Genomic DNA, 288,358 nt, shown 5'->3' on the forward strand with positions numbered 1-288,358 from the left:
ATTGGTGACATGGACTAGTTATATTATTTCTACTGTAACATATCCAATATCTCTCACCTTCGAAAAATCCGGTCAACAGTCCTTGAGTTGCGGAATCCAGCTCTTGAATTTTCACTTTATTGTCCATTTTATCTGCGTAATTATAATACAGAAATAAATTAGTATTTACTTGGCCAATTCACTGCCATAAAACTATTGCGACTATGGTCCGCTAGTTCAACACGAAACCTAATTATGTATAAATGCCAACGTTGGTTTTCACATCGTCACGGACACTCAGAACAACAATGACTCAATTTCAGAGCATAAAATATGAAAAAAAAATAGTCACTCAAAATAATAGAACGCAAACGTGTTTTTTCTACTTTTTCAACAAAAATTATAAATATCTTGCAAAATATTGATCCTATAAGTATGAGTGTGATCTCATTCGATTCAGCGCAAAAAAATACACGAAAATGACACCTCATTGGCCAAGTTTGTTAAATGTGATTGTTTTTGAACATACCCCCCGAAAAGGGCTTAGGACGCCTAAATTTTGATAGAATCGACAGATCCTCATTTCTAGTGCCAAGATAAAGGTCATAAACAAATTTTAATTGATGTACATATTTTGCCGCCAAATGGCCATATTTAGGCTTACTTTACCCGTACTAAATATTAGGTGGTTTTACTGTACCGAATTGTCCTGTTTTTGTACCAATTATGTTCCTGCTGAAACTATAGACTCATCAGACAAATTGGTATACTTAAGCAAACATTAATTTTAGTATCAAAGATATACCTAACAGTAATTTTAGTAACAATAAAGGATTGGTTCTCACTTACTTATTGTCTCAAACTGATGATAGTTGGCAGACTGCACACAATTGTTAGTTCGAAATGTTAGACTAATTACCTAGTTCGATAAGTAACATTGTAATTTATTTGCGCCATTAAATAATGTCTTCTTATCAATTGTTAACAACGAATTATCTACTTATCATTAGATATTTAGATTTACATTTGTAGTGTAAAACGTTATACGATACATGTGCGAATTAGTTTGTTTAGATTTAGACTCGTATCGATTTACATAAATCACTCCCTCTCCCTTCGGTCGTGTTTTAATGTATCGCCACTCGTTGCGAATTTCCTATTTTCCACACTTGTATCGTGCATTATTTTTATTATAATAGTACATTAGTATATCCTACCATATCTCGGGACCATGAGGTCCCGGATCTTTGGGAGGCGTGCGTTCTTTAAGACAAGTTTCGTGTCATGTAGAACGCCTGCTCGAACCCATTAGTAGGTAGTATTATCTAATTCAAATAAAAAAAAATCAAATGCTGTGTTCTAAATGTTCTTACATAAGACTTATTTTGTTTGCTAATTAGTAATTACACATATTTAATCCCTATCATTGCAATGATCTAATAAAAGATTAAGTACCTATTTAATTTATGATTAGTAACTTATGACAGAGTCTTTATCTCCCTATGGCTTGTTATAACCGTGTAAACGTTTTTGCGTAACACTATTGGCATAAATGAAAAAGTAATTATATTCTGATTACATATTATGAGCTTAATCATTGTAGCAACAGTAACCCAAACACAGGGTGTTAGGACAGCCATTATAGTGACCAATAACAACGTACAGTAGGTACGATGGATTTAATCAACAAATCACCCCCATTTTTTTCCTTAACCATTTTTGAATGTCAACAAAAAAATGAGTTTTTTACAATTATTTTTTCTTTTTACAATTACATATGAAAAACAATCGTGAAACGAGAGCTTAATAAATACTTTCAATGAAAACTATAACGAACATGATAGGACCAGTCGTTTTTAAAATATTGCAAAAAATCTTCTTTTCTTAGTAAAAAGACGTAAGTACAGTGAAACCTGGTTAAGTGGGACCTGGATAAGTGAGAAACCTCTATAGCTGGGACTCATGGTGCGGTCCCGGCACTTTAGCACTGAATTACCTCTGTTAGTGAGATAAAATGAACCTCTATAACTGAGATTAGTCGTTGTGATTTATAGTCAGATTTACCTCTATAATTGAGACAGAGAGTATATTTTACCTCTTTTACTGAGACTATATTTATAAGATTACATTTTCCTAATTGTTTTTATAGAATTTTATAAGAATTGGCCTGTGTATCTGAGATAAAGTCAGTCTATGACCTCTCTAACTTGGACTCTATTGATCAGTTTCCGTATTCTTACTAAGTAACTCTTAGTCTATCCATAAATTCCGCGTTTGCTTAATTGTGTCTAAAAGACTTCAAGTTTCATTTAGTTAGGTACTTTATGTAGTTAAAACTATCAAAACGAAAGCTGAAATCTTGATAAGTAACACGAATAAACACATTTTCAGTTAATAATTTTCTAAGAGGCAATGAAGTCCGTATCAAATCTAATTGAAAAAAAAAACTATCATTTAAAGATAAAATTATTCAAAATAAATTTAAAGAAATAATTAACAGACTTAAAAATATTTAGGGACAAGGATTATTTTACCTTATTTATTTTTAAAGATAATTACAAAATACCTTATTAACCACCTCTATAACTGAAATCCATCCTCTATTCTCACCTCTATTAATGGGGCCCTCTGTAAATGAGACAGAGATTTATTTGTACCTGGCTAACTGAGAGCCTGGGTAAGTGGAATACCTCTTTAAGTGAGACAAATCTGCTCGTCCCTTGAAGTCTCACTTATCCAGGTTTCACTGTATATACATAGCGCTGCAAAGGTACTCCCTTCTCCCTTATGAATCTTATGATACTTACTAATAGCCCCCGTTTGGCCTATTTTGACGGAATGGTAACTACGAAACCCTACACCGAGCATGGCCCGACATGCTCTTGGCCGATTATTTCTGTTAAAGATTACTTATCATCATTTTTACAGCTTTATGTTATGAGCCTGTATACTGTATAGTCGGTGTGGACCTGGCTACTAAATAGCGGGATTGCGCTAAATTGACCGCCATTCAGCGGCCGACGCGGACATTTTTGAAAATAGGATGTCGTTAGGATTCAATTCGCCTGCCAACTTACTTAACTAGTACCTATTTTATTACGAAATCAAAGGATAAGCGTAGGTAATACGTTCAGGTTAGTTCAAATATATTTATGTTCAGTACCGTCTTTACCATATAAGGGCACACGGGGCCCGTGCCCAGGGCCCCCATCCTCAGGGAGCCCCGAAGGACAGACAGTAACAGTAGGTATACCCATAAATAGAAGATCATAGTAGAAAAATGTTAGTTTAATTTGCTTTCTTTACTTTCCAAAATAGCATAGTTTAAGACGGCCCTGTTTATTTTACATATAAAGTACCTAACATCATATTAAACACTTCTGCAGATGAAACGCATGTGACATTATAGAAAATCAGTTCGGCCTTATACTTTATTGCATTACAATAAGGTTGATAATTAAATAAACAGTTTAACATTCTGTTGTTATGCGCAGTGAGGATGCCCCTAAGTCTGCGAACAGAGCCCTACCGCTAAACACGAAATCGAAATTTCGTTATCTGCCTCTCTATCACTCTTACATATTCTAGCAAAAGGGAGGCAGATAACGAAATTTAGATTTTCGTATTTCACAGAAGGCCCTCGGCATTCCTTCTCGAAGCTCCGACGTTGCTGGACTTTAATTAAGACACGGACGCCATATTAACGAAGCACATGCTTAGGACAGTTAGGACTCAGGACCTTCATAAAACGAAATGGTGTACAATAAGCCAATGTCTTAAATTACTCAAAATTGACCATTCCCTGTAATGTGGATTCCAGAAAAGAGACAATTATAAGTTCAGTTCTAACCCCCTTCATAAAACTTAGCAATCTCTTACAAACCTCTGTTAAATTTTGTCTCGTTCCAGCACACAGTAATTTCAAAATTACAGATAGGGACAAAAGATTATCAACGGCTCGTTAGATTTCACAGCCGTCAGAAAATCAGTCTTCCAAAACGTAACGCTAGCAAAAAACAATTACTAAGGGCCACCGCACACTAGCGTCTCTTGAGCGTCGACGTCTAGTCAGCGCTATGGAAAAAGACGTCTCTGCGCAGTTGCGCCAAAACGTTGCGTCAAGCAGCAGCCAAAGAGTTGACTAGACGCCGACGCTTGGGAGACGCTAGTGTGGGGTGGCCCAAAATGACTTTTGCCCTATTAATTTGATACACTTCGGTACAACCACTAGCAGCAAAGGTGTAAGACATGTTCGCCTTATTGCAATTGAATAAGGTGCAAAATTTTAAATATATTTCCACCGTACACACGACGCGCTGTTTTTAATTACTTTCAGGTTTCATACCAGTAATTAATTACTCACACGACTTTTTTGCCGAATTTCCGGCTTTCTAAATGTGTTTTACTTATATTTTAGGTTTTATAAACTGAGGTTTGCTGAACCACGTTTAATACCCATGAGTGATTCATTCATTCACTCGTTCGTTCGTTCATTTTTCATTTGTTTCTATACAGTGTGTCTGAAAGAGGACTGAAGGAGTTTTACCACGCATTCCCGAGAACATGGTCACAAAAAGCAAAAAATATGGTATTACCTAATAGATATTAATACAGGGTGATTCAGGAGACGTGAGCAGGACTAACAATGCCCATATCGTTAATTATAAGCAACTGTTTCGTATCAGTATTAGTGAGGTTAACGTTAATTTTCTAGTCGTGTTGAAAAAAAAAAGTTATTATTTTTTTTACGACATGCATGGTCACCCTAAAATTAGAATACTAAACTACCGATATTCTGTGTCAAATTGAATGTCATTACTGTCATCACGGTCTGGTTACTTTTGAAAACTCGTATCTCACTCAAGTTTGACATTTTATTTTCTTCGTAATCAAAATGCCATTACGGTTAAAGAGGTTTTATGTTGATTAATTAGGTCCTGTAGGGTGACCATGATTGTTGAGAATTAAATTTGCCCTCACCAAAAAGTAAAAAAATAGGAAAAAGTGTTGTTGTTTCTCCTAAATACGACGGTGACCGATCAATTATCAGTTACTGAGTGTGCAGGATTAGTCCTGCTCACGTCTCATGAATCATCCTGTATAGAGTTATGTATGGTTATTGTTGCGATCCGCGCAATAAGTCTAGATCAGGCTTTAACGCACCCACAATCTTCAACCACCTATTGAAAATGAAATATAAGTAGTTGGTCAAGCAGATCTTGTCAGTAGAAAAAGGCGGCAAATTTTAAAAATGTAGGCGCGATGGGATTTCGTCTCATAGAAAATTTTAATTTCGCGCCTTTTTCTAATGACAAGATTTGCTTGACCATCTATACCTACTTTATCAGTTCAGAGACTATAAAACACAAAAATAGCCACAAGCGAACACAGAACCTCCTCCTTCTATGAAATTGAAGTCGGTTACTAAAGTATTTTAAAATAATGGGATCATTTCCAGCTATCTCTAGTGACAAATCCTGCCCCACCATACAATAGCCATAACAACAATTAGAAAATTCATTCAATTGTCGACCGTATTCTCGCACAATAAATTCCAAATTCAAACTGGTTTGTTACGTCTTTTATGCTCAGTGAGGCAGTGTAAATCAGCCTCAGAAATTAATCCCATTATTATTTAATTTCATTCACAATACCCGTAACGGCCATAATGTTAGGCTGTATACAGACTTGTGAACATTGGACACTGAACATACAGCCCATACAGGTTGTTCCTATTATTTCTGGGTGTATCAACTATTTTTACACTCGTTGCCCAATTGTCTACATACATTTTTTTGTGGGACTGTATAATCCCTATGAATTAATTTAATTTTAATAAAATGACACTGATTAAAGCCGTCTCGCCATCTTCGCCTGAGCCTACCTGCCCACGCCCCTCAACTAAAACATAATGAATTCCATTCATATTGTGTCCATGCAATTTTGCAGCTCGTATCGATGTTTGCATCATGTGTTACCTGTTAAATAAAAAATAATAAATGCGATAAAAATAACCCATCCAGTCAATTCCTTTGCAGCTTTTAAATTACAAAATTAGCTATCATTTTCACATTTAAAATCCTTTGAACTTCTGAATAGCTTTACAAATTGAAACTTTTCAGATTTATTTACCATTCTGTTATTTTTTTAACCCCATGGTTAACAGGGGCGTATTTACCCTAGGGCCATCCGGGCCATGGCCCGGGGCGCCAACCTCCAGGGGCGGCATATGCCAACCCCCAGGGGCGGCATGCCGGATTGCATTTTGTTTTTCTTCCTTGACTTCTGGGGCGGCAAAACGTATTGGCCCGGGGCGCCAAATTTCAAAATACGCCCCTGATGGTTAATAACAAATACTCATCAGCTCATCACTCACGTCTGTTCGTGGCTTAAGGCGATGTGTACACAAACCGAAATTGCGATTCGCGTTTCCACGTCCATCAGCCAATTGGCCGATGAATTGCATTTTAATTGCCTTTTAAATTCCTTTCATTTCAGTAATTACGAATGGTTTGATTGTCAAGTTTGCTATTTGTTAAATGTACCTACCTAGTGCTGCAGGTAAATAGGGGCAACATCCGCGTAACTACATATAAAGGACACTACATGGGTAATTCAGGCGGATATAGATGTAATGCATAATTGTTCTCCATCATATTGTCTCGGAAACGTTCGTATTTGTCATGCTACTTCAATCATGCACTACATCTGTATTGACATTATAATGACGTTGTCAAATCTGGCTTGCAATAATTGAATTGTCATCGGCAGTTACCGATATTTCAAACCTCCGTCTACAATTTTCTGATTCTAAAATAACAGGTCGAAATGGCAAGCCAAACACTGTAGTCATAATATTACTTACCGGTTTTCTATAATAGGAAATTAATGCCATTGTCTATCCACGTCAGCATCACGTCCAAGTTATAGGAAACTACTCGTATGAAATATGGTACTTATACCTACCTAACCTAAATATCATATTTTGGCAAAAAAAAAGTAGGTATATATCTTACTTTTTTTTCCAATATGAGGTGTAAAGCATATGCTTTAATCGTTACTTTACAAAACATATGAAATAAAGTATAATAAAATATGTATAAAAAGTAGAACTAACAACCTAATACAGTCAGCAGCAGAAGTTGCTAACCGGGCGAGGTGTTCAAAATTACCTTGACACGATCTTATTCTCTTAACAATAAAGTAGCGTGAAGCTCATTCTGAACACCTCGCCCGCTTAGCAACTTCTGCTGCTAACTGTACCAACAAAAACAATGAGGCGCGGTTGAAAAACATTTATCTTTCAAAGTGTAATTCTTGTGCACTGTTCATTATTGCTAAGCATTTTTTTTTTTTTTTTTTTTTTTTTTCTATTATGGCTTTTGAAACGTTAGCCAATGTCAAGTTGTGAAGGTATTAAAAGTTAGGGAAACAAGGAATTAGGAAATACGGATAAGACGAAAATTTGGAAAGGAAAGGATTGGATTTACTGTAATATATATAATTATAATATTATAAACTATATTTTTATATCATTCTTTTCTAAAAATACTGATATGATTTTATAAATATCATACGAGTTGCTAAATAACAAACAAATTATGGATGTAGGAAATGGGATGCGTAATGATTCAAGGCTGGAAAGGAAATCAGACCGATCATGAAGAGAGCATGCAAAGAAAATATGGTTCAGATCCCCGTAGTCACCACAAGGACAATGAGGATCCGGCTTTTTATTTATTCTGTGTAAATGCTCCGGGGAACAAACATGCCCCAGGCGCATTCTACACAAAACAGAAGTTACAGTTTTCGAAAAAAACATTTTGTTAAACCATGGTTTCCTTGGAATTGACGGCTGAATATGCCTATAATGTTCACCTTTTGAGGTTTCCTTATTCCAAATCCCATTCCAATCCTCATACAAATAAACTTTTGATAAATTTATTAAGTCATGACAATAATTATGGTATGGCACAATGTCTCCCACGTGAATAGCCTCATTTGCCAATTGGTCAGCTCTTTCATTCCCAGGAATGCCCACATGGCTTGGTACCCAAGCCAACACGACAGCACAACTCTTCTGTGAGCATTTATATAAAAGATTTCTAATATTAAAGACAACTGGAGACTGTTTATGAGACTTAAATGGGAACCTCGTTATGGCTTCTAAAGCACTGCGAGAGTCTGAAAAAATTATGGTTTTTGGTATCTTCAGCATAAGTATATATTCTATAGCTTTAAGTAAACCATAACATTCACCAGTGTAGACGGAAGTTTCAGGTGGCAGTTTGATAAGTTGTAATCCTTTGTATTGTGAATGGAAAATTCCAACACCAACGCAACTCCTATCGCCATGTTTGGAGGCGTCTGTGTATAAACAGTGCCAATCAGCCCATTCAATATTAAGAAAATTCAGAAATTCCATTTTTGGATTAATATCATTTTTAGATAACCCTATGTTAAATCTAATATCGGGATCTGTAATGAGACTGTTGTAATCATGTTGATATAAAGGCAGAGTCGCGTTTCTGTAAGTGGGTGCTTCTAAAGCTTGATATTTTTTTAAACTCTTAACAAGGCAAGGAGAATCCTTATGGGACCAATAATTACAGGTTCCGACCAGATCAGCTAATTGTTTTAATTTTAAAAAGCAATGGATGAGAATCCAGTTGCAGAGTACGGAAAAAGAATTTATCACAGAGAAACTGTCTTCTAAACGTAAAAGGTGGATCACAGCATTCTACTTGTAAGCAACTTATTGGACTCGATTTCATTGCACCTATAACCAATCTTAAAGCCTTAGACTGAATAGTATCAATTTTTTTGATAGCTTTAACATTTCCAGGGTGTAGAAGAAAAGTGCCATAATCTAAAACACTTCTAATCAAAGCGTTGTATAGCAATCTCATAGTAAAAGGGTGAGCCCCCCACCAGACTCCTGTCAGACATCTTAAAATGTTCAGATTTCGTTCACATCTTAATGCAATATATTCAAAATGAGGAATTCCAGTAAGTTTACGGTCCAGTATAACTCCCAAAAATTTTACATTATCTTTAATTACTAATGGAATACCATTGCAATTTATGTTAATAGGTGGAATAGTTTGCTTTCGTGAAAAAACTACAACAGAACTTTTAGACGGCGAAAGATCTAATCCATTATTATTCAACCAATTATTTAAGGCACCCAAAGATGATGATAATACTTTACTAATGTTTTCTAAAGATCGCCCAGAAACATATAAGAGCAAATCGTCTGCATATTGAAGAACATTTACCTGCCCTTCAACAGAAAGTTCCAAATCATAAGTATAAATGTTGTATAGTAAAGGACTCAAGACAGATCCTTGTGGCAGGCCCTTCCAAACTGTTCTTTTAATGACTTCATTTCCTGACTGATCCAATGAATACTTTATATACCTTTCATGCAACATATTTATTATAAAATTAATCAAAAAGTTGGGAACATCTAGTTGAATTAATTTATTTTTTAAGATTGAAATGTTGACGTTGTCGTACGCAGCATTTATATCTAGAAAGGCAGCAACTAAAAAGTCATTTCTAGAGAAACTTATTCTGATATCTGTGGTAAAAATGCTTAAACTGTCAAGAGTACATTTACCTTTCCTAAAACCAAATTGATTACAAGATAAAAGTTTATTATGTTCTAGAAACCATTCCAATCGAATTTTTACTAAGTGCTCGGCAACTTTAGCTAGTACAGTTGATAAAGCTATCGGTCTATAAGATGTGGGATCTGAATTGGGTTTATTCGGCTTCTGTATTAAAATCAATGTTTGAGTCCTCCACTCTTTAGGAACAGAGCCTGTTATCATAACATTGTTAATCAAAGAAAGGAAGTAACAAAGACTGTTATCGTCAAGTTTTGACAAGAAAGAGTAAGGAATCCCGTCTTCACCGGGTGCGGAGTCTTTAGTTGATGAAAGTACTCCTTTCAGTTCAAAAAGTGAAAAAGGGGAATTTAAAACATCTTCAGAATTATTATTAGATAACATGAGTGGCCTTAAAATCATAGGATGCTCTGGGACGTAAGGTGGGCCCAAACGATCCATGACTTGTTCTGCTAAAACTGCAGATATTTTACTCTGTGTGTCTTTAAATGCTGATCTAAATCTTCTAATGTTTTGCCAAACTATAGATGGTGAAACATTAGGACTTAATGATTTACAAAACCTATGCCACCCTTCAAACTTTTTTGTTCTAAGTAATTCTTTAGTGGATTTAGCAACTTCTAAGTAGTTATCAAAGTTATTATCAGTCATTTCTTGACAATACTTTTTCTCTGCCTCCTTTCTTTGTTTAACTGCAAGGGTGCAGTCTGAATCCCACCAAGGTGGGGATGGAATGAATTCTGGACCACTACTTTTCAATGGAAAGGTTTCATTAGCAGCCTCAACCAAAGCTGTGGCAAATGCTTGTGAACTGTCTAATATATTCAAATGGCTTATTTCTGGCAAATTATTAATTTTTTGTTCTACAGCCTCTCTATACTGATCCCATTTATCGTCTATTAACTTGTGTTTAATACGGGGCTGTCTGACATGCTTTTGAGGCTTCTTAAAGTAAGGAAAGGTAATGAGAATAGGAAAATGGTCGCTACCACAAGTGGAGACTGCAGTTGACCAAGATATAGATGAAGCAAGATCTGGAGTACAAATGGACAGATCTATTGCACTTGGATTTCGAGCGAGCCTTGTTGGAGATCCAGTGTTTAATATGCATAAATTACATGAGCTAATTAGTTCCAACAGTTTTTCTCCATAGTATAAAGTTTGAGCACAGCCCCAGAACTCATGGTGAGCATTAAAATCCCCTAAGCATACAAATGGTTTAGGCAGGAACTTAAAAAGTTCTTCAATTTCTTTAAAAATATTATTATTAGGTTTATTATAATATAATGATACATAACAAATACTATTTACAACCACTGCTATAACAGATAATTCATCACTATGTACAGGTAGAGTGATATAATTATATGTTAAAGAGTTTTTGACAAGTATGGCCACTCCACCATACCCATCAGGTCTGTCTTCTCTCAGACAGACATATTCTGGTATTTTAAACACTGAATCCTTTCTCAACCATGTCTCTTGAAGACAGATTAGAAAGGGATCATGTTTATTAATAACATGTATTAAATCTTGTTTTCTATTGATTAGACTGCGAACATTCCACTGAACCACTAAGGCTCTCTGATCCATTATTGTTGTTTCTGAGTTGGTATAAAGCATTAATAACTGCTGCAACGTTGGACGGTGATACTGTGTTAGATTGGGACATTAAATTCATAAGAGCTTTTACTATAGCATCAATACTAGGCGTTTCTTCTTTGTTACTACTACAGTTACCACTACTAAAAACAGGTTTTTCCCTATGAATAACTGGTTGTCTTACTATTTCTGAATGAGCATACCTATCATACCCTTTGCCTAACTTTACAGGAGCCCTGGGTTTAAGAAAAACAGTTTTTTTATAAGATTGGTTATTCAACTCTGGTATTTTATCCTGATAACTCTGTGAATCATGCTGTGTTTGTGAAGAAGATGACACTGGTGTTGCAAGCAAAGCCTCAGCATATGAGACCTTAGACACAGGCGGGTGAATTTTGGAAGCTTCCATGTAAGAGATGCAACTTTTGCTCATAGTTTCTTTAATAGCTCTTTGTCTGTTAAATTCTAAACATTTTTTGCTAGTGGCTTGATGTGAACCTTTACACAAGCAACACTGATAGTCATCCTCCTCTACATCACAAGATTCACCAGAGTGACCTTGTCCACACTTGAAACATCTTGGATTTGAGCGGCACTGATTTTTAACATGCCCATAGCGGCAACAAAGGAAACATTGAACCGTTGGATATATATATAGTTCTACTGGCAAGGCCATGTAGCACATGTACACCCGGGTTGGTAATACTTGCCCATCAAAAGTAAGTATAATGGTACCAGTATTCACAAATTGAGTAGTGTTATTGACAACAATTTTCCTTTTTATTCTTCTAATTTTTATAATTGGCCCACAGCCAATTGGCAGGTTAATAGAAGTCTGTACTTCATCATCAGTCAAGTCAAGTGGTACGCCTTTGATCACTCCCATTCGTGTGACATTGGAAGTTGGGATGAAAGCATTGTATTTGTTATTTCCTAAGCTGTCATTACTTAAAAAATTGTTAGCATCAGTGTGTGTAGCAAATGCAATGCTGACTCTATTTCTGCCTATTCTCTTTAGACTGCCGTTCACAACACCTTGAATGTTATTTTGTCGCATAAAACGACCAAAAGTGATAGGATGGAGAGTTGTGCCATCACTGGTAGCTTCTTTTTGAACATGTACAACAAAAGGTGCAATGTCAGACTGTTGGTAGCGGTCACGACCAACAGGCACATGAGTAGGTGGGGAGTTATTATTAAGAGTATTTGTATTTTCAGAATTCGAGGTTACAATGGGATTCGGATTTACTGTTGGCTGTGGATGATTGGTAGCATTCTCTTTTAATTTTGCTTCAGCAACGCAAACACAATCTGTATTTTTATTCTTGCTTGACCCAGATTTGCGTTTTCTTTTATTACAATTGGTACACATCCGTGAAAGAATTTTTCTCTTTAAAGTTACGTCCGTAGTATTTGATACTGACGCATCAGTATCCATCGATGACTCTATCGCGGAAATTAAAATATCTATTGGTGTTTTCGACCCTGAGGGAATCGTTCCCCCAGGGTCGGGGGTCTGGCCATCCCCCATATAAATTACATATAATTAGCACTTACCCCTATATGTACACCTAACTACTTAATAAAATTAAAAACTAAAGCTAAATCTACAAATATATACACTAAATACAGACTCCAATCCTTTAAAAATACAATTTCAAAACTTTAGTTACGAAAACCGCGTCCGCCGCGCACGAAGTTTCCCGCCCTTTTTCTTGCTAAGCATTATTACTACACATTTTTAACCTCGACGCTTATTTTCTGCGTAAAAACATGTACTCACGCTCGTATTTTATGTACAAAAACCTGGGCGCCAACGTTCAAACTAAAGGCATAATTTAAAGCTTCACAAAAAAAAAAAGAAAAAAATCAAAATGGCGCATTGCGCCTCTTTTCTGGCGATTTCGGGTGTAACGAGCTCTCAGCGCCTGAATCGCGTCAAAGACTGCTCTAATGGGCTCAAATAAACTTAACTTGCCTCTAATTGAAGGCCCTGAATCTAAATGCATGCTAAATATTTATAACTGAGATTTAAGGTCATTTTTTTTTAATTCTGGGGGCTCTACGTGTTATGTGAATGAGACTGTAAAAATACGTAGTACGTTCAACTGTTCGCGAATGTAAGGCAGAGCAGGAGGCGTACCGCCGGTTATGTAGCATAGGTAATTCCTAAAGACAAAACATCGAAAATCTAAATTTCTAATGTACGAAATTCCTAAAAATGCATGTTCTACGGTTAATCAACCTATTTTTAAATGTCTAAAGAACAATACTGCTAGTGCACGAAAATACTAACGACCTTTTTTCCTACGTTCAGTTGACCTAAGTTTACCTATATGAGCGTTAGAGAGGCAGATAACGATTTTTGATTTTAAATATTGGCCGTAGGCCCTCAGAACTCCAGAAGTTAAGTTTCAGTGTATGACGCACTTACTTATACATTCGGTTTCAGATTATACCCCTTTTTTTCAGATTAGAAGTTTTATAACCTCAAAAGTAGTGGTAACTTTTTTGCTCCAAAATTATCGGCGCGATTCGGGAAGTGAATTAGATTATCTTTACTATTTCATATCTAGTGACTATTTCATATCTAGTGACTATTTCATATCTAGTGAATCTCTAATTCACTTCCCGAATCGCGCCGTAAATCTGAGTAACTAAAATTTCATTCTATGGAACTTGCTAACTATGTAAACAAACCGCCATATTAAAATTGTCAAAGAATGACAAATTTACTAGTGACTTTTGTTTACATAGTAAGCAAGTTCCATAGAAATGACACTTTATGCACTGAATTATAGTGTCGTTTACATATTATACCGCGTTATTAGATATCATGGAACTCTAGCCTACTTAAAAAACCGTAGGTAAGTACTATTATTTAGATAGGTGGATGTGAACTGTGGGAAATATATGCATGATTCAAGTAAAATGAGAATTTTCTTGGGACGATACCGTGATACTACTTATTTGATAGGGGCTGTCCATAAATTACGTCATCGATTTTTGAGGATTTTTGACCCCCCCCCCCCTATAATCATCCAAAAATCATGCTTCAAATGACCCCATTTCCTCCTACTGCATGCTACCGTCATCCGATGTCCAGACCCCCCCCCCCTAATTTGAAATGACGTAATTTATGAATAGCCCCATAGCTGTCTTTAGGTAGCTATACATATGTAATGTTTCCCAGTCCCGTGGAAGTCAAGATGGTACGGTACCGAGCGAATACCTTTTTATGCTAGACAAAATACAGAGAATACGAAATTGAAATTGTTGAAAACTGGACACTTGGCAAGGTCCAAAATTGTTGCCGACCCTCTTTCACGTGCTGCACAGACAGCGTTTTTTTAAAATGAGTTTTATTTTAACAAAAAATACACACTTTTGGAAGTATAACGCTTAAAAAAAGAACGAAGGTGATAACTTAAGCGCTCGGTTGTTTTATGCGATCAACGCAGCGTTGAACGCATGCGATCAACGGAATGTAGGAAAAATGGCATTTTAAATCAGATAATCTAATGACCGTATATTGTTTTAGGCGGTGAACGCAGGGGTAAGCGCGTTGTCATTAGGGTTTCTGCGAGAGCTTCGAGAATTCTCGAGGCGAGAAATCTCGAGAAATTTGTCCTAAGTCGAGACGGGAAAAATACACTCCAAAAATGCCTCGAGAACTCGAGAAATAAATCTCTTGTGATAAGTAAAAAGAAAACACGCGTACAGCACGTGATGTGTCTAAGTCTATAGTGTTATTCTCTATATACACCGTGTTTTTATTGAATTCCGTTAACTTCGGGGTATGGTTAAGTACGTTTAAGAGAACTAAATGGCATAGTTAATTTTCAAAAAAAATATTTTTTTGTTTGCTTTTGTGAAAAAAAAAATCAAGTTAAAAAAGTAAGTAATTAAATGTAGCATATAGCGTTGTTGTAACACGGGCATTAGATTTAACTCAACCAAACAATTGAAATCTGTGACATATTAATGTCATTTCGAACATCGATCGACCGAGATTGTACTTAAGTTTAGTAGCAAATGCACGAACTCATTCTAAACACTAATCAATATGTAAACCGGCCCTAAGGCAAGTGTACACGCTTGTAGAGGCCTTATAGGAAAAAAATAAATTATTGATTATCTCCGAAATGGAGTTAATTAGAATATCGGTGTCTTTGACAACGTTACTTGATTTAAGCTCAGGAATGCACCCCTGAAATTAACGGAAATAAAAAAAAACACGGTGTAGTTAAATAAATGTAAACAATGTTTTTTTTACATTTTCAGGTACTTAAAACATTTATTAGGTAGTTAACCAACCAAATAAACAACTGCCTTGATCTTGTCCCCTATCCTATCGTTCTGGCTTCAACCGATTTTCATGTTTTGAAACTTTTGAACTATCATGACGTGTTTTTTTATTAAAAAACGCTTTAAAAAAATTGTATGTATTACTTGTGTATGAAAGCAAAATAATGTAAATTATCGTATATGATTTGTAATTTTTACATTTGCGATGATTTAATTTTCAAGTGGTTTTCAATAAAAAGACACGTCAAAATCGCTTATCTTTTTTTCAATGCAAAAAACGAACTATAGGGCCTTGTAATAACAAACATACTAAATTACTATTGATAAATCAAATCATCCCGATATATTCCTATTAGCAAACTATCACAATTTTAGCTTCATTGTTACGTTTACTATTTCGTAGTAAAATTTCAGTAAGTTTGTCACATCGAGTAAATTTATTGTCTTGAATATTTTTGCCTAATAAAATACCATAGGTATTGTGATTTGATTACATTTTGTTAAATACCTAAAGAAAAACAATATACGTAGCATACCACATCGCCGGCGCGTACGCCTGCACCAATAGTTATTTTTTGTTGTTGTTGAATTTTTGATTATAAGTGCAATTTATGGTAAATAAAAAGTTGCCATGTTTGATTATTGATCTCACCTACGATTCCTATGAGTATGATTAGTAATAAAGCAAAAAAATTAAAATAACATGGTATTTTTTGAAACTTTCAAAATTTCTCGAGATACTCGAGAAACTCGAGAAATCTTGGTCGAGAATTCCCGTGCCTCGAGAAATTAAAAAGGTCGAGAAACCAGAAACCCTAGTTGTCATTCTTCATACATTCCGTGATCGCATGCGTTCAACGTTGCATCTATCGCATAAAACAACCGTGCGCTTTCATAAGAAGTAGGTATATTTTTTGCATTGGACCTAATCCTGAATTATACGGATCAACCAGGAGCCTGATTCACATTTAACAATATGTTACGGTTTTGATGATCGATTACGCTGAATGAGCATGCGTCTCGTGAGTCGTGCGTGAGATGCGCGCCAATTATAGTTCGTAGGTTTCTAATAGAGCCCGACGACTAATCCTATTGTCTATTATTAAGTAAAACCGCACGTGCTACTTACCTGCAAAAAAGGGTCTTAATTATTCTATTTAGCACCTGAGCGCGGGCTAGTCCAACGCTCAAAAAACCAGTGTAGGTGCGCTCTCCGATAACGCGCATTTGTTACGCATCTCGATGACACATTTTAGACTGGTTCTGTAGCGTTCGACTCGCCGGCACTCAGTAACCGAAGTACTGTACTTTTTATGCAGGTGGTTGTGGCACGTGGCACGAGCGGTTTTACTTAACAATAGACAATAGGATTAGCCGTCGGGATCTATTAGAAACCTACGAACTATACCAAGTCGATCGTAAAGGTCGTATCAAAACCAGTTCAAAACCATAAAAAAGGAATGTTCAATTACAATCTAATGGATTAACCAGGTAGCTGCTGACAATCATAAATTATCCTATTTCATTCAGGATTCAAGCCGGTGTCTTCAGCATTTGCGGCTTTTTATAATTAATATTTGTTTAATACTGTGGTGTGAGTAGGTACTACACAAAAATATCAATATCAAAAAAATAGTTAATTCTAAAATAATTTTATTGGTTTATAGCGGTTAAATAAAGTAATATATACGCAATTACCGAAAAATCAAACGATATTGATCATTTTGATCAGTCATCAAAGTAAATAAAATTAAGTATAAAACTACATACTGGCTACATCCATTTTCACAGAAAATTGGATTGCAATGGAAGGCCGATTAAATTTTATTCCCAATTTATTTACTAGCAGCCAACGATCTGAATAACTATAGCTTGGCAAAAAAGAGTAGAAATTAAAAAGTGGCAACACTGTAGTGTCGTCCCTTTCAAACCAATTTATATAAGAAAACGGGACAACACGACAGTGTTGCCACTTTTTAATTTCTACTCTTTTTTGCCAAGCTGTACTAACGATTAAGCGTCTTACAAAAACGTCACTTTTGACACTGACAGATCCAATCCATATCGTATCGAGCACTAATTTTTGACGTTTATTAAAATTAGAATCAGGCCGTGTGTCACGTTTTAAGTATTTTACTAAGGGACCGCTACAATGAGGAGATAAGAGACGTGTCTTTATTTTCCTTTCGCGTTGACGTGACGCGTGACCTACTTAGTGGGGAAACTTAGAACAGCTAACGCTCGACGAAATAAACGACGGACAAAATTAAAACAAAAATATTACTTTGCTAATCCGCAAAATAAAACAATTACGTGCTAGTTAATTAATCAGTACGGCTACCACCAGTTTTGACATTGACAGATACGCTCGCGTCTACGTAAATTACTTTCTATACATCTCGCTTACACTAATATGCGAGTACGAGCGAGATGCATAGAAAGTAAGTTACTTAGACACGAGCGTATCTGTCAATGTCAAAACTGGTGGTAGTGGTTCTGAAGGCCTACCGCGAACCACGTTCGACGTGTTGCTTCCCCGTGACACTTACGTACGTATTTACGAGTGCGACAGAGAGGCAACACGTCGAACGTGGTCCGCGGTAGCACTGAGGAATGCTACTGTTAACCCGTTCGTTATACTTACTTACTTATTTTTACATGCAATAAATTCAATGTTCCCACCCTCCCACCGTATAAATAAATATTCAAATATTTATAGGCCCGGATTTAGAGACGTAGGGGCCCTAGGCACTTGGTATAGCACTTAGAATTTAGGGGGGGGCCCTTTCCCCAACCACCAGCCAACCAGTAGGTACAAGACTCGACACGTGTTTCGCCTCTTTACGAAGAATCATCAAGAGACGCTTACTTACTTCGCTGGCTCAGCGACCCGAAGTGGATCTTGGCCTCTGACACTAGATTTCGCCATTCGTTCCTGTCCTGTACGATCTGACGCCATTCAGCCGCTTGGATGTCACACAGGTCTTTCTGGACTTCATCGATCCATCGACCATGAGACGCTGGATAGTGAAAATGTTGACGGTCAGGCGTCCAGTTGATATTTTGCGGATTAGCATAATATGGATTTCCGCAAAGTAACACCTGATTCTATTCATGATGATTTGATGAAATAAACGACAGACAGTTAATATATGTACCAAAAAATACCTACAATTTTCATCGGGTAGTAACTATAAATACTTACTAACTCATTAAATGATAAAACCATGATTAAGCAATCAGATCCCTGAATTTTATTAATTGAGTGTTAAATTTGGAGGATTCACGTTTTATGTAACTACTTAAAGTTTTTCTTAATTTAAATTAAAAGTGTTCTCTCTGTTGTTTAGTAAGTATGGAGACAACACGTGTGTCATGTCATGAGACGTCGGGATCCGGAAAATTCAGCGTATTTTACGGAAACAAGACTGGATATAGAAAGTATAGTGACAAATGCTCTTTCATTATGAGCATGATTGGTTGAAATAGCCTACCATAAGAACGCGTACACACTTGTGTTTATTTAATAAACATACTTATAGCGGGACAACCTCGATACATTCTGTGTGGAGTGGCGGGAGTGTGCATTAGACAGAGACAAGTGGCGGGAAAGAGGGGAGGCCTTTGCCCAGCAGTGGGACACACTAATAGGCTAAAGAAAAAAGAAAAAAAACAACTTATAGCAAATAAAAGTCATAGAAGAATATATGTATAGGTATTTTTTTTTACTTACTTATTATTATTTTAATTATGACTTGTAAATAAATACCTATAGTATTTTAGAAATAATTTCCAGAGAAATAAAAAAGAAGTAACTTAGGTAGGTGCAAAAATCTAAGGCATCCTATATCCGATTGATTTTCTTGTAACCAAATTAAAAAAAACACTGAAATTATATTTCTAACAAGCGGCACGCAGAGGAGAGCCGTCAGTTATAAATTCATATAGTTAATGGTTGAAATTAAAATTTCACACTAGACAAAATAATTTCACGTACTTAATTATCCTGTCTAATATCGTATACAAGAACAGACGGTACTTCGTCTAATATATTCTCGTATGCAGTAAAATTTGACAGGACCTACTTGGAAATTCTGAATTTTAATATTATGCAGATTAGGCGGACGCTCTCCGCGCTTGACTCTAAATAACCCGAAAGTCTGCACTAATAAAAACTCTAGTCTGGTAATTTCTACAAAAAAAAACATTCCGACCAAATAGTACTAACTACCTATCTATACCTTATGTACCTATATGGAAGGCACCTGATCGAACACCTAATTAAAAACTGTCCAAGATACGCATATGGAAGATGTGTCCACGAGACTATCTGTGGGAAATATCACGATATTGACTCGTACAATATAAAACATATCACAGGAAAAGAAGAAACACTGGACTCATTTATAACATACACAAAATACATAATAGATACTCTCAGGAATTTCAACGGAATATAATATAGGTTATTACCTGTATTATGTTTTGTTGAAGTTCTTGAGGGTTATTACCCTTACCTGGTTTGCAGCAGTTCTGCTGCCCATCATGGCGAATACCTCCCTACCTAAAACTTGGGGCAGGTTCACCCGTACTATTGTGGGAACCTGTCCAAAACCACTAAACAGACACCGCAATCCACTACCAATACAGCTCTTACTAAAAACAAAGAGCAAACGGCCGCCCGTATCTATAGCGAGGACCGTTTGACTCAAATCAATTACTCAATAACACAAAAAAAAAACCTGCCGTATTAAGAATCTATTAAGGTATATACGCTTAATATTTTCGATATCATGAAAAAATTAAAATGAGAATGATAAATTAATAAATTAAACAACTGTACCGATATTCGAAACCTAAGAATAATATTGAGAATGGCAACATTGTGTTGTCGGTCGTATTGTCCTTTTCTAGCATATACGTCCCTCTCTCTCTCTCACATTCCCACCACAGAGCAGTTGGTTTTGACAGGTGTTTGACAGTTACCGCCAAAACAAATTTCCAAGTCATTGGCTTGCTGTTTTTCCATCTGGAAGGTCGTGAAGCTAAACTGCTGGTGAGTTTTTGAATTTGTACCCCAGTTTAGCTGACTATATTGAAAAACAGTTTCTAACGGCTTTTGCCGTTCGAAATAAATATTTAAATTTAGTTGTCCGTTAAACTATCTAGCAAATAAAAACGATCCGGAATAGTGATGTGCAAGTGTTTTCAAAGGCTGCCTGCGCGCACCGTGGCTATGCCAATGAAAATACTAAAACACATGTTAGAAAACACATCGAGCTGGTAAAGCGTGCACGTGTCACCATTATAATTTAATTTTATACCTACATTAAGTCTCTTCACAGTCTTGTTAGTTTAAATCTTTGTGTGTGTGTATAATAACGGTTGAAATTATAATACTTAAATGGTGATCTGTGGAGGCATACCCTTCAATTTTCAAGTGATTTATGTTTTCGAATACGAAAGGATCGGATAGTTAATACGTGTTACGTAGAACCTACGTATGAAGGTAGAAGCTTATAGACGTGTAGGTTTTATCTGCCCAAGTATCTATCAGCAATTTGTCTTTTTATCCCGTTCCGGGTAAATATAATATTTATTGCAAAATTTATTTTTTGGTAATAAACTTGCTGATAAATAATGTGTACCCGCTTAGGAGTCGACGAAGCCCCGCTTCGCGGGGCTTCTATTTCCGCTCTGAGGGACACAAGGTAACGAACAAACCTACATCGCAAACATTGCATTTATTTTTGTGGAAAGTGAGTACTTCGGCAGTACATAAACTTAAATCTGACTAGACATAGAGAGAGATTAGCATGGCTCTGCGCAAGAATGACATGCGAAATCGTGAAGTATTTCACTCTTTATCTACCAACTTATATCTCTCCAACTAGATCTTTGATTTAAATTGGTTAAAATGTAGGTAGGTACCTACTTAAATAAGTAACTTAGCAGGTACTTACAGCCTAAAAAGGTTAAGGAAAGAACTCTTGCATGTACTTGCTATATGTGCTTGTGTTATTTTGGATTTAAATAATTTGATTATTAATTCGATACGTAACTACATACAAGAGGGTCAATTCTTAAGCCTACCTACCTACCTACATAAATAGTACACTTGTAAACGTTTCAAATAAAATCGGAAGCCTGTGATTTGGAAGGGCATTAACGATACGGGAATCTTTAGATTGATTCATTGACGAAGACGCATGGTTTGGTTCATATTGTCAAATTATATTAGTTAACTGTAGAGTTAAAGTTTAGTTTTGGCAAATCTGCGCGTCACCGTGAATGACACTCTCTAAAAGTGCCTGTTAAAGCCTGCTTAAAGCCTTTCACCTTGTCGAGCAAGGAACCCGCAACTAAGGGAATATTACCCACAGGGTATTTGATTTGAATGTGTACGGGATGCGCCTCGTACAGTCTTGAGATGATAGTTGATAATGATAACACTGCAGTTTCCACCGAAATAACGATTTATTGATAATATGATAAATTGATACAATAAGCGGCTTAATGAATACACTCCGCGGCGGTCGGGCATGTACTGTCTTAAAATAGGTAATAAGTATATGCTATGTGACGGAAAGTGCTGACGGGCGAAATGTTAACCTTTGTACGGACCGTACATGCTCCCGGGCGCGAGATGAAATTAAGATAAAAAATTACAAAAAATATTAGACTTACAAAAGTATGCAATAAAATGATAAAACTTATAAAATAAACACAATATTAAATCATTCACTCGCAGCGAAGCGTCCTCCAACGATGGGTGACGTGGCCTTGTCGAGTCCCCGTGCTCTTGAAAGGTAAGTTCTCGAGTTGGTTGTGGGGTGCGCGTTGATCTTAGGCGTGTGGTGCGGGTTGGCTTCCTCTCGGTTGTCATCTCTGGCAACGTACTGAATTCTGATATTCGCAGATGCGTCGCTGGGGGGCACAGGAGGTATCCGCGCCGAACAGCGAAGACGCAAGCGTTTCCATAGATACACGCTGAATACTACTATGGCGGCGCCTAGTAGTAAGTATACAAGGACGTACTGGTGGACGTCATGGGTTGATAATCGGGTGGCTAAGATATCAGCTTCACTAGCCTTCATTTGTTCGACTTGTCGATCGATATCCATAAACTGTTTCTTGAAATCCTTGCTAATAGACGAATTAGAAACGTTGTCTTCATGTATAGGTATTGATAAGTTTATGATATTATTAATAGGAGGCATTACTATCTTCACTAAATCTGGCTGGATGTTAAGCTTGTTCGTGTGATATTTATGGGCGAATATTGTGAGAGATTCGCTTTTAATGACACAGCCATCTCCTAGGGAAATAATGCCTGCTCCGCTTATTTGCTCGGCGGTAACTTGAGATGCACATATGATTCTTATGGTTCGATGACCGCAGGTGAAGAATAGATAATTGTTTTGTTTATTCAACCTTTCCCATTTGTCCATGCAAGGTAGCTTAATACTCCTGCATTTTGACTCATTTTTATCCTTGATACACAAGTTGTCGTCTTCGTTCATGTGATATATTGGCCTTTGTAAAGGGCATATGTGATTTGATATATCATATTGTTTACACTCATCGGCTTCTTTCTCTGAGAGCGGGATGAAAGAGTCCTTTTGTATGTTCATGGCAACATACTCGGAAATAGGTATAATACTGATCATTGCTTCACTTTGCTGTTGAGGAACAGGTATCAGGTGGTAGATTTCGTAGTCGTCCCGGCTGGCTAACGGAATCTTGATTTCAAATATGAGGTACTTGGTCGTCATCCTTGTCTTGACCTTGAGCAATTGATAGATGTCTTGTAGATCTGTTTGTATATTTTCAATTGGAATAGTTAAGTCCTTTGATAACTGGCCGGAAATTATGCTTAACTCTTTCCTTAGCTGAGCTGGAGTCAATAAGTGAAAATTAAACTGTCCATGGTGAACGTCGGTGATAGTATTGATAAAGTTGCGGTTAAGGATTTTATGTTGCTTGTCCATGGCCTCTTCCACTCTTTTTAGTAAATTATATTCAGCCTCAACCACTGAAGTCTGATTTTTCCACAGCAACGCCAGGTGTTTCTCATTATCTCTGATAAGTTTGATATCCTTTTCGTATTGTTGAGCGAAACGTTCGTCCAGTATTCCAAACAAAGTGTTCGCGACATATCCGACTCCGTTGGCAAGGCCGCGCCGGCGGCGAGCCGGGCGTGTGAGCTGCTGAGCTAGCATTATGCTGTTGTAGTACTCTAATTCCGCGAATCCGTGCCTTAGTTGTATGAGAATAACGTCGCATTTTGATTGCTTGTCTGCCTTGATACACATGTTCTCTAATGAGTGAAGATATTCTTTTAATAATTTTTGTCCTTGCCAATAAGGTCCCATGTTGTAATAAGCAATAAGCTTCCATTCGTCGCGAATAAGGTGCATATTTGATATCTTGTCGAAATAAATTCCTTGATGTTTATTTATGTTCGTAAGGCTGTGCTCACACTGGACGGGTGATATTATTGCGAATAATAGCATGAGCGCAAGTGTCAGTAAGTTTCGCGTTCTCTTAGGACGTCGTTTAACATCGGGCTCTGCTTTTTTCGGTTCGGGGTCGGATTTCAACTCTTCTTTCGTTTCTTGATTAACAGGCAGTTTTGATAATTTGGTAATGGGTCTCTTGAGCAATCCATTCTTTGTTTTGATTGATACTACACGTACATATCCGTCGTGACCTTGATGAACGGTCACAACCTTGCCAAGTGCCCACTTTCCGGCTGGCAAGTTGGCATCGTGAATGATAACTATGTCTCCGACCTTTAAGTTCTCTTTTGGTTTTTGCCACTTGCTTCGTTTTGATAATTCACACAAATATTCTGATTTCCATCTCTTCCATACGTCTGAGAATATTTTTTGCACAAGTTGCCATCTCGTCCGCTCGTCTCTTTCGGTTTCGTATATTGTCAAATTTGGACCACTTGATAAGAAGTGAGACGGCGTCAGAAAATCCAAGTCGTCCGGGTCTTCAGAGATAGCACACAATGGTCTGCTGTTAAGACATGCTTCCACCTGGGATAACTGAGTTGATAATTCTTCATAGGTCAGTTTCTGTTCACCCATGACTCTGCGAAGATGATGCTTGAGGCTTTTTACTGAAGCCTCCCACAAACCTCCTGCACTGGGCCATGATGGGGCATTAAAATGCCATTCAATTTCCATCTCTGATATAGTCGTGAAGAACTCTGCGTCCAAGGTGTTTTTCAAGTCTATAATTTCCTCGTGTAGTCGCTTGTTTGCTCCAATAAAATTTGTCCCCTGGTCACTGTAAATGTGCCGTGGAGTTCCTCGACGCGCTGCCATTCGGCGAAGAGCTGATAAAAATGCTGAGCTGCTGAGGTCTGATACAAGTTCGAGGTGTATGGCCTTCGTCGCCATACACACAAATACTGCTACATATCCTTTCGTTGTCTTTATACCTCGGCCTTTATTTGATTTAACGTCAATAAAGCCGGTATAATCAACGCCGGTGTGATAAAACGGGCGTGTCGGGTTAGACCGCGCCGCCGGCAAGTCTCCCATGATTTGTTCTTGCTTCATAGCTCTATGGCGAATACAAGTGACACAATTGTTGATATGTTTTTTAACTGCTCGATTCCCTCCTATGATCCAAAATTGATATCTGAGCTGCCTCAAGGTCAGACGAGCTCCACCGTGAAGGGTCAGTTTGTGAGCATTTTCTATGAGAAGATCGGTTACGTGACCTTTGTGAGGGATGACAAGTGGATATTTCATGTTTGGGTCAATATTTGCCTTTCCTATTCTTCCTCGTACTCTGAGCAGCCCATTGTCGTCCAAAAAGGGATTTAATGATAAAATGGTACTTCTCGATTTCACTTGCCCATGTCGAGACAAGTTGTGAATATCCTCGCCAAATGATTCTTGTTGCACATGTTTGATAATCATATTTCTTGCTTTTCGTAATTCCGCCACCGTAAGATAAGGTACTGTAGGCTTGCATGTTGATACGGCGCGTAGTATCCATGCTAATACTCGCGTCATACGGTTGATATTGCTGTGCTTGATAATTAAGTCACTTACGACGTTATTGCCTTGTAGCGTCGTGACGTTTGTTTGTTTTGATACTTTGATATCTTCATCGGTTGTATATTTCTCTTCTTGGGGGTTTTCTTCAAATGTAGATAGCCAGGAAGGTCCTGTCCACCACAAGGGATGTTCTTTTAACTGCGTAGCGCTGATTCCGCGACTCGCGTAGTCTGCCGGATTATCGGCAGATGTGACGTAACGCCAGCAATCCGAAGGCGCCATTTCTTTGATAACTTGTACTCTATTTGATACAAACGGCTTCCATCGGTTGATATCACCTTGTAACCACCCTAAAACGGCGGTTGAATCCGTCCAACAGAAAAGCTTGATATTATTTATTGATAAACTTTCCATGACGTTTTTCAATAATTTGGAAAGTAGCAACGCTGAGCTCAGTTCCAGCCTGGGCAAGGACACAGCTTTCTTGGCTGGCACGAGCTTAGATTTGGCAGCCACTATGGTTATCTTTGGGGGCGTTGAGCTTGATCCGGTACAGTCGCTTCGAATAACACTGTAAATGACGCACGCATACGCACGTTCTGAGGAATCACAAAAGGCGTGCAATTCGATCGTGTCCTTTCCTTCGTTTTGTAACCATCTAGGGATTTTCATATGATTGATTTGATATAGGTCTTGCTTGATACTTTTCCACTCGTTTTCAATTGTTTCTGATACTTGATCGTCCCATTTCAAATCTTCTTCTTTCCAGACCGATTGAAATAATAGCTTCAGTTTTGTTGTTGTAGGGCACAACCACCCTAGAGGGTCGAAGATCTTCGAAATGTCTGATAATAGTGAGCGTTTCGTGGTCACCAGTCGGCGACGGTTGTATTTTAAGTTGGAATGTAAATTCGTCGTCTTGAGGGTTCCATCGCAGCCCCAAGGTTTTTTGCGACTCTTGATGTTTGAAATCGAATGATTGTTGTTTTGTGGTGTCCACACCTTCTAGCAATCTGGGGTTATTCGATGACCATTTCCGTAAGTTGAAACCCCCCGCTCTAAGGAGGTTGATAAGATCCGTTTGCAATTTCTTTGCTGATATGATATCGTGCGTGCCACTTAGAAGGTCGTCCATGTAGAAATCTTGATCCAATATTTTTGCTGCTTCAGGATATTGATGACCTTCGTCAAGGGCCAGCTGTTTCAAAGTCATCATTGCTAAAAACGGTGCTGCCTTTGTGCCATAAGTCACCGTCGTTAATGCATATTCTCGTAGTGTTTGTTTTGGATGATCTCTCCAAATAATTTTCTGATAAAGTTGATCTTTTTCGTGACACAATATCTGGCGAAACATTTTTTCTATGTCCGCGAGAAAGACAATTTTATATTGCCTCCATCTTAAAATCAATTTAAATAAATCTGATTGTAAATTGGGCCCACTGTACATTTCATCATTCAAGCTGTAACCCGACGATGTGGGTGCTGACGCGTTATAAACAACACGAAGAGCTGTAGTTGATGATTCAGCGCGTTGCACACAGTGATGTGGTAAGTAGTTGCTAGGTTGTGTGTCTCTTTCGCACTCGCGCATATGTCCCAGTTCGTAGTATTCGTTGATAAATGATTTGTAACCTTCCGATAATTTTTCATTTTTCATAAGTTTTCTCTCAAGTTGATAAAATTGTGCCACTACCTTGTTTCTTGACTCCCCCAATTTTTCTTCAATGTCCGGTTTCAGGGGTAATCGTACCACATAGCGTCCGTCGCCTCGGCGCGTGGTTTCTGATTTGTATTGATTGATACAATATTGATCTTCTGTTGATAAGTTGTCCGAATTTTCGGCGATGTCTTCTATTGCCCAAAATCTGCTGATATCTTCAATGTTGTTTAAAACCATATTGCAATGATAAGACTTCATGTCACCGCAGAGAAGCCACCCAAGATGAGAGTCCAGGGCTATGGGGGTTACGTCATCTACCCTGAGGACAGAGCCCAAAATGATTCTTGCGTAAACACCTGCGCCCAATAAAATGTCAATGGGGTTGCTGACATTGAACTCGGGGTCTGCCAGCTGTAAGCCTTCAAGATGCGGCCATAAAGGCTTGATAAATGATTCATTTGGTAAGTCTATGGTAAGACGGTTCATTATGTAAACTTTTGTGGTAAATGTGTAATCCGTATGCATAGATTCGGCCTTGATAATAGTAAATCCTTTGCAGCTACTCTCCTTTTTTCCGATTCCAAAGACCGTACCACTGTAATTTTGACGTGGTAGGCCTAGTAGTTGGGCAGCGTTTTCTGATATGAGGTTTAGCTGGCTTCCTGGGTCGATTAAGGCTCTAAACTTGATATAAGATCCATCCTTTGTCTGCACCTTAATTTGGGCAGTCGATAATAGAGTGTCCAAATCTTCATCTTGAAACACGTGTACCACGTTTTTTGATGTACTTTGTTCATTTGTGGCCCCCTTTTTCTTGCTGACAAAGGCCTCGTGGAGTATCGTATTATGTTCGCCGTTGCATTGCTTGCAACGTTTTTCCGACAAACATGGATTGCCGTAATGTTTGTATAAGCAGTTCGGACATATTTCCTTTGTTGTTATTGTTGCAAGTTTCGTCTCGGGTGTCATGCCTAGAAACTTCGAGCATCGAAATAGATCATGATTATAAGTGCAACAAGGACACTTGAAATTGTTGCTTGAAAATGATTGATGATTTTTTGCTTGATTTCCTTGATAATTCTTGTTTGGCGAATAATGATAATTTCGGTTTTCTTTGATAACACCTTCGGAGCGGGGGTTTTGATATGACGAAGGCTTGCCGCCAAACCTTTTTTCGTAGTTGGTATGTTGAACAGGTTTCGTTTGCTCTTGTTTTCGCCGAGATGATTCTAGCGCAGTAAATTTTGCTTCTAAGAATGACAAAAATTCAGCCAGTGTAGGTAGCTCCCTCGGGTCCGCTACATGCTCGACGTAGTCGTGATGAGAGTCAGCATCTAATTTTTGTGCTAGTAGATGTACAATTAACGGGTCCCACGTAGATGTGTCAACACTGTCAACGCCCAAATTTTGTATGGCGTGAAGGCATTCTTTAGTGTTGTCGTGTAACCTTTTTATTGCTACGGCAGTCTGCTGTTGCATAGTGGGTAGTCCAAGAAGGATGTTGACATGGGAACTGAATATTAATTTGGTGTTGTTGTAGCGATGATTTAAAATTTCCCAGCAAACTTGATAATTGTCGGTACTGATTTTTAAATGCTGGATAAGCTTCTCTGCCTCGCCCTTGACCTTACTTTTTAAGAACTGCATTTTTTGCGCGTTTGATATAGAGTTGTTCTTGTGTATGGTTTCTGTGAACAAATCCTTAAAAGATGTCCATTGATGATAATTTCCATTGAAGATGGGTATTTCTATTTTTGGAGTTGATTTTTCTCGGTGCGAAGAGTCCCACATCTTGATATTGATACGTTTTTTGATATCGTTGTATTTTTGTTCGCACTGGTTGTAGGTTTCTTCGTATTCCGGCTTTTCGTTGATTTGTTCACTGTCGATTTCCCAATGTAAGGTGTCGATGGCGGTCCACCGAGCCTGCACGGTTTTTAAAGCATCTTCGAATTCCCACCGTTCGGTGAGTAATTCTAATCTAGTGTTGTTGATAGCGCGTTGGAAAGCCTTGAAGTTACTTTGTTGCTTACGGTACATCTCTTCCAACTTACTTTGATTACCGCGTTCAGCCATTTGAGCAATTTTGGGTGCCGAAGATTGCGGGGTTGAGGTACCGGCTTGTTCTTCCGGTGGGTGATTCCAGTCCATTTTCAAGTGAAACTGGGGAGTAGCGGGCCTGATAATAGACTTTGTCTCTATAACTAGGGACTGTTGCAAAAGGTTGCGAGTTTCGTGATAAATGCTTGATACTCGATCATGATGATTTTCGGCAAAGTAAATATAATCTTGATTTTCAAACTCGCAGAGAGCAACATGATTTGTCTGGAACTCCTTCCAGTATTGTTCTAGAGTTTCTGAACGTCTTTGGATATTTTGAGGAGTCTTACGTTCAGCGCCGTCTTTTTTAAAATTGATAAGGAGCTTTTCAATAGCAATGGCAAGTTGATTTTGTTTATTTAGTAGTCCCTCCATTTTAGAAGTTTTGCCAATAATTTGATATGATAACTAAACAACCGATGATAATGATGATACAACTCCGAACGAAGACCGTCGGAAATTTGTGTTTAAGTGTCCTTCGTGGATATATGCGCCTTCTCAATCAGACGGTGAGACCCGCTTGTGGGAAGCCGCCTAACCGATTCGCTATCGCACAAAGTTCACGTTCACACAAACTTGCTTAAAGTTTGATCTTGATAATCTTGATATGTTGCTTGATATATTTAATACTGATACTGACGGCTTTGATATTTCACACGGCGATAGTGTCACAGCTCCTGGTCACGTTGCGTCAACACGTGGCGTGGTCCAGGTATAGGGTTGTGCACTGATCCAAATTTTCGAAGGACCAAAAAGATGTACGGGATGCGCCTCGTACAGTCTTGAGATGATAGTTGATAATGATAACACTGCAGTTTCCACCGAAATAACGATTTATTGATAATATGATAAATTGATACAATAAGCGGCTTAATGAATACACTCCGCGGCGGTCGGGCATGTACTGTCTTAAAATAGGTAATAAGTATATGCTATGTGACGGAAAGTGCTGACGGGCGAAATGTTAACCTTTGTACGGACCGTACAGAATGATATTCTTAAACCTACGTCTGTTATGGTTCCACCTGCGTGAGGTGTGCCTAAGAGAATCTTTTATTCGTTCACAAACTAACGTCATGTTATTTGTGATAAAACCAATATATTATGTACCTATCTAAGCCTGCGCAAGGCTGCCATGTTTCCACCTGCGTAAGGTGTGCCAAAGAATCTTTGATTCGTTCACAAACTGACGTCAAGTTATTGATGATGATATTATAACCTATGTAAGCCTGCGCAAGGCATGTCAGACATATTCACAGAAATATAAATGATATGGTTATAACACAAGCGAGCGAGTAGGCCACAATAAAAAAATATATATATATTACAAAGATGAATTTGTAAATATCTCCTCTTAGAGAAAGTAAAAAGGGTTTAAAATAATGTTTTGGGTAAAAATCAGTCGAAATAGGCAAGGCTTCGTTATTAGAGTTTTCATTTCTGTTTACCAATCTATTCTAAGGGTCCCGAACACCCTGTTGGCTAAACCCAAAATTGGGCTAATTAACTGTGGTAAAAGTGAAAACTACTTACTATTTACAATAACATTTCTAAAATCATAAAAGGTAAAAAATAACCTAAGATTCCAGGCCTATCTCGACTCATTTTTATTTTAAAGATGATAAAATCTTTGCAACCTAATATATAAATAAAATTGTGGTCTGGAGACGCTAAGCCTCATAACTTGGGCGGCATAGATAATACTAAGAAATTTAGTCGCTGAATTTCGACTATAAGCCCAGGCAGAATATTGATAATTAGAATAAGGAGTGCTCAATCCTCCAAGGTCCAGATAATCTGTGGACTCTAATTAAATCAGGCTCGGTAAGCTCACGACACGACAGAGCTTACGATTCCATTCTGAAATAAGCTATGTTTACAATATATATTACTCATAGTGTGAAACAAACAGCCTGCTCAAGGTGTACAAAAGGTCCGTTTAACGGCCCTATGAATATCTAAAAACCTTTGAAGTCTAGGCCTGCTAAGGCAGACTAGAAATAAATATGATCCCAACGTAAGAGCAGCTCACAGTTGCATAAATTATATTTGCCTCGAGAGCACTAGTCTTTCAGTTAACATGTTTACGAGTACCTACCTATGTACACGATATGACCAAGGTTACCTACCTATTTAATTATTATATCCCTGACTGCCATGGTATGGGAAATTATTATGTGCTGACTGCTGGCGGTGCTGCACAAGCATGTTTGAAATAAAATATACAAAACTGGCCTACCGGGCGTTTATGAATTATGTATTTTACACCCTTATGTCTGTATTGTGACCCTGGAAGTTTTAAACCACCTGTATCGTAAGTGCTCCCATGCACGGATTAAGTTTATTATAAACTACCCATGCCCTAACCTCAAGGGCAAGTGCTTCTATGCACGGACCAGATACTGTTACCACTTAATTCACTTATCATGACTTGTCATAGTTTGAAACTACACGTTTAACAAATTTAAGAACGTGGAACGTACCCACTACAAAAGGTTTTTTTTAAAAACAGTGACTGAATGGTTTGCCCGAAAGGTTCTAGCACAACTTCTGGGCGGTCACGCCTAGGGCATGACCCTCTAGTTCTCAATTTATACAAAATTATAGCATTGTGATACTGTTCGCTTGCACAATAAAATAGAGAAACAGGAGCACGCCTTGCGAAAAGGCGAAGCTATTTTGAAACGCCAAACTTTCAAAAATGGATAGAAATATATAAATATGTCTTTGGTGTGGAACATGTACACCCAAACAAATGCAGTCATTTATTATATGTTGGCAAAACTCTGCCAAAGTGTTAGTCTGTCTGTACAGCGTAACCTGAAGGCATCAATGCACATGAATCTCTTGAAACATGGTGGATTAATTAATTTACACCCCGCCTGTGTCTTGCTCTTACCAAATCCACAAGTTAAGGACCTCAACCTATCTAGGTAGTTTCTTGCTCGAGACCTGAAAAAATGTTCACTATAATCTCATGCAGTCAAGTGTCGGAAAACTAGGTCCACACACTTAGCGCTACTGTGAATATATATCTAAAAAGTCTGTGGACTGCCTTCCAGGAAGCGGGATGCTAATAGACTAGCCTATATAGTAGGCCAGAGATATAGTATTCAAAAGCACACTGGTCCAAATCCAGTAATATTATATGTATTTCAAAATATAAAATAATTGACAATTCGGCGTATATTTGATATCAAAAAGTTACAATTATCCTTAGTTCATAAGGAGGATAAGTATACATAAATATCAAATAGATTCGACAAAGTGTTGACTCTAGCATTGGATGGAATAGGTCCCTCTTAAAGGGCCTCTGCGCTGTTGGCTTTGGGCCCACGGGTGCCCGGCAAAAGGTCGGGGACCCCATGGTCCGCACAGTTATTGCAAATAATGTATGATCACTAAATAAACACACAAATTTGCATTTTGGTTAAAAACACATATGCGATGAGCTAAGGTTTCGAATTAAGTACCTTATTCTTAATAATTTACTCACTGGAAAGAGGAAACTGAATATTCAGAATTAAGCAATGCTATGAATGGTTTACATAAATTAAACCACTTTAGCGTTCAGAACCAATCAAGCTTATGCCTACTAGTAGGCACCAGATAAGGTAAACTACTCTTACTGCATATATAGAAATTAATAAGTACACAAATTAGTAAGTAATAATAAGGTCACTTGATGATAGCTAAACATGAATATAAGCAGAATGAGCCTGCACCTTTACAAATATAATTGATAAGGTTCTGTGGCATTTCTATATTAACCATTTGAACGCCAAGAGCACCAAAAAGCGTCATAACTAGGCGTGCCCACATGAGTGTTAGGTATGTTATGGCTTAAGCTCTCAAAGTAACCTTCACAATTTTAAGTAAGGTTTGTTTAGGTACATCAGCTCGCGTTCGCGTTAGTAAAGCGTACAAAGGATTAAATGCATTTTATAGCTATAACCAAGTATATAGCTCACACTGACTCACAGTCATTAAAGGAATTCAGTAATTCCCTATGACATTTTAGTAAGTAGGTACCCAATATTAACTTTGTGGGTAGTGATAGTGAATTATAACGAATATTTATAATATTCGTCTACTTAATCCCGAGGGATTCTGGAAATAAGAAAGGTCTTGTCCTTATAATATTCCTGCAACTGCTTACTTTACTAGATAATTATTATCAAATTTGTTAATAATTGGGAGTTATAAATAAAAACTACTCGAGTACTTTATGATTTTATTCTTTTCATACTTGAATTACATCACTCCTTATCACAGATGTTGTATGCTCCTTGAAGAGTAGACTGACTTATCTCATCTTCTTTTACCTAGTTTTCACATACATATAATTAAGTACAGCACCATTGTGGTGACTCATTTTTTCTTTTTGAACATTTATAAGTACATTAAGTACGTATATGAAATGTAAAGTTAGTAACATAATATAATGGTATATCAAATTGTATGCTTTACATAATACCTCTCTCCTCACAGGTGTTAAAATAAAGGGTGTACTACATAATTAATTAAACACTCGTAATATAATAATATGACATATACATAATAAGTACATGTATAATCACATTGGCTTGGCGTCTTCCCACCACCAGGCGATAACAAACACGTCTCAATATTATTCTTAGGTTTCGAATATCGGTACAGTTGTTTAATGACAGCGTTTTACACAAAAATAAAACGCTAATTAAATAACTTACCATATTCGAAACCTAAAGTTTTAATCCTGCCTGGTGCAAATATGTATAATTTTGAGACAATGACTTGGAAATTTGTTTTGGCGGTAACTGTCAAACACCTGTCAAAACCAACTGCTCTGTGGTGGGAATGTGTGAGAGAGAGAGGGACGTATATGCTAGAAAAGGACAATACGACCGACAACACAATGTTGCCATTCTCAATATTATTCTTAGGTTTCGAATATGGTAAGTTATTTAATTAGCGTTTTATTTTTGTGTAAAACGCTGTCATTAAAATGAAATATTTGTTGACTGTTTGGCTTTTATGCTAACGACAAACCTTAGCATTAGTTCCCTAAGCATTATTAGTGTTGCATCACTTTTCTATATTCAGTATTGTAAGGTGTAGGAAATGAAATCAAATTACCTAGGTAATTACAGGCTATTTTTCTATTTCTCAATTCGATTGCTGAAGTACAATTAAATGAAATGCCGCCAGCATCCTTGGTACAATGCCTCAAGGGCCTATTTTAGATTTAAGCTAGTTATTAATTTCGTTTAGTAGTACCACTGTATATATATTGTATGTAAATAAATGTTAAAAAAAAATTTTCATTAAATGATACATAGGTGTATTTGATGGTACCGTTACGTAAACATAGAAGTAAATTTTATGTTTTATGAAGCTAGGTACTGAATTTATCACAAGATGTAAAACTAACCGTCGGTGGCACGTTTGCATCGTAAGCGGCCCGCATTCAGACGTAATCTGGCTAATTCAGATGAATTATTCAGCAGTGCTACAACCTGATGACGTGTTAACGCCGGTGCTAATCGGCACAGTCAGAGCGTTTGCTATTAGAAGGAGCACAGTTTGCCAAAAGCTGGCTGCATCGCATTTAGGCTAGTTAATTGTTCTTATGGGTACTTTAGAATTTAGTGTAGATTGTAAAAATAATCATCAGCATTACTCATTACCTACAAGGTTATTTGGTCCAAAAATAGGCAACTTAATCCTTTAATGGACCAGATTTAAAAAATCCGAAGCCTCATTGCTAATTAATAGTCCTAAAATTTGTGCCTAAGAAAAAATACTAAAAAGAATATTGTTATAGGATGGTACCTACTTATTGCCTAAAAATACCTGAGTACTTATACCCTATAAGAAGGCGGGCTAGAAAGAGGGGCAAATGCAGATACACTTAGGCCACATGTTACATTTCAGTCAGTTTCACTAAGTGGCAGCATATATATTTTGAGAGCATACGGCCTAGCCTAAGGTGTAGGAAAAAAGTCGAATTGATGTCCTCCGATTTTTGTGAGTCCGTCATTTACCGACTTGAAATAGGAAGTACTCAATTCGTTATTAGGAAGAGCAACTGGTGACAGGCGTGGCTCACTCCGCGATTTCGTCGCTTTGCTACAGGTAGCTAAAAGTACATCCGTTCCGCCCCAATTTTGGGGAAAGCCATAAGCCGCGCGTGGCGCTGTCGCCACCTTGCGGCCATATCTGTGCTGATCGTAACAGACGGGTTTTGTTAGAGAGTGAGTCTTCTGTACCTAGTACTATTATTTATTCTGTGCTGGTTATAACAATAGTTGGTTATTTATATTGTATCTTTGCCTCTAATAAATATTTTATAACTGCTGAGGTGAAAAGTTGTGTGTATGTGCCTCAAAAGACCAGTCTTTTTGCACCTCGTCGTAACTATTGTTTCCTCGACTCTTTCGAATTTTTCGTAGCCGCTATTTAAATTTTCAAAAATTATTCATGTTTGTTATTGCTCATTCTAAAAACTTTTTTATAAGTACCTACCTATTTGACAATGTTAGGTACATATAACCTGGCGGGATCGATGATGATGCTCCCTATTACAGTTAATTTTTGGAGATGCTAAACTGTCACGTAAAATGTTTGTAGACATTTATTGGAAGTTTAGCACATTAATTTATTTAGAAATGTAACATATAAGTACCTAATAAAAATACGGTGAAAACATATTTCTGCAATTATTTTTTATCGACCATCATTCGACGAGTCAGCGTACCTACAGATGTACCTAGTGCCATAAGTTTATGCCTAGTGCATAATTATTTTCCATCGTATTTTCACGGAAACTTACGAACGTGTCGTGCTATTTCAGCCAGTGTCGGTACAAAAAGTAACCTACATTGACTGAACTAGCATGACAAATACGAACGTTTGCGAGAAAATACGATGGAAAAACAATTACCTATGCACTACCCCCCTTATTCATAAAAAGAATATAATATAAATAGAATAGTTTTTTATTCGTAAACACCATAGCTGGGCATTAACTCGTTAATCCGTTAATCGTTAATTAACGAAGTTAAGTTTTCGAGTAACGGATTAACTTTTAAGTTAACTTTAAAAACCTGTAACGGACTTGTTAACTTCCGTTAACTTTTCTTAAGTCCGTTAATCGTTAATACCTAAGTACCTACTCACACCAAGGCCGCGCGCTGCCTCAAATATAACACTAGTATACCTTCGAGTGCTGCTGTGGAACGCCTGTTTTCGGCGGGAAAAGATATTCTTTCTCCAAAACGGGCGTCGCTATCAGACGACAATTTTAATATGCTCATGTTCATGAAGGGGCACATGCACCTTATGGCAGATGCTAGCGAATGATATTTTTATTGGCTATGCTATTATTAATTAGTAATGATTACCATGTTAATTAGTAGATTAGTCTTTAATAAAAATCAAAATTTAGATTATATCTCCTAGTTTTATTCCTTATTGCGTATATTTACGATTTCGAGTTAACGATTAACTTTAACTTCCGTTAAAACTTTTGAACAATAACGTTTTAACGGTTAACGAAGTTAACTTTTTATTTAACGGATTAACGATTAACGAAGTTAACTTTTTTATTAACGGTGCCCAGCTCTGGTAAACACACAGACAATAGACATACATAGAAAAAACATAGTGAAAAATAAAGTCTCACGAAATGGTCCCATCTCAGCATGTTGCTGGCGACTTCCAGCGCTGATCTTCCGATGAGACCATCAAGTGAGAAATAATCACGGAAGGTAACAGACAAAAAAAATAAAGAAACTTAAAGGAAAGAAATATAAAATAAACCGAAAAATAGATTACACACATTTTACACAGCTAATACAAAAAAGAGATACAACATGACGACATAAGTAAAGACATGACAGTAAACGTTTACTAAAGTTGACAAGCCGATAATAATCGTTTGTCCCTTTCCATCATACCGATACGTCGGAAAGGGACAAACGATTATGAATAAGGGGGTACATCTGTAGGTATACTATATTAATGATAGTTAAACTCCCTCTATTATCACTAGGTACCTCTAGGTACCTATAAACGCATGTCGCATGCAATTAGGCAACTGCTAGTGAATTATTTCTTTAATTTAAGCGAGTGTGCGAGCCTCGCAGTATAAAGTAGACAAAAGTTAATTAGGGAGTCTGCGAGGAGGGTTTTTCAAACGACTGCGATAAATCTTAGACATCTGCCGCCTGAATGGAAATAGGGTATTCTCCTACTAGTCAAATCGTTACTTTTTTACAATTGTCCGATTTATTAAATAGAACTTGTGTTTAAAAATAACTGCTATGTTTTTCTAATAATTATCTGGTGCTTTATTTCATGCATGGTGTGAAATAATTTATTTTTCCCAAAAATGGACGGCAAAGTCGACTTTGCCGTTTAAAAAATAGGTTGCGAAGCGCGTAGTTTATGGTCAGTCAAAAATTAAAAAGTTAAAAAATTAAAAAGTCTCGATTTTGGGACTGCAATGTTGCATACAAATTCCATTATTTGTCGAGTTCCAAACTTTTTAAAAGTTGAAATGGCCATATCAAATGAAGGCACAGGCCCATTAAGAATAGAATAGAATAGAATAGAATAGAATATGTTTATTGCTCACATATTGATCTTACTCTACAAGTACAATAAGGTTACAACATGTTACCCTACAAGGGCATTGCAAATACACGTGCATATAAAATATGTATACACATAAGAAAGGTACACTATAATTTATCTATTTCTACGCCTATTAAATATATAACAAAATTATTATTTTATTATCTTTGAATTATACTTATTTTCATTGAAAAACTCTTGCAGGGAGTAAAAACTGTGATCTATTAGGTAGGTTTTTAGCTTAGTAACAAATTTTGTGTATGTTTGCTCGTTAGTTATTTCTTTTGGAAGGTAATTATAAATTCTTATAGTCATTACGTGAGGGCTCTTGTTACTAATTTGTAAGTTACTTGATGGTATGGCTATTTTATCTTTATTTCTTATATTTATGGCACATGTGTGGCGGTCTGTTGCTTTTGTATATAAACTTGGATTCTTGCGGACAAATTTACTGGCTTCTAGAATATATAGACACGGTAAAGTTAAAATTTTTAAGTTTTTAAAGTGAGGTCTACAGGTTTCAAGGTTTTTAATATTTGTAAGAATTCTTATGCACCTTTTTTGCAGTATGAATAGTTGTAGTATGTCTGTGCTATTGCCCCACAAAATGATTCCATATTGGAGGCAGGTTTGGGTAAATGCATAGTATGCAGCAACGGCCGTTTTAAAATCTGTGCTTTTTTTAATATTTCTTAAGACATAGGTAAATCGAGAAAGTTTTGTACTAACTTTGTCAATATGAGATTTCCAATTGATATTTTCGTCGATATTTATACCAAGAAGACTGCAATTACTAATTTGTTGGAAAGTATTATTCAGGTATGTGTAATTTATATCTATTGGGGATCTTTGATGGGGTCTAAACTGTATAAGGTTGGTTTTTTTAAGATTTAATAGTAAATTATGGTCATCAAACCACTTAACAATTACGTTTAGGATACTGTTCATTTTTTGGTTTACTTCCTCATTATTTTGACTTGAGAATACTATGGAAATATCATCGGCATATAAAAAACATTTGATATTGATGGAGTTTATTATCTTTGGCAGGTCGTTAATGTAAATCAAAAATAGGATACAACCTAGGACTCTACCTTGCGGAATGGAGCATGTTATTTGTTTAGTTTCTGAATATATTTTCTCAACGGTTTTCCTTTAATATCATAATGTTCTACTTCAACTAATTAGATTCTGTTCTTCAGATAGGACTTGAACCAGTTGTGGGCATCTCCACGTATCCCTATTCCGTATAATTTATTTAGTAAAATGTCGTGTTTGACACGATCATACGCTTTACTCATATCAAGCATTAGTCCAAAAGCAGAATGCTTACTGTCTATTATATTTATGACTTCCTGAATGAATTTGTAAACAGTGAGTACTGTACCTCTCTGCTTTCTAAAACCAAATTGGCTATCATCAAATATGCTATATTTTTCACAAAAGTCTGATAAGCGTTTCACCATAATCGATTCAAAGATTTTAGAGAAAGTTGGCAACATTGCAATGGGGCGATATTGGTCTGGGTCGGTTGGGTTTTTTGTTTTAGGAATAGGTTTGATAACGGCTACTTTTAAAGCATTTGGAAATGTACCTGTTGTGAACGATTGGTTTATTAAAAATGTTAACGGAAGAATCAGCTCATTTGAACATATTTTCACTAGTGAGGGGGGTATTTCGTCAATTCCGTAACTGTGTTTGTTTTTTAAGTTCCTTATAGTCTTTTCAACTTCTATGTGGTTGGCCGGAGATAGAAACATCGTATTGTGTGTGGAGCTAAGAACTGGACGCCCGCTTGGTTAAACAGCCAGACAGATGATTAGTACCGCGACTATTTAGCTGTCTCAAATAGGTTGGCGTATTTTCGGCAGAAAAATACACTTCTATTTTTTTATTAAAAAAATAAAGAGGCGGCAAAGCTAATTTTTTCAATTGTTTCTACTTTTTTCTGTGAAAATATATACGTAAGAAAGTTGCTTTTGTAAAATATTTCTATGATATTTATATTTCTTGCACCATTTTTGAGATGGCTTCGGATTCAATTAAACGGACTCCCAAAAGGTCGTCCGTTTAAAACGAATCCTCAGCCTGCAAGTAGCTACTTCCGAGCCTCGACAATAATGTACTATTAAATACAGTCAAATACCCTATTTCTGTATTGTTGGACTGCGACAGGACGGAGGGTCAATGCCCCAATGGTCATTGTTACCTATATGGTTTTTAACCCCCGACGCAAAAAGAGGGGTGTTATATGTTTGACGCCAATGTCTGTCTGTGGCATCGTAGTTCTCCAACGGATAGACCGATTTTGATGCGGTTTTTTACGTGAAAGCGTGTTTCCTTACGGTTCCTTGTTAGCTATGTTTGATAGAAATCGATCCAGCAGATTGAATAGAATCAGCTCTTTTCCAAAATAATGTAGGCATTTTTGGCAAAAATGCATATCGTAGGGATATTTTAAATCTTTAATTTAATAGTTAGGTACTCAATTCTTACGTACTTATCCTTTAACCTTTTGGACGCCAATGACCGATATATCCGCACCACAGGTTCAACGCCAGACTGTTTAATCGGTCACAGACCACAGAGCAACATAGACCTACGTGCATATGCATAAAGTTCAATTTCAGTTTTGACACTTCGGTGACGTGGCGTCCGCGTGACAGCTTCTGTGTTTGACACGGCGTCGAAAAGGTTAACGTCGGATCGGTCGGGTTAAAAGGTAGAATAAAACATATATATTATACATGCATTGTATTTTATTACACTGTACAATAAATATTGGGCTGTATACAAAATATAGAGGAATTCCAAAAGATATTGTCAACACTCTAGCATACAATAACACGAGTGTAAAATGACTCCTAACAATATGTTTAAAATTCGTAACGTATAACTATCTAAACCATTTTTTCAAAACGTTTCTGCGTAAATATTAAAAGGACCAAGATTTGCACTTTTACTTTTTAGTACAGTCACCTGCAATAATATGTTACTGTTCAAAAGCCGCAAAAATATGTGACACGCCCTTATGGCTCTACAAATAAAATCAGATATTTTACGGCCTTCGTTGTGTAACATATTATTGAAGGTGACTGTACTTATTCAAATGAATATCTACAGTTATCATTGACTGTCAAGTTTACAGGCAATAATGACACTACATAGCTCGGAGAAATTACAGGTTAGGCTAAAGTAAGGACGCAAAGCACGAATAATTTAGTACATTGACTCGCCATTGTCTAACTCTATCGCACGCGCATAATTATATTGTTGTCCCGCACAGTGGCATTGACCTCCGGCATCATCGGCGGAACAGCAAATGCGCGTGCAATAGGGATAGGCAAGTCAATGAACGAAATTCTTCGGCGTCCATATTTACATACCTATGAGAATATAACTTTTAAACCTTTTAATTTGTACGCACAAATGTTTGAAAAGGCTATAACCGCTTATCCATTAGCCTCGGGTGCTATCTTTATTCTGCCAAATAATTTGTATAAGCCAATTAAAATAATCTATATCTAAAGTTCACTTTATCGCGTTACGTAAGAATTGACACCCTCGGCTTCATTTAGTAACACTACTTGATGCTTAAAGAGCCACTGTTACATGATAGTACCATCGCCCACACTGTTAACTGTACATCGGTGGACCTTATGCCTTTTGTAATAAGGTCCACCGATGTACAGTTAGGAGTGTTGCTGTTTGTACTCAGGTAGGTTGGAAAAATTAAAAAAAAAATGGTTAAGTTTTTTTCCGACCACTGGAATTGACCAGTGTTAACATCGATGCCAAAACACAAAATGTGTACATGTCGATTCTCGAAAGCTGGCACGAATGGAATGAATGAGTGAATGAAAATATCTTTGTGTGTAACTATCACATTAACCGTGGCTCTGACTGTAATACCGACACAGGGCTATAACCGCGAAAATCGAAGGTAGCAAATTGCGGGCATCTTTCTCTGTCACTCAAATTACGCCTTCATTGGAGTAAAAGAGAAAAATCCCCGCAATTTGCGAATTTCGGTTTTCACGGCAGCCCCCCAGGTGTCACTTATTCAATGAAAGTTTCGTTCATTCCATTCGTGCCAGCTTTCGTGAATCGACCTGTAAATCAAAATTATATAAGGTTGGATGGGATAAGATTAACATTGGGGCAAGAGAAACACTTGTAGGGAATCCTCATACCGTTTCTCTTGCCCCGAGCAAATTAAACTGTATCTCTAACCCCACCCACATGACCTCAGTTTTGTTTCAAGTTTGGTGTTAAATTATTAATAATTTATTTCTGAACTTATTAAGTTTCTCATATTTGACTACACAAACGAGTCTACCGCGATATAATTTTTTTTGTCTACCCCGCACATTATCATAAACTAATTTCGGGTAGTTCAGTGGTGTTTTATTTATATCTCCGTTTGACAATCGCTGGGACGTCAGTCTTTCCGTGACCACAGCTGATGCAACTCAGCTGAAACGTCGGAATTTAAGATAAAAACAATGAAATTATATCGAGGTAGACCCGTTTGTGTAATAAGTATGTGTACAAAACGCGAGAGCTTAAAGTGTTTTATTAAGTTTCTGCTTAATACTCATGATGTAACAGTAATTCTTGCACCATCATAACAGCATCATAACAATCACATCGCCCGACTTGGTCGCGGCTCTTTGAGACCCATATTCCACCTCCTAACCTAATCGTACCATACTATCCCGCTCGGGAACATTTTGTAACCATCAGTTTAAAAATAACGGCCAATTGTCGTTCTTTGAAAATAACTGGGTCAAACACATTTCAGAAAAAAGTCACTGCGGACAATACCGTAAAACATGGTATACATGTATAGTTAAAAACTTTTTAAGGGCCATAACGCACTAGCGGTTAACCGCGGGGGCGACTAACCCGCGAGGCTAGCCGCTTTTCCAGTTTAATCTGCAACCGCTAGTGCGTACATAGCCTAAGCTAACCGTTTAGCACTTGAGAGATTATCTTGTGAACAATGACATTGTTTTAATAACAAAACTTCCGTGAGACACAGACATATTAAATATATTAAGAACGGGTCACTCACATATTTTAAGTCGAAAAACTCTCAAATGACATTGTTCTCTAATGTTTAAGGCTACCGCCAATAACAAATAATATCAATGTGTATGACCCACCAAACATTAGCTTATTCGGCTACGGGTGACCACCTGTCCAATATATGATCAAATGTATATTAGCGTCTCACATTTTCCTTAATGAGAGACTGAGACGCAATGCACATTTGACCAAATTTAATATTGGACAGGTGGAATACCACCCTACTGAACAAAGGTTATTTTGCCTAAGAACGACATTAGAACCATAGATTTACCATTTTGAGTTCACTATCACAAGTAACAATGACACAAATCGTGATCAGTTATTTTTGCTTTACAACACTGGATTTAAATGGAAATACAGGAAATCAAATAAAAAATATTTTTTTAGTTCTTAGGACAAAGTTTTTCAAAAATTGTTTGAGGTTCTGACATGCGGATTACATAATAATAATTACATATGTTGACCGTAATTGTGCACTTGACTTCCAAATCAGAACTTTATTACAACGGCATTAGATACTATTCAAATCGTTTAGTGTTATATCAATTCGGCAAACAAATTCTATTTGATTCATCGATTTCAGTAACCGACATTTTCATTTCACAAATGTCAAATACCATTTTATACTCTATGTTAAACCTGGCGCCTATTTCACCAATTTGTCAATTCGGTCTATAAAGTCTAACGCTCAACAGTTTGCAGCTAATATAACCGGAAATCTATTTTCAACTCCTTCCGCTTGTAATATTAGTTGTAAATTGTTGAGCAATACACTTTTCATTTGTCATGACACTCGTGACATCTAGTGTCAAGTAGCGGTACTAATAAATCCGCTACTTGGCGCTAGATGTCGACTACGAAAGTAAGCAGCATTATGGTTATGCGCATGTCAAGAGAAGAGGATTGGCGGTTTTATGTTATTATAAGTCTATGGCGCAGTGAAACAGAGGCCTGGGTTTAAAAATTATAGTCATATAACAAAACTTTTTACAGTTCAATGTTATAGGTATTGTATCCAGTTTACGATTTCGAACTTTGGTATCAAATGTACAATTGTTAGTTCATTGATATATTTTTTTACTATTACTTACATTGTTTAAAACCATCACAATAATTAAAAGTACAACCAAATTAGTTATGCTCTACGGGAGACCAGCGCTGGCTTTATAGCTAGCATCATGCTGAGTTGGGTCCATTTCGTGATGCACACTTATTGATGTCTTATTTCCTTGCTGTTGTTGTCTGTACATGTTCGTACATGTTTTGTGAACGTCACGAATAAATATCTTTTATCTTTATGAAGACAATCCAGGCATTGTCAAGTACATTTAGCTGCATTTTGTACTTATTCATTTTTTACAAGGTTTAGGCCACCCCTCACTAGCGTCTCCCGAGCGTCGGCGTCTAGTCAAATATATGGCTGCTGCTCGACGCAACGTTGGTGCAACTGCGCAGCGACGCCATTTTCCATGGCGCTGACTAGACGCCGACGTTCAAAAGACGCTAGTGTGGGGTGGTCCTAAAGAATAAGGTTTTAACTACGAGACATACTTGGTGTTTAACAGATATGAATCCATTCTTAACATTTTATACACACATCTTGCCACAAAATGTATTGAAATAATTGTTCAGATTGAATTTATCTGAACCATACAGTTTGAAGCGACTAAAAATTCCTTATAAGGTGCAGGGGGACAATTTCGACTGCGGGATAATTTCAACTAATCGATATATCTGCCATGTTTTACATTATTAACTAGAGTCACACACAACACATCTTTTTTGCTATCTGGACATATATGGCACTCTTAGTTAATAATGTAAAATATGGAAGATATTTCGATAAATTGAAATTATCCCGCAGTCGTAATGGCCCCTCCCCTGCACCTTACCTAAAGGTCTACTTTGTCGGGGACGCATATGGCAGCTATATATTTAGCTTAATAACCTGCAGAAATCTATATTAATATACTGTAGAATTTACAGCCAAGTTATTCAACGTTATTATGCCAAATATCGGCTTCTTAGCTTTATCAGAAGCGTTAAAAATATAGCGTCACGTAGCCGACAGTTTTCTGGAATATACAACGTGTCCCAAAATTCAACGATAAGCTGGCACCAGAAGATGGACCTGCTCATGACTACTAGAGGAAAAATAAAAAATAAAAATTGAAAAATTGTAGACATGGTCGTTAAAAATACCACTAGGGGTGTCGATTTTTTTTTTGTAATTCCATAATAAATTGAGATATATTTTTTTCTTTTTTTTCCTCGAGTAGTCATGAGCAGGTCCATCTTCTGGTGCCAGCTTATCGTTGAATTTTGGGACACGTGGTATAGTTCATGCCAGATAAATCCAATCCTCAAAATCAAATTGGTTATAAGAACTTTATAAGTAATAATGTTAACATTAAGTCCAAATTATACTTTTTGTAAACCTTAGTATCTAGTCTCTACAGGCGGTTTTATAGCATAAGTGTATGAAAGGTAAGTTATACTATGGGATGTCTGGTTACTTTTTGCTGTACGCCCAATCGTTTCAAGATGGTGCGTTATGAAGTAACCGCTGACTCAACCTACCCGCCGCCATACAATCGAAATTACGCTCTAATTTAAAAAAAAACTATAATTTAACATGCTAACAGTTTTTAGCAAATGAAAACTAGTATCAGGCATACATATATGTTACGTAAATCTTCATGCTGTTTCATGTAATTTAGTTGTCCTTTTAAAATGAGAGCGTAACTTCTATTGTATGGGAGCGGCTTTTAGCGGCGGTTTCGTAACACTTAAACCCAAGCGCAACATTTGCGTCATACGCTAAAAGGTTTACGCTGAGATTTTTATGAATTAACTTTAGTTGGGAATCCAAGATCCTCTTTGGGTCACTGAGCCAGTGATGATGTATGTTTGTATGGGAATTCTTATACAAATCATAGTTCGATCTAAATATCCCGTAGTAAAACATACCCTTACAATGTTAAGTGTGTTGACAATTCGTCTATAATTTCAGTGGCAACCGTTTGTACACGCGATGGCAGTCTTAAATGCAACGTATCACTATTATGGAAAACGCAAACCCATACTAACCCCTCTACCAAGACGGTTGACAAAACGTGAAGTAAATTAACCTAATCTATTAATGAAATTTTAGCGTTTCGGTCACCACCATACGTATTTCTGACAAGATAATAAGCATAAGCATTCATGGGCGCCATTTTATAAAAAGTAACTACAAGTTACAATTTAACATGTGAAAACTGGTAACATTGATGCAACTGACACTTGCTTGGACAATGACGAGCGGTTTTTTGACCGGTGTTGCCAGTTTTGGATTTGTTAAATTGTACTTTTATAAAATAACGCCCTGACTGGTCTTATTTATTTATAATTTAATGTATTAGTTCCCATATATTCCAAGACTCTTCTCTTTCCCACAGACTCAAATTAAAAAATAGTGGAATTTACTTTGAAAATTTAATAAAATTTTTTGGCAATACACATATTGCATTTTAGGGAATGACTTAAAAATCCAAGAATAATTTACGACGAAATTAATTTCAGTGTATGACGGTAACGGTTCAAACGCTAAAATATACGGCCCAATACCGTGATGTAGGTACACAAGAAAATCATAGAGGTATTTACAAATATAGCCTCAAATAAACCATACAATTACACAGATAATAAATAGAACTTTTGTAACGTAAATAAATTTACCTTCTATCCAATTCCAAATAAATACACTAAAGCTTATGTAGCTTATATCTAAATGAGTATAATTATTATGATCATAATTATGCAATAATATAATGGTTACTAGGATTATTAATTCAAGGCAGCAGAATAAAGGATGTAGCTTTTATTACGAGTGTGTACTTTTACTCCTTTTTTCCCCGCAAGATGCTGAAATTTCTAAAAAAAATAGGCTTTTTCACTGCCAACGTTTTTGTAGCACTACACGCGTAGCCGATTCTAGCGTTTTCCCGCTTTGAAGAGGAAAGCGACTACGAACAGAGCGCCCGCCGAGTGGGTTCCCGGCACTCAATGTGTTAACATATGCGAAATTCCATTAAAACCAGTTCATTCGTTTAGCGGTGAAAAGATAACAATTAAATTTAGTTTTCAGGAATTAATAAAAAAAAAAGAAACAGTTATACCAATATTTTAAACTGCCCAAAATTAACAATCCTAGTCCAGTAAAAAATCAGACCGTTTATACCGAATGTACCAAATTATGTACCAAAGTGAATTGATCGTACTTTACGAGACGTTAATTTGTGCCCAAAGGGCCTCCGCTAAAACATGCGCAGGTGAAACGAGTCCGCTTATACTATAAAGTCTATAAATTGTATATAAAGATGTCTACCACCGTGAAAAAATTAACTTTGATCAACTTTGGCCAAGTTTTTATTTTGCCCTATTTAGACGGTTCAATAACTTGCATACCATTTTCGTTAGATTGCGGTAGTTGGTCGATCGGCTGAATTCATTTTAAGGTGGTGGTACTAGTGCTCGACATACTAATGCCCAATAGATGACACCCTGCTGTCACCTCTATTGACAATGACTTAAGTTTCACGATGACATGGGACCGCGTCGAGCACCAGTACCACCACCTTACTCTGTAGTTGTGTACAGTCGCCATCAGATATATCGGAGCGGCCAAGGTGCTCACAAATATCTGAACACGCCTCTATTGTCAAGGCGTTAGAGCGCGTGTTCAGATATTGTGAACACCTTGGCCGCTCCGATATATCTGATGGCGACTGTACTGCTATAGTGTAATGTAGACATTTTTGCATGCAAATTCTTGAACCGTCTAACTGGGGCTTATGTTTTACCGGTCCCATTGTCTATATGTCTGTAATCAAATCTTGCAAGCTAAATTAGACCTACTACCAATTATTTGATTGAGCTGAAACTTACCATACTTATGTAAGTTGCTATGTAAGTGGAGTTGTATTTAAAATGTAATTTTTGAGAAAAACAAATGTTTAGTATAGACACGTAGGCGTGTACCCGCGCATGTTTTAGCGGAGGCCCTAATATTATAAAAAATGTAAATAGTAGAAAAAAACGCATAATTAAAACAATATACTCTACAGCATCTAATGAGATTACATGTCTTTGCAGATGTGAAGAGGGACGGATTCTTCGCAAGAGTTGAGACGAGTTCATAATAAAAACTGCTTATGCCCACTGCAAAATGTTCCTATTTTTCAGGTAGAGTTACCGAGATCACGACAAAGTATTTTTCATCCTTCAAACGCCTTAATTCATATACAAAAATCGCGCAAGCATGACAAAACGAGCCTTTGAAACATGGTTACATTGACATCGTACGCCATAACACTTTGCCCGCAAAAGAAGGCCCCAGACGCGCGCGGTTAATTTAATATTAACCTTCGTGCATTCTAATAAGGTTCACAATGGCTCGTTATATATAAGAGACGTGGCGTCAAAGGGTAAGACTTCTTGGCGTTGTGTAAGTCGCCATATCCTACTCGGGACGATTTTAGGCGTCTTTGGCAACCAAAGCTGGCGTGTAAAGGACACATTCAAAGTGTTTAGGTACTGGATGGCGCAGCAGTAATACAATATGTAGGACGTTACAGCCTCCCACGTCACTAGTCAATAAAACTAAAAGAATATGAAGATAAGCAGTCTCTATTGTTCACTCGTCCCTCGCCAGTAACACGTTGAAACGAACTCACGACACGTGACAATATCACAAGGATATAAATATGGGTTAAAGTTCAAAACAATTATGCAATATTGAGCGTTAGTACCAAAAAGTCAAAAGTGTTTTCCAAAAAAATAGCTTGTAAAATGCTGTAGCAGCTTTTCATTTCAATTTAATCACAGTAAATGTAATTTTGAAGAGAAACTTTCGTTTCCCTTAAAGCAGCAGTCGGCAACCTGCGGCCCGCATGCGGCTCGCGAAACTGTCACTTGCGGCCCGAGAGGCGACTTGGCTTTTTTGTATGTAATAGTGACAAACGACAATGTCGCATAAAGTCATAAATATTAACAAAGTACGGCCCGCGTCACCTCCGTTAACTACTATGTGGCCCTTGACTGCTAAAAGGTTGCCGACCGCTGCCTTAAAGCAATGGTTCCCAACCTTTGCGTTGAGTCAAGTAAAAAGAGCCCTTTTACATTTTGTGGTGATGAGAACTTTGAAAATCTACGGGTTTGCTATATTGCTGTAACTTTCCGCACCGTCCTAGTCTTATTATTGCTATCTTGAGGTTGGAAACTTCTGCCTTACAAGGAATCAGGTGTCAAGCACTGATAGAGGTATTTTGAACCGAGGAAACTTATTTTCTGTGATTGGCACTTAACTGCACCATATACTTACAATTTTTTTTTTTGTTAAAGTATTTTTTCTCAGTTCAAAAGACCTATTTTACTCATGCGACACCTAACGGTAGTTTGTGACATTACACCTTAAATAGAAGAGACCGCAACGCACCTGGTCTCGACTTGGCACTCATTATATTGCATGCCCATCAGGTTCAACCAGAGACATTATAATTAGACTGCTAATTTTCATACAAAAATTGTGTTATTTCGTATTCAGCACCTCATCATGATGTTGTGAAATTTGTTGAGACCCGTTCACTAGATGGCGCTGTTATTTGTATCTGTTCCTAGCGCTATACAACATACCTATATATTGGACTGAAGCTTCACGTATAATGACGCCATTTCGAGATACTACAACAAAGAAATGGGTACTTGTATGAAGATTAGCAGTGTCTATTATTTAATTGTCCCTGATACAACTTACAATTTTGTTCACATAGGCTTTAAAAAATCGATATTATCACTTGTCACTTGGCAAAAGTTTTGAGCGTAGATACTACAATTCACTATTAACTCTAAATCCGAGCAATAATAACGATTTTTGGCGTTTAAGTAACAATCATTCGATGGACTTCGAATAACCTAATGGAGCATTTAAAACAATATTGCTTTACACAAATTTGTCCATGACAATAAGTCTACCCCCACTTACTGTATACAGTCCCCTACGTATACTCGTAGAAACGTATACATTAAAAACGTGATCATAATAATACATTTTTCCATGTGCAAAATCTACATTTTTTGGTCATAAATATACTGATATACAAATATCGTTACGATAGACTATACATAGTTTTTACCATTTATTATCGGTAAATAAATACATGTCAAATTACATATTTTACAACAATTAGGCCGCGCGGAGGCCCGGAGTAACTAACATAAGTGTCTTTCATATTATGCACGCCGATTTCGATATCACAATATAACACTATCACTGTAGCATGAGTGATTCAAGGTTACGGTTAAGGATGGTGTCTTTAACGGAGTTGAAGACGACCTCAATGTTGTACGTGTCTATGGCTGTTGTGAAGTGGTGATACAGTGTTGTCTTTGGTTCCCGGCGAACGTTCGCGAACATGTCCAGTAAGAACATTTGCACGTCGGCTAAGTTATGCGGGTCGCCAGCGAACTGGGGGTAGTACCAGCGAATGTCCGTCTCTTTGCTAGCGACCTTTTTCGCTAGTAAATCTGATTTGTTGAGGAACAGGATTATGGAAATGCCTTTGAAGTTGACGTTGTTCACGATAGTGTCGAAGATGTTGAGCGCCTCTTCGAGACGATTCGTTCTCCTGAAATGAAACAATAGATAAATTAGAAAAGCGTATGTACACCGTACACCAAATAGTTTGCTAACGTCTTGCAATACATAAATTAATAACGGTTGTAGGTAGATAAATTCAAATTTTTCAAAGTGCGGTAGCAACCCCTAAAATATATTTAAAAATTCTGACGAAGAATTACATTGGTTTTTTAGTGGTAGATTTTATATTAAGCGGGTGCCCTGTAGAAAAATGTAACTTCGAAGAAATAAGGACGACCCTAACGTCCATACCATACATCTTAAACTTACACACGAATACACAGGCTCTCTTAGAGATACCACACACAAAATGTGTTCAAATATTTGCGATAAAAAAAATATTAATGCCTTTTTGGTAGTGATTTTAATAGCCCACGCAGTGCAGCTGTTATTTATACGTCATAATTTCATAGAAGTTTGACGTTTAAAATAACACTTGCACTGCGTGGGCTATCAAAATCGCTGCAGACTTTTCTTGGTCTCTATCAAGAAATGTACTATCACTGTTATTTTAAACTGGCATAAGTCTAGCAGATCTTTATATCATAAAAGCAAACATAAAACATGTCCATATAGACACAAGATATCTTAAATTCCAGTGTGTCACCGCCATCATGAATAAGCATAAGAATTGCGTAAAGCGGATTATGCATAATTATGCACACCACAGATACTTATGCGGCAGTGAGTCATTCGGTGTTTATAAGCGAGGAACTAGTTTAAATCTGCCCTATTTTAATTTTATTGCAGTTATAAAGGCAAACCTGGGTAAATGGGACCTGAAGCCCTACTATGAAAAACGAAATCTCTTTACCTGCCTCACTGCCTGTCTATCGCTCAAATATGCAAGAGCGATAGAGAGGCAGAGAGCAAAATTTAGAGTTTTATTATTCACGGTAGGTCCTCTGATAGCGTATTATTGTCGCCTGCCATGTGATTAACCTAAGTTGAAGCATGCGTTTCGATAATACATCCGCTGCATGACGGGAAAACCTCGATAATAACAGTTATTATAGGAATTAGGTACCTCTTTCAATTAAAATTAGTTTTGAAACTATTTCGTACTATAGGTATGTCAATACAAATACGAGGTTTGAGTGGATAAGATAGTTTATGAGAAGCCCATATTCGTTCTTTAAAAGTGTATTGATTACTCACGGAAATAAACCCGTATAGTTGGGTTGCTTACACTTTTTCCAATTTCTATTAGACCAGACCAGACATTCGTAAACTAGTTATACGTAATAGTTAATTAAACATTACATTAATAACTAATTACTTAGCTTTATTATTTTGTTTTACACAATTAAATGGGAAATATATGTAATAAATGAAGCTTTTGTTTACTTCAAAAAGTCCTGGAAGCTCAGCATTTTTGTTACCATGGGATTCCATTTGCCCATGTTTCACTGTATGAATATTCAAAGGGAAGACATAAGCGGCCGCATGAGGATACCACAACTAACTACGATTTATAATTAGCGAAATTACATAAGCGATTAAAATTTTATGATGTTGTTTGCCTTCGTAAAAACAACTATGTAAATATCGATGACGTCTCGGCGCCCGGTTTGAAACTGCAATAAAAACTTATTCAAATATTAAACGTCACTCTCGCATGAGTTCTTTTTAGGAACACACTGCAATCTCTGATTTTATTTAATCTATAAAGGCTCTTAAATCCTGTAGCTTAACCTAAGAATTTGTCATCGAGCGTGCTCGTGTCGCCGGCGGTACGAAGGTACACGAAGTTTTGTCGGCGAAATGAGCCCGATTTTGTTTGTCTTATATATCAGTCTAAGGCGGTTAAAAGGTAAAAAAAGAAATAATCTCTCTCACTCTCATCTCTTTCACTCCTGCTACGACTAATGCAAGTGAGAATGAGAAATTTTACGCCCCCAGTCGTCAATTTGGTTTGCGGGTAGTATAAAAGACTATTGTTCAACGTATTGTATTTCCGACGGATCGTCTGTAATTCACCGCGACGTATTTCATGATTCGCTTATAATTTTTGCACATAAAATTGCAATAATTGAATATTTTTAGTCAACCATGTGACTGATTTCTAGTCACGTAGACACATAAGTGTGGTTAATTAATACCTTGTAAAACGTGGGAGACGCTACAAATAACCCGAGTAGGCTGACTAAGTGGTTAATGTGAAATGACGAATGATTTCCCTGGAATTAATTACATGTTTTAATTAATGGGCCGAGGCGTCCGACATGTCATTTTCTATGACGGCTGATCGGTGATCACGTGGTGCTTTCCATAGAAAATGATGCGACGGAAGCTCCAGCCCGGGCCCGGCCCGGTCTAGCGTGAGTCATCCTTTATTCATCTGTCATCAGCTACAAGTAATTAACATATTTTATGACGTTTTCGACATAGGCTTTGACAGCTTCTTTTAATAAACGGAAAAGAACCACACTGATATTTTTTCTTTACGATTAATATGAATTATCGTCCCGACTGCAGTGTGTACTTTTTTCTCTATAATGAAATAAAAACTAGTTTCTGCTTACTAATAATTGTATGAGGAATGGGCTGGCGCGTTTTTACCAACGATTCCTGCATAATTTTCAAAATGTTGTTCTGTATCGCCAAGTGTTTTCAAAATCGAGTCTCTAAACTTCAAACTCGAGTAAATCCATCTGTCAGATTATGCGATTTTGATATTAAGTAAAGGTAATAGGGTAGATATTTGCTGAGAGGTAAGGGTCGAATGGATTTACCTGCGTTTGAAGTTAAGCGACACAATTATAAACAAACAAACAAACAAACAAATAACGTGCGAATTGGATGCAGTGTGCCATGCGCCTAACTCCGAAATAAATAAAATAAACGAACGAACGAACGAATGTACAAACAAAGAGATTAATAGAGCGTCGATATCATTCGTAGTAGGTACTGTAATGAGATGAGGCATACATAATGCGCCAACATAATGCGTATACAATGATGGAGTCACTAGGGTGACACATCTAATTGGATACAGGTAAACCAATTCATCATTGCTTTTATAAATGTGTGGGTAAATATTAAGATGCATAGTAAGCGTTGATATAAAATATATTAGAGATACACCAGGAGATGTCTTTAGTAGCCTTGCGGTAGCGGATAAATAGGTATTCAACGCCAAATCGCCTCAAATCTAAACCAACGTATCTGTTTCGACGACACATGCGGCGGTAGCACGGTCGCATTTTTATCACCTGACACCATGCCTGACACGTTCTAACAAGTATGTAAGTGCGAAAGTGACAGGCATAGTGACAAGCGATAAAACTGGAACCATGCTGCCACCGCTGGTCGAAGTCCGAAGACGAAACGAGGAACAATATTGACGTGACCGAGTCAAAGCAGTGTCCACCACTGCCGCTGCGTCCTATGTCCGCGGACGTCGACGAATACGAAGGGTACATTGTTAATGTTGATAGTACCGTCGGAGATCCCTATCGTAACCTTGTGTTAGTGGAAGATGTAGCAAAACTCACCGGTCTTCAGACAACACCTGGTCGAACTCCGACGAAGACACGAGGAACAATATCGACGTGACCGAGTCGAAACATTGCGTCCACTTCTGCCGTTGCGTCCTCTGCCCGCCCACGTCCACAAACACGAAGGGTACATTGTTGATGTTGATGGTGCACTCGGAGATGCCTTTGGTGGCTTTCCGGCAGTGTAGGATGTCTTGGTGGGAAGGCATGTAGTCTGGTCGCGCTATGCGCTCCAGCTCGTCGAAAAAGTAGCTTACAGAGTCGCTCTGGAAATAGAAAGGGAAGAATGTTATGTACCCTGAATATTAAAACTTAATAAGCTTATTCTTAGCTTAGAGTTTGTTGGTTTAAAGTGTGTGTTAGCTAAGGACAAACTCATCGGGTTTTATAGAAGCTAATGGATTATGTTGTAATCATAAATAACAATAACAATATTTTTATTGACAGTAAAAGTTTAACAAGCACGTTACAGTGAACCCCGCACTAGGCATGGCCTGTATCGCGGGGGTCATGATCATCACATATTGCATCTCCTTTTCTCACGAGACAGTGCTGTGCTTTTTGATAAAATAGAACGGATATCTGTGCGAAATATTTTGTTTACAATCTCCTTTGGCACACGCCAAAAAAATCAGTACATTTTTACTTATCCCTTTGCTCAAAGAAGCCTAAATATAAAATTTCAAAAGCAGCTTTCCGTGTACCGCAATCGTTTTCCGGTTTAACCGCCTTCTAAAACTCGGTGCACGTAATATAATCTTATTGTAATATTCTCAACAGGTGTACAGAATTGAATGGCACATGGTGAAATCCCCTGGACTGATTTGGTATTCTGTAGCATTCTGCACCCACACAGACATGGGCTGTTAGCCTGTTATTAACCACCATTGCAGTAAGAGGAACAGTATAAAACCGCCTGCGACCATTTATAACAGGGCTAAAAGGACATAATCTAGTTAAATCCCTTAAATATGAGCAGACATCAAAGCGGAAATTTGATTTAAAAAATACAAGACCTCCGCAAGTTACGATTTTTCTACAAATATTAAAAGGTACCATTCGATTTCTTAGCTTGCAGTTAATAATTGGTGCCAGTCCTGACCGTCGTGGCACTCGTGGCAGAGGGATGGAACAGCGTCCTAATCACACTAAACCTCTCAACAACACCAAAATATTTGACGTTGTCAAGCTACGCGCAATATAGTTGAGTCTCTCGCGGCACAATCCACGTGCGGTCATTTTTAGGGTTCCGTACCCAAAGGGTAAAAACGGGAGTAACGGGACCCTATTACTAAGACTCCACTGTCCGTCCGTCTGTCTGTCTGTCACCAGGCTGTATCTCATCAACGGTGATAGCTAGACAGTTGAAATTTTCACAGATGTGTCTGTTGCCGCTATAACAACAAATACTAAAAACAGAATAAAATAAATATTCAAGTGGGGCTCCCATACAACAGTGATTTTTTTGCCGTTTTTTTGCGTAATGGTACGGAACGCTTCGTGCGCGAGTCCGACTCGCACTTGGCCGGTTTTGGGGCTCTAGTCAGACTTCTATAGTTAGGTATTCTAGTTTGTTGGATGTCAATATAAGGGTCAAGTTATAATGACAAATCGAGTACATACATATTTGTGAATCTCATAGCTGCTGATTGCTGATTGCTGACTCGGCCGCAGGATTCGTGGAACGACGAACGACACATACCGGGAAGGTTTCGCAATGTTGACGGCGGTTGTCTACAGGTCCTTAGAATTGTTAGCTAACAACGCACGTAACTATATTTGTAGTTCCTATGTAAATACCTATTACAAGAACTTTTAGGTATGTTAAGTTCTCCGTTGAACGGCCCATAAAGGAAATTAAAGCAACCGATAATTATCCCGTTTAGTTACCGTATACCATCATCATTATCTTCGTCGCATTGTCCCGGCTTTTTGCCGCAGCTCATGGGAGGCTAGGGTTCGCTTGGCACTTAATCCCAAATATTGGAGTAGGTAAGCACTAGTTTTTTTACGAAAGCAGTTACTAAAGATTATTCATTGATTGTATAACATTTTTTAAGTCTTAGACTAATTTATACTTAGAATACATTACGCGGTAAGTAACTCTGATTATGAGACGATGCCGTTTGACAATTCAGTTGCCACAAAAAAATTTGGCGCCGTATACATTTGCTGTTAATTTGGGGAGCAAGATTTTTTTTTATAAACTACACATCTTACAATATATGCATCTATTTTTTTGCGTACAAAAAAATCGATTAAACTTTATTTAATCCCTCAAGTCGCTGTATAGTCTGTGCGGAAAGAGAAGAGTCGTGGAATGTATGGGGCCCAATACATTCCACGACTCTTCTCTTTATGAACAGACTATTGTGTATTTTAACGTACCTACTAACAAAACACTGCAAAATGTTTGTACTTAACAAGGATTCGCTAAATACATGTCAATGGCCCACAAATGAGTCCGTCACGGTATTCGTTGTGGATTTACCGTATGTGTCGTAGGCAGGGTTGGGCAGTATTTCAATTACATGTATTTGAAATACGTATTTGAAATACATTTTAGTATTTTGTATTTGTATTTCAAATACTACCTGGAAAAGTATTTTGTATTTGGTATTTCAAATACTGCACTCACATGTATTTTGTATTTTGTATTTCAAATACTTTAAGCTTCAAAATACATTTCTACAAAATACATTTTTTTATTAAATTCTTTGATCCTAAAATGGAACGTTTTTTTTAAATATACCTAATGTACGACTTGTACGAGGTGCAAATATGTAGGTACAATGCGCGAGCTATTCTGCGCCGAACTTTTCGTCAACAGCCAGGCAATATGGTCATTGCAGTAGTTTCCGTCCATGCTCTAGTTTTCGACCACTTGACAGATTAGCAAATAATATATTTCATTTTTAATTCACTATTTGCCAAATATAATTTTTATATGTAGACAGATATATTAGGGTACTGTTTGATACGGAACGACCGGACCGGCACTAGCGGAGGTGGATCGGGAGCCGTTCGCGGTGGTGGAGTCGCCATTTATATTAGAAGTAACCTTGCTTGTAGAATAGTCGCGCAGTCACCATCAGTCTATTCGAACTCTGCCGAGCATCTTTTTTTAGAAGTCATATTACATCATTCCAAAGTTCTTCTAGGCGTTTTTTACAGCCCTTCCTCCAACATAAATTATTTCAATGCTCTGTATGATATATTAGTTGATATAACCCCCCAGTTTGACCATAGTATTCTCATGGGCGATTTTAACACCTGCCTCCTAAAAAATGATCTTCGCTCCTCTAAGCTTTATTCTCTTGCTACGTCCTTAAACCTAACCGTTTTACCTCTCACAGCTACTCATTTCCCGCATAACGGTCCTCCTTCTTTATTAGACCTCATTATCACCTCTTCTCCAGACTTAGTTTCCTTTCATGGTCAGTTTAATGCTGCTGGCTTCTCCAACCATGATTTAATATACGCTGCTTTTAAAATCCGTCCTCCAAAGCGTAAGCACAAAATTATAATGCGGCGAAACCTGCGGGACTTAAATTTACAAGCCTTTTATGCCGACTTATCTAATGCGGATTGGCAAGGGTTGGAGAGTCTTGCAGATATCGACATGAGGGTAAGGGCTTTCAATGATATACTGCTTGCGATTTTTGACAGACACGCGCCATTGAAACCTACGCGCGTCAAACACCTTCCTGCGCCGTGGCTCACGCCGGATATTAAGACGCAGATGGCCAAGCGTGATCGAGCTCGCGTAAAATTTCGACAAAGCCCTTCAGATAGTAATCGTCAGAAGTATCTATCGTTACGTAACCGCTGCAATAAGGTCTGCAGGGAGTCAAAGCGTCGATACATCCACAGTTCCATTAATGAATGTCCCCCTGCTAAATTATGGAAGTTTTTAAAATCACTCGGGGTGGGCAAATCTCAATCTAGTTCATCCAGTATCCTTGATATAAATGGTATTAACCAATACTTCAGTACTTCACCAGTTACTCTAGACCCTTCCCTTAAACATTCTACCTTGTCACTTCCTGCAGCTTCTACAACCAACTCCAGCTTAGATCCTTTTGAACTCGGCTGTATTTCTGCACAAGAGACACAAGCAATCCTCAAAGCTATTAAAACGAAAGCCGTCGGTGACGATAACCTTAGTGTAGATATGCTCATGCTCGTGGCGGATTTTATTTCTCCTATCATTTCTAACATTATTAATTTCTCCCTTTCCAGTGGCACGTTTCCGGCATCCTGGAAGTATGCACATGTCATTCCTCTCCCAAAAACTTCCAATCCTGCATCTTTCTCCCAATATCGTCCTATCTCCATTCTTCCTATACTATCAAAAATTATTGAACATTTCGTTAACCGTCGCCTGCAATCCCATCTTAATAAAAATTCATTGTTTAACCCTCTCCAATCTGGGTTTCGCCCCGGGCATAGCACAGTCACCGCTTTGGTTAAAGTCACCGACGACATTCGTTTTAATATAGAGTGCAAAAAGCTAACTGTCCTTGTTCTTCTTGATTTTAGTAGTGCCTTCAACACTGTAGACTTTGACATCCTTCTAGGCACACTCAGCACTCTAAAAATCTCACAAACTTCTCTCTCGTGGTTTCATAGCTACCTTTCTGGCAGACGCCAGCGGGTCAGAGTAGATGACAAGCTGTCCGACTGGTGTGAGCTCACCGCTGGCGTCCCACAAGGAGGAGTGCTTTCTCCCCTTCTTTTCTCTATTTTTATTAATGGCATCACCGAAGCACTTACATCATCATACCATCTTTACGCAGACGATCTACAGATTTATGCAGCGGCCAGTATAGATGATCTTTCTTCATTGATTACTCAAATCAACCTTGATTTGGAATCCATACGGGACTGGGCGTGCAAATTTGGTTTGAAAATCAATGCTAGGAAGTCGCAGGCGATTGTCATTGGTAGTCCTTATTATGTAGGCAAGCTTTCGGACATGGTGGTACCCGACATTTTGTTTGATGGGACTAATATCCCTTTCTCCTCTACTGTCCGAAATTTGGGTATCACCATGGATCAGACGCTTTCTTGGTCTCCCCATGTTGCTGAGGTGAGTAAAAAAGTTTTTGGATCCCTCCACTCTCTTCGACGGCTGCAGAATTTTCTCCCTCTTCATACTAAACTGACTCTTGCCCGTTCTCTCTTGCTCCCTCTTCTGGACTATGGTGACGTTGCGTATCTGGACCTTAATGAGGAATTGCTGGATAAACTTGAGCGTTTACAAAATGTTTGCATCAAGTATATATTTGGCCTCCGTAAATATGATCACGTCTCCAACTTTCGCTCCCAGCTCGGGTGGTTACCGATCCGCCGACGCAGAGATGTGCATGTCGTGTCGTTGCTGTTCAATATACTCTTCAACCCCCGTTCCCCATCTTACCTAACGGAAAGATTTAACTATCTGGCTGAAGGAAGTGATCACCGTTTACGATCTAGCTGTAATCTCACGCTTACTATTCCGCCTAATAAGACGCGAACATATGCAAATTCTTTTACGGTGCGCGCTGTGAAGTTGTGGAACGAGTTGCCCCTGTCGCTCAGGCGGTCCCAGTCTGTGGCGTCACTCAAGGCTAATCTGAAGAAGCTTTGGCTTTCCAATCAGCGTGATCTGGTTAAGTACTAAACCTTTATTTCTACTTTAAACTTGTATATATATATATATATATATATATATATTGTATTGTATGTATGTATGCTAGTATGTATTTTATGTATTTTTATTCTATAATATTATTTATGTATTTTATGAGTTGACAATACGTTAGTTTACTTTTTCTAAATATTACTGTACATCCCGTAAGTTTGTCTATCTGACCTGACTGGAGTTTTCCTCTCATCTAATCGAAGGTTAGCTGGAAGAGATCCCTTATAGGGATAAGTTCGCCTTTGTACTTCCATTACTGTAATTTATTTTTGTAAACCTGTGTTGTGTACAATAAAGTGATTACTACTACTACTACTACTACTATTGTTTAGCTAAGGATTGAAATCAGTCCAAATTTGTGCAGCAATGTAGGTTTATACCTATTCAAATTTCGTCAAGTGGAAGAAAACTAGAGCTGGACGAAAACAAGCACAATGACCCTATAAGTTTTTAGGAAAGGATAATCGTTAAAAACCGGCCAAGTGCGAGTCGGACTCGCGCACGAAGGGTTCCGTACCATAATGCAAAAAAACGGCAAAAAAAGACGGTCGTTGCTTAACTTCGGTCAAAAATCACGTTTGTTGTATGGGAGCCCCACTTAAATCTTTATTTTATTCTGTTTTTAGTATTTGTTGTTATAGCGGCAACAGAAATACATCATCTGTGAAAATTTCAACTGTCTAGCTATCACGGTTCGTGAGATACAGCCCGGTGACAGACGGACGGACGGACGGACAGCGGGGTCTTAGTAATAGGGTCCCGTTTTACCCTTTGGGTACGGAACCCTAAAAAAACCGGGCAAGTGCGAGTCGGACTCGCGCACGAAGGGTTCCGTCAAAAAACGGCAAAAAAAAACGGTCACCCATGCATCCAAGTACTGACCCCGCCCGACGTTGCTTAATTTCGGTCAAAAATCACGTTTGTTGTATGGGAGCCCCACTTAAATCTTTATTTTATTCTATTTTCAACAGTGAAAATTTCAACTGTCTAACTATCACGGTTTTTGAGATACAGCCTGGTGACAGACGGACGGACGGACGGACGGACGGACGGACGGACAGCGGAGTCTTAGTAATAGGGTCCCGTTTTACCCTTTGGGTACGGAACCCTAAAAACTAAATGATTAAACAAAAAAAAATTAAAAGTATTTTGTATTTTGTATTTGAAATACATTATTTTAAACACTGTAATTTGTATTTTGTATTTCAAATACCAGTCACCAAAGTAGTTTGTATTTGGTATTTCAAATACTTTTAAAAATGTATTTTGTAATTTGTATTTGAAATACGTGGAAGCCAGTATTTTGCCCAACCCTGGTCGTAGGTGAGAATTTAAGCTAAGTCACTTCTGATTGGTCCAATTCCGTGACTCGCTGTAGTGGTATTTCACATGTCAAAGTCAAATAATGTATTTACAATGTTATTTTATTGTTCTTTAGGTACCTATACGCGGCGCTGGTCGAAGCATTCAATGGCCGGTTATCACTCAACACAGCGAAGCATCATCATCATCTTCCTAATGTTGTCCCGGCATTTTGCCACGGCTCATGGGAGTCTGGGATTCGCTTGGCAACTAGTCCTAAGAATCGGCGTAGGCGCTAGTTTCTACTAAATTTCATCTGACCTTTCGACCCAAGGGGAAATTAGGATATATTTGGGATTAGTCCATCTTACTAACGATGTCTTATTTATTACGGTGAAGTTTATAAGGCGCAACTTGCCAACCCTAGCGAGATGAAACTCAACGTGCTTTGCGTCAGGGATGAACAGCATATTTCCTTCAGCAGTCAAACATAGGTTTTGTTAGACAGTGGAGCTTCTGTATAATTAATGTGCTTATTTATTTTTTACACTGTATACTTGGGCCAGGTAACGTGGCATATTTATAATTATTATGAAACATGTATTGAAATTGGGTTATATTTGACGATTTATTCAAATTACAAGCCACTAAATTCAATAAACTCGCTTTAAATCTAGGCTTAATCTGATATCAACACGAAACCAAAGCACTTTCATGGTAAAAACGTTGCGCAATCTAGGTTGCAGCATGCCATAATAAACGTTTAGTCTATCTATAATTTCGTGAAGTAAATCATACCTGTCGTTGACTGACGCTGGTATTCGAATTTGAATCTTGTGACATTGACTACAAGGTTCGAATTAGAAACAAAATGTCACAGTCAGAGTCTAATAAGTCCACAGATCTATATGTACAAGATTACTTGCCAACGTTTAAAAATAATAACACCGTTGCGTTTTGAGTGTCATTGGAATCTTTAAAATAGGGAAATAAAGTGTACAAATCGCGATCCTGAGCATATGTAGTAGGTAATTTATGTTACAATTTAACCTTTGTATCTCTCCACTTAGCCTTAAGGGACTTGACTGACAGACTGACTAACGTAAACTCCTAGATAAGGTTAAATATCAGTACTTATGTTTAGGCATAATTCTCTAGTTTTTAATTAATTAACTGGCTGCCCAAGATACAGGCTATGCCTAGTTTGGGGACCCCTGTTCATACTGTTTTATATAAAAGTATCGCTGTATGCATGCAACCTCGACTTCATGTATGTTCCCACTGTTAAACCCATTTTTATACGTGCAAAAAATAAAATATTTTTCATTTTCATTTTATCATTCTAAGAAATAAATAAAGAAATATTATAGGTCAATTTTACACAGATCGGCCTAGTCCCGCAGTAAGCTCAATAAGGCTTGTGTGATGTGTTTAAGAAACAATCATAAATAACCAAATTTGTCATAATTATGGTCAATTCTGGCAGATTGTGATGAACTGCTGACGTTCTCAGTGATTGGTCCTCGACGGTTTAAGCCAGGGGTCTCCAAACCCCGGCCCGCGACGCGTTCCAATCCGGCCCACGGGGTATAGCATTCATTGAGAGTGGAACTATTCCTAACAGCAGCAACCAGACACCCTCTTCCGGCGCAAAAACCGACGGTGGCCCGCGCGAAAGTATCTGAGGCGCAATATGGTCCTCAGGTAAAAAAGTTTGGGAGACTCCTGGTTTAAGCGCAGCCTCCTTATATGGAACATCTTAGACAAGTGGTCTGTCCGAACCAGTGGTCAAGCCGGTTCAGTCCCCTATAAATTAATAGTGCGACGTAGACATCTCTGTCGTCAATGTTAAATGGAGATTATTAATTAACTAATGCGGTAGTCGGGCAGATAGTGATGAATTACTACTGCTGTTCTCAAAGTGTACCCGTAAGCACAGAATTAGGGATGTACCGACTAGTCGCCGACTAGTCGGGAAAGCCGACTATCCGGCCACATTTGTAGTCGGCGATTAGTCGGCGACTAGTCGGCAAAAATGGCCGATTAGTCGGCACTTTATTAGTGAAAGAAAAACAGAAAAAAAAAGAAATCAACAGTCAATATTTACCATATGTTTTATGTCTATTTTACCAAAATACCAATTAAGGGTGCATACAAATACTTTTGTTCATACATATAATTGACCGTTTGATCGTTATCGTATGTTGGTGGGCTGGTGTTTTCCTCTACAGGTCGATCTCAACTGATTCTCGTGTAATTTCATGGCCAAGTTCTATAGTTAAATGATTTTATTATTATTCAGTTTTTTTTTAATGGTGGAGCCAAGGGGAACTGTTAATGTTATTGCAAAATTTATGAGATTTATAAACAGGGCACGTTGCTCATAAAGACGCTGACCACAGGGGATAGGTTCTTAACTGGCGACTACGTACGGGAAATAGAGCCTTGGAAATACCTCCTACAAGTTGTACTGACGGTCTGCTCAGGATCCCAAAATAAAAGAAAGACAGAAATTGAACGAGGATTCTTGTGATAGGTCTTTGAACCCGTAGAAAACACCTTTTAGCCAAGCTAATATGATGAATAGCGCAACCAAAAGAGCAAAATTATTGTTTTTCACCTGAACGTCCTGAACTAATGATCTGGCCGACTAGCCGACTAGTCGGCCGACTAATCGGCCATTCGAGCGCCGATTAGTCGGCTAGTCGGCCAAATCAATAGTCGGTACATCACTACACAGAATAGATAATTAGTAGTACAATAACATGCTTTGGAGTTTGGAGTATCTTCGAAGGCGGTGTAATTTTGAAAGTGGCAAATATCTACTAAACTAGAAGCACTTTCTACTTTATTACAGTAACAATAGTAACAATAAGATGCCTTAGTAAACGTTGCAGTAAAAAAGTTAAAGTACCTACCTAGGTAGAGTCAGACCAAGACAAATCTGCAACCATTTTGATAGCACACACAGTGCAAGTGTTATTTTAAACATCAAACTTCTATGAAATCATGATGTATAAATAATACTTGCACTTCGTGTACTATCAAAATCGTTGCAGACTTATCTTGGTCTAACTCTAAGTGCTTCTGGTTTTATAAATATTTGCCATTTTCAAAATTATCGCGTTCGAAGTGTACCTATTAATTAAAGACTCCTCCAAAAAATACTACACATGCAATGCAAGCTGAACAAGTCTTAAGGGGCCCACTGATTAACAGTCCGCCGGATGGTATCTGCCTGTCAGTTGTTTGGAACTGTCAACTTTTTGTTCTGACAGGCCGATTCCGTCCAGCGGACTGTTAATCAGTGGGCCCCTTTAAAGGTAGGTAGTCCCCAGTCTGAGGTCTCTAAACTCGCAACGTTGAATAAATCCATAAGGGTGACCAACAATTTTGAGAACCGTTGATCACCATTCGGTTCATGCGTCCCATTGTCGATTAAATATATTGACACCGATCGAACATGCGGGTTGTGTTATTCACAACGCTAACATACTACTGACGAATGATGGTCCCTATGAACGTTCCTTCAAGTCTCTTTTGGTTGGACTTTTTTTTTCCTAGCCTATTTGAGTGTCCCACTGCTGGGCAAAGGCCTCTCCCCTTAATTTCCACGACTCCCGATTTGGTGCTTCCTCCGGCCAGTTGTCCAGGAAGCTGTCCAGGTCATCTCGCCATCTCCGTTTGGGCCTACCGCGGCCACGTCCCTCTACCGGCATCCACTTGGCGGCTGAGCTAGCCCATCTCTCCCTCGGAGTAATTAACAATGGAGCCCCCATTAACGGGCGTTCCCCTCTGTCGAAAAAAGGCGGCCAATGGTCAACCACATGTCAACCATATGTATGGACTGACGTTTATCTGACATGACGTACCTATACATTTGATGTGCCCCTCCCCCGCAAAAAACGGCAGACTATTTTGTACCGAAAATTTTAGACATGGCGGCTCCATTGTTAATTACTCCGAGATCTCTCCGGATGCATGCGGTAGACGTGACCGGCCCAGTCCCATTTGAGCCTAGCGGTTTTTTTGGACTTTTAGATTAAAATAATAATTGAAGAAATATGTTTATACCGCATTTTTATTATATAAACGTATGTATGAGTTATGTGCTAAACTTCTATACAAACATTTTACGTGACGTGACAGCTTCGACGGTGCCATTCTCAATCTAAAGGGTACCTACTTGTTGTCGGTTGTCAATAAGGCGCTATTCCTATATGGCTTCAATTTGAAATCAACCTTATCGACAACCGACAATGTGGTACCTTTTGATTGAAAACGTCACCGACGCAGGGCTCATTTAGACGATGAGAGAACTCGCATGTGAGTTTTATTATATTACGGTTTTGATCGGTCAGTTGAATTGGACGTAACCAGCAGTCCGCAATGTAACTAAAATCGCATGCGAGTTCACGCGCCGTCTAAATCAGCCCACATAGTTTGACAAAGGACTGTATTATTTCAAGCATAGACAGAGATAATCATACTATCTTTGTCTTACACTAATACTAGCACCCAAAAGAAAAGGTAAATATAGTTTTTTGTTCTTATTTACTGACAAATTTGGTTTGACCAACTACAGTTATCAACTTACCACTATGAGGGGGTCGGCGTATACTAGACACAGGGAACCAGTCAGAAAGAAGTGTTTTATGATTACGATAGATGGGATGTTGTGTGGGAGGCGCCCGGCTAATACACAGCAGGATACATTTTTGACTATTATGATATACCTATAATGAAATAAATAGTTGTTTATAGTTGAGTGGCCCAACATTAAAATTAAATGTTAACTTGACATATATTTAAGTGCATCTCTCTCGCACCAATACAATTCGTATGAGCAAACAAGATGCAATGATAAGCACTAAAATTAAATAAGAGATCAGATTTCAAAATATCAAATCCCGCTCCTATTAAAATAAAAGGATATAAAAAGGCACAATCAAACAGCATGAGCTTTAAACCAAGATGTGGACAACATTCTTAACTGTTTTCTTCTTATAATTAAACTTAATATTGCTCATTTAATAGTATAGGATACAGCGATATCCAGGTATCATAAAATTCTTTCGATAAGAACACAGAATCGGTTTATACGCCACGCCCGATGGCACAAGACGAACGTTGTTCAGAACGATAAAATGGTGCTGCTGCATTTCTGTCGATTAAAATACGGTTTGATCTTTGATTATTATTGTATACTGAAGGAAACAAAACAATGCGACATTAAATAATTATGATTATTGACTTCGCAAAAAATAATGAGAATGGAATAATGACGTCGCGTGTTTAAACACTTGTCTGTTTTCTATACTAATACTTATTAAAAAAAAATGGATTGGGAATTGAGATGCCGCTTATTCATAAAACTTCGCAACGATCGCAACCTCTTAGAAACCTTTGTTAAATTTTGTCTTTTTCTAACAGAAATGTAAAAAAAACCGGCCGGAGTCGGACTCGCGCACGAAGGTTTCCGTACCATAACGCAAGAAACTGCAAACCTATCACGTTTGTTGTATGGGAGCCCCACTTAAATATTTATTTTATTCTGTTTTTAGTATTTGTTGTTATAGCGGCAACAGAAATACATCATCTGTGAAATCACGGTTCATGAGATACAGCCTGGTGACAGACAGACAGACAGACGGACAATGGAGTCTTAGTAATGGGGTCCCGTTTTTACCCTTTGGGTACGGAACCCTAAAAAGACGGATAGGGGCATTAGGGACAAACGATTATCAACGGCTTGAGTAATAGTAGATTTGACAAACGTTTATGAATAACGCCGCCGTTAACTTTTACACTTATCTAATTCATCAAAGTAACCATTTAACTTGGTTTGATAGAGTTAGACCAAGAAAAGTCTGCAGCGATTTTGATAACCCACGCAGTGCAAGTGTTATTTATACGTCATAATTTCATAGAAGTTTGAGGTTTAAAATGACACTTGCACTGCGTGGGCTATCAAAATCGCTGCAGACTTTTCTCGGTCTGACTCTATCTATTCATTTCAAATCGAGCCCTATTGAGCTCCGCAGATCTAGCTCGCCGCTCATTGAAACAAATCAGTGTTTGAAATAAACAAACCGTTCATTCATTCATTCAGATTACGCCCTAGATTATCTGAACCTAGAGATACAACTGTAAATCTCATAATAGTGGCAATTTATCTTGCAATTATGTTATAAACTATGCGTTAGTTGCGTCTGTAAATTCCGCTATAGATCACATAGACCGAAAGATCGGGCGGTCCAATTTGCGTTGGTTCAATCTTTTTTTTTTATATTTGCGTTTAATTTCTGTTATTAGTAGGCCTAGCACAGGAGCGACGCGACATTATCTAGGCCGCGCGATAGACTACTTGTCCCTCTCTAATCAATGCAACTAGAGTCTATGTCGCAATGTCGCGGACGAATTACTATCGCGCCGTTCCTATGCTAGGCCTTCTTTGGTGGTTACCTTAGATTTGTATTAGCTTAATAATCGAATAAGTAGGTACCTTACAAATTACTTTACTATTTTGAGTAATTTGCCCTTATGAAACTTGTCCGTGTAGAAACGCGATAGTTCTTAATCTTGTTATGGCATGTCATCGCATATGCTAATAAAATGTCAAGCGAAATAGGTTTATTGTCATAAATTGTTAGTTGATAATCGGAACTCACTAGCTACTGCTAGAAATCGCATGTCTCTTGTCTATACATAGGTACCAAATCGATACAGAATAGGGTATTTTCGTGACGTCACGGTCAACTCAGCTACTTTTTATATTTCTATCCGATTTATTAAACAGAACTTGTGTTTAAAAATAACTCCCATCTGTGTTTTTCTAATAATTATCTGGTGCTCTATTTCATGCATCAATAATTTATCTTAAATACAGTATAATACACTGTTACGACTTCTGTTTCAAGTAAGTACGTATTTGTTACTTTGGCAATATTAGACGTACGACGTATTAGATTGGTACGTATTAGGACAAACGATGGCTTTTCAGACGAGACATTTCAAGTAACGGATTAAGCAAAATAAGGCGTTTAGATACGCTATGTAGTTTTGTGAAGGCGCTCTTTTCAGACCAGTATTGGGAACGAGAAAATACGTGAAATACAATTGTTTGAGCATATACACAAGGTTCATTAACTGGAAGGCCGTGCCAGGCGTCCTTAACTTCGGAACGATGTTTAAGATACAATCAATGTCAAACGATACAAGTACGAAAAGTAGGAAATTCGCAACGAGTGGCGATAAATTGAAACACGACCGAAGGGAGTGTTTTAAATTGGTAGAAGAGCCGGCCGCAAAATTTCTAACCGACTTGATACCACGATGAAATGCACAATGGTTTCCCAGAAAAGTTATGCTAAGTCCGAATTCGATAGTCTGCCACGGCGGAACTTGCTGAAAGTACGAAAAAGAAGGCCACTTCCGGTGCGAAAAAAGGGGCTGATTTAACCCATCTGATACCGAGATAGTAGTTATGGCAGCAGTTAGAAATTTACATGTAGACACAGAAAAGCGAAGTCTGCCACTATTTTTTTTGCCGGAAGTGCTTGGCAGACGTTCTCAAAGGTGACCATCGGGACCCCTAAATTAACCCATCTGATACCACCATGAAACCAATGCCAGTCGGTAGGTATGAACTCTCATGTCAGGAATATATAAGTCTGCCAAGGCTTTTCCTGCCGAAACACCATGGCAGACGAGATTATGTAAGCAAGGTCGCCATCGGTTACCCTACACTAACCCATCTGATACCACCATGAAACCAATTCCATTCGGTAGGTATGAACCCCCATTTTAGGAATATATAAGTCTGCCAAGGTTTTTCCTGCCGAAACACCTTGGCAGACGAGATTATAAGCAAGATGACCATCGGTTACCGTACACTAACCCATCTGATACCGCCATGAAACCAATTCCAGTCGGTAGGTATGAACCCTCATTTCATGAATATATAAGTCTGCCAAGGCCTTTCCTGCCGAAACTCCTTGACAGACGAGATTATGTAAGCAACATCCGCATCCGTGGGACCGGTATACGTGATTACTGTAGGCTTATTTATTACTTTATGCTTTTACATATTTGTATATTATTATGTTATTAATGAAATATATTTATAATTTATTAAACCTATACCTAATACATTGGGAATTCATTACCTGCTTACGGCAGTAGTAGGGAGTAGTGGGTGAGTTCTGGCTCACTTAGCCAGGCCAACAGTCCCTCCCCCTTTTTTTCCCTTGTTGAGGCCCTGCAACCTTACCTTGAACCCAACCTAATGTCATTGTAGCTCGAATCTAACCTAATCTATTTTTATTGCTTTTAGAAAATATTCTAATAACAATTATCTACTTTTGCAAAGTTAAATGTTGAATTCTTTATTTCGCAAAATGGAATTTTAATGTGACTATAATGTATGTGCAATCTACTTAGAAACTGGGTTTAGAAATATAAAAACACACGTTTTATATAGGATAATAAGTTTATTCAAGTAATATTCTGAACATATGAGATATAGTAACACCATTACTTATTCTGTGTACAGTGGAGAAAACATGCAAGTTGACATTTTTCGTTTTAAAATAAAGATAAACTAAACAGTATTTGCCACAAACCGATGTAAAAAAAACTTTGCAGTTGTTGATTACAATACCATATCTTAAGGCCCCAGTACACAATGGGCCATCGCCGGCCATTCCAAGGGACGCATTTATGCGTTAGAGGGAGCAAATGATATTGCTATCTCATTCTACCGCATGGCTGCGTCCCTTGGAGTGGCCGGCAATGGCCCATTGTGTACTGGGGCCTTTACAATTTCTCTCCATGAACATTTTATGATACCCAACCAACCTTCCGGTTTTCGCCCGAATGAATTAAAATATTCACCAACACCATTGACATCAATATAAATGGCTATCCGATGTCAGCCAGGTTTAAAATCCGGATCTAAATTGATAATAAGCAATTTAAACAGGTGAACAGGTAGCTGAACAAACATTGGCATTTTGTTGGCTGCAAATACATTCGATTCCACGCCTATATTCATTTTACTCATATAGTGTTACACAGAACTCATTTGCTGTCAAGAATTACCGACAATTGTCGTGTTTCTTGTGACAATTGTCATTAGCTTCGCAAAATAAGTACTTAGTATTTGGCGATATAATGGAGTTTTTATTTTATTAACATGTTGGTGGCAAACAAGCACACCGCCCGTCTGATGGTAAGCGGTTACCGTAGCCTATGGAGGCCTGTAACGTCAGTACCAACTGTGATGTCGACAAGTGTCGCACCTGCCACCGTAGTGAAATAGAGGCCAGGCCCCAATTTCACATCCGTGACAGGTGCGACGAATTGTAAAATCACTATCGCTGACGTCACAGGCATCCATGGGCTACGATTACCACTTACCATCGGGCGGGCCGTATTCCTGTTTGCCACCATCATCGTATTATTTAAAAAAAACTTTATTATATCGGAAAAAACAGATATTTCTCAAACATACATATATCCCAAAAACTTTAACGTTTACGTTTTTAAATACAGGGTGACCTTAGCCATTGGACAAACCCTGAAATCCCACATAGGGTTACTTCTCAGAAATGCTCTAACGGTAATTTCTTTTTAATTAGAACAAAAGATTAAATTATCAAACAAAAGTTAATTCCAATAATCGACAACAAAAAGAAACATACTGTATTAATCATTGGCAGTGCTTTTGACAATTTGTTTGAAAATGTGCGGCAATGATGACATTTGTCAAAAGTCAGAATCTTATTAATGTCATAAATAAAAAAGATAATCAAAACGGTCGAAGAAAGTTTTAATTAATTTAATTTAATGTAATAATTTAATAATTAATCTTATTTAAAGCTGCAACACGACTGATTAATTGACATGATTGTTCTCCCAGAAGGAGGTTCGTGGGGTGTTAGACTTTGGTACGGTCGTATAGAGGGCGGTCTCGTGACTTCAGAAAATTCCGACTTTTGGCCTACCGCTTCCGGTCAGAAAAATGTTCGACGGCCCGGCCAAACGGTGGGAGGTAGGTGGGGGGTGCTCGACCAAATGTCATAGAGGACCCTGGCAGTTTTTGACGCCGCCATTTTTTTTCAAAATGGCTGACTTTTTTTTTTATTTTTTCAAGTTTGTCCTAGCGCGCTGAAATTTTGGTCACGGAATCTCGGGGTCCTCTAGATTCGTATGAAAAAAAAAAATTTCGAAAAAATCCAAGATGGCGGAAAAAATGGCCCCTTTTATTTTGTATGGCAACTTTTAAACGGTGCGAGATAGGTGGGGGGTGCTCGACCAAATGTCATAGAGGGCCCCGAAACAAAATAAACTGCATTTAAAAATTTTCAAACGGGCCGACTTTTTTTATTTTATTTTTTCAAGTTGGTCCGAGCGCGCTGAGATTTGGCATGGCGAGAGATAGAAGCCTCTAGATTCCTATGAAAAAAAAATTTTTTGGAAAAAATCCAAGATGGCGGAAATAATGGTCATTTTAATTTTGTATGGCAACTTTTAAACGGTGCGAGGTAGGTGGGGGGTGCTCGACCAAATGTCATAGAGGGCCCCGAAACAAAGCAAACTGCATTTAAAAAAATTCAAAAAGGCCGACTTTTTTTTTTAATTTTTCAAGTTGGTCCGAGTGCGCTGAGATTTGGCATGCGGCGAGCTAGGGGACCCAGCATTACCATGTAAAAAAAATTTTTGGAAAAATCCAAAATGGCGGGCGACAAGGGCAAAATTCAAATTTCCAAGTAGGTTAAGCGAGCCCGAAGGGCGAGCTTCAGGCTGGGAGGCCGAAGGCCGACCCCGTGTAGGGCTGTCAGGCCCGGAGCTTCACCCCGAATATCCAAGCGTGCCCCACCCCCAGTAATTTTGGGCGAGGCCGAAGGCCGAGCTGCGGGAATGACGAACAAAGCAAAATCCTATACAAAAAGTGTGTTAAGCGAGCCCGAAGGGCAAGCTTCAGGCCGGGAGGCCGAAGGCCGACCCCGGCGGAGGGCCGAAGGCCCGGAGCCTCCACCACGACTCCCAAAACGCGAGGCCGAAGGCCGAGCTGCGTGAATGCAGTTCCCCCAAGCGTTCTACAATGTCAACTGTCTTGATAAGCGAAGCCGGCGGGCCGAAGGCCCGACGGCGAAGCGTCGAGGCTCGCGAAGGCCGAAGGCCGAGCTCCGCGTAGGGCCAAAGGCCCGAAGCGTCACACGAGAGGGGGAAGTTGGCCTACGGCCTTCGGCCTTCGGCCCGCCGTTTCGCTTGTCTAAGACACTTTTCCTATTGGGTCGTGTTTAAGCTCCAACTTCCCGCTTAAGCCCCGAAGCAAAACCAACCCTCCCAACTGTTTTAATAAGCGAAGCGGCGGGCCGAAGGCCCGACGCTGAGCTTCGAAACCCAGCGAAGGACGAAGGCCGAGCTCCGCGTAGGGCCGAAGGCCCGGAGCGTCCCTTACGAGTTCCCAAGCACGCGAGGCCAGGCCGAGCTGCGGGAATGTAGTGCTTTCACGCGGATCTTTTCGTCCTAGCAAAAGTACAACTTTATTTCTTTTTCCCTTTGGAAAACAAACTACTACTACTACTACTACAACAAAAACAACAGCACCAACAACAAACTACAAGAAGACCGCGGGGCCCTCGGGCCCCGCGCACAGGGCAAAATCTAGTCATACTATTTATTACCTCAGGAGCTACTAACACATACAGGTTGCTCCAAAGTAAAAAAATCGTAATTTGTTATGATACTTTGTATACTGGTTCTAAATACCATTGACGTGTAAAATTGTATTGATTTTATGAATAAATTATTGAATATTGAATATAAATACCCTAATGCATGGACACCCTGTATATCAACTTGAAAGAAAATGTTCAATATTTCTTTATAGTGCGACTCCTTAGCTCGATTTAGTATGGAGGTAGAGTCTGGCTAATAAAAGATGAACCTGCAAAAATGCGGTCCTGGTCTGACCCATCCTAAATCCTGTCCCATCCGGCAGAAAGCACGAAACTTGGCATGCAAACTTCAAACTTCAACATTTATTCAGCAAATAGGCCGCAAGGGCACTATTACACGCCGCTAAAGAAATTTTCACTTCAAAAAGTTTTGAGATGTAATGTGAAACCAAGTCGGTTATTTTAATCAGTGCCAGGGGGTGTTAAAACAGTATCAATAAGATATCTTTAATTTGTAATTTTTAGCGAGTTTTAGCGGTGGGCAAAGTAATCCGGTGATTTGGCATCCATACCAACATTGCCCACCACCAAAAACGGATTAGGGTTGTCACTTTCATCTAATTTACCCAACTTCGCATGTAAAATAAGGTTATGTTTGTACACTAAAGTAAGTTTATAAATATATACTGTATTTAATTTGTCTTATTATCCTTTACTTAGATGTTTTATCCCGTTAACTAATGAAAAACACAGCAAAAATCATATTTTTGGCCATTAAACTATTGTAACAGATTTTCTCAAAAGTGACAACCCTAGCCTTTGTAAAATGCTTAGGCGAGCCTTATATGGAAATGAGCAAAAACGGGTAGGCAACATTGCCCAGCAAATTTATTTAAAAGTTTTTACACTTATCGCTAAGTTATTAACAGGGAATGGTAGGATTGCCCAAAACCAGTGATCCTTAGACATCATCATCATACGAGCTGTATTTGAATACCAAATTGACGTGGGCAATGTTGGCGAAAACTCCGGATATCTTTGCCCACCCTCTAAAACGCAAAAAAAATGGGTAAAAACACGATAAAAATATTTTTTCTTCAAATAAACTGATGCGTTTGATCACAATGGACGTGCTGAGCAAAAAAAGTAATTACGATTTGTTTTTTTTTGAGAAATTCGTGTTTTTTTTTAAATGCGGGCAAAGTTGGTGATAATGACCGGTACCTACTCTTCGAAGGCCGCAAAAATATATGACATGCTCTTATGGTTCTACAAATAAGATCGTGTCAGATATTTTTGCGGCCTTCGTTGTGTGTTGTGTAACATAAATTGCAGGTGACTGTATATTAGGAATAATTATTTTATTTAGTTTCAACGAAAGTTTCAAGTTTAGTACGAAAATACTTCAGATATACAATATGCACAAAATGTAGACCTAATCGAAATAAAACATTGCTTTTTATAGTAATTTTTTTTAAAAACATTCGATACATAGGTATACATAACAATAACCAGGCCACAGCGGTATTGGCCTGTAAGCTTTATCTCGGTCTCCAAAGCCGCAAAAACTCGCTAGTACTTCGTGCTGGTCTAGCCGTTATTTTTTCTTGAAGATTTTCAGAGAACAGCACGTACACGCATTATACATATAGACGGAACGAACGGCATAATCATAATCATTTATTCGTCGCAATCCATGGTATTACAGATCTAGGTACAAGACTTTCAGGTATTACTTATACGAATTACATAACGCTTCCTGTTAATAGGCAATATTTTAAGATAAAAGTTCTATAATATATTACAAGATTACAATTGTCATCAAAATTAATTGACGTACAGAAGTCAAATACGTTTTTAAAATGACGCAAAATGAAAATTAATCCCAATCAGTAAAGGATGAGTCTTTAAACTTTTTTCATTTTAAGCGAGTTTTGATTTGAAGGAACATAATACTTAAATTCGACTGTAATCGTATTGTTTTAAGATAGTTTACTGAGGTTTTCAACCATTATGACCCGTAAATAACAGCAAATCAAATTTAAAAGAGACGCGAGCTGATATTTATGTACCCTATTTTTTGAAATACAATTTATCTACTGGTATACTTTCTCGTGTGCGTATATGATTTAATGTCAAATCAAGCTGTCATTTTTATTTGAAGAATTATACGTGTGCTCCGGTGCAGCCCCAGCGGGCATCTGACTTGAAGAAGAATTTTGAGTGATGTCGTCAATGTATGGAAATTGTTCGAAGGTTTACATTTGAGATTGAATTTCTGTGTTGTCTTTGTGAGTAAAAATATAAATCTTGAATTGTCTAGCTTTCAAAATCACACAATAATTCAATTACTGTCAAAGACAAAATTGTTTTGCTTCTTTCTCAAACGGAACTCCATATTTTGATATTTTGATACTTTTAGTGTCGATTTGTAGAGAATAACAGCAAATTAATAATATAATGGCATGAAGAGTCGGTACACGGTTTCTTCGTGAACAAATTTACGTGTAATAATAATAATTATAATATAATATATATTATAGTGGTTTTCCGGGTCAAGGTCCGGGTCCGAGTCCGGGTCCGAGTCCGGGTCCGAATCCGTGTCCGAGTCCGTGTCCGGGTCCGAGTCCGAGTCCGGTTCCGAGTCCGGTTCCGAGTCCGGGTCCGAGTCCGAGTCCGGGTCCTAGTCCGAGTCCGTGTCCGAGTCCGAGTCCGGGTCCGAGTTCGATTCCAAGTCCGGGTCCGAGTCCGGGTCCGAACCGGATCCGGGTATGAGTCCGGTTCTGGGTCCGAGTCCGGGTTGCAGTCCATGTCAAAATCGAAATTAGAAATCACCAAACGTGTACTATGCGTCGTTGAAGAGTTTTGTTCTGGTCATCATCAGCAGTTCCACTTCATCAAATGCGACAGTTTTTAATGTAAATGCTTGATTTTATGATGAAAATACAAAAAAAATCTATACTTATGCCTTTAATATTTGAGGAGTTCACTCGATTCCTTATGGATCCCATCATTAGAACTCGAGCTTGACAAAAATGTGGCTTTAAAACTTGACTTGCTTAACAAACATAACGAAGAGGAAAAATCGCCAAACGTGAACTATGCGTGGTTGAAGAGTTCTGTTCTGGTCATCATCAGCAGTTCCACTTCATCAAATGCGCCAGTTTTTAATGAAAATCCTTGATTTTCTGATGAAAATACAAAAATGTCTATACGCATGCCTTTAAGATTTGAGGAGTTCCCTCGATTCCTCATGGATCCCATCATCAGAACTCGAGCTTGACAAAAATGTTACTTAAAAACTTGACTTGCTTAACAAACATAACGAAGACGACAAATCGCCAAACGTGAACTATGCGTCGTTGAAGAGTTCCGTTCTGATCATCATCAGCAGTTGCACTTCATCAAATGTCACTTTTTTGAATGTGTATGCTTAATTTGATGATAAAAACCCAAAAATCACTATATGTATGCGTTTAAAATTTGAGGAGTTCCCTCGATTCCTCATGGATCCCATCATTAGAACTGGGTTTTGACAAAAACGGAACCAATCTGTATGCATATACATACAATCAAAAAACTAATTTTCAAAATCGGTCCAGGAATGACGGAGATATAGAGTAACAAACAAAAAAAAAATAAAAAATAAAAAAAACATACAACCGAATTGATAACCTCCTTCTTTGAGATTTGGAAGTCGGTTAACAAACTAATATTAGCCCAAAATCTAAAATAAATGAAGTACCGATCACATAAAAAGTAAAAAATTAAATTAAGTAAATAAAAACAGGAAGGTATCATAAAATGTTAATGAAGAGAAATTGTAAGAGATGGTATTATGCCAACCAACAACTGCAAAGTTTTTTAACATCGGTTTGTGGCAAATACTGTTTAGTTTATCTTTATTTTAAAACGAAAAATGTCAACTTGCATGTTTTCTCCACTGTACACATAATAAGTAATGATGTTACTATATCTCATATGTTCAGAATATTACTTGAATAAACTTATTATCCTATATAAAATGTGTGTTTTTATATTTCTAAACCCAGTTTCTAAGTAGATTGCACATACATTATAGTCACATTAAAATTCCATTTTGCGAAATAAAGAATTCAACATTTAACTTTGCAAAAGTAGATAATTGTTATTAGAATATTTTCTAAAAGCAATAAAAATAGATTAGGTTAGATTCGAGCTACAATGACATTAGGTTGGGTTCAAGGTAAGGTTGCAGGGCCTCAACAAGGGAAAAAAGGGGGAGGGACTGTTGGCTTGGCTAAGTGAGCCATAACTCACCCACTACTCCCTACTACTGCCGTAAGCAGGTAATGAATTCCCAATGTATTAGGTATAGGTTTAATAAATTATAAATATATTTCATTAATAACATAATAATATACAAATATGTAAAAGCATAAAGTAATAAATAAGCCTACAGTAATCACGTATACCGGTCCCACGGATGCGGATGTTGCTTACATAATCTCGTCTGTCAAGGAGTTTCGGCAGGAAAGGCCTTGGCAGACTTATATATTCATGAAATGAGGGTTCATACCTACCGACTGGAATTGGTTTCATGGCGGTATCAGATGGGTTAGTGTACGGTAACCGATGGTCATCTTGCTTATAATCTCGTCTGCCAAGGTGTTTCGGCAGGAAAAACCTTGGCAGACTTATATATTCCTAAAATGGGGGTTCATACCTACCGAATGGAATTGGTTTCATGGTGGTATCAGATGGGTTAGTGTAGGGTAACCGATGGCGACCTTGCTTACATAATCTCGTCTGCCATGGTGTTTCGGCAGGAAAAGCCTTGGCAGACTTATATATTCCTGACATGAGAGTTCATACCTACCGACTGGCATTGGTTTCATGGTGGTATCAGATGGGTTAATTTAGGGGTCCCGATGGTCACCTTTGAGAGCGTCTGCCAAGCACTTCCGGCAAAAAAAATAGTGGCAGACTTCGCTTTTCTGTGTCTACATGTAAATTTCTAACTGCTGCCATAACTACTATCTCGGTATCAGATGGGTTAAATCAGCCCCTTTTTTCGCACCGGAAGTGGCCTTCTTTTTCGTACTTTCGGCAAGTTCCGCCGTGGCAGACTATCGAATTCGGACTTAGCATAACTTTTCTGGGAAACCATTGTGCATTTCATCGTGGTATCAAGTCGGTTAGAAATTTTGCGGCCGGCTCTTCTACTAAATCGACACCAGTTGCGTATTACCTTTTCGCACGTGTATTGTACAACGTTTCACAGTACATATGGCATTTAAATTTTTGACATGTCCTCAATCCCGCCCTAGGGCGGTGACGTTAGCACCATATGTACTGTAAATGTAAAATATACTAACATTTATTCACAAAAAATTGATAATTTGCCCCTTCTTCGGTTCCTTCCTTCGCTTGGTGTCTTTCTATGGCAAGAGTGACCTATCTATATCTCCAGAGATTTTTCTGTTTCGCGGTAACGCAGCAAACATAACCCTACGTTTTTTTTTTTCCTGGAAAAAGTGGTTTCATGCAGTCAAATCTCACGAAATTTTAGTATGATGTAGATTAAGTCTCCTGATTCTTTTTTTATAAGGGCACAAAACTCTCAGAAGTATACTTTCTTAAAAATATTTTTTTCCTGGAAAAAGTGTGACAATGGGGAAGGGAGGAAGGGGGGTTTAAATAATCGAAATTGTGTGGATGTAATTATTAATTAATGGACGACCCCTTAGGGGTTGTGCACAAATCACGCGAGGTGTTTTCGGCTACTTTTTGACCCCCCCTCCCCCTTGGTTCACTCGACCTAATTTTAAGATAAATAGTATTCTATATAGAAAAATTTGAAAATATTGTTTATTTTTCTATTTTCGTTAAATAGACTCGCTATTTTGAAGTGCAGAGTAAAGATTTATGTTTAACGAAACCGAGAAAAATTATCTACTCATGTGGTAGGTTTTTTTTCTTAGTTTCGTTCACTGTAGAAAAATACACGTGAGGTTTCCTTATACCCCCCTCCCCCAACGAGATCTATCGTGATTTTTTCGTGAGCCCCCCCTCCCCCTATCGAACCTCGCGTGATTTGTGCACAAGCCCTTAGGAATCTCATAACAATCCCTTATTTATAACTAACATTGCTTATTTGCATTAACTAATTACGCTACAACTCTAAAGCGAACATTGATAATGATAACCCAATTAATTTGTTATGGAAATCGGCACCCTTTCGTAATATATACTCACGAGCAATGAAAACAGGTCACTTAGTATTCAATTCTCATTTAAAGTGTACCCGTTTGAATTGGCGTTGAGTGTAATATCCGCCTTATGAAACCCGTTGTTTATTTACTGTATGAATCATTAGAGAACGTTAATTAAGCTCTAATAGTGCTAAGGTTCTTTTACTTCGCACCCAGCAATTAGTAAAGTCGCCGTCACATATATCAGAGCGGCCAATGTGCTCGAAAATATCTCAACATGCACTTTAACGTCTGGATATAGACTTTTTCAGATATTTGTGAACACCTTGGCCGCTCAGATATATCTGATAGATGACTAATAAAGGCCTGTGCACACCGGCTGCGTGTGCGTGACGTGTACGTGCGCATGCGGCGTTGTAGTATACAGATTCTTATGAGAGATGGCACACCGCTTGCGTGACGTATGCGTGTGCGGCTCTAACATTTTAGCGCACGCACACGCAAGCCGGCGTGCACAGGCCTTAAGTCTAAAAATCCCCAAGATACCAACTATGTCAATTAAATAATAAAATTAAGTTTGTTCGAGATAAGATTATCGAACGAAATCACATTACAGTTATGCAAAGATATGAACACATGTGTTAAAATAGGTATGTACGTGTAATTTGGTGCGTCTGCTGTCAAAGATATGTATACGCTTATGTGCTTTATTCCATTGTAATAAGACTTCAAATGTACAAATATATTTAAAGCTCGTACTTTATCTACTCGTATGCGGTGATTCATTTAATTGTTGTGATGTAAGTGTAGGGAACAGAGATATGTTTTTTATATCGTTTCGCAAAAACTCGATTTTAGTCGGTTCCGGTTGGAATTCTGTGCACATACCGCGCGGCATACATCTCTAGGCCTAGACAAGATGTCAATCGTTCACGCCAGCCATAACGAACGAAACGCCTAGAGAGGCGCCTCTATCGCTCATCCATATTAGCGCGATAGAGAGCGCGCTAATATGGAAAAGTGATAGAGGCATTAAGGGGCCCACTGATTAACAGTCCGCCGGACGGTATCGGCCTGTCAGTTGTTCGGAACTGTCAAAATATTGTTGTAACTGACAGGCCGATACCGTCCGGCGGACTGTTAATCAGTGGGCCCCTTTAGCGTTTCGTTCGCTACGGCGCAAACGATTGTTATCTTAGCTAGCCCCCTGCCCTTAATTCGTAATGTCAAGTCTGCTACATGTCTCTGTTACGGCCTTCCCACACTAGCGTCTTTTGAGCGTCAGCGTCTAGTCAGCGCTATGGAAAACGACGTCTGCGACGTCGGTGCGCAGTTGCGCCAACGTTGCGTCGAGGAGCAGCTAGATTGATTAAACGCCGACGCTCGGAAGAGGCTTGTGGTGGCCCTTACCCTTACCGCGACCATTTACGCTAGCAACTGCGTCAATGCACTCTCAATGGATCTCGTTCATAGGCACCCATACATTTATTGGAGCGAGTGAGACGCGCTGCGAGTTTACGAATTACGTCCGTGAGTATTGAGTATACTCATGTAAGGGTACAAGCCTCGTATGCCGCAAATATTAGTCGGCTATAGTGATTTAAACGGTCCCAGATGTGGTGAATCACTCGTGTAGACAAATACGTAGACCATAAGTGGTTGTACGTTAGTTAAATGTTTATTAGAGGAAGAGCACATTGTAGGCCGTTATTAGTTTTACCGTTAGTTGTTTCCATATACTCGTAATTAAACCCTTTCTTGTATACCAACCCAAAATAAGGTTTTTTTTGGCAGGTTAAATATTTTATTTCTTATCTAAATTTAAACTAGCCCCAGTAGGCCTCTGGTAGGCAACAAAAGAACCCTGACTGGACCATTAAAATCCACTCATATCAGAATAGTTTGACCTAGGAAAGAAATCGACGTTGGATACGTCGATTTGCCGTGGAACGTCACATATCTTTACTATTTAATATCTTAGTGAATCTCTAATTCATTTCCCGAATCGCGCCGTGTGTCGCTGACTTCGAGTGGTACCTACTTCATAGAAATACAAAGAAACCAGTCGTGTCGCCGCAACGTGTCGTCTGCAGTCGCGACACGACACCCGATTTCCTTTACCAGAGCTACAGGAAAATAGGTACCAAAACGAATTATTCCATCTAACACCACGTTCTTGTAGGTATGAACGTATGAACATATAATTATAATTACATTCCTTATCTCTTTAGATTAGTCATTGGCCTGTTGCGTCATACATCGGTAGCAATAGCAACCGACACATTGATTCTTAAACATCTTTAAAATAATCAAGTGATTTCAATCTTGGAAGTTTACTCAGAAATTCAGATAGATGTGTAAAATTATAATTTTATCAATTTTAATTTAATGTCAATATTTAATGACACCTGTTTCTGACTAGGTACTTTATGTTTCGGGCATTTGATCCTCCCATAAAATACAATGAATAAAATGAGACCAGACCAATCCCTACTAATATTAAAAATGCAAAAATAACCTGTCTGTCTGCTACCTATTTTCGCTTAAACCGCTGACCCGATTTAGATGAAATTTGGTATGGAGATTCTTTGAGGAGCAGCGGTATCGCATGTATCGCATTTTTACCACCTGTCATGCCATGCGTCACTTTCGCACTTACGTATTTGTTAGAACGTGAGAGGCATGGTGACAAATGATAAAGAGCCGACCATCTTAGCCCTACAAGAAGAACGGAGACATTTTTCGGAAAGGTGTCGTGTTTCGGAGGTTCCGGGGCAAACTGGCGAATCCGACACAAGAGCAGCCGATGCAACGGAGCCACGCCGTTTTGTCGACTAAATAGTGTTTAGTTTTAAGTTTATAAAATACATATGTATGTTAGTCTGTAAGGTATTTGTAATATGGGCCTTGTTGCCTGAATTAAATTTCTAAATAAATAAATACATTTTTATCAATCAGACGAAGGCGCGGGCAGAAGTTAATTAGATATATGAATGCAAGTGCGATACACTGATAATACCTATATCGTCAGGTGACAAGCAAAACTCACTAATTACCACCACAAGTTCATAGCCATAGTGAACCATAATACTATATCATATTTTTATTTAAATTTTTTTTAGCAGTACATATGCTTGTCACCTGACGATATAGAAATTCAATTGGTCTTATATTTTATTTATAGTTATGGATACACCTCTAGCTAGGTGCAATTTACCGAGCGTGATAGGTAGAGTTGGACCAAGAATAGTCTGCAGCGGATTTGATAGCCCACGCAGTGCAAATGTCATTTATACGTCATAATTTCATAGAAGTTTGACGTTTAAAATAACACGTGCACTGCGTGGGCTATCAAATCCGCTGCAGACTTTTCATGGACTGAAGAGTCAGTGATTTAATTTATTTTCGAGGAAATGCCGCCAGCATCCTTGGTACAATGGCTCAAGTCAAGGGCCTATTTTAAATTTAAACTATTTATTAATTAAGTTTAGTACCTATTTGTACAGTTACTGTAATACCTCTGTATACCGGGTGTGGCCTGTAATACGAGCAAAAAATTAAACTGTAGGCTGTACTCCTCATACAGACCAACATTTGTTCAGCAACTTTTAAAAATAACTTGTGGTTTGATTTTTAATACACTTTAAAGTTTATTCTAAGACGCAATGTATTGCGTACTCTATAGGTAGAGACCTATAGATAACTATTGCATGATAAATGTTATGCATAAATCTAGTAGCGCTAGACCACGTCCGATCAATTTCTTCATAGGCTATTACAGACATTTCACACTTGACGTTTATACACCGTGGGCCACAATAAACCGAGATACTTCTAAAATGTTTAATTACTTCCCATTTGGTGTTCTAAAGGCTTCGTACACATGCGCGTTTTCCGGGCGGGGCGTGAGCGGAGCGCGCCGTTTTTTACATATAAAACGCTCACGCCCCGCCCGGAAAACGCGCTTGTGTAACGGAACCTTAAGTTCACGCTATAGTAATGGCATTTGATATTTGATATAATAATGCGACCTTCAATTCAATTTCCTCTACATGACTATGGAACATTCCCAGGTACAACCACGTGTAAAAATATAGATGCATGCAACTTACTCAAAATTATGTCTCATAGGTCTTAATTTGCCGACGTACGACCTATGGGACATATTATTGAGTAAAATGTGTGCATACATATTTTTACACTTGACCAGGTCTAAAAGGAAATGTTTATTGCGGTTGTATGACCGCAACAAACAGACCAGATGTCAGGACAAATAAAATAAGCAACACTTTTCAAAAAGCAACATATTTCGAGAACTGTAAACCTGTCAGTAGAAAAATAAGCCAATGGAGTCTCAATAAGCACAATGTTTAAATTTAGTTAGAGGATCAGTGGCGACCATAGTAGACCCCAGATGCGTTGGGACGACGACAACAAAAGGACTGCGGGGAAGAAGTGGCTCCAAGTCGCAAATAACAGTGAAGAGTGGCGTAAAATGAAGGAGGCCTACACCCTACAAGGGTAGGCTAAAGAGAGAGAGAGAGAGAGAGAGGATCAGAAAGAACTCTTACACACAATACATTAAAATAGTCCCTGATGTTAGCTTTTTAAGTTAAAAACTTGAATCTTGGAACCTGTTTGAATCCAATGATCATTAACTAATTACTGTAAGATGTTTAAATAATCCTATTATGGGTATTCCAATTCCATATGGGGTTTTCATTACTTTCATAAAGGCCGGTACAGTCTGACTCACAGACAAAACATCCTCCAGACTGAGCATAGTCGCGCTACCCCCTCTGCCACGCATACGGTAGTTTTACTCCATGTTCGAGTCGAAAGTGTCTTTGTGTGACGTCCGTGTCTTTGAACGGACCAATCACGGCACGGGACGCACCCTCGTATTTTTGGCATCATCGGTTTCATGAAATAATTGCTCTGAACTCGGTCTAGAACTCTAGAGGATTCCTAGTCTATGGTCTGACTGCAACCCGACTGCAACTTGTATGGGAACTGCCCTACTAACCATTTATAGGGCACACATAGATATTAGAGCCACCACACACTACAGTCTCCCGAGCGTCGGCGTCTAGTCAACTCTATAGCTGTTGCTTGACGCAACGTTGGCGCAACTGCGCAGCGACGTCATTTTCCATAGCGCTGACTAGACGCCGGCGCTCAAAAGACGCTAGTGTGGGGTGGCCCTTACACGGCAAAAATTATCAGCCTATAACACAATCATTTCGTATTGGTTTCTTATGCAGAAGATCTGACTTTAAAAGAGGCGATGACGCTTGAATCGTGTTTTTTTTATCTAGACTAGACCAATACAGGGTTAAAAAAGTTAGGCAAATATCCTAGCTGTGAGTTTGAATCCCGCCTGAGGCAGTGAACTTTTCCATGTTCTTTAGTTTTTAGGGTTCCGTACGCAAAGGGTAAAAACGAGACCCTATTACTAAGACTCCGCTTTCCGTCTGTCCGTCCGTCTGTCCTTCCGTCTGTCTGTCACCAGGCTGTATCTCATGAACCGTGATAGGTAAGCAGTTGAAATTTTCACAGAGGATGTGTTTCTGTTGCCGCTATAACAACAAATAGCTACTAAAAACAAAATAAAATAAATATTTAAGTGGGGCTCTGATACAACAAACGTGTTTTTTTTGGCGTTTTTGCTTAATGGTACGGAACCCTTTGTGCGCGAGTCCGACTCGCACTTGGCCGGTTTTCATTTGCAATTTATTTAGCAGCCTGTCCTGTTTAGTACATACATAATTGGTTTATTACCTAAGATGAGATAAGATAAGATAAGAATAGCCTTTATTGACCAAAATAGAATTAGTACATATTGCATTTAAATAAATTCACATTTCATTTATCATTATATTAGTTTCAATATCTTTCCTAATAAATTTTTAATAAATATATTTTAATGTCATTGTTTTTAATATTTTAGTCTGCCTTCTTGGCATAGGCCTCCTCCAGCGCTCTCCACGTCTCTCTATCCTGTGCCGTCCTAATCCAGTTTACTCCCGCATGCTTCTTAATGTCATCCGACCACCTCATTATTGGTCTCCCTTCTCTCCTCTTTCTATCTCTAGGATACCATTCCGCTACCTCTCTATCCCACTTATTTTTACCTTCTCTTGCCATATGTCCAGCCCATTTCCATTTTAACATTTTTACAGTCACTGATATATCCTTAATTTTAGTTTTCTTTCTAATATCTGTCAGTCTTACTTTGTCTTTCCTTTTTACAGATAAGATTGATCTTTCCATGTTGTGTTGGCAAACTTTTAACTTTTGGAGATCTTTCTTAGTTACTGCCCAGGTTTGACATCCGTAAGTCATACATGGTAGAACACACATATCAAATACCTTATTACCTAATGTGTAAATATTGGAACAAACAAGGTTTGATGAAGGTTGTTTGATGTGACTAACTGACTAGACACAAGACAAACAACAAATAACCATAAACAATGATTCATGTGGTTTGGTGTTTGGTGTTTCCAGTTATGAAATCACAAATTGTACAGGTGAGATGATGAAATTTATTCATTTAATAAAAACATAGAAATTGTTTTAGACAACCAATGTTTGAATGATTTTTCTTTATGGGTTTATTTGAATACTAGCGACCCACTCCGGCTTGCCACGGGTTAACAAATTATACACCTAAACCTTCCTCAAGAATCACTCTATTGATAGGTGAAAACCGCATGAAAATCCCGTTCAGTTACTTTGTGAGTTTATCGCGAACAAACACACAGACAGACGTGGCAGGGGACTTTGTTTTATAAAGTGTATTGATTATTCAATTGTTTATTGTATTTAAATCTTCATAGTATTTATAATCTAGGCCTTGTTTCAAATCAAGCCAACTCTAAAAAAAAAACATTTTTTATTCAAGTAGGCCTAGAAACAGTAGAAACTAGCACATTCATATTATCAGTTTGTTTAATTTTGCCTTGTATATTTTAAAAACAACAAACAGCACCTTATTAGACATCAGGTGTAATGTAGTTTTAAGCATATTATCCAGATTATGAGAATCGGAACCCAAAATAAAAATAATTGTATTGTATCTTATTATGTTGTTTTTTTAATTTTTTGTAATGTTTTGTGCCATGTTCGTTTTTAAATATTAAGTGCAATTGAATTGCAAAAATTAATGAGTCTGCAGTCTTAGTAAAACATAAGCATAAATATGCAGGAAATCTGTCATATAATTATTAAGAGCGCACCAAATAAACAACGGATATAATAATTCATGTTTGTTTTGTTTCCATAAGTTATTAAGTATACAATATAGTAAAATTATTTAAAGCAACATTTAACCCACAACAACAATAGATATTTTAATCATTTCATCATTGTAATATTAAAAGTATCCACAACACTACAATTCTCAAGAACTCATTAAAAACTAATATCTTTGTATGTCACAGAATGATTACACCAAAGATAAATATTATTACAGTTAATTATACCACCTCCCCATTAAAAAAGTTACACTTAAGCACAAGTGTTGACACCCCTAATAAAATGTAAATAAAAAACTCTGGCACAATTATATTGGCAAGAAACTGCATTGTCCACATTAACATTCAGGAAAGACCACACCATTATTATTATTCACAGCACTGTCTTTTAAGTCATGATTTCTTTAAAAATTACAATGTGTTGACTGCTAAGTATCATAGCCTACCTGCATAAATGAATACCAATTATGCAATAAGATTAATGGGACCAGTAAGGTTAGTCTCTACAAAATAAACAAAGGATGTTTACTTACCAGTTGGAACTCTCTCCGCCTGTCATAGGCCCTCTTGATGGCCCTGTCGAGCCACAGGGAGTGTATGTGCGGCGCGTAGTGCATGAACAGCCGACTGTCCAGCGTCTGCGTGCTGTTAAAGTGCAACGCCTGCTGTCCCACATCCAAATTTCTAGGATTCTCCCACGGTATCGCCAATTTGTCCCTCGCGTCAACTAGAACTTGTATTCCTTTCACTATATTCTGATATATCACATGCTGGTACTCCCGCACCAACTCAGGCTCGAACTTCACTTTGTGTATGATCCTCATCTGTTTGAGGAATGTCGACTTCCCGCTTTCACCCGCGCCGAGCAGCAGCAGCTTCACCTGCCGTCGCAGTGTCTGCTTGTCCTTCTCTAATATCCGGTCGATCTCTTTGCTCCTGTAGCGCTGCTCGATCTCCTCCGGAGACAGCTTCAGCCGCAGCCAGCAAGTCAGCGCCTCCGTACAACAGGTACATGACCACAAATCGTTGGCCATTTTGCATGATTATCTACGCCCATAGAAAGTGAAATTAAGCACGTGATGTTAAACACATCTTAAACGGTTCATTGTACACATATTATCGTAATAGCACTACGTATGCACTGATAAATATTTTTTAAAACTCAATTCAGAAATATACACGCATTCCAGTAATCACCCCTCCCAAACTCAAGAGAAAACTTGGGCTGCATCATAGACAAGTTTTGATTGACGTTTTAGCACACCTAACATGATTACATAGGAAAACTGAAATGTAACATGTATTGCTTATTTACAAATGACAACAACTTTATGAAGAAATAAATATGAGGAAAACATGTTTTACTTTGACGTAGTTAGGAATTTTATTTTCTACAAAGATTAAACGAACGAAACCAAAGACAAATAGTTGGACTGAAAGGGCTACTCGAACCTATTCAGAACTGTCATTATCGACATTTACTTCCATTCATTCGTTCAATTCATTCATCCTTTCACAACAAATTCCACCAATCCGCAACGATACGATACGTGTGACGTAGAAAAGTGCATGTTCGCACGTGTAGAGTTGTAGATCTAATTTTCAATTTATTTTTAGTCTTAGTTATAAATTGTATTTAAAAATTAATTAACCAACAGGTTTACTTAAATTTTATTCGTGAAAACCACTATACTTGTTGTTCGTGATCGCTTCACAGCCCGTGTAAAGATGTGAAATATAGTCAAGAAATGTCCAAAGAAGGTTATAGTTCCGATAAAAAAGAAGGTGAAAATAAAGTTTTGCTCTTAGAAAGATTGCAAACTTATCTGAAAGACAAGAAGAGTTCGGACGTCTCCGAAGCGGGGCTCAGTTATAGCAAACCGAGCACTAGTTACGAGCACGACCATCCGCCACCGTTCCTCGAGGAATCTTCCAACATATTGAGAGACGTGCTGAACCACAAGAGGGCGGAACTGCTGCGGCAACCGGAAATAGTAGCATTTTTAAAATCTGTCTCTTCTGACTTGAAGAAATAAAGATGGCTGTCGCAGCTCAGAAGAGCATTGCATCGCTGATGCGCAAGACGCTAGACCGGCAGGAGGCCACGGCACGCATCAACTTTAGATTCAAGGAGCGACAAGTCGAGAAGATTATCCTACGTGTAGTTAAAGATAGAAACTCTGTCCCTTACAATGAGCTAATCAAAGTGCTTAGAGAATATCCTCTAAATGACGATAACTATAAGATCTTAATAGAGGATTGCTTGACGTGCGTGATGTTATTAGGACGCGAGTTTAAGCAGTTTTTAGCACTTGTGTGTAAGGTGGACTGGTCGGGGCGTAGTGAGGAGTGTGTGGAGCTGTTTGGCCGTTTCATACTTAACCTGGTGACGGCACACACCTACCACTGCCCTATGGTGCTAGCTAATTTAGTAACACAATTTAAAGGTAATCAACTTTAACTATAATATTTTGTGGTATTCTATTTATCTAAAAGCCTTTTTATCCCGAGTAAGAAACTAGAGAGTATATCTCTTAACCCTTGGGACGCCTAGTGCCATATCCGTACCAGTCCTGTCAACTGCCGGAGGGTCTTCAATTTTTGTACCCGTCAACTGCCTAGTCCCAGATCTGTACAAAGTGTCTCAACTGCCTTGTGCCTTATCAGTCACCAAATTTATTGTATTATATTTTTACAATTTTGAGATCTAAACACTTACAAATAGAGTTTTATATCATTTGCACAATAGCACTTTTTTTTTATCGCGGCAGTTGACGGGTGTACTTACGCGAGCCTGTCCGGCATTTGAGGGGGATGGGACGGATCCGGCACTAGGCATCTGACGGGTACAAGTACGTTTGTCGGTTCGGCGTTCCAGGGGTTAACTTGAGTGTGCTGCTTGGCAAAGGCCACCTCTAGCTATTTCACTAGTCTGTCATGGGCCACTCACCTCCACTTTGGACCTGTTGTTAAAATTCATCCTCCCACCTTGATGGAGGTCTTTGAACTATTTTTAGTTGCTATTGGCGACATGTTCCGGGCCCATAGGGGGAGTTTAATTTCGAGGTCTTAGAACATTAATTCATGTTTTTGTTTCAGCTAATGGTGACAATTGGGACGAGCATCCGCCAGCTGAGAGTATAAAATTGTGGTCCAACATACACTCCCTTATTGCACAAATAGTTGCAACAATGCCTATGTAAGTATTTGGCTACTTATAATTATCATGTCTGTTTCACAATATTAGTAAATAAAAAAAATATATTATTAAACTGCTATTTTATGTCACCTTTTAGTCTTTATACTTATTGCAAAAATTTTGGATACCTTATAAATGAAACTCAAAGAAATTTAATTATTGTGTTATAAAATATAAAACTTTGGCATTTTAACACATATTAAAACATATTTATAACCGGGTCTATTGCAAATTTATTTTGTTACCTTTTTTTCTGATGTTTCAACACACCACAACCAGTGAAACCTGCATTGAAACAGAATTAAGAGTCAAATAAATTCGCGATAGACCAGGTTATAACCATGTTTTAATATTTATTTGCATTTTACTTTTTGTATAATTAGATTCCTAAATCTTTGAAAAAAAATTCTGTCTTGAAAAGAAATTTCTATGTTTTTTTTTTCAGGACCAGTGATCTGCTAATGCAGATAGTGATAGAACAGTTTCCATACTACAAAGCTGGGTGTTTCCCTAATAGGGCATATATACACAATCTGATCTGGATGACCAAGTACCTTCCATCTCTTAGGGAACATATCATGACAGCTATAGTTATTAGGTAAGAACGAAGATCTTTTATATCATTTTAATAAGTTAGGTTTAAAAAATATAACAATCTTTGTATTCTGGGCATTTTCACTCAACTGTGCACCTTTAACGGCCGGTTAGCAATCGTTACAAAACTGACGGTCACTTTCAAATCCCATACATTTTGTCAGGAATGTAACGGTTAGACGTTACTGAAACACGACTTAAGTCGCGCTTTAAAGTGCAAGTTAAAATGAAAATGCCCTTCTATCATATTCAACACGCCAATCTGGATTTATTAGATGAATTCATCTCTCAGATACATCAGTTTTCCTCATAGCATGTAGTGTTTAATAAAATAGTGATTATTTGGCTACCACTTTTATGTTCATATAAAACAAGATCGAAAAGCAAAGACTGACAAGGGGGGGATGGAGTTGATATCGCTAAGGCCTAGAGGATGGACATACATTCTAAGTAATGTTTGATCTTTAGGCAAGCAGCTGCATATAATTATTTTCATTTTTACATATAACATTTTACCCATCTCTGTTGTACCCCCGGGTCCAGTTTGACTGAAGAGTCAAGAGATGTATTCTCATCCCATCTTTTAGTAAGGCATCCAGTCTTAAGTATTCTGTATTATTGCAGAATGGTAGAAATGGATTCAAACATAGTAGACCGAGCGAAGAACAAGCAGCCGGAGTTGATGTTCGAAATGGAGACGGACGAGAAGGACGAGCTAGCTCCAACACTGGATTACTGCATGCTGGAGATGCTGCGATGGCTGGAGGATGAGCGGGATCCGGTACTGTTCACTATTTGCAACGTGTTTGAGAGGATTGTGCTGCCTACACATGGAATCAAGTAAGTACATATTGATTAGAAAGAAATACATTTATTTAACGCCACAACGTAGTAAATAAAAAGGAAAGGCATGCAGGGAAAGGGACGCTAAAATAGACTAGACTTAATCTAGAATTAATGGTCTTACTTAATCTAGAATTACTGCTTGCTGGATTTTACTGATTGAGTTGGAAAAGTAAATTGTTATTATTTTCTAATGATGTGTTATTTCTATTATCAGTATTATCACTACAATAAGTACAACTGTAGTATATAATTGTTTTCCTTCGTATTTTCTCGGACACGTTCGTATTTGTCATGCTACTTCAGTCAACCTCAGTACTTTTTGTACTGAAACTGACTGAAATAGCAAGACACGTTCGTATTATATTTTCCGTGAAAATACGAAGGAAAATAGTTAAGCACTACATCTGTAACTTGATAGCTAGGTTCAAAAGGTTTGTCATAGTTTAGTTTTAAACTAGTGACTTTTCTATACGGTTTCAAGTGCGAGTTTCTATATGGTTTCAAGTTCAAGGCTCCGTTACACTGTAGCGCGTGTACAACGTAGTAGAGAGCATGACGCGCCCCGCTCGCGGCTCGCTGTAGTGTCTTCACTCGTTTGTTGTTCCAGACACGTCCAGTTCCTCCTGCTGTACGCGACGTCGATCAGCCAGGCGTGCGCGGACCGCGTGCTGGAGCGGCTGTGGGCGGCGGCGGCGGGGCTGCAGGGCGGCGGCGCAGGCGCGGGCGCGCCGGCCACGCGCCGCACGGCCGCCGCGCACCTCGCGGGGCTGCTGGCGCGTGCTGTACGCGTGCCCAACACCAGGTCAATGCACACACATACACACACACACACAGTGGCGGATTTGCCCTAGGGCCAAGTAGGCCCGGGCCTAGGGCGGCAAGATATTAGGGGCGGCAAATTGTGACAAAAAATTCGCTGATGAAATAACTCAAAGTGTAGTCAATATGATGGGTGCTGAGAAAGGGGCGGCTACAGGGCCTGGGGCCTAGGGCGGCAAAGACTGCAAATCCTCCACTGCACACATACACACACACACACACACACACATACATTTTACAGCGGCAGTTAAGCCCTAGGGGGCTTTGTTCACTGTCATATTTTGTTAAATGTATATGCTTTGTGTTAATATATGTATAAAAAAATATATATATACACACAAAAACACACTAGGATAGAGTGTATATGTGTTGCAGTCAAAAGTGTGAACTGGTCAAAAGAACTTTTAACCGACAAAAACAGGCAAAACTGCTTTTGACTGAGCATGTTGGTCAAAAGTAGTTTTACCTGAAAATCATACCTATGGCTGCAGTTTCGTTTTTAGGGCGTAGCAAAAAAAATAACCCTAACCTACCTATCTCTGGGAACAGTTTCGTTTTTAGGGCGTAGCAAAATAAAAATAACCCTAACCTACCTATTTCTGCGAGTACTTTTGACTGATAGTAACAGTCACAATTACTATTAACCAATGATTTTCAGGTAAAACTACTTTTGACCAACATGCTCAGTCAAAAGCAGTTTTGCCTGTTTTTGTCGGTTAAAAGTTCTTTTGACCAGTTTACACTTTTGACTGCGACATATGCACTTGGCTCGCTCCTAAACACTGAGCGCTTGCAGTACTTTTTGCTACCCAAAATTCAAAATAGGGTATTTTTCTGACTAGTCAAATAAGTTCCTTTGTTCGAACTGTCAAAACGATTAGACTGTGGAATTTATAAGGTAACAGAACATGTGACGTCACGGTCAAGGTTCTTACTCTTTAAAGTTCTATCTGATTTATTAAATAGAAATTGTGTCAAAAAATTATTACTGCCTACTTTTGCTGCTTTATTTCGTGCACGGTGTGAAATTATTTATGTTAATTAAATTCGTCCCTTTTGTATTCTATAAAAGTAGGCCTCAAGCGCTCTTTCATAAGTCAATACAATATTTACAATGCATCATGAAAAATAGCACTATTTATAACCCGCTCTATGCTATGATTCCTAAGGACCACTTGCACCATTCACTAACCCGGGGTTAACCGGTTAAACCTGGAGTTATCATGGTTACCAGTACAATTTGACACTGGGTTAACGGTGTAACCGGTTAACCCCGAGATAGTAGGATGGTGCAAGTGGCGCTAAGGGTCGTATTCCACCTATCCAATTTCTATGTCCAATGACATTGCGTCTCACTCTCTCATTAAGCCAAATGTGAGACGCAATACACATTGGACACAGAAATTGCATAGGTGAAACACCATCCGAATACAATATAACAACTAATTTATAATATTCTATTCCAGACTGATCCACTACTTAAGAAACATGTCGGAATGGTGCCACTCGTACATAACGGCGACGCAAGAAACTACCTCCAACGACAACACGAAAGTTCACGGCGCCTTCCACGCGATATGCCACTCGATATTCTACCTTGTGGCCTTTAAACACCACCATCTGTTCGCTAGCAAAGAGAGTAAGTGTTTAAAGTTGAAAGTCCCGTGAAACTACTGAGTATTTTCTGAAATTCTTAAATTTTGATTAATAATAACAGGGAATATTACGCAAAACTCTGCGTAGAGGGCGTCACTAGGCCAATCACATGGCCTACCTTGAAACACGACAGTCGAAAGTTCGGTTTCTGCCTCTCTATCACTCTTGCCTATTCGATCGATAGAGAGGCAGATAAAGAAATTTCGATTTTCGCGTTTTGCGGCAGGCCACCTGTAAACAAAAGGCCTTATGCATCAATGTCATAGTGAAAACTTGTCAAAAAACTGTTTAAGGCCTAGTAGGTTTAAGTTACTCTATAGTTTACTAAACAATGAGTGCTGCACTCTGGCGGCAGAACATTGCAGTAATACTCCCTATTAGGCACAAAATTTCGTCTAAGAAATATTCAAAAATACCTCAGCTATCACCCTCTTAACCCTTTGACCACGGAACACGTCATCTGACGCACACGGCTTCAGCTCAATAATCAACCTTCGTGCATTCCAATAAAGTTCACGAACACGCACCGCGAGCATTGCATCTAGGTCCAGTCGAGTTCCCAAACACGCGTCCTTATACTACTGACAAGTGTCTTGGGGTGGTATTCCATCTGTCCAGTGTCATTGCGTCTCACTCTCTCATTAAGGCCTGTGCACACCGGCTGCGTGTGCGTGACGTGCACCTGCGGGTTCTGCGTTGTAGTATACAGATCCTTATGAGAGACGGCACACCGCTTGCGTGACGTGTGCGTGTGCGGCTCCAACATGTTAACGCACGCGCACGTGCACGTCACGCACACCCATGTCGGTGTGCACAAGCCTTTAAACAAAATGTGAGACAAAATACACATTGGACAGGTGGAATACCCACCCTTAGAGACGTAAATATATTTTTGGAATGTTGGCTTGTAAAGATTTTTGTGAATTCCTGACGACTGTGCCAAACAGTTTTCACCAATTCATGTTGCGCAGTGTCATTTAAAAATGTCCTTTATTTCTTTTTAGATGTAAACTTCGTAGAATCCCTAAACCTGCCTCGCCTGGTAACCTGCTCCCTGAACCCCCTCCGCACCTGTCCCCCACAAGTGACCCGCGGCTTCGCGTCGGTCACCAGGTCTCACCAGGTCGTCTACTGCCAAGCTATTATTGAGAAGAACAGTCGAGTGACGCTGCAAGCTTCCAATGTCCAGGAGTATGATGATTGGTTCCCGTACGACCCTTATATGTTGCCTGTGTAAGTATTATCCAATATTCATAAGAAGTTAGAAGAAGAGTCGGTCACCAGGTCTCACCAGGTCGTCTACTGCCAAGTTATTATTGAGAAGAACAGTCGAGTGACGCTCCAAGCGTCCAATGTCCAGGAGTATGATGATTGGTTCCCGTATGACCCTTACATGCTGCCTGTGTAAGTATTTATATCAAATATTCTTAAGAAGAGTTGGTCACCAGGTTTCACCAGGTCGTCTACTGTCAAGCTATTATTGAGAAGAACAGTCGAGTGACGCTCCAAGCGTCCAATGTCCAGGAGTATGATGATTGGTTCCCGTATGACCCTTACATGCTGCCTGTGTAAGTATTTATATCAAATATTCTTAAGAAGAGTTGGTCACCAGGTTTCACCAGGTCGTCTACTGCCAAGCTATTATTGAGAAGAACAGTCGAGTGACGCTCCAAGCGTCCAATGTCCAGGAGTATGATGATTGGTTCCCGTATGACCCTTATATGCTGCCTGCAGGCGCGGATCCACCGTTGTGGGCACGGTGGGCATGCCCACAACCCTAATAGAGTGCCCTATTGATTCCCCGAGTAAAATTACGCCGATTTTTGTTTCGCAGACGCTTTGGCAGAGGAACATTTGGCAGAATTTCATTAGGTATAAGTACGCAGAGTAGTCAGTTGATCGATACGTAGATTTACTTTTCGTAGAATGATCGTTTGGTGAATGTCAAAATTGCCCGAGTAAATTAACCATTGGCCGAAACACGGTACCTATTACTTAGTTAAATAGCACTTAGGAGTGCAACTAGGGCTGTCGTAAGTATTTATATCAGCTGACAACTCAAATTATTAGTAATACAGAATAAACAGCAATTTTTTAAATTGTTTAGGTACTTATGGAGTCTTAAATTTAAACATTCAGAAATGTTTGTACAATTTCTTAAAATAATTCCAGCTTTTAATTGATAACCATGACCTAAGACAGGAGTTTTAGACCGCTGATCTATATCTTACAAAAATTCGCATGCCATTTTTGGTAGAATTCTGACTTCTTAATTAAGTATTAGGGGCAAGTGCTCTACATGTGGACATTTTCCAGATTTTGGCCTTATTTGGTTCATAAATCATAAACTATTGACAATGTCGAAAACTTATTTATTTCTTTTGAACAATAATTAAATAGTCTATAATTGCAGACTAGTTTTATCACGTTAGCTAAATAGGAACCAGAGATATAATATACACAAATGTTAAAATTGATATTTTTATCCATAGGTACGACTACTGTTTGTACCTATGGAGTGTATGATATTAGGCAGGGTTTGTACCTATGGACAATATCTCGAGGTCTACAAAGACCTCGGAATCATCGTATAGTACGCAAAGCTTTAGACGAATAAAGCTTGATTTTTCGTTAGTCAGGGTGTCCATAGGTACACTACTCTACCTCCTTTTTATTAACCATACTATTTAGTTATCAATTAAACATCTGGCGAAATGCGTAAACTATAGAAAACAACAATGAAACCTTGAAGCTTATTTACAAACTTGTGAATTCGGTAAATGATATTACCTAATTCACAAAAAACATTTATATTACGAGGATACAAATTTTGTTCTCCGTACATTTATTAATATGGTGAATAACTAATTGTGAGTAATATAAGAAAATGATTTTTTTTAAGTTCCCGATGGTAGTCTATCGTTAGTAGTTCTTTAAATACCGGCAGTGCCCACAGGTAAAACCGTCCACACTACTTAAAACACTTATATGTAGGTAGTGTAATCGAGTGCCACTTGACAAAAACTTTTAAAAAAGTTATAAAACGTTACTCCACTGAAGGTTGCTTGATGAAAAGATTACTCTACCATATGAAATTCTTCTAATAATTGGTCTGCTAATTTACACAGAAGCGAGCTGAATGATATGTGATTCAAGAGTCTACCAAAAGTTACATCTACGAATAATTGACTCTGCGAAACCATTTTCGGCGTAAAGTTTAAAAAGCAAATTGACAATCTGTAAAAAATTGTTCGGGGAATCACAGTGAATACAGAACCCTAATTATTTGCAAGAATATAGATTATTTACTACCAGGGGCAATTATTTCTAGCTTAATGCCAGCTTTTAATTTACAGCCGAAGGAGTTTTTAGCGTAGTTAACTATCTAAGTGTGTATAGACTGAAATAAATAGCTTGCGATCCCTCTGCGAATTTATTGGTCGGGGAATCATCAGGTACCCTCGACTCGCACTTGGCCGATTTTGGAGTGGCTGTGACCACAACCTTTTTTGAGGGCTGGATCCGCGCCTGGCTGCCTGTGTATGTATTTATATCAAATATTCCTAAGAGTCAGCCGCCAGGTCTCACGTCGTTGTCGTCACGTTTTTAGGGTAAAAACGAGACCCTATTACTAAGACTCCACTGTCCGTCACCAGGCTGTATCTCATGAACCGTGATATACAGTTGAAATTTTCACAGATTATGTATTTCTGATGGTGCTATACTTTACAACATTAAATACTAAAAAGTACGGAATCCTCGGTGGGCGAGTCCGACTTGCACTTGTCCGGATTTTATACATAACTTGTCTTTTAGCTCGTGTTAAACATATAAATTCCTTCACCAGGTCCGGTAAAATGATCTGGCCACTCTGCGTCGAATACAAAGATTGGGGCAGAGACAACGAAGACGAAACTCAATACTCTGGCATGAAACGGAAGCTAGAAGAGGATGACGACTTCCTTATGACTGCCAGTCCTTCGCAGAAACTAGCTAGCTCGCTTTCCAACTGCGTTTCACCTGGATTTAGGACGAGTGAGAGTGTCATGTAAATGTGTCATTCCTCAGCAATCTCATTATCCTGGCTATACCTATTCGCAAATTCCCAGGTTCCGCTAAGCAGTTTTGTCTGTAGATGGAACCATGATGGGACTTGGCACGGGTTACATTACACAGTCACCAAAAATGAGATGCTAATAAAGCGGAGTCTTCTGGGAATTTGCGATTAGACGATTTGCCAGGGGAATGAGAATTTTGTAGAATGACCCAAATATAGACTCAAATATCATAGCATTAGGGTATAAACTCTGAAATTAAGCGAAAGCTATTAAGATATAGATTTTCTAATGACTGCCAGTCCTTCGCAAAAACTAGCTAGTTCACTATCCAACTGTATATCACCTGTATTCAGAACGAGCGGGAGAGTTATGTGAATATCAACCCTATTTTTATAATATTAAGGTCTGATTTAGACGGAGCGCGAACTCGCATGCGATTTTAGTTACATTGCGGACTGTTGGTTACGTTCAATTCAACCGATCAAAACCCGCAATGTAATGAAACTCGCATGCGAGTTCTCGCATCGTCTAAATAAGCCCTAAAGTACGAACTACATTCTCCATATATCTTAAAGGTAGGTAGCATGCAGTCCAACTGCATGTTGACTGAACTTAGGACTTTAACATTATAGCGTTAAGAGTAGAAACAGCAGCACTCCTAACTGTACATTGGAGGACCTTATTGCAAAACGCATAAGGTCCACCGATGTACAGTTAAGAGTGTGGGCGATGATAGGTACATTACATACTTCTTGATGACACTGACACCCAGTTCTCTTCCTGTCACACTGCCGGCGTATTATGGATGGCTTTATCCACGCGATAAAATAAACTGTCACTATTTAACACCGCGGGATAGAAAGTGACGGATACCGTTTTGTCACGCTGTCACGTAGACAAAAACGAACATCATATCCATGCAGGTCTTGAGAACCAGTGAATGTTGTATGAATTTATTTATTATAAATATTTTTAATATGTAATACGGTACTAAGAGTTGTAATTCACTCGACAAGGTTTTTTGAGACCAAAATGATACAAGTATCATAATATATTTTGATTTAACTGGCCATTTGTGCAGGCGCGGATCCAGCCCTCAAAAAAGGTTGTGGTCACAGCCACTCCAAAATCGGCCAAGTGCGAGTCGAGGGTACCTGATGATTCCCCGACCAATAAATTCGCAGAGGGATCGCAAGCTATTTATTTCAGTCTATACACACTTAGATAGTTAACTACGCTAAAAACTCCTTCGGCTGTAAATTAAAAGCTGGCATTAAGCTAGAAATAATTGCCCCTGGTAGTAAATAATCTATATTCTTGCAAATAATTAGGGTTCTGTATTCACTGTGATTCCCCGAACAATTTTTTACAGATTGTCAATTTGCTTTTTAAACTTTACGCCGAAAATGGTTTCGCAGAGTCAATTATTCGTAGATGTAACTTTTGGTAGACTCTTGAATCACATATCATTCAGCTCGCTTCTGTGTAAATTAGCAGACCAATTATTAGAAGAATTTCATATGGTAGAGTAATCTTTTCATCAAGCAACCTTCAGTGGAGTAACGTTTTATAACTTTTTTAAAAGTTTTTGTCAAGTGGCACTCGATTACACTACCTACATATAAGTGTTTTAAGTAGTGTGGACGGTTTTACCTGTGGGCACTGCCGGTATTTAAAGAACTACTAACGATAGACTACCATCGGGAACTTAAAAAAAATCATTTTCTTATATTACTCACAATTAGTTATTCACCATATTAATAAATGTACGGAGAACAAAATTTGTATCCTCGTAATATAAATGTTTTTTGTGAATTAGGTAATATCATTTACCGAATTCACAAGTTTGTAAATAAGCTTCAAGGTTTCATTGTTGTTTTCTATAGTTTACGCATTTCGCCAGATGTTTAATTGATAACTAAATAGTATGGTTAATAAAAAGGAGGTAGAGTAGTGTACCTATGGACACCCTGACTAACGAAAAATCAAGCTTTATTCGTCTAAAGCTTTGCGTACTATACGATGATTCCGAGGTCTTTGTAGACCTCGAGATATTGTCCATAGGTACAAACCCTGCCTAATATCATACACTCCATAGGTACAAACAGTAGTCGTACCTATGGATAAAAATATCAATTTTAACATTTGTGTATATTATATCTCTGGTTCCTATTTAGCTAACGTGATAAAACTAGTCTGCAATTATAGACTATTTAATTATTGTTCAAAAGAAATAAATAAGTTTTCGACATTGTCAATAGTTTATGATTTATGAACCAAATAAGGCCAAAATCTGGAAAATGTCCACATGTAGAGCACTTGCCCCTAATACTTAATTAAGAAGTCAGAATTCTACCAAAAATGGCATGCGAATTTTTGTAAGATATAGATCAGCGGTCTAAAACTCCTGTCTTAGGTCATGGTTATCAATTAAAAGCTGGAATTATTTTAAGAAATTGTACAAACATTTCTGAATGTTTAAATTTAAGACTCCATAAGTACCTAAACAATTTAAAAAATTGCTGTTTATTCTGTATTACTAATAATTTGAGTTGTCAGCTGATATAAATACTTACGACAGCCCTAGTTGCACTCCTAAGTGCTATTTAACTAAGTAATAGGTACCGTGTTTCGGCCAATGGTTAATTTACTCGGGCAATTTTGACATTCACCAAACGATCATTCTACGAAAAGTAAATCTACGTATCGATCAACTGACTACTCTGCGTACTTATACCTAATGAAATTCTGCCAAATGTTCCTCTGCCAAAGCGTCTGCGAAACAAAAATCGGCGTAATTTTACTCGGGGAATCAATAGGGCACTCTATTAGGGTTGTGGGCATGCCCACCGTGCCCACAACGGTGGATCCGCGCCTGCATTTGTGAATCTTATCCGGTCAGCCATATTGCTGTTCTGCTGCAATGTTTAGAGTACTTTTTTTAATCTTCCATTGTTATGGAATCCAGTTATTTTACAAGTGCGCAAATTAAAATATATATTTAGGTAGCACACTTTTTTATGTATCCCTAGTATTGAAGTTTTTTTTAACTAATTGAAAAGTTTCTACAATGGCGTTTTAAAATTGAAGTTATCATTCAAAGTTGTAAAATTCTCATGTTTTTTTAGTTGTTTGTATGTTTAGAGCCGCCTATCCTAAGCACATTGTCTGTTACTATATAGTGACGTCTGCAGGCAAAAGGTACTTTTTTGTCAATCGACAAAGTGGTACAGTTTTCCTAGTAACGCCACATTTAGGAACCTTAATATCTGTCTGTACCCTAAATATGACTAAAATTGTTTAAAAAAATGCTAGTTTTTGGTAACAAGTTTGGTTTATGTGATTTGAAATCATACTCTTTTTTTTGCTGAGGGTATTGACATCTATTGCTTTCCGAAATTATTTTTATACAATTAGAAAATGTCGTTAATATAAGACTTAGATTTTTTTACCAGTGGTTATATTTGCCAAATTCAAAAGTTAATCTAACTTTATATTGCCTAGATAATACTTGATATAATCATAATAAACTTGTTTAACCAGTGTTTAAATATATTTGTAAAGAAGAGAAGGCTAGTAAGTTATTTAGTTATACTTGGATAAATAAATGTATTTATTATAACTCTGTGTTTCAATGAAAGCCAATGTTAGGGGTTAATTTTATATTGAACATTCAACACATAAACACGAACACGTAAGGCTAAATCCTAGCAAATAACTACTAAATTCATTAAACTTAATACAAAAATATTAATATCAGACTTTACTTACAATTCACAATATGTTAAAACCTATAATTACATTGAATATCAGTTAAGTAATTGATCATGGTGACCCGAAAATAACACTTGCACTGTGTGTGCTATCAAAATCGTTGAAAACTTATCTTGGTCTGACTACCTTAAATTGTTGTGAGTAAAAAATAATACAATCACACGTTAAAAAATCATGATTTCAGGTAATAGAATGACAAAGTGCCTACACTACACGATTTAAATATTTTTGAGAAAGAATAATATACTATTTGTTTTTTAAAACTTCAGCGCTGAAAACTATACTTAGTTAATCTGAATGAGAAATGTTAAGTTTGGCACTGAATGTATTGGTCTAAACTTTGGGTCACCTTGATTTCATTTCACTATTTCAAATGATGATCACGTAGGTACATTTGTTTCAACAGCATGCATATTTAATTTTTTCCTGAACTACGATTAGTATTTCATCTCTAAAATCTCAATGTTAGGGTGGCTGCTATAGTTATTAGCCACTCTTAACAATAAGACTTATATTGGCTTGTTTCTTTCTGCCTTACTATGGAGTGGCCAATATCTATAGCACACAGTCACCCTACAAGATTTCTAATATAAATCTTTCACAAAACATCTACAGTACAATGAACACATGATACCAAAACACGAAAGGAAGCTCGGTTCCGTTAACGCATTTACTGTTAAGCTACGCTACGTTACGTCGTAGCTGATGTGAACATACCTATAGCTAATACGACGACAATATTTTAGTGTTGAATGGGTTAATAAATATTCAGTTTTTTACGAGATTCCACACTAACTTTGCAGGTATGTAATGTAAATTTATAGCTTGATAAATAAGGCAAGTAAATAGACTAATTTATCCACAAAATGTAAGAATAGAGACATAGCAGTGTGGAATATTTTAGTGCCAAAATTGGTGTATTACGACAAAATTCCGCAAGCTACTTTTATGTGTAAAATGATTGTCTAATACTGATAAACTTATTTGTAAAAAGATCACGATTAAATTATGAGATTAAAATTTGTAGCATTTCCAAAAATAAGTCACAATTTAAAAAAAAATCACCTAAGTGGCAACATTTTGCAAATAGCCTCCCAATGTTGCCAGTAATGAACTTGTAATATTGCAATTTGAAACTTTAAGAAAAACTTACAGCAAACATTCCAACATGATATAAGTGCATAAAAGCGATGTGAAGGCGATTTGTTATACATTAAAATTTGCGTAAATATTGCTTTTGCGGATATCAAGGACCTCCATTCGACATGCAGTCATATTTTGATACACATATCGAATAAAAGTAGGTACATGGCAGTGAACAAACTATTATCTATATATTCGACAATACATCACTTGTGTGGTATTCCACCTATCCATTTTCTTTGTCCAAACACTTTGCTTTAATGAGAGAGTGAGACGCACTGACACTGGACAAAGAAATTGGACAGGTACCATACCACCCTTAGAGGGATTTCAGCAAACACAGTTAATTCCAATCATGCCAGTTTTCATGAATGGAGCTGTATATTTAAACATAATTTATCTTTTCCTATGATAAGGATGCCTCCGTCTAAAGGACGTGCTAGGCTTCTGCGGCTGATGCTGCTTCGTCTGATACTGCTTAATGACGGGCGCTTCGTTGGCCGCTAGCTTGTTGACAACGAAGTCGTCGCCGGCCTTCATGTTTTCCATCATCTTGAGCTTGGCCTCGATGGATTGGATGGCGGTCTTCTTGCTTAGCCTTAGTTCCGGCTTGGCTCCGGAGAGGGCTGGTATGCCTAGTTCGGGTTTAGGCCGTTCTTGTTCCTCCTGCGGGAGTAAAACAAATTCTGTTAGTCTTCAATATGGGAATAGCGTAACTAACTGTAAACAGCATATTACAGTGTACGCCCGTAACAAATAAGCGTCGACTACTCACAGTGCCGTCCAAGGATTTATACAATTTTATTGCATTAAGAATATTAAAGTAAATCTTTTAACCACTTATAAAGTCCAATATAAATATTAAAGTCCAACAGACATCTTACAGCCCAACACCCGTATGTTAACGAGTTCATGGCGAACACAGCATCCTGCCGTCTCTGGTATATAACGAAGTTGAACCCGCGCGACTGCCACGTTGTACTAGTACAGTAGTAGTAGTCGCGGGTTGTTAGTTAACAACTATAACACTTTCATAAAAAGTCCAACTCACCGCCGAGTTCTTAGCGAACTTGACACAAATCTTCTTACAGCCCAACAGCTGTCCGTTAAGCGAGTTCATGGCGAGCACAGCGTCTTGTCTCCTTTGATACGTGACGAACGCGAACCCGCGCGACTGCCCCGCCGCGGGCCCGCTGCGGTGGAACAGCATGTCGAACTTCTCGATAGAGCCGTACACGCGGACCATTTTCAGTAGTTGATACCGGTAATGAGAAAATTTTTGAGTTATATAAATGCAGGAAACTAAAACCCTCCACCACTAGTTTAGAAAAGGTTTTGAGATTTCTTACTCTTAAAGTTTTCTAAACTAGTGATTCGTAATATTTAACTATGAAACCTTTATGGAATAAACTAGCGATGGGCAGAATATAGAATTTGCCTAATACGAATATTTTGCCGAAAGTTCAGTTCAAATCTTACCGTAGGTACTGAACATTCCACAGAATATTCAGTTTATTTTCGTCGGGGATGTTCGCGGAGGCCAGGGTGGACTGTTTTTACACCACAATGAGGAAACGCTGCACATCCCTGGTGCGCAGAGTACGGGCTAGTTCCAGCGGCATCTTGAGGGTGTTCGCAGAGAGGTTTGACTGCCAGTACCTGAATCACTGTCATATGATTCACGTACTAGTGTCCAAGCCTCTCTAAGGCTCTTATTGTTTGTTGTTTTAGTATAAGTTAGAATATAATGATTTAATTTATTTTAATTTAAATTATTGAATTTAATTTATTATAACTTATTTGAATTTTAATGTAAAATAGTTAATTTAATTTTAATCTTAATTTTAATATAATAAGTAAATGTAAATGTAATATGATCCTAAGTTGGTCGAAATAAACGATTTTTATTTATTATTATTATTATTTGTATAATTCTAATAAACCATTTGAAAACTCTTAATTTACTGTCAGTCAGTAAAGCAAAAAGAAGGCAACAAACAAAGTGAATAAAGAAATGGGGCTAAGAATTCCTTTTATATTAGGCAGTAAAAAGAAAAATTAATTATTTCATATATTTTAGGTACAACTTATTGTCATTCAAACAGATTTGGCTAAAAATGATTTTTGCTGCCACACCTAGAGGTCACCCACCCACACGTCAAAACTTGCCAAGCCAACTGCTATTTTGAATAGTCAAAATAAAGATTAATAATAGGATGGGATATAGGAGACCTTTTTATATGCCTCGGCGGGCGCAGCACGGTTCCATTTTTATCGTCTATCACTATGCGCATCCCTTTCGCACTTACATACTTGTTAGAATGTGACAGGCATGGTGACAAGGGATAAAAACGCGACCATGCTACGCCGCCTGGGCAGCTAGAGGATAAATTATATAGTCGAAAACTGAGATGCAGGTCATATTTAACTTGAAACACTTAACATACATTATGAAAATAGGAACTTAAAATGTAATGTTATAAGTTATGCCTTTCAGAAAAACCAGACAAGTGCAAGTCAGAGTCGCCCACCGAGGGTTCCGTACTTTTTAGTATTTGTTGTTATGGCGGCAACAGAAATACATTATCTGTGAAAATTTCAACTGTCTAGCTTGATCATGGTTCATGACTCATGAGATACAACCTGGTGACAGACAGACAGACAGTGGAGTCTTAGTAATATGGTCCTGTTGTATGGAACCCTAGAAACTAAATACCCCTTCAAGTGACATACAAAACCATATCTTTTAGAGTTGTAATTTTATCCTTTAATCAAATGATTTAATTTACAAATAGACATTCCCAGTGCAGGAATTTGCCATGCAAAAGGATTAAACCAAGTTGCTTTTAGTGACGTTTTGCAAACAATAACACAACAACAAGGCACAACACAACAAGAGCGAAAATATAGGGAAAAGCATATTGTGTAGCAAAATAAAATGACATACTCATTAACCCTAGTATCCAAGTTTCCGATCCACAGCCTCTTCTCGCAGAGGTCTTTGGGCTGCATTGGCTCCAAATGTAAAGGCATCTGAAACCAATTTCAAGAAATCAGAAGTACACATTCGAAAGTACACGGCCGAAAGATACGACCACGAGTAGAAGAGTTGATACTAAGTTTATTAGGAATCATGAAATTTAGAAGGCATATAAAGCTAGTTATTGGCTCCACCCAAGCAAGATAAGAGTGTTAAGAGTATGCTGTGAAAAACTAACGATTAAAATAATATATTTTATATCATATACAATTGATGAAGGTACAACTTACGCTTGCTTCGTCCATTATATTTACTATTGCTTATATGACTTTGAACTACTAAATATCACTGCTATAATTGGTACATTCTACGGCCGAATCTCTCGACACACCACAAAATATTGATTTTTATTCACACAGAAAGCTGAGAAACGCTAAACATAACCATTCTCTACTTGACACTGACATTTCAGTTCTTTTTTGTACCCTGTCTTGTCTATGGTGTCCTGTCGTACAACTTTGAATTCTAGTATAATTGCCAAGTTAAATCGATTTCGTAATCGATAAAGTATAATTTTAACCGAGTACACGTAGTTTGTGGAGTACACATTGATTTTGTATAATTTTCAATTTCAAATGGCCACTCAAAACGTCACAGCATGTATTTGCAATACATTACGGCATTTGATCGATCGATTGAATTCAATGGTCTTACTTGGCCGATAGTTATCTAAAATCGCAACCCATTTGTTGCAACGTTTGTAGAAGCCTTAATCGTTCATTTCATTCGTTCGTTTATGGTACTGACAGCTGACAGTAAGGCCCCATTCGCACGACAGCTTAAAAAGCGTTGCGTTAAAACCCGACGTTGGCGCTTTTTTACCGTTTCCAATATTTGTGTTCATATGAACGCTTAAAAATCACTTGTGAGTCGTACTGCCACGTACGCATCTCAGCAAAGCCATACTTTATTTGCTATTACGACGTATTATTTGAATATAGCTTGAATATTTCAGGAATTTGTAAGCATAAGTTGACATTTTTAAGGTGAAACTAATAATAATCTTGACGATTGACACCAAAAATGGACACTTGACAGCCAACTGACAGCAGCGCCGGCGCTTTTTCAACGCTTGTGAGAACAGATACACGGATTTCCGTATGGTCTATTCAATTTGACGCCAACGCTCAACGCCGAAAATCGAACAGTGCTCGATAAAAAAGCGCCGCGCTTAAAAACCGCCTTCGTGTGAATACATACATGGTTATCCATTTGTGTCATTCAAACGCTTTTTTAACGCGCGTTGAAAAAGCTGCCGTGCGAACGGGGCCTAACAAAAGTAACAAATGTCAATTGAAAAGCAAGGGAATTTGCGTTTGCGTCGTTTTCCTTAAGTTTCGTAATATTTTGATATTTTTGATTATAAATTGCTTGCTTTTATTAACCACTTACACATTACTGAGTAAGACTTTCGAAATTGTCGTATTACGCTTTGGAAGATGACAGTACCTCCGACCATGAAGAAGATAAACAAGAAAATACCCGGAATTTTACCACCACCACCTAAGACAGAAATTGACGGTAAAATAACTGATTTATGCTCCAAAACCGTTGCTGAACTTCGAGAATTGCGTGACAGGCAGTTAAAGCTATTGAATAACAAGTCTTTTATCAATAAACTGACTGACAGAGGAGCCAAAGTTCAAGCTTTACATGATAGAATTATTATAGAGTTAAAAGCAAAGGAAGATGAAGAACAGGCTTGTCGCCTTCTAGATAACCTAACCCTTAGTGCCGTGAACAAACAAACAGTGCAGGATCTCGAATGGCATGGAAAATCTAATAAGTCTGACACATACTTAGATTCAGATGATGACAGTGAGCCTGAAGATGTTCTGCAAATCCTAAGTCAAAGTACAGCTCACGAGAAAACAGTCAAAGTATTACCACCAGAAAAACCTCTAGTAACACCGGAAGATCTAGCCAAAATAGAGGAACTCCCACATATAAAGTATTTAGTTGAGATGACTGAAAGCAATCCAAAGCCAAAAGGTACAGGAAACTTCAAACCGTACAAAACGACAAAGTCTGATGTCCATAATCCTGAAAAGGAAGTGCTTAGGAAAAAGCATAAACACTGGGAAGTTACAGCGGCGACCCCACCGCCGAGTATCCATGGGCCGGCTAAAGTATTAAGTTTAGAAGAATCTTTGAAATTACAGAAGGACTATATTTCACATTTGAAAGAGGTGGAAGCACAGCACGCTGCTGAGAAACTTATGGAAAGGACTGGAATAAAAATGCCAGCTTTGCCGAGAGATGTGACATCATTTGGGCAGTACAGAGATACTGGGGACTCCGATGAGTCCGACATGGAGGGGAGTGACAAAGAAGTGGTTGATGAAGAGCCTGATAGAGGGGGAGTTGTTTTTACAGTTGTTAAAGATTAGTAATTAGGAGAAAGTCAAAATGAGACAAATCTCACAATAATAAAACAATTCTCTGTTATTGATCAACTAATACAATATGAGTACACAAGGAGGTTTTGAAATATTAAATGTTTGGTAAAAATGTTTGGGTGCTTAACAATAATAAGACAAAACTTTTGTATAGATTTCACAAAGTTTTTTTTTATTACCTCTAGTTACATAGCTTAATTATTATTTTTTTATTCATTTAAGATTATAATTTAGATGTAATTTAATAGAAATCAGCATATAATGTTGTTAAAAAGGCCTGTGAAATGTACTATTTTTATTAAAATTGTAGTAACTAAATTTTGTTTTCTTGGTCCCCAAATAATACCTATACAAATTTGTAACAGGTAATTATGCAGAATCATGCAATTGTGTTGTCATTAAAAATTTAAGGTGACTACAGGGTTTATTATAATATTTATCTACCTTTTCGTCGGACGATTTCTTTTATTGTTGCCACTGCTACCTCTTAAATACCAGGGACTTAACAACATCAATTTCCTGTCTCTCAGCAGAAACGGACCCCTTTATGTCCAAATAATGCGTACTTGCGTAGACGCACACAACGCGCCGCCATTCATGTTTTGTTTCCTTTCACGATTTCCACAACACAACACAAACGTCTGAAACGTCAGTCGACCGTGGACGCCCGCGGAAGCCGCACGTCTCAGTACTCGCGTTGTGGATATTCTCAAGCATTACGTTTCGTTACACAGCAAATAATAACGATGCCTGTTTCACCGATTACGGGAATCGACGATGACCAGCGCTTCGCTTTGATGAAGGTAGGTACGATTTTGTGATAATCAATGAGTTATCAGCGTAATTTTAGATAATTAGAATTAATGGGACCAGCACCAAACACACAAAGTGAATTGGTGTTTGAAACAGCAGATTAGCATAAGTGTAGCTAATGTATATGCTTTATAGTAATTTATTGTTTCCTCCGAGCTACTTAAGTATAGGTAAGTAGGCATCTAGCTGAAAATACGATAAAATTTGCGAAGCGGCGCAAAATCTTAGTTTGAAAACTAAACAGCTGACTAACGAAACTGACGGAAAACTTTAAAACCATCATAAGTATTTTTTTTAAAGCAACCGTGGAGACTTTCCTATACTAGTGGCTCTGTGAGCTGTAGACCTCGCGAGCAGAGCTTGAAATAACATGGTGCTAAGAGCTTTAAATACACCGTGTTTTTTTTGATTTCCGTTAATTTCAAGGGTGCATTCCTGAGCTTAAATCAAGTAACTTTCTCAAAGACACCGATGTTCTAATTAAGTCCATTTCGGAGATAATCCATAATTTATATTTTTACTATAAGGCCTCTACAAGCGTGTACACTTGCCTTAGGGCCGGCTTACATATTGATTAGTGTTTAGAATGAGTTCATACATTTGCTACTAAACTTAAGTACAATCTCGGTCGATTGATGTACGAAATGACATTGATATGTCACAGATTTCAATTGTTTGGTTGAGTTAAATGTAATGCCCGTGTTACAACAACGCTATATGCTACATTTAATTACTTTTTAAACAAAAAAAAAACAAAAAAGAAAACAAAAAAAAAAAATTTTTTTGAAAATTAACTATGCCATTTAGTTCTTATAAACGTACTTAACTATACCCCGAAGTTAACGGAATTCAATAAAAACACGGTGTATAGTAAATTAAAGAAAAACAATACGAAATTTATGTGTAAAAAAATACAAAAAGTTATAATATCCCAGCATACAATTACTGGGGATCGAACCCAGACCCTCTGTGCAAAGAGAAAAAGCGAACGTTTACAAACTGAGCCAAATAGTTCTTAGATGGGTTGACGAAATTTAGCTACTCCTTCTCAAATTAAAATTAGTTAAAATTAAATATCTAAATACCGCCTAAACCAGCGATAATTTTTTTCTGCATTTTTTGCTATTAACTCTGTAAACATGTCTCAAAAAGAAAAAAGTCTTATGATATCGATACGACTATTTGTTTAGGCGCCAGGTATCACGACTCCGCCATTTTTAAAAATTTCCAAAAACCGGATTGACAAAAAATTTTTATTTAGTCATAAAATTCGGTCACAAAATTTCACGAGAATCGGTTAAGAATTGCGACCTGTAGAGGAGAACATCCGGACATACGAAAGCAAAATGCCCGAGTCAAAACGTAGACCTTCGCTTCGCTTCGGTCAATAACCTATATTCCACACTCAATCATTAGATAGGTAGTTTAGGTATGTACTTTACCTACTTACTTTTAATATTGTTTTACTTAGCTGTTTGAAGTCGGCATCTGAAATTATCAAATTACCTACTGACTGTAGGGACCTACTTTTTGATTAAATTTAACCCATTGTCTGGCTCATCTTGTATATGGGTTACGGTGGACTAAGACATTTAAGATTTACCTATGTTTCTATCATCCCCAACTCCCCAAGACTTGTTCTTCAACTAAACCTATATACCCTACAGCAAAATATTATTTTAATTTACAAGGGCTAATATGTTGTTTAACCCCTCGTACTAATATTGATACTCGAGCAATCGAAACATTATTAAATCTAACCACGAGGATAGCGAGTGATTCGAAGAGTGGAATCTTGAGCGTTGCAAGGGTTAAACAAAAAGTACACGTACAAGTAATACAAAAAGGTGTAAAAAAACCCTAAAGTAACATTGATATTGGTACTTTATTGAACTTGTGGGCCATTCCATGGGACAATTTGTATAGTTCGCATGGTTAAGTCATTGTTGATGTAAGTACAATGCAAGTATGCAGTCAACAGTGCATCTCTCGATGCATTCGTGCATAACTGCAATGTTGACGGTGTCAATACAAGCTGGATTTTCTCGTATTTGATCTACCAAGGAAATTGCAAAAGACCTTGTTTTAAACACACCTTTAGAAAATGTTTGAAAACTTACGAAGTCCTTACGAACATTTGAAAAGAGCGTTTTCACACTGTCCGATCCGATATCGGATGTCGGATGACCTTTGGAGAAGAACAGCCGAGTCGCTTAACTTCAAACTCGGGTAAATACATCTGTCAGATTATGCGATTTTGGTATTAAGAAAAGGTAATAGGGTTAGATATTTGCTGAGAGCGTCGAATGGATTTACCCGAGTTTGAAGTTAAGCGACACAGCCGTAGAGAGTGCCCTGATATAATCCTTTTATTTTTGTATTGACACTTTCTTTTAAACAGCAGTCAATAATTGAATGAATATGTAAATATTAAAAAGGCCTTTTATTCTATATAAAATTCAATAGTACATTGTGCAACGTGGGGGGTAAGTGAAATATTGTACGAGAGTCTGTATATTCACAACAGCCGCAGGCTGGAGTGAATTAAAGACTCGAGTAACAACATTCTTACCCCCGGAGTTACACTCAATGTATTTATTTCATCACGCTTGCGAAAAACTAACTATATATAAGTAGAGGAGAAAATAGATAATACAGATTTAGTTATAAATCAGAAAAGTTCACATGCAAAAAATGTAAACAAATTGTAGTTTTTGCCGACTAACTGTCAAGTTAGTGAGGTGTAACTCGGTAAACATTGTTTATTTTAGAGCCACAGCGCTAACACAACGGTAGCTATAAAGGCTAATGTGTTGCAACTGCATCCTTGGTCGTTTGATCGCCATGCGAGTCAACCAAGACCTCGAGGTGGCTGACCCCCATAACTAATGTAATGGGAGTAATGGGTGAAAGTCAATACTGGTTATTAATTGGTGAATTTGGTGAACGTGTTTATTATTTAGCTCGAAACCACTCGAGGAATAAAAATAAGGTACATTCGGACGAAGTTAATAATTCCGCATGACATTCATTCATTTCAATGACAAAGTGTGGTGATCGTGATGCCATCGTTAATGTCTAATTTCTATGAAAATATTACGTATATAATGACACTCCCTCACTTTGTTTTATACTTAGGGCATACTGAAAATTCCAGGACTGGCCACTTAGAAAAAATAAGGCGTCTCATACTCAATGACTCATATATCAGAATCCAGAAACTTTCAGTATGGCCCACGTAAAAAACCGGTGCGAAGATAGTTAGTTTTTAGGGTTCCGTACCCAAAGGGTAAAACGGGACCCTATTACTAAGAGTCCGCTGTCCGTCCGTCCGTCCGTCCGTCTGTCACCAGGCTGTATCTCACGAACCGTGATAGCTAATAGACAGTTGAAATTTTCACAGATGATGTATTTCTGTTGCCGCTATAACAACAAATACTAAAAAGTACGGAACCCTCGGGGGGCGAGTCCGACTCGCACTTGTCCGGTTTTTTTTAATACTCGTAAAATGAAAATAAAAGCTTGCACAGGTGCAATCTTTTTTTTTGCGCTGAGGAGCGCAATCATCATTTTCACGGTTGTTTATAAGTAAAAAGTCGTAATTTTGACCGAACCCGCTTGATATAAAAGAACAAAAGCAACTCGTTATACGACTTATACGTGTATCATTTGGAGTAAGGCAATTGAAAACGATCATATCAGGTATAGATATTGTTAAATTAGTTTGATGTCGAATTAAGTGGCGTGGCGTTATAACTTATAAAAGTTGATTGCACTTGCGTTGTGCAACTTTCCAATTTCCATTGCATTTTCTCCTTCGCTCTGCTGCTTTGCGTATAAACATACAGTAGGTATGTAGCTGAACGAAAAGCAATTACTCAAACCCTTAACGGGTTTTTTCGTGATTTCGGGGTTGGTCCCATAGTAAAAGTTGCTTAGTATGACCTAAACATTAACGGATTTGAGTAATTGCTTTTCGTTCAGTTACATACTGTATAATGGCCGTCGGTATATGCACCTAAGGTAATAAATAACCGCTTAAGACGATAGGTAGGCCCAATGCCCTTGAGCGTCTGGGCGGAGCTAAGCGCTCTGTACCCGCACCACCCGCTTACCCCGCTCACTGCGATCGTACGTGAATTTTGTATCGCTGCAGCGCCACGAGGTTCAAAGAATAAGATACAGCCCAGAGGCGCGTAGTTGGCGCGGTTGGCGGCTTTTGTTTGCAGATATTTTGTTGTTTGAGTATGAGTAAATCATGCATTTAGTAGGGGTCGTAAATTACATTTCACGGTTAATACGACAAATATAAATAAATCATTGTTAAGTTGTTCGCAGAAATCGCGAAGCGTCTGGTTGACGTAACTGGTGACCGAAGAGCTGGCGGCTACCTCGCACAACGTATCAGCATTGCGATACAGCGAGGAAATGCCGCCAGCATCCTTGGTACAATGCCTCAAGGGCCTATTTTAGATTTAAGCTAGTTATTAATTTCGTTTAGTAGTACCACTGTATATATATTGTTTGTTATAAATAAATTATAACAATGATTGTCAAAGAGAATTAAAGTTTACTGATGTTTAAACCTGCGTTTTATTGGTTAACCTATGTAACTTTCTTAATACATGTGATGTTGCTTAAAATGTCCATGGGCGACGATGACCGCTTCCCAACAGACGGCTCATTTGCTGACTATCACATAAAAAAAACACTTCTCGAAAGAAGATACATATTTATAATATTTACACATGGCCGGGATATCTCTATTATATGCCTGCCGAGTACGTATGAGTAATACCTATGATATTAAACAGACAGCAAAAAAAGTAAATTTTATGAACTAAGGCCGGTAAATGTTATCGCGATTGAAATAATATGTAAGTATGTATACTTACTTCTTTCAAAAAATGCGAGGAAATACCTATAATAGTTCAAATAAGGACGGGACGTAATGACAATATTTCCACGATACATGCGTATGCGAAAACTTAATTTACTTAATAAACTAATATCATTTTAAAAATAGATGTCTCGACGGCCCAGAACAGGTACGCCTGGCGAATAATGACGAGGAGAGCCGACCCCAAATGATATGGGAAAAGGCTAGGCGAAGAAGAAGAATCATAAAAATGTAATGGTTTCTGAATCAAACTAAGTATATATACCTACAACATAAATTGTCAATGTTGATCAATTAATTATTATTTTTTAGGAATCGAACTTTATTAAAAACTAACGTAATGACAATATTTCCAATTATGTTACAAGTGGAAATATTGTCATTACGTTCGTAATAATAGGCTGCGAAACACCGTGTTGCGCGCGCTAAAGCGCGTCACAACCAAATCAACTTTCTGCAGTTATTGACCGAAGCGAAGCGAAGGTCTACGTTTTGACTCGGGCATTTTGCTTTCGTATGTCCGGATGTTCTCCTCTACAGGTCGCAATTCTTAACCGATTCTCGTGAAATTTTGTGACCGAATTTTATGACTAAATAAAATTTTTTTGTCAATCCGGTTTTTGGAAATTTTTAAAAATGGCGGAGTCGTGATACCTGGCGCCTAAACAAATAGTCGTATCGATATCATAAGACTTTTTTCTTTTTGAGACATGTTTACAGAGTTAATAGCAAAAAATGCAGAAAAAAATTATCGCTGGTTTAGGCGGTATTTAGATATTTAATTTTAACTAATTTTAATTTGAGAAGGAGTAGCTAAATTTCGTCAACCCATCTAAGAACTATTTGGCTCAGTTTGTAAACGTTCGCTTTTTCTCTTTGCACAGAGGGTCTGGGTTCGATCCCCAGTAATTGTATGCTGGGATATTATAACTTTTTGTATTTTTTTACACATAAATTTCGTATTGTTTTTCTTTAATTTACTATACACCGTGTTTTTATTGAATTCCGTTAACTTCGGGGTATAGTTAAGTACGTTTATAAGAACTAAATGGCATAGTTAATTTTCAAAAAAAATTTTTTTTTTTGTTTTCTTTTTTGTTTTTTTTTTGTTTAAAAAGTAATTAAATGTAGCATATAGCGTTGTTGTAACACGGGCATTACATTTAACTCAACCAAACAATTGAAATCTGTGACATATCAATGTCATTTCGTACATCAATCGACCGAGATTGTACTTAAGTTTAGTAGCAAATGTATGAACTCATTCTAAACACTAATCAATATGTAAGCCGGCCCTAAGGCAAGTGTACACGCTTGTAGAGGCCTTATAGTAAAAATATAAATTATGGATTATCTCCGAAATGGACTTAATTAGAACATCGGTGTCTTTGAGAAAGTTACTTGATTTAAGCTCAGGAATGCACCCTTGAAATTAACGGAAATCAAAAAAAACACGGTGTATTTAAAGCTCTTAGCACCATGTTATTTCAAGCTCTGCTCGCGAGGTCTACAGCTCACAGAGCCACTAGTTTAATGTTTGGCCACAATAACTCCGATTTTATTGCACTTTGACTCAGCACAAGCATGCAGAATACAAGGAAGGCACAGAGCGACAAGCGACACAGCCTCCTCGTCTCAAAGCTAGCACACGACTGCCGGCCACGCCTTTTTCGAGCTATATACGCACGTAAAGTTGAAAAATATTCGATTTCTTAAAAAAAAATATTGATTAACATTATTCTAAAAATAACTTTAATCGAATAAACCGTTTAGTAGAAATAGGCAAAGTTAGTCGCAAAACGGCTTATCGTAATATTCCTTTTTTGGAAAAATTATAAGTCACAGGAAAAAAGTCAAACGTTACAAATATTGTACATAAAATAAAACGTAGATTCATATATATTTTTTTCATAATTTTGTGTTGAGCCGTTAAGAAGATATATACTCTAGAAAGTAAGAGTTTACGGCCAAAAACGGCGCGTAGCACCTTAAACCGCATGTGCATAGAAATTGCAGCGCCAGTTACGGCTTTAGAAAATTGTGACATCACACCATCATTGATGCGTTGCGGTGCACTGTTGCATAATAAAAGTATCCAGTATATTTGAAAACTTCTCGTAACTTGTGTCGAAAGCGCTCACTTTTATTTTTATTTTATTAGGGGATTTATTTCGTTTTTACATTATAATAACATTTTGAATTAGAGATTGATAAATTTAATAAACTTATGTAGTTAAGCTGGGTAACACGAGAGAATTAGGGATATACCTACTGTACTTAATTTAAGAAGGGTTTTACGCTGTCATGAATTCATGTCAGTAGGTCTTATTTTTGGTATGCGCTCGTCCGAAGTGTCGATTTCAACTTAAAATCATGTTTCGGTCGAAAGGTTGATTTGCGCAAAAAACCGTTGAAACTTTCGGCCGTGCCGAAACTGTATTTTCGGTAATGTCCGAATGAAATTCCGGTTCTATGTAGAGCAAAAGCGAACCTGCTGTTTCGGCAAAAAATCCGGTTTCGGTCGTACCAGACACTAATTATTATACTTAAAAAAAAAATGTTTTTAGTAAAATATTTCTCGACATGTACGAGTAGGTAAGCTTCACTTATGTGCGTTACTTATAATAAGTACCTATAAGTACCTAAAAGTAGAGCAGGGTCTGAACGGAGCTTGCATCGAATTAAAGAAAATACTTTCACTATAAAAATAAGAAGATGCACCAATAACTAAACTGCACCTGTATTTATGGGTGTTGACGAGCTCATTGCCACCGCGCTTGCAACACTCGCCGGCAAGGTTGGGAACCCGCAGGTCGCTGTTTGCGTAATGCCGTTCATCAGCGTCTGGTTGCAAAAAACTACATACCTGCGTCATAAACACTTGCCAGCCAGCCACGTCACAAACTATTTATTTTAATTCTTGAAATGGCAACAATTTTGCCTATCAAATATAGTCTGGGCAAACACAACTTGTCTGTCAGTAAGAACCAGGAAACTTATACTAATACGTTCCTTTTGGGTGCTATAGATAGTACTAGCGTAAGACTATAAAACAGTATGATTCTCTCTGTCTATATGTTTGAAATGAGATAGTCTTGGGCCAAAATATAATATGTACATATTTTTGGGGACAGTCTTACACAGATTGACCTAGCCTCAAACTAAGCAAAGCTTGTACTATGGGTACTTACTTAGAGACATAGATGACACCCATAACTCAAGAACAAATATTCGTGATACACACACAAATAAATGCCCTTACCGGGTTTCGAACCCGGGACAGGTACTGCTTCGTAGGTAGAGTCAGACGTAAAGTTGTTTCTACATATAATCTGTGTTTCTACAAAAACTTAGGAACCAGCATACATAAATAAAAACTGATACACGTGACTAAAGTCATAACTTTTTAACACATCAACAACGCGCTATATATAACGTCATTATCTATGTATTCATAATTGCTGAACAAAAAGCGAAACACAAAATTATAGAGATGGCCTTACTTGTCAGACTGGTACGGAACTTATGAATTATTTACCGAGTCTTATCTTCATTTGAGTCCTTTTATGTCTACCTTGAGAATAGGTACTTGAACACGTTTTTCCTTTGAACTGTTTAGAAAACCCTTATGTGGAGCAGATTAGTGTAACAGGAAAAACTGATGAGCTTCCTCTGGTGCAAGCCATTGGTATTAAAGTGTGTAAAAACAAAGATATAGTTAAAATTTTTTGAACTGATCTTGTTCACTTACCTGTACTAACAATGGCATTGTTCTATTACAATCCTATTATCTGCTTTTGTTCTTGTAGGCGCCAACCAATTTACTTACAAAATAAGTTAGAAGTACAATGCATGTATATTGAATTCTAAACCTTATTTCTTGTTGAATGGGGTTAAAATGGTCTAAAAAGATAATATCATATTCAATCTTTTGGAAAGTCACATGCACCTTAGCCACGACAGGGACGTATTCGGTGTTAAATAAAATACGTAGAAAGATAAAAATGTTTATTTATTATACATATTAGTTAACAAAAATAATCACATTTAATCAAAATCAACAAGTTCTTATACAAATATATATCAATCTTCAATCTGCAAAATATTTTACATACTACTAGAGCCAAAAAAAGATACATAAGTGTATATATAAAAAAATAATCCCATGTATCCAAAACCAACAGATTCTTATATAAAAACATGCCTATAATCTTAAAACTATAAAATATTTTACATACGTGATATACATATTAAATAAAATATGCAGAAAGATAAAAAAAGTATAATTATTATACATATTAGTTAACAAAAATAATCAAATATAAGCAAAATCAACAAATTCTTATACAAATATATGTAAATCTACAATCTGCAAAATGTTTTACATACTACTATAGCCAAAAAAAGTTACATAAGTGTATATATAAAAAATAATCTCATGTATCCAAAATCAACAGATTCTTATACAAAAATATGCCTATAATCTTAATAAGTACTACAAAATATTTAACATGCGACTAGAACCACAAAATAGTATAAATAATGAGATGTTATGTGTATGTGTACCTATAAAAAAATCACATGCAAAATCTACATATTCTTATAAAAATAATATATAATCTCTAATATATAATCTAAATATCTGTTTATCATTCGGATTCGGTTTCATCAGACTCTTCAGTCACGTTTATAATTAATGGAGGGTGACTATAATCGCGTAAATAGCCAATTGTAGTGCCGACTACCATGAAGACATGACGTGACTGAAGAGTCTGATGAAACCGAATCCGAATGATAAACAGATATTTAGATTATATATTAGAGATTATATATTATTTTTATAAGAATATGTAGATTTTGCATGTGATTTTTTTATAGGTACACATACACATAACATCTCATTATTTATACTATTTTGTGGTTCTAGTCGCATGTTAAATATTTTGTAGTACTTATTAAGATTATAGGCATATTTTTGTATAAGAATCTGTTGATTTTGGATACATGAGATTATTTTTTATATATACACTTATGTAACTTTTTTTGGCTATAGTAGTATGTAAAACATTTTGCAGATTGTAGATTTACATATATTTGTATAAGAATTTGTTGATTTTGCTTATATTTGATTATTTTTGTTAACTAATATGTATAATAATTATACTTTTTTTATCTTTCTGCATATTTTATTTAATATGTATATCACGTATGTAAAATATTTTATAGTTTTAAGATTATAGGCATGTTTTTATATAAGAATCTGTTGGTTTTGGATACATGGGATTATTTTTTTATATATACACTTATGTATCTTTTTTTGGCTCTAGTAGTATGTAAAATATTTTGCAGATTGAAGATTGATATATATTTGTATAAGAACTTGTTGATTTTGATTAAATGTGATTATTTTTGTTAACTAATATGTATAATAAATAAACATTTTTATCTTTCTACGTATTTTATTTAACACCGAATACGTCCCTGTCGTGGCTAAGGTGCATGTGACTTTCCAAAAGATTGAATATGATATTATCTTTTTAGACCATTTTAACCCCATTCAACAAGAAATAAGGTTTAGAATTCAATATACATGCATTGTACTTCTAACTTATTTTGTAAGTAAATTGGTTGGCGCCTACAAGAACAAAAGCAGATAATAGGATTGTAATAGAACAATGCCATTGTTAGTACAGGTAAGTGAACAAGATCAGTTCAAAAAATTTTAACTATACCTACTTACCTACAGATGTAGTGCATAATAATTTTCCATCGTATTTTCTCGGAAACGTTCGTATTTGTCATGCTACTTCAGTCAACCTCAGTACTTTTTGTACCGAGACTAACTGAAATAGCAAGACATGTTACGAACGTTTCCGTGAAAATACGATGGAAAATAATTATGCACTAAGTACATCAGTACATCAATATATTGATTTTATAAGAGGTGTAAAGTCTAAAACAAAATCATGCTTTTCGAAATCAAATTCATTGACAGTTGATGTAGAGGTGTTTTATACGTTCTCTACATAATGCGGTACCTACTTTCAAAAGTTGAAGTTTGACAGTCCAGTGACCACAAAACCTATGACGCAGTACAGCACCATCTATTTTATACTGGGTCAAGCAGATCTTGTCAGTAGAAAAAGGCGGCAAATTTGAAAAATGTAGGCGCGAAAGGATATCGTCCCATAGAAAATTTGAATTTCGCGCCTTTTTCTACTGACAAGATTTGCTTGACCATCTATAGCTATCAAACTAGGGGACTCGCAGCCATATTCGAACTTTAAGATACGTCAAATAATAGATATGGAAACGGTATAGATTGGATATGTCAGTGTCATAAGTGACGTTTTTGTTTGTAGAAACCTCACTTTTGACACTTGTTTGACACTGACATATCCGATCCATATCTATTATTTGACGTATCTTAAAGTTCGAATATGGCTGTCGTTTTATTTTAGGTTTCATTTCTACAATCAATGTTTGGTAATAGCGAATATAGCGAATATTTAAAAATCTGTGTGTTTATAACAAATTGAAACAAGAGCGAATATTTAAAATGTTAATGTTTATAAAAAATTTAAACAATTTAAACCAACGAACTAACTATTGCTATGTTATTAAAATATAATATCGTCATTTCATCTACATATAAAAAAAATAGGGCCATATCCGTACACGGCGGGAAGAAGCTGATAACTGTCGGGAAAAAAATGAAGAAATTTGAACCTTATGTCATTTTATTTTAAGTTCAAATACTTCAAATTTCTTCGATAGAATATCTCGAGTTATCCACTTCTTCCCGCCGTGTATAGTTAAAATTTTTTGAACTGATCTTGTTCACTTACCTGTACTAACAATGGCATTGTTCTATTACAATCCTATTATCTGCTTTTGTTCTTGTAGGCGCCAACCAATTTACTTACAAAATAAGTTAGAAGTACAATGCATGTATATTGAATTCTAAACCTTATTTCTTGTTGAATGGGGTTAAAATGGTCTAAAAAGATAATATCATATTCAATCTTTTGGAAAGTCACATGCACCTTAGCCACGACAGGGACGTATTCGGTGTTAAATAAAATACGTAGAAAGATAAAAATGTTTATTTATTATACATATTAGTTAACAAAAATAATCACATTTAATCAAAATTAAGGCCACGAAAGAAATCTTGCTAAAAATTGTAAAAAGCAAGACATTCAAAAAAAGTTATCACGTGGATGAAAAAGCTAAAGAAAGGGGTTGCGAAGTGTTAAGATTACCCCCTTACTACTGTACACTAAATCCCATAGAGTTGATGTGGAGTGACGTGAAAGCAAATATAAGAAAGAAAAATACAGAACCGAAATTTAGTGAAGGGGTATTAAATCTTATCCGAAATGTGATAAACGCGACAAACTCCCATTGGAGGAATTGTTGTAGGCATGTTGTCAATTTAAAAAATAAAATAAAACGCAATTATAGTCACCCTCCATTAATTATAAACGTGACTGAAGAGTCTGATGAAACCGAATCCGAATGATAAACAGATATTTAGATTATATATTAGAGATTATATATTATTTTTATAAGAATATGTAGATTTTGCATGTGATTTTTTTATAGGTACACATACACATAACATCTCATTATTTATACTATTTTGTGGTTCTAGTCGCATGTTAAATATTTTGTAGTACTTATTAAGATTATAGGCATATTTTTGTATAAGAATCTGTTGATTTTGGATACATGAGATTATTTTTTATATATACACTTATGTAACTTTTTTTGGCTATAGTAGTATGTAAAACATTTTGCAGATTGTAGATTTACATATATTTGTATAAGAATTTGTTGATTTTGCTTATATTTGATTATTTTTGTTAACTAATATGTATAATAATTATACTTTTTTTATCTTTCTGCATATTTTATTTAATATGTATATCACGTATGTAAAATATTTTATAGTTTTAAGATTATAGGCATGTTTTTATATAAGAATCTGTTGGTTTTGGATACATGGGATTATTTTTTTATATATACACTTATGTATCTTTTTTTGGCTCTAGTAGTATGTAAAATATTTTGCAGATTGAAGATTGATATATATTTGTATAAGAACTTGTTGATTTTGATTAAATGTGATTATTTTTGTTAACTAATATGTATAATAAATAAACATTTTTATCTTTCTACGTATTTTATTTAACACCGAATACGTCCCTGTCGTGGCTAAGGTGCATGTGACTTTCCAAAAGATTGAATATGATATTATCTTTTTAGACCATTTTAACCCCATTCAACAAGAAATAAGGTTTAGAATTCAATATACATGCATTGTACTTCTAACTTATTTTGTAAGTAAATTGGTTGGCGCCTACAAGAACAAAAGCAGATAATAGGATTGTAATAGAACAATGCCATTGTTAGTACAGGTAAGTGAACAAGATCAGTTCAAAAAATTTTAACTATACGGATATATTATCATGATTAACTTTAGGCCTGATGCTCGTTTCACGAAGGCATGTAACAGAGTTAGGTATTTTACGAAAGAATAATGCGACATAATTCATTAAAGAGTACGTGTTTTTTTTCATTCATTGGTATATATTTAGAAGTAAATAGGTAGGTACAACACTTTCTGTATTATGACATGAAAAAAAGACACACGCAAACAAAAAATTGTGACTTCTTCTCGTGGAATCATCCATAATTTAGGTGATTTTCAGAATCGAGAAAGTCTCATTTAGTTAAAAAGAGACTTTCTCAATTCTGAGAATCAATTTAAAAGGTATTTCCGCTTGTTTTACAAATTACAAGCTTTCGCGACACGGGCTTGTAGAGTAACTTTTGTGTAAGTACAGTCAACTGTAAAAATATGGGTGTAGCCAACTTATTCAAAAATATGTCCCATAGTTCTTAATTCGCTGACATAAGAGCGACATATTTTTGAGATGATTTGTGCACCCATATTTTTACAGTTGACTGTACACACCCGTTGGAGATAGCTCCGAATTCGATGCTACTTAGTTACCGTGTTATCCACCGGCGTAACTAGGACTGAGACCCGAAGCAAATCCATTGAATAGGGGCCTGGTGGTCAAATTGGCACCCCTCTCGGAGCAGAAGCCTGTGGCATTTTGCCCGCTTTGCCACTCTGTGCTACGCCATTTGATGTTTTTAAAATGTTACTGTTTCAACTTGATCTTCTCTGTGGCGAGTGCTAGTTTTCTGATGTTACACAAACAGCCAGCGGATGCTTCTTGGAGAATCGGGTCCTTGGATGCAATGGTTTCAAGCAGGAATTGAACAACGCCAGCCTGGAACGAAATAAAAAAGGATTAGATCGCCGATTGAAGAAACAGACCGTCTATATAAAAGAAGACCGTTTAAAAGCTCTTTCGTCGCTTTTAACTCTTGCATTACATTTCATTTAACTCATAAAATTGTCAACGCAAGCACGAATTTCGCAACAAACCCTCTCTGGTGTTGCGGGTGTCCATCGGCGACGGTAATCGCTTACCATCAGACGATTCACCAGCTCGTTTTCCTCCTATATCATAAAAAAGTTAGTTTGGCCTGCCTGTTTTAAATAGTTATGTAAGGAGTACTTACAACAGCCCGGCTCAGTGTTGTCACATACAATTTTGTCTAAGTGGTAGAACACGATGCAAAAATGGGTAGAAATAGGTAGAATTTAAAATGAAAAATAGGTAGATCTACCTACTTAGCTTTAGTCAGAAAAAAAAGGCGCGAAATTCAAAATTTGTATGAAATATCGATCCCTTGCTTATATTTTTAAATTTGCCCCATTTTTCTACTGAAACGCTAGCTTGTCAGAGTACAATTATCAAAAATGTATTAAAAATATTTATGAACAAGCAAATCAAGCAAATCTTGTCAGTAGAAAAAGGCACGAAATTCAAATTTTCTATGAGACGATATCCCTTCGCGCCTACATTTTTCAAATTTGCCGCGTAAGTAACGTTTTGTTACACGCGTGGAGGAAAATTGCTTGTACCGTAATATTTTGAAAAAATAGGTAGATTTGACGTCGAAGGTGGTAGATAGGTAGGACGCAGGTAAAATAGGTAGATCTACCTAAAAATTGGTAGATGTGACAACACTGGCCCGGCTAATAGTTGAATTTTAATAATGGAAGGTACCCATAGAACTTGTGATGCTTTATGGTTGGCCCTTCGCTCGCTACCTGGCTACAGTCGCTGAACCAAGTTACGCATACAAAATATTTTTTAAAGTAGCAATGTGATGCAAATAAACACATGTAACAAAACAAACACAACAATCCACTTTGGATTTTAGAAAACGTACTGAATTATTTACATTTTGTCTACTTGAACTTGTTGTTTTAATTTAAGTAGATAGATAGGTATTTTATTTTGTTTATTACTAGTAGATATCTAGGGGAAGCCTGGGTATAATGAACACCTTAAGCTTTGACTTGACATAACAGAAAAATTTAACAAGGAAGAAATGAAAAAAGTGTCTATAATAAGTCTTTATTTAATAAATTTTTAATTGAAAACAACACTATAGTCCGACCGCTTAACTGAGTCCTCGCCTGCGCGGTACGGGGGCGACGGGGCGGGACGGGGCCCCCGTACCGCGCAGGCGAGGACTCAGTTAAGCGGTCGGACTATAGCCTCCATTCATTCCTGCAATTTTGAACAAAACGTAAAAAAATATATTTTTCACCTCAGCAGCTCGAACAAGGGTACTTTGCTTCTTAAAAACTCGCTACGCTCGTGAATCTATTATAGAATCTTTCGCTTGCACGGGACTCAAAATAAGCACTCGAAGAAATATCAAACTTTGATCTCTATGTTGTACAAATAACTATTATTCGCTTTGCCCAGGGTGCCGGGCAAAGTGAAACAGGCCTCCGGGCAAATCAAATATCACTCATAAAATCTTAGCGAACTTAATAACTAAGTGAAAATTCATCAACATAAGATCATATCAATAATATTAGTTAGAAAAAGCTGTCACAAGTAACTTTTGGTATATTTTCACTAATTTCATAAGCATACTTATGCTTATGAAATTAGTGAAAATATACCAAACATTCACGGCATCTCTGAAGACATTTTAACACAGCGAATCCACGTTTTGATAGCCATTTCCATGACGTCTGTTAGCCAGGAGCCATGGTCGATCTTTTTTGATATTTATATACCATCTGTAACAAAATATTATCATTAAAAAAATTACCTAATAAATTCAAAGTGAACACGCTATCCGCTTTGCCCGATCCACTTTGCCCATTCAGTCAGATAAAGAAATTAAGAATAATAAAAAATAACCGTTGAATTGTTTTAAAAGAAATGCGTTGTAAAAGGAAGATACTTTAATAAGCAATAGAAGCATCTTGAATTAAAATTCGAGATAATTACTATGACAAAATAACATACAATGTACTTACCTTTCAAAATCGAATATTTTGCACTAAAAACACATTTTGACTCGTCAGTCGTCACCGACGACGCTCGCAGCGACCGCTCCCTGTGACGCTTGCCGCTCATAGAGCGAAGGATCCTGAACATCATATAGGCGCGTGGTGCGACAAAGTCGAATAGTTTAGGATTGGGAGCCCGATTTCGCTTTGCTTGAGATGTTCGCTTACCCAACCTTCCCCTAACTGTTATTTTGAAGCTGGTGTGTAAAATAAGTTTTATATAAGTAACACGAAAATATTTCAAACTAGTTAATTTCTTGAGAAATGTTAAACTCTTGCGCTTGATCTGCTCTAGAAGTCATCCAGTTGACTCAGGGTGTGACGGCTCTAGGCCCAGACGCAGCAGTGCAACTTCAACTGTGTCTTATGAACTACGTAATAAAGTAGAAAAACGTACAGCATGCATAGTCACGCAGTTGATAGAGAAGAAGGACAGGTGATACAGGGCGAGGGCAGTCGCGCGGTGGACGTCAGGGTCCCGTGACGTCATCCAGTTGACTAAGGGTGTGATGGCGCCTCGCTTGTTGAATTCTTGGCGGTTCTGGGCCCAGTCGCAGCAGTAGGCGATCGCCACGCCTAGGTTGGCTCGGAGATGGTCGTCTGTTGTGGTCACTGGAAGGCATATAACGCTCAAACATGTCTAGCTGTGTCTAGCTTTATCAAAACGGTGCCGGTTAAGAATTAACCAGAGCTGGAATTTAACAAATAAAACCTCGATTGCGAGATTGGAACCGAGAAGTAAAAATATCCTTCTGAATTCTAAATAATGAAGCATCATAAACATTAATATTCATATTTTTGCCTCATTGTCAATTTAACAGAATTTTAAAGTTTATTTGAAAATGTTTTAAGCGTTTGTCAATCAAATCTATCAATCAAACGTTTCTTGTCTTCATAATGTTTGTTTATTATTTTTTCATGAATTCATGTTTTGTTGCTCTTACCATTAGGTACCACCAAATTTCCATTACGTCCATCAAAATTTAGTAGGTAACTAATAACTTTAAACCGAAATGAATGTCAGATACAAAGGAAAAAATTACCTGGAGGCCTTGCTCCAGTGTCCAGAGCTGGAATCGAACCAGCCGGCCTAGCCAAGGTGACAATCGCTATCGCTTCGACAACGAAACTCTTTGTGTCTCTCTATCACTCTTACGTATTAGTGGGACAGTGACAGTTGCGTTTCGATCGCCACGGAGCGTAAGCGATCGGCATGTTGGCTACGCGGCCAGCGTCCTCTGTTTACGCGACAGATGCCTAGACAGCTCGGCCATCGGTCACGGTGGTATTGGTCGAAATTTCCAAGTATATGACAATTTCCTGATGGCTTGTGGCGCCCCTAATAATTTCCATTAAATACTAACCTAACTTAGACAGTTTCCCAACTACACCATGGTCAGATATAACAGCCAGATTCTCGTTGTCCTTCGCTATAGTGGCGATGGCTGCGCAGACGGCTGACAACACGTTGTGGTCGTCAGAGTCTAGCAGATCCACCGTTAGTTCCAAAGCACCAACAAACGACCTGTTGATAATAGAAAACAAAATACCTATCATCATCAATCTCGGTACAAAAAGTAAATATATGTATAGGTACCTACTGAAGTTGACTGAAATAGCATGACAAATACGAACGAGAGCAGAAAAAATCGTTCTAAAAATAGGACAAGAGGTTAAATCGGCACGGTCAAGGAACCTGGTATCTTGGAATTCCTGGACCGGTTTTGAGAAAAAGGGACCTGAATCTAAACCTGATTTGCGCAAAAACCAATCATACCCATGTTGCAAAAACCGCAACGCAAATCAACACAAAAATATTAAGTGTTCACTAGTGTTTAGATAAGAGTCAGGCTTAATAATTTAGCAATAGCACTTAAGTGTTTGGTGGTGTTACCAAATTATTTCAATTCACACTTAACCTTTCATATATTATGTGTGTTGGTGGTCAAAAATCGTGGGTTCTACTTCAAACCTTGGTGGTGAGATAGAGCGAAAAAAATGCAAAAAGATGCCTAAAAATCGGTTGGGACTTAGGATTCATATCATACACAGACAACAGGATAACATACAACACCCTACAGACCTGACCATCTCCCCAGAATCCGCTGCATTTTGCACACAAGGGCTCAAAGCCAGAGCCGCATTTGTCTGAACTCTATGGGAATCATTTTTGAGCAGGGACCAAACAAGTCGTACGCCATCGAGTTCGTCTATTTCGAGCATGCAACTGCTTTCCTTCGCGCACTCCATTATAACCAGGGGCACGTTTTCAAGGAGAGGCTTATGTGTGTTGTTGAGATGGTGAACTGTAATCAGTGTTCGAATTTCAATACCTATAATAATACCTAATGAATTACTTATCGGACTAAATGACTTATTCAAGTAGATAAGGTTGAAACTGTCTCAATTGTCATATAAAGTAAGAAGCGGGTTGATTATTATTACGAATTTAATGTTGCTTGTTATGGACCAATATATCCGTTTTATAAAAATCCATAAACTTACCTAGGAAATAAATCCAAAATAAAAAATATAGGTACCTATACCTATTCATATTTCCTACGAATCAAATTGCGACAAGGAGGTACCTAGTACCAACTTCTTACCTATAATATACGATACTACATGTATTTCTACAGTTAATAACATTCTAACAATGCAAACAGTATACTCAATTACTCACTTAGCATACGCATGCCCCCAGCGGCCCTAATCTTGTCCCTATTCGGCGGCGACTTGGCGCACTCCGCCAACGCACCAGCCACATTCGTCAACACCCCATCATTTTCATCGTCCAACAGTTTCACTAATATAGGCACTGCTTGAAGACTATCCAGCCTTTTCACACTAGCTTCACTGTTAGCGCATTTCCATAGAGCCCCTGTCACGGCCGCCATGAGAGGTTTGTTTGCTCTGTTTGAAGGATCGGAAGCAGCTTCTACGAGTAATTCTAGCCCTCCTGCTTCTCTGATCATGTCTCTAGTGATGGGATCGCTTGTGCTTTTGTAGATAGCCAAGCTGCAATATGTCTGAAACCAGATCGCAATTTAAAAGTCAAACAGTCAAACATCGATATTCTCGGCTACGTACCGCGCTTGTTTGGAATGTCGCGTTAACCTTTCATATGTGTACGGCGGTCAAAAATGGTGAATTGGAACCTCAGTTGTGGTGTAGGAAGCCAAAAAAAAATGCAAAAAAATTACCTACAAAAAATTCGGTCAGGGATCCTTTTCTGGTTAAAATTTATAAACAGACTGGTATACGGATTGAGGTGTAAAAGAAAACATTTTTAAAAAATTGGGTATTGCCGATACCTCCTTTGATTATTTACTAAGCACCCATATCATCGTAAAATGCTGGTTAACAAAACACACAAACCAACCCTAGGCGGTTTTCTGTGCCAACACAGCATCCACAGCATAGATACAGTCATTAATGTCATTATCAAATAGATAGTGAACGGCCAAATATACGTACTTATATCCCACCAGGAACACAAAATAGAGTAAATAATGAATGTTGCGTTACAATTTCATTGTTTGTTACGGTTTGCGAGTAAAAAACTCGTAAATTATGCAACGGAGTCAATGTCTGCCGGAGCGTCTGGCCGCGAGGTAGGCAAACAGTTTCCGATATGATAATATTATATATGAGTGAGTTCTATATTAGGGGTCATCCATTAATTACGTCACACGTTTAGGGGGAGGGAGGGGTCAAGAAAATGTGACATGTTGTGACATGGGGGAGGGGGGAGTCACAAACATTGTGATGTCACTTTAACTTCATCAGTAACCTAAAATTAATTTATATTTTTTTATTCGCTGTACAGTTAAATAATTAGATATTGGATGTATCTTTCGTTGTGTTATAAAATTACTAATATTTATATATCAAAAATATTTTTTTATTAAAAAAATCATGCCGAGTTAATATTGTCGATTTCGTTGAAAACAAAATTGCCTAAAATGTGACGTCACACTAGGGGGGGAGGGGTTTGCAAAATGTGACCAAGTGTGACACGGAGGGGGGGAGGGGTAAAAAAACCTAGAAATTCGTGTGACGTAATTAATGGATGATCCCTTAGTACATTACCTAGCACCCTATTACCTACTTTAAGGCTTTGTAACCGTGGATGCATTATCTATAAATATACCTACCTATAGACGATTACAATTCTCATGCCAGGTTTTTATCACAATTGACCTGCATAATATACCTACGTATAAAATACCCCGAGAATATGAGGTAATCGGTTATGAAGCAAAAACAAACCGGTGTGAATGGAACGGTGTTTGATATTTATCAACATAGTCACACATTGTACGCTGTGTTCTGAGTGAAATGAAATGACCTGAAATTTAGGTATCGTCTTGGGTCGTCCCATTCGTTTTTCGTCAAGTTCTTAAATTAGTCCTATTCTGCTTTCGTCACTCATTCTACATTCGTCACAATCGTCGGTGGCTTTCAATGTAGAATGAGCGACGAAAGCAGAATAGGACTAATTTAAGAACTTGATGAAAAACGAATGGGACGACCAAGACGATACCGAAATTTATCGCGATAGTAATGAAGCATTTCGCCAGAGCATCGCTTATCTAACTCCACTTTTAATAGTTTTAATTACTGATGTGCCCCGTCGAAAAGTTTCCAAAGTTTTGGAAACTTTTATATTTTTGTATAGGAATCGAAATTTCCATTTCTAAAATAAAACTTCCATTGTTTACTGTGAAATTTTCCTGAAATTTCCGAATAATGTTCCGTCTTTTCTGGAAAACTATCCGCAACTGTCACATTAGTTTTATAATACTAGAAGAAAATATTAATGACGATTGGCAAACGAAATGCTGCAATAGATAGAAGCAGTGTTGGCCGAAAGTTAATGCGAATTGAAAATGTTGGCCATTAACCATTACAGTTTACGATTCAATTTATAATGGTTAATGGCCAGCATTTTCAATTTGAATTAACTTTCGGCCCACACTGGACTCATAGAAGTAAGAATCGGTTTGCATGATTGTATAAGTACATTTATAAATTACAAATTGGACTACTCGTATAGTCTTTCCACGTCATGCTCCCTGGAAACCCCACTGTCTGTTTTGTGATTTATTGAAACGTAATGCTGATGTACACAAGAAACTCCTTGTTGACAAGAAAACATTGGAACTCTCACCAGAAACCAAGTTCATAACATAAATAAAATGTGTTTATCTCATTGTACCTATATAAAAATACAAAGTTTCGTACGTTTGAGAAGTCGGCTGGAGGCGCTTGCGTCCTGGCGAGAATTAGGTAAAGTAATTTAACTAGCCATGGCTAACTCGATCAACGTTAAAAACTGCAGTGCAATTTTTTTTAGGCGTCTTTTTTGCTAAAAAGTAAGTATTTACGTGAATTTTCTTTAATTAAATTTTGTGGTTGCTGGGGAGATACTCTACAGCAAGTCCGAATTGAGTTAATTGTACTCTCGATCTATTGAGGTACAATTTTTTTAAGTATGTACTAATTCAGTACATATTGTGTACATCATCATTACGTTTCAATAAATCACAAAACAGACAGTGGGGTTTCCAGGGAGCATGACGTGTCTTTCCGCACCGACTCTTTGTAGTTTTAAAGGTGACAATATTCTATATAGATATGATAATATAATATATATGTATGTATAAAGATATGATAATATGAGATATGATAGGTACTTACATAACTTACAACAATTGATAAATGACAATGCCCATGACAATTAATAATCGTTAACAATTAATACCTATAAATCCTATTATGTTTACGACCTTGACAGTGAAGTTGAAGGAACTATAAACCTACCTTTAAATCCTTATCCTCATTGGACAAATGCTTTATCAAATCATCGACCATCTTTTCCGTCTGTATGGCTAGTTGGAAGGAGGTCTCATTCGCACACATTTGGAGGAGTCCGGTGGCCGGGATGGCTACGTCCAAATGTATGGTCTTCAAGAGTCTTGCGATGAGAGGTATAATGCCGTACTTTCTCATGGCTTCTCGGTTTCTTTGTGAAGAAGACATGGACCATAGAGCCTTGGCGCCGGCGCGCGCTATGTCTAAGAACTGTAATTCATCTTGGTTCAGCTCTCCTCGTGGCGTTACGAGATACCTGCCAAGTATCAAATGTAAATGCTACACAGCAGCTACGTTGTAATTCTGTTTTATGTACTATAATTTACTGGTACCATACATATTTACGAGAATGATGTAAGAGTAATAAAGGGCTCGGGTTATTAAGTAACATACGTAATATGTAATAACTAATAATTAATACCTACTAATAGTAATCACATAAACATTTATGTGCGTAAGTCTAACTTTCATGCCTTCTGTTGATTAGATACGCTAACATATACCTAATTAATGAATTAAATCCTGATTGATTATTAATTTTGATATAGCCTTGAAGATATTTTCACAGTCAACAAAAACAATGTTTGTTACTTGTCGACTCTATTTCAAGGCTATCAAGATTTAGAACTAGGTATTCAATAATCTATCGGTTTCTACATACAACTGTAGTTGTACTTACATGCCTATATAATATGTATTATTATATATAATATCGAAGAAAATAACAAGAATAGCTACAAACCACGAATAAATAGCTAACTAACTAAAATCGATGCAGTTACTGCAGTTCGGGCATGCAGGCTGGCAGAAAGTGCGTGTAGGTAGGTAGGGTTCCTACTTATTAGAGTTATTAGTAGGTACCTAATTCCTCCAAGTTAAAAAAGGTACTTACGTTCCTAATATTCATCTTCCTAGTTAGTATAGTGACATTTTTATCTATTATTATCAGCAACCATTAGGTAGGTACGGAGTGTACCGTGTTAGGTGAAATTACCTTTCTTTGACATCGAGCAAATCGATCAGCTTCGGCAAACCTCCGTATTTCCGACAGAACTTTCTGCTCTTCCGAATCTTGCCTAAATTGGCTATAGTCTCCGCCGCAAGAATTTGCACATCCCTGGCCGGGTCTGACAATAAACCAACTAGCAAAGGAATCGCTCCGAGATCCGTTACTTTCTTCCTTATTTCAATATTAGGGGTTATATCTTTAAGAACAGCTAATCCGCCTAAAACACAGCAAAGGTCGCGAGTTTCAAGTAAATTGACTAGCAGCTCTAAACCTCCGATTTCCTGGATAGCTCTCTGGTTTACTTCGATAGTCAAGTCGTGGTCTTTCAAGCAAGAAAGCGCTACCATTGTCGCTGTTTGGTTGCCGGCTTTCATGTACTTCACCAGTTTCTGTATGTGCCAGTACTCTGGCGGTATTTCTGAGGACTTGATAAGGTCAGCCCAGTTGTCTTCAGAAGAGGAGGTAGATGAAGGGGATGACGCTGAAGTGTCAGAACCTTCTGTGACCATGACGATCCGTGGCAAGCCTACCGTGTCCTGCCCGCCATCGACACTAAACGCTGAAAGATTATCCGCATTATCCGCCATGATTCGTGATTTAATACGTGATACAAATTAGAAAGTCTTTCGATACGAATATAAAAATAAAATAGAAACTAGATTTATGGTAATAAGAGTCGTTTAGTCAATCAGGTTGCCTGGCAACCTTGTTTTGTCAAATATCAGACAGCGTTTCGTAAATTGTTCATAAACGTATTCGTAATTTGCAGTGTTATATTTTATTCTCACGAAAAAAATGTTATTGTATCGAATTTCGTTTTAGATTATAGGTAATAAAGTAATCATCATCTTATTATGCGCATATAATTTCAGCTTGGTAGTATAAAGTGTCAGAATAAGATGGATAGCCAATAAATTGCGCAATAAAAGTGACGGTTCATTTCATGGGGCATAAAACATTGGTTTGTTGGAATTATTTGCCGTGTGTTTGTCTATAAAATGCTTAAAATGAAGTTCAAACCACTAGAAGTAGAATCTCATTGCAATGGACCGTATTAGTATATCCCAAGTAGTAAGTACTGTTAAGTAGGTATGTGCAAAGGCGCTATGTAAACAAGAAAGGTAGAGGTACCACACTACCCTCCATACTCTGGCATTTATGTTAAGATCCTAGTGAGTATACAGGATGATTCATGAGACGTGAGCAGGACTAATCCTGCACACTCAGTAACTGATAATTGATCGATCACCGTCGTATTTAGGAGAAACAACAACACTTTTTCCTATTTTTTAACTTTTTGGTGAGGGCAAATTTAATTCTCAACAATCATGGTCACCCTACAGGACCTAATTAATAAACATAAAACCTCTTTAACCGTAATGGCATTTTGATTACGAAGAAAAAAACTGTCAAACTTGAGTGAGATACGAGTTTTCAAAAGTAACCAGACCGTGATGACAGTAATGACATTCACTTTGACACAGAATAGAATATCGGTAGTTTAGTATTCTCATTTTAGGGTGACCATCCATGTCGTAAAAAAATTAACAACTTTTTTTTTTCAACACGACTAGAAAATTGACGTTAACCTCACTAATACTGATACGAAACAGTTGCTTATAATTAACGATATGCGCAGTGTCAGTCCTGCTCACGTCTCCTGAATCACCCTGTATATTATATTCTTTATTGATCAAGATACCGAGCAGCGAAAACTTCCCATGTATGCGACTGCTGCAACTGCCTTTTTTTTGACCGTAAACATAACGAATTGTGAGAAGTTGACTGTTTATAAATGGTTTATAAGTTTATAACCAAATTAAATTGAACTCTGTCTTTGTTACAGTTCCGTCGCAGCGTCAAAGATGTCACAAAACCAGAACACGATGACCACTTCCTTCTGAGATGGTTGAGAGGTAATATCCAGCAATTACCTACATGTAGAGTCTGGCTAGCCAAAAATTGTTGACAAATATTTCGTTGTTGTATCACCAATTGTCTATGATTAAAAAATAAAGCTAAAAGTCAGTTGTCAATTTATGTCATTCATTCAAATTGTTTGCGGTTTATAATGGTTTTATTTTAAATAATATTAATAATGTCTATACTGAGTGAGGTTCGCAAACTATTATTTAAGCTGGTAAATAATTACGACAATGTGCGAAGTCGAGGTGTAGCGTTGTATAACGAAAAACTGCAATGTTTACAACTCCTAAACAAATGTAAACAAATTCGGAGGTTGGTGCTCTATAAATATTTTGATACTTAGCATTTAGCATATTTGGCAAAGTACTTATGTATTTTTTTGGTGATGGATTAATATTACGGTATTATCGAGCTAGGTCTTATTTATACTACATTTCATTTTTCGCCTCGTAACAATGGTATATGGTGAGAAAGTGTTAACATATGTGTTTATTGTTGACTGTATACTTTTCATAGTGGTAGAAATTATGTGAGCTGACTTTGAGTGCACGTCAACGTATATTTAACTTATATCCTTAGGTACCTTAGTGTGCACAGAAAATTAAAAATATTTTCTAGTATCAAAATTATAATTCCTACTACACAAAGTGTGACCAGCCCAAGATTTTTTGAATTTCCCGCCAAACACTTGTGTAAAATTTCAGTAGCCAGACTCTAACTTTCTTCAATTTTTCAGTCAAAGACCGAGTATTCGAACCTATACTCTGTATCTTTAGGTACTTAAATAAAAGTAAACAAATAATTTGTACATTTTCGGGTAGTTATAACATTTATTGATAAACCAACCAAAAAAAAATCTGTCACTGAACGACCTGACTTTAACCTACATTATTTGATCACTTAATGTTTTCATTAAGTACTCATTTTAAATACCTAAACACTGCACTTGCCAACCACTTTAAACGCTTTACACATCTTCCTTGATTCAGAATCCAAAACCATAAAAATGTAACCGCGTTTAGGAAGTAAGCATCCCAAAACTAAATAGGAACTATTTTTATTTTTAGGATAGAATAGGATTGCACATTGCACTAAATAGGAACTTATTTTTAGGATGCTAGTTAGGATCCTGGTTATAGGACTTATAGGACGACAGTACTAAGTACAGGAGGATTCACGTTAGACAGGGCCGTGTCCGGGCCGGAGCTTCCGGCGCATCGTTTTCTATGGAAAGCATCACGTGTCATGTCATAGAATAGTAAGCTCCGGAAGCTCCGGCCCGGACACGGCCCGGTTTAACGTGAGTCATCCTTAAGGTGTATGAAGCGTTTAACTGAAAGTTCCTCCTAAGTAATAAAGTTAAATGAACATAATTATAAGTAATTCTTAAATCTCGGCTTCAATAATATTTTGGTATTTTTTACTTTTTTTTAGCAAGACAATGGGATGCGGAAGCAGCGGAAAAAATGCTTAGAGACGTAAGTGATTTGCATTATAACTTCATTGATAATTGACTTATTAGTAGTCCTACCTACTAGAAGTAGATACCTGCTAGTAGTTCGGCCCAAAAAAAATCGTGAAACATACCGAAATGAATTACTAATTCTCTAGCTAGGCATAAAAATGTGCAATGAAAAATATATTAATGTTTTCTCTGTCATAATACATACCTACCTTTCAAATAAATCACATGTTTTACTCATGTTAATTTCAAGATGATAGCTTGTCTGCCATGTCCTACAATACTGTATGAAAAACATATCACAAACGTCAAACGAACACTGTAGGGGAGACTGGGCAGAATTAGTTCCCTAAATTATTACGTTCAGTGCGCATAAAAGAGCCACCTATAGTTTGCGACTCTTACCGTTGGGCCAATATTGTCTAAATCTACGGGACAGAGTTATCGAACGAACACATCAGACTTTAAATTAGGCTAATCCAGTCTTCTATTTTTTTAGTCCCTGGCGTGGCGTGAAAAATGGGGCATTGACTCAACATTACCGGAGTGGCAAGCGCCTGAGGTCCTGGAGAAACACTTCCCAAGCGGCAGCACCGGTTTCGATAAAGAAGGATCACCAGGTTCGCTAAACGTTCGAATTTCTTGAAAGCTGAGGGTCAACCGAGAATATTTTCGTTACCTCTCTCGCTATCCTTCGAATATGCGAAAGCAGTAACAAAATACAGATTTTTCCGATGCTCGCGGTGGGCCCTCTGCGCGCCTATGTCTATGTACTTTTCAAGTTTTCAGCAAACGATAGGTTGGAGAAATTAGTAGAGTCTGTGCGGAAAGATAAGTGTCGTGTATGGGCTCCCTTACATTCCACGACTCTTCTCTTCCCGCACAGACTCTACTTACGATTTTATACTCAAATAAGTAAACTTAATTTAGTATAATACCTGGTTCTACTGGTAGTCGCCTGGAAACTTGTAAATTAAGCCAACTCTAATACTGATTTGTATATATGTATCGTGTTACCAAGGCACGAAATAAACATTAGGTACAGTTATAAGAATAGAATTTTCGTGAAAGGTACTATTTTTTTCTACCTTTTCTTATGAACTGATCTGTTTGACAGTAATAATAGTCCCATTCGTGGGTCTGGACGTCTGGGGCCTGCTGCACTCCGTGACGAAGACTGACGTCATCAGGATGATACTCCGTCATCTTGAAAACTACCTGGCGATCGCGCGCAAGCAGGCAGAGACGCGTGGACCTCAGGCTCTTAAGGTTTGTATGCGACTCGTATCGAATGGTTAGGGGAGACTGGGAACTTGATCTTAGGGGAGACTTTGTCACCTAAACTATAAAGCCATAATTATTTGTCAATATTTTTTTATACCCCGTCGGTGGCAAACAAGCATTCAACCCGCCTGATGGTAAGCAATCACCGAAGCCTATGGACGCCTGCAACTCCAAAAGTGTTACTTGTGTGTTGGGTATTAACGTTATCCATTTGTTTGTTAAAGTTGGTCTCCGTCAAAAGTTTAATATAGATAAATACCTTTTTATACAAAATATGGTAGACAATAAAACCTATGGAACGACCAGTAAACTCACTTAATTAATATACTATACTCGTGGAGATCATGACATTTTGTATGTTGGCCTTGACATTTGTTCGAGAATAAAGAAATAACAAAAACATTTGTGTTTCAAACTTTGTTTTTACCCGCTAGTTAGGTACTTACCTACCTAAGACATGCATGTTGAATAACCTAACAGTCGCGAGGCAATAATGTTTGACATCCCATCCCATCTCAAACTTTTATAAGTGCTTAACCGTATATATTTTGTTTACTATTTTTTATACATAACATAATGCATACGCCTGTACCTATATAAGGTCAAGTGGGATAAGAGAAACAGTAGGTATATTTTGCACGGTACAGCAGGATGAGAATTCCCTACAAGTGTTACTTCTGCCCCAGTGTTTCTCTTACTCTATCTAACCCTTGTGGATTATTAAATAGCTCTTAGATACCTATACAATCTAATCTAAGAACCAATACACTAGGGCAGACCAAGGAAACTCATATGTAGTTGTAGGTAGGTACCGTAGAGTTTCGTATCTTCACCTGGATTTTGACACTTTACCCAAAAAATCTCTCAAATTTGAAAGCATTTTAATCCGTTAAGACGAAAAAATGTTTTTTAGTACTCCCGACTATCAGTATACACCACTAAAACTTAGAATTTCATTGGTTAAGTTGGTAATAAATGGCCCCAAAGGCAATAGGCGATGTTTGGGTATTTTCCCAATCTTCGCCTATGGCATGCCTTGCCGCTAATACTTACTTTTCTGTGACTTACACATGTTAAGTCGTATCTCCTTGGAATGTGCTAATATACTATGAACCTTAACTACACCAGACTAGGCATATTTTTAAAAAACGGGGTAGTAGGCGAAGTTTGGTAACAGTCTGAAGTTGTTTTCATACATTTTCTATAATGAAGCTAGGGCTGTCAAAAATTAACCAACATGCCAAATAAAAGGGAGTAATGGTTTATAAGTTTAAAAAAATATTATTATTAACAAAACAGTATAATTGATGCAAAATTGTTGTTATTATCGTAATTGACAGCAAATCAACCTTATTTACACAAAGTGAGACATAAAAATACCTATTTGGTACCTACTCAACATCAGTAAGAGTAGAAATAAACATTTGCATATAGCGTAAACTAAAATAACCAAACATAAGATAATATTTAAATTTGGAAACAAGTAATGTCATCCACCAATGAATGTGGTACAATAAATTTGTCAACCCTAGGGGTAGGCGAAATTTGGCAACAAGATGGACGCAAAGTACCCTCACCAATGTTTTATCCAATTGTGACATCTAAACGTAAGCTAGCCATTAAATAATAGTTTCATATGAAAAAGAGATAGTTATAGGATATAATCATGTAAAGAGTTTATCATTACCGGGTCCAAATCACCGTTTAAAACTGAAGTTAAAACACTGGTTCAAAAAAACGTGTCGTCGGTGTCACGAAAAAACCTCAATAAAGGTCAACTGTGTGAAGTTAGCCGCAGATTGTTCGAAGAATGTTGACACCCGTAAAAAATACTTTGTATTTAGCAGTTTTATGTAAGGCTTAGATTAGAAACATTTTGTTAATGGCAACTTATGTCAAACTAGGCGAAAATAGGTAGCGCAGGCAAAGATACGAAACTCTACGGTATGTATAATTATTTTTCGGTCGCCGTGCATTGGCTCGAGGTATTAAGGCCAAATTTTACTAGACTAGATAATGTGGCATGTTCTAGAAATGCTTTTTAAAATGAAAGTTGCCACACCCTCATCGTCTCAGAAATAATGTTAATTATAAAACGAATTAGTATAAAACATCTCTGCGATTTCCCTCAACATATAATAAGAATTAGTTTTTGTCGAATAGTTCAAGGACTTTGAACTCTAGGCGTTTAGGTTTCAAGTAGATAGCCGAGAAAAACCTGTTGCGCGACGAAATATTACTTAAAATAGGATTTTATTGAAAGTTGTTTGTGCAATATATACCTACTAAAAATACGGTATATAGTACTATTAGTTATTATGTGCTAAAAATCTCATAGATTACGTTTAGGTTATTAATACTTATTAAAATGCAACATATTGTATTATTAAAATTGTTAAAAATCCGCACTTAACTTAATTGGCGTTACCGTAAAAGGGGGTGAGTAGGTTTCGCGGGGAGCTATGGGTTATGAATGGGGAGAGAAGGATTGAGAGGGGGGTGAGGTGGGTTTTTAAGGCTACTGCTACAAAAATAATGTATTCCAATTTAAAATGGAGCTATAGTAATATTCATAATAAAAAAATATCGATCCAACAAGCTTCCAAAATCACCTTTGTATGAAAAACCCTCTCACCCCAAATACGAGGCACTACGGGGTTTGGTGGGTTTTCCTCTTTATCGTCAAAGTTATGAAATGGAACTACCCAAAATAAAATACAAACTAAAATACAAACGTCCGAACCACTTATTATATACTTACACCATTCAGTTTTCACATGTAAAAATAAAATTTTATCGAGGTTTGAAAGTCAAATTTCACCCAACTCACCCCATTTTACGGTACGTAAATATTTCAAACAATTTATTGCACTCTCACCCAATGTTTTCAAAAAGTCTTAAAATTGTGGTAAGTATTATTTAAGTACCTACTACTATCTATAATTAAATTTCGATTTTGTTACTTAGTTTACCTAAAAATTTGAACTATATTTTATTGTATCAAATCCGTAGTTAAGTAAAAGTTAAGTACAAGTTTTGTTTTTTGTTTTTTCTTTGCATGTGGCTTTATTCATGTAGGGTAGGTACCTAAATATTTAGAATCGTTTTTTTTTTACATCAGACAAATATGTCTGTTGCTGTAACTTTTTATAAAAAAAGAACTGCATCACGCAAACCAAGGCTTAGAGTACTTTCACTGGCCCTAATGATCTTTGAGAACCACAGTGTTATGGCTGCTGCTAAAACTTCTTCTGAACGATGAACATTACGCCACAGTCTACAAAAGTTATTATGCGATCACTTGAAAACTGCGACATCGACAGGTAACACTAATGGGGTTTATAATGGCACTTTAATCTTCGAAATGTAGTGACTGTCTAGCTAATCGATTATAGCCTTTAACTACAGGTTATTAGTGACTCTATCTATACTTATGTTTAAAATTGCGTATGACCAATAAATACCTGAGAAAATGATTGTGCATAATCTTCCGTGTTTCGTGGTGTGATTGTACTGCTACGTGCTAAAAGAACGGAAGCAAGTTTTTTTCGGTTTGAATATCTATTATTTTTTGTTGAACATTTTTCAAGGGTGATTTTATGGACTGATATGCCGAGTATGCCTATGCCTATGTATTGTTATTTTTCATCACACCAGCTGGTAAAGGCTCTCTCGATACCTACTTCAAAGACTGGTGAGGAAGTTGCATTTTATCCACGAAAGTCTATATAAGATTGAGTGGTTTCCAACATGATAAATATTTGATTTGAATTTTATTTGTAATGTTTTACAGTTACCTACCTAGTATTTTCCCCGCGTTGGTGTGGTGTGGTGAAAATAATTTCCCTCGGTGGCAAAGTTTATTTAACCCAAGTTTTTTATATCATTCAAAATCATCACTTACAAGTCAATTCCACCAGCCAAAATTACTTTGTCACTGCATTGAATAAAGTACTTTGTCACTCTTGTGGATAAAATGCAACTTTCTTATCGGTTTTTGAAGTATCAATTTTAAATACCAGCTGGTGTGGTGAAAATGTAATTGATTTTAGACTATAATGAGATCCCGCTACGATTTAGTAAGTACCTAAACCTAATGTAACATAAACCAAACCTAGCATAAACTTTCAACACGACCCACAGCTCGTAAAATAGCTGTTACAAAACGAAAGGTTGTAAATGAAAGGAAATCTTTAAAATGTACATTGGTTTGTGAACGATTGGGTGTGCGGTTTATGACTTGGTACGAACGAAAGCAAGATTTGTTTGCTTCAAGCGGGTTTCACAGTAGAAATCCAAATCAAAAGACAAAGCAAAGAAGGGCGGGGTGGGAACTGTTCAATATTTTTTCTTAAATAGTAAAAAAAAAAATTAGAGTTATGTACAAAAATATATTAGGAAAATTATTGGATACTTATAAAATAACACTACTATTATATAAAACTAACTAAAATCCCTAAAACCTACCTTCTAAGCCTAGGCCTCTCGGCAGGGTGCCCATCACGCAGGCAGCATTCCCGCGCTGTACTTATAGCGATAGCAATCCTTTACGCGAGAAAGTTGCCTGCGCGAGAGTCCCCCTGTTGCCTCCTTTAACCGCTTACCAAGCTCCTTAAGGAGCCCACGCGCTCCCCTACCCCACGGCCCGACGCCAAAAGCTACGTACGACTCGTAGTTGGAGCCGAGACAGCTGCATTTGTAGGCCTTAGAGGGTATATTAGATTATTATTGTTTAACAATTATAATGAATACAGGTGACAGTCCTCTTCGACCTGGAAGGCTTCAATATCCGCCAGTACGCGTGGAAACCGGCTGCGGAGATGGTCTTCACCCTACTACAGCTGTACGAGGCCAACTACCCTGAGATACTCAAGTCCTGCTTCATTGTGAACGGTAAACATTTATTTACTTACCTACTACAAATATTTAACACAGCACTACAGTATGAATGCACCAAGTAAATTAACGTATAAACACTTACACTGCGAGCCTATCAAAATCATTGCAGACTTTTCTTGGTCTAACTCTAAGAAAACATGATGCTTATGGTGCTGTCGCGCCGTCACTCGCACCTTTTTGATGCCGAGTAATAAAAATGGGTTTAATACAGCTTACAAAAGTGTCTTCTAATACAAGTAGGAAGGTGGGTCAAACACATTTTAGAAAAGGTCACTTCTCTGGACAACACTTTCAGCTTTACGAGGAGCTCGGCCTTCGGTCTTCGCATTTGGACACTTGTACCTACTATTGTTCGGCATGTAATCTTCCTATCCAAGCTACTTTGCATACTTAATTGCAGAGATATAAGCCACCGCGCCATAATACTTCCTGTTACATCTGGTTTATGATCTTTTTTAAAGACGGCAATTCCGTATCTACTCAATGGTATACCTAACAATTAAGGAGACGATTATACGAGTGGTGTGTGAGTATCCTGCTTTAGCTCTCAATCATTTACACAACTTTGTTGCAAGTGTAAACGTTAACGAGTTCCTTTAAAATAACAGCCTTGAAGCGACCATGGTTTACATAGTTCGAACTGCATAAAATGTACCTAGGTACATAAATAATAATAAATATTAACACTAGAGTGTTAAGTGCAAATGCGTATGTCACATCTTGTATCTAAGTATTACTAAATACTTATGAAGAGAAGATAAAACTGCGACCCAATTAGCACATATTGATTAAAATTTTATGGTTAAACAAATATGTCCACTTAACAACTTCTTTGTAAAATGTCACCCTCAATTCAAATAATGGCTTTTCTATGATTCAGTTTATGTCGTAGGTATGTCAAAATATTCAAGGCACCTATATACTAAACAGAATTTAAACTATGCATAATCAGAAGCCCGATTTCTTGGTAACTCCAGAGACATTTTGAGTAACGCAAGAGATACACAAAACTGTCGGCCAAAATGTTGATTTGGCCGCCGTGTACCAAATTGTTTTTATCAAACGACACTCACGGTCATGAATTTCTTAGTTCAACCATTTTTTTGGAATACGACTATGTAGGTATGTAGGTACTTACCGATAGGTAATATAGGTATCTAACATTCCTAAAGTGATTTACTAATATGACGATTTCTTCGAAAAACCAAATTGAATATATATCCTACCTACCTAAATCTGTGTATGGTCAAGTAAACAACAAGGTCTATCTCCATTCCAGCCCCCAAAGTATTCTCCCTCGCATTCTCCGTGATCAAAAAGTTTATGCACGAGTACACCATCTCCAAGATCAAAATCTACGGGACAGATACCAAGAAATGGCAGTCGCAAGTTCTAACGCTGATCGACAAAGATCAACTACCAGTGCACTATGGCGGGACCGCTGTGGATGACAATGGGGATCCACGGTGTAGCCTTATTGTAAGTATATAAAGACATCACATTAGAGTCACTAAGATATACCATCTCCAAGATCAAGATCCCGTAGATTTTGACACCAAGATATGGCAGACACAAGTTCTAACGCTGATCGAAAAACACCAACTGCCGGTTCACTATGGCGGGACCGTTGTGGATGACAATGGGGATCCACACGGTGTAGTCTTATTGTAAGTATATAAAGATCGCATAGCAGGTTACTAAGATATACCATCTCCAAGATCAAGCTACCGTAGATTTTGACACCAAGAAATGACAAGAACAAGTTCTAACGCTGATCGACAAAGACCAACTGCCGGTTCACTATGGCGGGACCGTTGTGGATGACAATCGGGATCCACGGTGTAGTCTTATTGTATCTAGAGGTAGGTATCACGTGGTTACCTACGTACTAAGTTAAAGTATGCACCATCTCCAAGAATAAAAATCTATGGTACAGACACCAAGAAAAGAAAAGACCAAACTGCCGATCACTATAGGGGAACCATTGTGGTAAATGATCTTATTATAAGTATAGAATAGTTAGGATGAAAAAAGCGAGCGCTTGAAAATTGATAAAAAAAATTCTCATCATCATCATCATCATTTCAGCCTATATACGTCCCACTGCTGGGCACAGGCCTCCTCTCATGCGCGAGAGGGCTTGGGCTATAGTCCCCACGCTAGCCCAATGCGGATTGGGGACTTCACATACACCTTTGAATTTCTTCCCAGATGTATGCAGGTTTCCTCACGATGTTTTCCTTCACCGAAAAGCTAGTGGTAATAATATCAAATGATATTTCGTACATAAGTTTCGAAAAACTCATTGGTACGAGCCAGGATTTGAACCCGCGACCTCCGGATTGAAAGTCAGACGTCATATCCACTCGGCCACCACTGCTCAAAAAAAATTCTACTTGTTCGATATTAACCTTTTTTAAGTAGGTACTTAAGACGCAAGTCGTATTTGCAGCCAATTTAACCTTGTAAATCGTCCAAGTCTAATACCAGTTCATCTTGTTTTTCCAGGTAAAACCAGGAGGCAAGGTGCCGAAGAGTTACTACTCGCGAAACGCGACCGGAGACTCCGAGAAGGAGTTCAAAAGAGTCACCATCAAAACGGGCGAGAAACATGTCGTCGACATGCTGTGCGGGGAGGGGGAGAGCGTGCTTAAGTAAGTTCTGGGCTTATTTAATTACACAAACGGCAACTCAGCTGAAACGTCGGAATTTAAGGTAAAAACAATGAAATTATATCGCGGTAGACCCGTTTGTGCTATTAAATATGTGTACAAAACGAGAGTTTAACTCGTTCGTTTTACTCGCAATGGCGTCCTATGCAGATAAAATGGGTCTGCTGTGTCACAATGTACCTATCACGCTAGTTTTGAACGGACTCCGCTTTCATTTCATACCTCGCTCACTCAGCAAAGTCCGCTGGCAGTGGAAGGCAAAAGTTGAAACTCTTTCTTGGTGGAAGTGCATCACCATTCTACTCCGGCGGCATTAAGTGTCCTGCTTTAAGCAGGGGTCCCTAATAAACTTTTTGACCCGTGGTCACCATAGTTTTGGAGACCCCGGTGTAGCATATAGACTCGGAAAAAATTTGGCGGCTAAAGTAGATGACACCGCGTAGCTATACGTGCTATACGTTCACGTACGTTTACTTACGATTTTGCGATTTGTACCTAAGATTTGTTTATTATGTTGTAGTCAATGGAAACAAAGTAATATGCCAAAGCAAGATAATGGCTATTCAGGAACGTGTCGAAAAAGTAGGACCGTTAAAATGAACCTGGGTCCATCCTGCGCACATCGCATGTTTTCATCTGGGTTTTATAATTGTTTTATACAAAGATCTTGCCTTGACTACTTATAATTTTAAATTTTAACATGCTTTTCCAGGTGGGAAGCAGGAGTGGACCACCACGAGATAAAATTCGTGATCAAGCGAAAAGATGAGGAAGGTGCCGAGACCGTTGTCTACGGTCCCAAGAAGATCGGCGAGGGGCCAGTAGATGTCGGCATTATGCCTATCACTGGGCCTGCAACTTGTAAGTAGCCTGCAAAAGAAGGTGAAGCTGGCAGTTGGTCTGTCGACCACTGACGCCTGCTACTCTTGGTGACCATGCCTATATAGGTCCCACATAAAGTCTACATCGTGGACCCCATTATCTCCCACAATGGTCCCGCTATTGTGAACCGGCAGTTGGTCTGTATATCAGCGCACTTGTCCCTGCCACTTAGTGGAGTCTCAAAAATATCAAATTTCAAACACCAAATCTTCTTATTCTTAGTGCTTTTTATATCTAGACTGGTGACTGGTAAAAAGGACCTTTTTAAGTTATGATCATTATTGGCTTTCAAGATGTCAAATGTGGCCTTTAAATCGACATGAGAAGAATTAAGGATTGATTCCGATGCACATGTAGGTATCCTGTGTAACTTATATTCGTTGATTATGTTACAGATTCAGTGATATTCGACAACAAGAGCTCCTTCCTAAGAAGCAAGAAGGTATTTTATCACGTCGTCGTGGCCGTGCCCGAGCGAGATCTCAACATGATCGTCGAGCCCGACGACGATAAATAACCTGAACCATAGACAAAATAGACTGTAGGATAATTGCATTGTGATACTTTTTATATATAACTGAAATAGATTTTTCACCACACCAATGGTAAAGGCTCTCTTGATTATTCAAAAACTGATAGCAAAGTTGCATTTTATTCACATGTGAGGCAAAGTAATCAAATGCAAATGATCACTTGTTTTCTTATGTTTGCTGGTAGAATTGACTTTTAAATGATGATTTTGAATGATAAATATCTTACAGTTAATATTTTTTTCGGGTTGGTGTGGTGAAAAATTTCGTGTTTCACTCGCGGGCAAATTTTGTTTAACCCTCGTGCTTTGAAACCCTCGCAACGATCAAGGTTCGGTTTTTTCGAAGCACTCGCTACGCTCGTGGTTCAATTTTGTAATCTTTCGTTTGCTCGGGTATCAATATTAGTACGAGCGGTTAAACAATACTTTGCCCCTTTGTAAAACAAATAATTATTGTAGGTATTCATGGCAGGTAACTGGCACGTCATCATTCCATGCGATTTGATCGATCGATTGAATTCGTTGCGCCTACTTGGACGGCAATGATCTAAAATCGCATACAATTTGGTGCAATGGAGGTATAGCTTTTAAAAAACCGCCAAAATTTGGCGGCTTTGTTAAAAAATGATATTTGCTCAAATGTAAAATGAACGAAATGAAATCGTGCAATCATAAAATGATTTTTGTATTGCAATAAATTGATCTCTAATGTTCACATTCCTCACGAAAGATAGACATGAATATGATTTTATTATGACATATTATGAGTTTTTTGTTTGATTGAGTTTATTTTACTACGTACACATAAGTTTCTGTGATAAATTGGATACGTGCACTACTGCGCCAATTGGGGCAAATTACCCAATAATTGGCACAGAAAAGTAACTAGGTACAGTTAGGGCATGCAGTACCGGTTCCGGTACCAAGAATTTCATTTCCCGGTTCTGAGCATGACCGGAACCGGGATTCCCGGTTCTTCCCGGTTCTCAAGGCATCTTTTGAATACATTTAAGAAATTGTTTGTGTTAGCGTACAATCTTTAAAAATGACTTATTTTGATATAAATAATTGCATAAGAATTAATAACGGACTTAATTTATTAAAAAAAAATACTTAATTGGCGTTCCAACCTATTTTACGAAAGTAACACTTTGCCTCCGCCTGGGCCGAGCCACACGGCCGTAGCGTAGTCGATGCACTCAGCACTATGACGGCACGGCCTGCCTGCACGAATACCTACTTTACTAGGTTAGTTTGTAGGGTTATTTGGGTCCCCCGTTTCATAGCACCATTATTAAAAGTTATTTAATGTCCCGAGCTAAAGTACTAAAATATTACTACTAGTGAATTGGGAATAAATAGTCATATGATGAGAACCGGGAAGTACCGGTACCGGGTCTTCAGTACCGGTTCTTTTGACACTATGAAATTCCCGGGAATTCCCGGGAATTTGAGAACCGGGAATTCCCGGGAGCATGCCCTAGGTACAGTAATTTGCACCTATTTTTGTGGGTAAGCCATCACAGTTGCGTTAACATTGGTCGGGCTCGGGTGGCCGATAATAGGGTATTAATACCACTGTGTTACTAAGAATACAAATGTTAATAATTTTTCACCACACCAGCTCGGAAAGGCTTACTTTGCACTTCAGAAACTGATAGCAAAGTTGCATTTTATTCACATGTGAGGCAAAGTAATCAAATTATTTTGAGTTGTTTTCTTATGTTTGCTAGTAGAATTGATTGACTTTTAAATGATGATTTTGGATGATAAATATTTAATAAGTTAATAACATTCATTTGGATTCGATTTGGTTTGATTTTGTTTGATATTTTACATTTAATATTTGCTTCGCCTTCGGGTTGGTGTGGTGAAAAATTTTGTGTTTCACTCGGGGGCAAATTTTGTTTAACCCTCATGCTTTGAAACCCTCGCAACGCTCAAGATTCCATTTTTCGAACCACTCGCTACGCTCGTGGTTCAATTTTGGAATCTTTCCCTTGCTCGGGTATCAATATTATTAGCACGAGCGGTTAAACAACAACTTTGCCCCCTTGTAAAACAAATAAATATTGCCTATTATGCTCTGAATCCTGTTTGGTTAGCGAGAAAAAAATATGCTAATAGTTTTGCAGTCGAGTGTACTTAAAGAAATAGACTTATATATGTAAGTACATAAATTGTAAGTGATGTTTTAGGGTAGGTATGTTATTCGTGGTTTACATTTTTATATTTGGTTCAATTAAACAAAATACTTTTATAGATCTGACTTTAATTTTACTATTTTTTAAGGTTCATCAAACGGATTTTTGTGGATTGGATCCTTTTTCCTAAATTACGTCCACTTGAATCACGCAATACGCCACGTCGCAATTGGTGTGAAAATGAAAATGTGGTCGCAATAAGTCTGCAACAATTTTGATAGCACAACGCAGGAACTTCTACGTAACACTTGCACTGCGTGTGCTATCAAAATGGTTGCAGACTTATCTTAGTCTAACTCTACCTAATAGTTACCTACACAAGCTTATCTACTGGCTGCATAATGCCATTTTTTATGACGGCTGATCGGTGATCACGGCATAGAAAACGAAGCGCCGGAACCTCCGGCCCGGCCCCGGCCCGGGCCCGGTCTAGCGTGAGTCGTCCTTAAAGATGCATGTTTATTTTATGAAAAATTCTAAGGAGTTATAAGCACTTCAAATAACCTCCGTAAATTATCGGGGTCATTAAGCTCAGTCTCCTCCAGCCTGTCGCCCTGCCATTTCAAAAGCGTCGGTATGCGACGGATCTTCGAGCGGGGGTCCATCCTGAACACGCACTGAGGGTCTCTGTAGCTGTAAAATATATGTCTGTGTTACAAAAACAACTGTACGGTAGAACGGGGTGACTTTCAAATGCAGGGGCGAATTTAAAATGCTAGTTTTTAAGCCATAATATATTTTTATGCGAGATTTTTTACAGTAGGTGAATATGAATATATAGTAATCTAACTAGTTACAGGAACATTTTCAGTAAATAATGAATAATGGTAATTCTATGGCCGTTTTAAACCTATCAAAGTAACCCCAAATTTTCCAAAGTCACCCCGTTCTACGGTACCTAATAGGGTTAGTTCCCGATTCGAATCCGTCTTATATCATCGGATTACTCTTTCGCCGGATTTTCTTTAGGACGTCACAATTCACAATCCGAGTAATATAAGAGAATCCGGTGATTCGGGAACTAACCCCTAATAGTCTGTATCTTTAGGTAGGTATTTAAATAAAAGTAAACAAACAATTTGTACATTTCCGGGTAGTTATAACATTGGTAAACCAACCAAATACAAAACCGCCGGGATCAGTCACTGAACGACCTGACTTTAACCTACATTATTAGATCATGTAATGTTTTCATCTACCCTCAACTGGCTTAAGGAGCCATTTGAGGGTAGATTTTGTTTATACCTACTTTTATTGAAATACCTAAAGATACAGAGTATAGAGATAAATCCCTTTTTGGAAAAGTATTCCAGGAGATGGCGTGAGGATGGCAGACATATATAGACTAGGAATCCTATAGACGGAGTTTAGAGCAATTATTTCATGAAACCGATGCTGCCAAAAATGCGGGGGTACGGGGGACGAGGTGAGCGAGGTCCCGCGTGCCGTGATTGGTCCGTTCAAAGACACGGACGTCACACAAAGACACTTTCGAATCGAAAATGGAGTAAAACTACCGTATTTGTGGCAGAGGGGGTAGAGCTACTATGCTTAGTCTGGAGGATGTCTTGTCTGTGATGGCAGATGTAGGTACCTTTGGCGCATAGTTTCATTCTCTACTATTGATGCTGACATAAGCCTTATGAGTCTTATGACTTTGCAATAAGGTACAAAATGTCAGTTAACTGTGGACGATGGTAGGTACCTCGATTAGGGATGTAAATACCTATACACTGTATCTTTAGGTATTTAAATAAAAGTAAACAAAATGTAGGTAGATGAAAACCTTACATGATCAAATAACGTAGGTTAAAGTCAGGTCGTTCGGTGACTGGTCCAGGCGGTTTTGTATTTGGTCGGTTAGCCAATAAATGTTATAACTACCCGAAAATTTACAAACTGTTTACTTTTATTTAATTAAATGCTTACCTAAAGACCCAGACCTACCTACCTATACCTACCTATTTAACACGAAATTTCCGAGAAGCGGTTTGATTGTTAAAATAACTTACAATTCTCTTTCACCGCAGTCTACATGCACAAAGATCAGCTCCTTCTTGACTTCGCGCAGAAAAGCCCGCACTATTGGCTCCGCTATAAAAAAACATGCATGTCTCAGTATTGTTGTAGAAGTCTCATCAGCCATAAGTATTTCATAGCCAATGGCGTTTCAACTTTCAAGTCTACCAGTTCTTATTAATTGCTTGTCACTCATACAAAGCTGTTTTTTTTTACTCAAACACAATGAGGAAATCCAAAGGAAACTTTCTAAATATTTTTTGGTACCTAATATTGACGGAAAAAAAAGGTATATTCTTGAGATAATACCAAAAACTTACCGACAACGCAATCAGGGCACCAGCTCGTACCATCAGGCAGCTTAGAATCAAAGTAGAAATACACCGGCGGCCCTTGAGGGTCTATTTTATCCGTATATTTTACGAACTCCTCAAACCCTTTTATAGAAACCTGTCTTACCATTTTGCACAACAGACTGTTCATTTGCAAATAATTCAGTAATTTATCTAGAGTTATCTAAAACTTATCTTGTCCGAAGATAATTTCTTGCATTTTTCGTAACTCGTAAATTAGACTTAAATAGCAATATGATAAAACTCAGAATGGCAGATTTTTTAGCTAAGACGCTTGAATGTCTAGAGAAAATTTCTTGCATTATTGTAATCGTGAAATTAAACTTTAATGAAAATGTGATAAGGTTCGTATTAATGATTAGATTTGATCGCTATAACATGATGTCTGAATATAATTCTGTAACTTTAAATAGGTATTTAGGTGGCAGGTAAGTAAACAAGCGTAAGCGTTTCTAATGAGTAGGTACATGTTCATATAAATAAAACTCATTCAACATAATGAATAATGACCTATTGTAATAATACTACAAGCGTACCTATAGATATGCAGATAGGTAGTCATTTTCGTTTGATTTATCTAAATCCATTTATGTCAATTGTTCGACTACATAAAGTACCTGCAATATTATCCTCATACGCTTTATGTAATCTTTATGGCTGAAACCATATTGAAACGACTGTATTTATTTATAATAGCTATCCTTGTTCTTGGCTACTATGTGGCGTAAAACGTAGCGCGGGAAGGGACCCAATAAGGTCGATCTAGTAGATTGAAGATTGCTATCTATGAAACTGAACTGTTGAATGGCGAGAGCACAGGACCGGTCCTAATCCTAACGGAACACCTTTATCCAGCTGCGTATGTGTTGTCGGTGATACAAGCACAGTATTATTCTGATACTGCGAAGTGATTTCACATTACATAGCCATTTTTTCTGCGCGCATACGATCGCGCCTATACTGCTACCAAATGCTACATTTCGGCGCGCCTATACGTGCCTCGACACGGTTTCAAATACGAGCTTACACGCTAGTATTTTCCATGGTATAATAATATACTCCGCCTGGTACTCTATTCCGAGATTCGCGTATGACCTAACTGACACGGGCCTACGTCATCATGCTGTTTACAGGTTCTCAAACTTTAAAATGTGGGAGAATTTTAACCAACGGTGAAAATTATTTTAACGGCATTAATTTTAAGTTATTCATGTAGAAACATAGTAAAATAAAACAAATCTAATGTATTAAATTAAACTTTATTTATCTATACAAGACAAACGTTTGAAAAACTAATTCACAGTTACTCATTAATTACCAAGCTTACGACGTGAAAAGTTTGGAAAACACTGCGACTGCTGACACTGAGCGAGAAGGAAATAACAATTAACACGCGTTCGACAAGGATGACGGTCAGGGCATGAAGTTATCTAGATCCGAATTGTTAAATGTGACAGCGCTATCCTGTGTTGCCAGTAATGTAAACAGAATTACCCGAACGTCTGAAATTTCATTCGTGAATCGGAAGATATTGCTAACGAATAATTAAAAATGACGTGTTATTGTAAAATTTAAGATAAAATACATATAAATGAAAATTATAATATTATAAAGAAATATTTTAACTTATTAACCATAGGTATAATGTACCCATGTAACATATATGTTATGTTGAAATAAAGTGGCAATGTTATTGTGACGTAGGCCCGTGTCACTCTGGGAATAGAAGACCATGTTTTATTAGACCATGGTATTTTCTAGTCTGAAAGTCTAAAATCTCCCTTTATGTAAGACTAATTTAAATATAACCTTGAATGTAAATACACACAAAATAAAATACTGATGAGCAGAAATGAAACAGTAACATCTTAAAGATTATATATATTTACATAAAAGATTATAAAAGCATGCCAATTTCACTTATCTGGAAAACAAAGTTCATACCTCCAAATACAACTTAACATCAATACTCTTTTAAAACCTTAGTAATGTGAGAAGATTGACAGTTAAGTGTATTTTGAGTTAAGAACCATTTCAACATAGGGTAAGCTACCCTATTATCAGCACTTTATTTTAATACATCATTGGTGACTTTTCTATGCCTTTCATAGGATAATTTACCCTATAAAACATATTAATGCACTTTACTCTTCGTCTTCTTCGAACATCATCTGAAGCAGTTCGCGCTTGTTGCACTGGCTGCCCTCAAGCCTTTGGACACCTTTCCATCGGAGCAGTGTCGGAATGACCATGAGTTTGGTGCGGGGGTCAGTCCTGAATGGGCACATTTTGTCTTTCCAGCTAAAAATAAATAAAAAAACTATAACAGAGACAAGCTGCCATTTTTAACAATCTAAAGTCTAAAGACCTCTTATGAAGTATGGCTAATAACAAATTAAGCAAATCGCGGCAGTGAAGGTTTTAAACTATAACTACCTACTTAATAATATAAGTAGGATATTATGTTAATTTCTTCAGTCATTCCAAAGTTTTAAAAAAAGTTTATGGTTTTCTTACTAGTCTCTGTCTCCAACATCCACATATGCGAAAATAATGCTTTTCTGTAGTTCATTGAGGTAAGCTTGCACTATAGGTTCAGCTGGAACAAAAAATAGGGGTTATTCTAAATTTTACAATTAATTAATTTTGTACCAACACCCACACTGTTAACTGACAGTTCATAAACCTTATTACAAAAGGCATAAGGTCCACTGATGGACAGTTAAGAGTGTGGTTGTTTGTACTTGTAAAAAAACAAAGGAAAAATTCAATCCATCAACTAACTAATAACTAGTGGTAAAAACCATAATCTGGTTTAGGAAAGTTTATAAAAGGTAGATAGGCACTATTACTTTGTGATCTTGATATAAGAGATAGAGTCAGACCGTGAAAAGTCTGCAGCGATTTTGATAGCCCACGCAGTACAAGTGTCATTTTAAACCTCAAACTTCTATTAAATTATAAATTATGACGTATAAATAACACTTACACTGCGTGGGCTATCAAATCCGCTGCAAACTTTTCTTGATGCGACTCTACATAATTTTAACCCGAGATTAAATTCTATACAAAATTAGGAAAATTAGTAACTAACCCATTTGGCAATAAATACACCAGCCTCTACCATTTTCTTTTTTACTAGATAAGAAAAAGAAATAAACACGACGACTTTTGCTTTTCAGGGTATCAAGAAAATTTGAGTATTCATCAAAGGTATTTAAATGATGAAAATTAATTTTAGGCTTCTTTTTCGTAGACATGTTGACAAAAATAAACAAAATAAAATGACAAGTACACATTAAACTTTTTTAATGTTATATTAAACCTACATCGTTGTAACCGTTTTATGTTTATACAGTAACTTGATAGGAACATGTAAACATATCAAAACAAATAACTTTGGGAATTGCAGGTAAAATTATCGTTATCCGTAGTAATTCAATAAGTTTTCAGACTCACCCTCAACGCAGTCTGGACACCAACTAGTTCCATTAGGCAACTTAGATCCGCTAAAAAAGAAGAACACCGGCGGCCCCGACCTATCGATGTCTTCGGTGAACTTGGAGAAAGCATCCATCCCTTTGATTTCTACGCGAGTCACCATCTTCAGATTTTTGTTTTGGTAAGGTGTTACACCGCCTGCAAATATGAGCTAACAAACAAGCTTTTAAATGATTTTTAGTGATGATAAGCGGAATATAACACCGGATCGGATGACGACATTGACGAGTTGACGACTGGGGAAAATGACACATGTCAATAACATTTTTTCCTGTCGAAGACACTGTTAAATCTGCCGAAACACTCGATTTTATTATCTCTTTAGAGTCAGTTTTATTTGATATGTTGATTACATTTTCTCAATGTTTAGCTTTTTTATAATTAATTTTATGGACAAATTTTAGATAATTTTACAAAAACAGATGCGAACTCGCATGACGTTTAACATTGGTGGTTGGTTTTGTATCTCTTTCTTCACTATGGCGAACGAAAGTAACGCCGCTTTATTACGCAATAATACATGGCGATAAATGTAAAATAATGAAAATGCGTATGCGTAAAACGGATCTTTACTCGAAACCATGAATCTAGGATATAACTGGATCTGGCATGAGTGGTGGGGGTGACTGACAGAACGGGATAGTCTTATGTATCTTTCAGTAGGAGTAGCAGCGAAAGAGCTATTATTGTTTGTCCTTGTCACAGTCTCACATTTTATTTGTTCCCCGCCTTTTTTTTAGTATGGATAATGGTGGGCAACAAATGAATTCGACCAAACACAGTGTCGCATTTGCGTATGTTTTGTCCCTCACGGAGGCACGCGTATACCACTTCTCATAGATTTAATATATAGAGATCCCGTCTCAGCGAGCTGTCACTGTTGCCACTTTTGTTTAGTGTACGATTAACAATGAGGCCCACCTTGCTGTAGCCATGTCGATAACGTCATATCGATAAACGATCGACATTTCTTGCAATTTTAATTTTACTTCAAAGGTTTAACGATACCTAAAATGAACAAAAACGCTTTTATTCTTTATTGTGGTTATCAGATCACAATTTTATCGTCACGCCCCAGCAAGGAACCAATGGAAAGTTCGGATATTTAATTAAAATACATAAATACCTACTAAAATATGTGTTCCGCAATAATTGAATTATTTTATTACATTATAATATATTCATTATCCATTAGCATTTCAATTATGTTCATGTTTAACGAAGATATTGAAGCTTCAATTAATCGCTATTTCGTTCCGCTCTGTAGCGTTTATCGATATATAACATGATTAAAATCGACTTTTCACATCCCTAAAAGAGCACACATATACGCTTTTACGCACACATACACAATACACAGCCTGGGCGCATCAAAAAAGGCAACACTTGATTTGAAGTCCATCTTGTCAACAGTATGGTTGTCCTTTTTTGACAAACGGCATTTTTAAAAGAGCGAGGAGAGAGAAATGATACTAGTTGCTGCGCCGTGAAAGAGAACAGAAAACGTTGGGCCCTTGCCACTTCTATACGATCCTACCTTCTATGCTCGAAACGGACAGCGGCAGCCATGACATGACACTCATGACAGTTACATATTTGAAATTTTGAATGTTGTGCTCTTATCTGACGCTAAACAACTAAAACAAAACCTTGTCAGGATTGTTATTTTATATTTTTTCCGTGCTTTTTGTGATTGTGTTGTGACTTAATTAGTTTGATGAATGAAGATGGAGCAATCAACGATGCAGAACATATCCTTTCAGCCAAAAACTATGGCGGAATTGCTTCCAGATCTTGCCCTAAACGGTAAACCAACCAACAAAGCTTTACTATTCTTTCAAATTATGCTTTTGATTGGAGCTAATTGAACAATTATTACTTCCTAAGTTAATATAGAAATCATAATCTTCAATTTTATCGTTCTAGGCATAATATCTAAAGAAGCAATACTGACGCTTACTGGTAAAAAGAAGCCTCGAAACACTATGGCAATTAACCGAACAGCTGAGAAGGCCGTGAAGCCACTAACTATGGCTGAAATGAGAGCTGAATTACAAGGTAACCTTTAAAACCTTCATAACGGAAATTCTATTTACAGTAGGTATATTTTTATTACCCTGTTATAAATCTCTCTCATTCATAAGAGAACAGACTACATTTTAAACGTTTACTAAACCTGAGTAAGATCTTTAATGTGACTACAGTAGGCGCTCGGTAATCTGACACCCAACAGCATAATAGGAGTAAACTGATGCTGGATTGTTGGAACTGCCGGATTATTGTATTTGTATGGGAAATGAAAGCTTACTTGAAATACGAATAATAGAAATTGGGAATCTAGTGGTATTGACCACACATTTTCAATTCTATTAGTAGAATTAAAATGCCTAGGATTGGAGATATATTGAAGGAATCTCATGAAATCAAGCAGTCGAAATAAAAAAATCTGTATGTAATCCATTTGGCTGCGTAAACTGCTGGATTGTAGAATGGGACACCCGAGTCACAGATTACTGGGCATTCCAGGTTGGCAAGAGCCAGAATACCAAGTGAGTCAGAAGATACTGATACTGTAGAGAAGTATGTAAAGAAAATTTTCCATTTTTATTATTTTCCAGCTTTCAAAGGCCGCACCCCTTGCATGGCTCAGCCAGCAACATCAACAAGGAAGAAAGGCTGGAACTCCTCTGTGAAACTGGACAAGAGAGTGAACCACACAGCAGATGGGAAGCTGCGCAATAATGTGGTCAGAAAGGTTCTCAATTTCCAACCACCTAAACCTGTAGCTCCAGTTCAGAACAAAGTATGTTTCTTTTGTTTTATGCATGTGATGCTTGGTGTTCTTGAGCATGTTATTGTGACCAATTTGACCTGTAGTTAGTTTCATAGGTATGTGGCAAAAAAATTATGGGCGGAATTGCTCATGGCAAAAATCAAACGTCAATAGAGTTGGAACATTGAATTTTATTGACTATCGAATAAACTGAAATTAGATTTACGTATCTTTATTTATTTATTAACAAAACTAAACCTCAAATCCATAAGCAAACAATAATAGACTTCATATGAACATTACGGAATAACATTCAAATAAAAGACAATATAAAACGATAATTTATAAACTACTTACACTGCACTACTTACTTACTTGTACTGCATTATTAACACTAGTTAGTCAACTAGCTAATCAAAGAGGTTAATGTTAAAGTCAGAAATATAAAAGGTGACTGAACTTATCAATAGCTGAAAAAGTCGATAAAATTCAACGTTCCAACTCTATTGACCTTTGAGTTTTGCCATGAGCAATTCCGCCCTCTGATAATAACAAGTATATACAATTAGAAGTTTTTTGCTTTATCAAAAATTTTATTTGGCATCTGTACATACAAAGTAGTTTTTAAAACCTATCAAGAAAAGTAATTTAAACTGTGATTATTCAGCACCAATGTTTGGTTAAATCACAATATAATTAAGTAAGATAAAATTTAAGGGATGCATGTTTTTATTTTTTTAAAGGTGAATGTTAAAGTAGTTTTTAAAACCTGTCACAAAAAGTAATTTAAACTGTGATTTTTCAACACAATTTTTTGGTTAAATTACAATATAATTATAATCTTTACATATTTCCCTGCCACATTCATGGAAACATAAGTATGGACAATGGCTGTTGAAACAAAACAAATATTAATTAATTTATTTATTTTTCAGACGATATCAAATGCCCGTGTATCAATGATGCCACCTGCTCGCTCAAGAATGACTTCAGCAGCTGTAGCCAATGCCAGGATGACTCTCATGCCTCCTGAGACTCCAAAGTTTCCCAAACCAGAACACAGGGCTAAGAAGTCACTGTATGTTCAAGGTAAGGGGTTTACAATACAATACTCTTTATTATTTTATTATCTTCCTCCCAACTAATCCCGAGGATTAGCGTAGGCACTAGTTTTTACGAAAGCGACTGCCATCTGACCTTCCATCCCAGGGGGTAAACTAGGCCTTATTGGGATTAGTCCGGTTTCCTCACGATGTTTTCCTTCACCGAAAAACTACTGGTAAAAATGATATTTCGTACATAAGTTCTGAAAAACTCATTGGTACGAGCCCGCGGCCCCGGATTGAAAGTCGCACGCTCTTACCGCTAGGCCACCAGCGCTTTTTTTAGGCCACGCATTACACTATTTGGATAAATCTTCCAACTTCTCATTGGATAGTTGTAGTAATATCGGCCCCTCTCCAATTATTGGCCCATCTAACATTATTTAAAAGCAGGAAAGTGGTGACTTACCTGCAAAAGTGGCAATAAAAACTGATTGGGAAAGTATCATACTTTAATGAGCCAATCATTGGGTTGATTTTCCTATACTATTTCTCAAGACCTTTAGGCTGCACAGAGTATTGTACTACTACCTACACTTTGTTAGACTTATTTATTTATAGATTTTATTGTTGTTTTGCAGCTAAAACGAATGTACGAATCAGCGGCATATGCAAAATTCCAGAAACACCGGTAGAAACTAAACCCAAAGTAACTATTGCCAACAAAGAAAACAGCTCATACCAAGCTAATATAAACAGAAAATCCATCGCTCCCACGCTCATAAACCACAAGAGGCTGGCCCCACCCCCCAAAGCAGACACACCTTTATCAAATGACTCCTGGAAATCTGGCAGCGATGCCAGTTTCATACAAAAAGAAAAGGAAATCCATGAAACTGAGGCTATGACAGATGCAATATTAGACGCACAGCACACTCTTGAGAACATAGCCGAGGTCTCACCACCCATCGCAACACCATTCAGGGACTACAGAAACAATATAGAATGCCACAACAACTCCAGTGTTATGGACAATTCTAATACTGAAAATGATACTATCATGTGCTTTGATAACCCTACTATGTTAGAAAGAGTCCATAATCAAGATGAAAGACTAAACAAAAGTGAAAAAATTGACAGAGAAGAAAGTGTGATTGTGTCATTATGTGACATGCTGAATAAAGCTACTGTCACTAACTCTGAGAGCACATCTAAGCTGGATGAGCTACTTGAAGTTGAAAGGCAGACTGAGCACAACATTAAAATGATAGAAAATGGTATTCAAGCTCTTAAAAATATCAAAGAAGCGCAATATAAATCACTATCTCAAGTGAGGAAACTGATAAGAGACAAAAGAAGCAGTAGAAAAGTGTCAGACAGTGATAAAGATACCACTTTAGTTAGTAACAGTGCTGAACCCCGAAGTCCTCCAAAGAGTCCAGTGCTCGGTCACCCTTGTTCAGTTATCAGATTAAGTCCAAAATCCCCGTCTTATAAGATACCTAAAAGAACACCATGTTTGAGGAAAAGGGTGTTTTATAAATCAATGCCTAATGTAGTGTCAGACATGAGCACTCCAGTGAAGTTAGAAGGTGGGACAGCTTTAAACATGTATATGAAGATGAAAAAGCAGTTGCATTTCTTGAACACTCCGCTGGTGAAGTCGCGGCCGGCCCTGGTGCCCGACACGCCGGCCATCACCTCGCAAAATCTTCAGATGCAACTAAATAAATTATACAACAGAAGCTAGTAGTAGTTATACTATAGATAGACTATTATATGGGTTTAATCGATCAACTTTAAAAAGAGCTTAATTTTAAGGGATATTTCCAGTAGCCCCACAACACGTAATCATAGGATTGCTGTTGGGTAAATAGACGGAAGCTCCTTAGATATTACTGGAAACATAATTCGTAATATTTTTATTCATAATAGATTCTTACAGAACATTTTTTGAAGGTCAAGAATTGTAGGGAGAAGTTACAAATATTTGACATTGAATGGTACAGGTAGGTATTAAATTATAATTTATATTTCACGCTTAACTGTCGAAGGAGGCTGCACCCTTAGAGGATATAACCAAACTGAGGCTTTGTCTGTAATTTTTCGCTACAAAACAGTAGCCGATTTTTGAGGTGGAGGGGCACGTCAAATGTATACATAACGTAAAAATAGCCATGTCAGATAAACGTCAGTCCATACAATGTGTTACTGCTACTCCTGTTAATGGCTACTCCGTTTGGTTATATCCTCTAAGGCTGCACCAGTTGGCCTCGGCTGGGCGCTGCTGGAGGAGGCCGCGCTGGACCGCAAAATATGGAAATCCCTTCTGAGAGCCTTACGTCCCTGATGAGGGATAACAGGATATCATCATCATCAACTGTAGATAAGGCAACCGACCATACGTGTCTGTCTGTGAAATAATCGTCTACTCTAGCCTTTTTTTATTAAAGTATGAATTAAGTATCTTTTATAATTACGTTTATAATTTTATACATGTCATATTTAACATTTATCAATTTGGTTAGAAATTGCCGATTGTTCACTACAGATATACAGGGCGAATTGTAAACATCTCAGTGATAAGTGATAAAAGATTTTTGTCTGTTGTAGTCTTAGTTAAGGTATGTCGTCCCACTAGACTCCTCTCTAAACTCGACAGCTGCAACTATGTTATGTAACATACAACAGTCAACTTTATTTAGGATGTGTTAAGGTTCAATTTTCACTGTAACCATTGTCATCTATTGCCGACTGTCAAAGGGTTAAATCAAAACCAGGCATTCAAACTGGATATATGCTTCTTTCAAATTTGCCAAATTTCCACATGGAAAAACTTCGGATATATCTCAGATTTTTGTGTGGGAATAGTATTTTTTATTTCCAAATTAAAGTTTTCTTTGTTTCTGTGAAATTTTCCTGAAATTTCCATGAACTTTTCTAACTTTGGACACTTTCCGCAACTTGCACATCTGGGCTGTAACCGCGAAAACTGAAGTTCGCAAATTGCGGGCATCTTTCTTTTACACCAATTATAACCGTGATTAGACTAACAGAGAAAGATGCCCGCAATTTGCGAACTTCGGTTTTCGCGGTAGGCCCTCTTTAATTCTAACCCACGGAATTTCTTAAAGCGCCATCTGCGTTAAGGTTTGCGTTTTTTACCTCTATGTAAAAATTTCTACTAAATAAATTATTAAGTAATAGACAGCACTGTTTGAAATAAGTTTTAAAATTATTTTTATTTAGTAAATATACAGTACATATTTACTAAGCGTTTATTGCCTTTATTTTTAATAATTGGATGTAGTCGGAACAAATAACGAATGTAATATTAATATATTGTAAAATATTTGAAATAACTTAATAAACTGACATACATAATAACAATGATTATTAATCCTTTGGCCTATAGGCAACTGCTTTTTGTATGAGATTTGAACTGTAACATTTTCTATATTCCGCCCTTACGTATTTGAACGATAGAGAGGTCAATAGACTAAATACTAACTAACTAACTGCTACTAGTACTGGGGAAACTAGTGCCTACGCCAATTCTCGGAATAGTTGCCTAGCGGACCCCAGGGTCCCATGAGCCGTGGCAAAAAGCCGGGATAACGCGAGGAAGATGATGGTGAGAGAGGCCAATAGACCAACGAACGGCGAAGTGGTGGTAGGCACTCTGTGCTGTTCCATATGTTCAAAGGGTAACCTGTACAAGGTACCTCGTATTGTCATATTTTAAACTTTTAAATGTCTAAAATGTACCGTGATTTGAAGACAATTCGTTTCCCGCCATTCTATAAATATGACTGACAGCACTTTGTAAGCCCAGTTTAGACGGGACAATTTTTCGCCATTCTGATTAAATTGTCCGATCGAGTCATGTGACTGTAGACGCAAACGCCTCGCCGATTATTACCGATAAAATGGAGGTGCGGACGCAAGAGTACCAATTTGTGACGCTGGTATTTTCGTTTGGGGACATTTTTTTAATTTAGAGGGCTCAAATATTACCATCAATCTAAAATTGGAGATTGACGCCAATTTCATTTCTGAACAAATCGGTCGATTTGATCATCCCGTCTGGACTATACTCCAGGGCATTCAACTATCTGTGGTCCGGCCTTTGAACCGAAAAGGAAATTCACTGTCACTTTACGTTTGTTGATAAGTGCCGATAACGTTATCGTTATCAAAGTGGAATAACATTACACGTCTTAATAAAGTAATTATACTATCAGTGCCAGCATAACGCTAGATTAAGGCGGTTGTTGCATTTAATCAAATAATTAACCTATAAATTCAAAAATGGCCTTATCGAAACCGATCATGAATTTGGTGGCATCATACTTGCAAAACCTGTATTTGAATCCTATTAAAACAAAGGCAATCACAAGGTAAGTACATAATGATGAAAGTAAACATTCCTGCCAATGAATAAAGAGTCGATACCGATAGTCAATTATTGCAAAATAGAAATCTAAATGATTATGTTCAATCTTTTTGCATTTCCATAAACGATTGAATACGATGGAAAACAATTGAGTCGCTTAACTTCAAACTCCATCTGTCAGATTATGCGATTTTGGTATTAAGAACAGGTAATAGGGTAGATATTTGCTGAGAGGGTCAAATGGATGTACCTGAGTTTGAAGTTAAGTGACACAATTAAGGATTATAGTTTCATAATATGTATATTATATGTTGTGTTGTGTGTGTTATAACATCGTGAGGAAACCGGACTAATCCCAATAAGACTTAGTTTACCCTCTGGGTTGGAAGGTCAGATGGCAGTCGCTTTCGTAAAAACTAGTGCTCACGCCAATTCCTGGGATTAGTAGTCAACCGGACCCTAGGCTCCCATGAGCTGTGGCAAAATGCCGGGATAATGTGAGGAAGAAGACGAGGAGTTTTATAATATGTTATATTTAAAGTCCGGCTCAATGCTATTTCTAATTTTTATTGGTTACTTTAAATCCGCATTCTTTGCATTTCAGCTGTGTTGTGGGATCAGCAGCTAGCATTGTGTCACAAGTTGTAGCCGGAGACTGCGTCAGACTTGATCCAGTCTTAGCTTTTGGATTATATGGGTAAGATATAGTTCATTTTATTAACATACTTTATCAAACTAAGTTCGTTTTATTAGCATTAGAAAAAAGGTAAACAATCTTGACATGTCTTTTTATTGAAATAAACTTGAAAAATAAGTCACGGCAAATATGTAACAATTATGAATCGAGAATGGTGCCTCTCATGGTATAACCCATCATATTTTAGTGTGCTAAGCAGTTGCTTCGATACTGTTAAAGCACCGTTTCAGATTGTTTCTTCTTTTTTTTACTAAAAAAAGTTTGCTGTTGTTTTAAAGGTATTCTGCTACTGATACAAATGGCAGACCAAACTGTATGTTGTTAATTTGTATATTTTATTTCCCCAGGTTGTTATTTGGTGGTACAATCCCCCACTACTTCTACAACATAGCAGAGAGACTGTTTCCCGAAGATGTAGTAGCCTTCCCTCTAGCAAAGAAGCTATTATTTGAAAGGCTGGTATTCGCTCCGTTCATGCAGGCCTTCTCGCTCTACACCTTGGCCAGGTTTGAGGGCAAGAACCACTCCGCTGCCGTTAAACAGCTGTATGCGTTGTACTCAACGGTTCTAGAAGCCAATTGGAAATGGTTGACACTGTTCCAAGTTATAAATTTGGCATTTGTGCCTCCAATGGTGAGTGAGAACCTTAATTTTATATTTGCTTAAAATTTAATTTATTTAGTTGTATATAAACTGTAAAAATATGACTTCAATGGATGAAAGCTTTTGTTTACATTAAAATTCTGATCTTTTGAAAGGTGAATTTCACTTTTATATGACTACAATAATTAATTTCTACCAGATTTATTCTTATTTGCTTGGCTGATATTTATAAAAATACGTAACAAATACGTACTCTAAAGTAAAAAAATAATAGGTAAAGTTAATATAGGTATCTTTTAATATATGTGCATTTAATCAGTATGTAATTTATTATAATTGTATTGTATACTGCCCTTCACCCCACTGCCAACTACAAGTTTTAGTGCAGTATCTGCAAATATTTTAAAAATGTATCTCTTTTTTAGTTGCGAGTACTGTTCATGAATTTAGTTGGTTTCGGCTGGGCAATGTTCCTGGCTACGAAGAGACGCCAACGCCAACAGAAGGAGGAAAGAAAGGAGTAATAAACTAAACAAGAAATGATACTATATGGTGGGGGCTTTAAACAATGGCATCAAATGTCATGCCTTATTATTTTAAGTTATAGCTGTTGATGACTTTACACATTGTGGGACTGGGACCATGTTATTGTTAATAGGTCTAGCAATTCTAGAAAATCAAACAGGCCGACTAAGGTACTATAATAGCTCTAGGTCACAACTTTTATTTATATATATATGCTAAGCAATTGGTTTACAAACTGATTGGGCATTTGGTTGTGTAAGTGATACCTAAAACAAATGTCAGACAATCATTGATTATTAATAATTACATACTTTAATAGTTGGCAATATCAATACCTCAAAGAAGATAATTATATATATAATGGTATTTATCAGAAATACTACCTATCTTCTTTATCATGTTAAAACATAAGTTTAAAAGTATATGAATGTTATTATTTTTCTACTCGTTTTAAGATAAAATCATGTCATGATAAAACTGTTGGCACTTACAGGGATTTTTATATTGATGTATAATAATAGTTAAATTGAATGTTTGGCGTCCATAAGCGGAACTAATGAGTTTAGAGCTTTGTGACTGAAATAACATCTAGAATTGTAAAATGTATTTTTGGCATTATCTTCTTAGTAAGTATTGACCATTCCATTGGACTAATGTTATTAATGCTATATACTTTTATTGTTGCTATTGTCATAGTAATTCTAGTATGTATATACTTATGGAATATGTTGTTTGCTGTTATTTCTAGTGATGTGAGGGAACTATTTCATGCTTAAGAATAAGGTAAGCTAAGAAATGTTATAATAATGAAACAAATGGCTAAATGGAATGTATTTATTTGACAACAGCAATTGGATCCATTATATTTTTTTATGTATTTGTCTACCCACTTATTTGAGAAATTGTTTCAACTTATATTACGGTAGCTGGCAATACCAACTCATTATTTATGGTGCATTTATTGAGATTCGTTATGATCAAATACTTATATTTTATTTAATATCGTGTATATCATACAATACATTGTATTTTGTTATAATATGAGTATCATTTCAATATCCGCCCAAATACAAATTATTGCTTTATTATTCAACCTTTTTCACATGATTTCAAGTCATTAAAAATTCTTGCTATGCTTAATTACTACAGATATAAGAAACCACTTCTGTGGCTATAGTTATATTTTTAAATACAACAGCATTTAATTCAGAGCATTATTTAGTATAAAATAAATTACCGTGCATGACTAGTAAACTTAAACTAAGTAGGGAAATTGTAAATATGTATAATAATATTTTTTCATTAAATATATTGCACCTAATTAAAATATAAATATTAAAGAGTATTTTTGGTACTGTTAGAGCTTATTTCTAAAAATAATTTAAAATAATATTACCAACAATGAGTAAAAGTGTAAAAATAAATAAAAAATAATAACATTAAAAACGTAAAATGTTGTACCATATGACTGGAATGATTACATTTGGACTAGATTCAATAATTAACTTAAAAATAAGGGTCTCATTTTTAAAACAGTGTTTTTAAATTATGTCCATACTTAAATGACTAGAATTCCTCGATGTTCTTTTAACTACAACTGGTAAGCGTGTTTCGTGTCACTATCGAGAACAAATATTATGATAATGCAGAGAATAATGAAACACCTAATATTGTACTAACCCATATTCACACCATTTTGGCCCGTAAGGGTGATAATAAACTTTTTACAGGGTTTGATTCTAACATAGATTATTTAAAACTCAAACTGTAAAATCAATTAAGTTTCGATTCTTTGCCCCAAAATAGAACCTAATTTTACTCGTTTAGGTAATCCTAATTACAAGGAGTTATTGACTGTAAGATGTATACGATCTTAAAAAATCGTGTCTCCTAGTTAACGCATAATATTCATTCTGCCAAACTCGAGCTAAGATTTTTTTTGTGATGTTTAATACCTCTGCTACTATTAATAACTCTTTGATAATCATAAATACCTCAACTCTGAACTACTTCTACAGCTTTGGAGTTTACGCATTTTGTCACAAGATGGTGTCATTTCTACCTTTAGAAACAAATTCTGTTTTCATAAAAAAACCTAAGTCGGTCGTCTTAGTCTCGGTCTGGCTTAGGCGAGCGCGACCAACTGCGCTCGCTAGAGCTGCTGAAGCTGCCACTGGACTGCGAAGATGGCGTCGGCCTGTGGTACGGGATCGGCCGCTTACGTGCGCTGTTCGGTTAGTACACGTTAGTAGGATGCAATGGAGTTAGTAAGGTTATGATAATGATTAGTGGGCCTACCGCGAAAATCGTAATTCGGTTATCTGGCTCTTAATTAATCGCTCTTGCATATTCGAAGGAGAGGCCGATAACGAATTTTCGGTTTTTAGGGTTCCGTACCCAAAGGGTAAAACGGGACCCTATTACTAATTAGGGTTCCGTACCCAAAGGGTAAAACGGGACCCTATTACTAATTAGGGTTCCGTACCCAAAGGGTAAAACGGGAACCTATTACTAAGACTTCGCTGTCCGTCCGTCCGTCCGTCTGTCTGTCACCAGGCTGTATCTCACGAACTGTGATAGCTAGACAGTTGAAATTTTCACAGATGATGTATTTCTGTTGCCGCTATAACAACAAATACTAAAAACATAATAAAATAAAGATTTAAATGGGGCTCCCATGGAGCGATTTTTGACCAAAGTTAAGCAACGTCGGGAGTGGTCAGTACTTGGATGGGTGACCGTTTCTTTTTTTGCTTTTTTTTTTCGTTTTTTTTTTCATTATGGTACGGAACCCTTCGTGCGCGAGTCCGACTCGCACTTGCCCGGTTTTTTGCGGTAGGCCCTTGGTTACAACCTCGTTAAAAAAACGCCTAGGTAGCCTATTTAATTGCACATTTGTCTCGCAGGCGAATAATTAAAATTTTAAACTGCAATTGTCATCAAAGTTCAAGTACCTTGACTAAATGACATTTCAGCGCCGAATAAAAGTATGTTACTGACCTTTCCTGCATTTCTTAGTATTTCCAAGACACGGAATTTTCTAATGCATTACCAATCTCTATTATTTACTAGTCGCTAAAATTATATATTGGCTTTGTTCAGTTATCACCAAAAATTGTGCACCGTAATAAATATTATTATGAAGTTCATTTGCTTCTGGTCTAACCTATAACCTAGACGTCTGATATCTTGTGTAACAACCGTTTCAAAACAATCGTCATCAAAGTATTATCAGAACATGCAGTGAGGAAAACGATATCTGTAAAACCATGCGGTAATTTGTGTTGGTCTCAAGGAAAATAAACCTTAAACGGTCGAATTAAAGTCGCTTTTGCATCGTTATTGATGACATTAAGTATTAAGATTAAAGATATACTTTCCCTGAGGACGTCAAATACTATTAACAAATGGCTTACCTTTCATTCTGGCCAAATCAAAGTAGCATAATCATAAAAACACTCAGTGTGATCTAAAAAAAGTTCTAACAATTTTATGAATACAATAATAGCTCTACCATGCAGCGATAACGAAAAAAAAAAACAACTTAAAATGATACGATAAGTAACTTTAATTAGATAAAACAATTGAAACAAAACACACTCAAAATAAATGTCCGATAATATAGCACTTCATCTACTGTAGTGGCGGTCGACGGCTTCCACGTAAAATAGTTCATAGCTCTTATCTTCTTCTATACTTGAATTTATTTGATGTTAGATCTACAACGGGTGCGCTACGGAGGAAAATAAGACCGTTAGTCCATCTATTTGAGTTTAATATGGCACTGTCAGAATATTTGTCTAAATCTCGTTATTCGTTTATCATACTTTTCTTTAGCACTAACTGAACTAAAAGACGTACAAAAACTACAAGGACTCGTGGCTAGATGGCATTATGACGACGCTATGTTACCGTTGAGTTTACAAACATTTTTATAAGCCAACGTACCAATAATATTTACTTGACCTAGTCGACCTTATTGTTAGTGTCTAACCCCCTTATTCATAAACATGTACTAAAGTTGACAAGCCGCTAATAATCGTTTGTCCCTTTCCATCATACCAATACGTCGGAAAGGGACAAACGATTATTATCGGCGTGTCAACTTTAGTAAACGTTTATGAATAAGGGGGAGAGCCATGTAAAAATATTTATTAAACGTTGGCGTGTAAAGATGTTTGTGAACTCTACTTGATAAAAAAACTAGACAGCGCCATCTAGTAAAAATGAGAACACAAAATCCTAATTTAAATCGCACGTCCATCAGTTCAGTGATCTTGTAAACCAAATATGTATAATTTATATAAATGATATTAACTTTAAATACTGATCAATGAATGTTAACTTATTCTAATGTTTAGTAGCACACCCAAGTTAATTATAAAAAAATCGTTGTCACTGAAATCCATACACTCGGTTTTAATACAAATTCAACTAAAATAAATATCGCATGTTAGCCCAAGAAATCTACACAACTGTGGCAAGTTAGACGCGCACACACAATATATATATAAATTATGTATATGTTTATGAGTATTTACAATCTGTGTCCAAAATATAATAATTATGCTTACATTATGAACTTTTATCCCAAATATTTTAAAATGTATCTGTAAAATAATTCGTTTATTGAATACTTATTGCACAAAAGAATAACTCTTTGTACAGTTATTTTGGGGTGTTGCGGGCCTTTGAGTGCCACGTCGACCAAGCAGTGGTCTATTGTGACGGCCCTTTAGAGTTCATTAATCATTACTATCGCCCGTTGAATCCAGGAAATTCCAGATTCTTTTGTACAGTAACTGCCGAGACATTATCTACCAGTCAGCTTCAAAACATGCTCATAAATCATAATGTAAACACAAAACAAATGCGGTATTCACAGCCTGTATTCTAAATAAAAAGTGCCAAAAATAATTACTGATAATAATAAAAACAACATGTGATTTATCAATGTATTGGAAGTATTTCATAGGGATAATTACAACGCACATAGCTTAGAACTAGACTAATACACTAGCACACAGTCACTTCACTAATTCACTAGTCGGAGCTACTACTGCTGTCCTCGGAACTCGTGCTATGCTTTCGTGACTTTTTTCTATAAAAGATGAAACAAAAAATACATATATATGAGAAAACAAAAGTTGCCCTAATATAGGAAACAGAGGAAATTAAGAAATTAAGTTCTAAAGTTGGAAAATATGTCAAGTAGACATTTTGTGTTTTTGTTTAAACTACTGTAAAGTATTCTTTTATGTGTGGCTAGTACGTGGCTAGCTAGCTAAGTAGATTCGTGAGCAATAGAAAATGTCAATTAATATGGAATGGCCATACAAAGTGACCCTGTTCTCGTTGCCCTTGAGTGTAGTTTTGTTTCCCATATTATGGCAAATGGCGAAATCAAATTAGAAGCCCAAAATAAAAAGAATTAGCATAAGAAAAGCGACACACGAACAATGTTAAACCGAAAAGTCAAACAACTACGACCGTACAAATGATGGCATAGAAAACTTTCTTTCAATAACCGTCATTCGTACGCTTCTACGCAGCCCGAAAACCAGTGCTTTAAAAAAGTTGTAAATTGATTCATTTGGTTTATAGATATGAATTTTAATTTACTTTTCAAAAATCTATCAATGAATCAATTATACTCTGGTTTTACAGAAACCGGGCAATTTTGAATAAAACCATTTACTTTTAGCACTACCCGGTCACCTAAAACTTTCCTATCGTTTTTTCGATGGGCGTAAAAGTTAGTCGAAACCCCAAAGCAAAAACACAGGATGTCAATAGATGACCAGAACTCAAAAACTATCCAGTTTACATGTCCAGTCACAAGCCAGTCCATATGACTTCGATTTTACGTGAAGCTTCGCGAATATCATCCGCCCGATCGTAAATTTAGAATTCTGTTAATCGATCCGAAAACTAAAGCTCCGTAGAATTTCGAGCGTGGGCCCTAACGCTCGAACAGACTGGCAGGTGCCGATGTAACCGGCTACAAGTACAACGTCAACCAGGCGGAGGCACCCTTCACCTGGTGATGCGGCGCCGGTCCAGGAAGCTCGGCGACCCGGCGCGCCGCGGGATGGACGGCGACCGCTCCCGCGCCGCGCGGCCCGCCGGCGACCGCGGTGACCGAGGCGACCGCGGTGACCGTGGTGACCGCGGTGATCGCGGTGACCGAGGGGCCGATCTACGGTAATCGGCGTACACGCCCGTCATTGTTCTGTATTCGTTGGTATGAGCGAGCATGCATATACGGAAACAAAATTGTACGTGTTAATGCCGTCGGAACTTGGCTAGAGTCTGTCAAATTGTTTTTTTTTTTTATTAAATCAGTTTTTAGGTCTAATGACATGACGTACTCGATCGAGTTTGTCCCGATTTCCTCCTGGTATAAATTTGACAGGCTCTGTTGGCCTTTACAAATTGTATCATTAATTTCTTCGTAAGCTTGTTTGATGTTTCGTTCGTAAGTTTCGTAAGCGTTTCATAACCATACATAGGAAAATCGACACGTAATAAATAAGTAAATGTGACATCGAACAAACTTTTACAAACATAATTTTAAAGTCGCATCAGGAACTTTACTGTAGTTACTTGAAATGTATTAAATATCCAAGGCCACATAACGTAAAGTTATTGTTTCTTAAATCTTATTTTAAAATACAATAAAGTCCCTTCAGTATAAAAACACAACTCTATCCAATCTTCGAAGTCTATCCTATAAACCCTATATTTCTTATTTTTATATAATTGCCAGCGAAATAAGCTGATTCAACAGACCATTCGATATCACCCAGTGTTCTACATCCAAAACATATAGATCAAATATATTTCAAAAGAAATTAGGCAGAGTTTGAAGGAAAAATTGTCTTTAACAAGACGCTTAAATGCCTATTCCATTTTATAGTTTGCAAGCGGAACATCAGAGGCATGAATGGGGCCAACCCCCAGTTGCCAACAACTGTCAAAGGTTTGTATAGATGGCGCCATCATAGCTTGCCCCTTTCTCTATAAGATTTGGCTTAAATGAAAGGCATTAAAAAAAACAAAATTTTGACACAATTCTAGGGAATGACAGGGCAAGCTATGCTGGCGCCATCTGCTAAATACTTGGACCGGCCAACCCCATTATATAGGTTAGTAGAACAACAGGTGACATTGTATGGTCGCGGCTAGTCCGGGGGGGCGTTTACCTTGAAGAGCGAGTCGACGTGGAGCGGGAGGAGCGAGACGAGCTCCGGCTGCTGTACGAGCTGGAGCGAGATGAACGGGAACCTCTGTAGGGGAAACGATTACGGGTTAGAATATACCCCCTTATTCATACAACTTTACGAGCCTGATTTAGTTATATTATTTTTTATCCCTTTCTTGCATAAGTCAAATTTACAGATAAAGATAAACGATTCATAGCTAATACAGGCCCGTAGCGCGTTTATAATAACGCCATTACTGTCTGTAGGCCAAGCACATGATTGACGAGACAGTATCTCGCCGCGAGATAGACTACCCGTCCCTCTTTAAGGTAGTCGCGGCGAGATACTGTCGTGCCAATCATTTGCTAGCGCGGCTGGAGATGGAAAATTATCGGCTGCTATGGTATTATACTCGTACCCTGGCCTGGTACCTACTCTGAATGAGCTTTGCTTAGGGTGGTATTCCACCTGTCCAAATTCTTTGTCCAATGGCAGTGCGTCTCACTCTCTCATTAAAGCAAAATTTGAGACGTAATACACATTGGACAAAGATATTGGACAGATGGAATACAACCCTTATAGTAATAAAATTTTGGAACTGACGACTTTATATCTGGCAAACTACTGAGTTATCTACATTCAACTTCAGACAGACCTCAGACATAAAAGTACATTTTGAGTATATCACATCAATGTGACCAGAGCATAAACAGAGTTCGGCTGGGACAGATATAATCAAAGTTAGACAGCTAGTCTAGAAGTAGTATGTCGCAGACTATAAAGCTGACGTTTTTTCACAAAAGTGAAATCTAGAAAATATTCGGTGTCATATCCATACCACAAGCCTACAATAGTTATGTCTTCTCAATATAAGAATTATTTACGTACCTTGACGAGTAGGACCTGGATCTGGACCGCGAAGACCTCGAGCGCGACCGCGACCTCGATCGTGAACGCGACGACTTCCCACGCGACCGCGACTTATCACGCGATCGCGACTTCGACCTCGATTTCCCGCGCGACCGGGACTTGGATCTCGACTTGTCGCGCGACCGGGACTTGCGTGATCTAGATTTAGACCTCGACTTGCCGCGCGATCTCGATCGTGACGACCGCCAACCGGATGATCTCGACCAACTCCTGCGAGAACCACTTCGCTTTCGAACTTCTTTCCTACGTTCCTCTGGAGAACTCTCTATATTCAAAGGGCTTTTGTCCTTTTTAGGTTCAGACTCCTTTACTTCCTTTACAACCTCTTTGGGCTTCTCAGGAGACTTCTGTTCAGGAGTCGGAGTACGTTTAATTTCGACTGGCGGCTCGGAGCGGGAAGTGGTCGCTTCTTCGTCGCGTCGCCGCTCCATAGAGGCTTTGGCTTTTTGAGCTAATCGCAGTTTCAGATCGTGGAATTCTTGTAAGTCTAATTCGTTCTGTCTCGCACGTTCGTCGGGCGGCAACGTATCGCCGTCGCCGCCATCACCGCTTTCGCTTGAAGAACTTCTCAAGCAAACAGCGGTCGGCTTTACGTTTGAGGTTTTCTTTTTGTCCGGGACTCTGATGTATTTGCGTTTGTCTTTCTCCGGTAACTGGTCTATAATATCACGGTAGCGTTCGGGGCTCCTTCTGGCCGGCGAGTAGCTGAGGCTGGATGTGCTGCGGCTGCGATTTCGCGATCTAGATTTGCGTTCTCGCCGCTCGCGTTCTCGGGAGCGCTCATGGTTCTCCTTCTTCTCTTTATCTCTGTTTACAGTCTTGGGGGGAGATTTCCGTTCGACGGACTTTCTGAACTCTCTGCGTCTATCTCTGACGGGGGAGCACGATGGCTGCCGTCGTCGGCGGTCTGGGGTGGGTGATCGTCTCCGCTCCGGGGTCGGTGACCTCCGGCGCGAGTTGGGGGTCGGTGACCTCCGGCGTGAGTTGGGGGTCGGTGACCTCCGGCGTGAGCTCGGAGAGGGTGACCTTCTTGACCGACTGCGCTCGCGCTTGTGTTCCACAGGTTTCACTGCGCTCTTGTACTTATCCGCCTTAGGGGATGGCGATCGTTTCCTCCTGTAATCTGGGCTCGGACTTCGTCGACGCTCCCTTTGTGGCGACGGGCTTCTGTCTTTGTAATATCTTGATTTATCTTTCGTATTGTTTGACTTTTTCTGTTCGTCCTCAGATTCTGAAGACGAGGCATGCCTTTCCGGCCTCGAGTTTTTGTAAGATTTTGCGGGCTCCTTCCTATCTCTGTTCCGGTTTTTAGGTGAACGGTCTCGCTCCGGTGATGGCGACCGTTTATTTTGAGAGGGCGATGTCTTTCTGCGTTGATTTTTGCCCTCGTAGCTCTCTCGGTTTCTCCGTGGCTCCTCGTAACTCTCTCTATTTCTGCGCGGTTCTTCGTAATTCTTCTTTCTCGGGTCTTCTTCTGGACGCTCATGGTTGTTCCTTCTTTTATCATTTCTATCATCCTTTCTCCCATATGACTCCTCGCGTTCCTCTCTTCTTTTGTTTCTATAATCAGATGATTCGCTCCGCTGCCGTCTCTCTCTGACTTCTGGGCTTTCTCTGCGTCTGTTGGGTGCTTTTTCCTTTCTGTAATGGTCATCTTTTCTGTCATCTCTGTGTCTGTCAGGGGAGTCGCTTTTCCGTCTACGTTTCTCAGTCGGTGAGCCGCTGTGGTCGCGACGTTTCTTTGGTTTGTCCACTCGTTCTTGGGACTCGTTGGAGGATAAGCGATCTCTCTGCTTGCGCTTGGGTGCCCGTTTCTCTGAGCCCTCTCTTGACCGTTCTCTGCGATTGTCTATTTTAGTGACATAAGACTTATGCCTGTACTGCGGCGAGGCCTGACGCTCCGGGCTTTCATCCCTCCTTCTGGATTGACTTCTCCTCTTTTGCGGTTCGTCTCTCTTCTCATATTTCCTATTTCTATCCTCGCGATCTCTGTTTCTGTGATTGTCATTTTCTCTGTCGTTTGTATCTTCCCATTTCTTTTCTTTGGGAGCCTTCTTGTTTTTCACTGGCGAGCTGTAATGCAATTTACGTCATTATTTTTTGCCGTTTACAAATACCACACTGTCAAAAGCTGTGTACTGTTTAACCAGGTGTACAGTATTGACCAAGATGGATGAATACATACTAAGAATTTCCAATATTTTTCAGATTGTTTATTTAGTCTGACAATTAATCATTGTGTATGTGAACAAGTAGACTTTCAAACAAATAAGTAAGTGAAGTATACTTTTGATTTATTGTACAGTCTGTGACATCATATTTCACCTTGTACAAGTGTGAAATGAAAACAAAGCTTTACTATGCCATTAACTATGAAAAAGGGATATAGTTATCAGAAATAAATTTAACTTTAGAGTTTTCATGTACCTTTCTCTTGTAGAGGGCTGACTGCTGCCGCGACGTCTTGAGCTCGACTTTTTCTGTTTAAATTCAACAACAAACGGTGAATAATCAACGCAATAGAAGACTGTCATCCAACACCGGTGCCAATACAAGAAGTCTATAGTGGTAGGTACGTTATGGCAAATCAAATCTCTCGCACATACGAGGTCTTCGTAGATTCTTCAATGAAAAAGCGAATCACAAAATCGTCTAATGAAGAGTTTTCATAATTAAAATAATATACCACTGTTACACATGCACTCTAAATAACCATTTATAAAATTAATAGACGAAAAATAATAATTAATACTAAAAAAAATGTAAGCTATCATGTAAGCAAGTATAAATGAAATGTATAAAGTGTTTTGTAGAATGTTTAGTTATTATTTTATCCATAACATTCTCATGAAACAATAAATAAAATAAAATATATATGAATGGTATTTGTAAATGGTTTGATTCTTGGCACCAGTGCGAGTGAGATAGATATAATATTAGTAACACAATTACAATGTCAACATTTAGTATTAATATAGGTAATTAAAATACATAAATACATAGACACAAAATCAAATGGTAATAACACTTCGGAAACGTACCTTATTTAACAAACGGTGGTGGTATTGTATACCATTTAAACATGTGGAGCATCCTTAATTAGTTTTGGGTAAATGAGAAGAGGGAGAATGTTATGGATTAGTTACATTTTCACATTCAATCACAGGGCAGGGCCGGTCGGCACGGAAACGTGTCGGGTCCGGGTCGGAGCAGTCGGGCGGTGGCAAGGTCGCCATGTGAAGGCTGTAGACGCGGAGCGGACACGTTTCCGTGACGCGCCGCCTGCGCGGACAATATATAACCACCATCTGTTTAAAGGACTACGAACACCATGCAAGTAACTGTGCACTCTAGGACCCGCAAGCACCCGCTCGAGCGTTAATCACAGATGTTAACTCGAATGCGTTACCGATTGGCACGGAATACGTACTTTAGTATTCACCTAACATAGTGTTTACTGAGTGTTATTGTTTTGTGATATACTTACAGTATACGTTATTTCTTCAGATAAAGATGGCTATCCTATGAAATGATGCACAGTTAAACAGATAATTTTTACTGTCTATTTCTTGTATTTACAGAAAAATAAACTAAAAAAAATGAAGTATGTAGGAAGACAAAAACCACATTCACAAAATTCCCCCATAACAGTAAGAGCTTGAAGTGTGGGCACCATAGCTAAGAGATGAAGCTTGGGGGATAGATCGCAACTGAATTTCGTGATAGCTACGTTTGGTTCTGTAACTATTGCAAAAGTAATAAGAAAGAGGGCGGTGTAAGGAGATATTTAAGAAAAATAAAATGTGACGCCCAAATTCATATGCAGAGGACGGTGCGAAGTATTTTATAGTAGTTCCCTTCAAGCCAATGTTTGAAAGATAATAGGGGAAAGGGTACATCAGCTATTCGGGGGTCCTGAAGCTAGGGAATGAGGTGTGTGTGGGGCCCAGTGAGTCTAGACAGGACACGTGTGAAAATAATCTCAAAAGTTCATACATTTCCCAAGTCCCAAAGTAATATGAATTTTAACCAACATTGTTAGAACACTTTATGTTCGAAGATTATGTTTTACATTGAATAATTTATAGTGCATGTTTTAAAATCAAGTAATAAATAAGCTAATTCAAAAACGTTCCACTATCTCAATTCCACTTAACAAATTGAATAATTTTGTAAGTATGTTACTAAAACAGCTTTTTCAAAGACAATCGAAATTCAAATTCACTAAAAACAATTTACGTTTTAAACACAAATTGAACTTTTCGTACCCTGCTTAAGTATTAAAATCTATAATTACATTAAGTATACAAAAAAATAAGCATGAAACAATTAATTTTCCATTTTACTCGATTGTTTTATACAAATCGCCTCAACCTCGTCCTTCAAGTTCCACTCCAAATAACGTGTTTGCCCAACAGTGTAACAAAACATAATCTTCGATGGTGGCGGGCTGGCATATCAAGTAACAATTACCTTCTTCTTCCTGCGTTTGTCGTCGTCGGAGGTGTCGTGCGACTCGCTGGTGTCGCTGTCGCTGGAGCTTTCGGTGTCGGGGGATTTGGAGCGCTTCTTCTTCCTCTTGCCGTCTTGCCTGGGGGGAAAGGAGTGGTTAGTGTTAATAGGATGATAGGGGGAAGTAGGCGTTTGTTTAAGGGCATTTTCATATTACTTATATGAGTAGGATATTTTATAATGTCCGATTTGTAGGAAGATCTATTAAGTAATTTTGGAATTTTAATGAAAAAACCCATAAACAGATGAGAGGTTGGAGTGGGGGGTATAATATATTTATATCACCAATTGACCACATATATTTAGGTTTCACCTACGTCGTTTATTATTTATAGTTTTGACATGTTTGTAATTTTTTCAGTGATTAACGACATAAATGCCACCACAGACTTAAGACCATAATCAAACCTCAAAATTCAACTCTTTACCTAATGAAACTGTTGTGCTAAAATACATTCAGAGGAAACATCGTGGAAATAGAAACAGCTTGAAATAGAGTTCAATTCAATCTAGCAGCATATTAAAAACCACTTTGAGGATACAGAAGTACTTTAAGGATAGTTGAATAACTGTGCTTCTAAATTACCTTAGTGATATTTAGATACCTACTCCGAAAATTGCTATCTTAATTATCAAAAAAAATAGGAAAAACAGAGGCTAGGTTAATTTATACCTTTTGGCTTCAAAATAAACATAGGAAATAAATAAATGTTATTATTTTAAATAAATAAATGTAATTTTAAGGTATCATAAAAAATTAACAAGCACAAACTAAATTTCTAATATTTTTTACAGTAGGTAGATGAAACATGAACGGACAGAACCCCTAGTTTAAATTTCATTCAATAGCCTGACGAAGCGTTCGCGTTTGCGTTATGTCTATTTTTGTATGAGAATTTGAACAGCGCGCCAAGCGGGACGTTTTGGAAACTCAAAATCCCATGCAAAATTACACTTAACGCAAACGCGTACGTCACATCACTCTATCGAATGATATTGACACTAGGGGTATATATAAATACAAGTTTTGCTTGTGCTTGTTGTATAGTTTAGGTTATTGCTCGAAAAACATGAAAATATTAAAATAATATTTCTCACATTTACCATACCTACGTATGAAATCCCATAACATTTTTCTCTCGCTGAAATTAGCAAAATATATCGGCTAAGTACATTTTAAAACGAGGATAGTATTTTATATCCAATCAAAAATACTCTAATATACTTGCCTCTTCGATAGCGGCAACATAACCTGCCTGGGGTTGAAAAATCTCCAATATTATAATTATAAACATGCAATAAAACATAACAACAGTAAACTAACACTAACACACTAACACTATCAGTAACTAGATAACTGAAAAAAACTTACTTTTCTTTTTTGTTTTTCTTCGACTTTTTCTTCTTTATTTTCTTTGTTTCAGGCGATGTACTGTAAACACAAAAACGTCGATAAACAAATGATTCGATAAATAATGAACTGTCAACAACTATTGTTGTGGTATGTTGTGGCAACTCTATTGAATTTGCCTGTCACTTGCCAATAGAAAAAGTTGATTAATTACATAGAATTTACCAAGTCACGCCACATGACATACCTATTGCTGTTACAATAAAATTTATTGATATTGCCATACCTATATAATTCACACATTTTTACGTAGATGTAAACCTCGTTAGAAAGTAAGTACTTTTAAGAGGCCGGTAACGATTTTAGAGCAGATATGTATAAATGATGTATAAGAACAGTTTCAGGAAATGTTGGAGATTGTTTAAGTATCAAAATTACGTTGAAATTAAGTCGATTTTCAGAGACATGACATTGTCACTTGTTTTGAAGTAATTTCTGGAGAAAATTGATTTCGTCTAACTTTCATTTACACTACATCAGTCATAATAACAAAAAAATAGTCTATTAAAGGTGGAGTACAGGATATGTGTAATACAAAATTACTATTTTTAGCAGTTCAAACTTTAAGAAATTTACAAATAAGATTGACAAAATCAGTGCTTTACGCGCGTTTACCTAAACGTCCATCAGAAAAAAAAAATCATTCCTAATTTAGTGAGTCTGTTCTCAAAAAATTGATTTATTAAACGGCTAGATGAGAAGACGTGCTAATAGAAACCAGTACTTGTTATTTCTATTACATAACACAAGGTGTACAATTTCATCGACTACATCTATCAATTTTACGTTTTTGCGACTAAAATCGATACCGGCCTGTTAAGACAAAAGCTGATTTTATTTAAAATCGTATGGCAAACAAGATTCGAGTCGCTTAAAATATAAAAAAAAAAAATTAAAGAGCTATTATCCAATGTCTTAGCCCGTAGGGCTGATGGTGCTATGGCTTTTCTTTCAACCAGAATTAAACACACGTCGAAGTAAAGTCCCGTATAAAAAAATAGAATAATAATTTTGTACGTCCCGTACCAAAACCACCTGAATGATAAATGTGTTAATGTCAAGTTTAAGTTCCCGATTTAGGTCATGAAATGGCAGGCTCCACGCAGAAGTCCCTATTAATTAACTAGTGTGTGAGAGCTATTACCTTCGTTTCTTTTTCTTCTTGGGCGGCTGCGGGCGCTCCTCGCGCTCATGGCTGGGCGTGCGCACGAGTGGGTAGCGTTGTGCGTGCTCGCGCGCGCGCCGCTCCGGGTCCAGGCTGGAGCCCTCCACGAAGCGCGGCGAGATGCCGAAAGCGTCGCGCAGCCGCGCGTTCTTGGCCTGCTGCGCCTCCGCCACTGCGTGCGTTTCGCGCACGCTGAGGACAAGCGAGTTAGTCAGGACGGCTGAGACGAACAACTGATAGCTTTGCAATTAGGTATTACTAAATGTGTCAAAAGCTCTCAGAAACTATAATGACAGGTCAAAGTGCCAACAGCCATTTTGAAAAATTTCAACGCATTTATATTTAGCATTATTCAACTAATATAAAAATATAGAGCATGTGGAATGTCATTTGTGTCTGAGACCTATAATCAAGTAAATTGCTGTTAATCTAATGATGATAAACGTGTTACGAGTATACACAATTGAAAAGAACCTACAATCGACGCATGTTTTGTTATCTATATGGAAGTGTTCCTAATAAAGCTTCAAAGAATACTAACGAATATTTACCTGAGCAGCACCTAAGTGCGCTAGAAATGGGGAAACATTAAAATAATTTAACATACTTAATCCATACTGATAAGTTTGTAATAAAACGAAGCATATCACAATAACCAAGCGTTGGCTACAAACGAGTATGAAATCGTTTAATTTCCAATCAAGTCGATAGCGCGCTTTCAATTAACGATTAGGCTGACGCCTGCAACCTACATGCTAGTGATCGATAAAATGCACACCTTATGACGGACCGCATGGACTTCCTCTCCTCGTCATTGGAGAGACAGACCTGCAAATTATCGTTATAATTGCGTTCGGCCGCGGCACAGCCGCAGCGGCAACAGCAGGTGCCACGCAGGCCCGCGAGCAGAGTGCGGAGCGCCGGCTCGAGCACATCGGCCGCGTGCGAAGGCCCCTGAGTCTCCGGCGGCGGCGGTAGGGGCTCCGGTAAAGGTTCGTGCGACGCCGCTCGCGGCCGCCCGCCTCGCCCTGGCGCGACGACCGCTTGGAATGTCCCGCGCCATAGCCTCTCGAAAACTACTCTGTTTGTATTTTGTTCGCGACGCGATCCCCTGCCCCTTTGCATACTTAAAACTAGTGGAAGACTTGGTTTCTTAAGCTAAAGAGACTTATTAATCTAATGGAAGACTTGCGTGATTGCGGGGGCCGGGTACGTGAGAGCGGCCGGCGGCGGGCCGGCGGCGCTACTGCGGGCGCCGCGCGCAGCCTGCGCAAACAGGATCTCCGCTCGACGCACAAAGGGAGCGCTCCCCTTTTACCCCGACGGGAAAACACTCATTATTTTCTCCGTTTAGGAATTTTCGCAAACGTTGAGATGTTTTAAGCGTCTTTGGTAGAGGAAATTTGGTTAAAAACGCGTTGAGCATCAACATGTAGAAATGTTAAAAAGGAACAAAGAAATGAATTCATACGTCATATAACGTTTTCTACGCATTATTTTCTCTTTAAACTAATTTTAAAATTCTTCAAGCCTTTTTGTCCCATTTGTAATAGACTAATCGATTTCAATGCGGACTCGTAGATTACCTTTAATGTAAAATCACTTACTTACTTTTATAGTTACACGCGTAGTAATAAATGATTACGATAACTTGTTTGTAAGATTTAATCGAATATTCTTACTTTCAATCGCGTCCATTTTATAATGCATCATTTTGATTCAAAACAGTAGAAAGTAAATTATATATTTTTTATTGCTTTCACCTACATTTTGTTACATAAATGGTAACGGATTAAACTGTCCAGCTTTATTTCTATCAATATTACTAATATGATTTACAACATGAATGGCGTGCAGAACGCTGTGCGGCGAATGGCAATGTGGCGTAAACTATATTTAATACATATGTTCATCTAGTCAGTACACATGCTATTTAATTTATACAAAATTATTTACGACACTTAGAAATTTTGTAATTCAACGATATCTAAGCTAAATACCTTGGAGCAACTTTTTAATCAATCTTGCAGTTGACTGTTAAACTTGAACTGATGTAGGGGAGCCCAAGAGGGGATTTTTGTGTTTACTCGAGCGCGTCAGATTAAGATATGAATGATATCTTGCTACCCCGTGTAGTATACCTTTACCCCTTTTAGCCATCTATGTTGAGCCCTTGGTTGGTGAGGGGTTGGTGGGGGGTTCAACAAATTGTTAAGCAGATTGTGGATTTGGTCATATTAGTACAAATTAACGCTATAATTGTGCTATTACTAAATCTGATAATTATTTGCACGCATTTCCTTAATCTGACGGTTACAATGTAAAAATTAGGCGTCAAACTTGTGTTCGTCAGATTAAGAAAATGCCTACAAATATGTGTTATATTAAGTTATAGAAAAAATATAGCATTAAAGTGGACAAAAACGACCAAACCCACAAACTGCTTAACGATTTTTTAACCCTCCACCAACCTCCCGAAATTTAAAAAAAATTGTAGAGGCTTTCCGGCTCGCTGGAAAAAAAACCGGGCAAGTGCGAGTCGGACTCGCGCACGAAGGGTTCCGTACCATAATTAAAAAAAACGGAAAAAAAAAATGCAAAAAAAATACGGTCACCCATCCAAGTACTGACCACGCCCGACGTTGCTTAACTTTGGTCAAAAATCACGTTTATTGTATCGGAGCCCCATTTAAATCTTTATTTTATTCTGTTTTTAGTATTTGTTGTTATAGCGGCAACAGAAATACACCATCTGTGAAAATTTCAACTGTCTAGCTATCACGGTTCGTGAGATACAGCCTGGTGACAGATAGACGGACGGACGGACGGACGGACGGACGGACGGACGGACGGACGGACAGCGAAGTCTTAGTAATAGGGTCCCGTTTTACCTTTTGGGTACGGAACCCTAAAAACTTTATATAACTTTTTTTTCTTCTTATCATCTAATATTTCGATTCAAATAGGTTTGTATGACGCTCGAGTAAACCCCGATTTAGCATCGTGGGCTCCCCTACCATGAGCACTTAATTTTAAAATTTTAAAAGCCGTCACTACATGACATGTAATAGGCGTGACGCCTGCCCAAGATGACAATCGCCAAAAGAAAAGAAAACTGCATCAGGATAACAGATCCTACGAAAAGTCACGTGACTTCTGACATCTAGGCTAAGCCTCCTGAACTTTGGTCCTCGATGCCTATAGTGTGTAGCTTTCAAATAGAGCTCGACGGCTAATCCTATTGTCTATTGTTAAGTAAAACCGCACGTGCTACTTACCTGCAAAAAAAGGGTCTTAATTATTCTATTTGGCATCTGAGCGCGAGCTAGTCCAACGCTCAAAAAACCTATTATACCTATGCACGAAGCGTTCGCCCGTCTCGCAGTAATTCATAAATCAGAATATTCAGAATAAGTAGACAGTTCAAAATTTTCATAGAGTGTTCTATATTGTCACCTAAGTACCTTTTTAGGGTTCTGTAGTCAACTAAATAGGTACCCTTATTCAGCTTTAAGGGTGGTACACTCCCGTATAATGAGGCGTAGGCGCGGTAATAGGCTGCCAGCCTTAATTAGGAATAACTTTCAGCTGTCTGTGTCCGTTATAGTTAAAGCGTTGCGTGATAAAAACACTTAATGCTGATTGCTGAATAACATTAGTTGGCAAAATCAAGGGAATTAATTAGCTTCAACACGTGGTTGTGTTGTGGTTTTATTCCATTACAGAGTAAACCACTAATAGTGTCACTTAGGTAAGGTTGACGAAATATACCTAAAGTGAGCCGATCTTTCCAACAAGTTTGAACAAGATCTGCTCACTTTATATTTTGTCAACTTTACCACTGACGCTAATCAATTATTATGATTGTAGTTTTCAATCTTAGTGTCTAACTGGCTTTCGCTCATTCAATACATGTGTTCTTATTCAATTCCTACTGATCTTTTACGCAACTTGTCTAAGTTTTACCGGACATTCCCTGCTTTCGATTGGATTTTGTACCTTGTGATTTTAACGACCCTGTTTTACTGGACTTGGTAATAATTATGTGGCGACCGTGGGTCAATGCGAGTGCAAGTGGACATTAACTATTATGTATAATAATTATACATTTTTATCTTTCTACATATTTTATTTAACAACAGAATACGTCCCTGTCGTAGCTAAGGTGCATGTGACTTTCCAAAAGATTGAATATGATATTATATTTTTAGACGATTTTAACCCCATTCAACAAGAAATAAGGTTTAGAATTCAATATACATGCAATGTACTTCTAACTTATTTTGTAAGTAAATTGGTTGGCGCCTACGAGAACAAAAGCAGATAATAGGATTGTAATAGAACAATGCCATTGTTAGTACAGGTAAGTGAACAAGATCAGTTCAAAATTTTTTATCTATAATACACATAATTTATCTTCAGAATACAAATATTTCAAACGAAATCTATTGTTGTACTGAAAAATATATAAATATTATCGCCAAGCGAAATTTTCTAGGCCAATTGTTTCCGGCATGGCACACTTACGTCAGATGAGTTATATATTGCACCCAGTATTCACCCGCAGTGGAATAAACATAACATAACATTAACAATGTATTATATTTACAGGTTTATGCGGAATTCGTAAATTATGTGAGCTAGTTTTACTTTGGACAGCTGTCTATTAAAACGAGGTACTGAAATTGAAATAGTTAGCTGTAAGCTTACGAATCTTACGATACCTAGATACTAGCATTATATGTTTGTAACTACATATGTGACGTTATCTATGATAAGGGACCTTATTGTCGATGGCGCTTACGCCATTATTAGCGATGATCCGATATATAGCTGGTAAATTTTCTATGAGACGATATCCCTTCGCGCCTACATTTTTCGAATTTGCCGCCTTTTTCTACTGACAAGATCTGCTTGACCAGCTATAAATGTGAGGGGGCAGGTAGAGGAGCCTCACGGGGACGATGGGAATGAAAAGGCAGGATCCAGAGCGATGAGGGGTATTTATTATTTAAATAAAAAGGCACCTGTAACAATACAGGTTACGTGTTAACAGATAGGTATGTATAAAAACACTTTCGTAATTCAGAAGGTTAGAAATCAAATAACTTACAATATGTGCCTTGGTGATGATGTAGATATATATCTGGAAGGTGTGCAGGGCCACAAAACGAGCACTATACTGAACTGCACGCACTTATGAATTATTACGTTTACTAATAAAAATCACACTTAAACGGTCGTGTTTAGAAACTTGGGAAGTACAGTCTGTTAGATTAAATGATGTTTATCGATCAGAGTATGTGATCGAACTGAAAATAAAAATCATTGAATGGAATTTGGAATAGGATTTGAATTTCAAAAGGGAATTTAGAATTTGTATGGTGCCAGAAATAGTATGAAGGTCGATAGTGTAACGCTTCGTTACACGCACCGTTACACTACCGGGGTCGCCCTGGAAGGGAAAATCCTGGGGCTTATGGCCAAAGGATTTTTCCGTAACGTAAATATAATGTAATGAATATGGGTATGAGTGATAAATTTAGAAGGTGGGGATGTTATATACAATGTTTATCATACAAGAGAGGCGATTTAAACATGCATACCAAAGGTCATTCATACATCATCTTATAAAATTTTGGTTAATTGTTTAACCAAAATAAGTTTCAATAGAGTACTCCTTTAAGTAGAGGACGTACTCATTAAATCGCTCTCCATTAGTATTAAGGCTTATTAATCAGTAACCACCCGCTGAATATTAATGAATCTAAATATAATATCTACAATAATGTGTACCTACAAAGAGTACGATTGTTGAAATTTATTCAACAAAATAATGCCGTATGGAATGTAGGATTACTACAAAATATCATAAGATAATTCCTTAATGGAATTAATAAATGTACTGTACGGTACGTATGTACCTAAGTACGTAAATATGAACGTTATGTCAAGGGAAGAAATATATAAATAAGTATTGTTCTAACTCTGGTAGAGTTAGCTTTGAATAACGTTATATGAACGTAATATAACGTTATATAAATTAAATAGTATAAATGAACGTATAAATTCGTACTAAGTAGGTATGTACGAAATGTAATGAGTCCGAAATGTATAATGGGGATGAGATATAATTATAAATGTATAACATTATATACAATATTTTACAAGTTAGGAGCTTAGGAGAAAAGTAGCTAAGTTTGAGCCAAATAAGAATGTAATTAAGGAAAAACAGTATGTTGTTTATTTTAGAATTTTGGGGATAGGTTTAAGGTCTCTAATATGCCATCGTCCGAGCATTTTGCCGGACATGTCTTGTAGGACATATACTAAGGGTGATATTTTTTTTAGGATAGAACATTTAATAAACTTGGGTGCAAGTTTAGCAGAATAGTGTTTAGGAGAATTACTAATTGCGTAATTTCGTTTCCAGACGATGTCATTTTCGTTGAATTCGAAATGTTGGTGATGTTTATTATACGATGAAGAATTGGTTTGGTGTGCTCTCCAAAGACGGGCTTGTACTTCGGAGAAGACAGGCTGGAGAAGACCAAGATTATCAGCGTATTCGTCTCTGGGCGCGAATATAATATCATCTGTGAGATCAGATTTATCGTATGCTGATCCACATGTGACTAATTCGCGACCAAATACAAGGAAAGAAGGAGTATAATTTGTTGTTTCATTTACGGAAGTATTAATAGCAAATTGTATCTTATGTAGGTTGATATCCCAATTCCTGTGGTCATCCTGTATGAATGAGGATATTGCTGTGGTAACAACTTTATTATATCTCTCCACGGGATTTGGTTGGGCGCATTTAATTGCGCAATAGTGTATTTTTGGGATATGATAGGAGTGGAATAAATCCGTTGTCTCTTGACTAACGAATTGAGGACCATGGTCAAGAATTATGGTCTGTGGGATTCCGTACACTAGGAAAACTAGGTTTTCTAGAATATGAACGATTACTGATGAAGTAGCTCGTTTAATCGCAAAGAGGAGGCAATATTTTGAAAAACAGCAAGTAACGACAAAGATGAATCTGTTGTGTTTTAGTGTAGTAGGCAAGGGGCCGATCAAATCTATTGAAATGCATTGAAAGGGTCGAGAGCATTGCTTAGGTTTACCCATTAGGCCAAGTTTTAGTTGGGTTTGGTGTTTGCAAGCTAAGCAAGTCTCGCATTTGGCAATAAAATTTGAAATATCTTTGTACATTCCTGGCCAAAAATATTTCAATTTAACTTTATTGTATGTTTTAAATGTTCCGAAATGAGCGCAAGTTGGGGTGGAATGATTTTCTGTGATAATGGGTATTCTGTACTCTAGTGGGATAACTTCTTTCCAATTATACTCAGATTGGAGTAACGAAGGGGTTTTTGAGTATCGGTATAATTTATTATTATGTATTATGTAATCTGGAGTGGTGTTGGGGTTAGAACTGCATTTAGCGTAGATATTATTATACCAGTCGTCATTGGTATTAGAACTATTGTAGTTAATAACGTCTACTGAAGGTAAGCGTGATAAAGCGTCAGGGATTAGATGATCTTTACCACGTTTATGTTTAATTTCGAAGTTAAATGTAGATAGACGAATACTCCAGCGGGCTAGACGTCCGGTTGGATTATCTAGGTGGAGAAACCATTGTAATGCGGAATGGTCTGTGTAGATTGTGAACTTTAAGCCGTTGTCAAGATAGCAACGCCAATGTTCTAGGGCTAGTAAGACACTTAAGAGTTCTCTTTCTGTAATTGAGTAATTTCTTTGGGGACCAGTTAGGGATTTGCTCATATAAGCAATGGGTTTCTCAACGCCATCAAATTCTTGGGTCAGCATGGCACCGATGCCGAAGCTGGATGCATCACAGTGGACTGCGAAGGGTTTTGAGAAGTCTGGGCAAGCAAGAACAGGAGTAGAGACTAGAGCTTCTTTAATGGATTTGAAGGCATTGTCTTCTAGTGATGTCCATTTAAATGGTGGTGCTTTTTTGGAAGTGGAGGTAAGTTTAGTTAGTGGTGCAACAAAAAGCGTTGGACGCTGGCATAATAGGGATTAGAAAATAGATATAGATAAATTGGTATAAGATGATGAATGATGATAGATGCGTGATTATGTATATGTAATTGGTTATTTAAGGGGGGAATTTTGGTTAAACGGTTAAACGGTTGAGGATTAGATAAAAGGTTGGTTGTAAAATAGAAAATTAAATAAAATGATGTTAGGCCGAGAGATATTGCGAAAATTTGAGTTGGGTCGACTATAACCTTTTAGAATTTTGAAAAGATCTTAAAGCTAGCAATTACAAACAATATAAAAAAAAAAATTGGTAGAAAAAGGAAAAATGTAGAACTGGAACAGCTGGTTGCGGTTGTTGGGTAGGAGCAGGTGCTGGCACGGAGGAACTGGAACGGGCTGCTCAGCGTCGTAGGCGGGTGGGTGTCTTGTCAGGTCCGGGTTTGAGCACGTTGGTGGCGCCAGTGTGAGGGGGCAGGTAGAGGAGCCTCACGGGGACGATGGGAATGAAAAGGCAGGATCCAGAGCGATGAGGGGTATTTATTATTTAAATAAAAAGGCACCTGTAACAATACAGGTTACGTGTTAACAGATAGGTATGTATAAAAACACTTTCGTAATTCAGAAGGTTAGAAATCAAATAACTTACAATATGTGCCTTGGTGATGATGTAGATATATATCTGGAAGGTGTGCAGGGCCACAAAACGAGCACTATACTGAACTGCACGCACTTATGAATTATTACGTTTACTAATAAAAATCACACTTAAACGGTCGTGTTTAGAAACTTGGGAAGTACAGTCTGTTAGATTAAATGATGTTTATCGATCAGAGTATGTGATCGAACTGAAAATAAAAATCATTGAATGGAATTTGGAATAGGATTTGAATTTCAAAAGGGAATTTAGAATTTGTATGGTGCCAGAAATAGTATGAAGGTCGATAGTGTAACGCTTCGTTACACGCACCGTTACAATAAATACAATGCCGCGCGACGCTGTGCGGCGTAAGCGCCATCGACAATAATGTCCCTTTTCATAGATATTGCCCCATATAGTAAGTTTAATACTAATATTTAAACCGCCACACATCATTTCAGTGTATTACTAATTACTACTCTACCACAGCTTGTCTGGATTGAAATTACATTATTAACAAAATTCGAAACGTAAATTATAACTCGAAAGGTTTAACAGCTACAAAATAACATACTTATGCAGATTTCACGCGACGTTCATATAGGTACAATAAGGTACAATCACAGACAAACATAGATCTTCATATAATAATACACCCAATAGCAAATAATACAGCCTAAACCGGTCACGCTTTTTTATCTGTTTTGTTTTCCCTTATGTTTCTACTGCCATAGACAGTAGACAAGATGGCGCCGGTCGCTGCTGCAAAGGCTGCGTTCAGCTTATGATAGGGCCGTGTCGTACGGCTGCGTTCGTGGCCCACAAATGGTCTCGCCGGAAGATCAGCGCTGGCTCTCGGGTCAGTATTATGCTGAGGCGAGCCCATTTCGTGGTAAACTTTAACGCTTACCAACTTTATTAATATTTGTAGTTTTTAGTTATATTCTTGTATGTAATCTTAGTTTTAAGTTTATCACGAATAAAATGCTTGATTCTGATTCTTGATTTATGTATAAATAAATAAACATTTTGAAAAACAAAAACCAGGTCGAACAAATAAAATCTAGTCCTATCTAAAAGAGTACAGTTTTTATGCGTCGCATGTCCACGGGTTGAGAACCCCTGATTTAATAAGCAAACGTAATCTACTGACATAAATTTAGACAACAGCACGCAACCTGCTTTCAGGGGTGCGACAACAAATTTAATATTATAGTTTTGTTGTTTTACAAGTTTTCTGATTAAAATGAAATAATACAAATAAGTTAATGAAACAATTACGGATGAATACAGTTTTCATCCATGTGGGTAAATAAATACATTTGGCAAAATATGTAGTCAGTAAATTAAAAGAAATGACTATCTACATCTTTCAGAACTATTTCTATCTATTGGCTCGAACCGTAATATAGATACATCTGTAGCATACTGAACACCCCCTCGAAGTTACAAGTCGGCTCAGAGCCAAGACTTATCGTATTATACAACTGAAAGTGGCGAAACAGCGCAAAAATATAATCAACCCAGTTACTTGCAGTTATTGCCCCACATGTATACCCTACATGTTTAGCTAGGGTGCGCGGAGCCATATTAAAATCCACCCCTGCAGGGGGTGAGCGGCTGACGTCATCGTCCGATCAATATCCCCACGAATAGCACTCACTGAGCCAAGCGAGACTCGGCTTTCAATGAACCAGTATAAGTAAGACCTCATAACTAAAGCCCCATTTAGACGGTTCAAGTAAAGTGTAAGTGTAGTGTAGAACTTGCTAACTATGTAAACAAACCGCCATATTGAAACTGTCACTGAATGATGATTTCATTGATTTCAGTATGGCGGTTTGTTTACATAGTTAGCAAGTTCCATAGAATGACACTTTACATTTCGATATTTGGTCGATCGACTGAGTTCATTGTAAGCACTCTATTGATAGCAATATATCGAATATGGAATATTGCATACAAGTTCTTGAATCATCTAAATGGAGCTAAGTGTAAAACTTAAGAGTTTGCGTCCATATGAATCTCATTCTTAAAAGTTTACTCAATCAGTCGATAGATGTCGTTGAATCGACGTTTTTTCTCGGCGATTTTTACATCGCGCTAACGGTAATTTTTATTGAGTTATGGGAAATTATTTAAGAAGTGTCTGCTGCGTCACTTGAGTAAATAGAAAATATATGGGAATCAAAAACTACTCGGATAATGAGGTGGTAATTTTATAAATTCGAGGTGCTAACAGCTTATTTGTTCAGCAATCCAGCAATGGGGCGCAGACGCAAAGTATCCTATGCAAAAATTAGATATGATTTGTGACTTGTTTAATTTGACTTTTATCTGTTATTGGCACGATTTGGGGCCTGTACTTGTTAAGCGTTGCGAATCACCTGAACGAAAGTCCTAATCCGCTATCCATCGCCACTTCCATATATATTTTGTAACCCGAGCTCTTGCGGTGACGGTCAATGGATTGCATGTAACGCTATATCGTGGTCAGAGGTCGCGTTTCGGGCATCAGGGCAATTTTAGGGATTTCGTGACATTACGTAACTGTTGTCGTTTACTTACAAATCTAAGTGGAAAGGTCAAACACTATTTTCCATGATGCCAGAAAGTTTTGGTGTTTGGGGATTTTAATATAACTACTTTAGTGACAAGCTTATAGTTTTATTGCTCGTAAGTCAGCACTGTCAGCAGCTATCTTTGTAACAAGACCCATTAACATTTTTTTACATTTCGATACAGACTGTGCCCCATATTTTTGCGCACTTTGTTATGTAAGATATTACTGCAAACTGTACTCTACTAAAAGCAAAGTCCAACTGTATGATAATTTCGATATATGAACGAGTTTAATGCAATAAGTTCTGCATTATTTACATAATCAGTACAAGCGTAAACGGTAACCGGTAATATATAAAAAGACGGTAAAATGTAAGAGCACCATACGAGATTCGGATATCCGGAATTGAGCATAAATTCATGAAAGACGTCTAACAATATTTATCCTTTATTTATATAGGAAGGGAGTTACAATAATTTGATTGGCAAAGGATTTGGAATGAACGTAGCATGTTGTGACGTCACAGTCACAAAACGTTTTGACCTTTCGCAAAGACTAGTAGATTTATTACTATCATAGTAAACTGTGTTGCCTCAACGTCTGTCTCTATTGGTTATTTGACGTATGTGCGAAGTTGGTGGTGGGAAAATACATGCGACGCCAACTCACGAAGTGGTGAAAAGAAAATATAAATGAAAGTGACGACATCTTCATACTATTTGGGAGTTGCTAACTGTCAAATTAGCAATATGACCCACCACCCACTAGGGCGGCGCCACATTCATGCACAGAGCGAATAAGACCCGACTTGTTTATCAACGCATCGCTCCGCGTAATTTCAATTTGCAAAGAGCTCGCGAAAAAGCACATCTGTTATTTATTTACACTTACTTAATTATACAGCAGACTAATTACATGTGGCGTTCTACAAGCAATATGTTAATTTAATTGTCGATAGTCAACAAGACACCAACTATGTAGTAATTTTTTAATCTAACAAACATTGGATGAGCAAAATCAGTGAGGTCGAAAAAGAAAGGTCGTAACGAAACAGCTATACATACTGGAAGAACTACCCCTAGAAACTTCGAGATACTTCTCAATACACGGTGTAACATGAGGAAACCGAATAATTTTAACCACGCATTTCTGAGGTCAAAAGAAGGAAAAAATGTAATATAAGTTTAGGTCAATTTCGCCAAAAAAATATTTTTTTTTGTTTTGTTTTTCAATTCTTTGAATGTGTTTGGACATAAAAAATAAATGTTATGGGTAAACTTGTCACTGAAAATTGACTTTTACATTTTTTTTCGTAAAACCTACTTTTTGCAAAGTGTTGCTTGTCACTTTTTGACATCTATCAATAAGGATATTTAGACTATGTCCATAACAGCAACATCACCATCAAAAAGGCCTTTTACAGTATGTAACAACAAAAACTTGTTTATTTCTAAATTAATATTATCTCTGAAACTAGGCGAATTTCAAAAAAGTTTATAGGACATTTTTGTCTCCAAATATGATCAGGAATATGCTGTTAAAATTATTCGGTTTCCTCATGTTACACCGTGTATAGCTCTCCAATTAGGGTTGAGCCACTTGAGCCTAATGCCTTGACCCTAATTCATAGGGATACATGTCGGAATATGTAGGTATCTATACTACAGGTAGCTGGCTGGACGATCAATGATTATAATCCCAAGAGTTTACTAGACCTATGAGTTAGTGTTGGTTACTACCCCTAGAAATATCGAGATACTTTTCAATATAGCTCTCCAATTAGGGCTGAGCCTGCTTTGACCCTAATTAATAGGGATACATGTCGGAATATGTAGGTATACTACACGTAGATGGTTGAACGATCAATGATCCCAAGAGTTTATAAGACTTTTACGAGAGTTTGCTAGGATCGGATGCAACGATAGGACGAACCGCCTGATGGTCGGCAATAGGCCTGTTGCAAGTAACAAAGAATCATGGAAATAATGGTTTCAAAGAAACATATATGTTAATATGATTCTAAAAAATGGCCCAATCTCAGTATAAACTGAAGGATTATTAATATATTCAATACTTATAATAAAAGTGCAAAATTCTCCAATCGGCCATTATTACTGAAACGCCAATCAGAAGCGTTCTAAGCAGTGACGTCATCAATCCATAACATATTTCTTAGAGCAACATAGACAACCTCATTGACCGAAATCCATACCTCCTCACCAAAGAGTTCGAAGGTGCAAAAAAAAGATTATTTCGCCACTAAACATTTATTACGTCCAAAAAATATTATTACACGATATAAAGTAGATATCTATTTGTTATTATCTAAATAAAATGCTAAATAATACGATATTTCACCAACAAACTTTTTTAATTATTTGGCTGAATGGAACTATCATTGCCATGTTGGCTGTCGTAACTAGAAAAAATTAAAAAGTAAAACCGGCGCTCGGTAATTTTCACTCAAAATTTACATGTATCTAAATCATTAATCTTAAATTGCAACCGTGTGAGAGTTTTTGTGTAAAATGAGTTATTGTGATAAATTTTTGTAATGTATTTACCATCCCTAATCGTAATATATGGTGCTGAATTAACAATATCATTCGGATTCAAGGGAAATTCGTAACTGTAAGTATGTAAACAATGTCTACCACCCTACCACCAACTAATTGGTGACGTCACAAATGGCGTGCGAGGCGTTTTCGCGCGAGTTTTAAACTAGCTATAATAAAATGCAATTATTTATGTTAAATCTTATGATAGATAGATATGTATAGCTGAAATATTGTGTTTTTCGGAACCAATACAAGTGTACCGACAATAATAAAAGGGATTTCAAAATTTGTCATCAGGCCTATTACCGTCGCCAACATGGACAACAACAACACCAGAGGGGATGCAAGTGTGTTGCCGGCCTTTAAGATGGGAGTACGCTCTTTTCTTGAAGGTTTGAAGGTCGTATCGGTCAGAAACACCGCGGGCGACAGTTCACGTTAGCGTTCTTCATGACTATTTCAAATTTCGAATCGATAGCTTAAGTAGTTCTCGAGATATTTAGCCGTGTGACGACGGGCGGACAGAGTCCCACCATTCCTTTTGTACCTTTTTGGTTCGGAACCCTAAAAGGGATGAGACTAACAATACCTTGAAAGTTTTCATTTTATGATGTAATTATGTCAATAGTTATTTAAAACTTTCGCATTTTGAACACATATTAACTCACATTTATAGACGGATCTATCGCGAATTTATTTTATTACCTTTATTTACACACACACACCTCGTAAATGTCGACCAGTTAAATTGGCAGCTACATTAGTCAGGCGATCGCCGAGCCGTTGGTTTGTATAATTGATTTATACGCGTCGTTTAAGACTAAGTAGTCTTGTTAGTGCAAAGTAAGTTACATGTTTTAAGTAATTATGTCAGAAATCGAATTCGGTACGGCTACGTTGATTTTCTTTCATATTGAAATGATAATTTCTTCTAACGGCGCATTGCCATGTACGCTGAACCATTTTTGTTTGCGTAAATGGTTCACATTCGTTCATGCATATTATCATGTGCTTTTTGGATCAATAGGGTTCCAAATTAGGTTCATGCCGCTGAGCTTTCCCTAAAGATAGCCCACGAAAAAAGTAGCCACCATAAAATCCACGCTTCCGTTAATGAAAGCTAAGTACAGCTATACAACTCCGTATAGATTTCGGATTCTGAAATAAAACAATTCTAGATAAAAATTAATTCGGATTGCCAGATAATAAAAAAAAGACTTATATCTATAAGTAATGACATAGTTACTAGGTCCGCAATGAAGGGTTTAAAGGGTTACCTTAACTCGGCTACTTCTATAATAAGAACTAGATTTAACCATCTCTTTACATATTTTTCCTGCCCAGAATCAACATTAATCCCATTGAGTGCTGAGGAGTGAGGAGGTTTGAATTTGAACTCAGAACCTGAATTATTCAGAAGTGGCTACTTTTTCGTGAGTAAGACTTACGTATTAACAACGTGTATGAACTCAATGTGACGCTCGTGTGCAACGATACATCATCAGCTCAGCGCTCGCCCGATTCATGTAGCCGCCAATTATATTAGCGCGCCGCGCTTGTCCACATTAATTAGGTGTGAAACGTGTAATTAAAAACTCTTAACAAAGATGAGGCGAAATTAACGTTTAAAAGTCGGTCAGTAGTTAAGACAAAGTGAAAATCTTAAAATGCTACAGTAAGGTTTTTTTACGTTAAATCAACAGCGGAAGCCGGACGCTTATTGCCAGACGCGGCGCGCGAATACGAACACACGAATCACACGATACGCACAATAGTTATAAGAGACGAACATAACATTTTCATACAATTAATCGTTGAATCTGAAAGATACAATGTATTAGGCGTGAGCTTATGAAGGCCCTCGTCCCTCTGCACCACAGTGTTCAACAATTACAATGTATTTGGACGGAAGTGGCATAAAATCACTAGTTTATATGCTTGATAAAAGACCGCATCCTAAGAGCTTGACTCTGTATTACGTGAGATTTAACAAAATACCAAATTCATTTCTTAAAAAGAAACATGCTTGCTGATTCGTTATCATGTTATCAATCAATTAAATTTTGTAATAAAAATCCGAATTCCCTTCGCTAGAATTTATAATCTAGGCGTTGTTTTACTACACTGTATGCTCACGCGCAATCGTTTATTTTAACACGACTGTAATACTAATTAAGTATGCGTTCATCTCTACAGTCAGTGGTCGTGTGTTGTTGTCATTTACGAAAACAATAACAGGCATTCCAAGTATTGCGCGAGCGGTCTTGCGATACTGCCAACACGCCCTACAATCCAAACGTATGCAAATACATCAAAGATGTACACAGTGAAAGTAAACCTTTTAACTCTCACCTTTTTTCACTAATGGAACTCCTGGATTAAAAGGGACGGTATGAATAAGTAAAAAGGGTACTCACGCTACCCTGCCGAATTCGTCCCTGGGCACGTCCTTCTCGCTGGTCTCCGATATCTTCGCCCTGAACGCGGCCACCCGCGCCGCTATCTCCTCCCGCGGCAACCTACGCAACCACACCAAAGACACGCTCATTATTAAAAAAAAACACAATTCGAAATTTAAAAAATAGTGTAAACAGTAGTGGACTGCTCAGTGTGAACAAGTGGCACGTAATGATTTTTTTTCTTATTAAATTCGCAAGCGTCACTACGTGTAACACCTGTACCAACCAATGCATAGCTGTCGCGGTGAGGCAATCGAGTCGAATTACTTTTGAAAAACAATAAAAGGCAATAAAAGCGATAAGACGAGCCCCGTGCGCGCTCGTGCGCCGAGCAAACTTGAATGAAAAGTGTTCCACTGAGGGTGTGCGCGTATTGATTATACTCCGGCGCAACAGGGGCATCGCCCCTAAACGAGGGTGCGAATCGATCGATGTTCAACAACCCTTAAATTTTTTTTCTATTATACAACTAGGATTTATATGGTCGATAGATAATATCTTCAGCATGTGAAACTAGAAACAGGTTGCACATAAATTGTTGCGGTTTTTATAGCGATCACGGTGCGATAAAAATAACAGTAGCCCAATCTGCCTACGCCTTGTTTACACATTGCTCCTACGCTCTAACGAGTTTTCAGGTCATGTGAGATTAGCACTAAGCTGGAGTTTTTAGAGAGAAAATTCTGAGGAATATAGCTTTTAAGTTTAAACAAACGTAACACAGAAAACAATTGTATGTTTCATAGGAGACAAATAGATTTGTTGAAATCAATAGATAGAATACAACAGATACAATTTCAGAAGAAAAACATAAAGTCAGACAACAGGCGGTCTTATAACAGTTATAAGAGCAATATTTTAATTCAAAAACTTTTTTTAATTTTTATAGTTTGAGAATCAAAAACCATGTTCTCTGACTTTATATAAAAATTCAGGACGGCGCAAAGTGTTAAATTTTATTTTATTACTTAAAAAAAAAATGACTTTACTTATTAAATAACTGATAAAAACTTCAATAATTATTTGGATCCGGGCTTAAATTTAATACATACATATAAGTATCTAATTCCCCCGCGTAAAAGATCGCGTAAATTATTAGATAGCGAAAATTAGCACATATTACAAATTTTAATTTAATACAATATGTTTATTAGGGTATACGATAAAATGTACAGTCGACGTCAAAGACACTATATTTTTCGCCTAATTACAAAGGAGTAAGGTGCAATAGTGTAAACATATCTTTGACGTCGATTGAACATGTACTAGCTAGACTAGTTAATCCTATTGCCAGTACAGTCAGCATCATATAGATAGTGATGGCCAAGGCTCTATATTATAGAGTCATTTGTTACTATAGAAATAAGGATGTTTTTTGATCTATTTGGTACCACTATTTTTTTGATAGTACAGTCACCTGCAATAATATATTACTCTTCGAAGGCCGCAAAAGTATGTGACGCGCTCTTATGACTACAAATAAGATCGTGTCAGATATTTTTGCGGGCTTCGTTGTGTAACATATTATTGCAGGTGACTGTACAGTGGCTTGATTGATATATGGAAAAACAAATACATTTTTTTAGGGTGAGTATCCACCAGAAATGAGCGAGATAGTAGACGGATCTCCAACAAAATCGCGTGAATGGAATTTCCTCGCTGGGGCCTATTGCATAATAAAATACAAGCTAATGCTATTAGTGATTTTACATACAAAATAAGTACCCCGGGTCTCTTCTGGATCCCTTTATTTTCAGCTCCAAGATTTAGGTTAAATACCTACCCACTATTCAATTGTCCCAAAGCAAATTGCAAGAGACGGAAGCCCAATATTTATGAGCCCAATAAATTTACTTCAAGTACATCTAGTTATTGCACTAATCAGAAATATTTGCTTTGGAGCGTACCCAATACTGTGTTCTCTTGAATTTGGCTTGTCGCCAGCATGTACTGGTCAAGCGTAGGGACCGTATCTTTTTATTGGGAATGAAATTGAATTACGTCAACTGGACAGACGACGTCAAAGATACGTTTACGTTTTTCGCCTTATTACAAAGGAGTAAGGTGCAAAAGTGTAAACATATCTTTGACGTCGACTGGACATTTACGTTGATACGTCTTTATGTAGCTGACGTAACTGGGCCAATAAATTGGTTCAAAATACATAAATTTTCGCACGTGGTGGCGTGGAGGGGCGTAGAAGCCAGGAAATAAAAAAGGAACAAAAGATACATCGCGCCGCGCGAATCTTGCGACGGAAGATTTGTTTTTATCGAGCCAACTTCAACCTTTTAAGGATTTGGTTGGAGTCTGCCTATGAGGTTTCTAAAGGGTCTGTAGTCCTACAGCAATCTTTATGTTAGTACAAAGCTTAAAGCTTCGCTCAGGCTTATAAACGCACTTATATACTTAACCAAATATTTTATTATCAGGTTGATGTAAGATATAACTGATATAAGGGATGTAAGAGTGGGTAAAACATAAATGTAAATAATAATTCGCTGAAAGTAAGTCACGGACACAGAACTAGTAACGTAAAACCTTTACATTTTTAATGTACATTTCATAGTCGCTAAGTAAGGGTTCCCGAGGGGTTCCCCCATATGTCGATGCGGAATCGGCAAAATCCGATAGAAAAAAGCTTTATGTCTGCGCAATAAGAGCGAAAAAGCCGTCGACGCGTCGGCAGGCGCCGGCCGATGCGAGCCGAGCCGAACAACGACTTTTTCACTCTTATTGCGCAGACATTGCCGAATGCGCGTCGTAATATCTGGGGAGACCCTAAAATACCTGACGTATGTAGGTATGGAAACGACGAATCCGTTCCGTAATTGACTTCGCTACAGGACCCTATAAATAAATTTGTTTAAAAACGTGCATTCTAGGTATCCAAGATTACGATATTATTCATACACCTATTTCAAAACATTGCGCAACACTTTGCACGAACTGTTTCTTCCATTATTAAATTTGTTGAACTCTCCCAAAGAATACTGCTTTGTAAGAAAATGACAAGTTTCCTTTCCTACTGTTATAAAATGTAGGTCATTGGATAATACCTATATGGGCATTGGGATTTTCTTGGACTACTTGGATTTTGTGACTATTCTAACTTATCAAATTAGACTTAGTTGGGTATAACCAGGCGTGGCTCACTCCGCGATTTCGTCGCTTTGCTACAGGTAGCTAAAAGTACATCCGTTCGGCCCCAATTTTGGGGTTTGCCATAAGCCGCGCGTGGCGCTGTCGCCACCTGGCGGCCATATCTGTGCTGATATTAACAGACGTGTTTTGTTAGGGAGTGAGTCTTCTGTACCTAGTACTATTATTTATTCTGTGGTATAACATAGTAACTTTAGAATGAGCAACTTATCTTATGGAGTAAAATGTAGAAATTGATTTTCACCTACTTTGCTGTTCATCGCGATCATACAGATAAGTGGCTGACAAAAATATAGATATCATACATTCCGATTTTAGTCATCTGCCTATCTCCGCCTCCTATCAACATCCATATAAAACAATTTTTGAATGATTGTGATTATAAAATAAGTGTCAATTCTATATCTTAGCTGATGGCCTACAAGATTGAGAAAATTTACCCTTAATGAAATATCATAGTTTTTGAGATATTGGCATTTTTATAGTTTTTATAACCAGGATTCTTTTAAAAGTGCTGATATCTCAAAAAAATTAGATTTTCATTAAGGGCAACTTTGCTTAATCTTGTAGCCCATCAGCTGTTCTACAAGCCCTTTAAATCTCGGCGTTGGTTTGACACCCTGTATAAGTACTTTCCCATTTTTGCTGCAAAGACATCCTATCAAACTGTTACCCAGTTGCTAGGACCTTCAAGTTACCAGAGGAACTCCGGCATAAAATTAGGGGTAGGTATCTAAACTTTTTGACCCAAGGGTCAGACATCCATTGTTCTTCACAGGCCAGATTAGCCAGGCCAGGTTCAGACTGGCGGCTATTATCTGTTTGACAAAGTTTCAGCCACTTTAACACATTTACTGCCAGGAACACGCTAGGTGTGTTCATTTTGTATTGGAAATGGGGTGCTTGACACTGAAAGTGTTAAATTACTTAGAAGGCTGGTTATAAAATATAGGGCTGGTGCTACAGTCATGCTACAGTCTAATCAGTTCAATTTTCCGCCAAAATTGACAACTACTGATAACATTAGCAAGTAAAGAATTTTTCCAATTACCTAGTGATTTGTCACAGTAAAAGCTATTACACCTTCATAATTGATTATGAAAGGCATTTTAATTACTTTATTTCCTTTTCCAATGTACTTGTTTGAGTATGGATTATTTATGGATTTTGCTCAGAAATTATCATAATTGAAATATATTTCTGTAGGCAATAAATGATATATGCCTAGAAGAAAATGGCTATTTTTTTAGTCTGTATCTTTAGGTATTTAAATAAAAGTAAACAAACAATTTGTAAATTTTCAGGTAGTTATAACATTTATTACAAAACCGCCTGGTTATGTCACTTAACAACCTGACTTTAACCTACATTATTTGATTGTGTAATGTTTTCATCTACACTCAACTGGCTTAAGGAGCCATTTGAGGGTAGATTTTGTTTACTTTTATTTAAATACCTAATGATACAGAGTATAGTTTCATGGAAAAAAAAAACATATTTTTTTATCTACTGCTGGTACTAGTAGTATTATTAGCAGAATAGACTTTTTTCCAGAAAGCCTTTGGGGAGTCTAGGCAAGAAAATTAAGTTTTGGTAGATAAGTAATATAGAAAACTTATACTACCAGTATCAGACAAAAAATTACGTATTTGGAGTTAAAATGACAGAAGAGATATGTAAATGACTTAAATATTGTAGATTTGACCTTTGAAGAACAGCTAAAGTAATAATTTCACAATACCAAAGTGAATTGAAAAACAACTTGGTTACTGTTTTAACAGCTGTATTTAGTCTGATATGTATGTAATAAATAAGTTCTGAAATGACTTAATATGGCAAGGGTTTTAAGATTGTAATAAACAATAATAAATTAAGAACACAACACCACCGGTCCTGTGATTTTTTAGGCTTAAACCTACTGTAGTACCAAAATCAGGATTTTTTATGCAATAAGTCTACAAAACAATATTCACAGTAAGAAAATAAGAATCGCTAAACTCGCCTATCAATTGTTTAATGTGGAACACCGAAATTATTTGAGTTGGACAGTGATAGTGTGCAATTTGGTTTAGCATAATCTAATATTGTGGTTTACTTACCCCTGCTCCTCCAAGCTGTCTTCAAGCTCCGCACACTTCACTTCAATCTTCCTCTTCCTCTCATGGTCGAGGATCTCCTGATTTGGCTGCTTATTGGAAGCAGAGTCCAATTTGGCTATCTCCTCCTCAGTACGATAGTTCACGGAATCTTTGGTTTTACGCACTGATGCCCAGTTTCTTTGCACATAGCCGTTGGTTCCCGAGCCTCGCGGTGTTGTCAAGCCGATGCCGTTGTACATTTTGCCGATTTGTCAGGCTAAAACGAAATTATATACAGTGAGAATGTATATTCGTAAGTTTGACAGACATGTACCAAAGCGCAATTTCTTACGTCGACAAAAATGCCGGTGAGGGGAATTGAGTGAATTTATGTAAACTTGAAATAATTTGTTACAAGTGAGAGCAAAGAAGATGCCTTACCTATATAAATGCTCGGCTATTTGTAATTTTTTTGCACGTTTATGAACTTCTACAATACGACCATCTTGGTAAAATATTTTTTTAATATTTTAACTAATTTGTCTATGGTTGAAGTAGTGTTGCCAGAGTATTCGTAATCAGTCCCCTTAATTACGAGAATTACAATTTTGCCTGTGATGTTTACAATATAAATCTAGGGGTTTCTTTATAGTTGTATATAGCTGTTTATTCTTTAATCAGTAGTTGAGTAGTAGAGATATTCTAGTTAGGTTTATTAATATAGGTTTTCTTAGAATAGGTATTATAGGTTACCATAATATTTGTTATATGAATGAGCACAACACAATTGTAATATGAAGTTTGATAAATTTGCTTGGAAAAATATGATAGAATTTTATTACAAAAATCGGTTTAAAATAACAAAAGTGTATTAGTATAAACTTTAAATTATGGGGATAAAGTGCAGTTGGCAATACGATCATAGTTAAAAAAAAAGATAATCGTCTATGCAAAACGTTTACGAATCTAGCTAATGTTTACTACAAAATGTTTTTGATAAATAAACAAAATAAAATAGTATTAAATAATATTATAAGATGATCATTAGCTTAATGTTTTCAATTTGTAATTATTTATATAAACTTTCAAGTACAAAGTTCAACATTTAATGAATTAATCTGAATCTGACATTGAAATGATTGACACGCAGTTGTTAGAAGCCGATTTTTTGAGGTTATGTTATGTTTGGTTTTGATTAATAATAAATAGTTATTATTACCGCATACTATTTAAAGGCAATAGTCAAACAGAACAATCTGACGCGAGTCTTTTCATAAAAGAAAGGTATCACAATGCTTGATAAAATTCTTTATAACACCGTGTTATGCCAAACATTTTCACCTTGCGGTAAATATTTAGTGGCCGGTAACATTTACGGACAAGTAGCTGTATTTGAGTAAGTATAACAGTAAAGTAGACTTATTGATTTAAGGTAGGAATTATATAAATATTTGTAAAGCACCTTATACATATGACAAAGGGATAATATTGTGTCTTTCCATTTCAGCCTTGACAGAATACTAAATCCAATCGTAGAACTCCTTACGTCTGACTACAACAAGCCCAAACAAATTTATAAAATCGAGTCTGGCAAACAAATATGCAGCTTGGCCAGTTCTGAGAATTTTCTCATTATTGGAACAGTCAATGAAATTACAGGTAAGTTGCCTTTGAATTTATTAATAATGAAATTAAAAATAATGTTTAATTATTTGTACTGCTGCTATACAAATGCCTTCTTTCTCTGTTTCCACTCTTCTCATATACCTGAACATGGATCTTGTCCTCATTAAGGAGTAGACCTCTTTTATTAAACAATATCATCACTTATACTCACACATGCAAAGCAAGTTACCTAATATCTACAGGAGCAATAACTTCTAGTTATTTTTTTTTTACTATATCCCAAGAGCTATTGTGATGAGTGGCCGAAGAGAGGGGAGGCCTTTACCCGGTGGGACACAAAATAGGCTATATAGAAAAAAATTAACAAGTGCTATATTTTTGTCCACAGGCTGGGAATGGAAGGCAGTAGTTTCCGGAAAATGGTCCAAACCGTCATGGACAATAACTATACCTATGAAGTCCTCAATGGAACAATCTGATGTGAACAGCCTATGGCTCTCTGAAGATCAGTCCAAACTGTTTGCGGGATGTGGCGATAACAATATTTACGCTTTTAACTTGGAGGATGGTAGACTGGTGACAACTTTTAAGGGCCATAGTGATTATATTCATAGCATACATGGCAAGTGAGTATACCCTTCCAATTCATATTTATTATAATGAAATGAAGTTCCCTAACAGATTCTATGTCAGCTAATTTTAGTAAATTTTAGTAAGCAGAACAATAATTTTGAACTTTATATGAAAGTGATAGGATTCAAGATTACCATTTTTCTAATGCTGCAAAAACGAGGTATAATATTTGTCAATACAGTTACCATAAAATATATGGCCTTGACAAGTCCCACCAGCTGTACAATATATCAATAAGAATACTTAATAATATTTTGCACTACTTTACACATCTCCACATCTCAGTGTACCTTTATCTATGCTTGTCATAAAACACAGATTGAATCCGTATTCTTTCAGGGCCCAACAACTTATATCTGGCGGTGAAGATGGCCTAGTCATCCTTTGGGATGAGAGGACCGGAAAGTCTCATAACAAACTGGAGCCCCACGCCAACAGCAAAGTTAGCCGGCCTGAGGTGGGCAAGTGGATTGGGGCTGTGTCTCTGGGAGATGACTGGATTGTGAGTTTATTTTTAGATTATAACTAGCGACCCGTCAGGGTTAACAAATTATACACCTAAACCTTCCTCAAAAATCACTATTGACGACTATCGCGAACATACATACACACAAACAGACAGACGTGGTGGGGGACTTTGTTTTAGGTGTAGTGATTTATGTTTTAAAAAGTATCATTGGATAATATCATACTTTGTAATCTTATTCATAAAAAAAAAAATAGTAAACATATCTTTGACGAGTTTGACGACGACTGCACATGCAGTACGCCAAAACACTTTTGGCGCAATGAGCACCACACCACAACTCACGCCGTCGAAAAACACTACAATTTTATTGTCAGTGTAACAACAAAAATTTTGCGAGATGTCAACAATCTTTCATTTCCTCAGGTATGCGGCGGCGGCCCCCGCCTAGCCCTCTGGCACCTCCGCTCCCTGGACCCCGTGACCACCTTCGACCTCCCCGACCGCGGCATCCACGTGGCCTTCTTCCACGATGACTGCGTCTTCGCCGGGGGCGCCACCAAGCACCTCTATCAACTTTCATACTCCGGTGACATTAGGGTTGAACTGCCAGTGTCGGCGACTACTGTGTATTCGGCGGTGCTAAAGACAAGTCCGAATGTTTTGGCCATTGCTGGGTCTAGTCCGGAGATAGATTTGTGTACCACGTTTAATTATAGAGATCAGGTGCTGCATTTCCGGTAAGTTGCAGATGCAAATAAATTATTATATCTCTTCTCTCCCGCTCTGGTACGACTGTAAGTACTAATAAGACTACTAAGTTTAAGTAATTTTGTTTTTCTATAGTCTGGCAAACCATTAGACGGCATTAAAGACCACCATTCAACCATTAACCACCACCATTCCACCATTAAAGACAGTAGAAGGCGGAAAAAAAATCCCAAACATTTTCGTTATGCTTTTTATGTAAGTATTTACTGACAAATTGATTTGCCGGACTATAGGTACCTTGCAATTTTCAAATGAGCCTCTACCAGTGTTAAGGGTCAATTTTATGTCCCTTTGCGACATGAACTATATTATGTTGAATTTATGTTAAGAGAGACAGTTAGACTCGGATCACGCTAACTAAATACAATCTTGGCAGTAAGAATGCATATACTGATGTGACTTTACATCAGAGAAGGGTCCCTATGCTTCATCTGCAATAAGGACATTTTTATCAGAATTTCAGATGGAAACGTCCTTATTACACTTGACGCATAAGGACCCTTCTGTGATGGAAAGCCACATATATCCCTATAAGTTCCGTAGTTACATGACTTAGCACTTGGTATGAAAACTTAGGGTGGTCCGACTCTAAATGACGTAAAGGTTTTGACTGAAAATAAAATTTTAAAACACATCAATAATATTTTTATTAACAATAAGTTATTAATTATAAATGCAAATAACTTAATTAATTAATATGCCCGGAAGCAAAATGAATCTGCAACCTCTTGAATCTCACCGACTCGATATCTAGACGGTAGGTAAACGCCTCAAAATTAAATTCTGAATTTCAAAATTCAACGTCGTTTTAGCGTTTTAACTCTGAGTTGACTTGAGCCTTCAGAACTGTCGTTATTGTTTTATGAAGGTTTCACATGACTATTTTAACACCTTTGAATTACTTAAGATTACAATAATTTAAATATACCCATGACCAGCTATAACGGCCGGTATAAACCCCTGACTACCATCTCTTTTCCTCACATAGAACCAGTCCGCATCCACATCAGTCTCTCCCCTTTCCACCAACACTACCACATCTCCCTCTCTCACTGTCAACGTTTTATTCAACACACTTCCTTTATAATCACTATTCACTACTAACAACGTCTGTCTTTTTGTTTTTCTTTTGTCTATGGTAGACTTTTTTTCTATTTTGTCTATATTGGAGCAGACGGATTTGGTCCTTAAGTATAAGGAGTCAAAATCCTTTTCCGCGCAGCGCTGCTTGCGCGGTTTGTAGCGGGTTTCGGAGCGGGTGCGGGTGCGAAGTTGTTCTTTTTCGTTGTCGGTTAGATTGCCGCAGGGTCGAGGGTAGATGTCAGTGCTGCTTTCCCAGCATGGCGTCTTCTTTTGGGACGTCCTGGAATATAGAAAACGGTAAATTTTACGTTAGCTTAGCCTGGGAAATAGGATCTGCCATCTTGTGACCTAAATCGGAAACTTAAGCTTGACACTGACACTTCAAATTAAAGCAGTGCTGCTCCCTACCGTGCGCGTTGTAGGTTCTGCCATCTTGTTAGAATACATATTAAGTTTGACATTTACATTTCGCAGTTTTTGCACCAATAAACAGGGGTTCTTGTGCTGCCTCCTACAGTTCATGCACGCTTCCTATAATAGTGTCTTAGGGTGGTATTCCATCTGTCCAATATGTATTGCGTCTCACATTTTGCTTCAATGAGAGAGTGAGACGCAATGACATTGGACAGGTGGAATACCACCATTCGGGCAGTATCTGAAAAGTGAGGCTAACGGTGTTTTGTTTCAAGTAAAAAGCACCTTTTAGGTGACAACAACGGTCTTCGTAAACGCTTCATTAGTATAATAATAAAATTAGTGGGCAGTGTATGGAAAACAAAAGTAACAAAACATAATAAGAGTTTTGCTTTTAACAAAAGTAACAAAACATAATAAGAGTTGAGTTTTGTTTTTGTTATACCGCCAAATTGGTCGTGTCGCTTCGCGATTCATTTCTTTGTTTTTGCTCATTAATGTTGTTTAAAGTGTAATATTGATAGCGTATTATGCAGTAAATTTATGTGGAAGTGTGCAGATAACGAAAAATTGATCACGAAACGCGTTTAACCACCATTCTGGCGTCAACGCTGGGTAGCTCACGCAGGCCCTTGTAACGTCTCCTTACAAGATCCTTAAAATTTTAATGATTTTAATGAAACAGAATGAGAATGGATGTTTAATGGATATTACCAAATAAATAACTGGAAGAGACGCTTTTACTTAAAGTATTTTGAAAATGAAGACTACTGAAGACATTACTATCGGAATTGACTTAATATGAATAGTATTTACTGAAGACGTTTACCGGATTGAACTTACTGAAAAGACAAAAAATCTACTTATGACTAGGCAGTATGGCTTAGAGCTTTAGCCTGTCCTGATGGACGAAAAAAAAAATAGGGCAGTGTATGGTTGAGGCGTTGAGGTAAACGTACCTATTAGGCAGTATCCCGAGCGGCAGACACGCGCTGTACATGACATATCCCTCATCCCCGTGTGGTGTTTGCACGTACAGCCACTGCTTGTTTTTGAACACCGCGTTGACCACCGTACCGAGCGGCAGCGTGAGCTCCCTTTGTAGGTCTTTCTGGGTTTGGTACAGCGTTGTTGGATATGCTATCACTACTGGAATGTTGCCTGGACGGTCTATTGATGCCTGAAAATAATAAATGGCTGGTATCAGGTACTGACATTTTGTTATTTGAGGAGAGCAAAATTTAGATTCAAGCTGTCAATTTTTGGGACAGTGTTTAGCACTAGGTACCTACCTACGAGCTTATTTACGTTAACTGATTCATTAATGAAGTGTTTTTTCTTGATTAGTAAATTTTACGCTTTTGGGTTTAGGGTCCTTGGCCACGACATACCTTAGGCAACTTTTGCAATTTGACAAATCGTTAGTTGTATGAACTGTTTAAACAGTCTCAATTATTCACCAGGATAATGCTTATATTAAATAACAGCGAGCTCAACCGCAATTTAAGTAATGAGATTAAAAAGTAGCAAATCTATTGTTAATAATTTAAAAATCTCATCAACTGAGGTAATAAGAGTCATTTCAATCGCTCGCCAAGCCGGAGCGAGTCCAACACTTGAGCAAACCAGTAAAGAAATCACTATCCCATTACGCAGTCTTATTGTTGCTGTCGTTCTAAAGCAGCAATGCACAGATAACCCAAATCCGCAGCTTCCTTCTGGCGAATTCCATCCGAAATATATTCGCTTCTCTACGCGCATAGCGGTTGAAAAACTCACAAAATAATCTCGGCTAATTTTATCGGAGTTGATAGTCCGATCAAATTAGCCACGTCATGAGAAGCCCAACGCCACATTACGAGAAAGGTGCATGGTGGAGATTAGCGAGCAATCGAAGATACGCGAGAGACTGTAGACTAGACAACATGGATGCAGCTTGTCTAAGAATCTTGACGACGACGATGCAAAATTATCATCCGAGACAACCCAAGATAGACGTTACTGAAGACACCGTATTACGAGAGCCGACCCATAGGATAAGACTTGAAAGAAGAAGGAAGTATATCTGGACCACTTTACATTAGTTAGATTAAGAAGAACTACGTCACGGCGTGGGGCGGAGCGACTACATAGACGCTAGCGGCACCTATCGGTCAACGATCGCGTTGCTCTCTCAATGAAGATATCCGACGTGGAACGGAACACATAATACATGGCCATACAAATGGACCGCGACCCGTACATTTTTCAACCGTGACATATGGCATCATGGAAGGCAATTAACACCGTGACATTTAACCCCGCAGACATATCGTTATTTTAAATAAACCGCATTGATGAATGGCCCTTCTACTTGAGATAATCGCAGTGCAGGCGCAGTGAAAAGATTTTTGGCAGTATTTTAATTCGCGAGTTTTCGAACCACATTATTTAGAACGTGAATAAAATTGCAAGCTTTTTGGGCCTTACTGGTTTTTAAACTACTACTAACTGCTACTAGTAGGTATAAGGTATTGACATTATCTAGACATAATACTATTGACTCTACCATCTTATCTGTACATAATGTTAAGCAAATAAACGCATTTCATTTCATTTCAAAATTATTGTGGTTTTCTGTAAATAATCCTGCGCCTATAGACCCAACATTTGGAAAAATGAGGTTATTGGTTAATAATGAATATTGACTAAACTGACTAGATCGTATTTCTTAAACTTGGAACTTGGTTTTCGTTACTTTTTTTAATAAAACCTAAGTATGTACCTATCTACATAATGGGACAAATCCGGGAAAAGTAGGTCAGGACTGTTATACTGGAATTTGTTATGGTTCAGCGACATACTCGTACGCCATGTCTGATTTGATATATGTAATCTCATGAGAATCACAAAAGGGTGTCGATTTTTTTCTACACAGGAGCTGATGTTTGGTTTACAAAATCGTTATTTTAGACAGTTTAGACTCAAAATATTTTTTTTAATTTACCGTCGGAATCCAGCGGACGTATCCCATATAATGAGAATTACTCGATAAAATACTGGTTCCATTGTTTGACCGTGTAATCGTTGCATGCGAGCGGCGAAACAACACGAAACCCATTGTCATAAGGATTATTATCCACAGATTTAATATCGAAAGCAAAATGCGGATAAGCGGCTCGAAACTCTTCATTAAACGTCCGGAAAGTATCTCGATGTTGTAAATGACGTGCAATTTATGCCTTGTCCAATTTTGCACCAATTTCGAGATTTGAGAACGGCGATCGGGTTTATGTTTGGCGTATGTTCACGATCCTTACCAAGCGCTGGAGTCGTGAACTCAAGCGAACCAACCTACAACCTACCGCATACTTCTTTATCTCTATTACGGTGGTACAGGGACTTGGAATTTGGTACCTAAACCTACTAATTATGAGTTCACCAAGTAGGACTAGCTGTGTGTGTCTTTATCATTTCCCTTTAGATCTATAGGGATAGGGTGATTTTCCTAAAATAAAAGTAGATCAATGCAATTTTTACATGCGCTTGGTAAGTTGTTGGAACATCATCGCTCGGACCGTAAGGCACAAAAAGCTCCTACAAGACCTTATATACCCAAAACAGCCTATCAACATCCGCTTATACTACACTTATACGACTTTTCCCTCAAACAAAGCTGGAATGCCTACTATTATTTCATAATATCCCAGATATGAATAATGGTCGAGATTGCAGAGTTTAAAATTCTTTTGTCGAGATCCCGAATCGTGTCGAAACCGAAAGATGAATTGCTTTCCGCGCAAATTGAAACTGTTCTTTTATTCAACCCTTTTTACGAGTACCTATCTGCAGGGTTCCATTTACGAGATACGAGTACAAAACGTTTTTGCCAGTGCATTTTTAAAAGATAGTACCTACTTCATCGATTTCTGTATTTGGTAATTTTGATATCAGCGTTAAACTGTACATCGAAATTTGTTTGTGACCTTAAGGAGAGAAATTGCTCTACATCGCTTTTTTTGGCAAGCACAAATTGTCTCAATTCCAGTCTTTACATAACTTTGCCTGTTATCGCCAAAGATTCGGGAAAATTAATTGATCCAGATCCGTTACAAAAAGGCTTTACTGACACACGTTTTTTTTAATTCTTGTTTACATTCGTAATAGGTACGAAATAAAAAAAACTTAAAAGTGTAGGTATATAGGTACCGTTAATTGGAGTAACGGTTGGTAACGGTGACAGGAGGGACCAAAATTCACTACCTAATTGCAAAAAGAAACCTTAATTTGGTACTACCACGGTTCATTATAGCTCTTAACTTGTGCTAGTACTAGTACCTACTCATCATCATCATCATCATTCTAGCCTTCAGTCGCCCACTGCTGAGCATAGGCCTCTCTTCGTGTACGCCACTTATCCCGGTCCTGGGCTAGTCTCAGCCAAAAGTACCCCGCGATTTTCCGAACGTCATCCACCCAACGAGCCAACGGACGCCAGGCGCTTCTTTCATCCGAAAGCGGCCACCAATCTGTCAACATTTTGGTCCACCTGCCATCACTCTGCCTAGCAACATGTCCCGCCCAACTCCATTTAAGCTTGGTGATGACGTCACCCACGTCTCGCACCTTGCTGCGGCGTCGGATTTCGACATTCCTCACTCGGTCTTGCAGTTTAATGCCGAGCATGATGGTGCGCTCCATGGCTCTTTGTGCTACTCGTATTTTATGCACAGCCCCCTTAGTGAGCGTCCATGTCTCGGCACCGTAAGTCATGGTGGGCAGGACACATTGATTAAAGAGGCGAGTTTTCAGATTTAAGGATGTCCGTAAATTTGTTGAATGCTGCCCAACCGAACTGGATTCTTCTGGAGATCTCCTTTTCCTGTTGTTTTTTGTCGAAAGATAGAATATGTCCAAGATACACGTAATCACGTATTGCTCGACCACCTCCAGCTCTTCGGCTCCCACCGTTATGGTGAGATTCGAATTGCCAGTGATGTTCGTCATAACTTTGGTCTAGGACATATTCATCTTAAGACCTACCTTTAGAGAAGCATGGTATAGTCCGTGAATCATGCTTTGAAGATCATCCAGGGACTCGGCAAACAAAACAATATCGTCGGCGAATCTCAAGTGGGACAAAAAGATACCATGGATGTTAATACCGGTCTTGTCCCATGCAAGCGTTTTTATGACGTCTTCTAGACCGCCGTAAAAAGCTTGGGTGAAATGGTATCTCCTTGTCGCACGCCTCTCTTGATGGAAATCGGGTCACTTGTCTTGTGAAGACGGACTTGCATGGTTGCCGAGCCGTACAGCTCCCGAAGCAAATCAACATAGCGTGCATCTATAGAACAGCGATGAAGAGCGTCAAACACGGCCCAATGTTCGACACTGTCAAAGGCCTTCTCATAATCGACGAAGGCCATGCACAAGGGCCGGTTGTATTCGTGACATTTCTCCATCAACTGTTTTACCGCGTGTAGGTGATCTACCGTAGAAAATCCGCTTCGGAAGCCGGCCTGCTCGGGAGGTTGGCACTCGTCAAAGTTACGAGTGATGCGGTTGCAAAGGACTTTGGAAAAAAGCTTGTAAGTATGTGAAAGGAGGCTTATAGGGCGATAGTTAGCGAGTTTAGAAATGTCTCCTTTTTTGTGTATGACTGTGACGATGGCAGTTTTCCAAGACTCTGGAGTTCGAGTACCTACTAAGTGAGTTTTTGTTGTAACGATATAGCGATTACAGCTTGATGCACTAATGCTAGCTCTGGCATGTAGAATTATAGATAAAAAAAATATGAATAGGTCGACATACCTCACTCAGGAAGCTGTCCAAATCCCTGATATCGTATCCGAACCGCTCCTGATTCCTCTTCTTCCTCCGATGCCTATGCCTGTGTTTTCTCCTCACATACTCCTCAGTACTAGTCTCGTCTGACAGCGTGTCTTGACTGACGAATTCCTCGCAAGCGCTCCGGAACCGAAGGTTGTGGTAGTACTCGTTCCGACCAACGACTCTGGTTTCGCGTAGCTTGGTGGTTTTGAAACGGTCTTCGAATTGGCGCTGGTATCTAATAGAAAGAATAGAGGGGATATTGTTTTTATATTGTAGTGTACAAAACAATATTTAGTGAATAATTACACGTAAGTAAAAATTTATCACAGAAAATCTAAACTACCTACGTTAAATGTCTTAGGCCCCAGTAAGGCTGTTGCAGACTGTTCCTGAATCTCTGCGTACTCGACGTCGGAGTGGGGGTCTTGCAGTTGGCTAGTAGGGTTCTTTTTAAATTGGTATGTACCTGACGTCGTTCTGAGGTTTCGTATTCTCTGCATTTTCCTTGAGCACCCACGTGAGCGATATCTTGGACTTGTGCCGATGAGCCAGCGGCGTGGAGTGCCACAGACCCATCTCCTGGACCGGTTCCTGGATCTCTGCGTACTCGACGTCGGATTGGGCCGGAATGCCCGGGATCTTGCAGCTGGCTAGCAGGTCCAACACTTCGCATGGTGGGATGGGATTCTGTAAGGAAGATACCGATTTAACTTGAACGCCACGCCTCTCGTGCGCGGCGCGTCATCGTGAACCTTGTCGAAATGCACGAAGGTTGATATTGTGCTGTAGCCGCGCGCGTCAGTTGACTGTTTGAGCATTTGAGGCGTTCCGTGCCTAATAGTACATTGTGCAACATAGGGCGTAAGTTAAATATTGCAAACGAGAGTAAGTTAAATCGCGACGGCTTGCCGGAGCGATTTATAGACTCGAGTTTGCAATATTATTACGCCCCGAGTTACACACAATGTTTTTCATCACACTTGCGATACAAATATCAAGTATAAAGACAAAAAACTGTTAATTATGGCACTAGAAACTTCGTAACTCCCTAGGGAAAACGCTTTTTCTATAACTCACGCTAAACCTGCGTGCAATTCCACATTTACTGAGCGAGTGTGATGAAAAAGGTCCTTATACCCCATGTGCAAGACCCTCCTCTAATGAAAAGCCACATTTTAGCCTAAACTGCAACGGAGACGCTTTGCGCTCGCTCGGAAAATAAATCATTTGCATCGATCAGATCCGATCGGAGTATGTATAATGATTGAATCCTTGGATCGCTGAGACTTTTAACCTTTGAGATGAAAAGAGCGTTGCGAGGGTTTCAAAACACGACATTTACAAACATTGAAAAACCCTATTTAATCCCGCATTCCCAAACAATACATAACTTAGAGAATACCCACCTACAAAAACAATAAGCTTAATTCCGCTATTTGTACGTTGTTTATTGCACTTAAATATTTAAGTGCAATAAAGTTTAAATAAAAAAATAAAAGTAGGTAGTAGTTTTTAAACTTTACTATTTTTGTACAGATAACATAAAATACTTAATACTTACTGGCTCATATGTTTCCTGTGGATCGCCGGGGACATCCTCGCTCTCCCGATAAGGCGGCGGCAGCTCTTTGAACAGAATTTCTGAAACGACACATTTTTACATGTTCAATTAACTTGTCTAAGGACCGTCGGTTGCAACAACGTTATATAATTGGGTAACGCAAGTAAATCGGTATACCTAAACATATTCCTACAGAAAACAGGCAGAACATTTAAGTATTTTTTTTTATTTAAAACAAGTTATAAATATGCGTAGGTAAAATTAGAAAAATGTAGGCGCGAAGGGATATCGTCTCATAGAAAATTTGAATTTCGCGCCTTTTCTACTGACAAGATTTGCTTGACTATCTATAAATACATATTAGGTTTTTTTTTCGAAAAGCTTGCATGGTACTAGGTTGATCGGTGTAACGTCTAGCCCATGAAGAAGCCTAAAAAGTAATTTACTTAAATATATTTTTCCTCTGACAAATTAGAATTGCATCTTATAGATTTTGGGTTGTGATTAGATTATCCTCAAAATATTTATTTATTATTATTTTATTTGCAAAATAGGTACGTAAATTATCACATCACTTAACATTTATGTGTTTTCGCAAAGAAGAAGTTTAAAAACATATATACTTATAAATTATAAAACATCACTTATAATTAGACCGCCTGTTGTTTACTTCTGCTTGTATTTCTGTTTTCTTTTGTATTGTCTCCTTTTATTGAGGTGTGCATAAAGAGTATTTGTATTGTATTCTATTGTATAATAAGTTTTTCTCAAAGATTTCATTTTTGATTCAAGCTTTTATCGCTGACTATACTTTTCCTGCATCAGGCAACTAATACCCATCGAGACAATTCTAACAAACCCAAACACAATTCGGTTGCTTTGTTTTACAACAAAATTCCTATGGCTACCTCCTGAGTCCATCATCAGAGCAGCTCGATGGTACCATAATATTGCATTGTCATCCAACTTAATGTAACATGTGAAGTTTCAGCTCAATCGAATCATTATTCGATTGAAGTGGGTCTAATTTAGCAAGATTTGACGTGAACAAACATATTACAAACAAACATTGCAAGTTACATAAAAGCTTAATTATAATAATAAATTAGTATGTACACTTACAAAATTTACGAACACGACAATAACTAGCACATCTCCGTATCAAATAAGTGTTCCGTGAACAAAGTTTTGTACGGAACACTAATAAAAACTAACACTTATAAACCCGCGAAACTCGTAAACCAAACGCGAAGTTTATAAACATGCGTATTACGCGCACAAACCTTCCGCCGGCGACTGCGGCGCGCTCTCGACTGACCCTGGGTTATGGAGCTGATGATAAACGACAATTGCTCCGAAATATGTCAACAAATAGAAACATACACCCGCGAAACTCGTAAACGAACTGACACTATAACAAGCGTACGCGCACAATCCTTCCGCCGGCGGCTGCGGCGCGCGCTCGACTGGCCCTGGGTTATGGGGCTGATGATACAACGGACAGTTGCTCCGAAATATGGCTTCCGAAACTGCCAATATGCTGAACATGTTATACTTTGGTCGTTGTTATAGAATGGAAGTGATTATCGCATACTGTACCTATTAAAACAGGTACAAATGATAAGCGAGCTTTAGAATAAGTGTTCAAATTTTATTTCAGACCTTGCGTGTGTGGCTGCATGGTAACATACAAACTTTCATCCCCTTTATAACCCCCCCTTTTTTTAAGGGTTGAATTTTTCAAAATATTTTCTTATTTCTTGCATAAATTATATATAAGTATACATTTGTTTTTTTTCTCCTCCCCGAGAGAGGGTAGGCCGTTGACCTACGTAACGTACCCGTTTTACTCTCATAGCTCTATTATATAATTACTTTAATTATGTAATTTTATTGTTTCAGAGAATTACATAATAGATTCACCCTCCTTTAGTTTTCTAGCTAAAAAAAGAATAGCTAGAAAACTAAATAATGCATGCATTTATATGCTAAGTGTGTCGATTTCAATGCAATGCTTACTTTTCGTTTCTTTTTTACAGGCGCCATCGGATATATCAGAGCAACCATGGTGTTCACAAATATTTGAACGAAGCCTCTTTATCAATACGTTAAAGTTCTTATTCAGATATTTTTGAGCATCTGTATTGTTAGCGACTGAATTAGGATTGTTCCATGAAGTTTGTAGTAGTTTGAAGGTTTGAACCGCCCCGCCCAAGTTTCGCGCGCGATCTATATATTTTGTTTCCTTCTAATTTCCTGGCTTTACGCTTCCTAGAAAGTTGCTTTGTTCAAATATATGTGAACACCTTGACCGCTCCGATATATCTTTGGCGACTACTACTATTGTAAACCGGTTGATGACTAAACTGGAGCCCCAGGGCTCGCTTGGCTAACCTCGGGTCTGCCCCTATTAATTCATTACCATGCCCGTGTCATTATTTACTATCGGTACAGCACGCTACACTTAGGGCAAACTAGACGAGTTTTAATTAACAAATACATATTAATGAAATATACATGTATATACGAGTACTCACTTTCGTACTTTATAAATGGATCACTTTGAGTTGAGTTAAAGTGCATATTTAGTGCGAGTGATCTCAAAATGAGGACCAATTTGTAAAGCTCAAATTTCGCTCCTTTTTTAACAATTTCACTACACTTTCTTGAAACTAAGTGTAAGCATCGGACAAGACTAGATAATTTAGTAGATTAGTACCTATACTATTTTAAAGTTTAGTACCTTACCAAACGAAACCTTATAAACCTATACAAGTATACACTATCTAGATAAGTCATGTCTCTGATATCCGTGCGTTGCATTTTTTTTAAACAACTCGGCTACCTTTATCGGTTATTGATAGTAAATTGTACACCTATTTAAATAAGAAAACATTATCTCATTCATAAAAATGTAATGTTACACGAATCCTAAACCACTTACTTAAATGCAATTCTCAACCCAATAATTTAATTGAAACTCGCTAATACACGTCCAGCCAGAAATTTATAGGCATTTTCACGGCACTTACATTCCCAGAGTCCCTAATCAAGACATCGTCTTACGCAATTTTCTTATCGATCCCATTTAAGTCCCATTGTAGCCCATCGTGTGAATCGTAAAGGAACAGTCACGTTTTAAGTAATTGCCAGGTGTTAATGTCTAGCACAATGTCCGTGTCTAAACGAGTTGTTTTAGCACTCTCACGCTTTAAATTGGATAAATAGCACCTGTGTTGGTTTTTCGTTAGGCTGTTATAAGTTTGTCAGGCTCCCAATTTGTTGAAAACTGTACAAAAAACCGCATTGAGCAACTGTTTGCTTATGACTTTCATAAGGGTAGGTACCCATTTTGTATTGTGTATGTAGTGTGTTTACATGGGTATGTGTTTTTTTGGGATACTCGTATGAATTGTATTACAAATTGATCAGTTTCTTCTGAAATGACACTCATGGTGTTTAATTGAAATGATTTTTAGATCGGCAGAGAGATGTCTTTTAGATTCAATGCGCCGCGCACAAAAATTAAGATTTTTGTGAGAGGTAATTTTATATTTAACAACGGTAATAGGATTTGGTTAACTACTCTTAATCCAATCTTGTGCAGAAAAGGCAATCCGCCACACATATCCAGACACAGAGAAGATTATAGTCTCTCAACAACAACTGTGCTAAACATAATCTCACCGCAGAACAAATACTTGATAGTCTTCAGACACATTTTGCCGACAAATCGACACTTGTTACTTTGTGGTCACTTAATATGTTCACTTGTGGTCAACTTTATTAAGTTTTAACGTTCGTATTTTACACGTTAATGTGACGCAAACTACCGTAAAACTCAGTCGTAACGTAACGTTTAACTAGGAGTTTTACAATGAAAAATGGAAAGTGAGTGGTTGTTTATCCCCGCTACTTTTTACGCTTTTTACTTAATTCTTAGTTGTATATTAAATCATATGTTTAGACAACTTAGATAACATCAGCTACACGATATTTAAATCTCTCTCTCTAGATATTAAATTCGCACATCATCATGACCGCAATATTATGTACCGGTGTATTAGATGTCCTTATGAGAACAAACGACATCAACGCGCCTATGGCTATGAAAAACGTTTCTACACTTCTGTATTGACTTTAAAAGCTACACACTCTGTCACGATTGTAAAAAAAAAACTATTAAAATAAGAGTCCAATTACTATCGAAACTTATAACATACAAACTCGATTCGAAACTTTTATACTTACTCATTTTTTGCGCTCGTACAGTCATGACTTATGGTCCGTGAAAATCGAAGACAATCGTTTAGGGGACGCACGAGCATATCGCTATGAGGGGAATGTGACCAATCCACAGGAATTCCAGACACGATCCGAACTCACGCGGAGAGTTAAAGCGTACAGACCGTTGAATCTATAAGGCACATAACACCTTTTTAAATCACACCTACGATAACACTTCACGTTTGAAAAAGGTGTGTACGCCATCGGTTTTTGGTTGTTTTAAGTCGTTTTGGAAGGGCGAGTCGAAAACGTGCGTGCACGCATCGGAGCCTCGTGACACCCCTGCAGCCGAAATATCCGAAATATTTGGTGTTAATAGAGCGATTGTGGTGACGATAGTGGCGTGAGTTGCGGGAAGAATGTTAACATGTTCACTGCGAGAGGGGGTGAAAGACCCAATGTAAACCTTTCGCTGCCGCGGAACATGACCGATTTTAGTATGCAAAATTAAGAGCGTGACTATCAAAGGGGTTAGATAGATAGATAGAATACTCTTAATAGTCTTTATTTCTTTGTTGTCTTTAGGGTTAGGTAATTGAATTACCTACGAGTTACGCTAATTGATGCAGCGATGGTATTAAAGGGTGAATTAATTGCACCTGTAGGTAACTTGTGTTAATAATGACATGTGTTTTCAGATGTACCTACATATGGGACCGAAATAATTCCTTTTAAAAAGCTTAATCATGGTCTAATAAAACATGGTCTTCTATTCCCAGAGTGACACGGGCCTACGTCACAATAACATTGCCACTTTATTTCAACATAACATGTTACATGGGTACATTATACCTATGGTTAATAAGTTAAAATATTTCTTTATAATTTTATAATTTTCATTTATATGTATTTTATCTTAAATTTTACAATAACACGTCATTTTTAATTATTCGTTAGCAATATCTTCCGATTCACAAAAGAAATTTCAGACGTTCGGGTAATTCTGTTTACATTACTGGCAACACAGGATAGCGCTGTCACATTTGACAATTCGGATCTAGATAACTTCATGCACTGACCGTCATCCTTGTCGAACGAGTGTTAATTGTTATTTCCTTCTCGCTCAGTGTCAGCAGTCGCAGTGTTTTCCAAACTTTTCACGTCGTAAGCTTGGTAATTAATGTGTAACTGTGAATTAGTTTTTCAAACGTTTGTCTTGTATAGATAAATAAAGTTTAATTTAATAGATTAGATTTGTTTTATTTTACTATGTTTCTACATGAATAACTTAAAATTAATGCCGTTAAAATAATTTTCACCGTTGGTTAAAATTCTCCCACATTTTAAAGTTTGAGAACCTGTAAACAGCATGATGACGTAGGCCCGTGTCAGTTAGGTCATACGCGAATCTCGGAATAGAGTACCAGGCGGAGTATATTATTATACCATGAGCTTAATGTTGTTTCAATTGAATAATGCTTTTCTGTTATTTAATCATATGTAGTTAGAAAACTAGCAAATATGTTGATCTTTAACATGTAGTAAGATTGTCACCCGCCACCGCCACAAAAAGTAGATATTTAGTTAAGTACTTATACAAATTAGCATTTAAGTATGATTTAGCAAGATTAGGCATTAATAACATTGGTATTATCCTGCCCGTAGGCTTGAATAACTTATGTATTTTGCCCGTTTCTAGAAATTCTCCAAACATCTTTAAACTTTTAAGTCTACGACCGAGATTTGAACTTTGAACATCAATTAGTGTAAACTTATTATTAGGCAGATGATTATCGGATAGCTATTATGTTGGTCCACCTACTATTGGAGAGGACACGCCCCAATGAATTGGAAACACATAGCATTAAGTTTTATGTGGGAAGCTTTATCGAGATACATCATGACGAGAGCAAGCTATGAATTTATAAAATGTGTGATACAAGTAGGAAGAAAGGAAAGGTCGAAAAAAATTATACCCTCGTAAGACCCACTCAAGCCAATTTTTGCGATTATGAATTTGGAACTTTCTTTTATTTCTATAAGACTTCAAAATTCGAATTTAATTTGTACTTGTACAAGTACGTGGGGACTTACGAGGATACATCATTTGTTTTGAATAGTTATCACATGGACCACGGACTTGACCGATTTCTTAAGGCGGGATTCCACCAGTGTGCGCGACTGTGCGCACAACCAATATTTGTAAAATAGGGTTTATAGTTGGTCAAGCTGATCTTGTCAGTAGAAAAAGGCGGCAAATTTGAAAAATGTAGGCGCGAAGGGATATCGTCCCATAGAAAATTTGAATTTCGCGCCTTTTTCTACTGACATGATTTGCTTGACCAACTATATTTCATCTGAATAAATGTATTTTTTTTAAGTACATAATGATTGTGCCGACAGGCCTTATTAAGGCTTACGCAATACGATCCGAACTGACCTGGAACTGACACTGGAAATTCTAAATATATAACCTTAAGGTCGCAGGACTTGTAGGTTGAATTCCAACTGGGTCATATCCGTGGTTTACGCATACAATTATTGATTTTGGAGTTCCACGAACGCCTGTCGTTGTCCCGTACAAACGCCAAAGTTCTGAAGATTTTTAGGGGAAGGAGTATATTTTTATTTGTCAAGCGCTCAAAAAATGTTTAAAAAAATAATACACGACTTCAAAAGTTGGCAAAAAAGCCTAGTACGCAGTACCGTCTTTACCAGAAGGGCACACGGGGCCCGTGCCCAGGGCCCCCATCCTCAGGGGGCCCCGAGATCAGACAGTAACAGTATATTTGATTACCCATAATAAATAGAAGGTCATAGTAGAAAAATGTTAGTTCAATTTTGCTTTCTTTACTTTCCAAAAGAGCCCCAAATTATTATGTGCCCAAGGGCCCCAGCATCGTTTAAGACGGCCCTGCTAGTAGGTGCACGAAATAAAATTCGTTTTGTACAAGAACGCCGAACTAAGGGAAGGCGGTGGAATCCTCCTTTTAAATAAAACTATTTAAGTAAAACCATCTTCGCCTTCAAATCTGTTAAAACCTAAAGGCATCTAATTCGTGAACTATTGCGGAAACTATCACAAATCACAAATCACAACACAAAACCCGCACCACAATTACACAAAATAGAAGCACATAATAGCCACGAGTGTTTACAAGTAAAGGCAGCTAAATAAGCACTGAAATTAAGGGTAGTTCAGGCAACTGATAATTGCGTGGGAACCTGCGTCCGCGCAGACCGACAGCGCACAACTTTTACTAACAAAGATTTTTACCCGACTGATGAAATGGGGAGTTAAAGTTTGAAATAATTAATAAAGGCTAATAATTAAACATTAATTGAACCAAGAAAGGCTGGAACGTGTTGTTTAAAATAAAAGTTTAACTATAATTGTGTGTTGTAAATAAATAAGGAAATACCGGTGGCGAAGGTTCCATAGAACTTTATTTCCACTCACCGTCTCTTGCCAGACAAATGAGCACTGGATCGTGCAAGTATAAAAAACAGAGGATTCCGGCTTGCCATCTGGCAATGTTACAAAACAACCATCAAAGTTCTGTGGTTGGTGGTTGTGGTACCACCACCCTATGCCTGCTGCATTGCCGACCATTTGGAAACCTATACAAATCTATACTTTAGTTTTTTTTTATGAATAAGTATGTGTAGATATATTATATTGTCCGCCCACCTGGGGGATCATACACCTGCCACGTGTGTGGATGCGTGATCCTCTCTCCCCTAGGACTATAAAATACAGCCACGAACGCAAGTGACGTCATCACCAGGATCACACAGATGAAAAAAACTCTGAGATTACTTATCTTCTAAGGTGTAAGATTTACTAATATTAGCATAAACATACCATCATCGCCTCTTTTAGCATACGGTCACGCCTATTTACAATCACATTACATTGTGGCGAGCACAATTTGTAGCATTCTTAACGCCTATCTACATCTCAGCGGTGTACGCGTGTGAAAAATCGGCAAGGAAAGCGTTGCGAGCGAATTTCTAACTTTCTCTGGTCAGACAAGAAGGTGAACCTCTTATAAACACTAATTTCAATAACACACTATTTGGTGTGTAAAACTAGTGCCCAGGCTCCCATGAGCCGTGGCAAAATGCCGGGATAACGCGAGGAAGAAGTAGACTATTTGGTGTTTAATTGTTTCTTCAGGGATTAATTTTTGGCATTCGGTGACAGAAGACGTGCAGAAACCACATCAAAACATAAATATGTCTATAACCCAACTACTATGTTTGTTTTTCAGATTAGCAACCTGAGTGAAGCGATATTTTAGGGTCATTGGGGTAAGTTAAACGTACTGGTGCTCGACGCGGTCCCAGTACATGTCATCTTGAAACTTGAGTCATTGTCAATAGAGGTGACAGCAAGGTGTCATCTATTGGGCATTAGCATATCGAGCACTAGTACGTTTACCTTAATACATTTTTCTAAGTATAATTTTTGTTACACAATATCGTGTTTTTTATGCATGATTACACAGTTTGATTCAGCAGGACCGTAATTCAGATAATTTACGTAGTTACAGATTATTTAAGTTCGAATATCAAGGCGTGGATCAACTTGTAAGTTGTATTAATGTTTTTTTGCGCGTTGTCTGTTTAGCGCGCCCGGGCGGACTTGTAGTTTACAATTACTTAAGTTTAGTTAAATAAAAAAATATCAATATTACACCGTGGACCATAATGGGACGATTGTGCTGACGCTACAGCCCGGCACAGCACGCAGCAATCGGCGAAAAGGCGAAATTGCCGCATTACGATCCCGGCCGATGTATCCCCATGCACGAACACGTTCTCTGCTGATGCCGGCTCATTCCCGATACGACTACAATACACGGTGGCTAAAAAAATACTGCATTCCCGTTGCCAGGGAGGTTTTGGGATTATACTGAATAACTTTTACTATGGGACCAACCCAGAAATCGTGAAAATTAAAATTACCCTCCCATAGAAAATGGACCAGCCAAAATGTATGAAACAGCCAAATTTATTTTTGCAATTTCGGGGTTGGTCCCATAGTAAAAGTTGCTCAGTATAATCCCAAAACCTCCCTGGCAACGGGAATGCAGTTATTTTTTTATCCACCCTGTATGATACAACCCTGAAAATCGCTCACGATGATTTGTGCATGTGAAATGAAGTGAAAGCCGTGCGTGAGATACGCGCCAATCACCAAGACGATCGTCATGGTCGTATCAAAACCAAGTTCAAACCAAAAACAAATTGTTAAATTATAATCAACCTCCTAGTTTTTCCGAAAGTAGAATGACCCGAACTTAATAGTTCTTGGAATATGTGTACTTATAGACATGCATGAATTATAATAATTACTCGCGCTGATATATGGATCATCAACTCGATTGCGTAACACCCATCATAGGCTACACCTTATAAAACAAAGTCCCCCGCCCCGCGTCTGTTTGTGTATTTGTATGTTCGCGATAAACTCTAAAACTACTGAACGGATTTTCATGCGGTTTTCACGTATCATTAGAGTAATTCTTGAGGAAGGTTTAGGTGTACAATTTGTTAACCCGTGCAAAGCCGGGGCGGGTCGCTAGTTAATTCAAATTCCTGGCATTTTCTGCACGGCTGATCACCGACAACGTTGTAGTGCCACAAATAGTTATTGACCCACCCGAAGATGACCGTAATAATGTAAACAAATGAAAGTAAGACCCGATGTCAGTAGAGCGTGTGTCGTATCGAATAGGTAATGACGGACATCAGTAGATTCGACGCGGGCCCTGCACTTATGGTAATGCGAGTGGAACAGCGAAAGTGGTTAATGTCCAGATTCAGACTGTGATGTGAGGGTATGTTAAATTGAGTTATGATGTCATATACATATGGCCTATCTAAAGGAGCAAATCATGAACGTAGGTACCTAGGTACATAATTTTTTCAAACTTTTTGTCCAATACATTCTACGACTCTTCTCTTTCCGCACAGACTTTAAATTTCTGGGCGATCATGAATTTTTTTGGTAACAAATAAAAAAAAATAATTGATCACGGACGGACGGACGCGATATCGAGTCGAAAAAAGATTAATTCGAATAGAACTTTAAAAGTTGAAGGTAGATTTAAAACATAATGGAAATTCGTATATTATTCAGATTCATGAAATAAATTCTTGTTATCATATCAAAGCCAATTTCTAAGAAAAAAAGTAGGTAGAGCTAATAGAAAATACGTTTTTTTTTAAATAGTTCCTATAAGATTACGGCAGTATGGATGCAAAATTTGTAATTGTCCGTTTATACATTTTGGGGGGGAAAAGTTTTAGGGTTAAATGGATGCCGTCAGGTTCCAGCAGAAGGTACCTAGTAGAGGGTTAAAAAAAAAATGAAGTATTTTCTCCTCACAGGGCATCATCTGGTAATAGTTTTGAACTCAAAGCTTTGAGAGCAATTTTTTGAAGGATATCCCCTACCCCCTTTATTGAGCACGTGACCAGTTCGTAATCTATGTGCTGCTACAACAGCTTTGACCAAGTCGACTGTTGCGTTTGTTAGGAGAATATAGACTGAGGGTTTACCGCGAACCCCGTTCGACGTGTTGCCTCCCTGTCACACTTACGTACAAATTTACAAGTACGACAGAGAGGCAACACGTCGAATGTGGTTCGCGGTAGGCCCTCTGGTGCGTTTCTCCTGGACAACGGTCACACGCTTCATTTCTCGTAAGATGCAATTACGATACACGCGCACGCGCTCGCCGACAGTGGGCGGGGCAGCGACCTGCATGTATGAACTTGGCAATTAATCTACTACCTGAAGAGACTTTAATAGAAAATTCAGTTGTTTCGGTGTGTCAACCAGTCAGCAACCATCACGAATAGATAAACAAAGCCCCTCGTTAATAAATCTACGAGTAGCCCATACAACCATTTCCAGTCGCCGTTACGACGCGGTGTTGACACATCTTGTGTCGACACCGTCTGTTTCGGTCACAATTCCAGTCGCAGAGTCGTCGCCGTGTCGACACAGTTACCAGAAATGGGGAAGGGTCGACACATGACACAAAGTGACATAAAGTGTGGTCGCCGTGTGCACACATTATTGTTTGCGACTACTTTATGCCAAAATCATTCGTTCATTCGTTCATTTTGTTCCTGTCAAATGGAAACTGTCAGATGGAAAAATACTTAAATAAAAATAAGTGACATTAATACGCCATCTCTAAAACGGATTACAAGACGTAATTATATATTGTTTGCATTTATATTACAATAGGACTTAAATTATTATGGGGAATTAAACTGCTCGAGTGATTTGATAAACTAAGTGTAATATAATCAACGCGCCACCACATTGTTTTAGTTTAGCCGGAAATGAAATTGTTTACTTCTCAGTGCCTGTGTTCATAACTATATTATTTGAAGCATTTTTAGTACTTCGATGCGTATACTATACTTAAATAACAGAAATAACGCTTTACATACTACGAAACTTGTTAATTATGATGTATAAATATGGTTTAAAGCTGAGAAATATTGCAGTCACAAAGTAGTTGCAATGTTTCGACTTTGTGTCGACTCTGTGTTGACACATGACACGCGCTGTCAAAAGTAATAACAAAGTTACTGGTATGTTACTGGATTTGCAAAATGGCTCCTTGTGTTGATTTGTTTTCAGATATTCTCAAAGTGTAAAAATGCCGTGGTCAGAGATGGGCATTAATCGATTAACTGTTTATTCGACTAATTAATGGAATAAAAAAAGTTAATTCTCAAATTTTAATCGCGATTAGTTTAGTCGACCTAACATAGATTGAAATTGAATTAATCTGAATATTAATCGAATAAAATTATCGATTAAATCTCGATTGAAAGTTGACAGGGGGCCATTTTTGTACGTAAAAATAATAGAAATGTCTTGCATGCAGATGGTAGCAAAACACTTTGTCATAAAAGTCGAGATGGGTGTCGATATATAGGTTTTAGGGAGTGCCGATTTCGAAAATAATGACCATTTTGGAATCCGAAATGGCGGCCATGCACTGTGTCATAAAAGTCGTCATGGTGTCGTTTTATACGTTTTAGGGGGCCCCAATTTTGAAAATGATGACCATTTTGGAATCCAAAATGGCGGCCATGCACTATGTCATAAAAGTCGTCATGGGTGTCGTTTTATAGGTTTTAGGGGGCGCAGATTTCGAAAATGATGACCATTTTGGATTCCAAGATGGCGGCCATGCACTATGTCATAAAAGTCGTCATGTATGTTGTTTTATAGGTTTTAGGGGGCCCCGCTTTCGAAAATGATGACCATTTTGGAATCCAAAATGGCGGCCATGCACTATGTCATAAAAGTCGTCATGGGTGTCGTTTTATAGGTTTTGGGGGGCGCAGATTTCGAAAATGATAACATTTTCAATTTAAAAATGGCGGCAATGCACTATGTCATAAAAGTCGTCATGGATATCCTTTTATAGGTTTTAGGGGGCGCAGATTTCGAAAATGATAACTATTTTGGATTCCAAGATGGCGGCCATGCACTATGTCATAAAAGTCGTCATGGATGTCGTTTTATAGGTTTTAGGGGGCGCAGATTTCGAAAATGATAACATTTACAATTTCAAAATGGCGGCAATGCACCATGTCATAAAAGTCGTCATGGATATCGTTTTATAGGTTTTAGGGGGCGCAGATTTCGAAAATGATGACTATTTTGGATTCCACTTTTATGACAAAATACGTAGCCGCCATCTTGGATTATAAAATGATCATCGTTTTCGAATTCTGCACTCCCTAAAACCTATAAATCGACATCCGTGACGACGCAAGTTATCTTTATTTTCAGATCTAACAAATTGCTACAGAATACAAAGGACAAAAAAGAAGCGAGGAGGTAATGAAACAAGCAAAAATACAGATGATTCCTCGACGCAATTGGGTGATTCTTAAATTGTGTCCAGATTTTTTTTGTCATAAAAGTTTTTATTTTTCACATATTACTCTCACAAGTTTCGTGACATTTCGACCTTGTAATTTTTTAAGTAAATGTTTTTGTTTATCTATGAGGATCTCACTAGAATAGTATAATCAAGGTATGTTTATATTTGATGAATGAAATAGTAACGCAAAAAAAAAATATATTTGTGTCTTATATTCCTGCCGAAGACTTTTATTTTACCTTTTCCTTCTACACAAGTTTGGCCAAGTAATAAGAATTTAGGGCTCTCAATTTTATTTTGACTTCTACAACAGTAAAGCTAGGAGGCCATGTTTGGTATCGTTTTCGTATAAATTCGCAGTACCAAATTTAGTTAAGGTATCACATTGACACCATTCCGAAGTAAAAACATATAAACTTATTAAAATACTTTCTTTTAAACTCCTCTTTACGCTTAAACTGCTGAACAGTTTTAATTTAAATTTGGTACACATATATTTTGAGTCCCGAGACAGGATATAATAAGTTATCTCAAAAATCATCCTTTAAAGGTGTGAAATGAGGTGTAGGGGGGAATTCAGAATTGACTTCTTGAAGTTAATACTGTTTAAGTTTAGGTTTGAAGTCATGTTTTTTCATCATTTTTAACTAAATCAAAGATGTAGACCATCCCAAATTTCATATAAATCGGTTCAGCGGTTATTGATTTCCCGTACAAATTTCCACGCCACTTTTCACACCTTCAAAAGATGATTTTGGTTATAAGATCTATCCTATGTCCTGTTCCGGGACGCAAACTATTTCTATACCAAATTTCATTTCGACTCGCGCTTGACTGCACATTTCTAATAGGTTTTCCTGTCATCTATAGGTAAAGAACTATTTTGTGTATTCAGACGGACATACATACAGACGCACGAGTGATCCTATAAGGGTTCCGTTTTTTCCTTTTGAGGTACGGAACCCTAAAAAGATTTATTTTTATTTTGTGGAATGGTGTCAATGTGATATCTTAAATGGATTCAGCACCCCAGATTTATACGAAAACGATACCAAACACGGCCTAGCACCTTCACTGATATAGATATATCAAGATAAAATTGAGAGCCCTAAATAAACTTTCAAGAGCGGATATCTCAAAAACTATTCAACATATCGAAAAAATTGACTGAATAAACTTGTAACAAATTAAATTAACTTTCATTTTGTATAAGTGGCCATGTCGCTGAGATGCATAGTTTCCGAGATATAATCGAAAAACGGGAAAATGGGACCTTCAAAGCGCCCTCTCTCCCCCCCGCTCAAGGGCTACGGCCGGGGACTTTTGATATGTTCACCTCCTAACTTGTCAAACCGAGTTACGGAGTCAAAAATTGTGTTCCGAGCATTTCCCTCTACAACTTTTGGAGCATTCTTTGCCTGACCTAAGTAGCTTATTGAATTTCTTTAAAAACTTTTCTGTAAAAGGTTGACGGGTGTTGGGTGTTTATATGGTTTCGGTCGATTATTATCATTTGCATTGCCCATGATGACTTACTAGAATTACGAGCACACGAGACACTAATAGTAGTTTGACAAACCTTGGTTTTCAAGAGGTATTTTATATTGACATTTGCTGTCACAAATTTGCTGTCAGATTTAGTCGCAAACCGCACGCAAAGTGCACACAAATGTGTCGACACCTTGTTACGGAAAAGTGTAGACACGGCGACGACACTTTGTTTCGAAACAATTCTAGACACATTGTGTGGACTCTGTTACGACACATCTGACATTTAGTTACCACTTTGTGATTCTGCGACTGGAATGGTTATATGGGAGGTTCACTTTAGAGCTGTTTTTTTTTGTGAAAACCGCCAGGTTCATGAAATTGACACACCTTTGACCAATGACGAGATGCTTTTTGTAAACTCTGATAGAAAAGACATCAACGCGTCACTTTGGGGTGACGTAACGTGATTTCGTTTTAGAAATCTTCATGAATGAATACCCTGATTGTAACTAAAAATGTTAACTATTAGGATAAAACACCAACCAAAGACATAGTCTGGGTTTATGCGGGAAAGTCGTCTAGCAGTGTAAACGATTTTAAAAGTTGCCATACAAAGTTTGCTGTCACTGCTGTATTCGATAAAATCCCGTATACGGGAAAAATTAACGCCGTTGTGAACCTAGCCATACGCTGTTGCAAAGAATGTCCATACATTTCATAAGTCTACGACGGAGGGCCGAAAGGGTCGGCTCTAGTATCTGATAGTGCGTTTTGATCCTTTTGTTGGGAGATTAATTTACACGAAACATGCTGCGTTTTAATACTTTTAATAAGTAGAAATAATAAATATATGTACAGTGGGAAGGCAGCGTTCTTGTAGTTAATGGAAGGTCAGCTTCTTCGAACCCTTTAGACCTCGTAACACTGATTGTTGGGAGAGATTGATCGAGACAGAAATTATAATCGCACGAGTGAATACGCTAGCTTCCAAGGTGTAGGACACAAATACCAACTAGTAGTTAGGGATTGCAAACCGGATTGATTTTCAATCCGGCCGGATTTTGGCCTCAATCCGGCCGGATCCGGCCGGACCGGATCCGGTTAGGTATAAGGATATTAAAGTTAATTAAATGACATATTTTTCAAGTTTTATGCGTTATATGAGAAACAAAGGGTATTTTTACAAATGTATTCATAAAACAACAATTTGAAGTTAAAAGAAATAATGTTTTAACAATAAAATAAAAGTAAGTATTAAAAAGTGTCACATAGTCAATCTCAATTTAAAAATAAAATTTGAAGTCTAAGTCATTTATTAATTTTATTATATTTAATCATTCACATTCTGCTCAAATTTTTACGTTTACAATAAAAATATAAATTTGATTAGATTCCAAAGCCTGTTAATGGGATAATTATGGGATGGGAAATGGAACTCCTTGAAAGGACAAGTTTTCGTAGCTGTTCTTTGATGGAATTATTTGTAACGCTGACATCCATTCTAGTAACAAGATATTTTACTTTTAACCAGAATTGTATGAAATGCGCCCCAATATTATCTTGCTTTCATTTTTTATCCGTGAAAATAGTTTTATAGCCTAAATCACAAATAAATAAATAATTCAAGATGGGGACAATTTTATACAGATCGACCTACTCGTAGCCCCAAACCAAGCAAAGCTTGTAATATGGGTACTAGCTAGCTCTAGGTAGTACTACTACGCGACGATATATATACGTATAGTATATTGATAAATACATGCTTATATACGTAGAAAACACCCATAACTCAGGAACAAATATCTGTGTTCATCACACCAATAAATGCCCTTACCTGTATTCAAACCCAGGACCATCGGCTTCATAGGCAGGGTCACTGAATGGTCACTCACTAGGCCAGACCGGTCGTTACAAATGCCTTCCATGGCATCTCCGTCCTTTAATTTTTACTTCTAATTATTTAAGTAATCGTCGTATCGTGCCGATTCGTGCCACCAACATGAAAGAAGAGGAAAGCCTCTTCTGTTCTCAATCATCGTCATATTAAATATCTTCTTATTTTACTAAATTTGGATTTTTTCATTCGTTCTTTATTCTATTTAACTTCTTTCTTCTATCCGTCGCCTTTATCTCACCTAAAACGCGCAGTGGGTGCTGCGTGCGGTCTTTTTTTCTATTTTCCCGGATCCGGTTCGGATCCGGTGATTTCAACCGGATCCGGTAAGCTCCTAAAAAGTGCCGGATCCGGCCGGATTACCGGATCCGCCGGACCGGATTGCAATCCCTACTAGTAGTTTATCCAGAACCATTAAGAATAGAATAGAAAAACGTTTATTGCAAAAACATCTACATACAGCACCATATACTTACGTTTTTTTTGTAAGAAAGAAGATCTTATACACTTAACAGTTAAATCTACGTGTAGCTTATTCTAACATCCAGTGCATGAATAGGTATCAATATTTTAGAAAATACGGTAGGTATAGTCGTTCGATTTGTAGCTGGCCCCGAACGGTTCCTTTGTCTATTGTTAAGTAAAACCTTACGAAATAGAGCAAGAACAACTTTCCATGAAAAACTTAAATTCGCTGTATTTTTTTACTATGGTGAAGCTACATAAACTAATTACAGGCATAGGTATATATACCTTCATCATCATCATCATATCAGCCAGAGGACATCTACTGCTGGACATAGGCCTCCCCCAAAGAGTGCCACAATGACCGGTCTTGCGCCACCCGCATCCAGCGGACTCCCGCGACCTTTCGTCGTCGTCGACCAGGTCGTCAGTCCACCTTGTGGGGGGTCTACACACGTTGCGCCTTCCGGTACGTGGTCGCCACTCGAGAACCTTTCCGCCCCAATATATACCTTATCCTATTGTAATGTACAAAGACTCAGAGCAATCTAGCCAGTCGTTTTAAAATAAGAAGCGTAAGGGTCAAACACATTTTAGAAAAGGTCACTTCTGTGGACAATACAATCAAAGTTAACGACTCTGGTAAGTACATAGATATCCCGTTTCTCTTATTTGAGTCTCAAGTACTGAAATAGTACATTACGATACTAAGTGCGAAAAGTATTAGGACGAAATAAAACTCGTGTCGATTTAAAACACTCCTTTCGGTCGTGTTTCAATGTATCGCCACTCGTTGCGAATTACCTTTCCGCACGTAGTGTATTGTACAACGTTTTAGAGTACCTACATATGGTCCTTTAAATTTTGGACATAGGCCCGCGTATTACCCTTAATCCCGACCCAGGACGGTAAAATAGCTCCTATAAATAAAGGTGCCGCGTAAAAATTACCTTTAGGTTCCCTTAAATTTACGATGTCTACAGAAAAGACAAGAACGAGTTTGCTAAAAAATGTGTGTGACCCGTAACTACGTTTGTATGGAGAATCGAGCTTGCTGCGGACTCTTAAAACATAGCTCAACGTTTGCGAAAGAAATCGTGATCACAGAATTAAAGGAGATGCAATTTCTAAAGTCCGTCACCTTGACGCGCGGGTTAAGGGTCAGCCCGCCCCCCTAATTGCCGGTTGAAATCGCGGCAAATAAATATTTTTTATCCGCCTCGGGAATGTGGAGCCTCTTGACCTTAAATTACGGTTTTTTGCGGGTTTTATCGGTTTCCAGAATGAGATACAATCGCTACGACGAATTGCTAATCATACGGTTTCGCTGGAGTGTCAAGTTCTTTTGAATGTGAAAAGTTATAAATACTCTACCATTCTCTAACTTCACCGACCGCAAGCAAAACATACCGCCTCTAGGCCTAGTTAAGTCCTGACGTGTGCTTGTAACTATAAGATTTTAGCAGTTTGAGTCAGAACTGGGTTTGGGCAAAAAAGGACCAACTTGGATCTATATCTTAGGTACCTAATAGGTACTTTGTAACAAAAAAATATTTTTCCAAATTATATAGTTTTGAGGCAACTTCGTGGTGTCATGGGCGGGAGTAGGTACCTACGCTGTTAAATGCAGCAGTCCAGACAACCGCCGGATTGGTCAGAGCACACCAAAACAACTACTAGTAGGTATGTACAGAATCACTCACTTTTCTTGAGATTCCTGAAGATCCTCAACATGGCGGCGGCAGTCAGAGAACCGTAACAAACACATGTAATTGTAAATACATAATATAATTAGCACCACTTTGACCTTAATAGGTCAAAGTGGTAGTGCTAATAACGACGTCTCGCCAAACCTCACAAGTATACCTACAAAGTTATCAATGCAATAAGGTTTGAATCACTCACTTCTGTAGACCCTCTTTATGACGAAGCCGGGAGCACGTGCTCACCATATACCTACAAGTTAAGGTGTATAACTATATGTTTTAAAAACACTCACTTTGCTTAAGATTCCTGAAGATCCTCTTCATGGCGTCGCCGGCGGCGGCACGCGTTCAAATGCAGCCGGCCAGATAGCCGTCACGCTCCGTCGCCGGTAGCGGGGTAACGTCTCGCCAAACCATATACACCACATACAAAGCTAGTTATCAATGCAATAAATTAGTAGTGCAACTTACACGTACGTACTGTACTTTCAATAGGGGCGAACCCTATAATAAAGGCGTGATATCAATACTGCACCACGCGGAAAGTAACGCTATATTCAAGGATGATAATGACTGAATCACATGCTTTTGGTAGCTGACGTTCTGATAAAGCTAAGAAGCCGATATTTGGTATGATAGCGTTTGATAACTTATATACAGATTTCTGCAGGTTATTAAGGTACTATAATAGCCATACACGTCACGTTCTGGCGGGCAAGATGACACTCTTTCATAGAAAACGCCAATGGCCATCGTGGTGGAATAGGGGCCTGGATACCAAGTTGACCATCAGCAGCGTTTTATACCACTTGCTAATTAGATAATCTGCTTTTTAGACTACTAGATCAGTTGCTACTTAGACCAGCTGTGTTTTAGACCACTGGCTAATAGACCATCTGTGCTTTAGACCAGCTGCTTTTTTAGACGAATTGATACTAACCCACTTTTCGTACCATCTTATTCTGTCATCCTATCTTGCCGTTTAGCGTGTGTCATCTTGGCTATTAGGCGGCCCGGGCCATCACCCAAGCTAGGCCAGTCAAATTTTGTTAAGACTACATTAGGTACACACATTGATTTTAACGGCGTCAATTTGGTAACAATTAATTAAATTGGTAAGAGAGCGCAACAATGAAGTAACTAATTGGAAAAGCTTCTGTTTTTACGAAGCTATTACCCATTAGTGGCCATGTTATTGTCTTATTACGCTGATACACTCTTTATAGTCTAAGAGCTACCCTGAAAAATATAGATAGTTTATAGAGCAACGAAGCCTCTCTTAACTAATAATAGTAGGGGTAATATAGCTTGTGCCACTGTACCACCCTTATAATTAGATCCCGCCACCTGGCAGTGTTCATCGGTGGAACTTCCATAAGTTATACACCTTGAATTGGGCTCTGAGCTCCTTTTTACCTCGATACATCCTCGATAATGCCAAAAGACGCTTTATTATTTTAGAAGTTATTGTATTTATATGTAAGTTTGTTTAGTATTTTAGCGTCATAGCGTCAAAACTACTAAGCCAATTTTTATGAATGCTTAATGTGAATCGATTTTTTATTCATTTGTTTTTATGGTTTAGCAAATTTTTTTGCTGGTACTACTCTGATTTCCAATGTATAACTGCTAGGCGCCCGGATTTAGTAATAGAAAGTATAGTACCTACCTAGGTACATCCTCCAAAGTTCCAGAGCCATTTTTGCAGTTTTGAATTTGAACCTTCTTTTATTCCATTATTGTTCAAAATTCGATTTGATGTTGTCATTTTAAAATGACATCGGGATCGGGACTTAAGAAACCGTCTAGTAAACTCTGCACCGAGCATGTCGTGACAAAATGTTGCGTCGAGTAGAGTAGTTAGCTAGAGCCAATTAACTACAATGGATTTCGTTAGTCTAGGTATATGTTGCCCATTTTCCGAGGCTAGCTCTTGGCCTATTTACGCGAGTTACGATGATTGCGTGCGCTTGATAGGCGTGGTGTAATTACATGGTAACTTTATTGCGGTTTTATGACTTTTCAGTTTTCAACCGACGAAAAAAAAAACGGAGGAGGTTCTCAAGTCGACGCGTATATATTTTTTTTTTTATGTATGACCACGCATAACTTTTTACAGAGGTGTTCGATTTTGTTAGACACAATACTTGCTAGCATTACTAAATCTGAAATTCGATCAGGTTTTCTTAGCTAGTTAGTGAGACTACATATAGCTGGTCAAGCAGATCTTGTCAGTAGAAAAAGGCGGCAAATTTGAAAAATGTAGGCGCGAAGGGATATCGTCCCATAGAATATTTCAATTTCGCTCCTTTTTTTACTGACAAGATTTGCTTGACCAGCTATACATTCATCAACTTATACTTGATGGTAACTGCATGTATCTTACAGTTTTATTCCGATTTTCCTTTTTTGAAACAATTATTTTGATCTGAATTTGAGATCCTTTTGCTGTTTACTTCGTCACTCGCAAGAATAATCATCACTACACCTTATAAAACAAAGTCCCCCGCCGCGTCTATCTGTTTGTGTGTTTGTATGTTCGCGATAAACTCAAAATCTCCTGAACGGATTTTCATGCTGTTTTCACCTATCGATAGAGTGATTCTTGAGGAAGGTTTGTGTATAATTTATTAACCCTTGCGAAGCCGGGGCGGGTCGCTAGTATATGTATAAGCTAGGGCGACATAGCGACATATCTAACAAACTATACTTCTGCATGAGATTATTTTAGTAGTGACGTAGTGAGCGGACGTCGGCGCCTATGAATAAAGTTGGAATAAAGGTTTTAACCCCATAATTAAATCACCCGCCGGCGTGTAAATCATCCAGAGACAATTACCAAGAAAGACAGCCGAGAATCCATGCGTGGCCGGAAGTGCGCTCGGCGGAGCGCAGCGTGCGATATGCTCCGCGGCTTGGGTCGTAGACATTACACCTTATACACCACAGTTTACCCCTTATGTGGACGAATCAACTTCATGATCACGAGATAGAGTATATAGCAAGGCCTATTGACTTCCTTGGAATGACGTGACCCTTCATAATTGTACATGTGTGCTCCGTTCCTAGAGCAAGATTGCCAGTAATTACCATAAAAATATTTTACTACAGCAACATTGCTAGAACTGGCTTTGTCTATACGATTTCTAGGAACAAATCCAATTAATTTTATCAAATATATTTTGATTCGTAATTCAAAGTCATATGTAAAGTATTATTTATTTTAAATATTATCTATTTCAGTTTGTCTTTGTCTATGTTCATAAAATCTATGAAGGGTAGACGTGCCTCTACCCTCCTTGATAAAATTTAAAAAATATCTTTGTCAATAGGCCTCTTTGATAGGCCTTGATTTGGGTCTGGCCGGTAAGAACATAGACAAGACAAAAGTCTGTAATGTCAATGCTGTCATTTAAGTCATTTAACGCAAAAATATCAATTTTCATATAAAACAATTTATTCACTTGAAATATTATATTTATTTACCTATTAATTTTAAAAATATAAACTATTCATATGTACGAGCAACATATCTAAATGCGTCTTCGCACAGACTTAGTTAGATTTAAACCGTTGTCTCTCTTCCTTCCTTGCTGTATGTATCCGGCAATGGCGACTTCATCAACAATTCTTATCCGGATTATGGAAAGCCCTAATGTGTGTGTGGAAACCGTAGTAGTCTTCGAGCAACACCGGCTTCCGACACATCGGAAGGGAGGGGCCCAAGCGATATCTCACCGTACAAATCTTTCTGCCATTTTTAGCGGGGGGAAAGGTGCACACAGTCGCACTTCTCACACACTTACATACAAAATCCAATCTGTAATGACGACACAAATACATAGAAAATGACACACGCCAAAGACAAATCTTGCAAACCTCGATCTCTTTTTGTGTACAGACGAGTGACAAGTGTCACAACACGCACACTAACACATTTTCGCTGAAGTATGTTATTGTATTCTGAGAGATGAGAAGTCGGATTTGTCGCGCGACCGATCCGCAATTTGTACTGAGCGTGCAAAATCGATAAATCCAACAATTACATGAGACTAAAATATAATAATTGTGTTTGAATGTAATTAAACGTATGATATGTAAAAAAAATATTACATGTGAAATGTAATAACACTTTCTTCTTGTAAATTTGATGTCCCCGACCTCTTTTTATAACAAAAAACCGAGCAAACAGGCATTTTTGTGCAGCAGTGTTCACGCGCGCGTCTGGACTCGGTCTAGTGAAAAATCCAAGTGCAACTAGTTTTATTACCCGCGCTAGATTAGATTGACGCACTAATCTTGTACCTCGGCAGAGGGGAAATAGTGCGAATGCCGCCTCCCTTCCGTGTTGCTCGAAGGTAGTAGTAAACCAGTAGGGCTACCGCCAATACCGAAAATCGTCAATTGCGGGCATTTTTCTCTGTCACTCTAATTACGCCTTCATTGGAGTAAAAGAGTAAGATCCCCGCAATTTGCGAATTTCGGTTTTCGCGGTAGCCCCTCAGAAACAGCGATAATTTCAAGGTAAGAAATATATTAATCTTTAAATAAAAATGAGCGTTATAACGCGCCAACCTCAAACGTCGGCCCGGCCGAACGAAACTCGCGGATTGGACGACTTACCTGCTGCACCGCATGAGCCAATCACGGCTCTGAATCATGACGCACTGCGCGTGACCGACCGTATACAGATACGTTCTCGCCGCTCCCGCGCAGTCCGGCAACCGACGCGATACGATTAATATGTGTCTAATGATAATTTGTAAATCACTACAGTATTTAGTGCTTAATTTCTAATAAGTTTCCCATATGTACGTTACCAGTGCAATTACTTTCAATATAATACACTTTTATTCAGTTATCGGTGTCGTTTTCACTTTTAAATAGCCTAGTCATCCGAACCCCGAGCTAGCTGGCGCTACAAAATGGCTGCCCAAGTGTGAGGCTATAGTGAAAAAGTGGACTTTTGTGCCGTGATTCATTAAAATAAACAATATAGTGTACTAAAATGCCGCCTAAATCAAGGAGAAATCGACGTGTGTCGACGCCGACGCGAGATGACCTCGAGCCCGCTCGAGAAGGTTCTTTCACGAGAGATGACGTCGCGACGCTTGTGGATTCGTTGCAACGGTCGCAAACCAACGCCTTCAGGGAACTGCTGGAAAGCGTCATCACAACTTCTAGGCACCCGTCGTCGTCTACTACATCGACACCGTTTCCTGTAGAAGGAGGAAATTTCTCTCGCTGCAAAGCTCGATTCGCTGGAAATGCAGAAGAGTCCATCGAAGGTTTTATTGACGCCATTGAAGCCTACAAAGATTGTGCAAACATCTCGGACGATAACGCCATTCGAGGGTTATCTATGCTATTAACGCATTCAGCCGCAGATTGGTGGCAGGGCATAAAACCGGAGACAACTTCATGGGCCGAAGTATTAGACAGCTTACGCCATACCTACGGCGACAATCGAGCTCCGCCACGCATTTACCGCGACTTATTTGCTACACCTCAAGGCGACGAAAATACTCATATTTTCGTCGCAAAGTGCAGAGTGCTGTTGGCAAAATTGCCGCGTAGCGAGTTGGCTGAGAAGGTACAATTGGATATGGTGTACGGACTGTTAAACAAACGTATACGTAAACGTGTTAAGAGGGAAGAGTGCGCAACGTTTAAGATATTGTTACAAAAGGCGCGCGCTGTCGAAGAATCGTTGAACGAGAGTACGAACGATACAAAGGCCGCCGCCGCTTCCAAGAACGTGAGCTACGCCTCGCCGAGTCGTCCCGTCGCCGTGTCAAAGCCGCCGCGCGCTGCCGCGAGCGCGAGCGCCGCGCCGCCGTCCCGCGAGCCCCGCGCGCCTCCGCCGCGTCGTTTAGATGATAACAGTGATAACAATACAGCGTCCGCGTCCGCCGCGAAATCTAAGTCGTATAGTAAGAAGTGCGGGTATTGTAAACGTTACGGCCACGTAAAAGAAGAATGTAGAAAACTAAATAAAGACTCTAGTGGTATATCTAACGATAAGTATAATAACACATCAGATGTTAATGTCTTACGTTGTTATGGTTGTGGTCAAGTAGGTGTTATACGTGCAAATTGCGAAAAATGTAATGCTACTTTCTGTACTGTCAACTGCAGCATGGATTCGTCCAATCCAGGGTTAAAGGACACTGGTAAGCAGACTAAGAAGCTCTCCCCGGTGAGTAGTACTCTTAACTCTATACCTAAAGTTCAAAATGATAAGCTTGACGAGATCTTTTTGTCTCCCACTGATTTTCGACATGCACTTCCTGCAAATTTCTTTGGTGACGGTTTAGTAGCAAAGCCGGTGATGCCCCGCGCCGCCGACAGCTCCCAGGACGACCCCATAGTCGTTCAACAATCGTGCACACTTTTTGCAAAGTCCTTTATTGATAACAGTGATAAGCAAGTAAATAGTTCCCATACTGAGGAAATGTCATTTAGCACCGTGTCAAATAATATTAGTAACATTCCTGTGCTGCCAGATCAGGTCATTGACGCCAAATCTAGGTTGACTACAGCTGATTTAGGATCAGCTGATAACAAGAATGGTCACAATACAACTAACTACAGTATGTCATCTTCGGGTCACAGTATAGATAATTCCAGTAACTCAACCACGCCTTGTGAGGGAATTTTATTTTCAGCTGTGGACTTTTCAGGGACAAACCAGAAGGATGAGGACTCCAAGGAGCCTACACCTGGAGCCCTAATGGACCAGAATGACTCTAAGGACCCCGTGTTGGATTTATTTGACACATATGAGGAATACACAAAAAGGCGTCAGCGGCCAATTTTAGGGATTGGAATCTTAGACATGCAAGGTATTGCCTTAGTGGATACAGGCGCAAAGAGAAGCTTGGCAAGTCGGAAGCTCTACTCACTGTTACTTGAGAGACAGCAACAGTTCTGCGAGAAGCAAATGAGAGTGACATTAGCCGATGGTATAACTCAAATTAGAAATGTGCTCAAAATTACCTTAGATGTCAAAGTGAAGGATAGAGTAATACCTCAAGAGTTCCTGATCTTACCTGAAGCTGAAGAAAATGAAACTTTACTGGGAATCGATTTTCTAAAAGCATCTAGGCTCGACCTGGACTTTGATAACCATACTTGGTGTTTCCCAGGTGGTGAGAGATATCCCATACAGTATGAATCTGACATGCCAACGCAATTGTCAATTGCTGCAAGCAATATACTTCATGCTGAAGAAGGATCAATGCTCAGCGAAGGTGAAAAGATGAAATTAGCCGAAGTGTTAGAGAGGAATAGTGCAGTCTTCAGTCTAGGGGGAGCGCCCACTCCAATTGTTGAACATCATATCGACACAGGAGACCATGCACCTATATCTGTACCTCCATACCGGCTCACACCTGCAAAGAAAGAAATAATGAAAGCGGAGATTGAGAAGATGCTCCGGGAAGGGATAATAGAGGAATGTGAATCTGCATGGACCTCGCCGGCAGTTCTTGTCCCTAAGAAGAATAATACTGTCAGATTCTGTGCTGATTATAGAAAGCTGAATAGCGTCACAAAGACAGATAACTATCCCTTACCCATAATTGATGAGCTGCTGCAGTCGACCGGAAGACATTGCTACATAAGTACCATAGATCTGAGATCCGGATACTGGCAAGTAAGTGTGAATCCAGCTGATCGGGATAAGACTTCAGTGATCACACCATTCGGTACCTACCGTTTCGTACGAATGCCATTCGGTTTAAAGAATGCACCTGCAACCTTCCAGCGGTTGATGGATAAATTTAAATCCGGTGCCAGCTTGCAAAATACTACAGTTCTAGCTTACCTGGACGATCTCCTGGTTATATCTGACAGTTTCGAGAAACACCTGCAAGACCTGCAACTTGTGTTCGACCGACTACGTCAGTTTGGCTTAAGAGCAAACCGAGAGAAATGTGTTTTTGCCTGCAAAGAGGTCAAGTACCTTGGACACCTCATCACCCCTGACGGTATAAAGCCAGATAATGGGAAAGTTGAAGCTATATTAGCCATGAAGGAGCCAACTAATCTCAAGCATCTCCGGACATTTCTCCAAACCTGTGCTTGGTTCAGAAAGTTTGTTCCAAATTTCTCAGCGGTAGCTCAGCCGCTTACCAAGCTTACAAAGAAAAATGAACCATGGAAATGGCAAGACGAGCAACAACAGGCTTTTACGGAGCTCAAAACCAGATTAACTTCTGCTCCAATCCTGGTGCAAGCGGATTACAGCAAACAATTTATTCTGCGGACTGACTCGAGCAACTATGCTCTTGGAGCTTGTCTTATGCAAGGCGAAGGACATGATGAGCGTCCCATTGAGTATGCCAGCAGGCTGCTCACTCCAGCAGAACGCCGTTACAGCACAACTGAGAGGGAGTGTTTGGCTGTGATCTGGGCGGTTGAGAAGTACCGGCCCTATATTGATGGTCATACAGTTTTAGTGAAGACGGATCATCAGCCGTTGAAATGGCTGTTGACTCACAAGTCACCAAGTGGTCGCCTTATCCGGTGGGCACTTAAACTGCAAGGTTTTGACATCAAATATGAATACACACCTGGAAAGGCCAATGTCATAGCAGACACATTGAGTCGACCTGTCTGCGATGAAAACTCCAAAGAAGAATGTGGAGTCTGCTCTATTATTATTGATATTCCACAAGTTAACCCGACGGAACTACGTACTGCACAGCTCGAAGATCCAGAAGTCGCCAAGATTATTCAAGACCTGGAAGACTCTGAACCTATTAACTCGACCAGATGGCTAGAGAGAGGATATGTCATGGCCCAAGGGATACTCTACTATTACAATCCCAACTCCGAGTCAGAGGAAGCTCAGCTGGTAGTACCTAACTCTATGAAGGAGGCCGTCTTAAAAGAGTACCACGACGCCCCAACAGCTGGTCATCAGGGCGTAGAAAGGACTCTCGCACGCATCTGTCAAAAGTACTACTTTACAGGAATGCGCAAATACATCACGGAATATTTAAAACTATGTGAAGAATGCCAACGTGCCTACAGACCCCAGTGCTTAATCAAAGAGGAGAGGTGCTTGCTATAGACCTCTTTGGCCCTTTACCTGAAGGAGATAATGGAGAGAAATGGGTGCTGCTCATCGAGGACACGGCTACACGCTGGGTGGAGCTGATAGCCCTCAAGGACGCCACAGCAGAAGTCTGCGCTCCAGCCCTTATCGAGCAGTATTTCCTACGGTATGGATTCCCAAGAAGAGTCATTTCTGACAATGGAGTTCAGTTTGTCTCAGCTGTGATGCAGCAGACCATGTTCTTGCTGGGAATCAAGCAGAATTTAATACCACTCTATCATCCTGAGGCCAACCCTGCAGAACGCAAGAATAGAGACCTCAAGATTCAACTATCTATTTTAGTGAAGAACAATCATCGTGCGTGGCCCAAGTTCCTGCCAGCGATCAGGTTCTCGATGAATAGTGCTCTTTGTGCCACCACTGGATGCAGTCCAGCTCACATGATGTTCGCTCGAGAGATGAGGACTCCTTTTGATGCTCAACGCGATTTAAAGGCTATTCTGTCAAAAGAAAACTTTCTGCCGCAAATAACTCCTTACTTGAAGAAGTTTCTCGAAAACTGGGATGTTATAAAGGAGAAAGCTGTACGCCAGCAGGACCAGAAGAAAAGCGACGCTGACCAGCACCGACGGCAGTCACCTTTGTTTTGTGTTAATGACCTAGTTCTGGTAGACACTCATTTGCTTAGTAACGCTTCTAAAGGTTTAACAAAGAAATTCATGCCAAAACGGGATGGTCCCTATCGCATTAGTAAAATAATTAGTCCAACTTCTTATGTTATAGCTGACGTACAAACCAATACCGACCTGGGTAAATACCATAGTTCTGATTTGACACCATTCACACCAGGTCAAGGTATTCCTTCGGTGCCTGTCCAACCACGGCGACTACGTGGTCGCCCTCGTAACTTAGCGCGAGATGTTAGTGTTACCAAGTCCCCAACGGGTCGTTCTGGGAACTTGGAGGGGGAGTGTATAACGCGCCAACCTCAAACGTTGGCCCGGCCGAACGAAACTCGCGGATTGGACGACTTACCTGCTGCACCGCATGAGCCAATCACGGCTCTGAATCATGACGCACTGCGCGTGACCGACCGTATACAGATACGTTCTCGCCGCTCCCGCGCAGTCCGGCAACCGACGCGATACGATTAATATGTGTCTAATGATAATTTGTAAATCACTACAGTATTTAGTGCTTAATTTCTAATAAGTTTCCCATATGTACGTTACCAGTGCAATTACTTTCAATATAATACACTTTTATTCAGTTATCGGTGTCGTTTTCACTTTTAAATAGCCTAGTCATCCGAACCCCGAGCTAGCTGGCGCTACAGCGTGCTAATTACCAAATTCAAATATAATAATTTAATCTTACTATCCCCGTAATTCCCGCGGACGCTATATCGCGTCCGAAATTATAATCAAAATTCAACATAGATGTAAAACCTCACATTGTTTAAGCTGGTAAATTTAGACCCTAGGAATTAGCGACGTTAGTAATTAGGAAGATAGATTATATTGTTTAATTTGTGACTATTTTGTTTTAGAAAGTGAATCAGCAGATGGCTTGAGCGTGAGATAATAATATAATCCTGGGCCGTCATATGATTTCTTGGAAAAAGCTCAGAAGGGCACGTATCTGCCGCATATCCAATCCAAACTAGTTTCCCGGTGACCAAGAACGCTGCGCGGAGCTGTGAAGCAGAAAATGTCCGATAACCGGATAGATGTAATAACAACTTGTAACCATTTGCCATATCAGTGTATGTATTCATATGTATTATGAAAATATTTATATCTTAATATTACGTAACTTTTTGTTACCTTTTATATTTCACGAATTTCTGAATATAGTACCTAATCATTATCTTTTAACGTATTTTTTTACTTATTTGTGAAATGCTAATTTAAGAGCCCAACAACGTGCACACTAGCGCCACTGCTAAATAATCGTGATTATTTAAATTTCACGACAGGTATTTAAAAAAGGGGCCGCTACGGACTGTATTGTGTATTTAGGTACCTTTTGAATACATCAAACTAGATTTTATGTTGCTGGATTCGTCGATCTATGAGCTCAAAACAAAAACGGCCGTTTTAACTTTGGACGGGTAGATTGACGAATCCAGTAACATAAAAACTAGTTTAATGTATTCAGCAGTGGCGCTAGTGTACACGTTGATGGGCTCTTAAAAACCTGACCCCAACAAAAAAGAAAAAAATACAAAAAGAAATTCCCTCTCTGGGATTCGAACCCAGGACCATTAGCTTCCTGAACTGGATTACTGCCAATACCCGCTAGGCTAAACGGGCTGTCAATTCTAATTGCAATGGTATCCTACCAGAGCGCTAGTAGTATAAACGAACTTTTGAAAGGGACATTTTTTTGTATGGAGTTATCGTTCTTCTCCTAGTGAGTATTATATTCTTTGGTATATAGGTTGTAACTTTGAGTTGTATCAAGGATTCATTATCTACCTACATGAACCATGAATAAAACTTTTTTGCTGCATACATTTTGACAATGCCAATAATTTGTCAATAATAAGTATGTCAAACATTTGTTTAACACTAAAGCTAAAGTGGTTTTACTTCAAATAAGTGCAAATTACGTTTAATTAATTCTCGCCTTGCTCGTCAAAATGAGTGCAACTGCAACTATAACATTCGACACTTCAGCAAACGATTCCCACCATAGTCAAGATAGCGATGAAGCCGCCACTAAAGTTGGCAAAACTGCGTTCTCTTTTATGGAGAAGCGGCTTAAAACCCGCGTTTTTGTGGACGACATCGACTTTACTCCTGACGACATAGTTGTCAGCAGCTTTCCTACCATGATGGACACCTTTTCACACGCTGCGTTTGAAGTTCGCGTCCGCTCTAACGTCGCGATTGCCAAAACAGACAAGACTAAAGCAGACACGGGGGACGGCGGCCCGAAAGTGTTCGCCACAACCATCTCCCTTGACGACATAAAAATCGATCACACGCTCAACACAGAGGAGGGCTGCCCTCCCGACGACGTCGACGTAGAAAAGGCTCCCTCCGCGTTCTATTTGCCTAAAAAGTACCCCCCCATGTCTTATCCACCAAATATAATGGTAGTCTTCAAAGAAACCGAAACAGAATTCCTGTTAGACCTGCCTTCGTTTTCCTTTGATAAGGGAACGCCGGAAGGAAATGCAGTTGAAGAAGCGAATGAATTCTATAACTATATTACTGTTGGGAAGGGCAGGAATCGAAAGATGGTGATGGAAGAGACCCAGACTGAGCCAGTGGTGGTCCAGTCTCGGCATACATTAGCGGTTCGACCGCAGAAAAAAAATGCCGCGTCTTTCGCGTCCGTGTGGGACATGCACGACACCTACGAGAAGCTAAAGCTAGCCCGCGCTAAAGAGGTACCTGACGAGATGGTGCTGTACCAGTCCGCGGACGCGAGGCTGCTGCGTAAGAAGAAAATAGTCGACACCGGCCCGAGGCGAGGCAAAAGTTTCCAAGAGATAGGACAGACTCATAATTTCTACGATGCAGTAATGTTAACTGAGCGTGTTCTAGCGGCTAAAGCTTATTCCGATGCGCAAAAGAAGTTCAGAGGTCTCGTCCCTATGGATCCGCTCTCGCTCGACTTGGTGTACATTTACACGATCAAACGCCTATGGACGTTTGAATGCAATGAGACTGATGGCCATCCCGTCGTGATGATGGCTTTCAATCCTAGGAATAAAAATATATTGGCCGTGGCTTACGGTGACATTGGATGTGAGAAGTACTTCAATGGCCTACTCGCTATCTGGTGCACGAAGAACCCCATCAAACCAGAGCGGTTATACCGCTTCGATGAACCGCTAACATCCATTTCATTTTCCGCGAAGAATCCGAACTGGCTCGCGTGTGGCTTTGCAAACGGGGACGTTTTAATACTGGATGTCACTTCATATGCCAACAAGATTATAGCTCAAAGTACCCGTGACACCAACCCCAGCTTCGAACCAATCTGGACGGTAACCTGGCGCGCGGTAGACACAAACAACGAATACGTTTTAACCACGTGCCAAGACGGGAGAGTGAATAGATTCACAAGTACGAAAACGCACGATTTTATCTGCACGCCTATGATGCGTTTATCCACCGTTGAAGGCAGTTTGAAAGGGCTTCAAGTTACAAAAGCGTGTCTAAAGGTGGATGTACCAATAAATAGACATCCAGCAGGGCATTGCATCATGTGGCATCCAAGAATCAGTCACATTTATTACGTAGGTACGGACGAAGGCTGCATCCACCAATGCTCGAAGAACTATCTGAACCAGCACATGGACGTGTTCCGAGCTCACGCGGGCCCAGTTTACGCTTTACACTGTTCGCCTTTCATGGAGAATTTGATGATGACTTGCGGCGCTGATGGGGCTATAAGATTGTGGGTGGAAGGGATAGATGATGTTATAATGACGTTAAATTGCAAAGGGGCAGTGTATGACGCTGCATTCTGTCCTATTAATGCGACTATAGTTCTTACCGTCAGCACTAATATATTATCTATTTGGGATTTGAGGAGGAAGACTCATGTTCCTTGCGCGGAGTACACATTGACGGAGCAGGGTATCCTGACGTGTATAAAGTTCGGTGCACGCGGGGATAGTGTGTTCGTGTCGGACAGTGTGGGGAAGATCCATACGTTCCATCTGGAAGACACGCCGATCCCACCGTACGACCAGCGGAAGATGCTGGACGACGCCATCAACAAAGCGTTGTGCACAAGGCCGAACCTGCTCAAGCAGCTTGAGAAGATGGCGTCTTATCAGAAAAGACATCCGTAACCTAATTAGCGCGACATTTTCCAGGATCGACCACATATGCGCCAATAGAATTTCAACCTTAGTAATCAGAATTAAGGAATATATTGAGTTTTCGGGAAATGTGACTTGTCTTCAAATGAATCTTCAAAGCTGAATTAATTGGAATATATTTGGATTTTTTGGGAAAATCGTGTATATTGGTGCGGCCTGGAAATGGGTTAGTACATTCAGTCTGTTATACGCCAACTTCATTGCAAAATAGCAAAAGTAAATCGACTTGGTGTGACCCTTGAGTTATTGCAAGACCTACAACAGAAGTTCATAAGACGCATGATCAATTCTTTAAACTACACAACGGTGATAAAAGATATAGTGATAGCGGTACAGCCTGAAATTCGGGAATCAGCCGCAAATGGTGTTAAAGGTATGAAAATGGGCACGATTAATCTTTAGGCCATTTGAATCAATTTGACCCGTAGCACCAAAAAAAAAACAAACGGAAAGGAGTTATGACGTCATCTTTTTTTGTATGGAAAAATAAAAAAAATTGTTCGGAAACCTATCGTGTGTGGTATTCAATGAAAGGGCATTTTGAGCCGGTTCTAAAAATATATCACATTATTATATTTCCGTCACTTGCATTCAATTAAAATAAAATCTTACCACTACCAGGGCTTGTACGAGTATATATGTGTATATGGGCATTTATTTGTGATGATGATGATGAACACACAAATAAATGCCCTTACCAGGATTCGAACCTGGGACCTCCTGCTTCATAGGCAGGGTCATCGACTAGGCTAGGAGGCCGTTTCATTGATAGATTGATAGATCACAATTTGTAATAATAAAAAATAAAATACTAAAACTAAATATTTTCGAAATTAATTTCTTGGAGTTAGATATGAGGATATTGGGTATTACTTGAGGTATATTTTACAAAAAAATAATTCAACGGTTTCGTATCTGGAGGAGCCCAAACTTGGTATGTTTTGAAAATAATTTTTATTTTTATTGAATGCAAGTGAAGGAAATATAGTGATATATTTTTAGAACCGGCTCAAAATGCCCTTTCATTTAATACCACACACGATAGGTTTCTGAACAAATTTCTTTATTTTTCCATACAAAAAAAGATGACGTCATAACTCCTTTCCGTTTGTGTTTTTTTTTTGTGCTACGGGTCAAATTGATTCAAATGGCCTAAAGTGCCGATTTTCATACCTTTAACACCATTTGCAGCTGATTTTGGTCTACCGCTACTACTAATAAGAAAAATCCAATTCCTATCTAAACGACTGAATAAGGTACCTAGTTTATAATTTTTTCTTTCTTTTTTTAGGTGTAATCATGTTATCTATTTTTAATTATATTAATTAACGTCATTATACTTGTAATAAAATAATTTTCACTTTCATAATATCAGATTTATTGTTTTTAAGCTTACCTAAGAAGTACGAATTAGGTATAAATAACACAGTATAAATTTATGACAATATAAATAATTTCGTAAACAAAACAGGCGTTAATACATACAATAAATAATTGAACTAAGCCTGGTGACTAGGTCCGGTTAGAGAGCATTTGCAGTTGGTATTCCTTTTTTAGTTCCTTCAGGTTCGCTTCTAACATTGCCACCTGTGAAAGAAAGATAAAATATTGTCCTTGTGGTAACTGATGGAAAAACTTCTACACACCAAAATCACAAATACCTAAAACGGTTAGAGTTAGACCAAGATAAGTCTGCAACGATTTTGATAGCACACGCAGTGCAAGTGTTATTTATACGTCAATTTGATAGAAGTTAGAGGTTTAAAATAACAATTGCACTGCGTGCGCTATCAAAATCGATAGTACTTTTTTGGCAATCAAAATTAAAATCGGGCATTTCTCATCATGATGTATATCAGGCTGGCTAAACCCTGCAGTGTTCGGTAGAACTACACCCCCTTTTGTTTCCACAGCATATCCTATTGAAAATCTCAATAACCACCTTAAACTCACCTCTTCAAACCTCAACTCCCTCCTGGATTCTTTAATATAGGTTCTAATAATATTCATCTGCTCCAAAATCGGATTATTCTCATCATAATGTTGTACGTCATGTTGGCTAGGTTCCGCAGCCGCTGCTAATGCTCCCTCTTGCTTCATTCACGCTTCTATTCTAATGTCAAAAACCTTTTAAACTCACCTCTTCAAACCTCAACTCTCTACTGGCCTCTTTGATATAGCCTCTAATAATATTCATTTGCTCCAAAATGGGGTTATTTTCATCATGATGTTGTACATCAGGCTGGCTAGGTCCGACCGCCGCAGCTATAGCGCCTTCTTGCTCCATTCGCTCGCGTTCCATTATCTAATGTACCATAAGTACCATTACTTGAAATAAACTCACCTCTTCAAACCTCAACTCTCTCCTGGCTTCTTTAAGCCTTTAGCCTCTAATAATATTCATCTGCTCCAAAATGGGGTTATTCTCATCATGATGCTGTACATCAGGTTGTCTAGGTCCTGCCGCAGCTAAGGCACCCTCTTGCTCCATTCGCTCGCGTTTCTTTTGTATCTAATGTACTATTACTTGAAATAAACTCACCTCTTCAAACCTCAACTCTCTCCTGGCTTCTTTAATATAGCCTCTAATAATATTCATTTGCTCCAAAATGGGGTTATTCTCATCATGATGTTGTACATCAGGCTGGCTAGGTCCGGCCGCCGCAGCTAACGCTCCTTCTTGTTCCATTCGTTCTCGTTCCTTCTGTATCTGTCGCTCGGCGCGCTCGTACCGCTGCCGACGGACCTCTTCGATTTGAGCCTCGGTTGGCAGCTTTCGCAGTGATAGAAGTTCCTCCTGAAATTAAGTTTGCTTGGTTAATAAAAAATGTTAGCAATATGTTTCCGGGAGTCATATTGGGTAATGTGTTTAATAAGGCATTTCTCAAATTTTTTTACAACTTTGACTAGTATTTTTTATGGATCTCTTGGAGCCACAGATATAGATTTTTATCAAAACGCTAAAATTTTAAATGGCGCCCAGTTTTTCAGACTGAAACCGAATCTTAAATAAACTGTGTTAATTCAACTTGATGTAAGTAGTAGCAGCTTGCCGTATAGAGCGTAGAGGTGAATTCGTTTACAACACAATCAGATCAAAAACGCAAATGTTCAAAATGGCATCCACTTTTTCCAGTTCTGATGCCGGATCTCAAATATTCTAAACAATCAAGCCGTGATACCTCGGTGTATTTAACTAATGGCCCCCCTTAAGGAGCGTTTTACTTAAGGACCTTTACTAAAAATGCAAAAAATTAAGATGGCAGTGGCACCCTTTGCAAGTCTGATGCTTTATGTCAAATTTAAAATAATACCTATATGCTATAAAGTTACCTTGATGTAACTAGTAGCGGCCTGCCGTATAGCGGCATATAATTTAGCTTGTCTAGTCCCCGGTTCAGCCGGGAAGGCGGCGATGTGTTTGCTGAGCGCGTCGACGCCTTCAGCGAGTTTGCCGATGCGTCCACGCATGGCGTTCACGTCGGACAAGTTGTACGTGCTCTCGCCGTCGAAGAGGCTTTGACACATCTGAAATTAAAGGTTGTATTAAAAAAAAACTTTTTTCTTTAATATTATGAGCCTATTTCTTTTTCATACATTTTACTACTAATTGTTTGTAATATAATAAATAATGTAGTATATGGAACATTCTCCTACACAGCAAACAGGTAGAAGTATATATGAGTAAATACCTAGGGATGCACACTAAAAGAGACAGTCAGCAACCTGAAAACATTTCTAGGTTTCATGGAGGAGCTGGGGTGGGTAGAGTAGCGCTACCTCGTTTTACGCAAAATAGACACAATGGTTGTTGATTTGCGGAAAATGCCCAGAAGTACTAAGGGGTCATCCATTAATTACATCACACGTTTAGGGGGAGGGAGGGGGCCAAGAAAATGTGACATGTTGTGACAAGGGTAGGGGGGCGTCACAAATTTTGTGACGTCACTTTAACATCATCAGTAACCGAAAATTTATTTAAATTATTTTATTCGCTATACAGTTAAATAACAAGATAATCGTTTTTATTCGTTCAATTTTATTTCTTAATCAGTTTTGGATTATAAAATTACTAATATTTCTTTTGTCAAAAATATGTTGATATAATATGAAATAAATATTTGCAGATTTCGTTGAAGAAATGTGACGTCACACCAGGGGGGAGGGGTTTGCCAAATGTGACCAAGTGTGACAAGGAGGGGGGGAGGGGTCAAAAAACCTAGAAATTCGTGTGACGTAATTAATGGATGACCCCTAACTAATTAGGCTATATTGAAAATATCGGAGGCTAAATTTAACAACTGAGGTAGATTGGATTGTATAGTACTGAACATTAAGCAGTAATTAGGTTGTCTAGCACTTTAGGCGTAGTACTATTATTTATTCTGTGCTTTAAGCAAAGTTACCGTAATACTTTGACACCGTACACCGCCTACAAGTCTATTCTTTTAAATATAACTGTGATGACATCATATCATAATCCTCATACTGTCCATATGTGACGTAATTTAAGAAGCAGTGTAAGTGTTAAAACAAGCAAATGGGTATTTTATTAGATTAACATGACTACTGTAGTGCATAATTATTTCCCTTCATATTTTCACTGAAATGTACGAACGTGTCTTGCTATTTCATTCAGTCTTGGTACAAAAAGTACTGAGGTTAATTGAAGTAGCATGACAAATACGAACGTTTCCGAGAAAATACGATGGAAAACAATTATGCACTACATCTGTATCATACAATACTAAGTAAATATACCTTTTCATACATAGCGACAGCAGGTTTAGCCTGATCCATTAACCCTCTCATCTGCTCATACGCCTGTACGAGCGCTGTCTTAGCATTACGACTCTCTTGTACTTGTTTCCGGAGCTCTATGAGATTGTAGCAGTGCTCGCAGAGGCGGAGGCCTGTCTTCTCTGTCACCTCGTGGTCTGAGGGCACCAGGGGCACTGATGGATCTATTATTGATCCTGAAATAAAGAGTACTTGGAGGTGAAAACATAGTTCGTTATGACATAAATCATTTTTTTTATCATGGTTATATTTTTCAGTGACTGAGGGATTAATTGATGGATTTTCCTTTTTTTTATCCCTAAATAGATATATAATTTTATTGTATATGGTGGTATGGTATGTGATGTGCATGATACATTTGTTTATATATTATAATATTAACATAATTTTGTAGTAAATTAACAACTAACAAAACTTTAAAATGAAATAGCTAGGAATTAGACTGAAATCTGTGATCTATTTAATATTAAAGGAAATCACTGGTTACTACAGAAGTAATCATTTAAAATGTATATGAATGTGGAGAATACTCACAGTTGGACCATGATAAGTTTTTAATAGATGTAAGATGTATAGAAATATGTTTGAAAATTGTGACTTGTAATGCCTTATTACCAATAAATGATGTCTATGTCTATGTCTAATATCTCAAGTCTATACTGCATACATATCTGTATCATTCTCAAGCTTGACGCACACACAGGGCAGGGACACGCCGCGCGCCCGCTTGATCACATGGTTGACCTACACCTGGAGTGCTTGTGCATCAAGCTTTACTATCAAGTTTACAATAATACTTACTAGCTACATTAATATCTAGGAATGTGGAACAGTCATGGCACAGGATGGAGCCGCAGAGCCGGCAGTGATGCTTGCGGCGCGTCAGGTTGAAGGCCTTAGCACAGTTGGGGCACAGCTTCACCGATGAACCATCTAACCATGGGACTACCTGAAATCAAGGTTGTGCTATAAGCACTGGGTATAGGACATGCTAGGCCAATATTATTTTTATTGGATCCCTTTGTTTAACATAACTATTAAAAGTCATAATGTAATGATTGTCAGATTATCATTACTCATAATTCTGAAACCGTCAACATTTCAGGATGTTCGTAAGATTATCCTATAGATCGGTTAGGTTTGGTTTGTTTTATGCCAATCCTGAAAAGTTACAAGAAAATTATGACTAACGAAAATGCGGACAAACAATACATTATGAGTTAATACTTTATGGCGCATATCACCCCGTTCTTAAACGAAAGAAAGCAGCTCAATATGGACAACAGGAGAAAATTGCACCTAGCCTGAGCGGTTCGGAAAGTTTTGGAGTTTCAGAGACCTTGCTACCTGTTTGAAAAACTAAAATGGGTCAATGATACACGCAGCAAATCACTAAGGAGATGCACGAAACTTGCGATACCTACACACAAGACGACATTCTTTAAAGGGAGCTTTAAATTTGCTGCTGCAAAGATTTGGAATGACCTGCCGCCACCTATACGTGAACCGATGGGACTGTTAAAATATAGGCGGTTAGTCAAAATCTATTTTTCACATCACCTATTCGGAAAAAGGCTTTTTCCTCCCTGCTAGGAGGGATCAAAGGGGCACTTTTCTTCCCTGCTAGGAGGGATCAAAGTAACACTTTTCTGTTCTAGCATACTATTTTTACATTTTTTGCACATTATTTTTTTAGCTTAAATAATCTGTTTAAGCATCAGATTGTGTCAACACTAAGATTTTTTTATTTTCCTCATAGTTGATGTGAAAAGCAGTATATTGTGTCACACGGTATCAAAATTATTTCGTCTTGGGCGTTAACACTTGAATCCCTCGATACGCTCAGGATTCTACTTTAGAATCCCTCACTACGTTCGGGATTCTATTGTACAATCCATCGCTTCATTCAGGATTCAATGTACGCCCTTGACGGAAATATATCATTTTGATCCCTTGTAACACAAACTACTATACTTACTTGACATTAGGGTTGCCAGATGGTCGGGATTTGGCGGGATTCTCCCGATTTTTAGCATGTGTTCCCGATTCCCGACAAAGTGAAAACTGTCCCGAAAAACAGCTTCACGTTATAAAACAATAATTTCAAGTTCTGAACTGTCATCGAGCTAGCGAGCGACCCGCGTCGAGCCGTTCGACGCCGCGAATTTTGTTTGTTTGTTCAAGATCTCAAAGAATTTATACTATTTTTATATAAAAACGTCTATGGGCAGAGTAGCTGACGTAGTGCCAATAATGTAAAATATCGTTGTTTTTAATACAATTACTTTAATTGGAATGTTTTTATTTTTCCCGACTTAAGTCCCAAAATCCCGAAAAATTTATATTTTTTCCCGATAATAGCGCCCTTCGATCTGGCAACCCTACTTGACATGCAGAGCAAATTTTTTTCTCCCTCCTAAAGACACGAATTTTGCCACACAATTGGCACTTACATATATCCGCATACTTAACTCATACCACACTGACACAGACACACACAGACACACGCACACAAGTTTATATATACATATATATATATGTATATTGGTTGATTTTGTTCTACTTACTAGTACGCATAGAATGTCACTTATTTTATTTATTCGTATTCTACTCTTGTTGATTTTATTGTAATTGTTAAGCCTAGCAAAGCACGGTAATTTGTTAAACTGCGACTGACCGATCTCAAGGGTCCAGTCTGAAAACCAGCGCTAGGCCCTCTGCTTGGAGTGCTTGGCATATGCTGAGCATTCGTATATTATTAATAATTACTTATCTTTCTAATTAAATTGTACCTATTTTAGTATTTAAGTTTTATATATTGTACTTAGTTGATAAGGTATTTTTTGTAGCAATAAATATTTTTCTGATTCTGATTCTGATTATGGTTTCCCATCCCAATAGAGACCCTATTTTTATATACAGTGGAAACTGGATAAGTGGAATCGCAAGGGACCGGCTGTTTAGTTCCCCTTATCCAGGTTTTCCATTTATCCAGTTTTCCACTTAACCAGGTTCAAATAAAACGTTTTCTCACTTACAGAGGCTCTCGCTAACAGAGGTTGTGGATGCTATAGTAATGTCGCTTATAGAGGTCACGTACAGTATGGTCAAACAAAAGATCAAGACTTAAATAATCATCTTTTATTAAATATGTATGTAGATATGTATGTATTAACAAAAAATAGGTATGTAATAAAAAAAGCAATACTGTAAATAATCCACAGTACTCTTATACAATTTTCAAAATTTCAAAAACAAGATCAATTTAACAAAATCACTCCTGGGTCATTCCATAATAAACGCTACCAAGGGTTCAAAAATGAAAATTAGTTTAAGAAGTCAACACTAACCTATTTCCATAGAAAACATACCAAACCTTCATGTCAGAAAAAAAAACCGAAAAAAATAACAATTTTTACATGTTTTTCATGTACTTGATCGCAACGTTTAAATGATAGGCATAAAACTAATTTTTTACAGCGATATTGGCAAGACTAATTAGAAAGAAAGTAACTGTAAACTGTTACAAATTTCCCGCAGTTATTTCAGGTAAAATATCGTAATTATATAATTTGTCTTTAAAATATTTAAAAAGCATGGATTAATCGGTTTTTAGAAGAGTATTCTAGACTGTGGTGTCAAAGTAACACCCGAAACGAAAAAGAGATAAAAGTATGTGTAACTTTTCAGGTAATTAACTATAACCAAACATATTTTGCCAAAGAAAGGCTATGATGTGAACCTATGCAAATGAGTAATAATTATTGTTTTAGCGTCTGCTTTAGTGGTATGTTTTAAAGTTTGAAGTTGTGTAACACCCGAAACGTGTTGATCATCCGCCTGTCCGTCCCCGGCTTTTCTCCGTGATGGTTAGTGCTAGAAAGCTGCAATTTGGCATGGATACATAAATCAATAATGGCGACAAAGTAATAACACAAAAACTACAAAAAAAAAATTTTTTTTAGGTAAGCTCCTGTACAAAAAATATTTTATTTTTTTTCGACTTTAATCCTGTGATGTGGGGTGTCGTTAGATAGATCTTTCAAAATGAATAGGTTTCACCATCAACCATTTTTTGATTAAGTGAATATTTTCGGAAATATTCGCATCGAAAGAAAAATAATTATCATATCTTCGAGAAACAGTTTTTATTGTTAAGATTAATGTATTTTATAATAATTCAGCATTTATTACTTATGTTTTTAATCGAATTTATTAAAAAGACAATAATTTCAATAAAATGAGCCATCATTTCGTATAAATCTGTCTTAATTTCGTACTCGTAACACCCGAAACGAACCATGAGTAACACCCGAAACAGGTAATTTATTTTATTAAAATTAATTGAAAAGTGATACTAAGTGTTACTTCAGTGTTTCAGTAGACTATACTAACTATTATTACTTGACATAAATAAAACTGGAGGTTACTTGACAAAATTCGCTAAATTATGCATTTTGGTACTGATGGTCAGAAGGTATAGGCCAATTCCCGTAACGCCCGAAACAGCTACTTTTTAATGATTCTCTCGTTATTGCTCTTATACTTTAATTGTATGTGTACAGGAAAAGAAAATATTATCAAAGTAGTAGATGAATCAATAGTTATAACCTCCTAGTTCCTGTTACAATATCGAATAAAACCTTATTTTATGAGTTCAAGTGTAACACCCGAAACGGTGGAATGACCCTCCTAATATTTATTTATGCAAGAGAAACCAGTATGGTTAAATATAAATACGTAGTTAAAACACGAACCATATTGTTAACAAAACAAACTACCTTCCTTGTGACGGTTTATTAAATATACAAATTTTATAACGCCGAGCTATTCCACTCATAGAGGTTTCAGAGACGGCTGGTTCCAGTTACAGAGGTAAAAATAAGAAATTTTCGAAAAAATGGATTCCGCTTATAGAGGTCCCAAAATTCCACTTATAGAGGTAATTCGTTGCCAAGGGACTGGAACCGAGAACTTGGGTCCACTTAAAGAGGTTTTCCACTAACCCAGGTTCCACTTATCCAGTTTCCACTGTATTATACTGGTTCTCATACTGGTATCAGGTAAATTGAAAACTACAAAAAAAATCTTAAATTTAAGGATATTTCAGTAAAGTTTAGTGACTAATATTCAACCTGTTGTAAAATGTCTGTTCATGTGGGCCCCAGATATTTTTCAAGAATATTGTTACAAAAAAGTATTTAAGTATGTTCACTTATTCATTATTCAACTGAGTCTGCTTAAAAAGCAAAATAACAATTTCAACAGTTATAAGTACACATCGGTAACTCGTGGCATTTAGGTAGCACTTAAAAGATTAGTGATGAGCACACATCGGTAACTCGTGGCATTTAGGTAGCAGGCACAGACTAGTAGACGTGCGCGCCGACCTAAAATTTGCCGGCGGCGGCGCGCCGGCATTTTAGGTCGGCGCGGCGCGGCGGCGCCGGCGTGTAGCTATATTTTTTCATTTAGGTATTACCTACTAAAAACTGCAAAAATAACTATTTATAGTTTTTCACTAGCATTATACTCACGCACACGCTGTTCTTGTACATACATAGTTTAGACTTATTGCGTAAGTGTGTTGTTCAATAGTTTACTTTAATTGCCATCTTGGTGTGGTACTAAATAAGGAGAGAAAAACAACAAAATAAACAGATTGTTTATGAATAACATGCAATTTTCTTTATATGTTGCATAATTGTTGTGAATAAAAATAATTGTATCCACCCGAATCGGGCAGTTGCCCGTGCAACGGCGCGCCGAGTGGACGAGTCGGCGGCGGCGGCGGCGCGGCGCGGCGCGGCGCGCACGTCTACAGACTAGTGATGTGACAATGTTCTTCCTATACGAGTCGAGAAAAAGAAACCACTAAAAAAAGGAAATTAATTAAACTAATCTTTTAAGTGCTACCTAAATAACACGAGTTACCGATGTGTAGTTAGTAGTATAAGCAAGTTTTGCTAAAATTTATTTGTAATAAAATTTAAGCTTAATAAGTACTAACTTTTAAATGAGTATTAAACTTATTAATAATATGTTTTACCATACCTCCTATACAACTCGTTATTTAAAGTAAGGCAACTAATGTATGGAGTAAACAATCTTAGCTCAGTTATTTTTCTATGCCTTAATTAACTAAACCAGTGTTTAACCATAACAATTTAAAAGTAGAATTCAATTAAACTGACCTCTTGTTCATGTTGCCTCCTCTGGTTGGGTTCAGTGGGCATGTTGCCCACCAATTTGTCTAGCCTAATCAACAACTTGTTTGTCTCAGTCGCGTATCTCTCCAACCTTGCCGACCTAACACCTTTGAAGTAGTCAGTCGAGCTCCGAGACACCCCCACTGTTTGCTCCTCATTAGATTCATAATAGTCCTGGGAATTAAACTTTAACGCACGATCAAACGTCTCCTGAATATCTGCATCGTCATTATTAAGTATTATCTTCTTCGCTTTCCCAAAAATCTCCTTTAGAGACCTCAAAACATCCTGTTCTTCTTGGTGCAAACTCTCAAAGTGATTCGTAAGTTGCGAAGCGGTTTTCAAGTCGGCCTTACAAATGGGACAGAGGAAACCCTCGAGGATCTCCTCGTCGTTTGCCGTCGCCATCGTTACGCACTGATTTCTACATGCACATGTTAAATAAACAATCAGTGCAGTAAATTTATAGCGAATAAAAGAAATCCTCCCATTCTAATTCACTGCTGATTAGTAAGCGTTTGATTATTGCAAAGACATTTGTAGTGTACTAATATCTTAAACATATATTTGCTACGTAAATATGCTCGCACGAAACTTCTTTTTATTCGTTTTATTTTCCTTTATTAATAAATAGAACGAATATTTACTTTAAATATGTTTATATCGTTTTTTATGTTTTTAATTTAACTAATTAGATATTTGTAATAAGAAATAATAAAATGCAATATTAAAACGCTTCAAATGTCAGTGAAACTATTTGAGGCAATGTTAAAACGCTCTATTTATTCCATTCAATTTGGCTGAATAAGTTTGTCTTAGCCCAAACTTGGAGGTGATGTTTAAAAAAACATACGTACGGTAGGCAACAAAGATTTCTTCCAAATTTTCTCAGACTTTATTCACATTTTACAATACTTTGTGTGTACTGTACAGGCCTACCGTACCGCGAACGCCGAAGTTCGCAAATTGCGGATACTTTTACTCTAACAAGGCGTAATTAGAGTGACAGAGAAAGATGCCGAATTTCGGTATTCGCGGTAGGCCCTCAGAATATTAAATGAAGGTTTTGGAGGGAAAATTAAACATTTAATTTACATAACAGATTTCATATATTCAGTGACAGTATTAAACAATCCCTTCAGCTGTTGAAGACCGTCTGCCGTCTCTGGCCAGTCTTGCTTCTCTGCCGCCCGTATAACGGCCTGAGCCGTTAGCCGCGCGGAAGACAGCTGCTGGTCGGCCTGCGCTTTTTCCTTATCTTCTGCCTCTTGTCTAGCTTGAAGACTGTATTCTAGAAGATTTTGCGCGAGGTCGATGACCTTTTTGCATGTTTCTGGACTGTTGGTCCAGCTTCCACTCTGCAATAAATAAAACATGTTATAAATTAAAACAGATTGAATCGGTAAAACTGTGTCTATTGTTTGTTTAGAAATACTTTTCATTTGAACTGCAACAATGTCTGACAAGTATACTATACAAGATAGCTCCATGGATTATGCTAAATATAAAGTTCTTTTTGTACAAAAATAATAGGAAATCACTTTGGGTACCTGTATGTATATATTATTTGAGTCGCTTAAGTTCAAGCTTCAAATCTGTCAGATTATGCGATTTTGGTATTAAGAAAAGGTAATAGGGTAGATATTTGCTGAGAGGATCGAATGGATTTACCGATTTACCCCAGTTTGAAGTTAAGCGACACATTTGTGGAATCTACAATTCTACATCCTTACTTAAGTTTCATCTAAAAAAAAAATCTCTATTGGGCATTAAGAAAAGTATATGTGTTTATAACAGATATGTGGATTGTTTCATCAGATGTCACAGAATACACAAACTGACCTGCGTGTATCCTCTATAGGCCTTCAGCAACCTTTGTGCTTGCAGCAGTCGGGTGGGGCTCAGGTCGGCGTATAACTGCCAGATCTCCGGTTTGTTCTGTTGTATTGATGTTATGCGGCCGAATAGCTCTAGTATCCGTTTTCTCAACCTAAAATTAATAATTTATACAATACAAGCATACTCACATAATTGTATGCATTATTATTAGTTTTTTTATTCATATTCAGCCAAACTTTGCAAGGTGAATCTGATAGTCATACTGAACAAATATAGGATATTTTTTTATGCCCTGCAATATTTTACGGTGTGAATATATAGGTTATACTGAGCAACTTTTAATACGGGGCCAACCCCGATATTGCGAAAAAAAATGACTCTCCCATAGACAATATCAACATCAGAACCAAAAAAATTTTTTTTGGTGATTTCGGGTTTGATCCCACAGTAAAAGTTGCTCAGTATGACCTATATATTCACACCGTCAAAAAAAAAACCGGGCAAGTGCGAGTCGGACTCGCGCACGAAGGGTTCCGTACCATAATGCTAAAAACGGCAAAAAAAAACGGTCACCCATTCAAGTACTGACCCCGCCCGACGTTGCTTAACTTCGGTCAAAAATCACGTTTGTTGTATGGGAGCCCCACTTAAATATTTATTTTATTCTGTTTTTAGTATTTGTTGTTATAGCGGCAACAGAAATAGATCTGAATCTGTGAAAATTTCAACTGTCTAGCTATCACGTCCCGTTTTACCCTTTGGGTACGGAACCCTAAAAACATCCTGTATACTACTCCAAACGTATATGGACAGCTAATTTCTTTTTTAGATTTCGAGGTTAGTTTTATAGAAAAAGTAGTATAATCAACATATTCAGCTCGTAAAGTATAGGGTAAATAAACACTCTGTACTGTTAAATTTTCCAATTGCATTTTTACCTAGCACTACTATTTCCATCGGCGTCATCCTTGTCCTGTACAACGGCCCGCACAAGTAGCGCCAGCACCTCGGTGTCCTCGAACTTGTGCTGCAGGTCCAGCATACGGTGGGCGCCGCGGATCGCGTCCTCGAAGTGGCCGGTGTCCATGGATACTATTATCACGTTCTCCCATAACTGGAACAAGACGATATTATGCAACTACTAAAGCCTCCTGAGCAGTAGCGTAGCTAGCATGGGTGGCACCCGGGGCGGAAATTGTGGGTGTCACCCCAAACTTCAATCAAAATTTTAAAATATAATTATTTAAAAAAGTAATAGTAATTTATGTTTAATATTCCATAGCTCACAATTTTACTCCATCGCTTTCATTTTAGATTCTATGAACTCTCAATAGTCCCAAAGGACCGAGTCATTATTGTCGCGTGAAAGATATAGGTACAAATAATATATGTTAAAAAAAAATTAAAAACTTTTTTGCCAAGTGCGACATTTGGAAGAGATTTTGTAAAATCCCATTTCACAATTAATTTCAAATAGGTAGTCCAGAGTGGTCCAGAGTCACCCAATTAGAAACGTGACATAGTTTCTCAATTACAGAAATAATCACATAATAAAGAAAACCTTTTTGAATAAAAAAACCTACGAGGCGCCAACATATTATTGTAACATACCAGGTGACCAGGTGCCCACGAGGAACCCGAGAGATTTTAACCACGCATTTCCGAGGCCAAAAGAAAGAAAAAATATGAAAAAAGTTTACGTCAATTTCCCGAAAAAAGAAATCTTTTTTCGATTTTTTATACGTATTTGTAGATAAAATATAAATGCTATTTGTAAAACTATCACTCAAAAAGAATTAAATTTTAACTTTTTTTGTAAAACCTAGTTTGTACCTATACTTGTCACTTTTTTACATTCTATCGATAAGGATATTTGGACTAGGTCCCACAGTAGCAACATCGTCATCAAAAACACATTTTGCACTAAGTAACAATAAATAGTTATTTGTTTTACAAGGGGGCAAAGTAGTTGTTTAACCGCTCGTGCTAATATTGATACCCGAGCAAGCGAAAGATTCCAAAATTGAACCACGAGCGTAGCGAGTGGTTCGTAAAATGGAATCTTGAGCGTTGCGAGGGTTTCAAAGCACGAGAGTTAAACAAAATTTGCTCCCGAGTGAAACACAAAATTTTTCACCACACCAACCCGAAGCAAATACTAAATGTAAAATATCAAACAAAATCAAACCAAATCAAATCCAAATGAATGTTACTAAATATTTATCATCCAAAATCATCATTAAAAAGTCAATTCTACCAGCAAACATAAGAAAACAACTCAAAATTTGCATTTGATTACTTTGCCTCACATATGAATAAAATGCAACTGATAGCAATCAGTTTTTGAAGTGCAAAGTAAGCCTTTCCGAGCTGGTGTGGTGAAAAAGATGTTTTTTTTTAGCTGACAAAACAGCAAAACAGTTTATAGGACATTTTAGTCTTTAAATATGATCATGAATATACTGTCAAAATCTCTCAGGTTCCTCGTGGGTCGTGGGCATGTTGTAGTGCAATCTGCCACAGTTTTACGATTTTTTATAGATGGCACTACTGATGTTCACGGTCGGGTGTCACCCCTAAATGGGTGACATCCATTTAGGGGTGACAAAGTGGTGTAAAGATTTGTGTACCACTAAGCATAATCTTCACCACACACCAGAAAACTACTGAAAATATTTTTATCATTAGGTATCTCTCTATCGAGGCAGATAACGATATTTCGATTTACGATGTACGCGACAGGCCCTCAATGGATTTTTCGAGAACATTCAAAAATAAAATCATTTCATTAAGTAAGTATTATAGAAGTCAGTTAGATTTTTCTATACTGAAACATTTGAAACATACCCGCCAGTTATCATAGTTGAACCGTAGCGCCTCCATCAACGCCCTGTAAGCCCTATTCTTGTCTCCTTGCTTGACGTACACTTTGGCGAGATTGTTCCACGCCTCGAAGGTGTTTGGTTGTAAGTACGTGTAGCGGCGGTAGGCGCGCGCTGATAGCTCCCAGTTTTCCGTCTCGAGAGCTGCGAACCTGAAATAAAAGGTACAAGATATTGGTACAAACACCAACACTCCTAAGTGTACAACGTGGACCTTATTACAATAGACATAAGGTCCACCGATGTACAGTTAACAGTGTGGGCGATGGTATATTAGGCGGTATAGTAACGGCTGATTTAGACGATGCGAGAACTCGCATGCGGGTTTCATACCATTGCGGGTATTGATTGGTCGGTTGAATTGGACGAAATCCACAGTCCGCAATGTAACTAAAATCGAATGCGAGTTCGCGCGCCCTCTAAATCAGTGTTTTTCAACCTGTACGTAGCGACCTCATGAGGGGTCATAAGGGCTCGAAAAGACTTAATAAAAAATACTGTTGCATTCTCGTCTACCCGGTTTTTGTATCCGGCAATTGGGAGCGAGATGGACGACATACTATCGCGATCGTTAGAACCACGGTTTTAGCCGAAGGGCGACTTAGATTATTCAATTCCTAAATACCTATCTTTCTGTTTTTAACAAGTCTGCAAATCACTACATGTTATAAAACAAAGTCCCCCGCCGCGTCTGTCTGTTTTATGTTCCCGATAAACTCAAAAACTACTGAACGGATTTTCATGCGGTTTACACCTATCAATAGAGTGATTCTTGAGGAAGGTTTAAGAGCGCTCTTACAAGAAAAGTCGAAATAATGCAAAATTGATGATACTAGTCGACGAAATTCAGGACTTTGCGCTCATTATTAGAAACAATGAGTACTTGTTTCAGTAAAAGCGTCTTCTTATCTTTATAAATATCGTTGTAAATATTAGAAAAAGGACTTATTAAATTAGTAATGATTTTTTTTCTGATGGTCGTTTCCGAAAAACCCCGTGAAGCACTGAATGGCGAGCTCTTATTTGGAAATGTTGAGAATTTTACTCTGCTAAACCTGGCTATTTTGTATTACTAATACCCTGTACTTTAGGCATATCAAACTATATTTTTCCTACATACCTTTGAGAAAGAGAAAATCAAAGTAAAACGAACTCGATTTTCTCTCCGAAACAAGTGTCAATTCCTACGAAAATCTACTTAATATCGAAGTCATTTTCATACTCAAGCAATCTGCAACGTTTGCTTATACTGTTGGTATACATTAGTGTTTATGAAATTCCACTATAATTTTTTGGCAATTTTTTGAAAACTACTCTATATTACCGATGACGCGCGCTGCGCCAGCTCAGTGCCGCGGCAGAGCTTGTAGAGGCAGGACGTGTGTCGGTCGGCTCCGCACATTTTCAACGGCGACGACGAGGTTTTTTATCATTGTGTGCGGCGGGCGCCGTGTAAAACGCTATACTGTGTGCGTGTAAACCGCAACGAGAGACTTTGATCCTAGCACTGTTTTTATAGTATTATAATTTATAATGGTACAGTTTAATAAACAACCGGACAGGATTAAAAATATTTGAAACGACCTGACATTCTATATGTATTTATTTGACTCAAGATAGTACTCAGGGTCTGATGATGGAGCCGGAAGGTGGTCACCGGTACCAATCAACCATGCAACTAAACCACTTCGTGTTTAGGCTCGTTTTATTCGTCTCAACAAGATCTTTGACTTAAGATAGTACTCAGGGTCTGATGATGGAGCCGGAAGGTGGTCACCGGTACCAATCAACCATGCAACTAAACCACTTCGTGTTTGGGCTCGTTTGATTCGTCTCAACAAGATCTTTGGCACAAGATAATACTCAGGGTCTGATGATGGAGCCGGAAGGTGGTCACCGGTACCAATCAACCATGCAACTAAACCACTTCGTGTTTAGGCTCGTTTGATTCGTCTCAACAAGATCTTTGACACAAGATAGTACTCAGGGTCTGATGATGGAGCCGGCAGGTGGTCACCGGTACCAATCAACCATGCCACTAAACCACTTCGTGTTTAGGCTCGTTTTATTCGTTTCTATAAGATTTTTGACACAAGATAGTACTCAGGGTCTGATGTTGGAGCCGGAAGGTGGTCACCGGTACCAATCAACCATGCAACTAAACCACTTCGTGTTTGGGCTCGTTTGATTTGTCGCAACAAGATCTTTGACACAAGGTAGTACTGAGGGTCTGATGATGGATCCGGAAGGTGGTGATCGGTACCAATCAACCATGCAACTAAACCACTTCGTGTTTGGCTTCGTTCGATTCGTCGCAACAAGATCTTTGACACAAGTTAGTACTCAGGGTCTGATGATGGAGCTGGACTCCACCCACGGGTACCAGTCTACCCTGTAACTGAACCACTTCGTGTTTGGGCTCGTTTGATTTGTCGCAACAAGATCTTTGACACAAGGTAGTACTGAGGGTCTGATGATGGATCCGGAAGGTGGTCACCGGTACCAATCAACCATGCAACTAAACCACTTCGTGTTTGGCTTCGTTCGATTCGTCGCAACAAGATCTTTGACACAAGTTAGTACTCAGGGTCTGATGATGGAGCTGGACTGTGGCCACGGGTACCAGTCTACCATGTAACTGAACCACTTCGTGTTTGGGCTCGTTTGATTCGTCGCAATAAGATGTTTGACACAAGATACTACTCAGGGTCTGATGATGATAGACAGGTACCCGTCGCCACCTTCGCGCTCCATCATCAGACCCTGAGTACTACCTTGTGTCAAAGATCTTGTTGAGATGAATAAAACGTGCCTAAACACGAAATGGTTTAGTTGCATGGTTGATTGGTACCGGTGACCACCTCCCGGCTCCAACATCAGATCCTGAGTACTATCTTGTGTCAAAGATCTTGTTGAAACGAATAAAACAAGCCTAAACACGAAGTGGTTTAGTTGCATGGTTGATTGGTACCGGTGACCACCTTCCAGCTCCATCATCAGACTCTGAGTATCACCTAGTGTCAAAGATCTTGTTGAGACGAATCAAACGATCCTAAACACGATGTGGTTTAGTTGCATGGTTGATTGGTAATGGTACCTTCCAGCTCCATCATCAGACCCTGAGTACTGTCTTGTGTCAAAGATCTTGTTGAGACGAATCAAACGAGCCCAAACACGAAGTTGTTTAGTTACATGATAGACTGGTACCCGTGGCCACCTTCCAGCTCCATCATCAGACCCTGTGTATCTTCAGTGTCAAAGATCTTGTTGAGACGAATCAAACGAGCCTAATCATGTTACTACATGGTTGATTGGTATCCGTGACCACCTTAATCATCATCAGACCCTCAGTACCAGTTCGTTTTTAAACCCTCGTTGATACAAACTTTACATCCTATAGGTACCAAATGCAATGACGAAACATGTAAATAAGCGAGTAGGTACCTATAATTTCTTTCGAGTAATATACCTTCATAAGTACGAGTATGGGGCTATTCATAAATTACGTCGTTTCAAATGGGAGGAGTGGGGGGGGGGGGGTCTGGACATCGGATGATGGTAACATGACGTAGGAGGAAACAGATTCATCCGAAGCTTGATTTTTGGATGATTTGAGGGGTGGGGGGGGGGTCAAAAATCGTCAAAAAAGATGACGTAATTTATGAACAGCCCCTATGTACATTTGCACTGCATTTAGTATTTTCGTACTTACCAAATAACAGTTTTAGAACTTTAAAAGTTAAGTACAGTTAGTGTTGTTATGGTTGATTTCAATATGCTTCGCGAAGGATCAAGAATGTTTAATCCATCATTGTAGTGCGAGTGTGGTAGAAGGGATCGGCGTACTGAGCTCGCACGGCCTGCCGCAGCGCGTAAAATACCTAAACTCGCTCAACGCCGAAATGTAATAGCGCTCTTAAGTACATACTTTGTTAGTATATAAGACGACGGTTGATTTCAATAAACGTTTATTATTCAACTGATATTACCACTGTTTCCATCCTGGCTGGATAAAACCCTAATTCAAATGATTATGCAACTCTTACCCGAGCCTCAGCCACACGCTCTCCTGTATGCTGTTGATCTCCACCGACGTCTCGAAGTGCGGGATGCACTCCTCATACTTCTTGTGGCTGAAGAGGAAGTTCCCCCAGTGCCGCTGCGCGCGGCTGCTCTTGTGCCCGGAGAACTCCCACGCCTTCTCGAAGCATGATACGTCATCTGACGGTAATGAAAATTAACCGTCAATAATAATTATACAATGATTCAATTCGTTAAATGAATACAATTTAATGACTACAACTTTTCCCTTTAAATTTTGATTCCCGTTTTCTTATCTTCAAATAATTTTGCCTGAATATGGGCGGTCGATCGTCCTACCCAAAAGTGTTATAAATCTCCGAAAGAGCTGTTACATGAATTTGGACCATAAAAGTAGAACGCTATAATTGCCTTTTAAACAGGCTTGATAAATCTGATAGCTATCGCGGTGCATAAAAGAAACAATGCCTTCAGAAGGTTTGAGTCCAATAATTCACCTCAGTAAATTTCAACTATACCACTAAATTCGCGTTGATTGACGGATGGTCAGCTGGCGGAATTGGTAACGCATTGGACCGGCAATCCAAGGATGTGGGTTCCAGTCCCACGTTGGCCAGAGTTGACCATCGTTGATTTTTTCATTGTGATTGACATCTGTATTTACAATTTATAGATTATACCACTGTATTCAAAGAGTGTCCTAACCTGTTGCGTCGCCCAATAAGCAGTACAGTTTGACTGTCGGCTGGATGTCGATTTGTTGCTGAATCACCTCCGCTGCCTGCAATACAGCAAAATAAATATTCTTATATTTATTTCAATATTTTCAACAGGGTCCACATAAAACAAGCTGTCTCGCGACGAAATCACCGTGCAGTTCAGTTTGTGTAGACATCTATTTCAACGTATCCTTAATAAAGAAAGAAACTATAGATGGTCAAGCAAATCTTGTCAGTAGAAAAGGGCGCGAAATTCAAATTTTCTATGAGATGATATCCCTTCGCGCCTACATTTTTCAAATTAGCCGCCTTTTTCTACTGACAAGATCTGCTTGACCAAGTATATATCATAATTCTATCATTATCATTACTGCAGCATAATGTAGCACACTATAACGTCCTCCCACACCCACAGCTTCAGTGCCTCGTATTCCTCTAAAGCCGACTTCACCAGCCCCAAGCTAAGATATAAGTTGGTTAGCTACTGCCACACCCATGCCTAGATCTGATTCAATCGCTGATAGAAAACGCCAGTCGAATCTTAAATAATATATGGAAAAGGTCACGTGACTTTTCGTAGCATCTGTCATTCCGAAACATTTCTTCTCTTCGTTTAGTGTTTGTGAATGTCATCTTGGCTTTCAAGTAAATACAGTACTTTAGTCTTTTAGTGGGGTTGTTCCCATAGGAACAAATATCGTTACCTTATGCCGCAACTGTAGCATAGTATAGCACACTATAACGTCCTCCCACAGCTGTAGTCGGTGGTATTCCTCCAAAGCCGCTTTCACGAGCCCCAAGCTGAGATATAAGTCGGCTAGCTGCTGCCGCCACGCCCATGCTGGGCCCAGACCTGAAGCCCATAGGTAAGATAACCTGGAAGCAGATAACAGGACGTTTTGATATTTTAATAAGTTTTTGGCAATAACTTTTTGGTACAAGCTTTTATCACAGACTGTACTTTTCTTTCCACAGGCAACTTATACTCATTGAGACAATTCTAAAAACCCCAAACACAATTAGGTTTCGTTGTTTAATCCAGACATCGGTTACACGCTAATTCTGGCGTCAGTTCAGTCCATCAGTCCATTCGAGTTTTGACTGATGCCAGAATGATGGAAAATGGACACGGTTAGACGATCAGTCCAGACTGACAACAGACTGATAAAATTACGACACAGTCGCCGTTTGGACACAGAACGCAACCGATGTCACAGACATCGGTTACACGCTAATTCTGGCGTCAGTTCAGTCCATCAGTCTGGTCAGACTGACGGGAGAATTATCGTGTAACACGCGGACTGATGGTCTGGACTGATGAAAATTTAAATTTTTAGATAATATTCGTCAACCCATTTTGAATGACAGAAAACTGATAGGAGACTGATCGTGTAACCTGTTTGTGTCATTCTCGCGTCAGTCACCATACTAGACAAGACTAAATGACTGTGTTGCGTTCTGTGTCCAAACGGCGACTGTGTCGTAATTTTATCAGTCTGTTGTCAGTCTGGACTGATCGTCTAACCGTGTCCATTTTCCATCATTCTGGCATCAGTCAAAACTCGAATGGACTGATGGACTGAACTGACGCCAGAATTAGCGTGTAACCGATGTCTAAGAGTTCCTCGTGTCTCCATCATCAGATCAGCTCGATGCCTTATAGCCAGATACCATAATATTGCATTGTCACCCGACTTACAGTTGTATGCCAATTTTCAGCTTCATTGGAAGTTGGGAAGTGGCTCAAATTTAACTTGCAAGATTTGACCCACACAAACATAGTTAGAGATACATACATTACAAGTAATAAAAATCTTGTAAAAATTACCGCCAAAGATTGACTTTCCAAGGTTACGAACGCATAAGGGGGTGTCCATTATTACGTGCTAGATGGGCAGACGAAATAACGGCAATAGCAGGCCGAGGTTGGCTTAACACAGCCAAAGATAGAAAAAAGTGGCATACCTTGGAGGAGGCTTTTACCCGAAGGGGGTCCATTCAACAATAATGTCAAAAAATTTAATCTAAATTCTAATTTTAATTTTAATTCCAATTAATTTTAATTATTTTGTGAAATTAATTCATTCCAATTAATATGTCAAATTAACTATTTAGTAAATGTATACACTCAATAATTATAAATTTAAAATTAAGCTAAATTGAAAGCAACGTAATGATCTATGTCATATTGTAATAATTGTACTTATTTATTTATTTTTTTTTTTTTGCATGGACAAATAAAAAGCTTTATTATTTATTATTATTCTCTTTATTCAATTAGGGTCTTAGGTTAGGGTTTTACAATGTGAGTATAAAAGTAAAATATAAAAACACTTACAAAACATAACAAAAATATATAAACACATTATAAAAAACCTAACCTAGGGTGCCGCCGGCAGCGGGGCAGGGTCCAAGCTGCCGGTGGTCAGGGCCGCAGAGTGAGGAATCGACGTACTATACGCGCCGTGTCCAAAATTACCGCCTTCTGCATCTGACCCTTGATCCAACCACCCAGCGAGAGTCTCTCTAGGTGTTGGTCGAGACTCTTCGCTATGAGACCGTTCGCTGACACGACTATAGGAACAATGATCGTCGAGTCAACATCCCACATAGCGGTTATCTCGTGGGCTAAGTCTAGGTACTTGCTGGACTTGTCCTTCTCGGCCTTCACGAGATTCTCATCATGGGGGATGGTGACGTCGACGAGCACTGTCCGGCGCTGCGATCGATCTATCAGCACGATGTCAGGCTTATTGGCTACAATAGTCCTGTCAGTGATGATAGATCGATCCCAATAGAGCGTGGCACGACCATTTTCGAGAACTGGCGCAGGTGAGTACTTGTAGTACGGCACTTCGCGGTCCACAAGGCCGTATAGGAGGGCAAGCTGCTGGTGAATAATTCTGGCTACGAGGTTATGTCTGTGCAAGTACTCGCCGTTAGCAAGATGAGAACAACCGGAGATAATATGCCTGAGTGACTCTCCGGGACGGCGGCATGCCCGACAAATGTCGACCGTACCGTCCTTCAGGATATATTTCCGATAGTTGTTCGTCATCATCACTTCGTCCGCAATTGCACAGGCAAAACCCTCGGTTTCTCCGAAGAGGTCCCCGAATCGTAACCAGTTCACCGACGCGAGCAGGTCCACATCGGGTCCCGTGAGGGCCTTGTAGAACCGCCCGTGTAGCTGCTTATCCTTCCATACCGCCTTGCGGTCCTCGGTGCTTAGTACTACAGGTTTGCGCCAGTTCTCGTTCGCCAAGGAGAGCGGCGTGAGGCCCTTGTCAGCTGCCACCACATCACGATGCATCCCACACTCGTTGTTGAGGAAATAATTCCTGAGATTGTACAACTCACGGTTGTGGAGATTTTTGGCGTTTAGAAAGCCGCGACCTCCACATTTCCGTGGGATGTACAATCTCATAACAGACGAGCGTGGGTGCAACATACGGTGAGTGGTGAGCAGCTGTCGGACCCTCCGATCCAGGGCATCCAGCTCGGTCTGAGTCCACCTTAGTATGCCAAAGGAGTATGTGAGTAGAGGCATTACCCAGGCGTTGAAGGCGCGCACTTTGTTGCCTCCTGACAAAAGACTGTTGAGTACTTTTGTGAGCCGACTGAAAAAGCGCTCCTTCACCGACCGTTTAATACCTTCTTCCTCAATACCCAACGACTGTGACATGCCAAGGTATTTATAGGTTTCTGATTCAGAGATGGATCTGAAAGACATTGTCTCAGAAAGTTGTAAATTTGTTGAATTTACAACTTTCCCCCGCTGTACATGCATAACCGCACATTTATCGACACCAAACTCCATTATTATTATTATTATTACGTGAGGCGTTATTGAGGATTATTGCAACATTACCTGGTAGTGGGCGCCAGTTCTTTCTTCTCGTTGACAATGGTCTCGCACTGCAGCATGGCCCGCTCCACGCTCCGCTTGTGGCCCGCCTCGAGCTTGCAGCGGACCAACAGAGCCGCTACTCTCGTGGCCCACGGACCGCTCTTTTGTGATAGTATGGCTTCTATGTAGGGTGACAGTTCTTCGTGCATTAGGTCGTCCTTGGGTTGCGATTTTTGGAGATATTGGCTGGAAAGTAATTTTTAAGACACGGTAATGTTGTATGTATGTAAATGTAGGTATATTTAACTCGGGATAAGTTGATATGCTTAAAAGGAAAATAAGTTTTTTGCTAAATATTCATTTTTGGTACAAGCGTTTATCGCTGACTATACTTTTCTTTCGACAGGCAAGTAGACAATTCTACAACCCCAAACACACTTTGCGTTGTTTTATCACAGAGTTCCCATGGCCACTTCCTGTCTCCATCATCAGATCAGCCCATGTCATCATAATATTTCAGTCATTAGATTGAACTGAAGTTGTATGCAAAATTTCAGTTCAATCGGAAATCGGGAAGTCGGTCAAATTTAGCTTCCAAGAGTTGACCCACATTAAGGGAGAACATGGAGATATCTTTACATAAAATACTTTACATACATTTGCATGACATAAAATTTTTTTTATAAAAAAAAATTTTAAATTTTTTTAAAATTTAATCTGTTTATTTCATAAAAAAAGCATGCATATTTACAATCTTAACTACTAATCTTAAATTAAAAAGATTTTTTGAGTTAAGGAGTCTACGTTATAATTAATTATACACTATTACTTATTAATTTTATTATTTTTCTATAAGATAGGGATTCGATTATTCTCTCATTTTAAGCATGTGTTTCTTTATAATGTATCTAGCTTGCCCACATGTTCGATCTTCTAACGAGTTAATTAATTCATTTGGAAATCTATTCAATATACGCGGTACAATGCATTTCCATACTCTTCGACCGTATTCATTGTTTGTTATGATATAGGAGGCAAACGAGCAGATGAATAACCTGTTGGTAAGCGATTAGCGTCGCCCATGGACACCCGCAACAGCAGAGGGGTTGTACTCGTAAGTGCGTTACCTGCCTTTAAGATGGAAGTATGCTCTTTTCTGGTCAAGAAAACTTACACAGGTTTCTTACACAATAATTTGCACTTGCTAACAAAAAAAACCTGACAAGTGCGAGTCGGACTCGCCCACCGAGGGTGCCGTACCATTACGCAAAAAACGACAAAAAAAAACACGTTTGTTGTATGGGAGCCCCATTTAAATATTTATTATATTCTGTTTTTAGTATTTGTTGTTATAGCGGGAACAGAAATACATCATCTGTGAAAATTTCAACTGTCTAGTAGACACGGTTCATGAGATACAGACAGACAAACGTACAGTGGAGTCTTAGTAATAGGGTCCCGTTTTTACCCTGTGGATACGACCCTAAAAACACTTACACAGTAAGCATGCACAGCATCTGCTCCAAGCTTGGTAACTCTGCCTGCCTGATCTCCTCCAGATACTGGATCTTGTTCAGTCTCACATCATCTTGTAACTCGACATCGGGAGGTAGCTCCGCTTCGCCGTGGCTTTCCTCGGCCGATGGTCTCTGCACATTTGAGTCTAAGGCGCTGGTCAATGCTAGCTGGGGCAGGGTGGTCTGCTGCCACTTTGTTCTCTTACCGAGGACCCCTGTAAAAAAATAGTTTATTTTTATTCAGGGTCATTCAACAAAAAACATAACTAGCCTAGCATTTCATTGCATGTTTTATTTATTATTGATAAAAATTTTGGTAATGTAATATGAACACCGCAGATTAGCCAGGGCAGAGGCAGGCCGACCAAAAAAGAGATGGCGGGATGACCTTGACGCATTTTGGCTTGACTGGCGGGAACATGTACCAAACCGTGATGAGTGGCGGAAGAAAGGGGAGGCCTTTGCCCAGAAGTGGAACACAAAAAAGGCTATTAAAAAAAATTGCTATTGGATCAGTATTCTTGAAGTTTTAATTTAAAATCCGAACAGTTGGAATGGACAGGCATATAACTGGCCGCGTAGCCAAGATGCCGATCGCTTACGCTCCGTAGCGATCGAAACGCAACTGTCACTGTCGCACTAATATGGAAGAATGATAGAGAGACATAATGCTTTTCGTTGTCGAAGCGATAGCGATTGTAACCTTGGCTAGGCCGGCAGGTTAGGCTTTAATAGCCGGTTTAGATTCTCGCGCGAGCCACGAGACGATCCGCGAGCCGCGCCACGAGACGCGAGTGTAAGCGGTGGGCTCGCGGCTCGTCTCGTGGCTCGGCTCGCGCTCGCCTGGCTCGAGTGGAGGAGCGGTTTTTTGGGCACGACCCAAAGGGGCTCGCGCGGGACGCGCGCTTGCGTTCACACTCGCGTTCGGCTTGTCATTCGATTATAAACCTTATGCCGTGCCGTTAGTGTTTAAAATATATTAGCTTGACGAGCTTACGAGCCATGAGACGAGCCTCGAGCCGAGCCACGAGGCGAGAGTGTAATCATTAGCTCGACGGGCTCATGCGCTCAAGGCCACTCGAGGCGAGCCACGAGACGCGCCGCGAGCCGAGCCGCGAGACGAGAGTCTAAACCGGCTATAAGAGAGTAAATATAATAACTACCTGTTAGCTCCAATTTCAATCCAGCCAGCTCTCTAGCCTTAACCAAATGCTCCTCAACCTTCTGCACCCGTCCATACACAAGGTACGCCTGAGCGATCTCCGCCTGCAGCAACACCGCCAGCCTCTTGTTGTCCAGCGTGTTGGCCTCGTTGGACAGCTTGGCCATCAGCAGCTCCAGCTCACTGTAGATGGTGGCGCTGTTATCTTCCAGGGCTTTCTGGTGGATGACTACACTTCGGAAATACCACCATTGATGAACCTGAAAATTGTGTGCAATAATTATGTTAGTAAAAAATACTGTCTTTATTTATACACATTAAGGGTTTTAAATTTCAACTAACAAAAATGTCATCAAGGTTCAACTGTAAACTTAATCATGATGTCAGATAGTATCATTAAGGGGCCTACAGCAGTGTTGGCCGAAAGTTAATGCAAATTGAAAATGTTGGCCATTAACCATTATAAATTGAATCGTAAACTGTAATCGTCCGTTACGGTGTAAGGTTCAATTTATAATGGTTAATGGCCAACATTTTCAGTTTGCATTAACTTTCGGCCAATACTGGCCTACAGACTACCAGTTCGCCGGACGATATCAGCCTGTCAGTTGTTCCGAACTGTAATCTTTTGCATTTAACTGACAGGCTGATATCGTCCAGCAAACTGGTAATCTGTGGGCCCCTTTATGTATGTGCAATTAGTAGGTTTACAAAAACTATAAGCATGTTTTAAAAAGTTGTATGGTATATGCACACCAAGCAGTTATTATTGCTTTTTACCACCATGTTTTTTCAAACTAACAAATTATATTTCACTTTATTATCTTAGTCAACCTACCTCCACTTTTTTGCTTTGTCATGCAATGCAATAAGTTTTCCCAAGAGCGAAATTAGGTGCATGACAAAGCAAATTCAAGGTGATGTCATTTATAATAATTATAATATAATTTTTCTTGGTTTTCATTATTACTATTAAAATAAATAGGTATATTTGATAGATATTTATAAACCGAAACTGATTATAGGAACAATTGTTAGTTTCTTCAAATAAAATTTAACTTACCAAATTCTGTTCAATGGCACAAAGAGCATTAAATATTTGCAAGGAAAAATACAGCAATTCTGGATGCACTATGTTCACATACACTGGCTCCGAATCCCGCTGCAATTTTACTGCTGCGTCTATATTTGTAGGCCACTCCAAGCCGAAATACTCTTGCAAATTCAGTTTCTCAGGGTGAGTGTTCCAATTTTGTTCACAGAAAGTTAAGAATGAACTAACAGCAGTATAAAGTATGATGTCTAATGAAGAGCCGCTGTCGAGGTATTTAGTGAGAACAGCTCTGAGTTGTTCACTGTCTAATCCTGTTGCCAGTAGCTCCTTGCATATATCAACATTATTTATTTGCCATATACCTGACCATAATTTACTGATGTGCTCATGTTCTGAAATATAAACAAAGTTGTAGAAATTCTTCCATGAAAATGATTATAATTATGAAATAATAGATTAATCCTAAATAATAAAAAAATAAACATTACCCGAGTTGTGAAGTTTTTCGTCAAAGTTGCACAAGTACAAAATGTTAGTCTCAGTTAACATTTTCTCTAGCTGTTCGGTTACTTAAACCTCTATAAAATGTTATAAAATATAATTCATAAATAAGCGATATAAAGCAAAATGTAGGTTATAACATAGTTTAAAACATTATTTGCTTTGCAACATGTATTCAGATTATTATAACCTAAAAATTCTACAACAAGACACTGACATTGACAATTTCCTTTCGTTCAGGAACTTAAAGTTGGCGATGGGCTACTTTTGCACATGGCGCATTTAACCCTGCCAAATCGCGAGCTACGCAAGTGCCCAGATCACTGAACAGCATGCTCAACCTACATGCACTAATTACTCACGTGTGTATGTAAAGGCCCCAGTACACAATGGGCCATCGCCGGCCACTCCAAGGGACGCAGCCATGCGGTAGAATGAGATAGCAATATCACTTGCTCCCTCTAATAAATGCGTCCCTTGGAGTGGCCGGCGATGGCCCATTGTGTACTGGGGCCTTAGTAAAACTGGCGTGGGCTACTTGCGCAAGAACAATGCAGAGGCAGGTGTTTTCAACGCCAGCTGCATCCGGACGTTTTTTTGCCTGTTTTTTATTTTGGTCTCCCGTAAAGTTTTTTTTTCTATGGCAAGTCTAGTTGCTATCCAATGAAATCCATGCAAGTTGCGGGGGTGGGTTAACTGACGGAGACGGGAGAAATGTATTTTGGAGGTTATGATTGATATAATGTAATTTTTATAAATAAAATAAGACAAACAAAATGGATTATACCGTTAAGATGGAATCAGTGTTAATAGCAATAACTACAGTGCTGTGTGCTACATTAGTTTTGAATTTAATATACAAACTCAGGTAAGTCACTTTGAGGTTACGTAGTCCCGCTTTCCCGCCTGATCTAATAATATTATCTTCAAAATCTTTTCTTTTTGTATTCAGATTAGCGCTTCCATGGCGTGTCAACTGTTGGTTTTGTAATCAAAACTTTTGGATGAAATTTATAGTTCGAAACAGCTGGGTTTGTCCGAGTTGTGAGCAGTACAACGGGTTCACTAAGGTGAGGTTATTTTTATATTTCAATACCACTACCCTTATAAATCTATTCAAGATGTAAATGCTAATACGTTATAATGTTATTGTTTTTAGGATGGCGACTACAATAAGCCGGTTGCTAGCGTATTAAACGACTCTGCCATCAAATCACCTAAAGTCTTCCAAAGAAGTCCCCCAAAAAATGGATTGTGCAAAATGTGTAACGTAAACCAGCAACTGAAGGTCGCGCAGCTCGCCAACTTCGTGCCCATGCATGAGAGGAACTTCGACAACGAAATTGAAAACTACAAGTACGATAATTTTAATCTGAACTGCCCTAAAAAATTATCTCAGATTGTTATCAACATGAAAAATTTTGATTACTTACATCTGTTTACAAAATTTGATTGGCTAATAACACACTTGGTATATACCTAGTACAATCAAAATAATTAGTTACATAAGTGATAACAATTTGGTTCATTAGAGATAATGAAATAGAATTTACTGGAGTCGTAAAAATCTTCAAGCCCAGTGACAAAATAAATTATATTTATTACTAAGTGAATATATACTTTTGCAAGATTTTTAAAACTATATCCATTTATTTTCAGGATGCAACTTGAAAAAGCATACAAACTATGCAGCCCTTGCAGAAAAGTTCTACAAAAGAAATTGCATAAAGAAAAAGAAGTATTATTGGGTTCGAAAGTAAAAGAAACGAGGAGCCCAGACAAAAAGAAACAAAAGAACAAGCAGAAGAGCTCATTATTAAAGAGCTTTATAAACCGAACCTCCATACTCATTGCTTTAGTCCTAGTGATTTTAGTATCATTAGAAAGCTACAATAACACAAATGAATTACCAAGTACATTAATGAATTTAAAGAACATACTAACCGGACTTCTAGATAGATTGATGACCATATTGAAAATGAAACTTTATTTGACATTCCCAACATTAGAAAACTACTCATTTGACTTTACTAATACTGAGATACATAAGATGTTGAAGATTAAATTAAATGTGACTAATATAGGATCCTTAGACCATTTTAATGAAGTGACTCAGAAGGCACTAGGAGGCCTCGTTTGTTTGATGCAGATAATAGGACATGTTTGTAATGTGAACAAACTGAAGGATACAGTATTGATTGATATACTCTGGTCAGTTTTTGTTGTGATGTCTGTGGCTGATAAATATGTGACCATGGAACCAATTTACATCAGTTTAGTTAAGGTTGGTATAGTCATTTTATCATGTTATATTTGTTACTAACAACTATTGCTGTTTTTAACCCTTAATACAAACAAGAGGGTATCAGAAAATATATGTCTTTCATGTATTTGTGTGATCACAGTCCCCTGTTCTTTCCACTTCCATAAAATCACTTAGGATAAGCTATTAAAGAATTTGTTGTGAAAGAGACATTTTTAGAGTATTGGCTTGGCAGTAATGAAGCGAGCTATGAAAAAAAAACTTTTACACTGTGAAAATTAATTATATTATATTTCTCTTGTTTCAGTTGACAAGTATATTTGCAGTATTGCTTGTTTATAAGAATATGGATAAAACTACACCTACACAGAAGCCTGTAAAGATTTATACCTCTCCAAGGATAAAAAATCTAAGAAACGGACCACATACCTCATTCCTGGATGAAGACAGTGACATTATGTTGGAGACGGATGATGATGTATCACTGAGCAAATTCGGATTGCATAATTTCACAGATTCTTCGACAGAAACTATCAGTCCCTTGAGTTCCAGCATGCTTAATGGTAGATGCTTCACTCCAAAGAAAAATGACAGCATTTGGAGTAAATCCAGGCTCAATTCCACATTCTGCGTAAATAGTGTTATGAGCAAAAGTCCAAGTTCCGTCTCAGATACTTTATTTACTAAACCTTCTTTCAATAACTTTCAAAATCTGAAAGATGACTCTGACTCTGATTTAGACGAGAGTATAAGCTCCTTGTGCATTAGTAGTCCGAAAAAATCGAGTCAAAAGAGCAATTCAATTTTTGCTCTTCGGAAGTTCACTGCCTCTCCTAGCTTTATCGCTCCGGCGCCGTTAAATCGTTCCAGACCATTGATATCTCCTAGTAAACTAGGGCATAGTACGTCGTGGGTCGCGGGAGGCTACTGGGGATCAGAAGGCGAAAGGCCAATCTTCAGCGTGAATGGGAGTCGGTCGTCAAGTCAGAGCTCGGGGTTTGAATCGCAGGCGTCGAGCGCGAACCAGCGCATCACGTCGCAACCGCCGTCGCGCGAGGAGTCTATCTGCGGAGATCCAGCGGCGTCGCTGCTCGAGCGCTTCCAGAATTGTAACACGGGAGGTTACTCTAGTTACCAGTCTCCGGCAAACTTCACGCGCGTGTGCTCCCCAGTGTTCCCTCAGATGCAGTACAATGGGCACGTGCATATTCCTCAGGCCAGATTCGCACCTCAGCCCGCGCCCTCTAGTGTATTTTCACAGGCTTCTCTAGCCTCGCAGCAGTACCCGCACGGCCTGCTCAAGCCCGGCGGGTCCGGACTAATCAACCTCGCTCAGCTAAGCTCGCTTAGCACCAGATAATCTCACTAGTCAGCCATTTTGACTCTTTCGACGCTCTTGACTCATACGTATGTTTTTCTTTTATTCTTTGATTCTTTTTTTCTAGTATATGGTAAACTGCCATTATGATAAGCGGACTCGTTAAGTTAATGTTAGTATTAAGCGGTTGTAAGGTTTGAGACTAAACCCTAGTGTTAAGTTGCTGATCTCGTGTTTGGTGCCAGTCGTGGCTGATTGTGAAAGCATGAAGAATTATTCTATTGTTACTAAATAATATGAGGACGTCACTGTCCTCGTCTTGAACAAAATGTGATATTTTAAAAGACTAGTAATTTTCTAAGATGAGAAAGAAATGATTCTTGATGTTATCATTGTTTTTTTTGTTTTGGTTTAGCCAATGGTTTTGTCATTAAATATCGGAAACCTTTTGTAAAGTTCCTGCAATAAAAACATGTTGTAAAATAACGTTATTTTTCTTTCAATGTAGGAATTTAAGTCGAAAAGTTGACAGCGATGGCTTATGTGCGCGACTTGGACGCCAACCATATGCGGCGTCGTCGGTTACGGGCCATATTAGACTTATTGACTGTATACATTGTCATCGCTTTCCCTTTTCCCATTACAAATTTCGCAGTAAGTTGATACCTACAAACGCGATTAGCATGGATTAATTTTGCATACCTAATTTGCCTATTATAATTTCAAGTCAAATTTCTCTCGCATACAACCGTGCGTCGTAGCGTAGTGAGCTCGTGATTTGGTTCTCGGCGAACACAAGATCTGATCTGATCTCATTGAAATATAAATATATGTGGAATTGTGGATTATCAATAATATAGACAGATTAGAAGTTAATGACAAAAATCTAAGCTTCCAAGAGTCCATAGCGTATAAAACAGATTTCAAGACTTACGAATTTCTCGCCTTCCGCTCGCACGTCTGCAGGTATTGATGAGGTCGCGGTGGTAGATAGGTGTCATCGTACAGCGAAGACGCGTAATCAGATACGTCAGTGCAGGCCCACTCATGCTCTTTGAACCTTTTTAGACCCCATTCGGTCTTGTTACCCTGAACAAAGCCCGTTATATAGGTACAATAAGAATAATGAAATGGAGGTATTAAGTAGTACCTACTAGTTGTCTACTAGAATATATGCATAGGGCAGCATTTCCCAAACTGGGACCCACCAATGGGTCGCGACAAATATTAAGTGGGGGAATCTGAGCGTTACCAAAATATTATATGACTGAATTTGGCAGTTTTTGTTAAGTGGGTCGTAGCCCAGTCAACTTTGGCATAGGGCAAGTACTACGCAGGGAGCTGCAATCGTGCTGAAATGCATGCGGTGTGATTTTGCCCTTAAATCCTACCCGCCCATGTAAGAATTAGGTGATGTGCGTTGCGTATGCGTAAAGTAGGTAGTGCAACATATTGTAGCGGTAAATTTAACAGCTTAAGTAGATGGTACGCTGCCTTACGTTTTGCAGTAATATCCAGTTTATGTAACTGGATAATAAAACATTGCAATATGTAGAGAGTCATCTGTTGTTTTAGATTAACTAGAAACATACGAAGCACTTCAAATTGTCCGGCTGCGGGTACCACTGGTGCTTGCAGCGCCGGTAATAACGCTGCACGGGCCCGCACAGAGGCTTCGGCTGGTGGTTGTACAAGAGGTCGTTGCTCGTCGTGAAGTTGCCGCAGTTTTCGTGGCTATCGTGAAGGTATACCTTTTCCACGTTGCCCTTAAGGAAATAAACAGATCCTAGTATGTATCTTTAGGTATTTAAATAAAAGTAAACAAACAATTTGTACATTTTCGGGTAGTTATAACATTTATTGGTTAACCGACTAATTACAAAACCGCCTGGATCAGTCACTGAACGACCTGACTTTAACTTACATTATTTGATCGTGTAATGTTTTCATCTACCCTCAACTGGCTTAAAGAGCCTGAGGGTAGATTTTGTTTACTTTTATTTAAATACCTAAAGATACAGAGTATAGGTATGTTGAACAAGAGAAGCAAGTTACTTTATTCGAATATATAGCTACCTCAATAGTTTGGCCAAATCCAACCCAAATAGTTATTCAAAGCTACCCAAAGTTAAACCATGACTGGTTAAGACGAAACAGGCGCTGAGTTTTAAATATTTTAGGTAAATATACGCGTCTCGCTAACGGAAGCGGCACCTAAAAGTAGTGCGATAAGGACAAGGCGAAAAATCCTGCGTAAAAATCTCAAAAATCGAGGTTTCGTACTCCTCTGTTTCCTCCCCCAAAACTTAACCAATCGTAACCAAATTTGGAAATCTAAATGATTATGAAATTATCTGTGTCGGACCGTTTTGCTTTTTTGGCTAATTGATATCAGTTTTGAATGCCACGCCTCTCATTGCGGCATAGTCAATTAGGCCATTTTGGCCATTTTTGAAGGGCTCTAGCGCCTTAAAAAACAAAAATATCAAAAAAAGCAAAACGGTCCGACACAGATATTGACAATATTAATCTGTGTTGAAAAAATCATTGCTCTAGCTCCAAAAACCACGGAGGAAAACGAGGAGTACGTTTGTATGGAGAAATGACCACTCCTGTTGGCTCTTAAGATTAATAATTTTTGTGTCACCTACCCGCAAACTGTTAAGTTTATTTAATCTAAACTCAGGCATTCTGGATTCGGGCTTCAACTTTTCATAGTCGGGTTCTTCTTTAGGTGGGAAGTATAAGGTGCCTTGCTTGGGGCATTCTATTCTGTCTTCTACCCAGTTGCTGCCTGGGCAAATAGCCAAATTGTATATTAAGTTCACGTTACGTATATTTTGGTGTTATGGGTAGGTACTGGCTAATAGATACTAAGTAGGTAGGTAGGTATATATATTAAGCTGAGAGGTCCTCACAAGGCAGGTTTAGTTTCGCAAGCTTGTCGTCAACCAATTTCCAAATCTCAACCTTCCTTGAACTCACTGACAAAACCTTCAGTTTCCTCAGCTCGAAATGACAATCTGTGCACGAATTGAATGTTACTATTGAAATTCTAAGTAAGGTAGGGTAATCCATAGCGTATGTAGGTAATACGGTCAACGCAGATCTCCAAATAATGGCCCGCGAAAATAAAAGCAAAGGCAACCGTAGCCCTCTGATCAAACAGTTAGGAGACCGCTGCTGTATTATATATTTAATAATAATAAGGTGCTGCACTGCAATAGTCTTTGCACCTGGCGGGGACCATCTCCGGATGTATCATATTGTGCGTTCGGGGATGGTATCCGCCACGTGTATCCCTTGCCTTTAGATTAATTTGTCTTAAAGGGCCTCTGCGCTGTTGGCTTCGGCCCCACGCACGCCTCCCAAAGGTCCGGGACCCCATGGTCCCGAGATATGGAAAGACAGACAAATAATAATAATAATAACGGTTTAATAGCGAAGAGTCTCGACCAACATCTCGAGAGACTCTCGCTAGGTGGTTGGATCAAGGGACAGATGCAGAAGGCGGTGATCTTGGACACGGCGCGGATAGTACGTCGGTTCCTCTCTCTGCAGCCCTGACCACCGGTAGCTTGGGCCTTGCCCCGCTGCTGGCGGCACCCTAGGTTAGGTTTTTTATAATGTGTTTATATGTATTTTTTATTGTTTTGTAAGTGTTTTTATATTTTACTTTTATATTCATATTATAAAAACCCTAGCCTAAGAAAAATGATGACTAAAGAGAATAATAATAAATCTTTATTTCCAAAAATACAAATTACAGAGTGAGGCAGAGGTCTCCGCACTAGGCTTCGCCTGTATCGCGGGGTACCAGGAATACATTCAATATGTACAGTATTGTACACTTAAAAACTTACCTATGAGAACTCCACTACTGAAGAAGGGCTGTGGCCTCAGAGCAATGGCGATGGCTTCAGCTCGCGTCGGGGATTTTGCTCGAGTATTCATCATTTTTTCAGTATTTTATAAGCTAAGAATTTTTTATTTGCTTGAATTATTTGTTGGTTTAAAAAAAATTGAGCTTTGGGACCATTGACGTACAATGTTTGGGACTAAATAGCAGAATTATCTAAGAAAATAAAGGAAGTAAATAACAAACAAAATGTTTTGTTTACTTTGCCCCGAGACTTTGCCTGTTTGAAATTTTTATGTTTAACGTAGTGTTATATACTCTTTGGTTTTTATAAATAATTGACAGCTGTCTATTGTTTATATAGTTAATATACCTAGAGAAAATAAAAGTTCTTTTCAAACTGTTATATAAAGGTTGTAATAGGTACAGTGAGTATTTTATTATTTATGTCAGCCTTGCTAATTTCTAGTTTCCATAAGGGTCTGAATCAGTCGATTCAATAGGGAATATTACGCTAAACTCAGTCTAGAGGACGTCATTAGCACAATCACAAATCGAAAGTTCGGTTTCCGCCTCTCTTCTCTAGGACTCTTGCCTATTCAATCGATAGAGAGGCAGATAACGAAATGTCTATTTTTACGTTTGCGGTAGGTCACCTGTAAACAAACCACCTTGATGCATCAATGTCATACTGAAAACTTGTCAAAAAACTGTTTAAGGCATAAGTAGTAGGTTTGTATAAGTTACTCTATGGTTTACTATGTGAACTAGTGCTGCCTAGTGCTGCACTCTAACGGCAGAACATTGTAGTAATACTCCCTATTGAAGGACTGTCACAAACGCTAGAAATGATAATATTACCTTAATAATTGCCCAGTACAGTATTCGATGATAAAAAAGCAAACAATATCAATTAAAATATAATTCACATTTAATCAATACCATGAGACAAAATGAGTTGAGACATAGAGGCTAATCAGCATTAGTAGAGTCTGTGCGGAAATAGAAGAGTTGTGGAATGTATGGGGCCCAATACATTCCACAACTCTTCTCTTTCCGAACAGGCTCTATGAACAACTTTTTCACATCTCTAGCCTCCTAAGGCCCAGCCATATAAATGAAAAATTCAAAATTTGCCACTGAAATTTGAACCTATAATGTGGGAAATAGATTTGATTTTATGTGGTTGGAAAATTGAACGAAACAAAGCAAAAGCAACTCTGTTCCAATTGAATAGAATTTTGATTTCATCAAACTGAAGAGGTAGAACCTTGGGCCTTAGGAGGCTAGCTTAGTCAATTTTTATGATATCAATCAGTCACACAAATGGGAATGGTAGTTAATGTAAATGGCAGATACTTAACAGGTCAAACAGAACATGGGTTTATCAATATATCGCTGCTACTACTGGCACCACTCAAATTGAAATGCTATTGCGTTTAATAGAGGTTTAATACCATGTCTCTTACTGCTAAGATTTGAAATTGAATGGCATTTTGTGACTGTTCTTGATTAGCGATATATTTACTTCTTCAGTCTTCACATAATCTTAAATTTATCAAACTAAGTTGGTTTTTTCCTTAAGTTAACAATGTCATTCCGTGTCCATGTTCATTTGCAGGTTGGGGTCTGGCAGGGCTCGGAGCAAAGCATTTAGCTGGCTCTCCAGGGGGCCCGCCTGGCTCACAATCCTCTTCATGTTGTTCGCTATTTGCAGCAAATCTTGGTTTATTGACTCCATTCCCTGTATACCGCAAAAAAGAATACTAAGTAATTATAGATTTCATTAACTTAATTATATACATACTTATTTTGTAATATAGGGAACTTTAAAGTGTAAGTCTGCTTTAAAAGTTATATTTTTTAGAATGTTTTGAAACGTATCTGTATTTCCATACGTTTTACAAAATGCTTCAATAAAAAAAAACTTTGTTATTGTTAAAATGCACCCTCATTATATTATTTTGATTCCCCACCCATCCCCACCCCATTCAGTGGGTTATGAATTTTTTCTCTGTGTTTTTCCATAATTTAACTTAGTATATAAAAAACAATACCGAAGAAACCGGCGTTTCAAACAGACCATAGAATCCTAAGATTCCCAAGAATTTACTCACCTCAATAGCTGACAAATACATTTGGGAGATGGTCCGGTCATTACAAGTTATAAACCCACTAACGTTCGATTCACAGTCCGATGCCATGGAGGTCATTGTTTTTATTTAACTGTTAATTATTTGATAAAAATAGCACAAACAACTTAGGTTAATCCAGTAATATAACGAAGTAAACAAAATTTGAATTAAGAATTAAGACTGTGACAGTGACATTAACAATTTTTTGAAACAATTATGGCCTGGATGGGAGTTTTTTAAGCCAATGACATAGATATCTTTAGAGCGTTTTTATAGATGTTAGACAGAGAGAATCATACTATCTTTGTCTTACACTAGTACTAGTACCCAAAAGAAAAGGATGAGTATAGTTTTGCTGGTTCTTACTGACTGACAAATTGATGTGACCAACTATATACAATGATTTAAAGAAAGTTCGAAATAATGCAAACATAATAAAATAAAATACACCTCTAGGTGACATTGAAATTTGGCTTAAAGGACTCGCATCCAGGCCATAATTGTAAGAAAAAGACATTGACATTACTCTAACGTTCAGAAATTGGCTGACAATTAATAATCAAAAATCAAAGATTACAATTATAGAAACACATATCACCAAACAAAGAGTGCATTGCATTCTAGCATTATCTAGCTATTATTATTATAGCTAGCTAAAAGTTATACATATTAATTAATAATGCAATAATTATTTTGCTGTTTTATCACAAACTTCTTTTAAGCGTGTATGGTTTTTGAACGATTCGCTCAGCTCAATGTCAATGTCATTCACCTGCAATGGGAGAAGTATGGATTTTGACGAAAATTTTATTACTGCCTACAGGCGACGAAATTTTCTTGCAATCGTGATTTCTGTGTGAAGAATTAAGAATAAGCATTGTATACAGTGTTCCATCTCTAGTAATATAGTGTTTGTTGATATGTGTCTGGTGTTCCCATTCCTACCCTATCAAATTTTATCCCGATACTTTTGAAATTATTGATTCATATTTTTCTGTGTTATTTACTTCGAAATTAGTACCTTAAAAATAATTATTAGGAACGTTTCGTACTGGTAAGGTGAATACTCTTTTTCGTAATTATTATAAGAAGTAATAGTAGCCAGTGTTTATACACAAAAGTTGTTTATTCCATGAAAATCTGTAGAGTACTTAAATAATATTTTAGACCAGACATAAAACAATATTTAAGAAAGTTAACGTACCATTATCGTCCTAAAATAACTATCTTTTAGCACTAATTCATAATAAAATTACTAATGCTAATAAAACTATTAAAATGCTTATATATTATTTCCGTATATGGGGCTATTCATAAATTACGTCATTTCAAATTCGGGGCGGGAGGGTCTGGACATCGGATGACGGTAGCATGAAGTAGGAGGAAATGGGATCATTTGAAGCATGATTTTGGATGATTATAGGGCGGGGGGGGGGGGATAATTTATGGACAGCCCCTATACTTGTTATATTAGAAAAGAATATTCTGGATATTTGATGGATTTCTTTTGACATTATAAAAGGCGAAATCTCACTTATAGCCAAAGGCATGTATTTTAGTAATAATTAACGTGATTTGTTTATAAACTGACAAGCAGTTGTGGATTAAATGAGTGAATCCATTCCCGATTAAAACCAAAATATTACTTTGCTAATCCGCGAAAAGATAACATGCTAATCAATCAGTGCTAACCCATTCCGTTTTATACATTTTTCCATCATTAATTTTTGGTAAATATAGGTCTAATTTAAACTTTTGTATTACATTGCTATTTCCATAATATAAAAAAAAGGTTTTTCGATAAATATGGCAATTCACTTACATGATCAAAATTAAAATAATAATGCTATCAAAGTCAAAGTTGTATTTTTTCGGGTTAAAGTGAATTAATTAGTAACTTAGAAACCATGACACATTCTACATATTAAAAAAATTGTTTTAGTTACTTTTCGTCAAAACTGTTGTTCATCGACCTTTTCTACTTTTAAATTTCTAGTTTGATCTTATTTTGTTTCCATTATGATTTTCTTCATATAATGTATAGTCATGGGTCTAAGATTGCTATGCCACTTAGTACCTTGTCACGGTGACAATAATGTTTGATCCCTAGCGGCTTTCATATTGTTCAAGCTAACAAGGTAAGAAGTGGCACAAATTCAAATTCCTCGTTCCTAGTCATCTGCTGACATTTGAATGATCAAAAATATTATAGCAAATCAAATAATAAAAGGAATTTTCAATAAAAAATACATTAAGCTAATTTGTTACGGTTTCATTTAATGTAGAACTTAAACTATTTGTTTATTTTTTTGAGTAAGTATATATTTATTTTAAATCTTTAATATAATCCACGAAAAATAATACGAACTTATATTTACACTAGGTAGACATTGAAGATTACTTCATGCCCCATAATATTCTTACTTCTGATTTGCCCCATTAGTTGGTTAGTTGGTCACTGCACAATGTGGAGATGAGTAGGGTTGATTGAATAAGCCGGCAGTGCGACGCCGTAGGCGCCGGTCGGGCTGGCGTCGCGACGTCGCGACCCACCCGCCCCTAGTTTCCCCTCACCCTCACCCCCACACCCAACCATAACACACAGGCATTTGCTTCTGTAAACTTGTTATGGCTAGTTATCTCTGACTATAATCCTTTTATCCTGCAGTCGACATAATGGCATAGACGATGTGTACATAATACGCGACTTAGAGACATGTCAGAAAATGACGCTTGTGCAAGTGTTCAAAATACAGAGGAAAACAGTTCTGTAGTGAATGATGTCGAGAAATGCGCTAAAGAAGATACAGAAAAGGACAGTGAAAAATCGGACAGTGTCAAAGACGTGTCAAAGGATGAAACGGCGACGGAAGATAAAGTTTCAGAACAAAAAGAGACTCTGGAATGGGAGCTGGATGGGTACAAGTGTAAAGTGAAATGGAAGTTTCCGGAAGGGACGACGACGCCGAAGGACTACATCGCCTTGTGCTATGCAGGTGAGATTGATCGGCAAAACGTGATAGGATTGTGTTGGCAGGGTTCCAAATCACTGGCTAGACGATAGGCGTATAATCGCTGTCCAGACGTATAAAACAAAGGATAGGCTAGACTATTAGCATATCTCTGCAACTTGATTCCGCAATATTGACGATAGGCTTTGTTATCTAACATAAGTAACATAGATCTAGATTGCCAGTAACTTGGGGTGTCTGTTATCCAAATCGGAAGCTCTTCAGGTTATGTAGAGCCTGGGTAGACACTAAATCTAAAGCGTCGATAACGTTAAAACGTTTTCGACCTCATTCAATACAATTTCTAGAACATTATTCAACAACAGTTAGATGTAAAAAATAATTCAAACGAAAACCCGGAAAATTGCGAGTTGGACCACACACAATGTAGGTGATCCATTTCGGTACTAACGACTCCTCTAAAAAGAAACAAAAAATGTGTCTTTAATTTACTCCCTTCTTTTTATTGATAAGGGTATTTTTTCGGCTATAACTCAAAATCGAAGCAATCCTGTTAACCCCTTAATCACCAATGCAGTTTATTTATACCATTAGCAATTTATTATCTGCTTATAATCTAGTCAACATTTCTTGCCCATGTCTATACTTTGTTGCTTTACGTCTCATAATCGCCCTCTCGTTAAGGCGGTGCTGCTGCGTTTTTGTGTAATTCTCGGCCTTGTATGTCCATCGTTTACCTAGCAATCGCTTATAGAGAAACCAGTCTAAGCATGACCTCACAATCCATAAGAACTTTAGTTCATTACGACCATGCGATAACTGGTTTTTCTTAAGTTGTCGGATAGTATAACAGTCCTGGCTAGAGTGACTAGCTCAGCTCGGAGGCATTATAACGGGGCAGCCACCGGTTGCATTAATTGGCATCAGGAAGCGAGGAATCTCTTATATAAGCCTACTGTATAAGTCTAGACCTCAGACAATTCAACCGGTACACCAGCATTAAAGGGCGCCAAAACATGCGTTAATTACTGTGCTTTCATGTCGCGCCATGCGTCCCTTCCGCACTTACTATACTTGTTAGAATGTGACAGGCATGGTGAGAGGTGATATAAACGCGACCATGCTAACGCCGGGTCTTGGTGGCCTAAGCATTTCTAGACTATGGTGTCCTGTTCTTTCTGGGGTTATCAGATTCGATTGATTCCTGATATGTTGGTGATGACTAGATATGGTGCCATAAGCAACTGGTTAGTTTATTTATTGGTTAACTTCTCGTATGCCGGAACGTGGAGGCACGCGAGAGGTTAATCTAGAACTGGGTCCGAAGAATAAGTGCAATCGCGAGGATCGCGACCTGTTATTACTAAAGTGGCCCACTGATTAACAGTCTGCCGGAGCCGGACGGTATCGGCCTGTCAGTTAGAACAAAATTTTCACAGTTCCGAACAACTGGCAGGCCGATACCGTCCGGCGGACTTTTAATCAGTGGGCCCCTTAATATTATAGGTAAGGTAACAGGCAAATTCAAAAACACGACTGGAACTTTCCGGTTAGATTGATTAATGGTCATTGAAATATACCTACATATTTAAAGCGGTTTTTTCTGTGATATCACAACTGATCTTACCACAATTTTGGATTTAACTCCTCCTAAATCCTGTTTGTAAGTCCTCGTTCTCATCTCGTCTACAGGTTCTGACTATACTACTGAAGATACTACTTTTAGAAGGTTTGAAACACATCACCACACTATTACTTAGACAACACGCGTCAAAAACATAATCCGGCCTACGCTACTCACAGCCGGATGAATGTAAATGTAAATATAATATATATTTACATATATGGAAGTTTGAACTAGAG

General features: G+C 38.0%; 21 protein-coding genes, 1 long non-coding RNA gene and 2 other non-coding genes across 35 annotated transcripts in view; 11 read left to right on the top strand and 13 right to left on the bottom strand.

Moving 5' to 3' along the window:
* The first annotated feature begins 21,284 nt into the window (after positions 1–21,284).
* Positions 21,285–21,388, top strand: LOC134793295 (U6 spliceosomal RNA). The gene has a single exon (XR_010144535.1). It is a non-coding gene; the product is annotated as a U6 spliceosomal RNA (small nuclear RNA).
* Positions 21,389–26,261: 4,873 nt separating this feature from the next.
* Positions 26,262–29,354, bottom strand: LOC134793097 (uncharacterized). Its single transcript, XM_063764622.1, has one exon. It carries the CDS (start codon positions 29,352–29,354, stop codon positions 26,262–26,264), a length of 3,093 nt encoding a protein of 1,030 aa, XP_063620692.1.
* Positions 29,355–40,663: 11,309 nt separating this feature from the next.
* LOC134792959 (uncharacterized) lies at positions 40,664–44,150 on the bottom strand. Its single transcript, XR_010144485.1, has 2 exons — positions 42,520–44,150; positions 40,664–42,243 (listed from the first exon to the last, which is right to left on the bottom strand). It is a non-coding gene; the product is annotated as an uncharacterized LOC134792959 (long non-coding RNA).
* Positions 44,151–49,111: 4,961 nt separating this feature from the next.
* Positions 49,112–87,577, bottom strand: LOC134792973 (guanine nucleotide-binding protein subunit alpha homolog). The gene is made up of 3 exons (XM_063764464.1): positions 86,856–87,577; positions 54,192–54,460; positions 49,112–50,683 (listed from the first exon to the last, which is right to left on the bottom strand). The coding sequence occupies exons 1-3, from the start codon at positions 87,354–87,356 to the stop codon at positions 50,326–50,328; spliced, it is 1,128 nt and encodes a 375-aa protein (XP_063620534.1). The 5' UTR covers positions 87,357–87,577; the 3' UTR covers positions 49,112–50,325.
* A 284-nt stretch (positions 87,578–87,861) lies between these two features.
* Positions 87,862–98,566, top strand: LOC134792960 (RNA polymerase I-specific transcription initiation factor RRN3). Its single transcript, XM_063764442.1, has 8 exons — positions 87,862–88,769; positions 89,422–89,521; positions 89,967–90,119; positions 90,740–90,955; positions 91,569–91,763; positions 93,247–93,419; positions 94,441–94,669; positions 97,284–98,566. The coding sequence occupies exons 1-8, from the start codon at positions 88,361–88,363 to the stop codon at positions 97,486–97,488; spliced, it is 1,680 nt and encodes a 559-aa protein (XP_063620512.1). The 5' UTR covers positions 87,862–88,360; the 3' UTR covers positions 97,489–98,566.
* A 2,577-nt stretch (positions 98,567–101,143) lies between these two features.
* On the bottom strand, positions 101,144–105,844 carry LOC134792961 (probable RNA-binding protein 18). Its single transcript, XM_063764443.1, has 4 exons — positions 105,682–105,844; positions 105,359–105,444; positions 103,463–103,673; positions 101,144–103,077 (listed from the first exon to the last, which is right to left on the bottom strand). Exons 1-4 carry the CDS (start codon positions 105,694–105,696, stop codon positions 102,808–102,810), a joined length of 582 nt encoding a protein of 193 aa, XP_063620513.1. The 5' UTR covers positions 105,697–105,844; the 3' UTR covers positions 101,144–102,807.
* An 891-nt stretch (positions 105,845–106,735) lies between these two features.
* On the top strand, positions 106,736–107,880 carry LOC134792962 (uncharacterized). The gene has a single exon (XM_063764444.1). It carries the CDS (start codon positions 106,891–106,893, stop codon positions 107,839–107,841), a length of 951 nt encoding a protein of 316 aa, XP_063620514.1. The 5' UTR covers positions 106,736–106,890; the 3' UTR covers positions 107,842–107,880.
* A 620-nt stretch (positions 107,881–108,500) lies between these two features.
* On the top strand, positions 108,501–145,624 carry LOC134792979 (SEC14-like protein 2). The gene is made up of 10 exons (XM_063764471.1): positions 108,501–108,653; positions 133,760–133,829; positions 135,274–135,317; positions 135,801–135,921; positions 136,419–136,570; positions 141,340–141,478; positions 142,764–142,963; positions 143,993–144,138; positions 144,869–145,017; positions 145,434–145,624. The coding sequence occupies exons 1-10, from the start codon at positions 108,597–108,599 to the stop codon at positions 145,553–145,555; spliced, it is 1,200 nt and encodes a 399-aa protein (XP_063620541.1). The 5' UTR covers positions 108,501–108,596; the 3' UTR covers positions 145,556–145,624.
* Positions 122,119–132,669, bottom strand: LOC134792967 (armadillo repeat-containing protein gudu). The gene is made up of 7 exons (XM_063764456.1): positions 131,899–132,669; positions 130,854–131,160; positions 127,711–128,056; positions 127,111–127,333; positions 126,392–126,552; positions 125,425–125,639; positions 122,119–122,871 (listed from the first exon to the last, which is right to left on the bottom strand). Exons 1-7 carry the CDS (start codon positions 132,498–132,500, stop codon positions 122,740–122,742), a joined length of 1,986 nt encoding a protein of 661 aa, XP_063620526.1. The 5' UTR covers positions 132,501–132,669; the 3' UTR covers positions 122,119–122,739.
* A 2,309-nt stretch (positions 145,625–147,933) lies between the features above and the next one.
* Positions 147,934–150,281, bottom strand: LOC134792977 (thioredoxin domain-containing protein 17-like). Its single transcript, XM_063764469.1, has 3 exons — positions 150,114–150,281; positions 149,787–149,868; positions 147,934–148,407 (listed from the first exon to the last, which is right to left on the bottom strand). The coding sequence occupies exons 1-3, from the start codon at positions 150,274–150,276 to the stop codon at positions 148,251–148,253; spliced, it is 402 nt and encodes a 133-aa protein (XP_063620539.1). The 5' UTR covers positions 150,277–150,281; the 3' UTR covers positions 147,934–148,250.
* A 1,731-nt stretch (positions 150,282–152,012) lies between these two features.
* Positions 152,013–153,857, bottom strand: LOC134793272 (thioredoxin domain-containing protein 17-like). The gene is made up of 3 exons (XM_063764839.1): positions 153,606–153,857; positions 152,664–152,745; positions 152,013–152,447 (listed from the first exon to the last, which is right to left on the bottom strand). The coding sequence occupies exons 1-3, from the start codon at positions 153,748–153,750 to the stop codon at positions 152,291–152,293; spliced, it is 384 nt and encodes a 127-aa protein (XP_063620909.1). The 5' UTR covers positions 153,751–153,857; the 3' UTR covers positions 152,013–152,290.
* Positions 153,858–155,273: 1,416 nt separating this feature from the next.
* On the top strand, positions 155,274–160,809 carry LOC134792963 (uncharacterized). 2 transcript variants are annotated; one of them, XM_063764446.1, is made up of 5 exons: positions 155,274–155,453; positions 155,574–155,705; positions 156,266–156,402; positions 157,356–157,509; positions 158,105–160,809. In XM_063764446.1, the coding sequence occupies exons 1-5, from the start codon at positions 155,369–155,371 to the stop codon at positions 159,211–159,213; spliced, it is 1,617 nt and encodes a 538-aa protein (XP_063620516.1). In that variant the 5' UTR covers positions 155,274–155,368; the 3' UTR covers positions 159,214–160,809. The 2 variants fall into 2 exon arrangements, with proteins under 2 accessions (XP_063620516.1, XP_063620515.1); XM_063764445.1 differs by having other exon boundaries at positions 155,275–155,453; positions 156,266–156,450; positions 158,105–160,805.
* Positions 160,810–161,594: 785 nt separating this feature from the next.
* On the top strand, positions 161,595–164,723 carry LOC134792976 (PXMP2/4 family protein 3). Its single transcript, XM_063764468.1, has 4 exons — positions 161,595–161,863; positions 162,464–162,556; positions 162,904–163,189; positions 163,585–164,723. Exons 1-4 carry the CDS (start codon positions 161,775–161,777, stop codon positions 163,681–163,683), a joined length of 567 nt encoding a protein of 188 aa, XP_063620538.1. The 5' UTR covers positions 161,595–161,774; the 3' UTR covers positions 163,684–164,723.
* LOC134792964 (serine/arginine repetitive matrix protein 2) lies at positions 164,505–200,937 on the bottom strand. 5 transcript variants are annotated; one of them, XM_063764449.1, is made up of 13 exons: positions 200,825–200,937; positions 200,405–200,660; positions 195,102–195,203; positions 178,887–179,099; positions 177,704–177,763; positions 177,561–177,587; positions 177,441–177,473; positions 176,293–176,410; positions 174,247–174,299; positions 171,778–173,892; positions 170,890–170,973; positions 169,725–169,916; positions 164,505–165,911 (listed from the first exon to the last, which is right to left on the bottom strand). In XM_063764449.1, exons 2-13 carry the CDS (start codon positions 200,641–200,643, stop codon positions 165,794–165,796), a joined length of 3,354 nt encoding a protein of 1,117 aa, XP_063620519.1. In that variant the 5' UTR covers positions 200,644–200,660; positions 200,825–200,937; the 3' UTR covers positions 164,505–165,793. The 5 variants fall into 5 exon arrangements, with proteins under 5 accessions (XP_063620519.1, XP_063620521.1, XP_063620523.1 ...); XM_063764451.1 differs by lacking the exon at positions 164,505–165,911 and adding an exon at positions 167,237–167,417; XM_063764450.1 differs by lacking the exon at positions 164,505–165,911 and adding an exon at positions 168,626–168,785.
* A 629-nt stretch (positions 200,938–201,566) lies between these two features.
* On the top strand, positions 201,567–204,210 carry LOC134793273 (THO complex subunit 6). The gene is made up of 5 exons (XM_063764840.1): positions 201,567–201,779; positions 201,891–202,042; positions 202,398–202,635; positions 202,982–203,144; positions 203,535–204,210. The coding sequence occupies exons 1-5, from the start codon at positions 201,676–201,678 to the stop codon at positions 203,850–203,852; spliced, it is 975 nt and encodes a 324-aa protein (XP_063620910.1). The 5' UTR covers positions 201,567–201,675; the 3' UTR covers positions 203,853–204,210.
* Positions 204,211–204,797: 587 nt separating this feature from the next.
* On the bottom strand, positions 204,798–231,874 carry LOC134793274 (uncharacterized). Of its 2 annotated transcripts, none has more exons than XM_063764842.1 (6): positions 231,758–231,874; positions 212,752–212,831; positions 211,657–211,877; positions 211,170–211,425; positions 206,336–206,556; positions 204,798–205,242 (listed from the first exon to the last, which is right to left on the bottom strand). In XM_063764842.1, the coding sequence occupies exons 1-6, from the start codon at positions 231,786–231,788 to the stop codon at positions 204,798–204,800; spliced, it is 1,254 nt and encodes a 417-aa protein (XP_063620912.1). In that variant the 5' UTR covers positions 231,789–231,874. The 2 variants fall into 2 exon arrangements, with proteins under 2 accessions (XP_063620912.1, XP_063620911.1); XM_063764841.1 differs by lacking the exon at positions 231,758–231,874 and adding an exon at positions 231,462–231,493.
* Positions 231,875–243,125: 11,251 nt separating this feature from the next.
* Positions 243,126–245,351, top strand: LOC134792985 (dynein axonemal intermediate chain 4). Its single transcript, XM_063764484.1, has one exon. The coding sequence runs from the start codon at positions 243,173–243,175 to the stop codon at positions 245,342–245,344; it is 2,172 nt and encodes a 723-aa protein (XP_063620554.1). The 5' UTR covers positions 243,126–243,172; the 3' UTR covers positions 245,345–245,351.
* Positions 245,352–246,728: 1,377 nt separating this feature from the next.
* On the bottom strand, positions 246,729–256,900 carry LOC134792986 (rabenosyn-5). Its single transcript, XM_063764485.1, has 6 exons — positions 256,369–256,900; positions 250,976–251,123; positions 250,136–250,350; positions 248,708–248,902; positions 247,917–248,171; positions 246,729–246,961 (listed from the first exon to the last, which is right to left on the bottom strand). The coding sequence occupies exons 1-6, from the start codon at positions 256,789–256,791 to the stop codon at positions 246,887–246,889; spliced, it is 1,311 nt and encodes a 436-aa protein (XP_063620555.1). The 5' UTR covers positions 256,792–256,900; the 3' UTR covers positions 246,729–246,886.
* The window catches only part of LOC134792983 (E3 ubiquitin-protein ligase HECW2), a 176,978-nt gene continuing 139,515 nt past the window's right edge, over positions 250,896–288,358 (top strand). Inside the window, exons 1-2 of one of the 5 annotated variants that reach the window (XM_063764478.1) lie at positions 284,388–284,402; positions 286,192–286,519. In XM_063764478.1, coding sequence (XP_063620548.1) covers positions 286,240–286,519 — 280 coding nt within the window. In that variant the 5' untranslated portion in view covers positions 284,388–284,402; positions 286,192–286,239. The other 4 variants (XM_063764477.1, XM_063764482.1, XM_063764479.1 and 1 more) reach the window with 4 other exon arrangements.
* On the bottom strand, positions 257,469–274,084 carry LOC134792980 (tetratricopeptide repeat protein 27). Its single transcript, XM_063764472.1, has 12 exons — positions 273,936–274,084; positions 273,457–273,839; positions 272,395–272,653; positions 271,212–271,446; positions 269,736–269,960; positions 266,569–266,740; positions 265,851–265,926; positions 265,151–265,325; positions 261,070–261,256; positions 259,161–259,336; positions 258,226–258,373; positions 257,469–257,741 (listed from the first exon to the last, which is right to left on the bottom strand). The coding sequence occupies exons 1-12, from the start codon at positions 273,994–273,996 to the stop codon at positions 257,475–257,477; spliced, it is 2,364 nt and encodes a 787-aa protein (XP_063620542.1). The 5' UTR covers positions 273,997–274,084; the 3' UTR covers positions 257,469–257,474.
* On the top strand, positions 265,690–265,761 carry Trnaa-ggc (transfer RNA alanine (anticodon GGC)). The gene has a single exon. It is a non-coding gene; the product is annotated as a tRNA-Ala (tRNA).
* LOC134792981 (uncharacterized) lies at positions 274,639–278,015 on the top strand. Its single transcript, XM_063764474.1, has 5 exons — positions 274,639–274,816; positions 274,901–275,018; positions 275,108–275,304; positions 275,608–276,232; positions 276,519–278,015. The coding sequence occupies exons 1-5, from the start codon at positions 274,725–274,727 to the stop codon at positions 277,569–277,571; spliced, it is 2,085 nt and encodes a 694-aa protein (XP_063620544.1). The 5' UTR covers positions 274,639–274,724; the 3' UTR covers positions 277,572–278,015.
* Positions 277,659–281,703, bottom strand: LOC134792982 (uncharacterized). Of its 2 annotated transcripts, none has more exons than XM_063764475.1 (5): positions 281,393–281,703; positions 280,181–280,323; positions 279,122–279,295; positions 278,464–278,618; positions 277,659–277,988 (listed from the first exon to the last, which is right to left on the bottom strand). In XM_063764475.1, exons 1-5 carry the CDS (start codon positions 281,484–281,486, stop codon positions 277,919–277,921), a joined length of 636 nt encoding a protein of 211 aa, XP_063620545.1. In that variant the 5' UTR covers positions 281,487–281,703; the 3' UTR covers positions 277,659–277,918. The 2 variants fall into 2 exon arrangements, with proteins under 2 accessions (XP_063620545.1, XP_063620546.1); XM_063764476.1 differs by having other exon boundaries at positions 280,181–280,308; positions 281,381–281,703.
* LOC134793276 (uncharacterized) lies at positions 282,424–283,669 on the bottom strand. The gene is made up of 2 exons (XM_063764843.1): positions 283,506–283,669; positions 282,424–283,132 (listed from the first exon to the last, which is right to left on the bottom strand). The coding sequence occupies exons 1-2, from the start codon at positions 283,599–283,601 to the stop codon at positions 282,983–282,985; spliced, it is 246 nt and encodes an 81-aa protein (XP_063620913.1). The 5' UTR covers positions 283,602–283,669; the 3' UTR covers positions 282,424–282,982.

Source organism: Cydia splendana, chromosome 8, assembly GCF_910591565.1.
Source record: "Cydia splendana chromosome 8, ilCydSple1.2, whole genome shotgun sequence".
Taxonomy (NCBI): domain Eukaryota; kingdom Metazoa; phylum Arthropoda; class Insecta; order Lepidoptera; family Tortricidae; genus Cydia; species Cydia splendana.

What these genes read in the sequence shown, in the direction of transcription:
- LOC134792964 (XM_063764449.1), bottom strand. Translation starts at nt 200,643, where the DNA reads ATGTACAACGGCATCGGCTTGACAACACCGCGAGGCTCGGGAACCAAC. An exon ending in GACAGCTTGGAGGAGCAGGG is followed by an intron (nt 195,204 to 200,404) that starts GTAAGTAAACCA and finishes GTGGTTGCGTAG; the next exon opens with GTTGCCGCGGGAGGAGATAG. An exon ending in ATGTTGCCGCTATCGAAGAG is followed by an intron (nt 177,474 to 177,560) that starts GCAAGTATATTA and finishes TGCTAATTTCAG; the next exon opens with CGAGAGAAAAATGTTATGGG.
- LOC134793276 (XM_063764843.1), bottom strand. Translation starts at nt 283,601, where the DNA reads ATGACCTCCATGGCATCGGACTGTGAATCGAACGTTAGTGGGTTTATA. An exon ending in TGTATTTGTCAGCTATTGAG is followed by an intron (nt 283,133 to 283,505) that starts GTGAGTAAATTC and finishes TGCGGTATACAG; the next exon opens with GGAATGGAGTCAATAAACCA.
- LOC134792967 (XM_063764456.1), bottom strand. Translation starts at nt 132,500, where the DNA reads ATGGCGGATAATGCGGATAATCTTTCAGCGTTTAGTGTCGATGGCGGG. An exon ending in TGGGGGCATGCGTATGCTAA is followed by an intron (nt 127,334 to 127,710) that starts GTGAGTAATTGA and finishes CACTGATTACAG; the next exon opens with TTCACCATCTCAACAACACA. An exon ending in GATTCTGGGGAGATGGTCAG is followed by an intron (nt 126,553 to 127,110) that starts GTCTGTAGGGTG and finishes TATTATCAACAG; the next exon opens with GTCGTTTGTTGGTGCTTTGG.
- LOC134792961 (XM_063764443.1), bottom strand. An exon ending in TTGGATACTAGGGTTAATGA is followed by an intron (nt 103,674 to 105,358) that starts GTATGTCATTTT and finishes TTCTCATTACCG; the next exon opens with GTATCAACTACTGAAAATGG. An exon ending in AGTTCGCTAAGAACTCGGCG is followed by an intron (nt 103,078 to 103,462) that starts GTGAGTTGGACT and finishes TTACTCCCGCAG; the next exon opens with GAGGAACAAGAACGGCCTAA.
- LOC134793097 (XM_063764622.1), bottom strand. Translation starts at nt 29,354, where the DNA reads ATGGACTGGAATCACCCACCGGAAGAACAAGCCGGTACCTCAACCCCG.
- LOC134792986 (XM_063764485.1), bottom strand. Translation starts at nt 256,791, where the DNA reads ATGGCGACGGCAAACGACGAGGAGATCCTCGAGGGTTTCCTCTGTCCC. An exon ending in CCTAGATATTAATGTAGCTA is followed by an intron (nt 250,351 to 250,975) that starts GTAAGTATTATT and finishes TCTTTATTTCAG; the next exon opens with GATCAATAATAGATCCATCA. An exon ending in CCGCTACTAGTTACATCAAG is followed by an intron (nt 248,172 to 248,707) that starts GTAACTTTATAG and finishes ACTTAATTTCAG; the next exon opens with GAGGAACTTCTATCACTGCG.
- LOC134793272 (XM_063764839.1), bottom strand. Translation starts at nt 153,750, where the DNA reads ATGGTGACTCGCGTAGAAATCAAAGGGATGGATGCTTTCTCCAAGTTC. An exon ending in GTGTCCAGACTGCGTTGAGG is followed by an intron (nt 152,746 to 153,605) that starts GTGAGTCTGAAA and finishes TTTTTGTTCCAG; the next exon opens with CTGAACCTATAGTGCAAGCT. An exon ending in GATGTTGGAGACAGAGACTA is followed by an intron (nt 152,448 to 152,663) that starts GTAAGAAAACCA and finishes ATTTATTTTTAG; the next exon opens with CTGGAAAGACAAAATGTGCC.
- LOC134792982 (XM_063764475.1), bottom strand. Translation starts at nt 281,486, where the DNA reads ATGATGAATACTCGAGCAAAATCCCCGACGCGAGCTGAAGCCATCGCC. An exon ending in ATAAACTTAACAGTTTGCGG is followed by an intron (nt 279,296 to 280,180) that starts GTAGGTGACACA and finishes TATTTCCTTAAG; the next exon opens with GGCAACGTGGAAAAGGTATA. An exon ending in CGGACAATTTGAAGTGCTTC is followed by an intron (nt 278,619 to 279,121) that starts GTATGTTTCTAG and finishes GGCTTTGTTCAG; the next exon opens with GGTAACAAGACCGAATGGGG.
- LOC134792981 (XM_063764474.1), top strand. Translation starts at nt 274,725, where the DNA reads ATGGATTATACCGTTAAGATGGAATCAGTGTTAATAGCAATAACTACA. An exon ending in AATTTAATATACAAACTCAG is followed by an intron (nt 274,817 to 274,900) that starts GTAAGTCACTTT and finishes TTTTGTATTCAG; the next exon opens with ATTAGCGCTTCCATGGCGTG. An exon ending in AGTACAACGGGTTCACTAAG is followed by an intron (nt 275,019 to 275,107) that starts GTGAGGTTATTT and finishes TATTGTTTTTAG; the next exon opens with GATGGCGACTACAATAAGCC.
- LOC134792963 (XM_063764445.1), top strand. Translation starts at nt 155,369, where the DNA reads ATGAAGATGGAGCAATCAACGATGCAGAACATATCCTTTCAGCCAAAA. An exon ending in TAGCTCCAGTTCAGAACAAA is followed by an intron (nt 156,451 to 157,355) that starts GTATGTTTCTTT and finishes TTTATTTTTCAG; the next exon opens with ACGATATCAAATGCCCGTGT. An exon ending in GAAGTCACTGTATGTTCAAG is followed by an intron (nt 157,510 to 158,104) that starts GTAAGGGGTTTA and finishes GTTGTTTTGCAG; the next exon opens with CTAAAACGAATGTACGAATC.
- LOC134792976 (XM_063764468.1), top strand. Translation starts at nt 161,775, where the DNA reads ATGGCCTTATCGAAACCGATCATGAATTTGGTGGCATCATACTTGCAA. An exon ending in AAAACAAAGGCAATCACAAG is followed by an intron (nt 161,864 to 162,463) that starts GTAAGTACATAA and finishes TTTGCATTTCAG; the next exon opens with CTGTGTTGTGGGATCAGCAG. An exon ending in TGGCATTTGTGCCTCCAATG is followed by an intron (nt 163,190 to 163,584) that starts GTGAGTGAGAAC and finishes TCTCTTTTTTAG; the next exon opens with TTGCGAGTACTGTTCATGAA.
- LOC134792980 (XM_063764472.1), bottom strand. Translation starts at nt 273,996, where the DNA reads ATGTTAACTGAGACTAACATTTTGTACTTGTGCAACTTTGACGAAAAA. An exon ending in CTTATTGGGCGACGCAACAG is followed by an intron (nt 265,326 to 265,850) that starts GTTAGGACACTC and finishes CATTACCGTCAG; the next exon opens with ATGACGTATCATGCTTCGAG. An exon ending in AGCGTGTGGCTGAGGCTCGG is followed by an intron (nt 261,257 to 265,150) that starts GTAAGAGTTGCA and finishes CTTTTATTTCAG; the next exon opens with GTTCGCAGCTCTCGAGACGG.
- LOC134792962 (XM_063764444.1), top strand. Translation starts at nt 106,891, where the DNA reads ATGACAGTACCTCCGACCATGAAGAAGATAAACAAGAAAATACCCGGA.
- LOC134792960 (XM_063764442.1), top strand. Translation starts at nt 88,361, where the DNA reads ATGGCTGTCGCAGCTCAGAAGAGCATTGCATCGCTGATGCGCAAGACG. An exon ending in TTTAGTAACACAATTTAAAG is followed by an intron (nt 88,770 to 89,421) that starts GTAATCAACTTT and finishes TTTTTGTTTCAG; the next exon opens with CTAATGGTGACAATTGGGAC. An exon ending in GACCCTTATATGTTGCCTGT is followed by an intron (nt 94,670 to 97,283) that starts GTAAGTATTATC and finishes TTCCTTCACCAG; the next exon opens with GTCCGGTAAAATGATCTGGC.
- LOC134793274 (XM_063764842.1), bottom strand. Translation starts at nt 231,788, where the DNA reads ATGAAGAGGATCTTCAGGAATCTTAAGCAAA. An exon ending in CACAGGAAACATATGAGCCA is followed by an intron (nt 211,878 to 212,751) that starts GTAAGTATTAAG and finishes TCTTCCTTACAG; the next exon opens with AATCCCATCCCACCATGCGA. An exon ending in AAACCTCAGAACGACGTCAG is followed by an intron (nt 211,426 to 211,656) that starts GTACATACCAAT and finishes TCTTTCTATTAG; the next exon opens with ATACCAGCGCCAATTCGAAG.
- LOC134792979 (XM_063764471.1), top strand. Translation starts at nt 108,597, where the DNA reads ATGCCTGTTTCACCGATTACGGGAATCGACGATGACCAGCGCTTCGCT. An exon ending in GTCCTGCTTCATTGTGAACG is followed by an intron (nt 141,479 to 142,763) that starts GTAAACATTTAT and finishes TCTCCATTCCAG; the next exon opens with CCCCCAAAGTATTCTCCCTC. An exon ending in ATCCACGGTGTAGCCTTATT is followed by an intron (nt 142,964 to 143,992) that starts GTAAGTATATAA and finishes TTGTTTTTCCAG; the next exon opens with GTAAAACCAGGAGGCAAGGT.
- LOC134792973 (XM_063764464.1), bottom strand. Translation starts at nt 87,356, where the DNA reads ATGGCCAACGATTTGTGGTCATGTACCTGTTGTACGGAGGCGCTGACT. An exon ending in GGCGGAGAGAGTTCCAACTG is followed by an intron (nt 54,461 to 86,855) that starts GTAAGTAAACAT and finishes TTCTATTTCCAG; the next exon opens with AGCGACTCTGTAAGCTACTT. An exon ending in CAGGTGTTGTCTGAAGACCG is followed by an intron (nt 50,684 to 54,191) that starts GTGAGTTTTGCT and finishes GTTTCATTTCAG; the next exon opens with GAGAACGAATCGTCTCGAAG.
- LOC134792977 (XM_063764469.1), bottom strand. Translation starts at nt 150,276, where the DNA reads ATGAACAGTCTGTTGTGCAAAATGGTAAGACAGGTTTCTATAAAAGGG. An exon ending in GTGCCCTGATTGCGTTGTCG is followed by an intron (nt 149,869 to 150,113) that starts GTAAGTTTTTGG and finishes GTTTTTTTATAG; the next exon opens with CGGAGCCAATAGTGCGGGCT. An exon ending in GACTGCGGTGAAAGAGAATT is followed by an intron (nt 148,408 to 149,786) that starts GTAAGTTATTTT and finishes TATATTTTACAG; the next exon opens with CTACAGAGACCCTCAGTGCG.
- LOC134792985 (XM_063764484.1), top strand. Translation starts at nt 243,173, where the DNA reads ATGAGTGCAACTGCAACTATAACATTCGACACTTCAGCAAACGATTCC.
- LOC134793273 (XM_063764840.1), top strand. Translation starts at nt 201,676, where the DNA reads ATGCTTGATAAAATTCTTTATAACACCGTGTTATGCCAAACATTTTCA. An exon ending in GGACAAGTAGCTGTATTTGA is followed by an intron (nt 201,780 to 201,890) that starts GTAAGTATAACA and finishes TTTCCATTTCAG; the next exon opens with CCTTGACAGAATACTAAATC. An exon ending in ATTCATAGCATACATGGCAA is followed by an intron (nt 202,636 to 202,981) that starts GTGAGTATACCC and finishes GTATTCTTTCAG; the next exon opens with GGCCCAACAACTTATATCTG.